General features: G+C 52.6%; 19 protein-coding genes and 1 long non-coding RNA gene across 43 annotated transcripts in view; 7 read left to right on the plus strand and 13 right to left on the minus strand.

Annotated features, from left to right (window-relative positions):
• Positions 1-438: 438 nt before the first annotated feature.
• KANK2 (KN motif and ankyrin repeat domains 2) lies at positions 439-22,909 on the minus strand. 2 transcript variants are annotated; one of them, XM_028519863.2, is made up of 13 exons: positions 22,826-22,897; positions 21,427-21,622; positions 20,391-20,505; positions 18,746-19,969; positions 9,493-9,660; positions 9,294-9,396; positions 8,157-8,396; positions 7,475-7,562; positions 6,733-6,952; positions 5,806-5,948; positions 4,276-4,476; positions 4,108-4,197; positions 439-1,984 (listed from the first exon to the last, which is right to left on the minus strand). In XM_028519863.2, the coding sequence occupies exons 3-13, from the start codon at positions 20,425-20,427 to the stop codon at positions 1,931-1,933; spliced, it is 2,568 nt and encodes an 855-aa protein (XP_028375664.1). In that variant the 5' UTR covers positions 20,428-20,505; positions 21,427-21,622; positions 22,826-22,897; the 3' UTR covers positions 439-1,930. The 2 variants fall into 2 exon arrangements, with proteins under 2 accessions (XP_028375664.1, XP_028375667.1); XM_028519866.2 differs by lacking the exon at positions 21,427-21,622 and having other exon boundaries at positions 22,826-22,909.
• Positions 22,910-23,786: 877 nt separating this feature from the next.
• On the minus strand, positions 23,787-64,769 carry DOCK6 (dedicator of cytokinesis 6). 5 transcript variants are annotated; one of them, XM_028519250.2, is made up of 50 exons: positions 64,637-64,769; positions 58,301-58,388; positions 57,410-57,585; positions 57,142-57,210; positions 56,756-56,885; positions 55,709-55,921; positions 54,570-54,655; positions 53,024-53,090; positions 52,775-52,924; positions 51,805-51,885; positions 51,539-51,692; positions 51,278-51,405; positions 51,093-51,186; positions 50,541-50,703; positions 47,294-47,411; positions 47,153-47,223; positions 46,818-46,956; positions 46,631-46,732; positions 45,792-45,878; positions 45,176-45,407; positions 44,870-45,031; positions 44,050-44,213; positions 42,916-43,020; positions 40,877-40,969; positions 40,531-40,626; positions 39,937-40,077; positions 37,296-37,409; positions 37,012-37,182; positions 36,413-36,552; positions 36,157-36,326; positions 33,918-34,078; positions 33,587-33,769; positions 33,143-33,269; positions 32,727-32,811; positions 32,481-32,577; positions 32,212-32,346; positions 31,740-31,892; positions 31,438-31,596; positions 31,213-31,313; positions 30,095-30,287; positions 29,877-30,020; positions 27,696-27,827; positions 27,587-27,601; positions 26,137-26,262; positions 25,949-26,038; positions 25,396-25,632; positions 24,937-25,080; positions 24,748-24,854; positions 24,418-24,579; positions 23,787-24,008 (listed from the first exon to the last, which is right to left on the minus strand). In XM_028519250.2, exons 1-50 carry the CDS (start codon positions 64,678-64,680, stop codon positions 23,966-23,968), a joined length of 6,342 nt encoding a protein of 2,113 aa, XP_028375051.1. In that variant the 5' UTR covers positions 64,681-64,769; the 3' UTR covers positions 23,787-23,965. The 5 variants fall into 5 exon arrangements, with proteins under 5 accessions (XP_028375051.1, XP_035890253.1, XP_028375052.1 ...); XM_036034360.1 differs by lacking the exon at positions 42,916-43,020; XM_028519251.2 differs by lacking the exon at positions 40,877-40,969.
• Positions 48,485-50,439, plus strand: ANGPTL8 (angiopoietin like 8). The gene is made up of 4 exons (XM_036034362.1): positions 48,485-49,027; positions 49,217-49,378; positions 49,943-50,052; positions 50,157-50,439. The coding sequence occupies exons 1-4, from the start codon at positions 48,731-48,733 to the stop codon at positions 50,182-50,184; spliced, it is 597 nt and encodes a 198-aa protein (XP_035890255.1). The 5' UTR covers positions 48,485-48,730; the 3' UTR covers positions 50,185-50,439.
• Positions 64,770-92,571: 27,802 nt separating the features above from the next.
• TSPAN16 (tetraspanin 16) lies at positions 92,572-108,431 on the plus strand. Its single transcript, XM_028519116.2, has 6 exons — positions 92,572-92,640; positions 96,005-96,202; positions 100,325-100,432; positions 103,028-103,153; positions 105,213-105,296; positions 108,262-108,431. Exons 1-6 carry the CDS (start codon positions 92,572-92,574, stop codon positions 108,307-108,309), a joined length of 633 nt encoding a protein of 210 aa, XP_028374917.1. The 3' UTR covers positions 108,310-108,431.
• Positions 108,432-113,282: 4,851 nt separating this feature from the next.
• RAB3D (RAB3D, member RAS oncogene family) lies at positions 113,283-123,723 on the minus strand. Of its 2 annotated transcripts, none has more exons than XM_028521560.2 (5): positions 123,520-123,723; positions 121,920-122,184; positions 121,207-121,325; positions 120,997-121,121; positions 113,283-116,727 (listed from the first exon to the last, which is right to left on the minus strand). In XM_028521560.2, exons 2-5 carry the CDS (start codon positions 122,145-122,147, stop codon positions 116,540-116,542), a joined length of 660 nt encoding a protein of 219 aa, XP_028377361.1. In that variant the 5' UTR covers positions 122,148-122,184; positions 123,520-123,723; the 3' UTR covers positions 113,283-116,539. The 2 variants fall into 2 exon arrangements, with proteins under 2 accessions (XP_028377361.1, XP_035890256.1); XM_036034363.1 differs by having other exon boundaries at positions 123,573-123,716.
• Positions 123,724-125,792: 2,069 nt separating this feature from the next.
• On the minus strand, positions 125,793-128,385 carry TMEM205 (transmembrane protein 205). Of its 4 annotated transcripts, none has more exons than XM_028520259.2 (4): positions 128,345-128,385; positions 127,516-127,624; positions 127,241-127,404; positions 125,793-126,147 (listed from the first exon to the last, which is right to left on the minus strand). In XM_028520259.2, the coding sequence occupies exons 2-4, from the start codon at positions 127,613-127,615 to the stop codon at positions 125,842-125,844; spliced, it is 570 nt and encodes a 189-aa protein (XP_028376060.1). In that variant the 5' UTR covers positions 127,616-127,624; positions 128,345-128,385; the 3' UTR covers positions 125,793-125,841. The 4 variants fall into 4 exon arrangements, with proteins under 4 accessions (XP_028376060.1, XP_028376062.1, XP_035890266.1 ...); XM_028520261.2 differs by lacking the exon at positions 128,345-128,385 and adding an exon at positions 128,178-128,222; XM_036034373.1 differs by lacking the exon at positions 128,345-128,385 and adding an exon at positions 128,072-128,195.
• CCDC159 (coiled-coil domain containing 159) lies at positions 128,332-135,461 on the plus strand. 7 transcript variants are annotated; one of them, XM_036034369.1, is made up of 13 exons: positions 128,332-128,563; positions 130,220-130,338; positions 130,433-130,662; positions 131,383-131,416; positions 131,741-131,826; positions 131,916-131,997; positions 132,175-132,370; positions 132,931-132,998; positions 133,086-133,162; positions 133,509-133,630; positions 133,860-133,942; positions 134,602-134,715; positions 134,872-134,943. In XM_036034369.1, the coding sequence occupies exons 1-13, from the start codon at positions 128,559-128,561 to the stop codon at positions 134,874-134,876; spliced, it is 1,221 nt and encodes a 406-aa protein (XP_035890262.1). In that variant the 5' UTR covers positions 128,332-128,558; the 3' UTR covers positions 134,877-134,943. The 7 variants fall into 7 exon arrangements, with proteins under 7 accessions (XP_035890262.1, XP_035890261.1, XP_035890263.1 ...); XM_036034368.1 differs by lacking the exon at positions 133,860-133,942 and having other exon boundaries at positions 134,872-135,461; XM_036034370.1 differs by lacking the exons at positions 130,220-130,338; positions 133,860-133,942 and having other exon boundaries at positions 134,872-135,461.
• PLPPR2 (phospholipid phosphatase related 2) lies at positions 135,419-143,868 on the plus strand. 6 transcript variants are annotated; one of them, XM_028521855.2, is made up of 10 exons: positions 135,419-135,581; positions 136,879-137,053; positions 137,758-137,837; positions 138,747-138,935; positions 139,060-139,195; positions 139,979-140,250; positions 141,228-141,404; positions 141,956-142,078; positions 142,390-142,441; positions 142,555-143,868. In XM_028521855.2, exons 3-10 carry the CDS (start codon positions 137,772-137,774, stop codon positions 142,896-142,898), a joined length of 1,359 nt encoding a protein of 452 aa, XP_028377656.1. In that variant the 5' UTR covers positions 135,419-135,581; positions 136,879-137,053; positions 137,758-137,771; the 3' UTR covers positions 142,899-143,868. The 6 variants fall into 6 exon arrangements, with proteins under 6 accessions (XP_028377656.1, XP_028377659.1, XP_035890258.1 ...); XM_028521858.2 differs by having other exon boundaries at positions 141,956-142,062; XM_036034365.1 differs by lacking the exon at positions 135,419-135,581 and adding an exon at positions 135,618-135,641.
• A 6,027-nt stretch (positions 143,869-149,895) lies between these two features.
• Positions 149,896-151,744, plus strand: SWSAP1 (SWIM-type zinc finger 7 associated protein 1). Its single transcript, XM_028520276.2, has 2 exons — positions 149,896-150,273; positions 151,031-151,744. The coding sequence occupies exons 1-2, from the start codon at positions 150,025-150,027 to the stop codon at positions 151,499-151,501; spliced, it is 720 nt and encodes a 239-aa protein (XP_028376077.1). The 5' UTR covers positions 149,896-150,024; the 3' UTR covers positions 151,502-151,744.
• A 1,637-nt stretch (positions 151,745-153,381) lies between these two features.
• Positions 153,382-158,740, minus strand: EPOR (erythropoietin receptor). The gene is given in 11 exon segments (XM_028520358.2): positions 153,382-153,703; positions 153,705-153,784; positions 153,787-154,288; positions 154,382-154,469; positions 155,750-155,837; positions 155,922-156,075; positions 156,510-156,667; positions 156,744-156,922; positions 157,234-157,369; positions 158,187-158,199; positions 158,201-158,740. Coding segments are annotated over 11 exon segments (1,521 nt in total). The 5' UTR covers positions 158,303-158,740; the 3' UTR covers positions 153,382-153,682.
• Positions 158,741-159,400: 660 nt separating this feature from the next.
• RGL3 (ral guanine nucleotide dissociation stimulator like 3) lies at positions 159,401-172,485 on the minus strand. Its single transcript, XM_036034480.1, is given in 20 exon segments — positions 159,401-160,342; positions 161,259-161,373; positions 161,462-161,584; positions 162,250-162,346; positions 162,435-162,505; positions 162,626-162,719; positions 163,388-163,506; positions 163,586-163,621; positions 163,820-163,906; positions 164,016-164,072; positions 165,492-165,576; positions 165,683-165,786; positions 166,431-166,646; positions 166,732-166,874; positions 170,749-170,963; positions 171,082-171,135; positions 171,293-171,516; positions 172,127-172,195; positions 172,197-172,252; positions 172,359-172,485. Coding segments are annotated over 20 exon segments (2,133 nt in total). The 3' UTR covers positions 159,401-160,301.
• Positions 172,486-173,237: 752 nt separating this feature from the next.
• CCDC151 (coiled-coil domain containing 151) lies at positions 173,238-181,373 on the minus strand. The gene is given in 21 exon segments (XM_036034378.1): positions 173,238-173,567; positions 173,762-173,846; positions 174,211-174,282; positions 174,284-174,370; positions 174,888-175,024; positions 175,027-175,112; positions 175,198-175,358; positions 176,270-176,422; positions 176,615-176,700; positions 176,703-176,736; positions 176,938-177,012; positions 177,014-177,055; positions 177,151-177,243; positions 177,245-177,253; positions 177,372-177,542; positions 179,191-179,268; positions 179,389-179,420; positions 179,423-179,488; positions 179,491-179,508; positions 180,740-180,934; positions 180,937-181,373. Coding segments are annotated over 21 exon segments (1,842 nt in total). The 5' UTR covers positions 180,980-181,373; the 3' UTR covers positions 173,238-173,448.
• A 145-nt stretch (positions 181,374-181,518) lies between these two features.
• On the plus strand, positions 181,519-192,832 carry PRKCSH (protein kinase C substrate 80K-H). The gene is given in 20 exon segments (XM_036034375.1): positions 181,519-181,601; positions 181,956-182,107; positions 182,314-182,430; positions 182,954-183,049; positions 183,147-183,204; positions 184,289-184,406; positions 185,861-185,990; positions 188,401-188,485; positions 189,328-189,406; positions 190,141-190,147; positions 190,150-190,226; positions 190,478-190,543; positions 190,545-190,631; positions 190,722-190,754; positions 190,756-190,819; positions 191,246-191,315; positions 191,570-191,659; positions 191,825-191,899; positions 191,983-192,082; positions 192,177-192,832. Coding segments are annotated over 19 exon segments (1,629 nt in total). The 5' UTR covers positions 181,519-181,601; positions 181,956-181,977; the 3' UTR covers positions 192,324-192,832.
• Positions 192,833-193,340: 508 nt separating this feature from the next.
• On the minus strand, positions 193,341-210,050 carry ELAVL3 (ELAV like RNA binding protein 3). 3 transcript variants are annotated; one of them, XM_028521945.2, is made up of 7 exons: positions 209,607-210,050; positions 203,192-203,411; positions 202,819-202,922; positions 199,370-199,523; positions 198,977-199,202; positions 198,176-198,214; positions 193,341-196,612 (listed from the first exon to the last, which is right to left on the minus strand). In XM_028521945.2, the coding sequence occupies exons 1-7, from the start codon at positions 209,613-209,615 to the stop codon at positions 196,282-196,284; spliced, it is 1,083 nt and encodes a 360-aa protein (XP_028377746.2). In that variant the 5' UTR covers positions 209,616-210,050; the 3' UTR covers positions 193,341-196,281. The 3 variants fall into 3 exon arrangements, with proteins under 3 accessions (XP_028377746.2, XP_035890269.1, XP_035890270.1); XM_036034376.1 differs by having other exon boundaries at positions 193,341-196,633; XM_036034377.1 differs by having other exon boundaries at positions 193,341-196,633; positions 203,192-203,408; positions 209,607-210,024.
• Positions 210,051-212,285: 2,235 nt separating this feature from the next.
• ZNF653 (zinc finger protein 653) lies at positions 212,286-227,724 on the minus strand. 2 transcript variants are annotated; one of them, XM_028519481.2, is made up of 9 exons: positions 227,378-227,724; positions 222,778-222,821; positions 220,543-220,758; positions 215,369-215,980; positions 215,058-215,238; positions 214,865-214,976; positions 213,753-213,867; positions 212,869-212,968; positions 212,286-212,694 (listed from the first exon to the last, which is right to left on the minus strand). In XM_028519481.2, the coding sequence occupies exons 1-9, from the start codon at positions 227,668-227,670 to the stop codon at positions 212,517-212,519; spliced, it is 1,851 nt and encodes a 616-aa protein (XP_028375282.1). In that variant the 5' UTR covers positions 227,671-227,724; the 3' UTR covers positions 212,286-212,516. The 2 variants fall into 2 exon arrangements, with proteins under 2 accessions (XP_028375282.1, XP_035890272.1); XM_036034379.1 differs by lacking the exon at positions 213,753-213,867 and having other exon boundaries at positions 227,378-227,670.
• A 424-nt stretch (positions 227,725-228,148) lies between these two features.
• ECSIT (ECSIT signaling integrator) lies at positions 228,149-242,816 on the minus strand. Its single transcript, XM_028519483.2, has 9 exons — positions 242,713-242,816; positions 242,370-242,507; positions 236,987-237,105; positions 233,431-233,848; positions 232,842-233,065; positions 229,526-229,583; positions 229,269-229,417; positions 228,986-229,091; positions 228,149-228,481 (listed from the first exon to the last, which is right to left on the minus strand). The coding sequence occupies exons 3-9, from the start codon at positions 237,080-237,082 to the stop codon at positions 228,234-228,236; spliced, it is 1,299 nt and encodes a 432-aa protein (XP_028375284.1). The 5' UTR covers positions 237,083-237,105; positions 242,370-242,507; positions 242,713-242,816; the 3' UTR covers positions 228,149-228,233.
• A 1,112-nt stretch (positions 242,817-243,928) lies between these two features.
• Positions 243,929-246,888, minus strand: LOC118502283. Its single transcript, XR_004904993.1, has 2 exons — positions 246,770-246,888; positions 243,929-244,182 (listed from the first exon to the last, which is right to left on the minus strand). It is a non-coding gene; the product is annotated as an uncharacterized LOC118502283 (long non-coding RNA).
• A 6,251-nt stretch (positions 246,889-253,139) lies between these two features.
• Positions 253,140-259,885, plus strand: CNN1 (calponin 1). Its single transcript, XM_028521306.2, is given in 10 exon segments — positions 253,140-253,510; positions 255,502-255,623; positions 257,838-257,904; positions 258,000-258,137; positions 258,319-258,390; positions 258,392-258,430; positions 258,903-259,049; positions 259,130-259,289; positions 259,292-259,308; positions 259,311-259,885. Coding segments are annotated over 10 exon segments (1,014 nt in total). The 5' UTR covers positions 253,140-253,447; the 3' UTR covers positions 259,500-259,885.
• Positions 259,886-262,846: 2,961 nt separating this feature from the next.
• On the minus strand, positions 262,847-268,650 carry ELOF1 (elongation factor 1 homolog). Its single transcript, XM_028520384.2, has 4 exons — positions 268,502-268,650; positions 263,969-264,102; positions 263,778-263,848; positions 262,847-263,487 (listed from the first exon to the last, which is right to left on the minus strand). The coding sequence occupies exons 2-4, from the start codon at positions 264,082-264,084 to the stop codon at positions 263,423-263,425; spliced, it is 252 nt and encodes an 83-aa protein (XP_028376185.1). The 5' UTR covers positions 264,085-264,102; positions 268,502-268,650; the 3' UTR covers positions 262,847-263,422.
• A 4,082-nt stretch (positions 268,651-272,732) lies between these two features.
• Positions 272,733-273,592, minus strand: part of ACP5 (acid phosphatase 5, tartrate resistant) — a 3,670-nt gene continuing 2,810 nt past the window's right edge. The window contains 3 exon segments of the mRNA XM_036034380.1: positions 272,733-273,011; positions 273,013-273,168; positions 273,565-273,592. The exon segment at positions 273,565-273,592 is cut by the window's right edge and continues 293 nt beyond it. Coding sequence (XP_035890273.1) covers positions 272,916-273,011; positions 273,013-273,168; positions 273,565-273,592 — 280 coding nt within the window. The 3' untranslated portion in view covers positions 272,733-272,915.

Below are 273,592 nucleotides of genomic sequence, written 5' to 3' on the forward strand. Positions count from 1 at the left end.
GTCTGCATGGACGTACCGTGGTCGGAAAGTCAAGGCCATGAATACACGTGAGAAGAGAATGGGGACAAAGGCAGCGCGCCTACCACGCCCAGCCCGGTGGGTACCAGTGAAGAGGGGAACACAAGGACAAATACAGATTTATCGGCACAGAGGATGGTGTGTCAACGAGCCATTTCTAGAACCTTAAAATAAACACCCCCCCCACCCCGGCTCCAGGCCAGAACACCCAGGCACACAAGTCCGTATCGCTGCCCAAGGCTGCCCACGGCTGCAGCCTCCCTTCGGACACCAGTGGCCATCCTCAGGCAGCTGTGGTTTTGCTTTTTCTCCAACTCTCTCTCTGTCTCTCTCTCTCTCTCCCACACACACACACACACACACACCCCCACACTGGAGTGCCTCCCTCCTTTAACCATCCAAGCTCTTTTGTCTTAGATACAAAGTCACAAAGATTTTGATCCCTTCAATCAAAATCAAAGCCAGCCACTCTCCATTCGGCCAAGAAAACCGCTTCTGCAGAAGCCAGCGTGAGCACTCGGGCCTGGTCTGCCCTCCTGTGGTCTGGCTCCCACCCTGGAGGCCGAGCTGAGAAGGGCACAGAGGGCAGGATGCCTATCAACTAGGGGTCCTGCTCCCCTGCACAAGGCGCTTTTTCAGGATCAGAACCAATCCCTTTTCTTTTTTTGGTTCACAAAGGGAAGGAACAGGAAAGAGAACTATGTTGAGATTCTGGGGACAAAACAGGCCATTAAGGAAACTGTGAGTGTCTGGCGAGCCCTATTTCCAGCAGGCCCTGCTCCAGGCAGCTCCGGAAAGCCTGTAGGTTAAAAAAAAACCCAGCTGGCCCTTGTTTGGTTTTCGGCAAAGCCCTGCCTCTTTAAGTTTGCGCTGGGAGCCCTCCAGGGGCAGCCAGCTTTTAATCGCACACACATGGGGTTTCTGGAGCACCAGTGCTCTGCCAGCAAGCGCTCAGCCTGTTTTCTTTCCTTTGAAGAGAGAAATCCTGGAGTCTGGGGAGGGAAAGGTCTGCCCGTAACCCGGGTTCTAAGCCCAGGCACTCAGCAGCTGCTCTGGAAACAAGATTCATTGCCTGTGTCTTCAGGTCTGAGGGATTTTCTAGGAAAATTACTATTTGCTGGGGCCTCCGTGAAGGGAGGGCTGGCTTTGGGGGTGACTTCTTGACACGAACTGCTCACACGTCTCAGTTCACACACCTCAGCCGCTGGGTCCCGAGGCCCCTCCCACCACTTGAATGGGGGCGACAAGGGCAGTGGCAGCGGGCAAGAAGAGACTAGTTTTCCTCCTCCAGGTGACACGGACAGAATCTGTTCTGTGAAGACACCAAAGTTCCCCCCAAGAAAGCTGCTGGGGGGAGTGGACGAAGAGCTGTTATCTACGACACAATTAAATGTGGGGGGCACGGGAGGCATTAAGCCACTCCAGACACCGCCCGTGCTTAACAACATTCACGATTAAAATGAAAATATGCAATTCCAGTGACTTTCAAATTTGGCAACAAGTGATATGATTTCCCTCCTCCCCCGACAATGATTCAAAAACACAACATTCTCCCCTCTCCCAGCCTCCATCCATCACTGCCAGCTGATTGTTCTCAGCGCTCCCCACGGAGCCACGTCCCAGCATCAGCCACTGGCGCCACTTTATGTGAGAATGGAGCTTCGGTCTGCACTGTGGCTGCTTTGAACTGGGGTACTGGGAAAAACCCACTTTAAGCTGGAGTCTTGTTACTGTTGGGGACTCCCCCTAGGAAGCAGAAGAAAAACCCACTTGCTTCTGAGACTTAGGCCTTGGTGGGCACGAGGGGGGCTGGCCAGGGAGGGGACCAGGGATGGGGAAGAAGGGGGGAGGGACGGTTCGCTTTGGGGCTGACTGGCCCGTGAGGGCAGGCGCCTCTGGCTCCCCGTCGTGGCTACTCTTCTGCCGAGGACGATGCAGGGCTTTCATCATCCGACATGGGGGCAAACTGAAACGAGAAGCAGAATTCCTTGTTTGGCATCCTTGCCTCTGAGGCTGCGGTTCCGTTGGCTAGCCCCGTGGCTGCGGTGAGTGAATCGGAGGCTGGGACCCCTCAGCCACAAGGCGGTGACGTTGTGGGGGAGATGCCTCAAAGCAGCAAATAAACACATGCAGCAGGGGATTTTCATCAGGCATGAGGGATGGAAAGGACTGAAAGTGGACAGCGGGTGGTCAGGCAGGCGGAGGTCTGAGCTGGATGATGCTGAGGGGCCAGCCGAGGGGGCAGAGCAGGGCATTTCGGCAGCAGCAAGAGACAGCGCCAAGACCTTGAAGCAGAGCGGCGAGCGACTGGCTGGCATGGCTGGAGCTTCATGAGCAAGGGGGGAGGACGGACAGCGGGGTGGAGGTGGGGGCGGTTGTACAGGGCCGGGCGGGAGCCACAGAGGGCTGTGAGAGAGGTCCTCTGACTCAGGGGTCCACAGGGACCTCTGGCTGCTGTGGGGAAAGCAGGCTGGAGGGGACAGTAAGAGTGGGAGCCAGGGGTTGGGGGGCCAAGGGCGGAGGCATCGGCGGTGGTCTATGCAGACAAGGATGGGAGACTGGAGTCCCTGGGGGCAGCAGCACGGATCGGAGAGCACAGCACCACCAGCCCCATCGCCCCCATCTTCCAGTTGAGGAAGCTGAGGTCCAAAGCTGACCTCCAGGTGACCCTGAGCACCACCACTGAGGCCCAGACACCCTGAAGCCAGACCCACTCGGAGCCTCAGAAGAACCTGGGAGCTAGGCGGAGACGGGTGGCGCCTGACTCTGCCACCTTCCCTCTTTTGGCCCGTCGGGAGAATTGCTGTGGTCCACACCCGCCGTGCCCCCCTTGAACCAGCCCCAGATGTGCCTCGGGGAAGCCAGGGCAAGCGTAAGGTGGGGGTGAGGAGGAGAGGGCGGCAAGGCTCCTGCCCAAGGTCTGGAGACAGATGGACCCCAGGGCCTCTGCCCCTTCCTGGCTGTGAGACCTTGAACAGGCAGGGATGTAACCATTCTAAGCCTTAGCTTCCCCACCTGAAAAATATGCAAATAATGATAGTACTTAGTGCAAACAAATTGGGTTGTGGTGGAAGGTTCAAGAAATCACGTCCTGTAGGCACTTAGCATACCACGTCCTCCATCACGCGTGAGGACCTACGGCGAGTGGGCCTGTGTCCCCCATCTGGCAGACCAGGCGGTCACTCTGGGGGTGTCTGAGGAGTGCCCCTATTTCTCCCACCGGACTGGAAGGGCTTTCCTCCATCAGGCACTTGGGACACAGCTAGTATCAATATTGTCCTCCTATTACGCTTCCGGAGAGTGTTTTGCTAACAGGAAAGATTTTTTTCAAAACCCAGATTTCTGCAGTCAAGTAAGAGAAACGCTGGGTTAAACCAACCCAGACAGATGAGGTTTCATTACAGTGAGACTTCTCAGGATCTTTAATACCCTCACAGACTTTAAGTAAATGCCAAAGTCCTCGCTGTGGCCCACAAGGCCCCGCGTGATCTGTGGCGTCACCCGTGCCCTCAGCTCCTCCCTCAGACACCCCGGGAATGCGCCTGCCCCAGGGCCTTTGCACTCTTTGTTCCTTCTGCCTCCAGAGCCACAGAACTTGCTCCCGCGCTTCCTCAAGTGTTGGCTCAAATGTCACTGCCTCATCTGTCACTCCCTGTCCCTCATATCCTGTTTTATGTTTCTTCCTAGCACTCACCATCCTCTGGCTATGACACAATAATCTGCTCACTTTGTCTTTTATTAGAATGTCCGCTCTGCGAGGGCAGAGACTTCTGTTTTGCTCAGAGCTGTGACGGCCAGGGCTGAGGACAGGGCCAGAGACAGTTGGTCTCTGCAAATATTTCTCAGATGAGTCAGTGGTGACTAGGAGCATGCATCTGGAACCAGAAGGATCCGGGTTCAAGCACTGTTAGGCCGACTGAGACCATGTCGTCTCAGCTGTCTATGACTCATTTCCTCGGGGGCACCACGAAGGTTCAACAAGCAGCCGACCAGTAAGTCCCTGGCTCGGGACCTGTACACCGCCAGCTGTCCATGGACGACCGCCCGCCCAGAGCCCCCAGCCCCTGCCCTGCGTGGGCTGACACTCACCGAGCACTTGATGTTCATGCGGGAGTACAGCATGGATGCAATCTCGCTCTGCCCCGCGTCCAAGGCCACCATCAGAGCCGTGCTCCCGTCCTGTAAAGCATCGTTGCCATAGCAACACCCAGCATCGGGCTCCCGCCCGCCCCGAGGGGCACCCGAGTGTGGACTCACGCGGTCAGTGAGCGAGATGTCGCAGCTGGGCACTGCCAGCAGCAGCCCCGTGATCTCCTTGTGGCCGTGCTCGCAGGCGCACATGAGGGCTGTGGAGCCGTCATCGTCTTGCACGTTGACGTCTGCCTCGCAGGCCAGCAGGGCTTTGACCACATCCACCCGGCCATGGCTGACCGCCAGCATCAGGGCCGTCTGCCCTGCCTGCCAGGGCAAGGAACGGGCTCGTGAACTGCGCAGGTCCCAAGGTATGTCACCGGGGCTCGGGGACCCCTCCCTGCCTGCTGCCTCAGTCACACCCCTCAGGGCTCAGCTTCCAGGTCTCCTCCTCAGGGAGCAGCCACTTGCCTCTCCAGCCCCACACCCACCTCAAGCAAGTGCCTAACTCGCAGGCGTAAACACACGTCAACATTTATGGAGCTAAGATTTGTATCCAGTTCTGTGTGTCAGTTGAACCTCAATAAAAATTAAATTAGTGTTCACCAGTAGAGGAACAGATAGACCAGCTGGTAAATCCATGCTACAGAACATTATTCAGCCTTAAGACCAACGAGGGACTAATGCATACCGCACTGCGGACAAACCGTGAGGACACTATGCTCAGTGAAAGAGGACGGACACTAAGGACACACGCTCCTGGACTCCATCACGTGAAACACCCACAGCAGGGAAATCCATGGAGGCAGAAAGCAGACTGGTGGCTGCCAGGGGGCGGGGAGTGACTGCTCACGGGTGCAGGGTTTCCTAAATTTAGGGGTGATGGGAATGTTGTGGAAGTAGATACAGGGGCCAGATGCATACCACTGTAAATGTGCTAAAAGGCACTGAATTGTGCACTTTAAAAAAGATTAGTGTTATGTGAATTTCACCTCAATTAAAAAAAGTAAACCACTAAAAAATTATTTCTACTTAAACACAATGACATCAGTAAGAAAGGCAAGCAGGGTCTGCTGCCCTCGCAGGCCTCTGCAGCGCCCCGCTTCCTTCCTCCCTGCGTTTATGCCCTTGCAACCCCCTCCCTCCCTCCATCGCCTCTAGTGGCTTCCTGCAGCCCAAGTCCAGCTGCACTGCGAGCCTCAGGTTGCCTGAAATGCTGGTGGCTCCCGGAGCCCCCAGCTGGCTAGTGAGCTTCAGGAGTGTGGGGACTGTGCCTGCTCACCCACCGTTTGAGCCCCAGCACCCACTTGCTGCCCAGTGAATTACTGAGCGGCATGTGGGACAGTGTCAAGTTAACAGGATCCCACGTCCTCTCCCAGCCCCTACCCATTTCCACCAGAAGGTCCTTCATCAGAGACAACCTGGAGGGCAGGTCATAAGAACAGAACTCTGGAGCTAGAACCCCTCTGTTTGAATCCCCCCTCCTCTAATCTGACCTTGAGGAAATGACTCTGCTTCTCTGAGCCTCAGTGTCCTTGCCTGTGGAGTGGGGACTCTCCCCTGGGCATGGAACGAGATCGTGTTTGGGCTTGGCACACAGCCAGGACTGAGTAAATGGGAAGGACTGCCCACGTTTGTAACTCCAGGGGCCCGTACCTGGCTGGCTTTGGCATTGACGTCTCCAAGCCGTAAGAGCTGCAGGAGAGTCTCCATGTCATCCTGGTTCTTCAGGGTGGCTAGGGCCGTGAGCATGATGGGGCTGTAGCCAGCACGGTTCTGCTTGTCCACCTGGCAGACACCTGCGGGGAGGAGTGGGGGGAACATGAGCCCTCAGATCATGCTGGCGCTGGCGCAGGCCAGGCCACATCTCTGCTGTCAGACTGACAGCTCTGTTTCACTCTACCATAATAAGCCCTGGGTCTCCTCCATCAGTCTGGGTATGGCCTGATTCCTCCCTTCTCTCAGATTGAGGACCTTGTTTTGCCGCAGGGTGTCCATCCCCACTCTGACACCCTGGGGGTGTGTGGCTCCTCTGAATGGGCCCACTCCATTTGCAAGTGGAGCCGTTCCACTCCTCCATCAGAATGGGGCCCTGACACTGTCACCCACATTTAGGGCTGAGAGTAGCAGCTGTGTCCCCCTCATTAATCTGAACAGCCAGTCCCCTTCACACGGCCTAAGTCTCCTCCATCAGATTGCAGGCTCTGCCTCCTCCATCAGACTAGGATCTGTGTCTTCCCAGGCAGAGCCGGGAAAGGAAAGTCTTTTCCTGTTGAACGGAGCACCACGTGATCCCTCCAAGCCCCAGACTGCCCATCCCGCAGCCTGGGGTTCTGGAGGCGTGAGTCCATCATGCAGGGGTCTGTGTGGATGATGAAGGGCTGCATGTTTTCCCCAAGATCATGGCTGCCCTTTCCAGAATTTTGGGGCCACAGGGAGGGGTCGCATCTCCCCCATCAGACTGGGAGGGTGGCGTCTCCTCCACTAGACTGGAAAGGCCATGTCTCCCCCTATCAGACCACCAAACTGAGGAGGCAGCTGGCCCGCTCCCCTGAGCCCCTTGCCCGGCCCAGCTGGGCCTACCGCTGTCCAGCAGCTGCCGCACCACTGGGAAGTTGGCGTGCGACACGGAATAGTGCAGCGCGGTGTTGCCATTGCTGTCGGCGATGTTGACCACGTAGTCCAGCAGCCGCGACGACATGGCCCGGAATGTGATCAGGTGGCGCCGCACAAGCTCAGGGTGGGCATCACTGCGGCAGGCCAGACGCAGCCACTCCTGAAGCACCGTAGTGTAGGCCACTTTCTGGATGCAGGTCAGAGAAGAGAGGGGTGTGAGGGTGGCTCGTAGCCCACCCTCTCTGGGGCTAAGCCGCAGGAGGGGAGTGTGGACACCCCTATCCTGAACCCCAGCCTTGAAGGGGGAGCATGGGCACCCCACCCAGACAGGCCCCTGGATTAAAGTGTATCCCCACCCCAGACAAGGACCCTAGAGGGGGGTGTAGACACTGCAGTCCAAGATCTGCCAGACGTTGTGAGGTCTCCATCCTGGATATGGCCTTCAAAAGCAAGTGTGGACACTGGGACAGGGAACTAGGGCAGTCTCGTCCCTCAAGCCCCAGAAAGACCAGGAACCGAAACCAGGTTTGCCAGCAGGTAGTCATCCTGGGGCCCCTCCCCACAGCCCTGGCCCCTCTCCAGGTCCAGGACTCAAGCATACTCCCTGAGCAACCAGGGCCCCCAAGGCTTGCACAGGGAGGCACTGCAGATGAGGAAAAGCCAGAGTGCAGGGGAAGGAGACCCTCCCAGCCCCAAGGCCCTGCCATACCAGCTCCCGCTCGGTGAGGGCGTTGGGGTTGTCCAGGTATTTCTCCAAGGCCAGGCAGGCTGAGATGAGGTCGGGGCTCAGCTCCATCCTGCCAGGGAGAGGTGGTTTATTTCGGCCCTCTGGGTTCCCTGACTTCCCATACCTGGCTGCAGCACTCCGAGAGGGCCTCAGTGGGCCCCACTGTGGCCCTCACTAGGGCCTGCCAGGGCTCACCTGAGTGGTGGAGCCTCAGAGGCCCCTGTCCCCGGGAACAAATTTTTGTAATACTATATACCCCATGGGGCAGACATGAGGAATAGACTACAAGAGAAAGTGGACACACAGGCTAGTTTACCTCATGTGGTTAGGAGTAGATAGAAAATCTTTTCCCAATGTCAAATTTTTCATCAAGGACAAAAAGGAATAAATAGAATGAACAGATGGGGCAAAAATGTCCCCAAAACCTGTGTAGCTTAAGGACTTTACCTGCCCCTTAAATCTTAACCCAATAACTCAAATTGCCCCCACTAGGTCCTTCCTCAAAGTGTCTAGACCTTCAAGATACTCAGGAGAAAGGTCTTCTCTGCTAATTTAGACTAAGGTGTGCATGACTGATGGGATGTTCATGCAAACAGCTTAGATGATGGGATTTGAGGTTATCCCATACATAACCCTGGCCCTGCCTCCCACACAGACAACTGACCGGATCTCCTCCTCCACATTTGATCCTGATGCCCCTTCAGCTGTGGGCACGTGCTGAGACTCTCGAGATAACTGGCACTCCTCCCGGCTGCTCTTGGTCACTGTTGTCCCCATGGGCCTGAGTTGGGGAGCTTCGGCCACACTCGGCACCCTTGCCTTGGGCTCTGGGGTCTCGTTCTCTGTGCTCTCATTGTCCGAGAAGTTCTCTGCTGTGCTGGAGTCCTCAGATGAGGACTCACACCTGGGGAAAGGGGATGGGCAGGGTGGGAGAGATGCTGTAGGTGGGACGGGGGTGGGGGAGGAGAAGCATGGGGCTTGACTACTAGACCTCGGTTTCCTCATCTGTTAAATGGGGATAATGTCAGTAGGACCTCACAGGTCTGCAGGAATGTGGCTTACGACACCTGGCACAGAGTAAGTGCTGAGTAAACACTAGCTGTGCCAGGGATCACACTATGGGGGGTGCTGCTTTTCCCTTCTGCCCTTCAATTCTTCTCACATGCTTTGCTGCTTACACGGGTGTTACTGATTCAGACTCTCACCCCACCTCAAATGGGACCCTCATGCTTCTTCCTTCATCTGGACGAAGTCTAAGCTACCTGGCATTTGAGGTCCCATGTCACCCTGCTTCCTCTTACCTCTGAGCCTTTATCCGGGCTATGCTCCCCAGCAGCTGAGTCCCCTTACCCCCCTTTTCCCTTTGCTACCTCCTACTGTCCTGCAGCACATGTGCTCCTCCTTCAGGGACTTCCTGGCAGGCACCCACGCCTCCCCTAGATCACACATGGCCCAAGTGTCCCCATCAATCATTGCTCCAACCACCTTGCTGAAACCGCCCGTCAGGGCCTGAGACCTGGCCGCTTCATCAGGGCAGAGCTGAGTCTGGCACCTTCCAGGGAGCAATGCAGTGCAGTGCTCACAGCACTGGCTCTGGAGCCAGGGTGCCAAGGTTGACTGCTGATCACCAGCTGAGCTCCAGCGAGGCACTCAGCCTCATTGTGCCTCAGTTTCTTCGTCTGTCTATTGTGCTTAAGTTAAACGAATGAATCAAAGTGAGGGGCTTAGACCAGGTCCTTGGTACATTCTTGGAACAAACAGGGGTGTGGAAGCTGGGGAGTGGGGTGGGGACTCCTCTCACCCTCCATTGACTCCCATGCACTGGAGGCTCTGCTGGTGGTCCTCGGGCTCTGCAGGCTCCTCTTTCCGCTTCATGATGGACCGCACGCCCTCCTGGAGCCCACCTGAGGGGAGGGGTGGTGTCACCAGGGTATCCTGAAGCCAGACCCCATGCCCAGGCCTCCAGTGCTCCATCCCTCTTGGCAGCCACCCCCACTTACCTCCACTTCTGGCCTCCTCTGACTCACGTGGAGCTGCTTGCCTGATGGGCACCCTGTTGGTAGTATCACCAGTGGGCACCCAGCCTGCATTCTTCTTGGGCTGCACCAGGGAAGCTGCAGCGGGCCCTGGGGGTGACAAGGATGACTCTGCAGGAGCCTGGGGGAGACCTGAAGACACAGGAAAGAGGCACTCACTGTAGGTAACAACAGCAAAGCAGAACCAGTGATGATAACTGTCTCCTGGGGTCAGGGGCTCTGAGGGCTAATTCTTTTTTATTTTTTTTAAAGGGTTGTGGTTTTTTTTTAAGATTTTATTTTTTATTTTTAGAGAGGGAAGGGAGGGAGAAAGAGAGAGAGAGAGAAACATCAATGTACGGTTGCTGGGGGTCATGGCCTGCAACCCAGGCATGTGCCCTGACTGGGAATCGAACCTGCGACACTTTGGTTTGCAGCCCACACTCAATCCACTGAGCTATGCCAGCCAGGGCTCTGAGGGCTAATTCTTACATGACTTCATCAAATCTCTCCAGCCCATGAGGAGAAGTTGGATTATTACAGACAAACAAACTGAGGCACCAGAGAGTTGCCCAGTAACTGAGCAGCAGAATCTGATTCCAACCCTGGTTTGTTGCCCGCCCCATGCTGGTCAGGGACAGGAAGATCCAGTGATCCCACAACACTGGCTCATGCCTCTCCGACAACATACTAAGTATTGTCTGGAAACCAGGCTTGTTCACAGCTGAGTCTGGTGGTCATTGCAGGGAATCATGTCTTCTAGGAGTGAGCTATGGGACCTCAGGTAATTCACTTAACCTCTCAGTGCCTCAGGAGCACGACACTCCTGCTTCCTGGCATCTCATGCAGGCTGAAGACAGCAAGGTAGGATGAAGAGCTTAGAACAATGCCTATACTTCAAGAGTGCACAGGAAGCATCTGCTAAACCCTGGCTTGGTAGTTAAGCTGGTTAGAGCATCATCTCAGATACGCCAAGGCTGTGGTTTGATCCCTGGTCAGGGTACATGCAAGAATCAACAAATGAATACATAAGTACATGGAACAGCAAGTCAGTGTCCCTGTTTTGTTCTCTCTCCCTTCTTCTTCCTCTCTAAAATCAACCAATAAAAATTTTTTTAAAAAGAAGCATCTGTTAATTCAAGAGAATTGCAAACTATATTTTGATGAGACTTAATATTATGATTTTTTAAAAAGCAGGATTATGCTAAAGAGAGGGAGGAAGAGAAACATCAATGTGTGGTTGCTTCTCACATGCCCTCTACTGGGGACCTGGCCTGCAACCCAGGCATGTGCCCTGACTGGGAATCGAAACTGCGACCCTTTGGTTCGAGGGCTGGTGCTCAATCCACTGAGTCACACCAGCCAGGGCACCTTTTTTCATTCTTTACTTAATTTTCAGCAGGTGTTACTTTACTAAAAAGGAAAAGGAAAGAACAGAGCTATTGGAAAATGCCCATTAAAACCCCACCAGGCAGAGTTTCCATTTGGGACGATGAAACAGTTTTGGAGGTGGGTGGTGGCCACAGCTGCACAGCAGGTGAATGTGCTGAATGCTGCTGAACGGGCCACTTTAAAATGACTAAAATAGGAAGTTACCACAATTTTTTAGAAGACCCACCTAGCTTGGTCTAAGGACAAAGGTGACTTTGTGGGCACCAGGCCCTGAGGGTGCCCACCATCCATCCGGGAATGCAGCTGGCAGGGAGCTCCAGCCCCAGATCACCAGCCTGGACGAGGAACAAAAGCCCAGTCGCCACCGAGCGGCTGCCAAGTCTTGGAACAGTTTGGGCCCCCCCCCCCAGGCCACGTGTGGCTTCCGTGTCACCGCTTCCCCAGGAAGTCCCCTTCCTGCCACTGGCCATGGACTCCAAAGAGCAATTCATCTAAATTCTGTTTAACAGTGAAAACTGTTCTTGACATACACAGCAACTACTTCCTCAAGTCCCTGGGCAGCACTCAACTCAAGAACAGGGAGTGAATACTTGGGACGAGCACAGAGGAAAGAGAGACACTTGGCCACAAACACGCCGACGGCACTCCAGCCCAGGGCGGGGCTCGGGCTGGGCCCATTCCAGAGCTGGTTTTTACGTGAGCCTCTGATTTTTTTTTAAGAAAATCCTGTCAAAAAATTCACATGAAACAAACAAGAACAGTATGTGGCCAAGTGAAACAAGTCAGGAGGCAGATGGCCAGTTCACAGTCCCCATGTGGGCCCCACACTCACGCCCTGGATTTGAACACCTGGGGGGTCAAAAAGATCAGGTAAAGCAATATTTTGCTGAGTGACACAAACCAGGCACTACAGGATAAATACTGTGTGATCTCACACACAGGAGGTCCCTAGAGCAGTCAGATCCACAGAAACAGAAAGCCGAACGGTGGCAGCCGGGGGCTGGGGGTGGGGGTCAGTGTTCCCTGGGGACAGAGGTGCAGTCGGGAAGATGGAAAGTTTGGGGATGGGTGGTGACAGTGGCTGCACAAAAAATGTGGCTGCTGAATGCCACTGATCTGGACACTTAAAAATGGCTGATAGCAGATTTTATGTATATGTGTTTCAGCACAATTTGTTTTTTTCAATGAAAAACATAAAATGGAATAGCACCTGGCCCACTCTGCCCCCAGGGCAAAGCAGGCACTGCCTCCAAAAGCTTGGGTGGCTCCTTCCAGTGTGAGGTCAAGGTCAGACACTACAATGCTGAAATAACAATAACAGTCCTAAAAAGGATGATAGTTATCGCTATTATTTCACTGGGGGATGGGGCAAACTGATAGCAAAGTTTATATGGAAAAACTAAAATCCATGACTAACTCAGACAATTTTACAACAATGGGCAGAGACGGGGAACCCAGCCCAGGGGCGTAGAACATACTCCGAAGCCAGAGCCGCCCAGCAGCGGGGTGTTGTGACGAGAGCAGACGCCAAAGGAACGGAGGAGCACGAGCCTCTCAGAGACCCGGAGGGAAGACAGAGCAGTTTCCCCAGACCAGTGGGTGAGGGTGGGCTCTGCGGTGTGGCATTGGAAAAGCAGATTACTCTAGCCAAGAAAAAAAAAAATCTAGCTGGAACCCTACCCCAGGCCTCACACAGAAGATAAACTCTGAAGGAATGATATGAAGGTACAACTGCAAAGCCACAGGAAGAAAATGTAGAATATCGGGGGCCTCAGGAAGGGGAAAGATTCCTTCAAAATTCCTCAATGTCCAACCACTATGCGGTACACCTGAAACTAATATAACATTAAATGACAGCTGTAATGGGAAAAGAAAAACTCAACAAATGAAACTGCAAATACAAAAAAAATTCCTCAAAACGCAGACCATATATGAGAAATACAAGGTGATTTCACTTATTTGTGGGATCTAATAAAACTGAACTCAGATAAAGAGAGCAGATCAGCAGTTGCCAGGGGTGGGGGCAGGGAGCGGGTGAAGGGGGTCAAAAGGTACAAACTTCCGGTTTTAAGATAAGTCAGTCCTGGGGTGTAAGGTCCAGCGTGGTGGCTCTAGCTCATGATACCGTGCTGTGTGTTTGAAAGCTACTAAGAGAGTAGATCTTAAACATCCCCATCACAAGAAAAAACAACTGTAACTCGGTAAGGTGATAGATGCTAACAAAACTTATTGTGGTAAGCATTTCGAGATATATACATACATCAAATCATTAATTTGTACACCTGAAACAAATACAATGTTATATGTCAATTATACTTCAATAAAAATGGAAAAAAATTTTAAAATACGATGAGTTTAACTATATTTGACTTTAAGATTTCTATTTGATAAAAACAAACCAACAGTAAAAATACCAAAAGACTCATAGACAAAGTTAATTAATAGAAGAATACAGACCAAGCAAGTGATAATCTTCTAGAACAAGAGTCAGCAAACTTTGCCCTGGTGGATGTGGCTCAGTAGACTGAGTGCAGGCCTGTGAACCAAAGGGTTGCTGGTTTGATTCCCAGTCAGGGCACATGCCTGGGCTGCAGGCCAGGTCCCCAGTACAGGGCACATGAGTAGCAACTACGCATTGATGTTTTTCTCCCTCCCTTCCTTTCTCTAGAAATAAATAAATAGCCTGGCTGATGTAGTTCAGTGGATTGAGCACAGAACTGCAAACCAAAGGGTCATGGTTCAATTCCCAGTCACAGTACATGCCTGGGTTACGGCCAGGTCCCCAGCAAGGGGCACGCAAGAGGCAACCACACATTGATGTTTCTCTCCTTCACTTTCTCTCTCCCTTCCCCTCTCTCTCAAAATAAATAAATAAAATCTTTAAAAAAAATCAGTGAACTTTTTCTCTAAAGGGCCAGACAGTAAATATTTTTGCTATGTAGGCCATAAGGTCTCAGTCGAAAATAGTGTAAAAGCAGCTCTATATGGTATATAAATGAACAGGCATGGCTGTGTTCTCATCGACTTTAATTTCATATAATTTTGCTCATGTCACAAAATGTTACTCTTCATTTCACATTTGTTCAGCCATTTAAAAACATAAAAACCATCCTTAGCCTGTGAGCCATATAAAAACAGGTATGGGGCTGCATTTGGCCCACAGGCCCCAGTTCAACAACCCCTGTTCTGGGATATGCCAGAAACTTCTCAAAAACGATCAAAGAAAAAAGGACAAAGGCAACAAAAAATTGAGCCACAGAGGAATCTTATGAAACATATATGGTGATGCCCAACCTCATCAGAAACCAAAGAAATGCAAATGAAAACAAGGAGATGCCACTTTGTACTAGCAGATGGGCAAAACACTCGAACATACATAAAACTGTACGTTGGTGGGAATGTGGAGAAATGGGCCTCTCAGACGGAGTATGGCTGGTGGGAGTGCACGCAGGACAGCTTTTCCAGAGGACCAAACAGAACTTCTGAAGCTGTGCATGTCCTGTGGCCCAGTGAAGCCACGGGAGGGAACAGGAGAGGGTGGTCCCAGCCCTGTTCGCAGTGGTCAGGAGTTGGAAGAGGGGGATCAGAGAGGAAAAGTGTGGCACACACTAGGGCATTAGAAGTGACGAACCAGATTTATAAACGTCAGGAAAGTTCAAAAATAGTGTGTATGGGGGAAAATGTTTTTTTCTGAAGCACAATACCATTTTAGGAAATTAAACACACAGGCATGTTTTTCAAGGACACTCAAATGTCTAAATAAGCTTCTGGAAGGTGGATTGCCAGGAACGATATTAAGTGGGGTGGGGGTGGAAATCGATGATGGGTGTGAGTGAATGACATGGGGCAGACATTAGCCAACTATGGATTGAGGGCAGTTTTTACATTTTTAAATGGTTGGAAAAACAATTAAAAGAAGGATTCTATCTGGGGCACATGGAAATTATATGAAATTGACATTTCAGTGTCGACACATGAAGTTTTCTTGGCACAGAGTCATGCTTGTTCATTAATGCCTACATTGTTTATGTCTGCTTTCATGCTACAAAGGCAGAATTGAGACTGCAAGCTCATCAAAAGGTATGCATTAAAAATCTACATTTTTTGTATGTGATATGCCTTAATAAAGCTGGGGGACGGGGAAAGAATGAAACAGAACAGAGTCACTGCAACAGAGCTCATATGGTCTGCAAATAGCTGAAGCTATTTACTGGTCCTCATCATCGAGGGTGAGATGAAGGTGAAATAAAGGTAAAGTTAAAACAATGGCAGTTTGGTTACCATGGCAGAAGAAATGTCATTAACTCAGGTTTGGGCCCCTAAGTCCAAATAAAATTGTCAGCCAGGGCTGGTGTGGCTCAGTGGATTGAGTGCCGGCCTGTGAACCAAAAGGTTGCTGGTTCGATTCCTGGTCAGGGCACAAGCCTGGGTTGCAGGCCAGGTCCCCAGTTGGAGGCGTGCAAGAGACAACCCATCAATGTTATCGATGTTTCTCTCCCTCTCTTTCTCCCTCCTCTCTAAAAATAAATAAAATCAAAGAAATTGTTAAAATTTATCAGCCACGCACACCCAATGCTAGAAGGGAATTAAAGCCATGGGGGTGTAAAGTAATTTGGCAGCAGTCATCCAAGTCCTCAAAAATGCCCTTTCAGAAACCTGTGCTGAAAAAATAGATCACTGGATGTGAAGGGTCCTTTAAAGACGTCTACATGGCACCCCTGAGTGTAAAGAATGATGTGGCTGTTCAAAAATAAATAGCACATCCCAAGAATTCTTAATAACATGAGAAAATGTCCCTGGGGTAACGTTAAATCAAAACCAAAGGAATTATAAATCTTGACTTTGAGAAGTGTGGACAAATCCCTTAACCCGCCTGTGCCTCAGTTTCTTCATCTATAACATGGGGATTAAAAACACCACCCCACCTCATAGAGGTGCTGGGGCTTTAAATGAATTAAAATATGAGAAGAGTCAAATAACGCCTTGGTCTATAGCAAGGGCTGCCTAAATGCTTTTAAAATAAAGAGAAATGACAAATTCCACCAGCTCTGTGTTGCCAAAGTTGAAATATACATATTATTTTCTGTGTTAAAAAACTCGGAAGGAAGGAAGCAGAAGTGTTGGTGGCAGCTGTGTTTTGGTGGTGGTAGGTTTATGGGGTTCATTTTGCATTCTAGATTTTTCTGTACTTCCTGAAGCTTCCATGAAGAATAGGAATTGCTTTCATAGCAACAGGTTTTGCACAAGTGCAGAGGAAGTTTCTACGCCTTGGAGAGGCCCCAGGGATACAAGGGCCTTGCTGCCCCTTCTTCTGCTGACAGGTTTGTGATGACTTTGCCAGGCTGGGGGATAGGACTTTGGGGTTCTCCAGGCCTCTTGTAGCGCTACCTGCCTTTCCCAGCCCAAGGGTAAGACTGCCACTCACCGTCCCTCCCCTTCAACTATAGTGAGCAAGTTCCACACAGCAGAGGCTAGATTCCTCCTTGCCTCCTCCTCCAGGAAGCCCTCTCTGACCCAAGCATCTGGCTGACTCACCTAAGTGAATACATGGTCTTAGACACTTGTCAAGTCCTCCTGATATCTCACTTTATTTCCTACATTGCTCCTCCCCAGTCTTCGAACCTTGTAGGACCCACCCCTGGTGCTCAGGCTGTCCTGCACCTTGTTTTGGCGGCCCCATCCAACCCCAGTTTGTTTAGCACCGTGGAGACACCCATGCCTGCCATCACCTCAGGGCTGCCCCCCTGCTGTGCCCCCCTCCCAGAACATTCTTCTTCCCACCTCTTTGCCACCCGGCTGCTCCTTTCCTTTCATATCGTGGTTCAGAGCCCATAGCTAACTCTTGATCACCCACCATGTGTCTGGCGCCACGCTGAACTCTTAATACAAATTGACACATTTAAGCCTCACATTGATCTGGTGACACTGGGATGTCAGGACCGCCAATTTGAAAATTTAGAAGCAGAGAGGTTAAATAAATTGCTCAAGGGCACAGAGTTAGGGAGCAGGGAAACCAAATTTGACACCAGGCCACCACCCCATCGAATATATATCTGCTTCAAACACATATTCTCTGAAATTATATTTCTTAACTTATTTGTTGCAGTGTTTTACTTGTTTATTGCAGGGGCTTTTTGTCCAGTTTGTGCACTGCTGTGTCCCTGGTGCCTAGAAGAGTTTGGTACATAACAGGTACTCTATAAACATTTGCTGAATGAGCAGACATTGAAATAAATTAGCATATTGGGGCTGGCTGCAGCAAGATGGAATTAAGTGAGACACAAGGAAGAACTGTTGGGGAGGCAGTTGGCTCAGGGTGGGGACATCGCTATGTCTGTGGGTCCTGAAAGCAGGAGGCCCCATGGCTGCCCTGGGAGGCACGTCTGGAATGGAGGCTGCCTCTCAGAGATCCCAAGGCCGGGCCAGGCAGGGCCCCTGGCTGGAGGCCAGGGTTGCAGGGCTGGATGTTTGGAATAGATACAGAACAGAGGGGTGGTGCCCAGAGCTGGCCAGGAACAACATGGAAAAGCAAGAAAACACAGCTGGGTCCCCACCCTCCAGCTGTGCCCTCAGTCCCACCACGAGGCTCTGGGCACCTTAGATTTGGGGCTGGGGAGAGAACCTGGGCCCTGTCTCTGAGCCCTGCTGCAGGTTCAGGCCAGCTTCGGCGTAGACCCTGGTGCGGACACTTCCTGGCTGTGTGGCACAGGGTGAGTGCAGCTTCTCCCCAAGCCCCAGTTTCCCCAACTATAAACGGAGCTGACTTGAAAATCCTCAGCAGACACAGAAACAAGCACCGATTGAGTACTTACTGTGTGTGCTAATTCACAAGCACCCTACAGGTGGGGACCGTCATTATGGCACTTCACAGATGGGGAGGCTGAGGCCCAGAGAGAAGGTGCTCACTTGGGGACACACAGCAAGAAGTGGAACTTCAACCTAGGCTGCCTGGCTACACAGGTCCCTGTCTTTAGCTCCTCTGTGGGTGAAACACTTAGCACAGCACCCAGCACCAGGCAGTGTCTGATAAAGAACAGCTGTTATTATTATGAATCATTCTGGCAGCTTCGCCAGCGCCCTTCGGGTGGCAGTGGTGGGGCAGCTGTCATTCTGCACATCCCACATCCCCTTTCTTGGCATGAGCAGTCAGCACTTCTCCAGGGAGCACCCCTCAGGACTTGGACACAGGAGTTGGGTGGGGCTCCTTCACGCCAGGGGCTAGGCAGTGAGGGACACAGTGATTAAATAAGCATTGGGCATATGACCCAAGCCAGCCAATGACTGTCCCCAATGGGATTTTCACTGGCAATACTTGGACTGGGGGGGGCTCTCTTTTCAGAGCTGTAAGCACTGATTCCCACAGTAGTGGGGCCACCTTTGCTGGGCTGAGAGAGAAGCTTCCACGGTGCACAGAGAAAGAGAAAGAGAAAGTTAGAGATTCCAGAGCACCAGGATCCAGCTATGCCTGAAGCTATCCCTAAATTGTATGGACAATACATTTCTTTTTCATTGCTTAAACCGGTCTGAGATTGGTTCCTGCCACTTACTGAATAAACAGGGAGGGTGTTTTGTTCAGCAAACCAATAGCCTTGGGGATCCTCTCCCTGCAAAACATTCTGTTTTCTGGACACTTATGATGTACTAAACATGAGAACATTCATTTAATGGACACCCAATTTTTCAGCATGATTCCCTACAACACTGAGTCGGTGGCACAACTTTGTCCCCTTTTGCAGATGAAGAGACAGAGACTCCGAGATGGAAGGCCAGGGCTGGGGCTGGACCTTGCTGTTTAGATGAAGAAAGGGGAGCCCTCCCCTGTCCTCCCCTGCCTATTATGACTCACCTGCTGCCCCATCGCAGTTTCGCTCTGTGATGCTGATCTTCTTCACCAAGTGGACGTTGCCAGTCGGTGCAGTGGGCGAGGGCAGCACTGTCTCCACCACTTCATGGCTTCGGAACATAGCGCGGCTCTCGGTTCCTCCAGAGGTCGCCAGGGCCCGCAGCCCTGCCCCATAGGGCTCCAGACTCTGGGCCCGCTGTGCAGGGGCCCCGGCGGCTGTACTGGCTGCCACTTCCACCTCCCGAGGCCCCTCTACCACCCTGACGGTGTCCACACGAACTGGGCTGTCTGTGGGTGGCCAGGCCTGGGGTTGGAGGTTGGGCTGGGGGCCAGCCTGTCGGGCCTGAGCTGCCTGCAGCTCCTGGAGCGCTTTCTTGAGCTGGGTTTCCAACACCGCGACCTTGGCAGCAAGGGCTACCTCCCCGTCGGGCACACCCAAGTCCCGCTCACGAACCCAGGTGCCCACGCTCCGGGTCTCCAGTGTTACCGGGTCCTCAGGAGCCTCGGGGAGGTCAAGGCAGAGCTCACTGCGGCCCCGGGACCCTGAAGTATGGCCCAGGAATTTCTGGCTCTTGAGCTGCACCGTGAGCTGCCGCTTCTCCTCCTGCAGCACGGACAGCTTCACCTGGAGCACAGGGATCAGTTTCACCTGCTCCTCCAGCTGCCGCAGCTTCCGCAGGGCACCCGCCATCTGCTCCCGAACATGGGCCAGGTGCCCAGCACTAGGTGGCACTGGTGTGGACATTCCTGAGCCCCGTGGTGTTGGGGGCGGCAGCCCCACACCCACCAGTGAGTTGGTGGAGCTGGCTGCGCTGGGGGCCAGGGAGCCCAGGCCGGTGGGCGCAGCCGCCTGATCTTCGAGGCGGCGCCTGGCGTCCAGCAGGGTGCGTTCCACCCGAGGATTGAAGCCGCCGCGGGCCTCCAGGGCGCCGTACTGCGGGTAGAAGCCGCGGCCACAGTAGGAGTAGGCAGAGTGGCGGCTGTCCCCGCTGGCGTTAGAGCAGAGTGACTCGGTGGATGTCCACCAGGAGCCAGGGCCTCGGGGTAGCGAGCCGAGGCGAGGCCGGCGCTGCACGGCCACGCGCCGCAGGGTATGGCCCTTCTCAATATCGTCCACATACTTGAGAAAGTCCAGGTCCAGGCGGTAGCCATAGGGTGTCTCCACGGAGTAAGGAGGGTCGGTCTCCTTGGCAGGGAAGCCGGGAGGGGAGACCGGGCCTGAGGTCCCTGGGGAGGGAGAAATACTAGTACCTCTGATCACTGGTGTCTTAGGTGGGAGTGGGGGAGCGACTGATGGGGTGGGGGGAGTCAAGATTTATTGCCCAACGGATGGGAGCCCACTGGGCCCTCAACTGCTCGACTGGGTCTCCAGCCTGCTCTGCCCCCACCCCCACCCCACAGGACAGGGCCAGGTCTCCCTCTCGGACCCTCCAGGGCAGAGCCAAGTTGTCTCTGTTCAGGCCCTCAGGGAGGGCTGTGTTCCACCCTCAATCCCGGCACCACCAGCCCCATCACAGGCATCACAGCCCCTATCTTCCCCCCAGCTGCAGGCCCCTCTCCCCCACTCAGGCCTCCAGGACAGGCCCATCTACCCACCACTTGCCCTCCAACCCCTGGGCAGGGCCCTATTCCTCCCCAGAGGTCTGACCTGGAAAGGGGGCTGGCACGTGCAGGACTTGGGCCATCCTCCCCTCTGCAGATGCTCCTCGAGAGTCACTGGGAGGCCCTGAGTCAGACTGCCTTCAGCACAGGCTGAGGCTTACCTGGGGAGAGGACGTGATGGAGAAGGGAGTCAGGAGGGTCTGCAGGGGTGGGAGAGGAAATGTGACTACCACCCTCCACAGCTACCCTCCCCAACACCCCTGATCTTCAAGTAAGGACCCTCTCATAGGTGCAAACCCAGCCAAGTTGTGGAGGGGGAAGTGGGGGGCCCCCCTGCGGTCTAGAACAAAGAAACCAAACCTCACAGCCTGCCTGCACATCTGTCCAGTCCCTGGAAAAGCTCCAGCTGTTCTCACAGCCCTGCCTCCACAAGGCTCCCAGGCCAGGGGCCCCAAGCTCTCCAGGCCCCATCCTTCGTGCACCCCCTTCCCTCAGCCCAGGCCAGGTACTGGCTATCGGGACAGATGGGGACTGATGTGGGTGGGGGCTGGGGTACTAACACGGGATGGCTATCCTTCAAGGATGGGAGGAGACCCAGAGACAAAAAGAGAGCTACAGCTTAGGGTAGGGGACCCCAAAACAAAACTGGGTCAGGGCAACTGGGGTAGAAGGGATAGGGAAAATCGTGGGGAGGCAGTGAGGAGCAAAGCCTTTCCCCTTTATGGAAACAATTTTCTCTAAAAATAAACAGTTTCACTGCCGGGCTACACGAGAACTTCCTGCCCCCCCCCCCCAACATGTCCGGCTGGGGAGGGGGGTGCCCAGGAGCTAGGCGGCCCGGGAAGTCATGGGGGTGAGAGGAGGAAGTAAGAGGGGGCGCCTGGAGGCTGCAAAAGGGAGGGACAATCAGGGTCTCTCACTAACTCACCCACCCAACCCTGGAGTCCAGCCAGGGTCCTTTCATCCCAAACACTCCGCCTGAGCTTAGCCAGTCCTTCCTGCTGTCTGACTTCCAACTACCCTGCTTCAGAGGCCCAGGCCCATTCCACCACCAGGGAGGACCCTTTCTGGCCTGTGGGTACCTGGGAGGATGGGCCAGGTGGGGCACCTGCCGGGCATGAAGGCGGGGCTGCCGAACTGCTCCTTCTCTCACACCCCACGTGTCTCTTGCTTAGCGTCTTGCTTTGCCTGTCTCCATGTCTCTCTGCGTCTCTCTCTCTCCACTTCTCTCTCTCTGTCTCTCCACGTCTCTCTCCTCACTTCTCAGTCTTGCAACGCCTAGAACACATGGTCCAAAAGTAGGTCCAGGTAGTCTCCACCTGCTTGGAGACTCACCCCCTGCACAACCAGGTTAAAAATAATGTCTGGGGACCTGAGCCTGGAGGCAGGGAGCAGGACTGGAATAGTCTGTGGGGGCCCCTGCAGGTGGACAGGGACAGGGTGAATAACAATAGTAATAGCCACAGTAATGATCCGGGTACCTGACAACACAACCAGATGGGGAATCTTGGGACACCGAAATGCGCAGTGACTTGCCCAGGGTCACTGGGCAGGGAAGTGGCTGGTCCTGGATGGGAACTTAAGCCTAGCAGATTCCCCCACTCCACACCCCTCTACCCATTTCCAAGACAGACACTGAGGTCTGGGAGTCTCCAGCCATCTGACCATCCTCAATGTGGTCAGGTGACTCCAGGTGGAGAAAGCAGATTGGAGGTGGAAATGTCTAGGGCTGAGGCCCCTCTCCTGTGGAACCCGTGGGGGCCAGGGAGGGGACACAAGATGGAGCCAAAGTTAGGACACTTAAAAAGGAGAAAAGGTAGGGGGCTCAAGGAAAGAGCTCAGGGTGGGCCCGAATGTCCGACAGGGTCTTCCTAAGAACTCCCCTCGCAGACCGGCCTGAATGTCTCCGGGGTCTTCCCTCCTCTCTCTCCGCCCCAAAGTTGGGGGTGAGGAGAACCCCACCCGTGTAGGGAGGGGCGGGGCCTGCGGGGACCCCGGCTAATGGCAAACAGCTGTTGCTCCCCACACCGGCCCAGCCGCCAGGGCAAGGCCCAGCCCAGCCGGACGCCCGGTCGCCTTCCCGCCGCCTGGGGCATGGGGCCTGGCTCCGGCCTGGCTCCGGCCTGGCCGCGCAGGGCGAAGGGGATGAGAGCAAGAGAATAGGTAGAGAGGGGGAGGAGGTGGGGAAATAGGGACAGAGGGGAGCAGTGATGGGGCGGAGGGGCAGGATGAGAGATACAGATGGAAAAGGAGGACGGGCTTGCGGGAAAGACGCAGGGACAGAAGTTAAAGATGAGAACGGTGCAGAGACCAGGGGACCGAGACACTCAAAAGTCCACAAAGTTTGGGCTGAGATGGTGGAGCTGCAGGCAGCGCCTGGTCGAGATCTAAGAGGTCACGCCCAGAGTTGGGGGTGGGGTGGGGACCACGCTCGAACCCCGATCACGCTCGAACCCCAACCCGACCCCGGGTCCTACTCGCCTCCCGCGCTCCGGCCGATGCCGTCCCAGCGTCCCGCCGCCCGTGCGTCCTCCGCGCGCCGCCGCCCGGCTCCGGCCCCCGAGCTGTAGCCCCGCCCCACCTATTTGACCCCGCCCCTCAGGGCCGGCCCCGCCCCCAGTCGCTTGCGGGGAGGGCAGCGGTGAGGAAATGCGGTCCTGAGGCTACGATCACACCTGGACAACAGGTGTGTGTGCGCGCGTAGGGGTGTCCCGCCTTGTCCCCTAGCTTCCCCTCTCCGAGTCCCCGGGGCAGGGCACCCGCATAGCTGTCCCGCCCCGCCTGCTGCAGCTGGGCCGCTGCAGGGGGCGGGACTGGCCTGGCCAAGGATAGCGGAGGGCTAGGAGGGCGGGCGCGGTGGCGGCAGGTCACCCCTCCCCCTCTCGGGAGCACAGGGCTGGAAGTGGCCCAGCTCAGGCCTGGTACACAGTGGCATGACGGCGCAGAGGCGGGGAGGGGACTGGGTCAGTTCAAGGCTGCACAGGCCGAGCCGAAGGCCTGGACTCCCTAGCCAGCCAGACTTTGCTCCAGCCCCAGCCCTACCATACCTTTAAGTGCTCAGTGACTCCATCTGTAACATGGGGTTAAGAGTGTCTGACACCACTGCTGAGGAGACTCACTAAGGACGAGGCAGGGGCCTATTGGAGTTGCCTTGGGCAAAAAGACCCATAAATGGAGCAGTGTCTTTCTGGGAGCCTTTTAGTACAGGGCTGGGCACTCAGCAAGGGTTTAATAAATGTTCCTTTAAAAATAATAATAAATGTTACTCTTCCCCCAAGTACATATGTGACATTTTGTGTTGCCTTCTCCACCCACAAGGGCAGGCATTTGTGTCTGTCATCACTGCTCCGTCTCTGGCACCCAATATGGTCTCAGTGTCTGTAGATCAGTGTGTGTGGACACACTGTGCACCCAGCCCCCAGGGACGACACCACACAGGCTGCTCATAAAAAAAGTTTTAAATTAAAAAAGGTAAGAAGTATCAGTGCACAGACAGGAACAGAGGGTCCAGCCCCACGTGCATTGTGGTCACCCGCAGTGGGCGGCCGGACAGACTCTCAGAAAGGCACAGAGCTGAGGCCAGGGTGCGGGTTCCTCTGGGTGTGGTTTCAGGCCATGAGCTCAGAGGTCCGCCTTCCGGAAACTTGCTCTGTTCAAGGAGTTCCTGGGGGAGGAATGAGGTAGGTCAACATGGACACTAGGCCCCAAACTCCACAGTGCTCAGTCCTCTCCCTCCTCCTCCAGCACAGCTCCTTCTGGAGTTTTCCCTGCTTCTTTCACATCCATTCTGATCTGGCTGTGGATTCAGATTCTCTCCTGAAACCCCCACCAGAAAGTCATATCATACCCATTTTACAGATGTAGAAACCGAGGCTCAGAAAGATGAAGTTGCATGTCTGGGAACGGACCCACCAGGATCCAAAATGGCTACCCAGAGTACATTTGTATACATGTCCAAGTAGTCACATCCTTGTGTGCAAAGCCAAGTACACATGTTGATGTGCACGACAACCCCCAAACCGTGACTGCCTCCTCTTGCCCTCTCTGGGTGTGGGGGAACCCAGGTCAGGCACCTGAAGCTGGCTGTGGTTGGTGCCAGCAGCTGGGGCAGGCGCTGGGTGAGCAGGGGCTGCAGAGCCTCCCGTAGGCGGGTGTAGTTGCGCTCCAGCTCACGGTGGTACTCCTTCTGGTCCGGCCCAATCAGGGCCTTGTTCTTCCGCAGTGCGTCCTCGCACCTGAGGGCCAGATGGCAGGGTGCTCAGAGACTGGCACTCGGGAGAGAAAGCAATACCAGAGAGGCAGAGGAGTCCATGAGGTGGGGTCAGGAGCTAGAATGGGGAGTAAAGTAGGCAAAGAGCCATGATGGGGGTTGGAGGGGCTCTAATGGGCAGGGTCAGGCCTACTTCTTGCAGAAGTCCTTGAAACAGAGCCGTAGCTTGTTGTGATGCCTGAAAAGCTTGGGATCTTCCGGGATCTCTGCCAGAAACACCTGGGCCACCTCCAGGGGACCCTGTGGGGTGGGAGGGCCTTGTGAGGGTGTCTGCATGGACCCTGGGGGACCCTGGGCAGCCTGCATCCCCTCCCGGCCATGCCTGGTTCACAGTGGGCCCCACAGAGCCCTGTAGCACCATCTGCAGCATCTTGGCATCGGGTGGGTCCTGCTCAGTGGCAAAGGCCAGCTCCCGTGTCTTCTTCTGCATGTCCTCGATGGCCACCTCCACTGGTGTCAACACAGTCTGTAGGGTCAGGGGCAGCATGCACTGGTTGGGGTCTGAAGACAGCCTGCCCCAAGCCAGCTGAGGGCAGGTGGTGTGGGAGGGCAGTCTAAGTGGCTGTATAATGAATGGTGTGTTGGGGTTCCTGCCTGCCCAGGTCCGCCAGGGCCTGGCTAGGCTGCCTTTGTCTGGCTCTGGTGCCTTTGGTCTGATTGAGATCCAGCCCTTGATCACTTGGGTCTCAAGGTAGAGGTATAAGGCTACAGACTGGGGTCTGGAGGTTGGAGTTGGGAGTCCCCTCACCTTTCCCAACCCAGGTTCGGGGCCCCTACTTACCTCCTCCCGGTGGCACACGCGGATTCGTGTCTTGATATAGGGGAAGGCATGATCTGTGCTCAGCAATGTCTTGCGCTTGTGTTGCTCATGCAGCTCCCCATGAGCGCGGCCGTCGGGTGTGAAGGGCGTGCAGAACAGGAAGGTGCGCAGCCCGTAGTTGCGGTCGAAGTAGGTCACCCGGTCCTTCAGCTCATAGGTGTCAAAGTGTGGCTCCACATACGTGATCTGGATGTAGGCCTGGGGCACAAGGCTCAGGGATGAGGTTCCCACAGCCCCAGCATACCCCCCTGGGGCTGGCCAGCCTCCCGGCAAGGCTCCATCCCTGGAGAAAGGGGATTTGGGCCTCCATGGCTCTCGGGGTTTCCATTCTGGGATTCCCAGGTCTCCTTATGTTTGGGGAATTGCCTAAGGTTAAGAATTTGGGGGTCTACCAGGGAGATAAGCTTTGTAGTTTCCCAGAGAAATAGAATTTGAGGATTTCCAAGAAATATTACTTAAAGTCTCCCTGACTGGAGGATTTTGGGGACCCCAGGGGACAGTTGGAAGCCCTCACCTTCTGGGGGTCAAGCTTGGTCTTGTCAACAGGATTGGAATCTTTGACAATCTCGACCACATCTTCCCCAAACCTCTCCGTGTAGAACTCCTAGGGACACGAGGCTGAGCTGGGCTGTACAGGTACAGCCCCCACTCCACTCGAGGGCAGCCTTGTGTCCCACCCTTCTCCCCACCGCCCAGACGTGCCTCTAGCCGGTGCGAGATCTCAGCCAGCTTCGTGATGGATGGCTCCTTGTATACAAACTCCTGCTCGTCCAGGTCACCAAAGCGGGCACCATAGAAACCCACACGGAAGTACGTTCCAAAAACGCGCTGGGGCTGTGGGAAGGGGTGTTGTTGCCCAGGAGGCCCCGCTGGAGGCCCCCATGCCCCAGATATGGAAGAGGTGGACACGGGCAGAGGGAATCCAGAGAACTTTGGGTGGGGATGTGAAGACCCCAAGAACATCATATCACAGGCACTGGCAGGGGGGACCTCTTGAACATTGGGGCATGGACCTAGACCACTGCCAACTACTTACACCCTTGCTCTCTCTCTCTAGCCTCTGTCTCCTACTCCCCCAAATCTTCCTCTTCATTTAACTCAAGCCCATACTTTCTGCTTCTCCTTCTCACCCCATGCAGTTCTTCTGAGTCTGGATCCCAACATGAAATAAGAACCTGGGGCTGTATTGCTCACAGCTGTGTCCTCGATGCTTACAGGGCTAGGTATGCAGCAGGTGCTCAACAAATGCTTGGGCATAGGCTTTGCCTCCTTTGTTCCAGGGCATCCCTCCCCTCCCCTCAACCCAGCCCTAAGTTTGGAAGGAGGGACCTGCCCCCCCACCCACCAGAGGAAGGGGTGACTCCATGTTCACTCACCAAGGCAGATCCAAGGAGGGGTGGGTACCAGGAGATGGAGGTGGGGAGCAGGGGGCAGAGAGACAAAGTCATGGGAGAGGCCAGAGGTCAGAGACCTCAAACCCCCAGGGTCTTGGTTATGCTACCCCAGAGAACCACGCCAGGGATAGAGACCAGAGACCCGGGGAGGGAGGGGGACTGCCTGCCCCACCCGGCCCCCACCCAGCCCTCAGCTCTGGGTGCTTGCCATCTTAGGCCAGAAAATTCTCCCCAAACTAGGAGATGCCTAAAAATAGACTTAAGTAGGGGAGAGGCGAGAGAGGGGGAGCAATAAATGGCCACGAGGAGCAGAGATCCCGGGGAAGTTGGGGAGATAGGGAGAGACAGACCAAGAGAGACAGAGAGGGAGTAATCAAGACAGGGAGAGAGACAGAGACAGGGAGACAGGGAGGGAAAGAGACCAAGAGATACAACTAGACAGACAGGAAAAAGAGAAACAGAGACGGAGGGAAGGAGTCAGAGCCCCCTCCCAGGCAGTGACTGAGCAGGCCCAGCCGGAGGGAGGGGTGTCTCTGGAGTGCTCCCAGCTGGGTGAGTCACAGGCTGCCCTGGAGATCTGGGGCAGGGAGGGGAGGTCTAAGGGAAAGTGGTGGGGGCCTGTCATCACCCACTGAGCCCCAACTCCCCTGTGCAGGCAGCTGTGCACCTCCAGCGCCCCCTTGTGGTTGTCCCTGGCCACTGCTGCTGACTAGCTGTCTTGGGAGCCCCAGAAGTGGATGGCCACCAGGCTGACTTACCTCCCAGCCAGAGCTCTGTGGGGTAGAGAAGAAGGGTCAAGATCAGTAGAGCCTGGGGAGGGGATGCAAAGGGCCAAGGGCATGGTCTGGGAGGGCTTCGTGGACGCACCTGGTGCATAATCTTGGTGAAGGCCTCCTGTAGTTTGCCGTGCACAGCTGCCAGCTTCTTATAGTCACGATGGGCTTCCAGGATGGGGATCAAGGTCTTGTATACCTCGTTCACTGCCTCATACAGCCCACCCTGGGGTGGGGAGGGGGAACATGTCAGGATTCCCAACACCCTCCCTGGTCCTCTCCTTCCTGGAACAGCCCTCCCTTCTGTGTTCCTACCTACCCTCCAAGGCTCCATCCAACATCGCCTCCTCCAGGAAGTTCATCCTGACTACCCACCCCCCCCACCCCAGATGGGGCACTAGCCTTTCCACTTGGCCTATACAGGCCCCTCTGCAGTCTTTACCATGTTCACTATGGACCAGGTACTGTGTACATCTGCACTTCACCTACGTTCCTTCATTGGTGGGAGGAGGTGCTGGTTGTCTCCCCCCATTCCTCAGAAGAGAAGCTGAACCTTAGACATGGAGAAGCTCCACAGGGCCAGGGAGCCTTTGGGAACAAAGTCCCCATCGCCAACAAGTGAAATGCAGAAAGAAACAACTGCTTTCACACAAACAAGCACACTGGAGGAGAAACCCCTTTACAACAACAGAAAATAAATGCCCAGGCGTCAACTCATCAGGAAACACATGGTCCCGGCCGGGTCACTCCACTGGATAGAGCATCGACCTGACACTCCAAGGTCTCGGGTTTGATCCCGGATCAGGGCGTAGACAAGAACCAACCAGTGAATGCGTAAATAAGTGGGACAACAAATCAGTCTCTCTCTCTGAAAATACCAAATAAAAAGTAAAAAGAAATGCATAAAACCCCTATTGCAAAAAGAGGGGAACCCAGGCCTGTTTGTTTTTGTTTTCTGGTTTTGTTTAAAGGAGACTTAAGAGACCTGCCATCACAGCCATTTGGGTCCTATGTGGAAACCGGTTCAAACCGACCAGCTGTAAAAAACATTTTTTTTAGATACTTAGGGACATCTGACCATGGACTGGCATTTTTTTTTAAGATTTTATTTATTTATTTTTAGGGAGGGAGAAAGAGAGAGAGAGAAACATCAGTGTACGGTTGCTGGGGCTCATGGCCTGCAAGCCAGACATGTGCCCTGACTGGGAATCGAACCTGCGACACTTTGGTTCATAGCCCGCACTCAATCCACTGAGCTACGCCAGCCAGGGCTTCAAGGACTGGCATTTTAGAATTCCTGTTAACTTGGTTGTGTGGGACAAGAGTTGTGGAAAAGGGGCTTTCCCAGCAGGACCCCCACACAGGTCCTTGTGGGCATGACAGTGTGGTACCAGATTTGTCTTGTGCGGGAATTTCTCCGACTCCAGTGCGCATAGGAATCTCGGACCTTGTTAAATGCAGGGGCCAGAGGGCTGGGCGGCCCAGGACTCTGTATTTTGACAAGCCCTGGGTGGCGTCCACCTTGCCGGCCCCCGACCACACACCCTGGTTCTCAAGGGCTTATAAAACCCAGCTGAACGATCACATTGTCTCATCAATTTGTGAATATTGGGATCTTGTTTTTTCAGATGTCAACACCCCCTTAAAAAAAAACCCAAAACACAGCCCAAAATAGTTACAGGTAAAGAGGAGATAAAACAAGATGTGCCCTGGCTGGTGTGGCTCAGTGGACTGAGTGCCAGCCTGCAAACTGAGGGGTCGCTGGTTCGACTCCCAGTGGGGAAACACGCCTGGGTTATGGCTGGGTCCCCAGTTGGGGGTGTGTGAGAGGCAACTGACTGATGTTTTGCACCCTCTCTTTCTCCCTTCCTTCTTCCTAAAATTAAATAAATAAAAGCTAAAAAAATTATTAAAAGAAAAACAAGATGGTAAATACAAGTGGTTGATAAATCTGAGTGCTGGGTATGGGAGTGGTGGGGGTACAACTTTCTTCTTTTATGTGTGCTTGGAATTTTCTATAATAGAATAAAACTTGATACTAACTAAACGTGATAAAGACTTACAATATCCAGCCTGCCTGTCAAGGGTTTTAACAAGGAGAAAGGCAGACAATGGGGGCCTTTGAAGGGTCTCCACTCTCCTTCTCTGCAAATCCCGCCCTGGAAAAGGCCAGGCAGCAGCTTCCCCTTGGGATCTGGGAGCAGGTACCGGCCACCAGCGGACCTGTGGTGCCACCCCGGACACGCCCTATGTTCTCAGCAGCCCCAGGCCTCACCAAGGTGAAGTAGGCGGCTGCCTGCTCCAGCAGCCCCACCAGCCCCAGTTCCGTGAAGTGCTTCCCGGAGCAGAAGCCCTCCTCGTCGGGCGACAGGATGTCGTCGGAGATGGCAGACTCCTCCAGCACATTGGACGAGATGTTCTGGGGTGGGAAGTAGTGTCAGAGCCTGGTCCCTGTCCCACATGTGCCACGCCCAGCCCTTGCCCACCACTCACCTGGAAGGAAACACAGCCCACGGGCAGGTAGCGGCTGTCCTCGAGCAGGGCGAGGTACTCAGCCACCAGCGCGGCCGCGTGCACCATGCACTGCGCAGCCTCCGCGTGGTTGCCCAGCTCTGCGTGCTTCCCGGCCATGTTCTGTAGCCACGTCAGCCGCAAGTCGGGGGAGCCCTGGTAGCCCCGGGCAATCCTGGTGCCCAGATGAGGGGGGTTTGAGGAGGGTAGGGACTCGCCTTGCCCACCCTGCCTGCTCCTTAGCTGTCTATCCAGTCACCTACTTCCTCACCTGTCCACCCTTCACCTGTCTCCTCACCTATCCATCCCCTCACCTATCTCACCTGTCCATCCTTCACCTGTCTCCCTCACCTGTCTTACCTGTCCATTCTCCTGTACCCCATTCACCAATCCATCCTCTTACCTGTTTCCTCACCTGTCCTACCTTCCACCCTTTCACCTAAATCACCTGCCCAGCCCCTTACCCCTTAACCCACCTGTCCATCTCCTTACCTGTCTCACCTGTCCAGTCCTTCACCTATTCCCTTGCCTGTCCAACCTCTCACCTGTTTCCCATTTGCCTGTCCATCTTCTCCCCTTTTCCTCTATTTAGCTGTCTCCCCACTTATCCAATCTCTCACTTCCAATCCTCACTGGTCCTGCTTTCACTACCCCCACAAGTATCATTCTCTCACTTCTGCTCGTCCAGGTACTGGACCTGTGGGACCTTGGGCCACGCCCTACTCACTAATCCTCTTGCACACGCACCATTTCACCTACCTACCCCGGCCCATCCTTCCATGTGCTCCCACTCCCTAGTTTCTTATTAAATGCCCCCTCCCCCTTCCCCAGATCACTTATTCCCCTGACAGGTCACCCCCTCACCCACTGTTTGCACTTCACCTGTCCCTCCCACCTGTCCCCTCTCATCTACTCATTTATGAGCCCTTGACTGTCCCCTCATCTGTCTGCTCTCCTGGCCCCTCTTCCCCTGTCCCTCCTTACTGTCCCTCTTATCACCTGTATGCTCACCTGCTCCCTCCCCACATCCTCATATACCTACTCACTGTCCCCTAACCTGTCTTGGTGTGAATGGCTGAAGGAGCCCCAGCCCTCCTCACCTGTACATGAGGTCGATGAGCATCTCGGGGTCCTCCTGATGTTCCTTCATCTTCACTGTGTCTGTCAGGATCATGTGCAGGTTGAACATCAGGTCCTGGACCTGGAATGGGGAAGTGGCCCTCATTGAGAAGTGACGGGGCCCAGATGGTGGGGTCAGGGGTTGAGTAGGGCAAATTAAAGACCACTGGGTTGCTGAGGGTAGAGCAGAGGCCCAGTGGGGTCACCTGCTCGGCGAAAGTGCTGTCCCTCAGCCCCACGTCCTCCTCGGCATAGGTGAGGATGGTCTTGAGTGACCGTCGCAGGTGCTCCTCACTGAAGTTCTGGGTCGTTCCCACCAGGGATGACAGTGACATGGTCACTTGCATCTTCACACGGGCAAAGTTCTGCAGGTGCAGAGAGGGAGAGTGCACCTGTTGGCCTCACTTGGACCCTTATACCGACACCTGCTTGATCTGTTGACGCCACCGCTCTCCCTGCCCACCCTCCATCTATCAAGCCCAACCCCTGGTTGGACGCCTCTACTTACATGGCCAATCTCGAAATTCTGGCGCATGAGGAGGTAGAGGGAGGCGCTGGCGTGCGTGCGAATGGTGCTGATGCGGCTGCCGCAGTGTCTCAGGAGCCTCAGGCAGAGGTCGGCACACAGCTCCGTGTCCTCCTCGAACAGCAGCTCTGGGAACTGCCCCCCAGGACCAAGACAGGTGCCAGTCAGCCCCTCCGAGTGCGGGATCAGAAGGTCCCTCGTGGGCACCTGGGCAGAGGCACCTGTCCATTCTGCCTTCGCTGGCCATGCACGGCAGGCTTTGGAGTCAAACTGGAGTCAGGCCCTTGCTGTGTGACACGGGGTGAGTGACTTTGCCACTCTGACCCCCCAGCTCTCTCCTCTGTAAACTGTGGCTAAGGAGTGTGTGCCTCGTGGAGTTGTTGAGCACACAGTAGGTACTGTGACTGGGCTGTCACTATGACTCTAGGAGCTATAGCTGCCGAGTGGTGCTCACCTTGGACACCAGGGTCCGCTGTGTGGCCAGGCCATGCTGCAAGAAGAGGGCACTCTGGGCAGTGCCCAGACTATATAACACGACCTTCAGTACTGCACCCAAGACACTCTCCCGGGCCTCTGACAGCATCACCGTCTGCGGGGTCAGAAACCCAGCTGTTAGGGACTGGTTTGGTTAGGGAATCAGGAAAGGAGAGGGATTCTGGAGTTGGAGATCACAAGGCACTAGGGTGGGGTCAGAAGTAGGGGACATGCTGGACCAAGCCCTACCTGCACAATGATCTCCAGTGTGTCCAGAACTACCAGGCTTGCCTCAGTTGCCAGGTTCCCATCCACCAAGGCCTCATGTTCCATTTCATCCTTGGTCCTGAAGGGGAAAGGAGAGGATTGGGGAGCTTCTCGAACCCAGACCCTACTCCATGGCTGAGCTCTCCCCCTTCCCTTGGGTGCCCCTGAGGAGCCAGTTCTCTGGAAACTGGTCTGTCCCTGGAGAGTTTACTTCTGGCCCACACCCACTTGTCCACACGGTCCGAGGTTTGTCTCCAGTGTGTGATGCTCTTCCGCCACCGTACATTGTCCTGGTTCCCAAACGGGCTCCTTTCTGAGATGCACAGGCGTGTGTTCACAGATGTGCAAAGACATAAGGACACATGTGACTGAGGGGTACACAGGCACAAAGACACACAGGTAGGGTAACCTGTGAGAACACTGGGGGGTGCAGATGCTTGCTGAGTGGACTGAGTGGACACACACAGTTAGGCATGAGTGACACGTGAGAACAGATGGGGGCAGAGACACCTATGCATATGGGGATGATGCATGGACTTATGGGAAAAAAGAGCCAGACAGACGGAGGGGGGGGCCCTCGGGGCCCCTCAGACACAGGGTAGGAGCAGCTGGTGGGGACGGGCAAGGGCGCCTCTCCCTCTCACCACGGCTGCGCCGCACCATCTCCTGTCGTGCTCCGATGGTGCCCAGGATGGCTTCTTCCAGGCGAGCCTTCATGTCTAGTGACTTCTTGAATGTGAGGCTATTGATGCGCTCGAAGGCCTTTTTCCCCTGGAGGTCAAGGAACAGGTTCCAAGTTGACTCTTCCCTGTTCCGTGGGACCTGGGCTAACCTGGTCCCACCTCTCCCAGCCCTATCTGACCGCTGGGACCCTATGCCTGAAGACCCAGCTCTCCTCCGTACTGCAAGCTCTCCGTACCTTCCAAATTCTATTCACAAAGACAGCGCTCCCTCTTCTCTTTGGCTCGGCACGGAAACAGTCCACCCCTTCACCCGCAGGAACTGGCGCACCCAGGCCACGGCACCGAGAGCCCTGTGTGCATGCTCAGCCTGCCGCCAACACCCCAGGCCCCTGCCCACCCCCGAACCTTGTACTCAAAGGCAGCCAGGCAGAGGTACAGCAAGTCCAAGAGACGGCCCAGCTGAGGCAGCGACAGGTCGGCAGCCCAGTGCTGCAGGAGGGCTGGCTCTGCATTCTTCAGGACCCACAGCACACACACCAGCAGGGTCCGGGTGGACTCGGCAGAGAGGGGATAGCTTGAGCGAGAACCCTGGGGCCAGAGAGGGAAGAAGGTGGTCAGAGGAGACAGTCGATTTTCCTTTTTTCCATATAAGATGAGAAATGGCTGATTTGAATCTTACTGCATAAGTCTGATTACCAGTTTGGATGGTGTCTCAGGAGACCAGCCCCATACTCACAGTCGCTGGGCCCTGGGAGATGCTGGCCCGGGAGCCAGGGGCCAGGGGGCCACCAGCAATGGCCATGGCCACTGAGGGGTTGATGGTGCCTCCAATGTCCCCTTCCCCTTCTGTGTCTGAGTCGAGCATTGAAGCCAGCCTTGACCGTTGACCTGGGCCCTCTGGGAGGAAGAGCAGGGGGAGAGAAGAATGAGTCCTTTTAACTGTTGTCCCTCCACCTCAAATTTCAGCTCAAAGGTTGCCTCCTCATAGAAGCCTTCCCTGATACCACCCCCCAGGCCAGGGTGGAATCTCCAGTTATCTTCTCCTGGAGCTCACTTCTTATACTTATAACCAGGTACGTTCACTGTGTCCACAAAGACTTGAACTATAAGACCTATTCTGGTCACTGCTACATGCTCAACACTTGGAACGTGGCCTAGCCCACAGGAGTAGTAACTATAGAGATGATGACAGTGATGACAACAACATATGCTGCCGCTATTGTTACAATATCTCCTATGTCTCAGGTGCTATTCTAACTCAAAATATATTAACTCCCACCCTGGCCAGCGTGGCTCAGTTGGTTGGAGCATTGTCCTGCCCACCATAAGGTTTCGGGTTCAATTCCCGGTCGGGGCACATGCCTAGATTGCAGGTTCAGTCCTGTCAGGGTACATTCAAGAGGCAACCAATTGATGTTTCTCTTGTATCAATGTTTCTTTTTTTCTGTCTCTCTCTCTCTCATTTGTATCTCTATCTCCCTTCTCCTCTCTCTGGAATTAATGAATATATCCTCAGGTGAGGATTAAACAATATACATATTAACTAACCTTCAAAAAGCCCTGTGAGATAAGTACCTTTACCACTCCTACTTTACAGATAAGGAAGCTGAAGTTAACCTCTCTGTAGAGGTTAAGTTGTTTGCCTGGGTCACACAGCAGGTAGGACATAGTAAAGCTAGGATTTTGACCTAAATGGTCTGGTTCTAAAAACCTAGGACCTTAGAAAGAACATCCCACACCTTCCCCTCCCACGCCCCAAAGCCTCACCATGGATAGGAACAGCCAATAAACACGGAACAGGTCTCGCCCTAGAGATTCTTGAACTGAAAGGTCAACTCGGTCTGACTAGCTCCAGACCAGCTTGACCACGCTCAATTTCTCCCCGGATTGAGGTGAAGAGCCCTTAACTCCTCTGCCCAGGAGAGGGACAGGGAAACCCTCCCGAGGGGAAATGAGATCGCCTCGGTCCTGGTGGGTCTTCTACATGCCGTGTTCAAAACACAATAAAAAGCCGCCAGGCGTGTGAAGAGGCAGCAAACTATGATTGATCCAAGAGAAAAAGAGACGACCACAGAAGCAGGCATGTGGAAGACCGAAAGCAAATAAAGACTTTAAAATAAGAAGTAGTGGGTAAGATAGACTAAAATGGGTAAAAAGGTGGAGAATTCCAACATGGAATTGGAATTTACCAAAAATAAAATTCAAATATGCATTTTCTTACTGGAAAATAGAACACCCGAAAATCAGACTCAATGGGCAGGGTTAGGAAGAGACTGGACAGAGCAGAAGACGGAAGGAGTGACCTCAGACACAGCCGAGCAGGAAGTTCCCCAAGGGAAGCAGAGAGGGCAGAGAAGGAAAACCGAACAGAGCACAGCGGGCCTGTGTGGCAGCACCGAAGGTGTAACATACATGTAACTGAAGTCCCAGAAGGAAAGAAGCAAGAAAATGAAGCAGGAAAAAAAAAATTGAAGAAATAAAGGCCATGAATTTCCTCCAAATGACAAAGGGAATCAACCCACAAACTGAAGTCTGAGCTTCCAACTGCTGCACACACGTCCCCAAGTAGTGCCAGTGAGTGTGTGCGTGAGCGCACGGTGGACTCCGAGTGCCCTGGGCCTGACGTTCCCCGCCCTCCCTCCTCACATCCTCTCTTAGAAGAAGCCAACGAGTGTCATAGCATCTGTCGTTTATGGCAGGCTAGACAATATCCCCATGCTAAAGCTCCGCAAGTTGTTATGTAACTACAGGAAGCAGCTGGTGCTCCCACCACCCCCATTTTTAGAGGTGAGGAACCTGGGGCTCAGAGAGGTTAGTAGTTTGCCAGGGCTCTGCACCAGCACTTGAACCCAGTCTCTGGACCCCAATGCTGTGTTTTTACTCCTAAGTGTGTTCTCCCACCTTTCCCATCCTGAGCCCTGTGCGTCCATCAACCCCCTGGCTTGCATGACTCCGTCCTACCCTGGCCCACTGACCCGCAAAATCATGCAGCCGTGGCAGTGTGTCCCGGGCAAGCGACAGCAGTGGCAGGTACAGCTCAGCCACACGGGCCTTCACTGTGGCCTCAGCATAACGGGGATCAACATCATGGCCACACAGCAGGCTGTGGACAGCACTGATGGCCTTCTTGTGCAGCTGGGATGCCCTGTGGAGGAGCGAGGTACTCAGGACAGAGCGAGCACAGTGCCCAAGCCTGCTCATCCACTGGAGCCAAACGGGGCCCGTGCTCACCCCTCGGCCTCAGGTTCCAGGGCCAGCGCCAGTTCTGTCAGCAGGAGCCCGGCCAGGAAGTGCTGCTGTCGGAATGGCCCGCTCAGCTCAAACATGCTGGTCACCTTGGGGTCTGGGGCCTGGCTGGAGAAGGTGGAGCTCTGTAGAGGGTGAAGGGGGAGTTGGTGGTGGGGAAAGGATGTCAGGGGTCCAAGTCAAGGGTCAGAGGTGAGAGGTTAGGATTAACCCTTCTGAAGTTAAAAGCCAGAGGTGAGATTGGAACTAACTTACACAGAGGAGACAGTGGGCATGGAGTTCAGGGGCAGAGGTAAGAGAATAACATTAACTTATCTGTGAGGTGAAGGGAATGGGGTCAAGAGTCAGAGGTCTGAGAAACAGCAGATGAAAGGCAGGTCTGTGAGTTAAGATTTAGGGGCGAGAAATAAGAACCTGGTCCCCGGGAAACTGCTGAGCATGCAGGGTCAGAGGTGAAGGGTCAGAGGTAAGGGGTTGGTCCCCCTGGGCAGTGGCCCCCTGTGAAATGGACAGAGACTAGGGAGCCCCAGGAGACAGGCTGCAGTCATAGGTCAAGGGAGGAGCCAGAAGTGAGGCCAGCCCACCTGGGAGGTGGTGGAGGACACGGAGGGCGAGGGCGAGGCCGGGGGCGACAGGGGGCAGCAGGGGAGGTTGAGGACCACGTAGTGCTCGTGGCTGCAAAGGATGCGGGTGAAGTCCATGCGCAGCGTCAGCAGTGCCCCGGGGCTGGGGGCCGACTGCAGCCGAGTGGCCACCTGTGGGGGGCGGGGGTCAGCAGGCAACACTTCCAGTTTCTCCACCCACCACACCCACTGCCCACCATGCCACCCACGGGTGGGTGCGTCGTTCCCACCACGCCCACCCCTACCTGCTTGTAGTGGGAGCGGACCAGGCCAAACACGAAGCCGCGGTCCACCAGGGACAGCAGGTTGCTGAGGAAGAAGGCCAGGCTGGCATTCAGGCGCTCGGCCAGCTCCGCGTCCTGAGAACACAGGGCCCGTCAGCCCACGTGCACCCTCCCTCCCCAAGCTTCAGTCCCCACATGGGGCCCCTGGGAGCCACACCACAGCCCCAGACACGCCTGCCTGCTCTGCGGCCACTCCAGGCCTCTCGGCTGTCTCCTCGTTCAGGATAGCATTTTCGTTCCTCTCACAAGGTTTAAATAACACCGTGTGGATGGCAGAGCCTGGCTGCTGACTCCCCCTAGACATTCTCCCCCGTCTCTGGGGTTATCACAGAGTTCAGAAAGAGTTCAGATTTCTTAGCCTCTTTGTAGCTGAAAATGACCATGTGATCACATTCTGGCCAGTGGAGTTTGAGAAGGACGGCCACCACCTAAGTGGAAGGGGCAGGTCTTTCCGTTCCCACAGCCTGCAGCCCGATGCGGTGGGCACCGCGGGAACCTCGATGGCCAGGCTCACACCATCGAGCCCCCACAGCCCACTTACGCTCAGAAAGAAACTTTGGTCACACTTAAACCACTTGTGTTTATGTTTGAGCAAATTCACCTCTGCCCTAACGAGCATGCACTGCTTGTACAGCTCGGTCTCGTGTGGGGGGAGACACAGTAAACCAAAGACCCCAGAGAACTCTCTGTGTTTCAAAGACAACTGAACAGGGTGCTGTTTTGGCAGATGCCCGAAGGGGGAAAAAGCATTCTAGGCAGAGGAAAGAATGAGGCAAAGGTCCTGGGCAGCAGGGGCCCCCCAAGTGTGAGGAATAGCAAGGCTGCTATGGCTTCGGGGCCCTGCTGGTGCTTGTTCCTCCCTCGTGTGCTCACGAGCCGCTCTGTGGCCTCCCAAGTCAGCCTCAGTGGCCCATAGTTCTCCGCAACCCAAAGAAACAAAACTCAAAACCCACTCAAGCTCTGAGTCCACGATCTAGGGGCTGGGTCCGCCCTGTGCACAGAGCCCAGTACAGCTGGTGCTTGATGAACGTCAAGGAATGAAACCTCTGTCACCGATGCCCCACTGGCAGCTGTGACGACGGTGCTTCTCAGGGGCATTGGTCTTCCCTGCAACCCTGTCTCAGGGTGGTTTCCTCATAATCTGGGCCAGCCCCTGGGAATGTCAGTCCTTGGAGAGCCTCCAGTGGAACAAGGTTGAGACCTTTGAGACCAGCCCAGAGGTTGCGGGGGATTGCACAAGGGCTGGCTGGGGCCAGACTAGTGTTTCAAAAATCTGCAGTTTCCATAAAATGCAGAAGCCCCATTTCACTTTAAAAATCAGATATTTTGGCTACAGCTAACGAGCACATGCCTCCTAGTCCTCCACAGCCCTGCTTTCCCAACTGAAGCTGATGGCAGGGGTGTGGGCTCCGGACCTGGTAGCTTGGGTTCAAATCCCCAATTCTGCCTCTTCTCAGGTGTATGGTATCAGGTTGTTAGTCATCCTCTACCTCAGTTTCTCCATCAGTGAAATGGAAATAATAATACAAACTTCATGGGGTTGCTGGAAGAATTTAATGATGTGATTCATCTGAAGTGATTAGATACACAGTAAGTGCTCAATAAATGCTCAATATTATTACTATCACTATTACTATTGCCTGCCTAACTCCTGAGGGCATTGGAATTAGTGATCCAGGGACTGGACAACTGTCAAGGTCTCAGAACATCGATGTCCACTTATTGAGCACTTATTGTATACTGACACTCTGATAAGGGCTAATGGAAAAAAAAAAGATAGCCCTGGCTGGTGTGGCTCAGGGGATTGAGCACCAGCCTGTGAACCACAGTGTTGCAGGTTTGATCCCCAGTCACGGCACATGCCTGGGTTGTAGGCCAGGTCTCCAGTTGCAGGCACATGAGAGGCAACCACACATTGATGTTCTTCTCCCTCTCTTTCTTCTTTCCTTCTCCTCTCTCTAAAAATAAATAAATAAAATCTTTTTAAAAAGAAAAAAAGATTTAATTTATTTTTTTAGAGAAGGGAAGGGAGGGAGAAGGGAGAGAAATACTGATGTTGGAGAGAAACACTGATTGGTTGCCTCTTGTACACACCCTCAATGGAGTACCTGGCCCATAACCCAGGCATGTGCCTTGACTGGGAATCCAACCAGCAACCTTTCAGTTTGTGAGACGATGCCCAACCCACTGAGCCACACTAGTCAGGGCATCCAGCCACATTTGTTACTTCACTGCTCCTCAAACAGCCCAGACACGGCCCTACCTCAGGGCCTCTGCACTTGCTGTTGCCCCTGCCAGAAACGCTCGCCCCCTAGATGTCGCAGAGACGGCTCCCTCACCTCCTTCAAGGCTCTCCCTAACAGTCAACTCTGTGAGGGCAAGGGTTTGGGTCTGTTTTGTTCACCGTTGTGTCTCTAGTGCCCAGCACAGGGCTGTACACACAGTAGGTACTCAAGAAATGATATTGAATGAACAGGCCCATCCAGCAAATGGGACTCGTGATCTCATAGCCAGGAAGCACGGGGCAGGATGGGTGCCCCTGCCTGGCAGGTTCTACATCCTCCCTCAAGCCCCTCCCCCTTTGAGGCCCCACCCCCTTTACCTTGTGGACCCGGGTGATGACCTCCAGGCCCACAGAGCCCACCAGAGCTGCGATGTCATCCAAGAAACGCCCAGGGAAGCGAAGCTTGCGGGGCGTGTCCAGCCGCTGGCTCAGAATCAGGTGCAGGGCCATGCTTTTCACCTGGGGGCCGGGTGAGAGCAGGGCCAGGCTTCAGGGCTGTAGGGCGGGAGGGACTGGCCAGAGGGGGGTGGGGCTTGAGCCCCATCATAGTTCTGAGCTGCAGGCAGGACCTCAGTGGGTCCCAGGCTGAGTGAACAGTTTAGGTTAGGTCTCAAATAGTACCACAGGGGTTTCCTTCTCTTTCTGAGGACGTCTGGTGGGGGGAGGGGGGGATTCTCCTCACTGGGTAGGGTCTTTCCCAGTCTCATAGGGAAAGTGGGTGGGGGGCTCTTCTCTCTACGGAGGGTCCTCTCTCCAGGGAAAGATCCTCTTAGGTGTCTCCTCTATCTCTACATGGGAGTCTCTTGGGACCATTTCTCAGGGGTCTCAGATACAATCTTAAGGGCGTCCCTCCCCAGCGAGCGAGTCTCCCCGGGAGCCTCTTGCTTGCAGGCAGGGGAGAGGCTGGCTCACCATGAGCTGGAAGAAGAACCAGGCGTGCTGTAGGACGGCCTCACGCACGGCACTGCCGCTGACCACCCACTGCAGAGCCAGCTCCTCGTGAAGCAGCTGGAGGCAGGGGCAGGGGTCACAGAGAGCGGGGGCCCACCCTACCCGCCTCTGGAGGGCATGAGAGGGGAAAATGAAGCTGGAGGGCTGGGGGTTAGAGCAGCAGGAGGCCATGCAGGAGGGAGGGGGCAGGAGTCATGTGTGCCCTTTCCCTGGGCTCTGCAGACTCTGCTGGGCTCGGACAGGCGCTCTGGACCCCTTTGCCAGGCCTAGGCCAAGACTGAGTCCCCCACCCTCTGCCTCCCACTACCTTCAGCACTGTGGGTCTCGGCTGGGTGGCTGGTGGGGCCAAGGAGGAGCTCTCGAGGTAGGAAGAGGTTCGGCTAGAGTTGCGGTCGATGGCCTATGAGGGGGTGGGGTGAAGAGGGTGGGATGGCATGGAGGGTTAGTGTGGGTCCAGGCAGTGTGCACAGGAAGACAGCTGGGTGGCATGGACTGAGGAAAGATGTGTCCGTGTGGAGGTACTATTGCAGTGGGGGCATGGATGGGGAAGGAGTGTGACAGAGATGACGATAACAAGGAAAACACAGCAAGGAGGGGTCAAGCACGGTGAACAGAGCAGATGAGATTGTGGACCAGAGAGCCAGCAGGCAGGGAGTGCAGAGGGGAGCACGGATGGAGCAGGACCAGGCAGGGACATAGGTGGGAGAATGGATGCAGAAGTGTAGGTGGGGAAGGTGAAATCACTGCAGGTGGAGAAGGAGAGTGTGGACAAGGGAGGAGAGAGTGAATGAGTCAGTGAGTCCAGGGGTGGGCAGAGAAGGAAAAGGGCACAGATGGGGAGGAGGGAGAGTATAGACAGAGGAGGCTAACGTGAGGATGGAGCAGGAGAAAGAGGAAGAATTATAGGACAGAGGAGGCAGATGGTGATGAGAGGCAGTGGGAGCAGCTGAGAGAGCCCTAGGTTCCACGCCTGGCCCCACTCCAGCCTTGCTTGGGGCTTCGTTGTGACTCAGTGTCCCCATCTGTGGAATGGGTATGGGGATTCAGCCACTCACCCCTCCTCCTTTCTTGGTCAGGAGGTGAGGATGCTGGCAGGGAGAACAGACCCAATGACAGAGGTGGCCCAGCCCTGGGACATTCCCAGGCCTCTGCCTCAGCACTGGAGGGCCCCCAGCTCCCCTAGTCCCAGCCACATGCCCTGGCTTCTCAGCATGCACCAGATGGGCCATTTACCGCCAAGGCCGGCTTCAGGGCCACCTCCTACCTGGGATGCCCACCCTCCAGCCACCTTGTCACATCTTATGTGATCTTCAAAGCTGACACCTCAGAGATCTGAGGACAGTGGGGAAATCCTGTTAAAACTGCAGGGGGGTTGGCAGAACCCATAAACCCAGATTCCTAACAATATTGGGAAAACCTGTCCAAAAGTCCCTCTGTTCCTGCTGCTAACAGTCCCCTGGACCGCCACGCAGTGCAGGGCGCCTGGAGCACAGGCACAGGGCAAGAACAGGGCCTGGGACACATGTGCGCCATCAGGTCCCAGCAAAAATGTCATCTCTGGAGAAAAGCCCCAGACCACCCCAGGGGGCTGGTGGCCGGATTTCTGTCTGTTTCCTCAGGCAATTTCACTCTGCACTCACACAGCTGATGCACTTGTTTCATGGTGCCTATCACCCCAACTAGCCGGCAGCCTGGGGGCAGGGCTGGGCCAAGGTCCACCTCGCCAGCAACAGCCCACCTGAAATGCTCTAACTCTCTCCCAGGCTCCAGACTGCTGCACTGAGCACTTTCCTTTGAATCTTTACATCTGAAAATTCAGAGCCTGGGATGCAGGGCGAGCCCGTAGTGGAGCCAGGATTCAAACCCAAGTCTGTCTAGGTGCCTGGGAAGAGGCAGAATAAGGGGAGCTGCACACAGGGATCCCTCTTTGTCTGACACAGGATGGGGGAGCCTAGATCTTCAGTTCTGTTTCCTTGGGATCATTCAGATTTCTATGTCACAGGGACAGTTGAGAGTCTCCTGAACAGAGTGGATTAAAGGGAGAGAAACAGGCCATGCAGGGCAGTGGGGTTATAGTGGCTGGGTTTGCATATCATTAACATGCTATTTACATACCACCCATCCTTTCTGTCTCTGCCTGAGGCTGTGGTCCATGTGGCAGCAGAAGGCTGATTAAAATAACCCTGTGATGCCTACTACATGGACTCCACAAACCCAAACAAAGGCAGGAGGGGTCTGCCGCCTCCTTCAGGAAGCCCCCCTAGGTTAGTTGGCCTCAGCCAGGATGTAGGAGGAGCTCATGCTAAGGTGAGGTCACACGCGTGCAGGTGCAGGGAGGGAGGGCACCTGTCTGGGGTCGGCCCCACAATATGGGGGTGCCCGGCGCAGCACAGCCTTGCTGCCTCCTGGAGCATAAGCGGAATTCACCCAGGAGTGTGAGCGGTCGATACCCTGGAGATACACGGGTAAGTGGTAGAATCCATGGGCAGACAACAAAGAAACCAGCATGAAAAACCAAGTGTGGCCCTGGCTGGTGTGGCTCCAGGGACTGAACACCGGTTGGATTCCCAGTCAGGGTACATGCCTGGGTTGCAGGCCAGGTCCCCAGTAGGGGTGCATGAGAGGCAGCCACACATTGATGTTTCCCTCTGTCTCTTTCTCCCTCCCTTCCCCTCTGCCTATAAATAAATAAGTAAATAAATAAATAAATAGGAAAACCAAGTGCGAACACTGCCTTGGACCATATGCCCAATATGTACCCACAAAGAACCCTGGGAAACTGGTGTGTGCATACGTGCACAGGGTGCATGAGTATACAAACCTGTATTTGCATGTGCATGGGACACATACACACCTGTGCCCGAGTGTCCATGCACGGGGCAAACACACATGTGTACCCATGTGCACACACGCACACACGGCACATACGAACACCCACCCATGGAGACTTGTGGGGCACACACGTGTGCCCCACACACGTACATACATGGGACACATGTCCCACATGTGTGCACCCACGCTTGGGCACATGTATGCACCACACATGGAAACACACATATATGCACCCACAGGGTGTACACACCTTTGGCACACACATACATACACCCATGTTTTTATGTGCACTGGGTACTCATTTCATATCCCATGCATGTACATATACAGGGCACATATGAAATGCACCTGTGTACATATGTGCATGGGGTACATATGTAAATGTGCCGGCTGCACTCTGTATACACTGCTCTTTTAACAAGCAGGCCAAGTTCTAGCAACCCACCCTTGGGTCAGCCCCAGAGCGTGGAGACCAGTGTAAACCCCACAGTTCCCACCCATCCTGTGACAGCCACAGCCCGGTTCTGCTGCCCAGGGTCCAGCCTATGTCCGTGTTGTCACCTGTTGTTTCCCGCCATCCATCAACACTGAAATCCTTCATTCGCCCGACCACTGAGGCTAGAGGTTCCAGGGTCCCCCTCATCCTACCTTGCTGGCCAAGATGCGGGACACCTCGTCGTCCACAGAGCCGGGGGCCACGGCCAGATCAGGATTGCTGCTGCTAATGCTCTTAGAGCGAGCCAGGTAGAGGCTCGCAGGGCGGCCAGGGCCACGGCCCAGTGTGGCAGGCTGCACTGTCACCGGAGGGGCCCCTGAGCACAGACAGAATATGGTCAGCCACCCACCTACCTGCCCCGGTGACCTGCCCCTTCCCAGTGGGCTGCCTTTGGTGGAGTCATCTTCTTATTCAGAGACTCCAAGTTTCTCACCTGTAAAATGCCTTATAACAATTTTGGGGAGACTAGAAAACACTGAGAACAGTGCCTGTCACATAGTAAGTGCCCAGAGTGGGTAGTGGTTATTATTAATTATTTAACAAATGAGAAAAAAATCCAACTTTTTTGAGTACTCCCTGTGCCTAGCATTTTGCAGGGATTACTATGTCATTTACAATTACCAGCATCCCCAGGAAAGGGGGACACATTATTGCCATTTTACAAAAAGGGAAACAGGTTCGGAGAGGTGAAGGCACTTGCCCAGGGTCACAGAGCGCACAGGAGGCAGAGCTAGGATTCAAACCCAGGTAACCCTGCTTGAGTACCTGCTTGCTGATTGGCTGAATCACCTGCCAGCAAGTATACATAGACCACACTGGTCGGGATGGAGCAAAAAGTTGTATCTCCTGCAAGGTGCCCAAACCAACCAAGGCCTGTGCGGCCTCAGGACCTCTGCACATGCTGTTCCCTTTGTCTAGTCCGCTTTCCTCCTAGATATTTCCTGTCCTCTAGATTCTCCCCCCAATACTCACCACCCAGGAGGCTGGACTCGGTGCCAGGCAGGCGGAAGGCATAGTAGACATAGGCAGCCAGCAGTAGGCAATGACCACGGGCATCCTGGGCAGCTTCCAGACTCCGATGGATAAGGCTGACTACATGAGCCATTGCTTCAAAAGCTCCACGACCCAGGTTCACTGCCGGGCAGAGCAGAGGTCAAATTTCTTCCTGACAGACTTTATGGTCCAAGGGATCATGTGGCCATCAAAGGGTCACAACCTTGTGAGTTGGGGGTCATTTTCTAGATGGGAAAACTGCGGTCTGAGGCCATGCCTGCTCACCAATCTGGCCGCCGATGATTGGGGGCCGCACGACCAGACGCACGAGCTTGTCCAGCACGTGGTGAGAGAAGGCAACGAGGAACTCAGGGCTTGTGAGGCGCAGGGCTGCCAGGCTGGCCCGCAGCTCCTGCTCCACGGTGCCCTCACTCAGCACGCCGTCCTTGAGCCGGAATGGGAAGGCGCCCTCCTCCAGGACGTGCACCAGGGTGAAGAACTTATCCAGGTATGGGTCCTGGGTGGGGGGTCAGGGGTGAGTGGGGAGGGGCCAGGGCCCCTGGTCCAGGAGATTGAGCTGGGGGCTGAATGGGCAGAGACACTGGGGCCAGGGATCAATGAATCGATAATAAATAAGAATAGGGATGAGACACTAGATGAAGGAGGGGAGGAGAGAGGGGGCAGGAACCACAGAAAGACCAGGGGCAAATGTGGGGGAGGAGAGACCATGCGCAGGGCCAAAGCCCCAGCTGGGGTGGCCACTGGCACTGCTGCCCTGAGTCAGCAGCTTCCTGGGAGACAGGTCCAACTGACCCAAGTCACATCCATGGCCCAAGGCCAGGCCTCTCCCTGGTCAGTGGGAACTGTTGCCCAACTCCTGGGTTCCTGTCCTACCCCCTACCTGGGGATGCACGGAGGACACGGCCATGAGCTCCACGCTGAACACACCCTTGTGGCCATCCACCCAGCGCATGCCCGGCAGCGCCACCTGTGGGAGGGACACACCAGTGGGCACTGGCTGGCCGCCCCTCATTGATCAGGCCACCAGCCCCAGGCATTGCAGCTATTTCGACACCACAGCCTGAGTACGGCCCTGCCTGGGGGAGCAGCTGTACAGCCTGGCCCCAGCCCAGGGAGGCGGGTGGGGCAGGGGCAGTTGGGAGGGAGCACTATGAGGTTCCACTGAGCAGGCTGAGAATGGAGACCCAGGGTGAACATTAACTGAAAGGAATGAATGAGGAAATAGCATAATGGAAGTCTTGGGGCCCCAGGGGCATTACTACACAGCTCAAGGATAAGTAGGAGGGTAACAATGCATTCGTGGAGTGGGTGGGGATAATTGGCCCTGAAGCACTCCTGGGGACAGGATCAGGGAGGCAGGCAGGGCTGCTGGTGCGGGACAGTGAGTGCAAAGGCAGGTGCACTAATGAGGCAGGGACAGTGGGAGACAGGGAGGGACACAAGGGGCAGTAAGACAGAGAGGCAGTAACAGGGCTGATGAGGCAGCCGGGGGCCCTGGAGGCCCTAACAGAGGACAACAAGGCTCCCAGGGGTGTGTGTTGATGGGAAGGAAGGCAGGGCATGAATGGGGGACCATGAGAAGAGTGGGGAATGCTAACAGGGATTGCTGAGGTACCGGGTGTCGGTGGGAAGGTGGGTAATGAATGTACTCCCAGGGGCCCAAGAGGCAGGAGCCTGGAACCAGGAGGGCGAGGGTAGGGTGTGGGCTGGGGCACCTACGTCAGGTGTGAGCATGGAGTAGCTGGGCGGGGGCTGGTCCACAGACACAGGGAGGCAGAAGGGGCCAGTCCTCAGGCGGCCGTGCTGCAGCAGTGGGATCCACTAGGAAGAGGTTGGGGGTCAGGGGTGGGCCAGGAAGGGGCCAGGAGGGCTGGGGCAGGGCATGTGGGCTGGCGGGGCGCCTCACAGTAAAGCCCACGGGAGTCTCCAGGGCTGTGCCAGGCCGGGGCTGGCAGCTGACGTGGTAGAAGGTGAAGAGCAGGTGGTGGTTCTCAGTCACACACGCGGGAAGATGCAGCTTGAACTCTTCGTAAAACTCGGGGGACCTGGCAGGACCAGACTGGGGTTCAACTGGGGACTAGGATCCTTGCCCGCCCCACCGCTCGGTCACCGGTTCCCCCAGTGCCGCCGGCCCCAGCCTCTCTGCTCTCCACCACGGGTTCCCCCACTAGCACTTCCAGAACCTGCCCTCCCCCTGCTCCTGTCCCCCCCGTGAGCCCCCTGTCCCCACACCCTGCCTACTTGTTGTGGTAGACCACCGGTGTGAAGGCCTCTCGGGTGAATTCGCTGCAGCTGGACTTGCCAAAGATGACCTGGGGGAGCAGGGCCATGAGGACCCCACCAGGGACACCTCACCCACCTCTCCCGGGCCCAGTCACTGACCGGCAGGGCCTGGCCGGGGTCCTCGCCAGCCATGTACTGCACTCGCACGGCGAGGTTGCGCACGGAGCCCTGGCGGCTGCTGAAGTTGAGGCTCTGCGGGTACACGTAGAGCAGGTTCCTGTGGGGACAGGGGTGGGGGCGTCAGAGGGACGGAAGAGGCTGGGCTACTGGTATAAGCCTGGCCTGGGACACGGGACAGTGACCACACGGCTGGGGCATGGAGGGCTGGGTGCAGAGCAAGTAGGGGTGCAGACAGGGGCACAGTCCGGACTGGCAGAGGAGTGGAGACAGATGGGCACCCTCCAAGCACAGGCGGGGAAACTGCGGCGGGGGCGGGAACACGGAGCGTGGGGGCACTCAGAAGGTGAAGTGAAGCAGAGGGCAGGAGGACAAACAGGTGTTCAGGGCTGAGGTTCCAGGTGCCCCTGGTAGCCAGTGGTCAGGCATAAGCCCTGCCTGGGCTGACCCGCCCCTCACCCACTGAGGGGCCTGTCTACCCTTTGCCCCAGGAGAAGCCACTAGTTATATGACCCATCTCTCAGGTTGGAAAACTGAGGCTACAGTCAGTGTAGGGGCTTGGCTGGGGTTGGAGGTCTGCTTCCCTCCCTAGGAGTAACTCTGTGCAAGCCCTGACCGCCGCCTGGGCTTCAGGTTCCCTATCTGCACAACAGGGCCTTTGAGCCCCAGCTGAGCCTCCGTAACTATACCAACGATGACAGCAGGACCGACAATGACGGCACCAAGCACTAAGGGGGCACCTGTGTGCCAGGCTCTGTTCTGAGCACTCAACATAAACTAATTTACTTCTCACAGGCAGTTTGTGGCACATGACTAATGTCACCCCTTTTATAGACAAGGAAAGGGAGGCACTTGCCCAGTTATCCAGGGAAAAAAGGGGCAGTCAGCATTCATCTGGGAGATGTGTGGGTCTGGCAGTCAGGCTGTGTGACCTTGGGAGTCTCTGCCACCTGCACCCACTCCCCTGGTTCTCAGCCAGGCCACCAAGGGCCCCTGGCACCCCAGGCTCATGGGGAGGGTATGCGATCAGCTGCAGTGACGGCAGCGGAACAGCCCTGGGCAAACCGGAGGGACTCATAAAAGACTCACTGTTATTACCACTACTCTGTGCCTATCCCACAGGTGGGGAAACCAAAGCTTGAAGCCTCAGAGGCCAGGCTCTGAGGCCAGGCCCCCAGCAGAACCTGTGCCTGGCCTCCCCCAGTGCCCCCAGCCCACACCTGGCCCTGAGCCCTGGCCAGCGTGATTCCAGAATGGCCCAGCTGGACATTCGCCTGATGCAACCATCGTGCCACCGCCAGGCCCTTGCACAACACAGGCACCCCACTGGCTGGTTAACGATTGACCGGGGGTTAAAGGGTGTCAGGACATAAAAGGAGGCAGCAGTGGTGCCGTGGCTGTACCTCCAACGCCTCAGCCATGCCCGTGCTCACGCTGTGTCTGCTGTGTGCCCTAGCAACGGAGGCCTGGCCTGCCTCTGCAGCCCCCGTGGGGAGCCTGGAGCCAGCACAGCATGAGGAGCTGACCCTGCTCTTCCATGGGGCCCTGCAGCTGGGCCAGGCCCTCAACAGTGTGTACAGGGCCACAGAGGCACAGCTGGTGGAGGCCAAGCATAGCCTCGGCCTCTATGGCCGTGCACTGGGGCTTCTGGGGCAGGAGGTCAACCAGGGCCGGGATGCAGCCCAGGAGCTACAAGCAAGCTTGCTGAAGATGCAGGTGGGCACTGCGGTTGGGGTGTTATAGGGTACAAATCTGCAGTGGAGTTATGTCTAGGGGGTGAGAAACTGGGTTTGCCCAGGAAGGGGAGATTCCTGGAATACAGTACTTTCAGTGTTAAAATCAAGAATATCCCAGGCAAACAGACAAGTTGGTCATCCTACTAATGTCTCTCTAACTACTGATCAGATGGAAGAGGATGCTCTAAAGCTGCAGGCAGAAGCCACGGCCCAGGAGCTGGGAGAGATGGCCCAGGGACAGCAGGTGCTGCGGGAGAGCATGCAGCAGCTAGAAGTCCAGCTGAGAGGTGCTTGGCTGGGCCATGCCCATCGAGAATTTGAGGACTTAAAGGTAAGGAGCTCCCAGCCCTGGAAGAGTCAAGACCCTGATTCCCAGCTAGAACTTGCTTCTAGAGCAAGTGCCAGAGAGCCCCCCTACCCAGGTCAGCCTCCCAGCACCACGGTTTCTATCCTGTGTGACCCTGGACGAAACCCATATCCCTTTCCATTGCCCAGTTTCCCCACCTGCAAATAAAGGCAACAGCTGATGTCTCAGAGTGGAGCCTGGGACTCGATGCAGATAAGATACTCAGTATGGGGCCAGAAAGATGCTAGGTACTCAACAAATGCATACTTTTAGATGCATTTCTTGCAACAAATGCAAGAAATGTAATTGGTAACATTTCTTGAGTTTCTAGAAAGTACCCAGCACTATGCCCTTTAGTAATTCCTATCATGCTCATAATTCCACCAAGTGAGTCCCCTTTCTTCCCCATTTTATAGATGGGCAAGTTGAGGCCTAAGAGTAGCAGTGACTTGCTGGGTCATACTGATGCGATGGGAGGATGAGCTGGGTAAGATCTGGGGATGGGAGGTGAGGCAGCCCCCAGCTGAGGTTTCTTTCCTGACCCCACAGACCCTAGCTGATAAGCAGAGCCACATCCTATGGGTCCTCAAGGGCCACGTGCAGCGACAGAGGCAGGAGATGATGGCTCAGCAGCACCGGCTGCAACAAATCCAAGAGAGGTAAGCCTGGCGGGGCTTTCGCGTGCAGGGCAACTGGACTGGGGGTGTGCAGAACGGCTGAATGGAGGCCCTCCTGCCTTGGCTGAGCCTTATCTTCTTCTCAGACTCCACACAGCGGCGCTCCCAGCCTGAGCCTGACCGGTGGAACTGAGGATGAGTCGTGCACCAAGGGATGCTCCCACATCCCATGTGGCCCCCACACAGGGAGGAGAGTGGCCTGTCTGCTGGGGTTGGCCAGGCTGCCGCGCCCGCTTCCGGCCACGGAGCAGACACAGAAGCAGGTGGGGTCGAAGGCAGAAGACATGGCCCCACTGAGGAGGGGTGAAGGAAGACACATGTCCCTCCATTCCTACATACATACCCATTAAAGCAAGTAGTGGCATCTCACCCTGGGCGTCTTATTTGTGTTGGGGAGAAAGGGAGCCTCAATTTGCATGATGCCTGAATGCCCCCCATTCAAGTGCCCAGCTGGGTCCTAGAGGCTGTACCTGTAGCTTGTGTGGGGAGCGTAGACCTCACGGGTGGGGAACTCCAGGATCTCCTTGGTGGGCCGGCCCCTGGGGTCTGGGTAGGGCTTGACATGAAGCAGCTCCGGGGACAGGCAGAAGTGGGGGTTCTCAGGGGCCGGGGAGATGTCGATCTTGAGCTGGGCTGGGGAAGGGGAGCTAGTTTGCACCTGCCTGGGAGCCTCTAGGCTGGGCCCCATCCTCTCTGGGCTTTGGGGTGAGGGGCCGAACTCTCCCACAGTTCCCTCTGGTGGCTGCCCTTCAGGTACTAAGGCCAGAAGTCGCCCTCAACTCCCACCTCTTGCCCCCATATCTGATCAGCTCTGCCCCTCAGCAACTACATCCCTCAAATGACCCAACATCTGTCTTATTTATTCTGTTTCTAATCCGTGGCCCCCACTGGAAGGTCCAGCCTGAGGGTGGGATTTGTCTATCATGGTCACTGTTGCATCCCCAGGGCCACACACAGCAGGTCGGTGTATTTGTTCAGTGACTGTATGAGTGACACCTCTTTTTTACGGGTGCGCCACGCACCAGTCACTGGCCGTAGACGCCGCAGCAAGGATGACGGGCGCCGCATGTCAGCCAGGAACTTGAAGAGATCCTCATCACTGAGCCGCTCGGCTTCCTGCACCAGACCCATCCCCATGAGCTGAGTCCCCAGGGCCTGTGCGGCCACCAGGGTGTCCCTTGGCACCCCTCCCCTATGGCCACAAAACCTGCTTAAAGAAGTTCGTGACTGTTAGTGTGGCAGGGCGGAAGCTAGAGAAGCTGCAGGCGTCGTCCCCGCTACTCATCCGGTCTGAGGGCCCCCGACGGCGGCGGTCAGCCCAGGAAGGTCGGCGCTCTGGGGTAGGCAGTGACAGGTAGAGGCACAGAACAACTTGGCAGACTCAACCTAGTACAGAGTACAGCCAGCAGAGGGCGCCCCTTCCTTTTCCCAGTAGCCCCGCCCCTGACCTTCAGCCCCGCCTCCTCACCACCCTCTGAGTCGGAATCACGGTCAGGCTGCCCAGCGCTGCTCACGATGTTGGCTAAGTGCACAGCCGTCCAGGCAAATGGCATGCGGTAGCGGCCCAGGCGGGTGCAGAACTGCTCGGCCGCCAGGCGCAGCTTCTCCAGCTTCTCCTTGTTCTGTGGGAAGACCCTCCGATATCCTCAAGCTCAGTGCCCCCGGCCTGCTGAATGCAGGATCTGCCCTGCCAAGTGGCCCATTCATCACCAGGACCAGCCCCCACCTGCTTACCTTGGCTGTGTCCGCCTCCTTCATCACCATGTAGGGCTCACAGCACTCACTGATGTCCCCCTGCTGTAACACCTTCTCCAGCTGAGGGGCAGGCAGGCGGGCCCAGTGAGGCACTGCTGGACCCTAACCTCCCCACCCTACCCCTAACCTGAACCTGTCATGAGCCCCCAGACACCTCAACCACTAGAGCTTTTGCTCTAACACCTCCTATGGCTCCCACTGTCCTTGGGATTCAGTGCTAGCAGTGGACTTGCCTGGCCAGCTGTCCCCTCCCCACCTTTTGAACTCCCCCCAAAGCCTAGGCTCCATAGTCTCCCTACATCTACAATTCCTTATTGGTACGAACAGAGGCCACTCCAAGCACAGCTCTGGGCTGCAAGAACTGGACTTCAATCCTGAGTGTTCCTCAGTTGTGGGATCCTGGACCAGGTCCCTTACCTGTTCCCCATCAGTAAAATAGAGCCGTGGCAACCCCTACCTCCCAGGACTGCTGTGAGGACTAGAGACAGGACTCCCTGAGAAGCCTGACTGACTGAGCAGTACCTGCCTATAGCTGCCCCACTGATATCACTAGTGTAACCTAACTGAATGTTTGGAAAAGGATATTTGAGCTCACTCCTGGAAACAGAAAATCCCAAATACATGTGCCAACTAGGTCTTTCCTCCCCTAAAAAATGGAAAAGCTCTCCAGTTTAAAAAAATATTTTAAATGCCTGTCCCCTTATGCCAGGCTTCCATTTCTCTACAGGCTGCTCACTCATGGGTCTTGGCTTGACTGTCGTCACCTCTCCACAGAAGCCCTCAGTGATTTCTCTCCACCTGGGCCAGGAGTCTCCTCTGGGCTTGGCCCACTGCCTGCACTTTCCCCACAAGAGGCCTGCTCATCCTTCTTTGGACATGTCTGTGTTCTTCCACGAGAGCAGGGACTGCATTCACCATTACCACCCCCTCGCCCAGCCCCAGTGGGCACCTTGATGACCAGGAAGATGTCAGGCGAGGGATAGGTCACGGAGAAGATGGCGGAGCGGGCCAGGGTGGAGATGGCCGGATGGGTGCCGTGGGCCCGCAGCAATCCCTTCATGGAGTCTGAGTTCAAGTCAAAGTAGAAGTTCTCCGAGATCTGGGGGCAGAAGAGGCAGCTGGGCCACCACCTCCAGAAAGCCCAGGCCCTGCAACGAGGAAGGCAGTGAGGGAGGAAAGGAAAGAAAGGGGCTCCTACCTTCTTTTTCTCCCGCACGTCGTACAGGGCCAAGATGCCGAAGATGGGCTCGATCTCGATCTCGAACCTGTGGGAGAATGGGGCCATCTGGCAGAGGCTCTCCCTGACCCTCCCACCATCCACACCCCTGCTTCCTCTCAAGGCCCAGCCCGGCATTGGCGCAGCATGGGGGGCATCTAATTCCCACTGGGCCACACAGAACCACCATTTAAGGGCTTGCAGAAAAGACCTGTACCATGTTGCAGAAGAGGAAACTGAGGCACTGATTTTTTTCTCCCCTCCTCTGTCAGTAACTCACACAGAGCCCCTCACCCAAAAATCATGGCCTTTGTTCAGCTGGCAGAGTCAGCTTTGTGCCCAACAATCTTCTCCCCCAGCTTGAAATCCTCAACTCTTGGGCCTCCCTATCTCCTCTCTCTGGGGTGTCCTCTTCCACCTGTGCCCACCTCCCTATCTTACTCTGCCTTGCCAGCCCCCACTCACTATCTGCCTTTTTAAAATTTTATTTATTTTTAGAGAGAGGGGAAGAGAGGGAAAAAGAGATGGAGGAGGGAGAGAAACATCAATGTGTTGTTGCCTCTCGTGCACCCCCTACTGGGGAACTGGCCTGCAACGCAGGCATGTGCCCTGACTGGGAATTGAACCGATGATCCTTCCATTTGTAGGCCGACAGTCAATCCACTGAGCCATACCAGCCAGGGCACTACCTGCCTTCTAAGAAAGTATCTTAAAACTTAAATTTTGAGGCTCCCCACTGCCCTGAGAACAAATCCCTGCATGGCTTGACCCTGCCCCACCTCTTGGTCTTTCTTCCCCTCTCCAGAGGTCTCCCTGCCTTTGGGTATGCTGTGTACCCCACCTAGAGTCCTGTGTGGTCATCCCACCACTACAAACCCTGTACACAGTAGGCACTCAATGAGTGTTGAATGAGTGGATGAGCACACAGAGCCGGTTCCCAACTCTTGTGCTTGGGGCAGGCAGCCTACCCAGGCCTCGAGCCAGACAGGCCTCCCTTTCCTGCCTCCGTCCAAGCAGGAACTCAGGATGGGGGGGTGGAGCCAGGCTCAGGTCCAAGTCCACATCCTGTTCAGCTCTGTTCCCACACATTTTTGGCTGCTCCCTAGGGGGCTGATGTGGAAGGGGCCTCAAGCCCCAGGGTCACCAGCACCCCCTCCACCTGGGTCCATGGAGTGGGCCTGTGCTGGCCCCTGGCCTCACAGGTTGTGTGCTTTGGGGCACCATAACTTCACCATGCAGTGCCTGGGTTTTCCCACTTGTGTCCACTTCACAAGATTGTAGAGAATAGAGTTAACGTATGCGAAGAGCTGAGAACAGAGTCTGGCACACAGCTAGCACTTAAGGATTGGTGGCTTTGAATAATAAAAAGGGAAGCATTATTTCCCGCCTAAGAGCCCACGGCCTCCTTGGTCTCGGGGCTGCACACGGTCGAGGCATGGCTCTCGCAGCGAGCACCACATGGGTGCCACACCGTAACCTATCCAGCCCCCTTGCGTTTCTGAAGGGATGGGCAGGTAAGCACACTCACTTTAGAGACAGACACTTGACCAGGATCCTCTGTCCGAAGTGTTCGTGGGGCGGGTCCGGGTAGCTGCAGCGTTCCACGACCTCATCCTGCCAAGAGCCCAGGGGCAGCTGGGACGCGTCCTCCTCCAATGTGCGGCCTGGGACCAGCTCTACCCCAGCCTCACTCCCTTGCCTCTGAGCTTTTGCACATGATGTCCCCAGCTTGTCAGGCCTTTCTTCTCCCCTCCTCTTTATCTGGCTGACCTCTGCTCATGGTTCAGGTTCCAGCTTAGCTGGCACTTCCTCCAGGAAGCCCTCCCTGACCCCTGAGGCCTGGGAAGGCACCTCCTCCAGGTGCTCACGATGCTCTGCTGCAATGGGTCATATGGCTGGGGCACTGAAGGTCAGGTGAGGGACAATCACCAGCACCTTATTGTGGTACTCCTCTGTCTGGGTTATAATTTCCTGGTGGGAGGCTCTCTCCTCCACTGGACTGTAAATGTGGGTGGGAAGGGATTGGGTCTGTCTAGCCCATGTCTGTATCCCCAGTGCCTGTCACACAATAGGCCCTCGAACACGTTGGTTGAAAAAATACAGAGATATACTGTAGGTACCTACTAAAAACTGGATAAACACAGATGTATACAGAAAGCATTTGATTAATGCTGACTGGAGATATCTATACCTATATCTATATATATATTAGATACCTAATAAACATTGATTGAATAAATATAGGAGTATACAGTAAAAACTCAATAAATCACTGAATGAAAACATAGGTGTATATACACACTAGGTAACCAAAAAAAGTGGGTTGGATAAATATAGGGGATATAATAGGTGTCTAATAAAAGCTATGAAAAAAAAAAGCATATACACTAGGTGCCCCACCAACAAGCACTGGTTAGATAAACAGAGGCACACAATAAGATCTCAATAAATCCTGTTTGATTCAAGATAGGACTATACAGAAGGTGTACAATAAGTATTTGGTTGAATAAATATAAAAGTACATATTAGGCAACCAATATAAGCCACTGAATAAAATACAGGGTATACAGTAGGAGCCCAGTACATGCTGGTGGGGTACTATATCGGGATACAAGTCAGTTGGATGGGTATTGGCCTCAGGGCCTATGTGGGCCTGCAGGCACCCACCTCGTCAGGCGCCGGGTAGAGGGTGAGCAGGGTGCGGGGCCGGTGCTGCCTTCGCAGGGCCTCGTTACGCCGGTCCACGTCCTCAGGGGCCACGCGCTCCAGCAGCGAGGGCAGCAGCGAGTCGGCCGCCAAGTTCCTCAGGTCGAAGATGCCAGAGGCGCCGCTGCTTCTCGGAGTGTCCTCCGGGGAGCCCGAGGAGTGCCGGGGGTCATCCTGTCAGTGCAAAATGGTCAACCACTAAGTCACCACTATGAGGATCACCTGGTGGTTTTGCTGACCCTCCTTGTGGAAGCTTACTTGGCAAGCCTCCCTCCTTTACCACTGTTGGCAAGGCTATTCCCATCCCCATGTTCTGGGCTTCACATGACCCTCCTCTGGCTAATCAGAACACAGCATCTACCAAGTCCCAGAGAGTGGCTCCAAAGTGAGGACATAACTGGACTGGGCCAATGAGAGCCTTCCCTGGGACTCCGCTCACTGTTGCCAGGAGAGGGAGAGTCCTTTTTACTGGAGCTGTCACTGGCACAGGATCCTGCCTGACCTCCCAGATAGAGCAATGGTCTGAGCCAGATTGCCCTGGTTCAAATCCCAGCTCTGTAACTTCGGGTCTGGATCCCAACTCTAAGGGCCTCAGTTTCCCCAACTACATCTATAAATAGGAACAATGAAAATAATAACAATAACCCTTGGTATGATCATCATTGTTATAAAGTAGCTGCTTAATAAATGTTGGATGACAAAATATAGGCTAGGGACCTGGTAGGACAGTAAAGGCCCTCTAATCACCTTGCTGTGCCTCAGTTGTTTTACCTGTGAAATGGGTGTAATGGTTGCCCTGCCTCACAGGACAAGTATTAAACATTCCATATACACTAAGCACTTAATAAATGTTTACAACTATTACCTTAACTTTTCACTCATGAGGCCAATACCTTTCCTTTTGAATTCAAGGCTCTTCAGGTCATTTCTCACCACATGTGACTATGAGCTGAGGCTGGAGGCCACACCCCCTACCCTGCAGTGCCCCCCCGCCCAGGACTCCCTCACCGAGTCCTCTGGGCCGCACTTCTCATCCCCAGAAGCATCCTGCTCGAAGACCTGGCGGGTGAGGCCCTTCTGCCGCTCTCGCTGGGTCTCTGCGGTGATGGGGCTGTACGCCACACTCAGATGCTGGTACCTAGGAGGAGGCGGGGCTGGGTGGGCAGCAGGGACCAGGGACCCTCCAGGCTCCCTGATGCACCCCGACACACCTGCAAGGCCCAGGTGATGCCAGCAAGGCCGCCCACCTATGCTGTACTCTATCACTGAAGTCCAGCTGTCCTTGCAGGCACAGTGGCAGACCAGCAGGAGGACCAGCTGCAGACAATGGGCTCTTCTGCACTGCGACCTGGCCTCCTGACCCTCCACCCTGAGCTGCCCCCAGCCAGACCCACCTTCTGTGGGCGATGATCCAGTCCTCTGTGTACATCTCCACCGCAGCCCGCACCTGGGCATCCAGCTTTCTGCATAAAACAAACTCAGGGTAAACAGAGGCTGGGCGGGCAATAGAGGCTCACAGAGGGCGTGACTTATCCACAGTCACAGAGGAGGCAGGATCTGAATTCAGGGCTGCTGGGAGTTTGACAGGAAAGGGGGTGCTGACGGGGTGGTGCATGGAGAAACAGCGGAGTTACAGCCAGGAGAGCGCGGGGTTGAACCCACTCATCCTTGGGAATCCCGAGCTCCGTGGTCCGGCATTCTCGGGGCTGCAGCAGCAGCTCCAGGTCATCCGCTGGAAACTCAACCAGGTCTCGGAGGGGCCCGGGCTCAGCATCTGGCGGCCGGCTCAGTATCACATCCTCAAAGTCCAGGGGCTCAATGACTTCAGTCAGTGGGACCTGGGACAGAGGAAAGTGGCTGTGACCCCTGCCCTGGGCACCAGGAATGGGGGTGGAGGGTGAACGTGAGCACGGGTGGGCCTCAGACTCGAATAAGAGGGCAGTGGGAGCCATGAAGGGTGCTGGAGCTGCAGAGGTTCCACGAAGGGCAGTGACCTCAGGCTCTCCTCTTCCACCCCAGCTCAGCCAGCCCCACCCCTCCTTCCAGGCAGGAAATCACACCCTGTTCCTGGAAGCACAGGGAACTAATGCTGGAAGGAAAGGCCTGTTAACCGCTACAAAGAAACAGACAATTCCTAAGGCCCTGTGGAAAGATGGCCCCACCCCCTCTCCTCTGCAGCTGGAGGTACCTCCCATCCCCTAGGCTGCCCTCCCTCCATCTTCATCTGGGTGGTCCAGGCAGCAGGAGGTGGGGCGACATTAGGCTGGAGCCTCTCCTACCCCCACCTCGACCACCCACTGGGATGTACCCCCCCCCCACCCCAAGGAAGCAGCTGCAGAGAAGGGGACCACCCTCCCCACTCACAGGGAAGCAGGAATGGGGACAGTGTAGAGCCCAGGCCGGGAACCCCTTCCCTGCCTCAGCTAGGTCAAAGTCGCCCCTGTTTCTCCTCAGGACAGGGCACGCAGGGGGCCAGGGGGTGAGTCAGAGTCGTGGCAGAGGGGAACCCCGCCTGTCAGAAGGCAGGGTCAGGGGCACCTCCCCAAAACTTACCCCCAGGGAGCTGCTGCAGCGCCTGCTGGAGTGGGGAGAGCCACTGCGTTCCCGGGACACTTGCTTCCGCACCTCGGCCGCCACTGTCCTGTGGGGACAGGAAAGGGGCCGCTGTGGGCAGGAAAGCTTGGGCAGCAGGGTCCTGAGACCCGGGGCCTTGGGGCCAACAAGCTCACTCTACGAGAGGAAAGTCCAGGCTGTGGTGAGAAAAACACAGGCTGCGTGGCCAAGAGAATGCCGACTTCCAGTTCCAGGTCACACACTGTGGGCCCCTCCGGCCCTCCCCGCCAAGCACAGACCAGGCAACTGCCACCGGGCAGGGCCTGAGGGGCAGAGATGCCTCTCTGTCCAGTCCCCCACCCCCACACCAGCACTCTGGTCCCCGTTTTCTCATCTGGGAGACCTCCGTCTACCCTGAGGTCCCTCAAACACATCCCCACCCTATGCTTGCTTGCTAGAGGGCCTTAGACAGGTCACTCCTGCCTCTGAGCCTCAGTTTATGCATTTGTAGCTGCCCTGCCCTCTCAGGGCTGCCATGGGGACCTGAGCAGGGGCCTGGCAATCAGAAGGCTCTCCACACATGTACGTTCTCAGGGAGTCTGAGATGAGGCTGAGGGTGCGTAAGAGGCCAGCATAACTCTCAGAGCACACCCTGCAAGCAAGCAAGGTGAGGGCTGTGGCCTTCTTGAGTCCCTAAACCTGCATTGCCCTTCAAAGTCAGGGAGGGATAAGACCCACCGGGAGAGGGCCAACAGGGGAATTTGGGACAGACCCAGTGGGGGCAGGGATTCCCCTGCCCTCTGTTCCTTCAGCAGAGCTTGGAAGCAGGGGAAGGAGAGGGAGCCACGCAGTTGCCTGGGAAAAGTGTGCCAGGCAGTGGGGAGAGCAAGTGCAAATGCCCTGAGGCTGGGCTCTGTGCTGAGCAAGGGACCCCTGATCTCCGGGAAGCCGGAGCCAGGACTCTGTGGTCCCCCCTGAAGGCCCCAGCCTTGCGCCCTGCATATAACAGGTGCTCGAAGGAATGAGTGAATCCCTCCCAAACTCCCAACTGGTCCAACTTTCTTAAATCACCGTAAGTTGGGGGAAGCCCCAGACCTTTAGGTTGTGTGGCTTTGGGCAGTTGAGACACCCTTTCTGGGCCTCAGTCCCTCTGAAAGTTTGGAAGGCAGTTGCCCGAGTATTCAGGCACACTCCTTCTGCTTCCAACTTTTCTGCTTGGTGATTTTCATAATGCAAAGTCGTGCTCCCAAAAAGTACCACCCTGAGGACTGCAAACTTGATAGATGGCCCACAGGCCACCAATGACATAGACGTGTGCCGTGGGCCCAGGTAAGCCTGGGGAGAGGGAGGGGGAGGGGAGACTGGAGCCAACTGAGAGCCTCAGCCCCAACCGGAAGCCCCTGAATTCAAATCCGAGCAAGTCAAAAAAATTTGACCATGACCCTGATCCAGCGTGGGGACTTCCGGGTTGAAGCCCCAGCCTCACTCCTTTCCCGTCCCTGTATTCTATCCTTCTGCCAACTGTCTGTCCCCCAGTGTTGCTTCTGTTGGCTGGTGGGAGGGGGAGATTCTAGGAAATTCAGAGGATGTTCAAAACTAAGGATTTGACCTGGAATTCCCAAAATTGGAGCCACCTCCTCTGGAAGCCTGGGCACACAAGAACTTTGGGGATAATGTATGAAAGACTCTGGGACAAGGGACCTGCCTGTGTCCTGGTCCCAGCTGTTCTGCAGCTGCTGTCCCAGCGCAGGGAGGGGGTGGGGGAGGCTGGAGCTCCAGCTTCAGTTTGTCATTAGGCTCAGAGAGAGGCCCCAGGAGTGGGAAAAGGACGGGCCCACAACGCCACAGCTGTGGGAGCCAGTTCCTGAGCTGGGGGGCTCTGTACTTGGACCTGCCCGTGGCCCTAGCACCCGGGAGACCGTACCCACACCTTGGGGAGCTGTGTTGGTCACAGTGCCTGGCACATGATAAGCACTCAGTTAAGGCTCGCTGTCACTGTGTTGCTTCAAAGAGGACCTTGGGAAACTGGAATTCTGGCCCTGGTTTTCTTGATTCTAGAGCGAGCGGAAGGGAGACAGAAAGAGGAGGAGGGACACATCCATGCAAGAGAGAAACATCAATCGGTTGCCTCTTGCACGTGCCCCGACTGGAGACGGAACTCGCACCCCAGGCATGTGCCCTGATGGGAATCAAACCAGCGACCCGGCAACCCAATGACCCTTCGGTTTGCAAGACGATGCCCAACCAAGCTACACTGGCCAGGGCCTGGCCCTGTTTTTGACACCAAGGTGAGAGAGGCTCAGAGAAGGGTCGTACTCCACCGAGGGTCAGCAGCAGAACACCGCAGGGCCAGCGCTGTGTTCAGGCAGAAGCCTGCGCCTGTGCCCCTCCGCACTAGGCCCTCCGTGGGGCCCGTGAGGGGGGCTGGGCCAAGAACAGGGGCTTCAGAACCTACTTCGTTCCTGCCCACACGCACCCTGCACACCGGTCTTGTCCAGCCTTGGGGATTCAACGCCTTCCAAGCTCTAACGAGTCCTCAGGTCCACCCTGTGTGGCACCTGCCTCCCTCGCGTGCCCACACGGGGTCCTGCAGGCCGTATGACCACCGCCTCCCGACTCACTAAGGGCAGCCCTAGCCTCTTGGGTGTTTGGAGCCCACTCCTGGGGGTCACCCCCACCTCTCTCTTTCTACCTCCCTATCAGATGCCCCGTATAAAGCACGTTTCAAAAAGGCGGGCAAACTGTTGAGCTGAATTAAGTGACTTCCCCCAGAAGTGGTCTCACAACCGAAATGAGGCAAACTGTGAAGATCAGGTGGTGGACCCCGCCGGGTGGATCGGTTGGTCGCAGCATCATGCCATACACCTAAAGTTCTCTCTAAAATCAATACAAATATATCCTCAGGTGAGGCTTAAAAAAAAGATCAGGTGGCGGTTATAGCTATCGATGAGATACAGCCTCTGAAGGTAAGAAACTGACAACCCTGCGCGACACTAAAGAGAAGCTCAGAGGGGAAGGAGGGAGCACCGCTGGAGACCAGGGACTGCCCCCAGGGCTGGCCGGATTAACAGAGGTCTACCCTCACAGGGGAGGAGGACAATAAAATCAGAACAAGAATGACAGATGCTGCGAATGCTGTGTGTTCCCACTTGTGCAAAAAGTGAGGGAAGAAAGCGAATCCAAATAAAACCACAAGGAGATTCCTCTTCTGATCCTACACCATCCCCCTGAACTGGCAGAAAATTTTAAAGACAAATGGTATAACTGCCGGTGACGAGGCAGAACAACGGTGACGCTCACACACTGCTAGTACCACCCCCTTGGAAAACCGTCTGTGACTGTCCAGGGAAGTCAAAGACATGCCCATCCAGCAATTCCAGTTGGAGGCGCAGGGACTCGGGAGGAAACACGTGACCAGGAATGTTCTCAGCAGCCCTGACAGTGTCAGCCCCAGAGTGAAACGACTCATGTGTTCCTTGACCAACGACAGAGAATGAACAGGCAGGGGAATACCATGCAGTGATGCAAAGGACAAACCTGACTTCGGGCAAAGGGACAGGTAAACCTTCCTCCTGACATTACTCCGGGTGAAAGCTGGTCCTCGTGATTCCATTTACACGATGTTCTCACTGGCCAGAACTAACTGGCAGCAGACAAGGAGCCGCCTTGGATGAAGAAACCATAATCCGAGTGAGGCGAGATGGGCAGAACGAGGTGCAGCCTAGGAGGGGCTGCTGGCCCGGGGAGGCCCGGGAAGAAGGAGCCAGCCTCGCTCTTGACCTGAGTGACCTTTTCCTTGGCGCGTGTTTTATTATTACTCTTTAAACGTCACACTTCCTGCGTGCATGTCTTGCCTAACAGTTTTTTAAAAAGGTAATGAAAGCCCTGGCTGGCGTAGCTCAGTGGATTGAGCGCGGGCTGCGAACCAAAGTGTCGCAGGTTCAATTCCCAGTCAGGGTACATGCCTGGGTTGCAGGCCATGACCCCCCGCAACCGCACACTGATGTTTTTCTCTGTTTCTCTATCTCCCTCCCTTCCCTCTCTAAAAATAAAAATAAATAAAATCTTTTAAAAAAGGCAATAATGATACATGCAATTACTCATATTCGCAGATGTATTTTGGGACAGAGCAGGAAGGAGCCACTTCCTCAAAATCCTAGAGGTACCTTTGGAATTTCATCAATGTCTGTTTCATGGCCCTCCAGCAGTCCTACAAACTGTCTTTAAACGAGAAACGCAAGCTGCCACATCAGACCGCTGAGGGCGGAGAGAAGACACTGCTGACAGATGCCCAGGAAGGACGAACAGACTCGCTTAGGGATATGCGGTGGCAGGGAGAGGCACCGTTTCCAAGATTGTTCTGGACTCTGGGGCCACACACTTCTGGGCTCACTTCCCCACAAGAGACCCTCAACAATGACCTAAACAGTTTCAATAGTTATGCTTGTGTCAAGGGGCTCTGGTGACAATTAAACAATTGACATCCCAGAGGGAGACCAGTGTGTGATAAGCATGTTATAAGTGCTGGCCATTTTCACCATTCTATATTGTATTTTATTTTAAATAGCACAAATGAAGAGAATGAACAAATTATATTGCATACAATAACGTTTGTCTATGTTATTTACATTCATTAGAGTTGGTACTTTTAAGTTCTTCTCCAAAATCTTGTTTTTTCTGGAATCTGTTCATTAAGAAACTGGGGGACTGCCTTATGTTCAGGTTACTGTGGCGTCTGTGGGATGAATGAGTAAGTGAAGGCCCAGACCTGGGCATGCAGACACCTGGATGTCTGCTCCCAGCTCTGGAGACCTCATCACAGAACAGCAGGAAAGCTTGAGCCATTTGCTTGTGCTTCAATTTCACTGAGGCCCCAGGATCTCTCCTTGCTCTCCTCACCCTAGGCTTTGTAGCATCTGTTCCCCAAGGTGGGACCCAGGACTCCCACTCACAGGGTAGGAGCCAGCACCCAAGGACACAGGAACAGACCGAGGGACACCAAAGATCTAAGACAGAGAGATGGTTCAGAGACAGAGATGACAGACATAAAAATTGCCCCAGCCACCAGGTCATGTCTCTGTTTAGAACCCCTCCTGGCTCCCCTTTGAATGGGGATAAAAGTTAAAGCCCCCCCCAAACCCGCAAGGCCCTGCACCATTTGTTCCCACTGTCCCCTTCCTCGCTCTCACTCTCAGGTGATCTGTGGCCACATCATGCCTTTGTGAACGCACAGGACCTTTGCACTGGTCCTCTCCGGCGTTTGGACCCTCCTCCCACACGGGGCAGGGACCCCTGCCTCGCCTCCTTCAGATATTTGCTCAAACGTCACTTTCTCATCCAGGCATCCCGGGCCCACCTCCCATGTCTGCAACAGCCCTACCCTCCTTAAGTCCCTTCTCTGCCTGGGTATCCCCAGAGCACTCGTCACTAACAAATATTCCACTTTACTGTGCTTCTCATCTGTCTCCCGCACTGTATCTGCCCCCAAGGGTAGGATCTTTTCTTGTGTCTCCATCAGGACAGTGCTGGACCCACAGGCTGGCTTTTTCACCTGGGGGTGGCCAGGCCGGTTCCCCTGTGGAAACGGCCATAAGCAGATTCTGACCCCTCTGTGGGGACAAAAGCCCCAACGGGGAAGAGGCTCTTCATCCCCAGAGTCTGACATCCTTCTCCCAGGCCACGGAAATGGATCCCCCAGCGCCTGGTGCCTGTCCCCTCCCCCGTCTGCCCACCAGCTGGTCCTGTCCCCAGCCCCCACTCTCTCCATTCAATCATCCATCCATCTCCAGCCCGTCCAGCCGGTGCTAGGAGAGCCTGAGCAGGGCGGGGGGACATCCACAGCTGTCCCCTGCCCCCCAGACAGCTGGACCCGAGACCCTGGTGCGAAGGGGTGGGGGAATGGAAAGCACGGGAAACTTATCCATAAGGTTCAAAGGCTGCCAAGAGTACTATCCCTGTTCCCAAATCCCAGCGCCCCAAACCAGGCACAGAGGATGGGACGAGCTCGGGGACCGAGAAGAACCAGGAGGTTGGGAGGGAGCGCAAATGACGCCCGGCTCCAGCTTTCCCTGCACCACCACCTCCAGGAAGGCCCCCGGGCCACGCCCCCACGGTCCCACCGCTCCCAGGGTGGACCTCAGCCGCCATCGTACTCGCTGCCCGGACGCGACCCCTAGCTCGGACCCCGCCACCCTCCCGCCTCCACCGGCACTGGCGGACTTGGCGAAGGCGGAAGGGTCTTGAATGGGGGGCGCCCAGGCAGGGTTGGGCCGGACCACCCTGGGGCGGGGCTCTGGCACGTGGGGCCGCCAGGAAGGGATCCAGCGGCCGCGCTACCTGTTGATCTTCTGCGCGAAGGCGCGGCGCTCGGCGGCCGCCATGGCGCCCCACGTCCCAACACAGCCACTGCCGCGCGCACCGTCTGGGTCGTGGACACCGCCGCCGCCTCCTCCCGGTTCTGGGTAGCCGGGCTGGGCGGGGCGGGGCCGGGGCCGGAGGCGGGGCCCTTCCGGATGTCCCGGGCGGCTCTGTGCTGCCCCTGCCGGCCAGAGAGGCGCGGGTCCCCCAGCTGCCCCTGCCCCCTCGGGGCTGGAGTGGGGAAACTGAGGCTCCAAGGGGGGAGAGGAGGAGGGGCACCAGAACTGAGGTTGGGGTTGGGGGGTCGTCGGGCTTCGGGGAAGGTGCTTTCTGCCGTCTGACTAATAATCACCATAATAAGTATAATCTCCAGTAGTTATTGAGCATAGCCCTGCATTCACCTGTGCGACAGGAACTCTCATTTCTCCCATTTACAGGTGAATAAACTGAGGCACAGAAGTGTTCGGGCACTTGCCTGGGCCTGAGTGATCACAAGGGTCTCTGAGGCATCCATGGGATGCCTGGGGTCTGAGGTAAAGGTGGGGGGTTTGTGCGGGGTCCAGCTGCCCTGAAGGCGCCAGAAGATGTGAGTCAGAACCTGGTGGTGGGACCTGAATGAGTCAGTCAGGGAGGCTGGACTGGCCCGGCAGCCTCCACTGGGCCAAGGATGTGGGGATGTCTCAGTTAATCTGTGGTCTCAGCTCTCTCCCAGAGACCCCTGTGCCAGCCCTACTCCGGCAGCCTTAGAGAATTCTCCGACCCCCACCCCTCCCCTGGCTGTGCCAGTCCATTGCTCAGCTCCAAGCCTTTGCACAGCCAGATTCTTCCTCTTGATGGCCCTGTCCTAGGGAGAATTTCAGATTGAAAAATACTAGGGCGGAGCTGTACCTCCGGGCTTTTGCCAGTGTTATTCTCTTTCCAGGGCGTGGGTGCTGTCATTATGCCCATTTTACAGATGAGGAAACAGGCTCAGAGAAGCAGAGTGACTCGTCCCCACTGCCTAGTGGACCAGTGTCAGATCCTGAGCCACAGGAGGGAGGCCGGGACAACCCTCATACCTGGCCACTGCCCAGCCCAGGGAGGGCTCAGCAGGGTTGCTCCCAGCTGAGTAAGTGACATGTGCACACGTGTGTCAGCAGCCCACGCACCTGCCCAAGTGGTCCAGCCACTTTAGCGTGGGAGCCGCCAAGTGTGGCCCCGCCCCTCACTCCCTGCTGTGACCCGCCCCAGTCACCCGCACCTCAACCTTCAGCCTCCTGGGCTAAAGTCCCCGCCTCACCTCTGGGGCTGCTGGGAGCCAGTGCGGGCAGGAAATGTGGAGATGAGCAAAGGCTGGTGGACTTCTCCCCTCCCCTCTGCCTTGTTCCAGTCCAGCCCCACCATACCTTGTCTCCTTGTTCCTACACTCACCCCCACAGTTTGTTACCCTCTCGGGGCCAGACGTAGCCTGAGAACACCCAAGTCAAGTCGTGTCCATCCTCGGCTCAGAATCCTCCATGGCTCCCCCCTCATTCAGGATAAAAGCCAAAGTCCTCACATGGCCCACAGGGCCCTGTGTGATCTGCCCCGGCACTTCCCTGTCCTCCCCTCCTCCTCCCACTCTCCCCCTCAGTCGCTCCACTCCAGCTACTCGCTTCCTCAGTGTCCCTCTCAGCACGGAGACACGGCTCTATCTCAGGGCCTTTGCACTCCCTCCCCACACAGTGCCGTCACCATCTCCCTTTTACAGATGAGGAAATGAGGCCCAGAGAGGCAGAGTGACTTGCTGCATTTCACCCAGTCAACCAGCGTCAGATCTGTGACCCAGGGAGCCTGACCCAAAGTGGTGTCTCTACACACCAGCGGGCCGCAATCCAGGCCAGGCTGTGTAACCCAGGGTAAACCTCTCAACCGCTCTGAGTCTCTGTTTCCTGGTCTGCTTCTTCAGGGCTCACGGTCAGACACAGCGTGAAGCAGATATCACGAACACCACGCTCCAGGCCTTGTGGGGCTGATTCCCCACCAGAGCCAGTGGGGGCTATAAGCCCAGTCACTCCAAGTCCTGTCTGGGTGGAAACACGGCTTCGATGATCCCTCCGAGTGAAGGGCCTGCCCAGGTGCTGGAGCCCATACCTGCCCTGGTGCCTGCCAGACCTGATTGGTGAGGCAGTTCCTCTTTAGGTGCCTGACTCAGCTGGGCGAGGCTGAGCACCTCGACAGCTGCTCAAATAGAGGCCAAGCTTGACAGGGACTTTGGCCTCCATTGGCCATTGAGGGAGAACAGATTGTGTGTGAGAGTAGGAACCTGCAGACCTGGGAGGAAGGACTGCTCCGGTCCAGGTGGGGAACGATTGGGCGGTGTGGGAGGGGCCAGAGGAGATGGCCAGAAGTGGGTGGGTTCCTGGAGCTCTGCTCGCTGGCAAGTCTATGTGATCAGCGGAGTTGAAGACCATCCCTCTTCACACCAAGGTCCAATGCTGTTCCCTCCACCTAGAATGTTGTCCCATCCACTCTTCATTTGACTCCTCCTCCATCCCGTTAGCCTCTTCTTGGACAGCCCTGCCTCCCACAGCCGCCTGAGCATCCCCCAGTACAGCCTGATCGTGTGGTGCTTAGGTGGCTAGGTTGTCTGTCTTCAAGACGTCCCCACCACCTTGCACATAGTTGGTGTTCCATAACTATCTATTTCTGGACTCATCTGTTTTCCTTATCTGCTGTTCAGAGCTTGTTCCAGGACCTCACAGTTTGAATCAATGTAGTGTTGTAATGTGCTTTTTTATCTTTCCATGTGCATTGAGGTGGGGGGGTGCATCCACTTTCAGACCTTTCTCAAGCCATGCCCTCTGCCTGGAGCACTGTTCCCCTACTCTTTACCTGAATGAACGCCTATTCGTTTCTTAGGTTTCACACCTCTTAGAGGCCTTCCTTGACCACCTGTCTCCCCTGCCCAGGCTGAGTCGGGGACTGCCCTGGGCCCCTCCCTCGAGCCCCTGGGTTTCCCATCACAGCCCCGACCACCTCAGTTGTAACCTCCCGGTTCCATGGCAGCTGTTTTCCACCAGAGTATCGCTCCATCAGGGCAAAGGTTATTCTGTCTTATTTGCTGCTGTGTCCCCAGTGCCCAGCAGAAGGCTATGCATACAGTAGGTGCTGAATAAGAGAATGAATGAGGCAGAGTGAGAACAGAGGTCCGGTGGCCAGAGGACCGTGATGCCTTCCTCTCCCATGGTGCCTCTCATTTCCACCGTCAGTGTATAGGAGAAGCCAGCCTGGGGGCAGCGGGAGCAATTCCTTAGCTTTCCAAACTGAGGGGTGCGGGCACCCTGAGGAAGGGGAGCGGGGCTCATGGAGTGCCTACTGCCCCCTGGGACCACGGTGGGGATGGCAGGACCAACCAGACCCAGGCACTTGTCCTGCCCCCAGCTCTCCTGCCCAAGGGCAGGGAACCATCTCACCATGCAGTGAGGTAAGAGGAAGGGGCGTGAGCAGATAAGATGGGGTGGAGGTCAAAGGGGGCAAGGACATACATTCAAGAAGCATCTCCTGAGCTCCTGCTGTGGTCAGGTTCTGACCAACCCCAGAGGGGGTGTCGTCAGCCAGACCACCAACCTGCAGGCTCGGGGAACTGAGGCTAAGAGCAGAGCAGCCACTGGCCTAAAATCACACAATGTCGGAGTCACGGGACTTGAACTGGGGCTGCCGAGTTCAGGGAATCCTCTCCCCTGTTCTTCAGATGCATTTCGACAACTTGGTGAATCACTTGAATGAATGAGTGAGTGAATGAATGAATGAAGAGTCCGAAGTGACCTGGATTCCATTCCTGGTTTAGCCAGGCCGGGTGAGCTGGGCCGTTCTGGGCCTAGGTTTCCTTCTCTGTGAAACTCGGGTGGCACTCCCTGAGCTGGCCCTGTGGGTCTGTGAGGGGACCCAAGAGGTGTTGCCAGGAGAGCACAGAACCCAGGAGACGCTGAGCACAGAACTCGGGCGATGCTCCCTTGTCAGATAATTTTTTCTGCCGCTTCCGGAGCGGAGCCAGGGAAGGAAGCTAGAAACCAGCTGGATGTCCTGCTTTCGGGAGTTTACATCACAAAGGCTGGGCCCAGGGAGGCTTGGAGGGGCAGGCCACAGGCTTCCTGTTTGTCTTTGGACAGACGGCCCAGCTGTCTGGGCCCTGACGCTGGTCTGTCTGGACGCTTGTTCTTTATCCCTGGAAATCACTCCTTATCCCTCTTGTTTACATCCCTGTCTGGTTTGCTCATTTTCTGGGTGTTCTTACCACATCACCTGATCCCAGTATTTGGGGAATTTTCAAGGTCCCCCAGACACCCAAGGGGTCTGCAGAGAGAATTCAGGGGGGTCCATGAACTTGGAAAGAATTGCGTCGCTCCCACTTACCTTACTTCTAATGATATCAGGCATTAGACCTGCCACTCTCCCTCACTATTTAGTATGTTTAGAAAGATGCACATTTCCTCACAACTAAAACATATTTAGTCCTGGCTGGTGTGGCTCAGTGGATTGAGAGCTGGCCTTCGAACCAAAAGGTCATTGGGTTGATTCCCTATCAGGGCGCATGCCTGGGTTGCAGGCCAGGTTCCCAGTGGGAGATTGATGTATCTCTTGTACATCAAAGTTTCTCTCCCTCTCTTTCTCCCTCCCTTCCCTTTTCTCTAAAAAATAAATAAATAAAATCTTTAAAAAGATTTAAATAACTGTATCCCAATATAATGGGTTTGCAATGGGTTTCTTTTACCATCAAGGTGTTTTATTTTATGCTCTTACAAACTTCCACTGTTAAGGGCCCCTGGCACAAAAAGCTGCCCCTGTAAATAAGAGGAATCTTTACAGCATGCTCCTTACCCTGAATAAAGACTGCTATGTTTCCACACTGCCCCAGGAGGAGACATGCCCTTTCCAGTGGCCTACAGACCCCTTTGTCTGCTCCATAAGCCTGTCCCTTCCCCTTTATCCCCTCATTCATTCATTCATTCATTCATCCTACCAGCATCTATGAGCACATGCTGTATGCCAGGGGAGGGGGCTTCTGGAGGGAAGTTAGGGCTAAAATTCAAGTGGGAGCCAGCCAGGCAGAATCAGAAAGGAAGGAGTTCCAGGCAGAGGAACGGGCAACACAAAGATTGAGAGGAGAAGTCACCCATGTGGGGGCAGGGAGGAGAGGGTGACACTTGGGGGTGGTGGGTTTTCAGGCCCAGGTCTTCTAAGACCTCCCACTGGGGGCCTGGGCATAGTCTTGGGGTAGTGGGGAACCAGTGCAGGGGCGGCGGGAAAAGGTGTTCTCTGGTTTGTTCAGGAAGATCCGATTCTCATGCCCAGAGCTGTTAAGTAAATACCAAGTGGAGGACAAATTGGCTGGATACTTCAAAATTATAAACCTATAAACCCTTGGACTCAGAAAGCCCACTTCTAGAAATCTAGTTTTTATATAGAAAATGATGAGGACATCTGTGGCAGTGTCAACTACACAGCTAAGATTGGCAATGACAATCCACATGGGGCTGGCTGCACTCTCATGGCACAGTGGAATACTACGCAGCTGCAAAAAAGGGAGAATTGAATTTCAATAAAAGCTACAATGAGAACAACAGCTATGCCTGCAGTGCATGGAATGGATTGGAATGAGAAAAACAAGGTGCAAAACAGGGTGTGTAGGAAGCCACCTTTTATGCAAAATATTAGGGAGATACGTACATACCCATATTTACTTGATTTTCTAGGTATCCTCTTCAAAGATTTTCAAGAAGATGGTGAGGCTGACAGCAAAGGACAAGAGAGACACTTCTTTCTTCTTCCCTCTTTTTTAAAAAGTGAGTAGATGCTACATTTTAGAGAAGTTTCAGCTTACAGAAAATTGAACAGATAGTACAGAAAGTTCCCATATGTTCCTTCAACCTTCTCCACCCCCTACTGCCAGTTTCGTCTATTATTAACCCTTTGCTTGAGTACTGATGAACCCAAACTGATACATTATTAACTGAAGTTGGTCATCCATACTACGGTTTACTCTTAGTGGTGCACTTTCTATGGGTTTGGACAAATGTGTGATGACCTATATCCACCATCACAGTGTCCCACAGAATGGTCCCACTGCCCGAAAGCCCTCTGTGCTCCACCTAGTCACCCGCCCCCAGCCCCTTGAGGCCATTGATCTTTTTGCCATCCCCCATGGTTTTGCCTTTTCCAAAACGCGACACAGTTGGAGCCATGTGGTGTGCAGCCCCTTTGATTGGCTTCTTTCACTCAGCAATGTGCACTTAAGGGGTCTGCATACCCTTTCATGACTTGAGATCTCATTTCCTTTTCTTGCTGAATAATATTCCAGGAGGAGACATTTTGCATCATATCCATTATCACTCAGGCTGCAGTACAGGCTCATAGTCTCCATCCCTTTTGGTGGTTGGGGAACCTGAGGCCACACGAGTCACCCCAAGTCCCCAGAGCCCTCAGCCCACCTGGCTCCCCAAGACTGGCCCCTGCAATGACTGTCTCTCCATCCAGGTTCCCTGGGCCACCTCAGCACAAGTGTGAGTCGACTGTGAGGAGCTCTCTCACTGACAGGCCCAGCTCTAGGGAGGACCTCGGCCCATGAGACAGGACTTCGGAGCTGCACCAGCCCATGAGACAGCAGAGGCTCAGCAGGATGCAGGCCACCACTGACAGGCAGTAGAGTTTGGCTTTGAACCCAGAGTCACTCTTTCACCAAAACCCTTGTTTCCTCCTTCGCACAGCTTTTTGGAGCAGGCAGCAACGATTTGGCCAAAACTCCGTCTTCTAAATTGGACCAGGTTTTCTCAGATCCTTCCTTCCTTTTTTTTTCCCCTCAAGGAAACTGTTTATTCTGATTGCTGGTTTTGAGCTGATTTTCAGGGTTTTTTCAATCCTAATGTGGCTTCTTCTTTCTGTCCTTAGTTATAGGACTTCCATTCAGCTAGTCTTCAGATGGTTCTCCAGGCTGACGGTTGTATAATTGAGTTGTAATTTTGATGTGGTCGTGGGAGGGGACGCACACAGAGTGCACCTACTCCACCACCCCAGTTCCTTCCTTTGTGTCTAGAAAACGGCTCTGCCAGGAAAAGGAGACAGCGCCGTGCAGTGGATAGATGCTCAGGTGCCCAGGCTCAAATCCTGCGCTTCAGCTCACAAGGTCAACCTTAAAAGGCTTTAGCTGTGCAGGAGCTTTTTAATTTGATGAGATCCCATTTGTTTATTCTTTCCTTTATGTCCCTTGGTCTAGGGACATATCAGTGAAGATGTTGCTGTGGAATGTCTGAGATTTTCCTGCTTATGTTTTCCTCTAGGACTTGAATGGTATCACAACTTATATTTAAGTCTTTTATCCACCTTGAATTTATTTTTGTGTATGGTGTAAGTTGGTGATCGAGTTTCATTTTTTTGCATGTAGCTGTGCAGATCTCCCAACACCATTTGTTGAGGCTATTTTAATTTCATTTTATGCTTCTGCCCCCTTTGTTGAATATTAATTGACCAAAGAGACTTGGGTTTATTTCTGGGCTCTCTGAAACACCAATCCAGAAGAACCTATGCACCCCAATGTTCATAGCAGCACAATTTGCAATAGCCAAGTGCTGGAAGCAACCTAAGTACTCATCAATAAATGAGTGGATCAAAAAACTGTGGTATATTTACACAATGGAATTCTACACAGCAGAAAGAAAGAAGGAGCTCCTGCCCTTTGCAACAGCATGGATGTAACTGGAGAGCATTATGCTAAGTGAAATAAGCTAGGCAGTGAGGGACAAATACCTTATGATCTCACCTTTAACTGGAATAATCAACAAAAGAAAAAAGCAAACAAAATATAACCAGAGACATTGAAATTAAGAACAATCTAACAGTAGCCAGAGGGGAGGAAGGTGGGGACAGTGGCGAGAAGGGTTTTCAGGAACTACTGCAAAGGACACAGGGACAAAACCAAGAAGGAGGGAGGAAGCACAGGAGGGAGGTGGGTTTGACTGGGGTGGGGAGGAGTGGTGGGGAGAAAATGTAGACAACTGTAATTGAACAACAATAAAGTAATTTAAAAAAATATGTTAAAAAAACTTTGGTTTCACACCTGTTGGAATGGCTACACTAAAAATGCTGACAATATCAAGGGCTGGTGAGGATGTGGAGAAACTGGCCCTCTCAGATGCTGCTGGTGGGAATGCAAAGTGGAACAGCGGCTCTGGAAACATTTGGTGGTTCTTCAAACACTAACCATGCGGCTACCACACGATGCCACGGTCCCACTGCTGCATAGTTAGAAATGAAGGTTTATGTTCACATAAAAGCCTGTATGTGAATGTTTATAGCAGCTTGATTCTTAATCACCAATAGCTGGAAACAACCCAATTGCCTTCAGTCAGTGACTATAAAAAAAACTCTGGCCCATCTGCACAATAGAATATTCTTAGGTAACAAAACAGAACAGACTATTGCTACAGGCCACACAGCGTTATGTTCTAATGATAGATGCTGCAGTGGAAGAGGCCAGACGTAAAAGGCTACATATTGTAGATTCCCCTTAGATAACATTCTCTGGAAGACAGAGCTGCTGGGTGGGATAGACCAGCGCTTGCTTGCTGGGCTGGGGGCGGGGCTGGCTACAAAGGCCCAGCCTCACGAAATGTGGGAGTGTTTTGGAGTTTTGGAGCTCACTTGCAGGACAGCAGATGGGGCGGTAATCAGGGTTGTCCTGGAAGGATCCCACTCCTTCAGGAGCCCTGAGGCAATGTCTGATCCAGGTGGAGGGCTTCTCAGAGGAGGGGCCATCTCGGCGGAGACCTAAAGGCTGTGCTGGGTGGAGTGAGACAGGTCAGGGGCCTTCTAAGCAGTGGGAACAGCATGAGTAGAGGCCTAGGGGAGATGCACTCAGGAAAGCAAGTAACCTTTATTTGACTGGAGTACAGAGAACTGGTGTGTGGGTGTGTGTGATTAATCCATTTTGGGGATGAAAACTGGAAAGAAAGGAAGCTGGAGAAGTTGGCGGGGTCAACACAGGCTTTAGGACACTGGGGAGCCTTGGGAGGATTGGAGCTGGAGAGGAAGGCAGCCAGGCTTTAAATCTGGTTTTAGAAAGACTGTGCTGAATCTAAAGTGGAGGGTGACTTGGAATGGAAGAGACTGGAGGTGGAAGGAGGAGACAGTGGCGCCTGAAGGCACACAGCCAGGGGCTGGCGGTGGAGGGAAGTAGGCAGACTTGAGAGAGTCTCAGAGGCAGGAGAGATGGGACCTGTGTTCAATCGAAAGTGCTCTCTCCGGTTGCCTGTTTTATGGGAGATAAGATTTGCAAACCCTGTCTGAAACCAACTAAGGTTTGAGGAACTTCCTGCAGATCAACAAGGAGAGGACCGGCCCCCTGCACCCCATTCCATATAGAAAATGTGTCAAGAATAGGAATGGGTAACTCGCAAAAGAGGATCCCTCTATAAATCAGAACTCAATAAAATGGTTTTTAAAAACAGAACCAGTCCTGGCTGGTTGTGGCTCAGTGGATTGAGTGCCAGCCTCTGAACCAAAGGGTCACAGGTTTGATTCCCAGTCGGGCACATGCCTGGGTGGTGGGCCAGGTCTCCAACAGGGAGCACTGGAGAGGCAACCACACATTGATGTTTCTCTCCCTCTTTTTCTCCCTCCCCTCCCCTCTCTCTAAAAATAAATATATTTAAAAATCTTCAAAAGAAAAACAGAACATGACCAGAAGGTGCACAAACTTTCAAAGAGATGCGTACACTCACTGATGATCAGAGACAGCAGATTTAAAGAAAAGATTACTTTACAGCCAACAGATTAGCCAAAATTAGCAGGAGAATGCTCTGCCTCGCCCTGCTCCTGTGTTGGGCGAAAGCAAATGTTTGTGAGAATGTGACCGAAGCTTTCCTTAGCCAGGAGTTGGGCAGGAAATGATAGCATCTGTGAATAACATCCGGCATGAGATACCGGAGTGACCACTGCCTCCCAACAGACAGCCCAGGCCTGAACCTGTCGGTTCTGCCTTTGGGATCTAACCAGAATCTAAACATCCCTCCTCCTCCCCAGCCTCCCACCCTGGGCCAACCTCTTTCATCCTTCCCTTGGACTTGCAGTCACCTCTGCCCTGGTCCCATGGCGCCTCCAGCCCTCTCTCCCCCATGCTGTGTGTCCTGCAGCTATCAGAGGGTGCCCATGAGCATCTGGGCCAGAACACACCTCTCCCCTGCTCAGAACCTTCCATGGCTACCATCGGACCGTGGGTAAAAAGCCCAAGTCCTCCCCATGGCCCACAAGGCCCTGTATGGCAGGATGGGCGGGGTAGGACAAGACGGCAGGACGCGAGGAGAACCACCAATGATATGTTGCCGCTTTGTTCAAAGCGGCCAATCCCCAGCTGCCATGAAGAGAGCCAACCAAAATAAACCCCTGCCACATTCCCTGTTTGGGCTCAACTTCCCGGCCCCATCATGCGGACCGGGGAACCTTGCCCCAGTTCGCAAACTCCTGTAAAGCTCTACACTGCCTAACTTTGTGGCTGATTAGCATTTATTCCTCGGCAGAGCCTAAGAAAACCTTTCACTGCACTCCCTGCCCCAGCACCTCCTGCCCTCCCACCTCCCGCTCTCCCCTTGGCTCATCCAGCTTTAGCCACACCAGCCTTTGTTCCACACCCCGTTCAGCGCGGGGCCTTTGACCTTGCTGTGCCTCTGCCGGGCTTGCCCGTCCCTGCCACCCCCCCACCCCCGACCGGGTGTCCACAGGGCTCCTCCCGCATTCTCTTTCAGTCTCTGTCTAAAGGCTGTGTCCCCAGGGACACCTTCCCTGACCACCCAGTAGAAAATGGTGCCCCTCTGCCCTGCTTTATTTTTCCTCTCAGTGCACCTCTCCACCTGACACCTCACATCACTTTTCACATCTGTTCATCATCACCACCCACCCCATCTCCCCCTCCACACACCACCACAGCCACGAGGTGTCAGCTCCAGGCAGGAAGGTATGCCTGTCTGCCTTGCCTGGCTCTGTGGACACAGAGCCTGTTCTACGGAGCTTGCCACATGGTAGTTACTCAATAAATCAACACTAGGCTCAGAGAGGTGAGGTGACCTTTTTAAGGTCACATAGCAGGTAAGTGGCAGAGCTTGGATTGGAACCCAGCCCCCTGTGGGTCCAGCCCTGTGTTCACAATCATCTTGTTTGTGCCTCCTTCCAGGCACAGCAGAGACTCTGCCCTGGGACAGCTCCAGGCCGGGCTAAGCCCTGAGCCCTGAGCCAGCCCAGCTTTATTCTCTTGCTGGCTCATCACTCCCATCTCATAGATGGGAAAGCCAAGACTCAGAGAAGTAGTTATTTATCCCCTGATGTGACCTTGGGGACAGCTGTGGCACAGGGTTCAGGGCTCAGATTCTGGGGTCAGACAGGCCTGGGGTTCATGAACGTGAATAAAAAGGGTGAGGAAATCAAGGAAGGCTACCTCTGGAGGTGACACTGGAAGCTGATTGGCAAACAGAAGTTTGGTAGACTCTGACATTGTCGTCGAGATCCTCCCGGCCTCTGCTCCAACATCCAGATGGCTGTGCCAGATGTTTTCTCTGGAGGCCGTACAGAGCAGGCGAGAAGTGCCTGAGAACTAACACCTCCTGGAGCAGCCCTCATCCAGTGGCTGGGGGTGGGGTGGACAGCTGCTGAATCAGTCCCCAGCTCCCTTGCCTACAGGGGCACGTCCTCTGGGCCATCTCCCAGAGGTCCTAGTTGCCTGTGGGGCTAACCAGCCCTAAAGCTTCCTTTACTGGCTGCCTTCCCTTCCAGGTCTCAGCGTTGTGATGCCCCTTCTGCATCCTCCAAGACCTCAGAATGGGACTGTATTTGGAGATAGGGCCTTTAAAGAGGAGATTAAGTTAAAATGAGTCAAATGAAGGCGAAGCCCCCTGGGGTCCAGAGAGTGGCCAGGGTACAGCAGAGAGCCTCAGGGGACTGGATCAAAAGCCAGTGATGCAAGAGGAGAGGGGCCTTCCGGGGATTTACGACCCGACCTGAGGACAAAAGAAGCCCCCAGGCTTGCTCCAAAACCCGGGAGGAAGAGCTTCCGATGTGCGACAGGAGATCCCACAAAGGGGAACCTCCTCCGTGGTCTCAGGCCACAAAGTAAGGTCATAGCCCGCTTCTTTAAGGCCACAAGGGAAATGATTACTAGTTTGGGGCTGAGCTGACCTGACCTCAGCCTTCCGGGCTGGGTGGCTCCTCCCTCCTCAGTCTTTCAAGTTTACTCAATGATGGACCTCGGGCCTGCCTCAGCCAGCAGCTCAGGAGCAAAAGCTATTTAAGCAAATAGCTTTACTAGGATATAATTCACATACCATGCAATGCCCCATTTAAAGCGTATGATTCAGGCCCCAGCCGGGTCACTCAGCTGGTTGGAGCAGCATCCGGGTATGCCAAGGTTGTGGGTTTCAGGCCCGGTCAGGGCCCACACAAGAATCAACCAAGGAATGCAAGCTACGCAGAACAACAAACCAATGTTCCTCTCTCTCTGCCTCTCCCATCCTCTTTCTAAAATATAAATAAATAAACAATAAAGGGTACAATTCTGATGCTTTCAGTATATTCACGGACACCTGCAACCTTCATCATTTTCGTCGTCTCGAAAACACACAAAGCAGCTCTGCACCTTTCAGCTCTCCTTCCCCTGTCTCTGTCCCTCTACCCCTGACCCTAAGCAACCAACAGTCTACTATTCTGGGCTTTCATATGACTGGAATAATACAATGTGTGGTCCTTTGCATCTGGCTTTTTTCACTTAAGGACATGTGCTCTGGGTTCATCCTTGTCGTAACCTGTGTCAGAACCTCAGTGCTGGCTGTGGCTGAATAACACTCCAGCGAGTGGGAGGACCGCAGTTTGTTTATCTGTTCATCCGTGAAGGGGTGTTTGGGCTGTCACTTGTGCCACTGAGTATTTGAGCCCAAGGATTTGTGTGGATGTATGTTTTCACTCCTCTCGGGTGCGTATCTAGAGGCTCATATGGTAACTCTATACTTAACCTTTTGAGGAACTGCCAGACTGGTTTCCAAAGCAGCTGCCCCATTGTACATTCCCACCAGCAGTGTGTGAGGGTATTGGTTTCTCCATATCTTCATGTGAAAACACTTCTTCCTTGAGCCCGGGCCAGGTAGCTCAGTTGGTTTGAACCGTCCCAATACGCCAAGGTTGCAGGTTAGATCCCAGTCAGGGCTCATACAAAAATCAGCCTATGAACTCTGGCTGAAATGGCTCAGTGAACTGAGTGCTGCCCTACAAACCAAAGAATCACCAATTCTATTCACAGTCAGGGCACATGCGTGGGTTGTGGGCCAGGTCCCCATTAGGGGGTGCATGAGAGGCAACCATACATTGATGTTTCTCTCCCTCTTTCTCCTTCCCTTACCCTGTCTCTAAAAAAAGCAAATAAAATCTTAAAAAAAAACAACAACAATCAACTAATGAGTGAATGTGTGAATGGGTGGAGCAATGAATCAATGTCTTTCTCTCTTCCCCCTTCCTCTCTCTCTAAAATCAATAAATAAAAATTTAAAGAAAGAGCCCTGGTTGGTGTAGCTCAGTGGATTGAGCACATGCCCGTGAACCAAAGGGTCGCTGGTTTGATTCCCAGTCAGGGCACATGCCTGGGTTGCAGGCTAGGTCCCCAGCAGGGGGTGCACGAGAGGCAACAACACATTAATGTTTCTCTTCCTCTCTCTCCTTCCCTTCCCTCCTCTCTAAAAATAAATAAATAAACTCTTTTTAAAAAATAAATAACAAAAAAATCAATTTTGAAAAAAATTTAAAGAAAGAAAACACTTTTGAGCACATTTTACAGGTCAAGTTCAGGTATACTGAGGCCAACGAATGGATCAGGATCCCACAGCTAGTGAAGGGCAGAGCTAGGGCTGCACCCAGATTTCTAGACTCCAGACACAGGGTTTTTTCCACTTCATTGAAGCTCAAATGAAGAGTCCATACCAGGTACTGAAGACATCAGTGAACAGAGCAGGCAGGAATCCTTGAAATTGTGGAGCAGGGGTGACATAATGAGGAAGGACCCAGATTGTTTAAAATAATAATACATACAAGTTAATATGAGGTAGACAAATCTGGGGAAATTTAAACGGCTTCTCCCTTTCTAGATTGCTGCCAATTTTTACAATATTTGGATGTTTTAAGACATTTTTATGCTTTTAAAAATGGTGGTAAAATTTGCCATTTTCACTATTTTTAAGTACACAATTTAGTGGCATTAGTTGCGGTCACAATGCGTGCAATCATCACCACTATCCATTTCCAAAAGTTTTCAGCCGTCCCAAGCAGAAATTCTGTACCCACTTAGCAATGATAACTTTCTTCCCTCACCCCTGGTGACCTTTAGTTCACCTCTGTCTCCATAAGCTTGCCTATTCTAGATATTTCCTGTAAATGGAATCATAGCACAGGCTGCTTTTGTGATGAAAAAATGGCCAGGTTTCATCTTATTTTTGAATAATGGAAGTTAGATATTGGTGCCAGCCGCTCCGTTTGTTCACACTAAACACATAAAAAGGGCCCAGTGATGCCTCGAGGGTCTTCTGGTATCCAAAGCACCAAAGGTGAAGGGTCAAAAGTTACCCCTGGCAGGCTGTGGAAGCCAGGCCCCGGAGGAGGAGGCAGCGATACAGATCTGAGGCTGGAATTCCAAATGGGCCAGCGGCGGGCTCAAAGTGCCGCTGGCCTGGTGGAGGACTGAGCACTTCTCAGCCTAAGGAATGAGGGGGTCAGACAGGAGCCTACCACGTTGCTTTGGCAGAAATGAGATCCCCGTCACCCAATGTTCTCAGAAAGAAGCCAGGACTCATAATTGCGTCGTCTGTTTACACATCTGGGTCCCTTAAACATCTGAGTTCAGGACAGCAGACACTGCATCTGTCTTGGTTGGCACAGTGGTTGGCATTCCCTGAGCACTCAGTGGATGCTCATTGAGTGAAGTAGTGAATGGGCAGCCACCACCCATCAGAAGGAAGCCTTGACTTTGGACTCAGAAGAGCAGGCTTCAAATCTCAGCAGTGCATCCTGGGGCATAAGGTTCTCCCATTGCACCTCTGGTCTTCCATCTGTAAATCAGCCACAACACCTACCTCCAAGGATGGAAGGGAAGATTCCATACTACTTGTTAAGTGCCTGGCACAGAGTAAAGCCGTCAAGAAACGTGCACACAAACTCTTCCAGATCTTTTAAGAGAGAAGCACAGAACACAGTCTGAATGCAGCCTGCCGAGGAAATTCCTGTGCTGGGCAGGACTGTTTTCCCGACCCCCAAGGTCAGCTAAGTTTCGCATCAGAGATGGTTTCTGTTTCTGAAAATTCTTTTTTACATGAGGCTGTAGCCTCCAGTATCCCTCCAGGCTCAGCAAGCAGCATTCCCCGAGATGATGAGAGAGCCTGCCAAGAACGCAGAGGCCCCAGCTCACGAGAGGCGTTCAGTGCCTTCCATCCTCTAACCCCCGGTGCCTTTTTACAAACAATCGTAACGCCCCTCCATGTTCTTAACACTTTTTTCCTGTGTGCCAAAGGAACGCGTGCCTATTATAGCCAATTTGTGAGCACTTTCAGAAAGGACTGCATAAGAACGATAATGTTGCCCTAATGCCTGCCCCCACCCCGTCCTCCCCTCACCCCCCATCCCTGCCGCCGCCGCAGGCTGCTTCCTCTCAGCAGCATTGGGGATCAGGGATCGTGTTTTCCCACCGTGGAAGCTCCAAGGCCCACTGCGCTTAGGGCCGGGACCCACCCTAAATCCAGACGGATTTGACCTCGAGATCCTTAACTAATTGCATCCACAACGATTCTATTTCCAACCAGGGTCATGTTCTGAGGCTCCAGGGGGATGTGACTTTTGGGGTTGGGGGCAAGCAGTCCACTGCCCGAGGCCACGAGCGGTGCTGGGGCGGCTGCTCCACAGGCAGCTGTGGTGGCGGCGGCGGCGGCGGCGGCGGCGGCGGAGGGTGTCCAGTCCCTCCGTCCGTCTGCACCGCTCCCCACGCAGAGCCCTCGACTCCTGGTGCGCCGAAAGTTCACCATTTAAAAAATCAAAGTAGAGTTAAGGTACAAGATTATGTTCGTTTCGGGTGTACCGTATAGTTAGTTATTCAACATTTATAAACCCATTGAGGTAATCAGCAGAATAAACCTAGTACCACCTGCCACCAGACACAGTTATTCTGATGTTACTGACTGTTTCCTGTGTGAACATCGCATCCCTGTGACTTACTGGTTTTACAAGGGGCAGTTTGTACTTCTTCACTCCTTCACCTTCTCTGCCTCTTCCTCCCCTGCCCCCAACATTCTTCTCCTCTGGCAACCACCAGTTTGCTCTCTGTATTTATTAGTTTGTTTCTGTTTTGTTATGTTTGTTCATTTGTTTTGTCTTTTAGATTCTACACTCGAGCGACTCCATGCCAAAGCAGACTTCGGAGCTGTCCTGTGAGTCTGGGTGTTTGGCTGGGAGCCCCGTGGGCTGTGGGCTGCCTGGACTGGGGAGCTCAGGGTGCAGATTCAGAGACTCCCTGGCAGCTGCCCTGGTTTCACTCGGGGACTCTCCCTCTCCGACCGTCAGCACTCACCATCGCCTTCACTTTTTGAAGGAATCGCTACATTTTCTGGTTCGGAGTTCCAGTCCTGGCTAAGGTGGCTTTGGTCTGGTTTGTGTGATCGTACAGAGCTCTGTCTGGATGAATGGGAGACGAGCCGTTGCTCCGGGAAACGGCCTTCTGGGGAGAGTTTTGGCTGGTTGGTCGGCCTGCCCTTATAAACCTATGACTAAAAAGAAAATGTTTTTTTATTTAATACTCTTTGGCTTATGTGTAATCTGGACTTAGGAGAGTGCTGGCCACTGAACAGCTCTCTAAATTACTATACTGTACTGCAATTAGAGTTCTTTTGTCAAAGATCAGGGAAGTAGGGTAAAATGCCTTACAGACAAGCTTTTATAACGTTACATGAGGAAGATGTAGGATTAAGAGGACAGGGAATTTACCTGTGGCAGATAGTGGAAGCTCAGAGAGGGGCCAAGGAGATCTGGATATCATGGCCCCCACAAGCGTGGTCAAGTCCCCACGGCCCCCCAGCCCTGGGGGACCTTCCTCTTCCCTCAGCCGAGGGAGCTGAGGAAGTGAGCCTGAACTGGTCTCTCTGTCCTGAACCTGTCAGGGAACCAAATCCGGTGGAGGACAAGCCCCTGCCAGGGCAGGGCAGTATGCTTTTCAAAGACCTCCACTGGGAAGTAGGCCCAGAGGGCCAGCCGGCCAGCCTGCTGGGTATTATTGGGCACATACTCTGTTTTCTACATCAGATCTGTCAAACTGGGAAAGCTCAAATCCTTCTTATAGGGATGATCCTACTAAAATGACTGACTTAGTTATTATCAGCTTCAGCCACCCACCACCCCTGCTGGGCAGACATACAAACCTTATTAAACCCTTTGCTTACGGGGAGTGAACGGAGGCTGGTACTCCATAAGGCAAATGCAGAGGCTCAGAGATTGAACCAAGAGAATACGGGTAGGGCTCCCAACCCTATTAAGGCAGCACCTTTCACTGAGCTCAACTGGGACTCTAATGAGAGTGGCCTTCCTCTCTTAGAGCATTATGAGAGGCGCATCCTTGAGAGACCAAAGAAAGGAGTCCCTAAGCAGAAAAGTCTGAATATGGAGCAGGCAGTACGAAACCCAGATGCCGAGGGTCCAAGAGAGGAGGTATTTGTTAGATTCTGTTGACGCCTTTTCAGGATGGGCAGAAGCCTATTCCACTAGAACTGAGCCAAGTCCTCAGAGGCAGGGAAAGCCCTGCCAAGGGTCATGACCTGCTGAAGGGAAAGCCTCTCCAGCAGCATCCAGAGCAATAGTGGGCCTGCTTTTGTTTCAGAAATTACACAGGTCAGTACAGTCTTAGGAATCAAGGGAAGACACCACATGGCATGGAGACCTCAGACTCCTGGGAAGGTAGAAAACAGAAATCACACCTTGAAGAAAAATATAGCTAAACTGTGTCAGGAAGCTCATCTTCATTGGGATCAAGCTTTACCTACTGCCCTGCTCAGGGTAAAGGTGGCGTCTCGAAGTGGGATTCAATCGAGTCCTTATGACATTGTGTGCGGACGACATGTTCTAGACATCTCTGACTTTTGCAGGAGGAACCTATGTTGAACAAACTGTCTTTCACATCATGTCTAATAGGTGTTTGTACCCACCGCTGGAAAGCCTTACTTTGTTTCAGCATATCAATAAGAAAATGACCTACTCCGATATTTATAATAGGGGGCCTGAGGTAACTCTGAAGGAAAGGGAAATGTTTTCCTTACAAGTCGTTAATGTAGCCCCAGCTGGAGAGTGTGCAACTTCTGTCAACTGTTCTAAACTCTGTTTTGTGCTCTCAGCAGATGTGGAGATAGATTGCAACACCTCCACTAGTGTAGCTTATGCCTTTGACGACGTCGAATTGCCTGCAGGATGGTTTCTAATACGTGGAAGGACCATTTATCCCCATGTTCCAGCAAACTGTCCCGGGGGACCATGCTCTCTGGGAGACTGACGGTGTTTATGCCTCAGAAGTCCCACCCACCCGGCTCAACGCAATCTCTCCCTTGCACCTGATTGTAACAATGATTTGCACATTTTTAGCTCTGCTAAGTATGTGTCTTTGACTATATTTGTAATGCCAGCCATGGTAACCTCTTTGAATGTAGAAATAAGTAGATTAGCCTGTGCTGTAGCAAAAGCTTTGAATGCCACCTCTCAAGCCATTAGTGTATCTGTCAGAAAGAGCACAAGTCAGAGAGGCAGCATTAGAAAATCACACAGCTGGAGACTACCTCCTTTTGAGGCAGAATCACAGATGTGAAGAATTTAAAGGACTCTGCTGTTTCAAACTGACTGATGGTTCACAGTTCACAGAGCATAAGGAAAGGAAGTAAATGATGTTGTGTCCAAGATAAAACAAAAAGAGGGATTCTTTGGTATTGAGTTGTCTAAGCTCACCTCCTGGCTGCCTAGTATTACCGGTCTTAGAGACGCATTTGTTGTTTTCATTCTTTTCACCTTTTCAGTGTCATATCTTATTGTTGTGTACAGTGTACCCCCTTATGTGGATCTCCAATTAAGGGACTCCTGAAGCCCCTACCAGATGGTCTGATGCTAAGGTATGGGTTCAAAGTGAGCAGCATAGTGAGCACCTCCAGATGAAACTGATCTCAGAGAAATAAGATAGTTCAGACTAACAGTGCAGGAATGATGCGGGAACTCAAGAGGTGGAAAATTTTGGTTTTAAGTAATAGTTACAAAGCTTAGTATTTAATGCATGTAAAAGCTACTGTTGCAGGAACTGAAGGGATGACCCACCCCAAGTCCAGGAGACCACGAGCAGTTCCACCCCTGCGTCCCAGGAGCACTGTGAGCAATCCAAATGGTGTGTGAGCCACTGCGCTCCAGGGAGAGATGTCTATCGCCCAGGACACAGATAAAGAATCACCAGGCGACTGTAGAAAGAATGCTGGGAATATTGCCGGAGTGCAGCTTTTATCCGATTAACTTTTTTCCCTGAGTTCCAAGTCCCTTACCTACTTTTCCCTGAATTTTGAGCCCCTTACCTACACTTTTCTTCTCTGTAAAAAGGGTCGGTTTGAAAGGAAACGTAAGACAGCCTGTGAGGGTACAAACCCGCCGTCTTCTCAGGTCACCAGCCACCTGAACACAGTGCCCACAGAGATGCAATCCCTGTCCCTACCTGTGGGTTCCAGGGGCGGCAGGCAGCACCAACGCCGACTTTTCTGGCTTCACACATATAGGTGAGGTCATATGGTACTTGTCTTCCCTTGTCCGGCTCATCTCACTTAGCGTAATGCTCTCCAGCTCCATTCACAATGTTGCCAATGGCAATATTTCATTCTTTTTGGTGGCCGAGCAATGCTCCATTTTATGTATATGACATCTTTCTCTGTTTAAGCCAGCCATCGGTGGTGCTGTGTGAAGGCAGCCCTAGCTGGCTAATGCGCTTGCTTATTTCAGTCAGCCTGTTTTCAAAGTTCACCCATGTTGTAGCAGGTGTCAGAATTTCCTTCCTTTTTAAAGCTGAGTGATGTTCCCTTGTAAAGACAGGTCACACTTTGTCCACACTGTGGGCGAAAGAGGGGCCACACACTAAACCTGACGAGCTCAGGGGAGGCTGCCTGGCGGCCTCACAAACTCAGAGACTTAAAGCAGCAACATAAGACGGTCTGAGATAAAACTTCCTAGCTAAAAGCTAGTCGTGGTGTGTAGTCCTGTCCTAGGCCAGTATCTCTCTTGACAAAGGTCAATCTTTCCCTTACCAGAGCCTGTCTATTGTGTTTTTGCATCTAAGATAACAGAGCTTTGGGGACATCAGGGTGGTTTCCTTTTTCCAGACCCTTCAGGGCACGATCTTTGGCCTGAGCAGGAGACGACAGCCCCTCACTGCTGCTGTTATCGCATTAATTGTTAGCTGTTAGCTACCCTATCCCCACCTGTGTGAAAGAAGTTTGCGTCTAGCTCTGGCCGGGTAGCTCAGCTCACTGGCGCATTGTCCTGATACACCAAGCCTATGGGTTCAATCCCCAATCAGGGCACAAGGCAGAATCAACCAATGAATGCATAAATAAGTGGAACAGCAAATTGATGATACTCTCTCAAGTCAATAAATTAAAACTTTAAAAGAATCTATAAAAATAAAGAATATGTGTCTGTTTGTTTCACTTTTTATCCAGTCCCAGAGATTTCCCCACTTTCTTTCTCCTACCTCCCTAATCTGTCCCCAGGGGATTTCATGTAACCCCCCTTATGTCTGATTGTCGTGTATGAAACAATGCGCCCAGCAGCCATTCTCTGGAGCATTTTCTCAATCTGCTGAGAGTTTGCTTCCCAGCAGCTGTCAGTTCAGCTCTAGTAAACTCATACAAATTCTCTCCTGGTTCTAACGTGTCCGATGTGACACGGCTCATCCGCTGACAGGCGTTTGGGCTTCTTCCACCTGCAGCCATCGCGCACAGGGCCGCTGTGAATACTGACGTGCAGCTCTCTGAGTCTGCTCTCAGTTCTTTTCCTGGACCCTATAGTAGTCCCATGTTTAATTTGTGAGGATTATGTTCCTCTCTAAGACAGGGAATAAACCACCAGATTCAATCTGTGGTTAGGACAGGCCTCAGGGGCAGTTAGACAGCCACGAGCACAGCAAGGATAAGGGCCCAGGTACAGAAGGTCGCCAGGGCGAAAGCCGTGGGGGTCTAGCACGGGGCAAAACTGAGAAAACAAGACCAGACCCCCAGGGTAACCTTTCCTCCCCTAGCAAGTCACTGGTCATGCAGTTTGGACCCCCAGACCATCCCTCCCTTAAAGATAAGGCCTCAGTTGTGTTTCAGCTCCAGGCCCAGAGAAACAGCAAAACCAGACAAGTGACACTGTGGCTACCTCAGGACCAGTTGCATTGACCAATGAGCCCCCTGCCCTGGCGCTGACCGATCAGTGAAGAGCCCAACCCTGAAAGGGCACACTTGGGAAAGCTGGCGAATATTCTACTGAGATCCTCCCCTGAGACCTCCCCTAAGATTCCCACCTGCAAGAGAGAGATAACCCTCAAGACAAGGGACTCATCACCTGCTTTGCCTCTGGAGAGCACACCCATTCCTTTCCCTTCCTCCTTTTCTTCCCTCACAGGTGTGCATCTCCTAAACTCTAAGGGTCCCCACCAGACTTGCAACCAGGGGAGCAGTGGGTAGCGGCAGCTTGTCCTGGGTTAACCCTATGAACCTGTCCCCAAGGGCCCCTTTTTTCTGCCTTCCCAGGGAGCTAAGGCAGCCCAGCCTTGGCTGGCTCTTCTGCTGCTTCTGTCCTAAGCCCTTCCTTGTTTCATCCTGAGTGTGCATCTGCCGCGGCCAATAAATTCTTGCTTTGCTGCACTTTGTCTCTTGACTGAACTATTTCCTTCAAGAAGACAAGAACTGAGGTCTCACCTTCTCACCGTCTCACCAGTATCAAAAGGATATTCACAGTTTTAAAAAGATGACAATTCTGCCCTGGCTGGTGTAACTCAGTGGATTGAGCCCCTGCCTGCAAACCAAAGGGTTGTGGTTCAGTTTCCAGGCAGGGCACATGCCTGGGTTGCAGGCCAGGTCCCCAGTAGGTGGCGCAAGAGAGACAACCACACATTGATGTTTCTCTCCCCCTCTCTCCTTCCCTCCCCCTCTCTCTAAAAAAAACTAAATTAAAAAACTCTTTAAAAAGATGACAATTCTGGCTGGCATTGGCTGAGGGCTTGGCCCATGCTAAGCCTATTGGGTGGAGCATATTGGGGACGTTACAGTGACCCTGGGAGGCAGATGCCATCATTATCACCTTTCGGCAGATAAGGAAACTGAGGCCCTGCCAGGTGACCACCATGGCTTAAGTCCCCTGGCCGCCACTGGGGACGCTGATCGGAACAACAAGCGCCGTGGCCCGCCCCTGACAACATGGCCTCCCTCAAAGTTCCACGGCAAGCTCCACGGGTCTGCAGCTGTTCAGGAAAGATCAAAATGTTTCTGCTTTTATACGGGGAGGTTAGGGTCAGATTTTTTTTTATTAAGGTGAAATCCACGCACATAAAATTAACCATTTTAGAATGTGTGGTTCAGTGGTATGTAGTACATCACAATGTTGTGCAGCCCCACCTCTGTCTGGCCCAGAACGTTTTCATCGTCACTACGAAGGAGAGTGTGTCCTTACTAGGCAGTCACTCCACTGCCCCTCCCCAGCCCCTGGCAACAACAAATCTACTTTCTGCCTCTGCAGGTTTGCCATATCGAGAGAATCACACAACACGTTGTCCTTGGTGTCTGGCTTCTTCCATTCAGCTCGAGGTTTTGGGAGCTCCTCCACATTGAGGCGTGTGTCAGCGCTTCATTCCTTCACTCTAAGGCTGAATAAAGATATCCCCTCGTGTGGACAGACCACTACTTGTGTACACATCCGTCCTTCCATCCACGTGGCTCTGCACCTTATTTCTGCATCTAAGAGACTGTCGCTTGGAGCTCTTCTCATGCAGGTCCCTGAGTGCTTCAGTGCTTGGCACTCATCTTCTCAGCTGCAGAGGATCCCTCGGGTCTGAGTGAGCTCGGACCATTGTAACAAAACACCACAGACTGCGTGGGTTAAACAACAGACATTTATTTCCTTATTGCTTTGGAAGCTAGACGTCCAAGGTCAATGTGCCATGGTTGACTTCTGGTGAGAATCCTCTTCCTGGCTTCTTGTGGTGTCCTCACTCAGCATTTCCTGTCTGCAGAGAGAGATCCCTGGTGTCTCTTCCTCTTCTTATAAGGACACCAGCCCTATTGGATCAGGGACCCACCCTTCGGATCTCATTCAATGTTTTTTAAAATATCATGTAAACAAGATTTTATTTTTATTTTTAAAGGGGAAGGGAGGAAGAAGTAGAGGGAGATACACATAGATGTGTGAGATAAACATTTATCAGGTGCCTCTTGCACATCCCAAACTGGGGACCTGGCCCACAACTCAGGCATGTGTCCTGATTGGGAATCAAATCAGTGACTTTTTGATTTGCAGGCCGGTGCTCAATCCACTGAGCCACACCAGCTGGGACCAGGACCTCATTTAATCTTAATCACTTCCAAATACAGTCACACTGGTGGGATCTGACTATATGAGTTTGGGGTGCGTGACAGTTTGTAACACTTTCTGTGGTTGGATCCTATCATGTTTAACCAGTCCCCTCGTGAAGGGCATTTAGGGTGTTTGCATTCATTCCCCAACTTCCAACTTAACTGGGCTTTAGAGCAGGTGTGGGTGAAACCGCATTCTGCCACCTGCTTTTGTAAACAACATTCTCTTTGTTGTTTACATCAAGGTATGGCCATGCCCATTTGTTTGCATTTATTTGCATACTGTTCATTTACATGTTGTTTGGGCTACAACAGCAGAATGGTAACAAATATGCTGTGATCTGCAAAGCAAAAAATATTTACTCTATGGATTTGCCAATTCCTGGTTTATATGCATTTGAATAAATCTATGGTATAAATTTCTCTCTTTTTTAAAAGATTATATTTATTTAATTTTAGAGAGTGGAAGGGAGGGAGGAGAGAGGGAGAGAAACTTCAATGTGTGGTTGCCTCTCATGTGCCCTCACCAGGCACCTGGCCCACAACCCAGGGTTGTGCCCTGAGCAGGAATTGAACCAGGGACCCTTCAGTTCGCAGGCTGGCGCTCAATCCACTGAGCCACACTAGCCAGGGCTACAGTACAAACTTCTAGAAGGGGAAATGCTCCTTACACACTTTAAAAAGTCTCATTTGCAGTTGTTATAGGTTCCTGCTGAGACATCACAGGTACAGAATCTCTGAAGGTATTTATGAGCTTTTCAGTGGAGTGGGAACAGTTTTGGCTGTCCAGGCACCAGTCACCAGGTCAAGAGAGGAAATTATAACCCTGGCCGGCCTAACCAGTTGGTTAGAGCGTCATCCTGCTACTCCAAGGTTGAGTGATCCCCAGTCAGGGCACATACAGGCATCAACCAATAAATGCATAAGTAAGTAGAACAATAGATTGATGTTTCTCTCTCTAAAACCAACTTAAAAATTTTTAAGTTGATTAAAAAAAGACCCACGTGATAACAAAAGCAGGAGCCTCCTCGAGGAGTGTCACCTGCACCCACTGGTCTAGGAGCCGCCCTGCCTGGGCTCTCATCAGGATCTCCCAGACCTCCTCGTCCCGCAAAGTCCACACCCCCAGACCTTCTGCTCTGTCTGCCTCTCTGCTGCCTGGGCAGTACTTTGCGGCTGAGTACTGGGAATATCACCCTAAATCTCTCGGTGTTCCTTAATCCACTCCCCTCTTTTCCAGAAGCTGAGTCTCTGCTGAGCTAAAAGGGTAGAAATTCTAGATTTACACATAGACAGAAAGAGGAAAGGAGAACAGTGAGTGTCCCTATAGGTTAGGGGTCTTCCTGTCACCCCCCCATCCCATTCTGCAGGCCCTCAGCATTCAGAGCACAAAGGCTCAAAAATAAGTCAGAATGTGAAAAAGATGAAATACCTGGAATTTTTAAAAACCAACCAGCCAAACAAAAAAAACCTCCCTAATGGTGGAAATGCTGTCTGCTTCTTTTTCAATTTGCAGCAATGATTGTTACTATGACCATCTACCGTCTTGTCAAAGATTCAGCCCACAATGTTACAACTTGGCAACATCCATGTGCCCATCCCTGGCCAGGGCTGAGGTCTGCGGCCTGGGAACTCCAGAGGGAGTGATGTCAGGGAGGTAGCCCGTCTCAGCGTGGACAGGGACCTTTCTTTCTTGAGCTCCAGACTTTTCTGTTGGATGTGGATTCTGATTTGTCACCTCCTCCCCCAATGATTGTTACTAAAATATCATAAACCACAAAATGCCTCTTATCAGGGGTAGATCCAGGTTTTGTGGGCCCTAAACACACAAATATGTCAACGCTGCAAATTTGATGTGAACAGCCCACCAGGTGAACCTATCTCCTGAGCCCCCTGTTGTTGCTATTGATGAGAAATCCAGGAATTTAAGGACAGTTCATAGACTAACATGGGCTATTGACATAAATTAACATGTGTGTGTCTCTGTGTGTGTGTATTTAAGACACTCCCTTTTCTTGCAAATTGTGCTTTTAAGAAACATCTCGTAAAATATAAGGAAGGAGACCAAGCATGTGGAGAAATAAACTAGGACTATGTCAACACACCCTTAAGCCCTGTTATTAAGGAAATATTGAAGTGACTCTTGTGTTATTTCTAGAGTGGTATTTAAGTGTCCTCCTAATGGCACCACTTCAAGAGGAGATTTTAACTGTTTTTCTAGAACCTTTGAACTGTCTCTGTACTGGTTTTCTGCATGGTTTTTTACCAATAGACTTGCTTCTGTAATTTGCAGGATGCTTGCACAATTCTGTCTCTTCGCATCAATTCAATGGGCGTGTGTTGGGGGGCTTCAAGGGGTGGGGCTTGTCCCCACATTTTCTCAAAAATTACACTCTTGGGGCTTTATGACCCTCATGACACTAGCAGGTTGAGCCAGGCTGAGCCACAGACAGGGCACACGTAGGGCCGCGCATCCACGGAGGGCCGCCAGAGGGCGCGCGAGACCGAGACCCGGGCCACTGCCTGCGTGAAACCCGGGGGCGAAGCATGGGAGGGGCGGGGCTTCGTAGGGGTCACCTTGCACAACGCACAGGGTCCTCGTTTCCCAGTTACAAGCCTGGTTGTTCCCCTTCGGCAACCGCGTTCGTCCATATAGTAGAGCACACCATCCTCTGTCTCCCACCTTCCCAGCCCTTATTCACCCCTCATTCTTCCGCCCTCTTTTGCGTAGCTACTTCCATCCCCAACCCTCCTTTGCGTCCCCCTTTCCTCCACCCTCCTTTGCACCTTGCATTTTCCCATGCTCCCTTTCACGCCCATTTCTTCCCTTCCTTTGGAGATTGATGTCTCCATTTCCCTGACTCTGAGGCTCCTTATTTTATTTTTTTTATTCACCTTTGGAGAGAGGAGAGAAACATCAATGTTCAAGAGACATCAATCAGTTGCCTCTCACAACCCAGGCATGTGCCCTAACTGGGAATTGAACCAGCAACCTTTCAGTTTGTAGACTGGTGCTCAATCCACTGAGCCACGCCAGCCAAGGTTGAGTCTCCTTATTTTAAAAGACCATTTAGAGAAAGATGTGGAAGGACATACTTTTAGCTATGAACATGGACCGTGGGCCAGGGAGGAGAGAGTTTTTCTAGGAATATCTTGCTTAGTTCTACCCATTCCAAGACACAGAAGATTTGACATTCATTAGATTAATTCAATTGCAAAGTATGTTCTTCTTTTGAGCTGGGCCCTGGGGGTCACAGAAGATTCTGAAAGCCCAGAGCCCTCCAGGACCTGGACACAGACACGCTCCAGCCTAGGGCCGGACAGAGGGGGCACAGGGCTGGCCTAGCATGAACTTGGATGAAGTGGGGGGCAGGGAGACGATGTGGGTTAGGGGCTGCAGGAGCTGAGCCTGTGGGCTTTCTGCCCACACGCACAATTTCTGCCCTGAAGTGCTCTCTATGCCTCTGTTATCATAAAGAAAGTCCCAGTGACCAACGACACGTGAGTTCAAGGACGACCACCTCACCAGCTCTGGCCAAATGAGCCTCAGTTGGAAAAGGATGGACTCTCGGACAGGAGTCACAGGTTCCCAACTTCAGGATACTGTCACAGCTTCAATGATCCTGCTTCCTGTGTGACCTCAAGCAGTTAGTTTAGCCTCTCTGGGCCTTGTGAGAAGGGTGACCCAAATGAGCTAATGTGTGGGCAGGGGTTTGGGGTACCCGGTGGCTTGTAGATAGATCCCTAGGTCATGGTGGGTGCCTCTTGATTCATTTATCCCACACTGGTTTCTCGAGCACCTACTGTGGATCAGGCTTTGGGAATACGGCCGTGAATAGGAGTACCAAGGCCCCTTCCCCTTGGAGCCCCCAGTCTAGCAGGGAGCATCAGCCACATAAGTAGTCAGTGCTGGACACTTGACTCACAGGACCCTGGTAGCATCTGCAGGTACCAGGGAGGCACACCATGTCTTTTTCCACCCCTTGTGCATCCTATTTGGAGGGGCCAGCAGGATGGCAGTTTGGGGCACCTGCTTCCCTGGCACCGGAAGTCTTGCTCCAACATCCAATTGTGATGTGATAAAGGCTTATGACTGAAGAGGGGTAGCAGTTAGACCCTTCCCCTGCAGATGGTCAGGCAGCCAGGACAGGGAGGAGCAGAGCAAGTCAGCTCTGCTGCCCCCTCACCCCAGACCTCTGCCATCACAGGAAACTGTAGCCCAGAGGGTTAGGAAGATGCCAGCTTAAATGTCTGGGGCACCCCAGTCTGGCCAACATGGCTGAAAACCACACTTACTGTTCTTTCTTGAAGAAACTGTCAATTTTCCTGAATGGCTTCATAGCTGTAAGTATGTCACAACTCAGGCCCCCAGGCTTTGCAGCCCTTCCTCCACGGCTAACTCCCTCGAAGACAGAAATAAGTTGATCCAAATTCATTGGCATCCAGATCTGCGGTCCCCAGGGAAGCAGGAGGGATGTAGGGCAAACTGACGCGGAGCGGGACACGCCAGAACAGGCGTAGCCTCTGCTGACCCAGAGCCGGTGAAAATCACAGAGGAGTGTGAGCTGGGAGCCCAGAGGCAGTGGAGGGAGAGCTCAGCTCTAAGTCAAATCCTGCAGAAAACGAAATTGTTCTGGAAGGGTAGGATGGAGTGGTTGTTTTTTGTCCTTTAAATTTTACATAACATTAAGAGAAAGATTTTATTTATTTATTTTTAGAGAGAGGAGAAGGGAGGGAGAAAGAGGGAGAGAAACATCGATGTGAGACAGAAACATCAGCCGGTTGCCTCTAGCACGCTCGCAGCTGGGGACCTGGCCTACAACCCAGGCCTGTGTCCTGACGGGGAATCCAACTGGTGACCTTTCAGTTTGCAGGCTGACGCTCAGTCAGTCCACTGAGCCACACCTGCGAGGGCAACATTTTTTTCTTACTATAAAAATAAATGTGCATTTATTGAAATGTGCATTGTTCAAGAAGTCATTGTGTTTTATAGTAGAACAGTTATAAGGACAGGCTACCTGGAAAGAGAAGAATATTAAGTATCCCTCCTCTTGTTACCTGTGCTGTGACATTTTGATGGGAATTAGAGGAGCCAGTGCATTTAAAGGGCTTATGCCTATCGTGAGAACATAGCTCAACAAAAATCATCGTTAGATCTTTCCAGACTTTTCTATATTCCTTTTAAAAACAGTGTAACAAACATGGGATGCTGTTACTTTACAATCCACTTTTTTACCTTTAAAAAACTTTTTGACATTATCCCTGGCCAGTGTGGCTCGGGGGGTTGGAGCATCATCCCATGCACCAAAGAGCTGCAGGTTCGATTCCCGGTCAGGGCACATACCTAGGTTTAGGGTTTGATTCCCAGTCGGGGTGCATACAGGAGGCAACCGGTCGATGCTTCTCTCTCACATCAATGTTTCTCTCTCTCCATTCCTCTCTCTAAAGATTGATGGACATATCATCAGGATGAGGATTTTAAAAAATTTTTTAACTTTAGCCCTGGCCAGGTAACTCAGTTGGTTAGACCATTCATCATTATGCCAAGGTTGTGGGTTAGATCCCAGGTCAGGGCACATATAAGAATCAATCAATGAATGCTTAAATAAGTGAAACAACACATTGATGTTTCTCTTTCTCTCTAAAATCAATTTTAAAAAATGAACTTTACACCCTTTTGAATAGACTTTATTTTTTTACAGCAGTTATAGGTTCCCAGCAAAACTGAACAGAAGATAAACAGATTCCCCGTACCCCTCCCGGCCCTCCATGCGCACGGCCCCAGCAGAGAGTGTGTGGTAACTGACCAGCCTGCACTGGCGTCATTGACCATGACGCCCACAGTTCGCACAGCGCTGGGTTTGTGCCTTCTGCAGCCTGGACGGCAGGCGCCGGTTTAGTGCCCCATGGCCGTGATGGCCTGCCTTTTCACTCTCATGGCACACGTAAACTAATGACCAACGTTCTGCAACACACCAAAAAACGTATTATACATTTTACCAATCTGACAAAAAATAGGTATAAGTCTGTTTCAGTCACACCAGACGCTATTGTTGTGTTGGCTATTGTCTTTTTTCTTTTTCTTTTGACAACCTAAGGGAAAAGAGGTCAGTGCCCCTGACGAAACAGTCAGGTATTGTGTGTTTTATAAATTCCTTTGGCACACGGGTTGACATTGCTGCCATTCGGAGGAGTTTCCCTGCCCTAACAACGCTCTGTGCTCTGCCTGTTCATCCCTCCCTCCCCTCTAATCCCTGCAGCCACCGATCCTTACGTTGTCTCCTTAGTTTTGACTTTCCCAGAATTTCATGGGCACAGAACCATGTACCCGGTCGGTGGCCTTTCCAGATCGGCGATATGCCTGCAAAGCTCCTCCGTGCCTTTCCGTGGCTCAAAAGCCCATTTCTATTTAGCGCTAATATTCTACCATCTGGATGTACCACAGTTTATTTGTCCATTCACCTGCTGGAGGGCATCTTGGTTGCTTCCAATCCTGGGCAATTATGAATAAAGCTGCTAGAAATATTTTAGTGTTTAAAAATACTTATTCCCAACACCGCATTTATTGCATTCTCTTAGAAAAGCAGGGAACTGTTTATATACCCAATTTGCACATGCAAATTTCGTGCAGCACATGAAGGCCTCCGGTGGGGCGAGGGTGACAATCCTCACGCAGCGACTTGGGAAACCCTGCTGCAGGGCCTTCAGTCTCTCGGGCCTGCGTGTGGGCGTAAGTTTTCAGCTCCGTTGGGCAAATACCAAAGGGCCGGACCGCTGACAATCCACTTTTTAAAATAAGATTTTACTTATCCACTTTTATAGAGATGGGAAGGAAGGGGGAAAGAGAGGGAGGGAAACATCAACCAGTTGCTTCTCTCGCACCCCCCAGCTGGGGGGCCTGGCCTCAACGCAGGCACGTGCCCTGATGGGGAATCAAACTGGTGATCCTTTGGTTTGCAAGCCGGTGCTCAATCCACTGAGTCACACCAACCAGGGCAACAATCCAGTTTTTAAAAAACTTATTAAGGCATTGAAAACATCTTTTTGTATTAATAAAACATGTTGCTACAATAGAGGTCAGCAAAGTACAGCCAGATAGATAGACAGATAGACTGATACATAAAATGTATTTGTAAATTTAAAAAATTGTCTACAAATTGAATAGGGCTATTGTTGAGCTACACTGGCTCAAAACAGACCTTACAGCCTACAACTCCCATAATATCTGGGGCTTTTCAGGAAAAAATTGCTATCTCCCTGCCCCACGGTGTCGAGTAAAGTAACAGTCTCTGGTCTCGTTACGTGGATCCCATGATTTACCGACCTGCTCTGTCTCACTGATTCCTATAGTAAGTGTTAATGTTTGTCCATAATGAACTTCTTGGTACTGAGCCAAATGTGTGACTGTTTTCCTTAGGCTGAATACCTAGAAATAGAATAAGGTTTTTCACCATGAAACATTTAAGGTTTAAATATAAATTGCAAGTGTCCTCCTCCTCCCCGCCCCACACACAAGTTTGTTGCCTGGCAGCAGTGTATCAGAATGTTTTTCTACATCCTCACTATCCCAAGATATTATCATTTTTTAAATGTTTTTGCTAATTTTATTGGCCTCCACTCTCCTCCTCCCTCCCTTTCCCAACCCCCCAGAGTTCTATTTGTGTACAACTAACAGACTGGCTTTCCCTCTCTGATTTCTGTTCTAAAGATGTCTGGCGTGGCCCTCATTGGCCTGGGCATCTATGTCAAGTTCAAAGGGGCTGCGCTCACAGGAGTCCTAGGGCTGTCCCCTACAAACCTGCTCCACGTGACCCACCTGTGTCTGGTGCTGGGCTGCAGCTCGGTGTTGCTTGGCTTCGTCGGGTGGTACGGGACGATCAAGGAAAGCATGTGCATTCTCTTGTTTGTAAGTTGGGTCTGTATGCAGACCCCAAAATCCTCCCCTCACATAAAAACCCCTACCTGCTCGTGCTGCACATCTCTCCCATCCCCCGGCTTACAGAGTTTGTGGTGTCCCACAAACAACGGCATCAAGACATCCGTCTTTTCCTGTGTGCTGTGTCTCACTTAGAACTCCTTCCCTGCCCAAGGTCGTACATTATACTGTCTCAGGTTTTTGTCCCATAATTTTAAGTGTGCTTTCTCACTGTTAGCTCTGTAGCCTTTGGGAGTTTCACCACGTATGTGGTGTGAGGTAGGGATGTGATTTCATTTTGTCCCAATTAGTGACATACTTTCGCCCCGACCGAGCGGCCCTCTGGCCTTCCTCTGTCTACACGGGTTCCCACTGCGTTTGCGCCTGCCCCGAGCAGGCTGCTCGCCCCACCCCGATAACATGACGCTGTTGTAGTCCTCACACATGCACAAGTACATGTTCAAGCACATGGGGTATAAAAGTTCCAAGCACGACCATGCAGATGGCATGTCCCTGGTTTTTACATGCCTTATTCTCACACACAGCCTTGGCTAAACAGTTCCCCAAATGCAGCTCCCAGCTTCCCCGTTCCCACGTGCCTTAAAGTCTGGTCTGCGCAGATGATCCCACCTCACATGTAATCTGTCTCCAGTGCGTTTGTTTTCTTCCCTCCACTGCGCTGCTACAAATCTTCAGTTATTTCACTTGGGGGGTTCAGGGGGAATCTTACTCGAGTCACCTCCTAGAGTACCCCGCCCCCACCCTCCTCCTCCCTGAAGCTCCGTCATCTCTCATTTCTTTCTTAATTATATTCAGCAAATATTTATGAGCATGCCCTGTGCCTGAAATATGTCATTTTATCTTTAATATGACGTGGACTCTATTTTATCCATACTTTAACTTGGAGGAATCTGAGTGCTCTCTTTCACACCCCACATCCAACCCATCTGCAAATCCATCTGTCCTTCCAAAGCCTCTGAGACCTCACTCACAAAAGCAAAGTCTTCTTGATGGTGCTGGGAGCCACAGAAGGTTCTGAGCAGAGGAGCAACTTGCCAGACTTAAATGCTCATGGGTGCCCTCTGCTGTCCGTGGGGGGAACAGTGCGGGGAGACCAGTGCAGAGGCTCTGTGCTAGTCCAGGTGGCATGCAGTGGACCCCTGTGGGTTGTGGGGACCCCCAGGGTGTATCCACTGCACTTTCTTGTTCTCTGAGTCAAGGCCAGATAAGCCCTGCCATTGGCCAGCCTGGTGACTCAAAGCCTAAATTATCAAAAAGGTCAGTAAGAAGAAGAAGAAGCATAAATGGAAATAGATGAAGGGGAAGCCAGGAGCTGACCTTACTTTGCCCCATCTGGCTTCAAGAAGTTCCACAGACCCCACCATGAGCCCTGGAGCTGGATTGGTATATTGTACAGATGGGGAAACAGAGGTGCAGGGAGGGAGGCAGTTTCTCCTTAGTGGGTAACTTGAAGACTTCCCCTCTGCTTCCCCATTGTTTTCCCCTGTGCAAGTGAATTTCTTGGAAGTGCTAGTCAGCAAATGTTGATATTTTCTTCCGGGCACCCCCTGTCCCTCCCCTTCAGTTGTCACCGCTGCTCCTACGTAGGCGAGTTGCAGGCTCCCCCTCGTCCCACCTCCATTCTGCCCTCCTCACCCCCCCCACCTCTGCAGCATACAGCCTTTGCTTCACCCAGAGGTCCCCACGTAAGCCTCCGTGACACCCACAAAGTGTTGGATGTGGCCAGGAGGTCCAGCCAGCTGGCTCCTAAGAATACCCGACTGCCGGCATCCCGGACAACACATAGGAAAGCGACACATGAAGGAAACAACACCCCTTATCCCACTGGGTGTGAGTTCTTGCAAACCCGGAGGTCACGTGGCCTGGGTGGGCAGGGCCACCCAGCAGGCTCCCAGCCCCCATCCGCCCCACTCTGTGTCTTCCAGTACTTCTTGTTCATGGCTGTCATCATCACTGCGGAATCCGTTATCGCCACAGTGGTCCTCGTCTTCCTCCCAACTGTGAGTCCAGTGCTGCTTCTCCCTCTTTCACATTAGAAAAAACAGAATCAACAGAAGCCCCCACACCCACACCCCAGGCGGGAAGCCCTCAGGCTCTGCAGATCCTGTGAGAGCGGGACCACAGGTCCCTGGGAAGGGAGACGGGGCCTTCAGAGATGAGTGCCTCCCCAGACCTCAGCCCTCCCCTCAGAGGCCTCAAGGAACTGGCCGAGTTACTTTGACCATCTCTCCTGGTTTTGGCAGTGGGGTGGTAGGAAGTAATGGGAACAGCTGTAAAAGTTGTTGGGGCTTTTGAAATGCGCTGAAAACAGAGGGAGCTTTAGCAAAATCCATCCAAATGACAGACAGATGCTTTGGCCCAACCATCCCATTTTTAGGAATGATCCAAAGATGTGCTTGTTCCTGGACAGAATGACATATACCGGCGTGTGCAGAAGATTGCCTCCGGCCTAGTGAACATTACCGGGGGGCAGTTTATAGCAACCATCACGAGAGCCCGATGCAGGAGGAGGGAGGAAGGGGAAGGCCCTCTGTGAACAAGATGGTGTGTTCTTCAGGACCTAGCCGTGTCCTCATTCGAGTCCCACCAGAGGCTGGCTCTGAGGTGGGAATTTGAAGGCTCCTGGTTTATCTGAGGCCTGATCCCAAGAAGCACATGTAGGGGACAAGGAAGTGAGTCAGGGAAGGGAATTCAGTCCATAAAAGGTGACACTGTGGGCTTCTGGCCCACAATGCCGGGGGACATCGGGGATGCCACACAGAACACGAGTCTGTTTTTCCACTCAAGGGGCCAGGGAGCTGTGGCATTGACCCACCACCTCCCATCAGCCGTGGCTTGAGTGCTGCTCCCAGGACGCACGTGGCTGAAAGGCCACAGAAGGCCCTGCTTGCCGGCAGTGGGAAGCCGGGCACAGCGTGCACAGAACTGACGAAGGCCACTGGGACACGAGCAGGGAGCCAAGAGCAGTTGTGACACTTGTTAGAGAGCGGCCAGGTGTAGACGAGAGTGGTACACAGCAAGGAGAAAAATAACAGCGTACACTTGCTTTGACACACATAGAATGTTTCTTTGGGGACACAGGAAACCGTGACAGTTGTCTTCGTGGGGTGGGAGGAACTTGGCTGGGAGGAAAAGGTGGGAGGGGGAGTTTTCATGGTCTGCCCTTCTGTGCCTTGTGGATTTTGAACCATGCGACTATATCACCTCTCTGGGGGAAATTTTTTAAAATTTAGACCTTTACTCAAAAAATAGAAAGGTAAATTTGTTCCTTTTTTGTGCAGAGAGTGAGAGAGGTTCAGTTGCTGGTGATGATATTCTAGTCTTTAATTGAGTTACGACCGAATGAGGAGGAGGGTAGTGGGTGTGTGGGCGATTGGAAAGGGCAGATGATTCAAACCAGTTTGTGGTGGATGCGACCAGATGCGCTCGACTCGGAGACCCACGCTGTCCCCGTGTCCCTCTCAGGGCTGACGGTAGCCTGAATTTGTCATCCTCCAGCGCAGACCCACAGCCCAGGGGAGGGACCATAAGGAAGGCAGAAGGGAAGCCCCCACCTCCTCACTTTGTCCCCGAGAAGCCTTCCCAAATGGGGCACCTCGCTATTTTTGTGAAGGATTTATTTATTTATTTATTTATTTTATTTATACAGAGAGAGAGAGAGGGAGGGAGAGAGAAAGAGAGGGAGAGCTCTGGCTGGCGTAGCTCAGTGGGCGGGCTGCGAATCAAAGTGTTGCAGGTTCGATTCCCAGTCAGGGTACAGGCCTGGGTTGCAGGCCATGACCCCCAGCAACTGCACATTGATGTGTCTCTCTCTCACTCTATCTTCCTCCCTTCCATCTCTAAAAATAAATAAATAAAATCTTAAAAAAGAGAGAGAGGGAGAGAAACATCGTGTGTGAGAGTGACATCGATCAGCTGCCTCTTATAAATGCCCTGTCCAGAGACTGAACCGGCAGCCCAGGCATGTGCCCTGACAGGGAATCGAACCAGCGACCCTTTCCTTTGAGGGACAGTGCCCAGCCAACTGAGCCATGCCAGCCAGGGCGGCACCTGGCTATTTTGTGTGTTCATGTTCCCTGTTCCATCTTTGAGGTTCAACAACAGACCCTGGAACACAGCTCTGCGGCCCTGAAGAAGAGTTACAGAGGTTACAGTGAGCCAGATGACTATTCCATGGACTGGAACTTGGTTATGGAAAAGGTGAGATTCGCATCTTTTTTTTTCTTTAAAGCCTTTATTTACTTAACTTTTGAAAGAAGGGAAGGGAGGGAGAAAGAGGTAGAGAAACATCAGTGTGTGGTTGCCTCTCATGCACCCCCTCACTGGGCATCTGGCCTGCAACCCAGACATGTGCCCTGACTGGGAATCAAACCGGCATCCCTTTGGTTCACTGGCTGGCACTCAATCCACTGAGCCACACTAGCCAAGATTCACATCTTTTTTTAATGTGGTAAAATACACATAACATAAAATTTACCATCTTGACCATTTTTAAGTGGCATTAAGTACATTCATACTGTTGCACAGCCATCCCCACTACCCATCTCCAGAACTTTCTCACCTTCCCAAACTAAACTGACACTCAGCCCCCGTTACACACTGACTGCCCCGCCCCCCCAGTCCCAGCCCTCACCATCTACTTCCTGTGTCTGTGGATCTGACTCTTCCAGGGACCTCCCGTGAGTGAGATTCGACCGTGTCTGTCCTCTTGGGACTGGCTTATTCACTCAGCAAAGCGTCCTCAGGGTTCACTCGTGCTGCAGCAGGTGTCAGAACTTCCTTCCTTCTTGAGGCTGAAAAATGTTCCGTTGTCTGAGAACATTGTGCTTATCCACTCATCCATCGAAGGACACTGGAGTTGTCCCCACCTTTCGGCCCTGTGGGCAAGGCTGCTGTGAGCCTGGGTGTGCAAACCCTGCTTGGCTGCGCAAGACCCCGCTTTCCATCCTTCTGGGCGAGTGATTTTCAGCCTTTCTCACCTCGTGGCACACATAAACTAATTACTAAGACTCTGTAGCACACCAAAAATGGATGTTTTTTGCTGACCTAACAAAACACTAAGTATGAGTTGACGCGTTCCCACCAGACGACGGCTGTTGTGTTGGCGTTGTCATTTTTTATTTGACGATCGGAGGGAAAAGAGATCAGTGCCCCTGACTGAATAGTCAGGCATCGCGTGCTGGCATGTTTTAAGAACTCATGCCGCACACCAGCGTGCCTATGGTGGCACTCTGGCTGAAAAATTGCCGTTTTAGGTGCACGTCCCAAAGTGGAATTGCTGGATCACATGGCAGTTCTGTGCTTAACTTGTTTTGAGGAATTTCCACAGCGTTTTCCACAGCGGCTGCACCATTTTACATTCCCGTCAGCAAAGCATGAGGGTTCCACTTTCTCTGCATTCTTGCCAACATCCTTTTTTTTTACAGTAGTTGTCTGGCTGGTGTGAGCTAATGAGACTGACAGTTTGAATCTTGGTCACTTAAGGAGCAGGACCGGCCTCCTTGTGTCAGCTAAGCTCCTCTGAGGCCAGGGTCAGGGAGGGTTTGGAAGGGGAAGCCCTTGCCTGTTCTTAGGTGTGCTTCACATCTTTCTACATCTTAGTCTCGGGTCCGGGAATTGCTCTGGGGTGTAGGAGGCGTACACAGTGAGCAGAGGGCTTGCCTGCATCCCAGTTTTGGCTTCTTAAGCTTGAGACAGTAGAGAACATCTCTCACTCATTCATGCAGCCCTTCAACTGATCTTTATTGAGCACTTACTATGTGCTAGGCAATCTTCAGGGTTCTGGTGACACTCCTGGGCACAGAAGCAAAATCCTTGCCATTCTGTTGCTGATACTTGAGAGGGGAGATGTTTACCAAGTAAACATTGGCATAAGGGGTGAGAAGTGCTATGAGGAAAAACAAGGCAGGGGAAGGGTGTAGAGAGCAAGGGGTTTTCTGATTTGTCAGTGCTATCTGTCACCTATTTTCAGCACACAGTAGAATGGCCTGTCCTGGCCTCCTGGAAGTTAGCTGAAGGTCACGTGATGAGTTCTGGCTGGTAAGCTGTAAGCAAAAGTGATGTGTGTCATTTCCAGGCCAAGTCAGTTAACTGTCAGTGCCAGGGTCTCTGAAGCTCTTTTATTTTGCCACAATAGTGGGACAATAACTCCATTGCTCCATCCACTTGAGTCCTCAAGTGAACTTTGATAAACAGAGTTCCCCTGCCAAGCTGTGATGGGCATGTGGTATAAAGGGAAATGGCGGAGATGAGGAACTGTTTGTTATGCAGCATCACTTAGGTCAGCCTGACTGATACAGTGGCCATGACTAACTTGTTAGGAAGGGTAAGAGCAGACCTTTCTGAGGAGGGATATTTGAACACAGATATGAATGGAGTGAAGGAGAGAGTCCTCTAGATACTGGAGAAAACAGCATTCCAAAAAGAGAGAACAGCCTGTTTAAAGGCCCTGAGGCTGGTACTTGCTAACTGTGTTTGAGAAACATCGAGGAGACCAGTGGTGCTACAGCTGAATGACTAAAAGGGAGAGTGGGCAGAGATGAAGACCCAGGTGGCAGGGAAGGTCATGCCGGGCCATGTGCGCCAAGGCGAGAAGTTCAGCTTCGACCCCAAGTGAGGTGAGAGCCGTGAGGGTTTCTGAGCCAGGACAGGGGTGGGGATGAGGGACGCATTCAGCCCAGGCCCTGGAATATTGTGGCTGCTCTAGATAGTAGCCATGGTGACCGTGATTTCTATTGTTTTTGTTATTTTAATGTTTGAAAGAAAGTCTTCAAGTGTTTATTTTCCTCTCTGCAGTTGAAGTGCTGTGGGGTGAAGAACTACACAGGTTTCTCTGGCTCCTCCTTTGAAATGAGGACCGGCTACGCCTACCCCAGGAGCTGCTGCAAACCCACTGGGGCCGCAGACGCCATCTACCAGGAGGTGCCTCAGGGTTTTGTTGGCCGACCCCCTGGTAGACCCTGAGGGCTGGTGGCTTTGATAAAAATTTCATATTTGTGGGGACTCCAGCCAAAAAGGGTTGGGGGAGAGAGAAATGCACTCTCACTGGGTGTTTGTCCCACTTGTTCTGCACAGCTGTGGGAAGTCAGGGTTACCATCTTTGTTTCACACACAGGGAGAGTGAGGCTCAAGGAGGGGGCATGAATGGCTCATGGTCACTTGGCTTTGGGATTTGCATCCACATTGGCCTGAGTGTGTTGCTTGGGCCACACAGCCTGCAGTACAGAGAATTTAAACTGCAATAGAAATGAGAAGTGATCATCTTAATAATAAGGAAGGCCGTGTGATTGGGCATTCAATTCCCATCACATGGTTCCAGGCTCTTCTCCCATTTTACAGATGAGAAAACTGACACACAGAGAGCTTCCCACAGTGAGGGAGTGGTGGAGCTGGGCTTTAAACCCCACCCCAGCTTCCTCTGGACATATATCATGGGTCAATGAACACAGTGATCTTCTCTGAGGGAAGAAACAGAAATCACTCATTAATTCCTATTAATGAATGCTGGGAGCTAGATCCTGTGGAATTGGTGAGGTTGAGGCCCAGGCCAGGGTCTCAGAGACATACATGGGCCACACGCCGGCCCACTGGGCCCTGCACAGCCTCCTGCCCTCCCACTTACTCCCTCTCTCGTTCCGATGTAACCACACCAGCCTCCACACTGCAGCGCACACACACCAGGCACATGCCAGCCTCAGGGCCTTTGCAAAGGCTGTTCCTTCTGCCTAGAATTCTGTTCCCTTAAATGTCTTCCTACCTTACTTCTTTCTAGTCTGTCTCCATTGTCCCTTCCTTGGTGAGACTGTTCCAGACTCCCTCTCTCTGAAAGGATCTCCCCCCAAATCACCGTCCCCCTCCAGCTCCTGATCCTGCTTCAGTGTCTGTCCAGCACCCAATCAGTACCTCTTACCTGTCTGCCCCACACAGATGCCGGCCCCACCAAGGCAAGAATTTTGTCTGTTTTATATGTCTCTGAGTACCCAGCACCCAGTGTGTAGGCACTTAATAAAGGTTTATTAAGTGAAGGGTGGGGCACTGAACTGCCAACAGTGAGTTCAGAGTAGCCCAAGCTCCCAGAAACAAGAAGCACCAGGGGCCTAGAAGGCGGGGGCATCTGAGTGGCCACAGCAAGGGAAGTGGAGGCCCCATCACCAGCAGGAGGCTGCTCTGCTCACCCACTGTGTCTGGTCTCTTCATCTATGTGAGCCTCAGTTTCTTCACTTATAAAACAGAGAAAAAGAGCACCTGCCTCATGGGGTAGTAGTGAGACATGAGCGAGAAGGTGCTGGACACATGTTAGCCCCACTGTTCATATGTAAGGAACACTCAGAAATAACTAATAGTTCCTGAAGGCTGGCCCTGTGTCAGGCCACTACTATATATTTGTATAGATTCTTTCTTTCTTTTTTTTGTTTAAAAAAGATTTTATTTATTTTTAGAGAGAGGGGAAGGGAAGGAGAAAGGGAGGGAAACACCAATGTGTGGCTGCCTCTCACATGCCCCCATGGGGGACCTGGCTCACAACCCAGGCATGTGCCCTAGACTGGGAATGGAACCAGCGACCCTTGGGTTCACAGGCCAGCACTCAATCCACTGAGCCACACCAGCAAGGGCTAGATTCTTTCCTTTAATCCACATTTATAGTTGGGAAACTGAGGCATAGAACTAGCTGAGGTCACACAGCTAGTAATACCTCGGGACATCTGGCTGTACTCTTTCTCGCCACAGTTGGATGCCAGCACCAGTGGGCACAGGGGAGTGTTCTGGTGCGGGTGTGGGAAGAATGAGGAAGCTGGGAAGACGCTGGAGTGTTGGGGGCAGTCAAACGAGAAGGAGCACCAAGGTCCTTGTGGCTTGGTCCCTTGATGCTCCCTGAATCTGAGAGCAGTTTGCATGGCCTGAACAGGGTGGGTAGCGACTCGGCCTGGGAGCCTGTGATCCCCTAACCGGGCCCTGCCTGCTTCGGCATTCATATCTGCAGGGCTGTTTTCCCATGCTCCTGAAAATAACTGAGACTCAGAGCTTCCGCCTGAGTTGGGGCTTGCTGGGGGCAGCAGTGGTACAGGTAAGGCCCAGCTTCCCGGGCCACATGGGCTCTTTTACTGAGCACCTGCTGTATGCCAAGCACTGTTCTGAGCCCTGAGGACACAGCAGTGACAAAAAGACAAAAATCCCTGCAATGTGGTACTGCCATTCCAGTGGGGAGGCAGCAAAACACGGTGATGGAATGGGGGAGATTAGCGAGGGGCTGTCTGAGGAGGTGAGGAACAGCCATGTGTATGGCAGGGAGGCAGAGGGAACAGGTGGTGCAAAGGCCCTGAGGCCCTTATCCCAGGATAAGCTTGGCTTGTTTGAGGACCAGCAGGGAGGCTCCTGTGGCTGCAGGATGAATGAGGAGAGTGGTAGGGGGAGATGAGGGGACGAGATCATATAAGGCCTTGCTGGCTGCAGAGAGGGGCTTGGCTTTATCCTGAGTATGACAGGAAGCCAGCAGAGAGGTTTTATCATTCCTTCCTCTTTTCTTTTTAAAGATTGTATTTATTTGTTTTTAGACAGAGGGGAAGGGTGGGAAAAAGAGAGGAAGAAAAACATCAATGTGTGATTGCCTCTCATGTGCCCCGACCTGGGGACCTGGCCCGAAACCCAGGCATGTGCCCTGACTGGGAATTGAACCGGCCACCCTTTGGTTCGCAGGCCAGCACTCAGTCTACTGAGCCACACCAGTCAGGTCTAACATTCCTTTTCCTTACTCCCCAAACTTTCTTGAGCACCTATTGCATTTTGCTATGTATAATGTGCACTTTTTGCCCAAATTTTTGAGGGAAAAATAAGGATATGTTAGTACAGTAGTACTAATTCCATCTCTATATAAATGTTTTTAATTCTTTTAGTTATGCTTATGCATTAAAAATGGAACTCCAGGAAGCAATAATGATATCCACATGCAAAATAATATCCAATATCCTGGAATACAGCAATCGGTTCTGTTTCTCAATATAAATAAATAATTGAATTTAAAAATTAAAATGAAAGTTTTTTTTTAAGGTCTGGACCAAAATTGTGTGGGTGTGCGTTACACATGGGAGTGCATTATACACGGCAAAATACGGTACTATGTCCCGGCACTGTCGTAGGCTCTCAGGATAGATCTTTGAATTAAAGAAACAAACGTCTCTGCTGTAGAGGACAGACAAGAAATATGATTTGAAATTGGATAATGTAGTGTATTATAGTGATACGTGTGCAGGGGAAATACAGAACTGGGGAAGTGATTTGAAGCAGGGTGATCTCATTAATGGTTCACTTTGGAAGAATGTGGAGGGCATGTGGGAGCTGGGGCCCTCAGGCCTGATTTGGGTGAGAAACAGCTGACCCTGGGGATAAGCTCTCTTCAGCCCGCTGGTGAGTCTGGCCTATACTTCTCCAGTGTGAGGCCTGGGTTGGCAAGCAGGGGTCTCTGGACCCTGTCTCAGTCATGCCGCACACCTGCTGTCTGGCTGTGAGTCGGGACCACAGCCTCCCTCACTTGTGAGGTGGGCCACCCGTTGTTGTTAGGCATTCATGCAGTGGAGTGCACCAGGGGCTTTGCCCAGTGCCCTTTGGTTCTGGAACGTTATTGTCATCGACTGGAGAGAGAAGTCTTACCCAAGGCAGGGACGAGGTGATGAGTTCTTCATGCACCACTACCGACGCTTGGAGGCCACTCACCATGGAAACACGGTGTGCAGGAGCTGTGCTCGTCCCTGAGCCTGCCCAGGGAGCGGACTTCTGCTTGGGCTAAGTTCAGATAAGCCCCAGGGAGAACATCTTTTTTGTTAAAACTTTTCTCCTCCTATCTCACTTAAAGATAATTGCATAAGGCAATAACTATAAAACTGTGTTGATGACTTATATTCAGATGTAATTCACGTGACAATAACAGCACAAAGAAGGCTGAAGGAAACTGTACAGGGGCAAAATTTTTGCAGGCTACTGAAATTAACATATCTCAATCCAAACTTGTTTGTGAAAAAGAAAGATGTTCATTGAAATCCCCAGGGCAACCACTAAGAAAGTCACTTTAAAACACAGTCAAAGAAACAGCAAGGGAGTGAAAGCGGTGCACCAGGAAATACCTGATGTAGAAGGAGCCCTGGTGGACACACACAAGAAAAAGAACAGCAGCAAGAGAGGCACCCAGAAAATGAACAACAAAATGACAGTTATAAATGCCACCTTCTCAGCAAGTACATTAAATGTAAAGGGATTATTCCTGGCTGGCATAGCTCAGTGGACTGAGCACAGTCCTTTGAACCAAAGGGTCACCAGTTTGATTCCCAGTCAGGACACATGCTGGGTTGCAGAGCAGGTCCCAGTGAGGGCCATGTGATAGGTAACCACATATTGATGTTTCTCTCCTTCTCTTTCTCCTTCATTTTCCCTCTCTCTAAGAATAAGTAAATAAAATCTTAAAAAAAAATTTTAATAAAAATAAAATAATTTTTTTCAAGTAAAGGGATTAACTTGATCCACTTACCTGTATACTTTAGAAAGGTGAATTGTATGGTATACAAATTACATCTCAATAAAGCTGTTATTTAAGAAACATTCTCCGGCCCTTTGAGCCCTCAGGAAGTTTTCCCCATGTGCTTCCCCCCAACACTGATTTTTCAGTACGTAGCAGTGTTTTTCTGCAGATCACCACCAGCCAAGCTATGGATGAGTTTCATCTGTCTGATCTGTAATTTAAAAGTGGGTATTTTTTACTGTACAAATTTATACTAAATATGTGTTTGCAAACTATACCACAGCTTCTTCCACAAGGAGGGAGTAACAGTCAGGGTCCCAGCGGGAATCAGCCCCCACATGGTCCTTTTATCTCCAGTTTGGTCCAAACTATCTCCAACTTGGTGCTGAGGTGCTTCCGCCATCTGTAGAACCCTGCCCCTGACCTTCCTGGAACAGGGTGCTCTCCATCTCTGCGTATCCATTTGATTCAGGTTCCAGAAGTCCTTAAAGCTGGTTCAATGTTCCTTTCTTCTCCATTCCAGCTGCCAGGGATTCTTGCCACCTTGTTGCTGTTTGCCGAGCTGGGGTGACAGGCCCGGGGAGGACGGGACGCCTGGGCTCCCAGGGCTGCTGGGGCTGTGGCCTGGCTTCTGCTTCCCTGTGGCACTCGCTGCGTTCTGAAGGGAGACTGAGAATACAAATTTGGGAAACGGCTGTCATCCGATTCCTTCCTCCTTCACTCTACTTTTCCGCACTGGCTGGCAATGATTTCAGTTCCACGTACCTGAGTGAGATGACCTGCCTGCCTCCTTATGCACCCACCAGTCTTGTTTTATAAATTACTATGTGAAAAAAAACCTAAAATTTTCACAAAAGGTAACTTGTTCAAAGAAACCCCCATATACGCCTAACTCAGACTCAGCAGTCACCAAGAGTTTGACATTACTCGTTTAATTATCCCATTTTTCCCCTTGATGAATTTAAAACAAACACCAAGGTTATTTTTACCCATTCATACATCAGTACATATCTTTAAAAATGTGTGCATATGTGTTCACAACTCTAATGCCATTACAGTGACAGACTGAATACATGCGTCTCCTCGAAATTCATATGTTGAAAGCTAATCCCCAAGGTGATGCTGTTAGGAGGTGTGACTCTGGGAGGTAATTAGTTCATGGGACCCTCATGAATAGGATTAGTGCCCTTGTAAAAGAGACCCCGGAGAGCTCCCTCACCCCTCCCACCATGTGCAGACATAGTAGGAAGAAGATTCACCTACGAACTAAGAAACTGGTCCTCGCCAGGCACTGAATCTGCTGGCTCCTTGGTCTTGAACTTCTCAGCCTCTGGAACTGTGAGAAATGAATGCCTGTTGTTTGTAAATGACTCAGTCGATGGCACTCGGTCAGAGCAGCCCAAACGGACGAAGATGGCAGCTGAGGCCATTAGCAGCCCTCCTTTGCACCACCGAACACACAGGCCCTCATCGAATGTTCCTGATTAGCTCAGAATGTCGTTTTACATTTGGTTTCTTTGAATTGGGATCCAAACAAGGTCCACATGCCATGTTTGTCATGTCTCCTACATCCCTTGTATTTCAATCCAGTAGTTCTGAAATCAGAGTATGCATTAGAATCCTCTGGATGTTTGGTTAGAGCCCACCTCTCCCCCACCCTCAACCAGAGTTTCTGACTCAGGAGATCTGGAGGGGGCCCAGGGATCTTCATTCTTCCAAGTTCCCGGGAACTGCTGCTGGCACAAGGAATACACTTTGAGAAGCACTGCTCTGGATTTCCTCCTCTTCCCCCAGCTCCCTTTGATTTGTTGCAGGAAAAGTGTGGAATGCTGGGAATTCCACACCTTCTGGGTCTGCAGCTGCTGCTCTAGTGCCTTTACCTAGTTCCTCGCTCTCCCATATTTCCTACAAATCACTTGATCTCAGCCCTGGCTATCCACTGGAGCTCCCTGGGAGCTTAACAGAATACTCAAGCCTGGACCCCATGGTTACCAAGCAAGGCCTAACGGGCACAGAAGCCAATACTATGGCACTAGCTTTTGAGAAAAGGAAAAGGCTTCCGTTGAGAGGTCCACCAGCAAAGAGAGAGGAGGCAACGCTCAAATCTGTCTCCTCCATCCAGGGTTTGGAACAAGACTTAAGGGGTTTCAATACTGGATCTTCCTGGACAACAGACCCTTTTCTTTTGAAAGTGTTCCATCGTTTAGATTCCAATCATGTCCTGGTCCTTCGTTTCGGTTGTGGGGAGCAGTTAAGAGTTCATGAGGGTCCCTCGTGAGTGCTGTTCACAAGTGCTACTTCCAAGTGGTGTAGCCAAGGTTTAGACTTCGGTCCTGGGTCTTGCATGAACCCTGGGAAGGAAGACATCGACTAAGAAGGGCTCCTAATGGCTCACTGGACTTAAATGTTTAAAAACAGCCTGATAGCCGCTTCTACATAAGGGCCCCTCACGCACACTGCACTTCAGGGAGAAGCCCGCCTGCTCTGAACTGCCCGCCTCTGCACTGAACTGCCTGCCTGCACTGTGTTCCTGTCAGCTAAGCCAGCCTTTTTTTTCTTTGTCTTTTTTTTAAAGATTTTATTGATTTTCTAGACAGAGGGGAAGGCAGGGAAAAAAGAGAGGGAGAGAAACATCAATGTGTGGTTGCCTCTCACAAACCCCCCACTGGGGATGTGGCCCACAACCCAGGTGTGTGACCCTAATGGGAATCAAACCAGCAACCCTTTGGTTCACAGGCCAGCACTCAATCCACCGAGCCACAGCAGCCATGGCATAAGCCAGCCTTTATAAAGCCTTTATAAAACCAGCCCTTATAAAGGAGTTTCTTGAATACTATTTCAACCAATAGTATTTCAACCACTATTTCAACATTGAGGCTTTCCTTATCTAATTACAGCTGTGAAGCTCTGACCAATCAAAGCAGCTCTATTTTGACCAATCAGTGCCTTTTGGACCAATCAAATTGCGAGGATTTGGAGTCCTCATTTGCATGGGGACAGACCAATCAGGGGCCATGGCTGGGGATTTCTATCTATATGAGCCAGCTCCCCTCTAACTCTGGGAGCACACTTCCCCTTTACATTAAAGACTGAAGACCCTGTTTCCCTGGCTGAGCAGAATGGAGCAGACCAGGGCACACTAGCGAGGAACAGAGCTGTCTAGGAGAGTGGCCTGGCCCCAGGGCTGTCTCACAACAGAGCTGTTTTGCACTGAATAAAGTGTACTTCTTCACTGCACTACAAATGGGGGATTCCTATTGGTGTTAAACTGGCACCGACAACCACCAGTTGACGTTTGAAACATGACAGAACCAGGTGGCGCTGGTTCTGTGGTTACACCATCTCCCCATCTTCTGATCTGATTGGACTGGGCTGTGGCCTGGGCATAGGGACTTCCTACATCTACCCAGGTGGGTCTAAGGGGTGGCCATGGTCACGGGTGAGACTCAATAAACCAAGGACTTCGTCCAGTGACCACAGCAGACTGAATCAATTCTTTCATCAGGCATTGCAAATGGCAGTTTGTTTAATTCTTTCATCTTTCTTTTGGGGAGATTTTGAGGATAAAATGGGCACGACACAGTTGTTATTGCTGCAATCACCTCCCACTTCCGGAAAACACCTCGTTTTCTTTGGAACCAGTCACCTCTCAGATTTCAGTCCCTAAGCTAGGGGCGAGCAAGTACTCCCCACCAGCCAATCAGCACGTTTGACTTCATCTGTCTGACCTCAGTCATTGGTTCAGTCATTGGTTCAGGCGTGGGCATGGAGCCCAAGCTGGCCAAGAGACCTGGTTTGGGGAGGTTAACTTGTTAACTTGAGTGACCAGGAGAGAGCAGCTCCCACCCCAGTCTCCAAAACTCAACCTGGTTCAGAGGGGCCACCTCATGGGTTTGAGGCTACAGAGAGCAGAGATGAGAATCCTCATACTGTGGGCAAGCCCCTGGACCTAGCTGACTGTTGGGCTTTGCAGTTCATTCATTCACTGAACAAACATCTATCCAGTCCCTGCTGTATGTTAGAAATCAACTACATTCACTCACAATTCTGACACCAAACATGTAGGGGTTTTCATATCATGCAAGTCTCTGTGAGCACCAGCGGGTATCCTACAGTTCAATTCTGATGCTAACTACCCAGGGTTCGTGTCAGAAGCCACAGGTTTGAGGGCTCAGTCCCACAGGACAGCCCTTGTTTCAGATGCCCGTCATGAGTGTTGGGTGCCCAGGTGAGATGCACTTCCATCTGAGTTGGCTACAGAACCTGGGAGTTCCCACTTTCCTCCTTCCGTTCAGGTTTGATAATGAGAATGACTCACAGAACTCAGGAAAACACTTTATGCACTATCAAGTTTGTTATAAAGGATATAGCTCAGGAAGGGGCAGATGGAAGAGATACACAGGGCAAGGTATGGGGCAGGGGCTGTGGAATTTCCATGCCCTCTCTGGGCACACCGCCCTCCCAGCGCCTAAGTGTGTCCCCTAACCCCGAAGCTCTTCCGTTGCTTAGGCCCGCAGGCATGTCCAACCTTTTGGTGTCTCAGCCACACTGGAAGAATTGTCTTGGGCCAAACATGAAATACATTACAACATGTAATCACAAAACAAGCTCATAATGTTTTAAGTAAATTTACGATTTTGCATTGGGCCACATCCATAGCCATCCAGGGCCACACACAGCCCGTGGGCCACAGGTTGGACACCCCTAGTTTTCATGGAGGTCTCATTACATAAGCACGATTGATTAAATCACTGGCCATCGCTGATTGACTCTATCTCCAGCGCCTCCCGGTCCCCCGGTCAGGGCACTGGACTGACGGTGCCAACACTCTAATCACTGTGAGGTCTTCCTGGAGACCAACTCCCATCCTGAAGCTACCCACACCCTCCACACCCCACCCTAGTCCTCTTACTAGCTCGTAAAAGACACTTGGCACTCCAGAGATAACATGGATTTTAAGAGACGTGTGCCAGGAACCAGAGACAAAGACCAAGTTTTGCTTTTGTTTTAAGGTTTTATTTATTTTTAGAGAGAGGGGAAGGGAGGGAGAAAGAAATGGAGAGAAACATACATCGGTTGCCTCTTGCAGGCCCCAACAAGGGACCTGGCACACAACCCAGGCATGTGCCCTGACTGGAATCGAACTGGTGATGTTTTGGTACAAAGGCTGGCTGGCGCTCCATCTACTGAGCCACACCAGCCAGGGTAAGACGAGTATTTTTTTGGTGTATCAGACAGGCCCAGAGCTATGTGTGTGGTGGTGAAATATCTAAAAATCCCTGCCTTTAAGGAGCCAATGCTAGTTGGAAGGTGACCCTTGTTTAAGTTAAATGAATAAATGATACAGCATTTTACACTCTAGGGGCAAAGGGAAGGAGGGCATTGGGGTGGGGGGAGACATCAGAAATGCCAGGACAGGGGTTGCAGCACTAAAGTAGTAAACAGGGTTGGGGGTGGGGGAGGCGATGAGAAGATGAGATTTTGGAAACAACTGTACTTGAACAATAAAAAATGTGAACAAATTTAAAATTAAAAATAACTTAAAAAATTAAAAAAAAGATGGAATTTGTGGAAAGCCGTGAAAGAGGGAGTAAGCAAGGGGAGCTTTGTGAGCACCTGGGATAACAGGATCCCAGGCAGAGGAAATAGCCAATGCAAAGGCCCTGAGGCAGGGGCCTGGTGTGTTCAAATAGCAGCAAGGTCAGTGTGACTGGAGCAAAGCAAGTGTAGGTGGCAGGTGGGAAGAGGTGAGGGCAGGGAGGTGACAGCTCAGATCATGCAGTACCTTGCAGACCACCAGAACTTTGGCATTTCCCCCCAGTCAGGTGGGAGCCAGGGAAGGTTCTGGGCAGAGGGACCCTGACCAGACTGGGTTGCTCACAGGTGCCCTCTGGCTGCTGGAGGGGACAGACCTTCCTAGGAGGATGAGTTGGGGCAACATTATCCTCTCTGCCCTCCACGCAGAGGAACTTTCCAGGGTCAAAGCAGTGGTTTTGAGTTCTAGCTAGACACAGCTGCAGGCCTGAGCCTCCCTGGCCTTGCCCGCCCGGGATCTGCTGCATCAGGCATGGCCCTTGACCATCTGCTTGGCTGGGACTCAACTGCCCTCTTCCTGGAAATCTCATTTCACTAATGGAAATAAAAGAACAACTGCCTCTGGACACAATGGCTTTATTATTATCATTTTCTTGTGGAGAAAAGTGCACGTCTCTCCAAGTGGACATCAAAGAATTGCCTATGCAGGAGAACCACATCCAGGGTGGAAATGGGCAGGTTTTGAGCTTGCTCTGTAGTGTTTGGGATTGTGGGGGAGAAGCCAGTTAGCGGAATTAGCATTTCAACGCTGAGACCAAATTTCACCCTTGACTTGTTTTTCTAAATTGAACAGGAGAGAAAGACACAGGAGTATAGTCCCCTGAGAGCAAAAAAAGAGAAAGAACCACAGCGATCCTGGCACTTTCCCACCGAACTGCTTGTGAAAAGGCAGGTTCTAAAAGCAAACGGGTGGAAGGGAGAGCACCCACGCAGGGCCCAGCTTCGGGCAAAGCACCAGATGCCGGGCTCTCTGGAGTCGGAAGGTGGTTTTCCCACAGCCTTTGGTTTAATTTTTGTTTGCAAACCCACAAACCTCCCTCCCCCAGTGACCCCCGAGGACATCGGTTTCTGTGCCCCAGGGACTGTCTTCAGTTAAACTTGCCCCCGAACATCATATAATAAAAACTTGCATTATTTTTAGCAGAAACAAAAAATAACATTACTCTCCTACGTTATTCCTAGTCTTGAGAGAACCCAGAGGCAGCTGTCTTGGTGCCTACTTGAAACTGAATTGTTGAGAAATCTTGTGTAAACAGAAAGCTCAGGCAGAGTCAGGTACAAGATACAGCCAAACCACCCGGGAGGTGACAGGAGGCTTGCCCGCCCCTCAGATAACAGCTCTCGGACCCACTGTCTTTTCTGACAGCAGCTTAGGGAAAATGGACTGGCCACCTTGACAGGCCACGGTGCATCTTAAGAAGACTTTTAGCTAACTTGATTTCACTTTTATGTTAAAGCAACTAACACATTTCACTCCCACCCCAAACATTCAGGTCCTCTCACTTTGTGTACGTCCAGGAACTGGACCGCTTCATCAGTCCTCTACTTTGTTGGCGAGTGAAGACATCCTCACTCTGAAACTCTACAGGCAGACAGACCCTGGTAGGGGGTAAAGAGGACCCCCTGGAAATAGATTCAATCTAGAGCTCCTATAAAGGTGAGAGCTATACTAAACTTCAACCAGGCCTTCTCCAGGCCCCCAAGGAAGAGGCTGCAATCTTTAAGGCTACGGGAGGTCCTTTCGCCAGCAGGGCCTGGGAGGGTACAACCGGGAACACAAACTATCTGTCGAGGCTGCTCACAGTGTCTGTCATGTAACGGGGGTCAGTGTTCCAGGGCAGCAAGGCGTCGTGCCGCTGGAGTTTGGCCTTCGGTGGATGGGAAGGGCCACTGAGCTGCGCGGCATGTGTGTGAGGATGGGAGGTCCCCAAACTGCACAGAACCCCAGCAGGAGCCCCGGGCAGCTGGGAAGCCAAGCCTCAACCAGGGAGGCGGATCCCAGCCCATCCCCCATCCCCAGCCTGCCACTCCCAAGCTGTATCATGAAGTGCAAGTGGCAGCAACAATTTCACAACCCTACCCTCTTGCTCTTCTGGTTCAAACCCAAAACATTCCTTAGAGCGACTCCTCCATCAACAAAAAGCGTCCCATCGCTGGGCCCCACCGATGACATGGCTCAGGAAGCGGACTCGGGGTCTTCACCAGTCCTCGAGTGAAAGGAGCCCAAGTCCTCCCATCAGAAGGTCACCAGCGAGGGCAGACTATGGGAGCCTTGCTCAATTTCCTTCGCTGGCAGGATGTAAGATGGGGAAAGACCTTGCTTAAAACACCACCAGCCCTTGGGAGGCAGGTTTGGGCCAGAGGGCTGGGGCTCTGAAGTTAACTCTTGGCAAAAAGTGCTGAGCAGTCAGGCCAGAGGCTACGTGAGTCTCCTCCTGGCCTCGCAGGGTACGTAATTCCACAACTCTGTCCCGGATCAGCGACACTGACACCGTGGATAAGACAAAACAGTGGCAGGGTCATGGGTGCTGTGGAATCCTGGGGAAACTCAAAAGGCACTTCTGGGGTCCCTGAAGTCAGGGGGACTCTCACTCCCTATCCCTTCACAACAGGTAAAGCTGCTTTAATACTGTTTTCACAGGCAGAGGATCTGCAGGCTAGAAGGGGAGGGTCTGCCAGGGCCTAAGTCGCCTCCCCACCTTGGAACCTTGGGATCAGAGGAGGTTTGTGGGCAGGCACGGGACCAGAGCAGGGGACCCTGAGCAAGGAGCCATCTTCCACATCTCCAAGGATGAACTCTTGAGAACCCACATGGCATGAGGAAGAAGGCAAACCATCTCTAGTCAGCCAGTGAACTCCGGGCAATGCCGACAGAGTGCTGTGGACAATGGCTCTGACCCAGAAGGCACTGTGGGAGCCCCAGAGGCTGCCCATGTGCCCGCACTGAAATGCCTGAAAAGCCATAAGCTTGTGCACATCAACATCCCCAGACCCTGACTCTAAGGCGGAGCCCCCAGGGTCTGGAGCTTGTGCCAGAGCTGCTTGGACAGGTTGGCGGCTATGGTGAGAAAATGAGCCATGCGGGGAGGGGGGCAGCCGACAGCTGACAAGAGGGAAGGGGGAACCCTGAGCTTTGAAACAGCCCTTGTGGCCCATGCCTCAGTCACATTCCCTGCCGAAGGGGTGGGTGAGAGCTGGGGACATCTCTAGCAGCTGCAGCTGCTGGGCTGCGGAGATGGGGCATCCCCCAAGGTCTGGCCTTTCCCATTGCTGCCTGGGCTGGAGCTGGCTTCCAGGGACTCATTCATCTTCTCACAGATGATGTCCACCAGGCGCTCGAAGACCTGCTTCACGTTGATGTTCTCCTTTGCACTGGCCTCGAAGAATTCAAAACCTGGAGGGGCATAGGTGGGGACACCTGTGAGACCCTGGGGCGTATAGCCTGGGCTGTGGTATCATCCAAATCTGGGTTCTGAGCCCAGTTCTGCCTGTTATGCAGCTGTGGGACCTTGGCTGGGTGCCTTAATCTCTCTGATCCTCAGTTTGCTTGTCTGTAAAATGGGAATCATGCAGATAAAAACCTGTGACAGCAGCCCTGCTCTGAACTACCCTAAGAATCTCTTTGTCCCAAGGTAGTGGCTGCAAGAAAGACTGTAGGTAGTAACATTCTGGTGCCAAGGGCAGGGGTGCCCATGGGTGGTGGCAGCTTACCTTCCACCCAATTGTATTGCACAGGAAGGTGCAATGAGGGTGCCCACAAAGCTAGGTGTTTATGCAGACTTTTGAAATGTTCTGGAAAATGCACTCAAGACCAAATAAAACAGCTGAAGACTGGCCTCAGCCTGGGGCGCTATCAGTGCACAGTCTGTTACGCAGACAATGGCGGGTTTCCCAGTGTTTGTGGAGAGTGTGTGAGGCGTGGTTCCTGGCCTACAGAATGCACAAAAAAATGGTAATAATAACAGTGATGATGATAAAGAGTGTTTATCAGGCACTTTTCTAAGTGCTTTACATAAATAAACACCTTTAATGATGCTCTCAGGCTCCTCCTGTTGTAACCCATTTTACAGATGAGGAAACCGAGGCACAAAAAGGGAAAGCCAATCATCTAAATTGACACAGGTAATGTGGCAGGAACAGGATTCATGCCCAGGCTGCCGTGCTTAAACAACAACAGTTAATAAATACTCGATAAACATTTTAAATACAAATAAATAATAATAAATATTCCTTCTGTACCACGTTGGGTCTTGGCTGGCTGACCCCTTCTGGGGAGGGGGGTAAGTGGCAACGTTGAGTACATTCTTAGTGACACCATACCTTGTCTGCCTTCCCAAAGGTGGGAGGTGGAGCAAATGCTTTGAGGACTTGCCCACAGTCCCTCAAAAAGAGGTCAGTCAACTTGAAAATAAGGGATGATCCTTTCTGCACCCCTAAAAGGTTGGTTAAGGTTCTGCCTGTGGGGAGCTGTCCCTGAAAGGCCCCCATTGTGTCCTCACCAGCCATACCCACCAAGGAGGGCCAGAAGTCAGGCAAACACCCTCCATATGACACACAGGGCAGGGCAAATGGGCCTCTACCCCGGCACTCATCAGGCTGCACTATAAAAATGTAACTCTAATCAAATGGTTAGATGTGCAATTATCCGTTTCCCACCTGTCTCTGCTACTAGTCCACCAGCTCCATGGGGACAGGATTTCTGTCAGTCTTGTCCTCTCTGCAGCCCATGCCTGGCATGGAGCAGGCGCTAGGGACCTACTTGTCCAGCGATTGGATGGATGGATGGATGAATGACAGAGGCTGGGCACAAATTCAGATGTTCTATTCCGAACATGGCGATCATCAGCGGCACCCCACTGTCTTCTGGGATAAGTCTGCTATCCTTAACATGTGTGGCTCTGCCTCAAACAATCTGAGTCCTTTTTTTAAACACATACTTTTTTTCTCATCATAAATATTTCCTAGAGAAGCTAGAAACTGCTGAAAAATATTTAAAAAAATATAAAAGCTATTTGTAATTTCATCACCTAGAAACAATTACTATTGGTGTTTGTGATATTTAGCTTTCTACTTTTTAAAAATACAAATACAGCCCTGGCTGGAGTGGCTCAGCAGATTGAGCACCGACCTGCGAACCAAAGAGGCACCATGGTTCAATTCCCAGTCAGGGCACAGGTCTGGGTTGCAGGCGGGTCCCCAGTGAGGGGCACTCGAGAGGCAACTGCACATTGATGTTTCTCTCCCTGTCTTTCTCCCTCCCCTCCTCTCTGTCTAAAAACAAACAAATAAATAAATAAATAAACTCTTTTAAGAAAATAAAATACAAATACAAATACACAATTGTTGGATTTGGGTTTGTAGGTGTAGGGGTGTGTGAACGTGTCCTGTGTGTGTGTTTTTATTACTTTTTTTTTACAAATTGAGATCAAATTCCATTTCTTGCTTTGTACGCTGGTATTTTAAACTTAATGACAGACTAGAAATCTTCCCTCAACCCAGTCACTAGATGTTCTCTGAAAAAAGGTGTGGGCCCTGAACAAGTGCCCCAGCCCACGACTGCACTACAGCTGATTTCACCAGTTCCGGGCAAAGCGGGGATCCAGGCAGCCTAGCACACCTGGAAACGGCACCCAGGCTGAGGTTCCCAGGGAACACGAGGGATGGGGCGCAGGTTAAATGGCACCATGAGGGAGCAGAGAGCCAAACCTCAAATGGAAGACAACAAAGATTCAGTTTCTCCAACAAACTGACGGCAAGAAAAAAGAGAAGGGGGATGTTATAGTCCAGAGGTCCTTGGACTTTTTCTGTAAAGGACCAGACAGTAAATATTTGAGGCTCTGTGGGCCATACAGTGCTTAGAATTTTACATGCAGTCGTCAACAATGGCTCCCAATGATGCCAGCTAACACTTAGATGCAACCTACGCATGTGCCAGACTCTGTTACAATTGCTTCACGTGTCGTAACTCGTTTAATCCTCATGACAACCCAGTGAGGCGGGGCTGGTAGAGCTCCATCTGACACACAGGTAAGTGAGGACCCGGAGAGCTGGAGTCACCAATAAACACAAGATCACAACGTGATCTAGAAATAATATGAGTTAATGTTCAACTGAAGCCAGCATCTGCCTATTCAAGCTTTCTAACAGCCCTAGAAGAAGACACTGTTTCACCTGTTTCCTTGGTGGAGAAATGGAAGCCCAGAGAGGGGGGTAATGTGCCTGAGGTCACACAGCAGTGGGTTGCAGACTGGGATTCTAGCTGAGTCTGGTTCTTAACATGTCCTACCCTACAGTAGTCATGCCACTTCCTGTAAAGAAAGTCGTGGATAGCCTAGATTATTAGAACGCTCCAGGACAAGATTTGCACTGAGCTTAAATTTTGAATTATAAGTCATTCACCCGATTCAAGATAAATAGGCCCTGATTGGTGTTGCCCAGTACATTGAGCGCCAGCCTGTGAACCAAAATGTCGCTGGTTAAATTCCCAGTCAGGGCACATGTCTGGGTTGATGGCCAGGTCCCCAGTTGGCTGTGTGAGAGAGGCAACTGACATTGTACATTTATGTTTCTCTTCTTCTCTTTCTTCCTCCCTTCCTCTTTCTCTAAGAGTAAATAAATAAAATCCTTTTTAAAAAAGCTCAGGCTGGTGTGGCTCAGTGGACTGAGTGCCAGCCTGTGAGCCAAAAGGTCGCTGGTTCGACTCCCAAGGCACATGCCTGGGTTGCGGGCCAGGTCCCCAATAAGGGGCACAGAAGAGGCAACCACACATTGATGTTTCTCTGTCTTTCTCTCTCAATTCCCCTCTGCCTAAAAATAAATAAAATCTTTAAAAATAAATAAATAAATGGAAAAACCCCCCTTCCATCCTGGTTTCTAGCTACCCAGTTCTTAGACACACAGGTCACCAAGGTTACTAGATCCTTCTGTATCCTTCCAGAGTTCCTTTAGGCAAACAGAAGTATACATTCTTATTCTCATCCTTTTTACACTAATGCAGGTGTTGGCAACTTCAAGATGCAGGCCAAAGCTGGCCCATTGCCTAATTTTGTAAAAGTCTTCCTGGCAGTCACACTCACCCACCGATGTACGACAGTACGTGGCTGTCAGGCAGCCATGCCTGCTTTCAGGCAGAGTCGAATAGTTGCGACAGAGATCCTACAACCAAAAACATTTCCTGTCTGACTCTTTAAGCAAATGTTTGCTGACACCTGCCTGAACTGAAGGAAGCAGCCATACCCACTATTCTGCATCTTGCTTTTCCCACTTAACCATGTAAGCCAGAAATCTTGCCACAGCGGAACATAAAGAACTCCCTTCTTTTTCATGGGTGCACAGTAGTGTACTACGTGAGTGTACTTCATATTTTGTTGCTTCCTCCACTGTGAGACATCTGGGAGGTTGCAAAGGTTTCCCCCCGCTACTAATAGCACTGCAACCTGACATAATTGCCGCTTCCCACATGGGTGAAGATGTTTGTGGGATAAATTTCTGAGTCTGGGTTCCCTGGGCAGCAGTCAGGGAAGGGGGATCTGTGGGTGAGTCCCCCGGGATTAAATGGAGAAAGTGGCACACATGGGGGCATTTTGCTGGGCAGCTCCTTGAAGAGTAAAGGGTTGGAGACTGTGGTTGGACCTGGGAGCTGAGCATGGGGATGGGCACTAACCAAGGTCATTGGCGAGCCTCTGGCCATCCTCTGCAAGCACAACACGCTCATCCTCCAGGTCACATTTGTTCCCCACGAGGATGACCTGGGCGTTGTCCCAGGAGTAGGTCTTGATCTGTGTGGCCCTGTGGAGTTGAGGGCTGTTAGTCCAGAGGGCTGGGTCAGGGAAGAGAGCAGAGATCAGGGGAGCAGTGGTTGGCAAGCACTCACCAGTCTTGCACAGCAGTGAATGACTCCTGGTTGGCAACGTCATACATGAGCAGGAAGCCCATGGCTCCGCGGTAGTAGGCTGTGGTGATCGTACGGTACCGTTCCTGTCCTGCCGTGTCCTGGGGAAACAGGGGGGTCAGACGACTAGAAGCCACCCTCTTCCCCACCGCGCCCCTGTAGGGCCACGTGCTAACAGCCCCTGTCTGATGGGAGACTTCGCCCTGCCCTTGAGGAATTCCCAACGTTAGGGCTCAGCGCCTCTGACAGACTTATAAGCCCCTTTGACCTCATCTCCAAGAACCAACTTAATGACTACCAACTGGAGCCATGTGGGCCAGATACCCTGGTGCTCATTACCATACTTACCAAAGTTGCTTTGGGGGCCAGAGAGTGGCTCTGACACCCAGCAGGCTCAATGGGGGCCTCTGTGCTCACACCTGAGATGGTACCCAAACCCCTCTTCCACTAGACACTAGGACTTTTGATTCCCCCTCATACCTCACAGGGCAGGGCATTATCCCCTTGCCCTGACAAATTCCCCTCATAGACAAAACTCCCTGATTCTTCACACCTGCCCAATGGCCCTCCCTGACTCTGGGCTACTCTCTCTCACCTGGGACCCCTTCCTATAGACCTACACCCTCCCATGGATGTCCCTGGAGGAACCCCAGGCCCTCCCCAGTGGCAGGCCCAGGGACAGCTGCCTGGCCCACCCATATCTGCAGCTTGATCCTCTTGTTGTGGCGGTAGACAGTCTTGACCTTAAAGTCAATGCCCACGGTGCTGACAAAGGCGGGTGAGAAGGAGTCATCTGCGTAGCGGAACAAGAAGGACGTCTTGCCCACGCTGCTGTTGCCAATGAGCAGGAGCTTGAACATGTAGTCAAAGTTCTGGTCTGCGGCATCACGCGGGCCAGTGTGGGGGTCTCCCGCTGATGCCATCCTGGCAGGAAGCCTCTTGAGGGGGAGGCCAGGAGCCCTGCAGGGAAATAAAAGACAAGTAATGGCTCCAGTGTGTACACCAGACCCGGGTTCAAACCCTGGTTCTGCTACTTGGAGGCCAAGTGACCTGTATGCATCACTTATTCTTCCCAGGACTCAGTGTCCTCCTCTGGAAAATGGGGGTGTTTGGCCAAAGAAAGGGCCCAGGCTGGGGGAGCATATGGGGTGCCTCTTCTGGCTGCTGAGGAACCAGACCCTGTGGAAGGTACAGGTGTGGACTTTGCCCCCTGGTGAGCAGCCAGGGCAGAGCTGGGGGAAGGGGGCCTACCAACTGGGTAGAGCCCTCCCTTGCAGCCTGAGTGTTGACTTTGGCAGCTGTCGGCCGCTACCAGGGTGCCTGCTCTACCCCCACCCATGCCAAGTTTAACCCCTTCCCTGATCCCCACAGGGAGAGGATTTCGGGGATTGAGCCCAGGTATAAGCCTAGCTCTGCCCCCAAATGGGTACTGCCACCTTCTGTTTATCAAATGGGTAGGGCCATCGTTCTCCGTGCAGCTGACTCAGTCCAGCCCCAGCCCACGGACAGCAGGCTGATGATCCTCAAACAGAAGGAAACCACCCCAGCCACCTAATAATCAAGAACCCCACCACCAGGACCACCACACCCCTCCACCCCCGATCCTCTTTCCTGGCAATGTATCCCCACAGCTGGGCTGCGTTGTCTGGGCCCAAAACACCCCTCAGCCTTCATGGCCTCCCTAGACCTCAGTTTCCCCAGCTGTCTATGGCTGCTCCGGAAGCCACACAGGGAGGTTCCAGAAGACCTGAGTGAATGGAGGACACACCCTCAGAGGAAACCCTGGCAAGGCTCTTTCTCAATTGCCTGTGGGGCTTTTTTCCATTTTAAAGGAGGACACAACCGGCCCCCCTTTCCTGCCCAGCCCTCAGCCCCACCCCGTGTTCCGGGAGAACGAGTTTGCGGGGAAGACCTAAGACAGGAAGCCTTTCCCCTAGCTGGACAGGGTTCCCAGGCTGGGGCTCCGCCTCATCCCCATCCCACCTGTCAGCCGGTCCCATCTCTTTCTGACAATCTGCCCATCCACCCTCACTCCCGGCACTCTATAAGGGTCCTGGGGTTTGGTCCTGTCCCTCTTTGCTGGATTCGGAGCACCCCACCAGTGCAGGAGAGCTCAGGAGCTTCCTCCCATCGCCATATGGTCCCATCTCAAGTTCCCAGCTGGGCTCTCGGCCCCGCCCGCGCTCCATTAACGTTCCTGATGAGTCCAGCTGGGTGGGGGCGAGGGAAGAGGCGTCCCCAGCCGCCCGTCTTTGTTCCCCCGGGGACCTCCCCCAACCCTCTGTGCCCCCAGACCTGCTAGGACGCGGAGGTGAGGGGCTGGACGGGCTCCCTCCGAGGGTGGTCACTTCGCGTGGGGTCGTTGCCTGCGGGGTTTTCGCTTCCGAACTCGCTGTGGCCTGCCCTCGGCCCCGACCACGACCCCGACCCCGCAGCCAAAGCCACCGCTGGTGCTAGCGGCGGCCACCCGGATCCCGAGCGGTCTCCGCCCAGACCGGGGAGGAGGGGCAGCTCCCGAGGGAGGGCAGGGCGGGGCCGAGCCCGGGGCGGAGCTCGTAGAAAGTGGGGGTAGGGCCTGGAAGCAGCCCCGAACGTGTAGTGGTCTGGAGCTCACTCCGCACAAACTACCTGTACAGCTCCTACTATGCGCAGAACAGTTGAGAGCGCGGATTCTGCGGTCAGGTTCGAATCCCAGCTCCACCGCTTACTAGCCCTGTGACTTTGGACAAGTTACTTAAAAACCTCTCTGAGGCCTTGGCTGGGTTGCTCAATTGGTTAGAACGGTGTCGGGATATGCAAAGGGTGCAGGTTCCATTGCGATCAGTGTACATATACAAGAATCAACCAACTAGTACATAAAAAAGTGGAACAGCCCTGGCTAGTGTAGCTCAGTGGATTGACCAAGGGCTACCAACCTAAGGGTCGCCAGTTCGATTCTCCGCCAGGGCACATGCCTGGGTTGCGGGCCAGTAGGGGGCGTGCAAGAGGCAACCATGCACTGATGTTTCTCTCCCTCTTTCTTCCTTCCTTCTTCTCTTATCTATAAATAAATAAATCTTTTTAAAAAAGTGGAATGGATCAATGTTTTTTTCTTTCTCCCTCCCCTGCTCTCTCTTAAAACAAATAAACAAACAAAATCTCTCTGGGCCTCACTTTCTGTTAGTCAATTGGTTGAGTAACAAGAGTCTCCACCTTACAGGGTGTGTGCAGGTTCTGGTCTGAATTACTGTTTGTAAATTGCAGTGCCTGACCCTAATGTGGGCTAGATCCCCTAGCCAAATACTCTTAAGGGCCCTGGGAATTAATTCCGTTTTTACAGATAAGGGAATTGAGTCTCAGAGAGGGGCAGCCCCTTCACTGAAATCACAGAGAGAGAAAATTTGGCACATCTTGCCCCAGCTGAGGTCCTAGAGTTTTCTTTATGCTAGGAGAGGATCTGTCATTATAATAGTTCAGGCTTACTGGTGTTCAAATCCCAACAACTCCACCTGAAGCCACTTGCTCAACTTCTCTGAGTCCCATAGCTTCATGGGAATAGCAGGTGTCTCTAAGGACTGCCATGAGGATGAACATGACATGCATCAGTTAGGAAGGACTGGTCTATGCTCAGTAACAAGCAGCTCCCAAACTCCCATAGCACTCAGCACCTAAGGTTTGCTTCTCATTCACACTGGTCATTCTGGAGGAGGGAAAATGTTAAGAATCATGCACTGGCTTGTGTAGTAGTCCTTCTTTATCCACAGTTTTCTCTCCGTGGTTTGTTACCCAGTCAACCAAGGTCTGAAAATATCAGGTGGAAATTCTGGGAATAAACAATTTATAAGTTTAAAATTGTGTACCATTCTGAATAGCATAATGCAATCTGGCACTGTCCTTCTTCATCACACCTGGACATGAATCACCCCTTTGTCCATCATATCCATGCTGTGAACACTCCCCACCTGTTAGTCACTTAGTAGCGATCCAAGTTACTAGATCAATTATGGTGTGACAGTACTAGTGTTCAAGTAACCCTTATTTTATTTAATAATGACTCTAAAGCACAAAAGTAGTGATGCTGGCAACTCAGATATACCAGAGAAGCCATAAAGTGCTTTCTTTAATTGAAAAGGTGTGTATGTATAGGAAAAAAAACATAGTATATATAGGGTTTGGTACTATCCATGGTTTCAGGCATCCACTAGGGATCTTGGAATATATTTCCCATGGATAAGAAGGGGACCATTGCACCCTTCCCTTTGGAAAAGGCTGGTGGGATCTCTGCTCATATTTCATTGGCCAAAGCAAGTCACATGGTCACCTTCAGGGTCAATGGGGTGAAAAATATGCTTGTCCCCTAGGGATCAGAACCAGCTATTGTTACAATAATGTCTGGTATGTTCAATGATGACCTCCATGCCTGGTAACCGTGGGTGCTCAGTAAATGGGCACTACTATAGGAAGCCTTAGGAGCTGCAATAGCTAATGCTCCAAATCATGCCTTGTGAATACATAAAGGGAGACCCTCAGCTGTGGAGCTTGTCCACCACCCTTCCCCCTTCTTCTCGGTTGGAGAAATATAACAGCAGCCATTTCCAAAGAAGGGTTTATTGACATTTGGGGCCCCAGCAGTGAGTGCTAGAGGCTCCTGAGGCCTAGGGCCAGGCCTGCAAGACAGAGCCCATTGCTTAGGAGGCAGCCCAGATTGCAAAGGGAGGACAGGCCATGGTAGTGGAAGAATTTTTGGCGGAGGGCACTGTACTTGGGGTCCTGCTCCCGCAGCTGGCGGTAGGGGTCGGGGCCCTGGTGGCGGCCTGGCACCTCCCCACCCAGGCCCTGCTTCTTCTCCATGGTCTGCAGGGCCCACATGGCAGCTGTGGTTCGGGGTTCCAGCCAACGGGCGTTGATAGTGGCAAGCGTGAGGCTCAGGAACAGCAGGCAGAGCTGGAGAGGTAGCAGGAGGAGAAGGTGAGCCATGCCTGGGAGGCAGAAGGGGCCCTCCAGAGGGTCCTTCTGAATCTTCAAAGTTCAGCAGGGGATGGGGGACAGCACAGGGTCAAAGCCAGGCCTCCCACTCCTTTCCCAAATCCAGACTAGGGGCCCCAACCAGAGCTCCAGCTTACACCCTGAAACTGGAAGGAAAAGCTCCATATCACCATCTCCTCTATGCCCCTAAAACCTTTTGAGCCTTCCCTCTTCTGACAGACTGGAAGTTTCCAAAACACAGCCTTGTCTCCTCTTCTCCCCTGTTCCCACAAACTGAGGATACCTTGGAGCAGAACCTCTTTTTTCAAATTAGGACAAAGCACAATTACTGTCCCCTCATTCCCCCAAAACAGAGAGCCTAAGACAGGGCCTGTCACTTCTGTGGATCCAGGCCAGACCCCAGAAACTGATATTGGACCCACAGGGAGTGAATAAAAAGTCCTTAAAGTTCTGGTTACCCATAATCCTCTCCTGTCTATGGGATTATTCTTGAAACCCCCGTCAGGCTTTACCTGCCCACATCTGAGGAACATAATGGGGCCAGAGGGAGGGCAGGATAGAGAAATATGAGGTGCATGTGGGGGGAGTGGGGGGTGGGGGTGGGTGAATGCAGACAACTGTACTTGAACAACAATAATTTTTTTTAAAGAGAAATATGAGATGCAGAAATGGTCCCTTGCCTGGTGGCTGGGAAAATGTGTGAATGGGGGTGGGGGGGCTGTAAATTCCCAACCAGGCTAGTTTTTAAACAATGAACTGGGGTCAGTGCCCCAGCCCAGCTGAGTCACTACAGCTTGGCAGCAGACCCAACCAGAGGGAGGAGAGGGAGCAACAGCCAGCTGAGAGGTACTGGGTGACAGACAGGGCTGCTGGGAATGGTTGTGCAGGCTGCACACTGCTCGAGGGTAGCCAGAGCCCAGCTTTGTATCCACAGGGAAGAAGGGGCAAGTTTTTGTTTGTTTCTTTAATCCTCACAAAGGTGTAGCAGTAGGTGCTCAGCGGGGTCCTGAGAATGAGTCTTCAGAGGGTAATGAAGCCCAAGTCTGCATACCTGGCTGGCCTCCCAGAATGTGACTTGAGCCCAAGTGTGTTGTGGAACCAAGATGCAGAAGTTGACGAAGGCACAGCCCATGGAGATGTGAAAATAGAAAGGGAAGAGTTTGCTCTGCACGAGACCAAAGGTATGTCGGGGAAGGCCTCGGAAAAGCAGGAAGCCTGTGGGGTGCAGGGGACACACACCTGTTAGCCTGCTAGGATTCTCCAGATTTCCCTCTCCTTCCTGTCCCCACCCTGAGTATCCATGATGTCCAGACGGAGGGTCCCTACCTGAGATGAAGGTCACCCACAGCTGCATACCCCAGGCCCCAGACAAGACCAGTAGATGGACCACCTTAGTCAGGCTTCCTGGGTTCCCGCCTTCCTCCATCTTGCACGCCTGGGAAGGAGGCACAGGGTAGCTCAGTGCTTTACTACAGGGTACATAGCCTTCAGACCCTGTGGGCTTGCGCAAGGCCAACCCAGCAGATAGTCAGGGTCAGCAGACCAAGAATGGGGGTGGGGAAGACTCAGCAGTCCAGCAACAACCCCCGACTCCATCTCTGGCTAAGCGTCAGCCCTCAAGATCTCAGGCTCTCTGGACCCCAACATCCATTCCACCTCTGACATCCCCAAATTTCGGCCCCAGGACCTCAAGCTCGTAGCCCTAGATCTTCAGCGATCACCTCAGTGACCCCCAAATATCACTTTGGGGTCTCATTTCTAACAGCAAAGACTCCAGTTCCCATAGCAAGATCTCAGATATCGCTATGAAGATCCCCAAAGTACTCCTCGAGACTCCATTTAATCCCGAGAAACCCCCAAATCTTATCTCGAAGACATCGACCCCACCGGTAGAAATCAGGACCTCAAACCGCAACACTCAGAAGTCCGAGACCAGAGACCCTGGAGCTGGATCTCTGGAGCCAGGCGGGCAGGGCTGGTTACCTTACCCCTGCGGACCTCCTCCACTACTTCTCCTCATGGGACCAAGAGCTCGTCCCGCCTCCCAACTATACCTGAGGCCAATCCAATCGTAATCTGCCGCCTCCTGTACCGCCCTATTGGATACGTTTAGCAGAAACCAGACTAAACTCCCGCCCCCTCACCAGAATTTTACCCAATTACACGGCGGCTCCTAAGATCTGCGGAAGAGGAAAGGCGCCAATGAGTTGCATCGGAGGGGGCGGAGCTAAAAGCCAGCCCCACCCCTCTCTATGACTACCTCCGGGCTCAGCGTGGTTTAAGGGGATGGTGTCCCACAGGATCAAATTTTAGCGTCACAGCTGGGGACAGGCTTCGCGGTCCTTGATGGGAGAGCTTGAGCAGGTGGTATGTGGTAGGTGGGGATGGAAAGGAGTCGGGAGCCGGACGGGTGCGGGATTCACAGCCCCGGGAGGCGGGGCCCTGGCTAATGACCCCGCCCCCACTCCCAAGAATTCTCCCAGGAGGGGCTTCGTGAGGAACAACTGATGTGGGAGGCGGAGAGGGAGGGGTGCTCGACTGGGCATCTGCCGGCACTTGGCACTCAGAAAGTGTCTTCCCTTTACCCCTCCAATCATCTCAGGGCTCCTATGGTCCCCAGGTCCCAAATTCTCAGCGTGACGTTCAAGAACATACACTGAGTTTCCCACTTGTGTATGTTAGACACTGGTATGGATTAATTTACTTAATCACAGCAACTCAATAATGTGGTAGTTTGACATCCCATTTTCATAGGGGGGAACACTGAGGCAGGGAAAGGTTCAGTAACTCCTCTGACATCACACAGCTGGGAAGGGGCAGAGCTAGGACTTGAACCCAAGCCCTCCACCTGGAGGGTCTCCAGTGCCTCTTGAAAAAGTAGTCTAGAGCATTTAAGGCAGAACAATAATAACTCCTTTGTCACAGGATAGGTATGAAGAACCAAAGAGTGCTGAGGGTGGTGCCCAGCATTCAGTGAGGTGCTCAGAAAATATAAGCTTAAAAAAGGGTTAAGGAAACTTTTACAGAGGAAATGCTGAGTGGGAGTTTTGAAAGGTATGTAGGAATCTTCTAGGAGGACCGGGCAGAGGAAGGACACCAGGGGGTCAGCAAGGGTAGAACAGAAATGCCTAGAGCATGGTCTTTCTGGCTGAGTGTGACCAAGGGCAGGATGCCCTTCACTGGAAGTTTTTCCAGAGTCCTGCCCCAGGTGACTCTGTGCCAGCCCTGACTACACTGAAAGTGCAGGTAGGGGGCTGTGGATATGAAATACAGAGTTGACTTCTTTCCTGTTTCCAGCCTCACCTACTATGGGCCCGGACCCCAATTTAGCTACTTTATTGACTAGATACGCCCTGCCTCTCCTGTTGATACACTATGGCTCCCATTTACCTGGGGAGCCAGGTCTTAACTCCCCTGCTTGACTTTCAATGCCTTGCTTAAGCCTCCCTCTGGGACTCTGTCTCCAACCTGAATTTATGATCATAGAGCACATGGTTCCACACCTCCAAGCTTTTGCACATGCTGTTTCCTACTGGGAAAGCTCTTCCTGTTGGGCCCAATGTTAAGATCTTTTCTTTTTTAAAGATTTTATTTATTTACTTAGAGAGAGGGGAAGGGAGGGAGAAAGAAAAGAAGAAAATCATCGACGTCTGAGAGATACATTTATCGGTTGCCTCTTGCATGTCCCCAGTGGGGACCTGGCCTGCAACCCTGGCATGTGCCCTTATTGGGAATCGAACCAGTGACCTTTTGGTTTGCAGGCCAGCACTGAATCCACTGAGTCACAATAGCTAGGGCAAGATCTTTTTTCTTTTAGACCCTTCTGAGGCCTCACTTTCTCCTGTGGGGTCTTCTGGGTCTTTCTCACTGCCCAGCGCAACCCCTGGGGCTGGGACCATCTTTCATCCTGCTCCTACCGTGGCTAGAGGCTCTGTATTAAGGAGGCCTCTCTGGGGTGTCAGGGAGGGTCTGGGAGTGTCAGGACATTGGGGCTTGTCTCAGTGCAGCCCCCTGTCCTCCCTACTCAAAGCGACCCTCTTCTGGCCGGCATATCCCGGGACCCTGACTACTCTGTGCCCTGCTACTGCTCATCTCCCTCGTCCTCCAACTTTTATTTGCTTGCTAACGGGAAGTGTGACAACTACTGGGGTTCGTTGAGGGGCTGCTCCAGGGCTGGGGAGCTGGGAGGGGCTGGAGGTGCTCTGGGCTAGCCCTCAGGGAGTGTTCACTCACCTACCCACAGGTTCTTCCCTGGACAAGACCTTGGACTGTACAACTCACTGGTCCAGAAGCCCAGAACTAGAGACCTTGGGGCCAGCAGCTTCAGAGAACACAGTGACGAGTATAGACTGGAAGCGAGGGAGGGACTCAGGGCCTCGGTCGAATGGGTATCCCCCCTTGCCCAACTCAGACTCCTTGCAGGAGCACTGTAATGACCAGGAACTGGTGAAGAAGCGTCAGAGCATCACTAAGGTCACCCCCACCTGGGAAACCCCTTCCTGCTGCACTGCAATCTATTGCTGTGGGGCCCAGGGAGGGGGTTTGGAGGCAGGGTGGTCCTCCTCAAGAACCCTCCCACCATGTGTCTTCAGCACCCAGAACACCTCCCAGCACTCAGCAGGCCTGCAATGAAAGTGTATTAATGGATGAGGGAATGAATGAAATGGATATGGGATTGTGTGTCTTACTGGAGTCTAGTCTGTATTGTCTCTGGGTATAACTGCCTGTGTGTTTGTGTCTGGTTATATACTGGAAACAAGTGTGAGTGAGTGCCCTGGGTCTTATGACTTAGAGTGCATGGCTGTGCCCAGGGTTGTGACCATGTGGCTGTGGTTGTCGTGGAATTAGGCACGATTATGTATGACTGCTATCGGTGCTGCCTGCAGACATTGTCAATGTCATTTGCCCCTAAGGAGGAGGGCCATTTCCTGATCCCAGGCCAGAGACAGGGCTTTGCATGTGTGTGCTGTCAGGGGCAGCCCAGAGGCACACACATGCAGGATACAAGCCACATAAATGCACTTCTGAGCATGCATGGGCCAGAGAGGAATGCACACATGTGCCTCAAGGCAGCTTTGCCTGCACTCAGGGTGTGGGACCCAACTCATTTCCAAACCCCCCACACTGGGTTAGGGTGAGCAAGGAGGCAGTCCTGGGATGAATTTCTACTGTCCTCATATTCCCCTACCCTAGAAGCCGTTGGAGACCAACTCTGCCAAAGTCAAAGGTGAGAACCCTTCCTCCCAACAAGACTGTGTGTGGGAGATCTGCTGGTTCTGACTTTTACCCTCTGCTCCGTCCTTTGTGGAATCCTGCCATTGCCACCCACTCAGTCCTGCCTCAGCATCAGCTGACTCTTGCCCCTGACCCTACCTTCCATCCCTGTCTCTGACCTTGACCCTTACTGTTGCCTTTACCCACAGCCTTGGTCAATGCCTGCTCCTGACCTTGTCCCCTGACTTTACCCCTACCCTGAGCCTCTAACCACTACCCTGACCTTGCCCCTGACCCCACCCTTCCCAGCCTGGCTGACCGATAACTCTGCTCACAGTTAAGTCCACCATGATTCCTGACACGCAGAAGCTCCTGAGATGCGAACTGGAGGCACTCAAGAACCAGCTACAGGCCCAGACCAAGGTTAGCTTCCTGAGCCAGCCCTGCCCCCAGCAATCTCTCCCTATCTTCTGTCTCCCTTCCTCCTCCAGGCAGGACCTCTTCCCCAACAGGCTTTCGAGTTCCTAAATCACTCAGTGACCATGTTGGAGAAGGAGAGCTGCCTGCAGCAAATCAAGATCCAACAGCTTGAAGGTGAGGATTGGCCTAGGGTCAAGGTCAGGCTAGAGGCTGTCAGGGTCAGCTGGGTCAGAGTGAGAGAAGTGGGTGAGTCTGAGTTCAGGGTCAGGATCCCGCCACGCTAAGGCAAGGTGTGTTCAAAGCTGAGCTTGGTTTGTTTTGGCCTTAGTCAAGTTCCCACTCTCTCTGTAGAAGTCCTGTGCCCCACGAGTCGGCAGAAAGAGAAGGATGGAAACAAGTGGAACACGGAGCAGGGACAGCAAGAGCTGTATGGGGCCCTGGCAGAAGGCCTGGAGGGGCTGCAGAAGACCCTGCGGGACAGTGAGGAGGTGCAGCAGGCCCGTACTACCCGCTGCCTGCAGCTGCTGGCCCAGGAGATCCGAGACAGGTGGGTGTTGCCAGAGAGGGAGCCTGAACTCTGTGGGAGGGAAGGCAGGCTGGCCAGAATGGGGGAAAGGGGAGAGGCCTGAGTAAGAGGGATGGATGGCTTGGGGCACAAGAGGAAGGGGTGATGGGGTAAGACAGGAGGCAGTGTGTTGGGGGGTGGGGGAGATGGGGAGGCCAGAAGGCAGGGAGGACAGGAAGCCGGAGGTGGAATGAGAGGGAGCCCAGGGGAGCAAGAAGCTGAGAGATGGGGAGGTTGAAGGGGGCAGAGTCTGGGGATATGGGAGGACAGGAGGGCAGAAGGTGGGGAGATGGAGGCAATGGGAGGCTGAGGGAATTGGAGGCTAGAGGTTAGGAGGAGAGGACTGGGGGCTAGTGGGGGAGGTGGGGGAATAGAAGTTGGAGAGGAAAGGTGAGTGGGCAGGTGGGGGGGCGGAGCCTATGGGGATGAGTGATTGAACAGATGGGAACATGGAAGATGGAGGAGGCAGGTGGACAAATTGGGAGGCCAGGAGGCCAGGGGCCGGGCAAGGGCTGTAGGTCTAGGCTGCACTACCCCCTCAGCAAGAAATTCCTGTGGGAGGAGCTGGAGCTGGTTCGGGAGGAGGTGACCTTCATCTATCAGAAGCTCCGTGAGTGCCTGCAGCCCACAGCTGGGGGTGGGGGATGGGGGGTTGTCCTTCTGTTGTCTGGCCCCCCTGAGTTCCCTCCCCTCACAGAGGCACAGGAGGAGGAGATCACTGAGAACTTGGTGAACATCCAGAAGATGCAGAAGACCCAGGTGAAGTGCCGTAAGGTGAGAGGGGAGGACAAGGGACCCCACGGGAGTTGGGGTATGGGGATCTCTGCCGGCCCAGCCTTCATCATTGGACTCGACCAGAAAGCCTGGGCCCAAATCTCAGCTCTGCTACTTACTGCTGTGTGACTGTGGGCAAGTTTCTTCACCTCTCTGGGGCCTTGGTTTCCTCATGTGTGTAGTGGGTATAACAACACATCCCTACCTGAAGAAGCAGCTGCACGAACTCTTAGGCCCTTTGAAGGCAGCCTGACACATAATAAGTGCCATGTAATGATCACCTTACACCATCGTTACTATTACTGCTGCTCTTCTCTCATCGCCCCCACCCTTCTCTGGGCCCTAGGTCTTGACCAAGATGAAACAGCAGGGGTATGAGACATCCAACTGGCTGGAGACAGAGGAGATGCCATCAGGAGGCAATGGTTCTTGGAGGGGTGACCTCCAGAAGGAGCTGAGTGACATATGGTGATGCCCAGCTCCCACTCTGACCTATGACCCCTGACCCTTATCTGCCCTGCCTGCCCTGCTACCAATCTGATCAAGCAGTGACCACCAAACCTGGAAATCATCTGAGTTTAGATGTCCATCCCCAACCAGGACTCCCTTCTGCCACTGCCACCCCCAACAGCACCCCTACCCCAGCATCAAGCAGTCCAGAGTCACCTGGGCTTCCCAGCTCCCCATCTTCCTGCAGGTCTGCTGTGCACATGCTGCAGAACTCTTTTGATGGCCTCACCATTTCCTCGGGGGTCCGCCCCAGGGCTGCGAGCCTCAGGGGTGAGGGGGGCTGAGCTGTGCTTCAGGGTTGGGGGGAGTCATTCTTCAACTTTACCCATGGAGGTCATGTTCAAAGGCCATATTTGTGTGTGTTTTTTTAAGATTTTATTTATTTGTAGAGAGAAGGGAAGGGAGGGAGAAAGAGGGAGAGAAATGTCAGTGTGTGGTTGCTTCTCCCACACTCCCCACTGGGGACCTCACCCTCAACCCAGGCAGGTGCCCTGACTGGGAATCAAACCAGTGACCCTTTGGCTCACAGGCTGGTACTCAATCCACTGAGCCATACCAGCCAGGGCCATATTTGCCTTTGTTTTTATTTTTTTAATTTAATCTTTATTGTATTTTTTCCATTACCATTTAATCCCCTTAAACCCCTCTCCCCCCTCCATATTTGGAGGTCACATCTGTTGGGTTTTAATTTGGGGTCACATTAAAAAGTCTCTGGAGATTTCACCCAAGGGTCACTCATGGTCACCAGGGTCTTTTTTAAGGATCATTGGAGTAAAATTCAAGGGTCATTGAGGTCATACTTTGGTGTCACGTTGAGTTACATTCAAAGGACGTGATCAAGGGACACTGACCCATATGCAGAGGTTTTTCAGGGGTCACATTCGGGATTGATGCATGGAGAGTCAGAATAGCACCTGTTCCTCCTGCAGGCTACAAGGAACACCGATGCCTGAGCCCTCCACACCCCTCCTGGGACTCGGACTCAGACTCAGACCAGGACCCTTCCCAGCCCCCGTTCAGCAAAAGCCACTCCTTCCCACCAGGTGTGTATCCTCCCCTGCTCCACCCGCCCCTGCCCTTCCAGGCCAGCCCTGGAATCCCACAGTAGGGACCCTCCCAGCTCCCAACCCTGGGCTCCTCCCACCAGCCCTGGGGTCCCCTGGACCAGACCTGGCCCTTACTCATTTTCTTTCCCACAGCCTGAGCAGCAGGGGCTGCTCTCCCCGGAGACCCCACCAGAGAGAAAATAAACTAGCAGAGACCCTCCTCCACCTGTGGACTGTTGTACCTGCTGCTTCTTGTGCCTGAGAGTGACCCACCCCCATTTACTCCCCAGTATTGGGGAGAGACAGGAGACCCCAGCTTGTTTGGGATGTGTGGGCCTAGGGTCAGGGGACTGTGTGAAGCCAGATTAGTATAGGACAGGTCAGAGGTTGGTCTGTCCAGATATGAGTGGCCAGACAGGCTGTTTCACACTGCTGCCCCTACTGCCTAAATGGGAAAACTGAGGCCCAAAGAGAGAGCTTGGTGACCCAGGGTCACACTCTGATACTCCGCCCTCTTCACCCTCAGCACCTCCCCTCACCCGGAGTCCACCCTCTCAACCTCCAGCCTTCATTTTCCCCATCTGTTCTTACATGCCCCGCCCCAAAGAACATCCGAGGCCCCTCCTCGTATCATGATAATAACCATTGCGAGGCCCCGCCCACATCATCATTCAAATAAGACTTCCCAAAGGCCCCGCCCCTCGTTCCTCCACGGAGTCTGCGCGGCGAGGAGTCGGATCAGACCGACTGCATCTTCATTTGTACCTCCGCCTGCCCGCTGGGCTAGCCGTCCGTCTGTCCGTTGTGCCGTGCTGGTGACGTCTAGGCGGAACCCGAGCTCAGGCAGCAGCACCCTTGACCCGGTGAGGGGGAGGGGCTTGAAGCACCCCCCCTGTACCCTCTCTTGAGAGCTTCCACCCTTGGTTTGTCCGGCCCGGGTTCGGATCCAGTTGGTCAGGTCCCCTGCGGGTCCGCGTGGAGAGGGGGAGGGGAGCTGGAGCTTGGGGACTGGGCTAGGGGAGAGGAGCATGGGGAGGGGACCCCGGGCTTGACAAGCCAAGCGGTGGTGGTGAGTGTGACCAGGACTGTACTGTTGTCATTATGTGTCAGTGTGTGGTTGTGTAACTGTCATTATGTGCCTGTATAGCTGTGATTGTGTGGCTTCTGGAGTGTCTGTGTGGTGCGTGTGTGTGCTTGTCTCCTGTGGCTGTCATTGTGTGGCTGTCATCGTGGGTATCACTGATGTTATATGTGTGTGGCTGTGTCGTTGTAATGGCTATCATTGTGATTGTGTGACTGTCTTGGTATCTGTGGTTGTGTGTATGACTGTCATCGTGTGGCTGTTCTTGTGTGTTCCTTCTGCCTGTGTGGGAGAGAGCCATTTTTGCATTCTAGTGTGTGGCTGTGATCATGTGTCTTTCTTGTGTGGCTGTGTGTGAATCCATCATGGTCCATGTATGTGCCCCTGTGTGACCATGTGATTGTGGTAGTGGATAGCACTGTGTCTCCGTGTGGCTCTCCTATGGCTGTCAGTGTGGATGTGAACTGTTAATATGTGTAGTTGTCACTGAATGCCTTGTAATTGGGGGTGTGACACTATGACTGGTCCTGTGACCCCCCCTTGTGTGTGGTGACTCTCTTTTTGATGTTACTCTTAAGTGTGTTAGCAGCCCTGAGTCCACATCCCTGAGGGGTGCGGGCTCTTGTGGGGCTGTGTGTGGAGCTGTGAGGTATGTGGAGGACTTCCTGTTGTGTCCCTGTGGCTGTGTGTTAGGTGGGGGTTTGGGGAATTGTTTGATCTGTGTGGGTGTCTGTGACAGGCTGTGTGCATACTGTGCCATGTGTGTGTACGAGTATGCAGTTAAGTGTGTGGTGGGTGTTGGGCACCTGTCTGAAAGAGGGGGCCTGCCTTGTTCACCTCAAGGCTGGCACCCAGCACAGTACCTGGAATGCAGCAGGCACTTACTTGGTCCATGTTGGTGAGACGGATGAATGCTGGGCCAAGGTCAAGGGTGGCGGGATTGGGATGGAAGCTGTGGCTGAGTTGTGTGTTCTGGGGGTGCCAGTGCGAGTGACTGTGTCTTTGGGAGAGTGAGGGGGCTGTGGCCAGGTAGACATCTGGGACCTCTAGCGACCCTCACCCCACATGTCACACTGAAGAGCAAGCCTTGTGGATGGAGCACTGGACCCAGAGTGCCTGCCCTCACCTGTCTGCGCCTCAGTTTCCACATCTGTGCAATGGGGGTGACCGTCACTGCCCTGCTGGCTTCCAGGAGCGGCTCTGAGTCCATGGGCGTGGTGGCCGCCTGTGGGAAGCCATAGCGCTCTTTCACAGGTGAGGCCAGGCTGGGAGAATGGGTCATGCACTTGTGACTCCGTTAGCCCTTCAGTGTTGGGGGTAGGGGGGCGTACATGGTGAGCAGATGGCCCCTAATGACACAGGGAGGCATATGGGCTGAAAGAAGGTAGAGAGGGAGAGGCAGCTGAGAGAGGAGGGCCTGGCCATCAGCCACAAACCATAGGGACAGGAGAAAGGCCCTTGTGGGCCATGGAGGGAGTGGCTCGGGGGAGGGGCCTGACAGGGGTGGGGACATGGAGCATGGGGTTTTCTGTAAAGCATGTGGGGAAAGAGGATGGGGTCCCCTAAAAACTGATGAGGGATAAGGACCCTTCTAAATGGATTCTCCTCCATGGGGAGCTGTCCCCATTAAGCTGGAGAATTCTCTTCTACAGGCCAAGGGGAGGGGTCCTGCTTGGTAGGGAGGAGAGTCCCTCCTAAAAGGTGTGGGGTCAGAATCTCCTATGTAGGTTGTAGGGGGTGAAAACCACTAGAGGATCTCTTTCTGGGGTCCCCACCCTGCCCTGCAATAGCCTGGGCTGAGCAGGTCGTGTCAGGGGAGGCTAGTGTCTCCCATGGGCAGGGGCAGGGTTTAAGACCTGGGTATGCAGAGGCATGGCCAAAGGACTCTACAGGGTCCAGTTACCCCTGCTCCCCCTGGGCCCCACCCTGGCCACTCCACTCCCTCCCCACCTCCACAGGCTGGGCCTTCACCATGGCGGGAGGGAGACCTCAGCTGAAGAGGAGTTTCTCCATCATTCCCTGCTTTGTCTTCGTAGAGGTGAGGAGCCCAGTACCTTGTTCAGATCCTCAGTGGGGAGAGGGTGTGCCTGTCTTCCTCTCCCCCCCTACCCAACCGCAGCCTCCCTCATCCTTGCCAGGTCCCTACCTAAACCCATTTTTCCATCGTCCTGACTCCAGTCCTGTCCTCTCTCTCCCTGATCTCTCACTCCCTGTCTCTGAGGGATGAGAGCACAGTTCCCTTTCTCTTGAGATGTGAGTATAAGCTTGGGCTCAGAAGTGGCACTCAGGGTTCCAATCCCGCTGTTCCCAACCTTACTTTGGGACTCTGGGCATGTCACATATCCTCCTAAGCCTCAGTTTCTGCTTCTGTCAAACAGGCATACTTAGAAGGTAATATGTATTCATTCACAGAAGAGGTTTAGCATGACACCATGCCCACAGTAAGGGTTATACCTGCAGTAGCTGCTCGTCCTACTAGTAGTGTTGATTCTTTTTCCCTGGTGCTGTCACTCCATCCAGACTCGTTTCTCTGGATCTCTCTCTCTGGTCAGATCTCAGGCATGTCGTCACTCTCTTGCCCCAACCTCATTTCCTCTCTCCTTGTCTTACTATTCTACTGTATTCTACTGTTCAAGTCCCTTCTCCTTCTCTTTCTTCTCCTCTCCTCTCCTCTCCTCTCCTCTCCTCTCCTCTCCTCTCCTCTCGATTCTATCTCCATTTCCATCTCTTGCTGTGTGTCTCCCAGGCCTTGACACTTCTCTGGCCCCATTCCCCACCTCTCTGTCACTTTTACTCCATTTATCTCCCTCAGTCTTGATCACTCCCCTCCACTCTGTCTCTCTCCATGTCTGTGTGTGTGTGTGTGTCCACATCCCCAGCTCAGGCCTGACCTTCTCTCCTTTCTCTGTCTCTCTCCGTCTTTCTCTCCATCCTGGCTGGGCGGCAGTCGGTGCTGCTGGGTGTGGTGGTCCTGCTCGCTTACCGCCTGGAGTTCACAGACACCTTTCCTGTGCACACCCAGGGCTTCTTCTGCTATGACAGTACTTACGCCAAGCCCTATCCAGGGCCTGAGGCTGCCAGCCGAGCACCTCCTGCACTTATCTATGCTCTGGTCACCGCTGGGCCCACCCTCACGGTGAGATTGGGGGTAGCCTTGGTGGACTGTGGGAGAACCTCCTAGGAGGCAGAAAGATCAGGGGGAGGTGGGTAGGAGGCTGGGCTTGAAGGCCAGGAAGACCCTGTTTTGGTCTCGCCCACAGATCTTGCTGGGGGAGCTGGCACGTGCCTTTTTCCCCGCACCACCCTCAGCCATCCCCATCATTGGGGAGAGCACCATTGTGTCTGGGGCCTGCTGCCGCTTCAGCCCCCCGCTGAGAAGGCTGGTCCGCTTCCTGGGTGAGTGACAGGGCTAGGGTTCAGCCATGCAAAGGGATATGGTCCAGGCTCAGCCACAGTCAGGATTCCAGAGGGAAAAGGGCCTAGAATTGTTATGATGGTGCCTTCAGGGGCAAAAAGGGACTTGGACTCAGGCCACGCGTGATGGTTTTAGGGACATGGATGGGGCCTAAGTAACAATGGCATCTGTAAGATGAGGGCCCCAAATTGCCACAAGGAGAATCTCAGTTGGAAAAGGGGGACACAGGTGTAGGCCAAACACCATGGGAAATGAGACCTCAGCTACACTTTAAATGTACTCCCAGACACAGGGGGTCGCCATGAGGTAGGGGAGGGGGCACAGCTCACCCATAATGTTGGGCCAGAGGTCTAGCTCTGGCTTATTGGTGATCCAGAGGAAACGTGAGTAACTCAGTAATAGCGAGTCCAGGGCAGGTATAAAGAGGACCAGAAATGCCATCAGGGTGGTCTTAGGAGGTCCCAGGCATGGGTCCACTACTGATGTAATGCTGTTGAGGGGTCCCAGCCCAGGTACAACAGGGTTGCAGGCCAGGGCCCATTTCTGACATAGAGGTAACCTCAGAGGGACAGAAGCAAGAGGCCCACAGTACTATCTTGGTAGCCCAGCTATAGTGGGGTACAGCATTAAGGGGAGTCCCAGGTGCTGTAATGGTGGTCACAGGAACAAGGAGACAGGGGCCCAAATGAGTCATAAGGGGGCTCACAAAAGGAGGGTCATTGCGGCATCCCGGAAATGAACCCCCTTTTCCACTCCATCCTCAGGGGTCTACTCTTTCGGCCTCTTCACCACGACCATCTTCGCCAACGCGGGGCAGGTGGTGACCGGCAACCCTACACCACACTTCCTGTCCGTGTGCCGCCCCAATTACACGGCTCTGGGCTGCCTGCCTCCCTCACCGGACCGGCCAGGGCCTGACCGCTTTGTCACCGACCAGGGTGCCTGTGCTGGCAGCCCCAGCCTGGTGGCCGCGGCGCGCCGCGCCTTCCCCTGCAAGGACGCTGCCCTTTGCGCCTACGCGGTTACCTACACAGCGGTGAGCCCCAAAATGGGAGCCGCTGCAGTGGAGCTTGGGGACCTCGCGGGGCAGCCTGCAGGCAGGAGGCCACTTGGGCTGGAGCCTCCTCTTCCTCCGGGATGAGTCCACACCCCTGGTGCTGTTGCTCCTCCCATAAGGCGGAGTCTGCCCAGAAGGAACTCTGACTTCTCCCCTTAGACCCTGGTCATTCTTACCCCTTCCCTCCAGTCTGAGTCTACCGCTGTCCTAGACTGCGTCTTTTGGTATCTGGCCCTTCCTCCTGACCCAGTAATGCCACGCCCAGTGCAGGCTGTTGGCTCTGCCCTGTGGGGTCAAGACACTGTGTCTGGAGACTAGTCATGTCCCCAGGATGCCACAGGTTCTGGATATTGGCTGGGAGAATGGGCGGATCGGCTTTCCTGGAGCTCTCAAGCCCCGCCCCCCGCCCCCGGACTTTACTGACTTTATTGTTTTGATCACACCCATGGCTTGTCTCTGCTAGGATTTCCTGACTTAGCCTTGCTTTTCCCTGGTAACACCCCATGTTGCTTGGACTCTTTTTTTTCTGGAATTTGGGTGTCAGTTTCTATTCCAGGCAGTGGTGCCCTCGAGTTTGGGGATTCCACTTCCTGGAGCTCCTGGACCTGCCCCTTGGGCCCCCGACTCCTCCCTCTGGTTCTGCAGCCACACTCTAGCCCAGCAAAGGCCTTTCCCCAGCTGTGACTGGTTTCTGGGAGGCACTGCCCCCGAGAATTCCACTGCTCTTTGGAGATCTGGCCACACCCCCAACCCAATAAGGGCCCACTGGGAGTCCCTGACTCCATCCCCTGAACTCTTGTCCTCTAGCTCTGTTCCCTGGAGCCTCTGACCACATCCTCCAGCTACAACGCTGATCTTGGGGATTCTGGTCATGCCCCCTACCCCCAAATGCGGTGGACACTTAGGTTCCACAACGGCACTGCCTGTGTACTCTGACTGGTCTCTGGTTCCCACAGATGTATGTGACACTGGTGTTCCGGGTGAAGGGCTCCCGTCTTGTCAAACCGTCGCTCTGCCTGGCTTTACTGTGCCCCGCCTTCCTGGTGGGTGTGGTCCGCGTGGCGGAGTACCGTAACCACTGGTCGGATGTGCTGGCCGGCTTCCTGACTGGGGCGGCCATTGCCACCTTTCTGGTGAGCCCCCTTGGCACCCATTCTGGCATGGTAGACCCTCCACCAGGTCTCTCTGGCCCCAGAGGGAGGGCTGCATGGTTGTGAAGGGTGTGAACTTTGCGATCTCGACAAGATCTTTAACATTACCTTATCTGCATATTCGTCTGTAAAATGTGATAACAGGACCTGGATCAGGGTGATGATGCAAGTGAGGTACTAGTTTTGAGTGCAGCATTTAAAGGGGTGCTAAAACACTCCCTAATTCAGATAAGTAATGTTTTAATGAAACTTTTTAACAATCAAGTTAATGCAAAAATATCAAAAATTTAAATAAAGGCAGGATCAGATCCTGCCCTGGCACAACTTGGCCTTACTTGCATCCTCCTAGTTCTAGCCAAGTGGAATAAATAATAATAGCTACTTAGTTACGTGAAAAGGACAAGGTAAATACCATGAAACTGTTAGTTGTCTTTGAAAACCTGAGCTTCGGTTTCCTTATCTGAAAAATGGGGATGGTATTTATACCACTCTTGTCTGATGAGCGTCAACTTGCTTCTCTCCCTCTATCCCAGGTCACCTGCGTAGTGCACAACTTCCAGAGCCGGCCACCCTCCAGCCGAAGGCTCTCCCCCTGGGAGGGCCTGAGCCAAGCCCCTACCGTGGACAGCCCCCTCGAAAAGTTAAGTGTAGCCCAGGTAAGGGGGGCCGGGGACTGTTCCCGGCTGGAGAGGGTGGTGGGTGGAGGGGGACTAAGGAGGCAGGGAGTCAGGCAAGAAGGAGGGGAGGTGTCTCAGGACATTGGGGGATGACTCATCTCAGTGGAGATAAAACCTGGGGGACAGTTCCACAGAAAGGTGTGCCCCACCTCTTCTTGCCAAGAGGGCATGGATAATCCTGAGAATCTGGTTGTCTTTTCCATTGGGCTCTCTGCCCAGTGACCCCCTTATGTTGTGGTTGGTGGGTCCCAGGGTACTGCTAGCCCCATCCTTCTGCCTCTTTGTCTCAGGAACCCGAGGCCTGCAGGCCGCATTCGACACCGGCACGGCTCACCCCATCCAGTGAGTGTCGAGGGAATGGGGGTGGGGTAAATGGGGGGACTTCCAGGTGGTGGTCACTGCCTGAGATCTTACCTCCCCCCAAGCTTTCTAACTCCCTGATCTCTGATCCCCAGAGCCGCAGAACTGCGCCCGCCGTGGCCACCTGATCCCAAGCTGCGTGTCCTCCAGGGCTCCAGCCATGTGTTCGTCACCCCGTGTGCCCCGCCCTCGGTTGAGATCTGAGCCAACGCCCCTGCCACTGCCCCTGCCCCTGCCAGCACCACCCACCAGCCAGGGCCCCTCACCCTCCTCTCCTGGGCCTGGGGGGCCAGGTGGGGGTGGTGGACGTGGCCGGAAACTGCTGCTGCCCACACCCCTGCTGCGGGACCTGTATACCCTTAGTGGACTCTATCCCTCCCCCTTCCACCGGGACAACTTCAGTCCTTACCTGTTTGCTAGCCGTGACCACCTGCTGTGAAGCCCACCCACCCACCCAGAATCTGCCCAGTTCTCATTTATCCCCTGCCACACGTGTGTGTGCGTGCACCATGTGAGTGCCAAAGCCCCCGTCTCCAAACCAGCCAGGCCCAGATATCAGAGGATGGCTGGAAGGACATTTGGGGGACTCCCTGCCTCTCTTGCCTTCTGGGACATCCAAGTGGGCATAAGTGGGAGGTGGGCCCTTGCCACCTATAATTGCTCTTTTAAGGGCCAAATCCTGACCCCATTGGCTATTGCCCAGCCAATGGGAGCCTCCAGTTCTTTGAATTCTAACCAACAGGAGTTTACTCCAGCCAATAGGAGACTCCTCCTCACTTAGTATCCTCAGGCAAGAGGGCAACTACAGCCAGTGTTCAGCAAATGAACAACCAATAGGAGTCCTTGGTTTTCAGAATTTCTAGGGTGGGTGGGTATGATTCCAGCCAATGGGGGACCGCCCATGTCTAAGTATGTGCAAAATTGAGGAGGGAGTTGGGGTCATTCTTTGTAACCAGGTACTCTCTCCTCAGGATCAGAATTTAGCCAGAGGATGGGGGGCAGGCTCCCCCATGGCAGGATCCTTGGGGCACCCCTTCCCCTCTCAGTCCCTCCACCATGTGCACCCTGTCACCCAGTCCCTCTTAACTCCCTACCGATGCAGGGCGTGTCCAGTTCAGAGGTTTTGTTCAGGGTGCTGTTTCCCTTTGCCTGTGCCCAGGTTACCCCAAACCCTTCTGCTACATATTAGGGCTGTGGCAAAGGACTTTTTTTTTTCTCGGAACCCACCCCTGTTCTTCACACTGCCCCCATGCCTCAGCCTCATGTAAATGTGCCATCTTGGGGTCATGGGTGGAGCAGAGAGGGCTTTCCCATCCCCGAGGGCAGCCAAAGGCAGTGGGCAGAGGAGACACCAACTCCCTTTCCTGCCCCTCCTCATCACCTTTAATAAAGACCTGTTTGTAACAGAAGTTTGGCCATATGCCTTCCTTCCCTGCGTGTTGGAGTGTGGAGGACTTTAACTGTGGGTCTAGGTGTGAGTGTATTGTTACAGTGTTTCTGAGGGCCATTGTGGAAGAAAAGCAGTGTCAGGCTGTGAGCCAGCAACTTGGGTTTAAAGTTTGGCCTCAGGGAAGTTAATTAACCTCTCTGTGTCCACGTTTCTTCATGTGAAATGCAGACCCACAGTGAGGGCCTCACATGACTGTCTTCCCCAGGCAGCTGGCCTGTTTCTGACCATGGCCAGGGTGCAGAGGGCACAGCGAATGGGGTGAGGGGACTTTGAGGGTCCTGATAGTGAAGGGGGGTGCAGAGGACAGTAGGAATGTCAAAGTCAAACCCCTAGATGCATAGATGAAAGCAGGGGTTCTAGTGTGAGGTTGTGCTGAGGACCCAGCAGAGACCAGGGAGAGCAGGTGGGGCAAGGAGCCACAGACACATCCACCACGGCTTTGAGGGGCTTCAGGCTGTTCAGGGCATGAAGTCATCCAGGGACCAGGGAAAGGGAGGCTGCTTTTCTTCTCTCATTCATCCCTTCAGCAAACACTGAGGAACACCTACCGTGTACCAGGTGCCGTGTAGTCAGACACAGGGACTTGTAGCAGTTAACAGAACAGACACAACCTCATGGCTTCATGGAGTTCACGTTCTAATATGTAAGAGACAAACAAGCTACATAAGCTTTATACAGAACCACAGTTCCAAATTTCAAAAGGGTCTGAAAACCTAAAATATTTTTCATAACTCTGTGGCAATTACCTGACCTGAACTGACATGGTTATTATGGCTTTTATTTATTTAACTTGATGTGAATATTCTTATGTTTCATTGAAAATGAAGTGTTTGATTTTGAGATATCCCAGACCCCTACCAGGGGTATTATGAAACATAGTATTTACCATAATAACTTTCAAAAATCTAAAATATTCTGATTGCCAAACCTTAGGACAGATTTAGATCTGAGATTGGAATCTCTGACATGTTAGATATTGATAAGTGATAAGGAGACAACTCGGGCTAAAGAAGACTCTGGCACAACTGTGGGATGAAGACAGTTTGCAATTTAAAGTGGGTGGTCAGGAAAGTTCTTTCTGAGGAGAGGATACTGGGGATGTGGTGTGAAGGAAAGGAGGGAAGAAGCTATTAAAATACCAGGGAGAGCAGGAGGAGCATCCCAGGCGGCAGGAAGAGGAAGCGTGATGGCCCTGAGGTGGGAGTGCGCCTGCTACGTTCAGGGAACAGCGTGGAGACCTGTGTGGCTGGTGCGGAATGAATGACGGGGGGATGAGGGGCCTGATTGTGGACCACAGGGCATGAGATGGGAGTACGAAAGGGCTGAAAGTGGAGAAGGGACAGATTATGGAGCCCCCTGCTTCACTGACCCTAGCTCTTGTTTCCAGGGCCCCCACCCCTGAGACCCATGCTCCCGCCCTCCCGCCTGCCACACAGCTGCCTCCATGAGGGCGAGGAAGGAAGCAAAAATTCAGCACGGTGGACAGCACCTCGGCCAACGCAGTTGGTGCTGTCCACGGTCCTGATATTAAGCGCGGAACAAGAAAGGGCAAAATGGGGACTGAGGGACACAAAGAAGTGTCTAGGCCCTCCAGAGACGGTGGAGGCAACAGCCCGGGCCTTGCCCACATCTCCACCCCAGGATGGATAATTGTTGGTAGAGAGCCCAGACAAAGATGTACTTGGCTTATTCAAAAGCTTTCTCGATGTGCCCTGTGGGTCTCACAGCATCTCAAACTCAGCACAACCAAAACAGAGCTCTGGTTTAGAATGCAAATCAGACCATGACCTCCTTTACTCAAACCTTGTGGATCGCCATGACACTCTGTGTAAAATCCAAAGTTCTCCTGATGCTGCAGGGCCTTTGCAGGTGTAGGTGCCTCCACCTGGAGTGTGCTTCCCTCACATACCTGCATGGTTCACTTCATCACCTCCTTCAAGCCTTTTCTCAACTGTCAGCTTCTCACTGAGACCTGCCCTACCACGCTATTTACAGTTTTTTAAAAAGGCCAAAAAATTGATCCTCCCAACTCTCCTTCCCTGTGCAAAAAAATTTTTGGCATGCACTTAACATCTGTTTATACGCTATTTAAATTCCTCATTATGCTTAGTGGTCACTATCTTCTCCCTCACAGGAGATATTGTTACAGGGTGCAGCACAAGAGGGGGATCCCAAATAGGCATTTGAAATGGGGTCCAGAACTCAAGGTGTCCAGGAGATTTTAAGGTGTCTTCACCCCTTCCCCCACAGGTGTGAGTTGGGAGAAGGGGCACACAGAGCAAGAACATGCAGGGCAGCTTTGCAGCTAATCCATGGCATGGTCATTTAACATACCTATAGCCTTTGGCTGGTCACTTAGATATGCTAAATAGCTATGGCCATGCTCAAGGCCAGGGGGATGGAAAGGGACCTCCCCCCAAGATAGGACTGGGGGGCAGGTCCCCTGAGTTACAGTGCCTCGTGGGAGCTGGGAGAAGATTGGCTCCATGACATGGGTGACACCTGCCCAGACCCACGATGGCGAGCAGAAAAGCTGGAGAAGACAGCAGAATTGAGGGCAAGTGTGCCCAAGTGTAGGAGTCAGAAATGGGGCTGCAGAAGAAGATTGGCGTGGGGATTTAACCCAGACTGGAAGCCATTGAGAGAGAGAACCACGCAGCCTGGACAGAATGGGGACTCTCCCTTCCCGCAGCCCTGAGAGAGAGAACTATGTGGCTCTGGCAGAGTGGGGACTCCCATGGCCCTGGGAGAGAGGACCACGTGCCTTTGCCAGAGTGGGGACCCCCGCAGCTTTAGAAGGGGGAACCACCACCTGGTTTTAGCAGAGATCCCGGCGACTCAGCTGAGGGTGCCAGGAACCCAGGGAGCTCTCCCAGTCGAGATGGAGTACTAACTGGGAAGAACCAGAGGACTGCCTGAGCCATGGACTTCTATTTCCTTTCCTGAGATATGGTACTCTGGACTGGGCAAAGGGGGAAGGAAGGAAGGACTGTGTCTGTTTGTGGGTCTTTTAAGGGACTTTAGGATTTTTTTGATAAAGACATTAGGTCACTACTTTAAGTTTGTATAGCATTAAATAAACATTTCCTTTCCTTTTCACGAATCTCTGGCATTGAGAGACATCTTTCCTCGGGCGGCGGACATGACGGACCTGGAGGCTTTTTTTTCAATAATAGTATATCGTCCCAGGCCCCCCTTGTTTGTTCTGTAACAATGTCAGCTCAGAAAGAGACTTTGTCATCTTTTCACTGCTCAGTCCCCAAAACAGAGCCAGGAACACAGTAGGTGCTCAATAAATATTTGTTAAGTAAATTAGCTTGAATGTGTTAAGTGAGGGAGAAGCACAGCCTATCCCTGAGCCATCCACTTCCTCATCCTTTCACCCATCAGTTCTCCGTCCTCCAGGAAGCATCTCTATGTTAAGTGTCCTTCCATCAGAACATGAAGACAAGATTGTAGGAAGTGAGAGAAAGAAGTACTGTATGCATGAGAGATACGCCAGACGTCTACATCTCTGCCAATGGACTCACTCAGCCTACATTTATGAGCACCTAGTGAGTGCCAGGTGCTCTTTTAGGAGCTGGGAAACAAAAGAAAGACCCTACCCTGGTGGAACTGACATTCTAGTAGGGAGAGAGGCAATAACATAAGTAAACAACATTGGAAATTATAAGTTATTTGAAGATAAACAAAGAGAAATGCAGTTCAAGAGTGAAGCATGTTCATTCTCACACAGGTAGTCAGGGAAAGCCTGAGTAAGGGACCTGAATGGAGTGGGGTAGGGAGGGGGAAGAACCACAGGGCTCTCTGGAAGCTGGGTTCTCTAGTTAGGGGAACAGTAAATGCAAGAGACCTGAGGTAGGGCTATGTTCATCATGCTTCCATGTATGTGACTGTGATACAGTTGTCACTACTGGGTGCTTGTGCATCTGGAGGAGAATCATGGGTTGTTAATTCTGTTGGAGGGGGCTGAGGTGGTGCTCTTGACAAGGCAATGTAACACTGTGCCTCATCTCTGTGTGTGTATAAGAAGAGCTGCAGGCACATCAGCTAAAAGGAAATGTGTGCGTGTGTGTGTGTGTGTATAAAAGGAGCTGCAGGAATATCGCTTAAAAGAAGTGTGTCTGTGTGTGGTGGCAATGGTATGGCTGTATTAGTGTATTCTGGTGTGTGTTCAAGGGAGGGTGTGGGGGGTGTGAAGGTAGGAAAGAGTGTGTATGGGATGCATCGTGTCAGGGTAGGATAAGGCTAGGAGCATGTGGGTGATGGGAATTCTGGAAATGGAATATATGCAGAGGTGCCATGGTGAGTGTGTGTGCGTGTGGGGGGGGGGGTTGTGGGAGTAACCGGCTGTGTGAGTGGGAGTGTTGGGGGATGTTGTGGAGCTGTGTTCTGGTCTCAGAGGGAAAGAGAAAGCCCCGGAAATTTCAGTTCCGCCCTGCCCCTGGATCTCCTGGCAACAGCGCTAGTTTGAAGTTACCAGGAGACAGAGTTGCCAAGGCAACAGGACCAAGAGTGGCAGTTCTGTGGCAAAGTCAGAGTGAGGAGCCTCAGCCTGTGATCACTTGAATACACACCTTGTTCCTCCTTCTCTCCCAGTTTCTCATCAACCCTATCTTCCTTTCTTCATTCATTTATTTAATGAACATACACAGTGGAGGAAAAGTAGGTTTGCAGTTGTGTGTATAGAAAATACATTAATAAATGATAATACAAGAACAAACTGTTTCATATACTCATAACTGTAAACCTACTATTTCTCCATCCTGTATATTGAGAATCTACAATGAGTTAGGCACTGTTCTGGGCTATGGAGCTACGGAGTGAACAAAGCAAAAAAGGTCCCAGTCTCCATGCCCATTTCTTTGTTTCTCCTGGCCCGTTCTTTGTTCTGTGGTGCTGTCTCCTCCCCCTCCACCACCACCACCCTTACCCCTAGCAGGACCCGAGGAGCCTCCACGCCAATGAGGAAGCCGTTGAAACCCCTCACAGGCCATGAGAGACAGACAGCTTCTGATGCTTTGCACACGGATATCCTTTAGGCTGCAGCCCCTGACACTTGTGTGGGTGCTCAGACCCAGAGAGAGACAAGCACACAGCTCTCCCACCTCTCTGCTTCTCAGTAGTCATTGTGTGACATCAGCAGAAACACACAAGAGGGGGAAATCCCCCAAACCTGGATTTATTTATAAAAAATTGTGTATTTATTCTTACATGTTTAAAATCCAGTCACCTTTACTCTCCATTTGATGCAACACACTTATGGAGAGATTTTTTTCCCACTGCTCAGAAAAGTTTTTGAACTCCTCGATTTTAGTGTTGCTTTTTTTTTCTTTCCCACCTCTTTCACATGGGCAAAACATTTCCCTTTGAGGACTTTTTTCACCCAGTGAAACAAAAAGTCACTCCTGGGAGATCAGGTGAATAGGGAGGTGGGGCACACAGGGGCATGCAGGTTTTTTGGTCAAAACCTGCTGAACATTCAGGGTGGTGCGTCAGGTGCGCTTGTAAACTACCATCATGAAATGGGCAAATGCATTGAAAGTCTTCAAAAAAAAAAATTACTGAAGCCAAACACAGCCTCTCACAATGCCAGCTGGTACACTGATACAGCTGGTACACTGATACAGATGGGTTCCTAGAACACTCGCCTAGCCAGGGAAGCCTGTACTACAAGGGGACCACCTTCCAGAAGATAATTCCGGGTTTTTTTTGGCGGGGGGTTCTCCCGCTGCAATAACATGAGTTTCATTTTACAGCTGAGCAAACTGAAGTTAGGAGATTTCAAGCGTGTCACTGATTCAGGAGGGCCTGCTTCCTCCAACTCTCAATGACTCATCTGATTCATTGATCAGCTCACCGTAACAGTGTTCGTGCTGCTTCTCTCAGCAGACAAAATCAAGGAAAGGGCCTTTTCCCTCTCAAACGGCTGCATTCCTCTCACACTAGATAAATCTCTCTTCACCATTGTAGAAGCCAGCAAAGCCTTATCTAACTTTGATGAACAGATCCACAGACCAATGGAGAAGCTAAGTGCACTGTAACCAAAGAGGCCTAGCCTTGGGCGGGATTAAGGGCAGGAACGAGCCTCCGATTGGACAGAGGAACGCAGCGGATGGCGGAGACACTGAGGCGGGTGCTAAGCCCGAGTAGGGCGGCCGAATCTGGGGAGGATAATTCAGCTGAGGCCGGACCACCTTTGCTGCTGCTCGGCGGTCCAGGGTCTGGGAAGACAGCTCTGCTATTCGCGGCGGCCCTGGAGGCGGCAGGGGAGGGCCGAGGCCCCGTCCTCTTTCTGACCCGGAGACCTCTGCAAAGTCTTCCCGGAAGGACGCCTGCCGCGCTCGACCCCCTGCGGCTACAGGTAACAGGGAGCTAGGTGGGACCCTGGTCCAACCGGCCAGCGGAGGGGCGGGTCGAGGATTGAGTGACAAATAGGAAGACCAATGGCGGGGCGAAGGAAGGGTGAGCCGGAACAGCCACTCTAGGGCGGAGTCAGGAATGAACCAGGGACGGGACGGGTGAGGGTTTGTTAAAATTGAGAGAATATCCGTTGAAGGGGCGGAGTTAGTGAAAGGCTGTGCCCAAAGGGTTGGGGGGGGGGTGGGGGTCGGTAAGGAGCGGGGCTAATTATGGTTGTTTTCTGTGTAAGTACCGCGGGTTAAACGATTGCACCACCGGAGCTCCCAGTGATTGTTTTCTGGATGCGAATTTGTTCTAGAGAAGCTGGAGTCTGCTGGCGTCAGACTGGGCAGGCTAAGGGTGGGTTTTGGGTGGAAAGACTGACCTAGAAATTTGGCAAGAAGACATACCTTGCTCTGAGGGCGTACTATCTCTTTTCACTCTAATCTTGCCCCTATCGCTTAAAACCCCAAAACAACAACAACAAAGACATACCTTGTTCTGAACTAATACCAGGAAGATAGTAAAATGCGGGGGTGGGGACCGGGGAAAGCGAATAGAAAATATATTCGACCACTCTGAGTTGCTTCACTCTGGAGCTATCTGTCTGGGGAGAGCCTCCTACAGGAAAGTAGGAAAGAAAGCAAGACTGTTACAGCTGGGAAGCCTGGATTCCTGTGCTGAACCTGCCCCTTTGCTTTTTTCCCCCCTCCCTCTAGAAGATCCGTTTCCAGTACCCGCCTTCAACTCACGAGCTCCTTCAGCTCCTGTGCTCTGCCCACGAGGCCCGTGGGCCAGCTCCCTTCCTTCTACTGCTTGATGGCCTGGAGGAATACCTAGCTGAAGACCCGGAGCCTCAGGAAGCTGCTTACCTGGCTGCCCTGCTTCTAGACACTGCTGCCCACTTCAGCCACCAGGTTGGGCCTGGCAGAGGCTGTGGGCTCATTGTCGCCCTCCAGACCCAGGAGGAAGGAAGCAGTGGGGATGCTCTGCAGCTCTCCATTCTCCAGAGGTATTTCCCTGCCCAGTGCTGGCTGCAGCCAATTGCCTCAGGCTCAGGAGAGCGTTGCTTCAGAGCCTGCCTGGAGCCATGTGGGCTGGTCCCCAAGGCAGAGTGGTGTGTGGCCTTCCAACCAGATGGAAAAATGACAATCACCCCATGGCATACCCAGGCTGGTGACCCCAGCTGAGACAAAGGTTCAAGCTCTGGAGGCCAGCCATGAGCTTTGGTGTGTGACTACCTCTCTATGCCTGTTTCCTGTGGCTGGAACACTTACCTCAGGGACATGTACAGATTTTAAAACCTAAAGAATAAATGTAAAGTGCTTTTTCTCTTTTAAAAATAGCATTATGATATACATATTGTACCCTATCGGCATATTGTTTAGTGTTGCTGTTTTGAACTTTATAAATAAAGTTTTATGAGAAATATATTCTTTGAGACTTCTTTCTTCTCCCCCTCAGCATTGTTACTAAGAATTGACCACATTTTTTTTAGTATAAAATTTTTATATTTAGAATTAGCCAGCTGGACTCAGTTTAAATGATTCCAGTTTTGTGGCAGCATCCAAAGCAGAGTCAGGAGCCAGTTGAACACAGGCCTCCATCTCCCCATCAGGCCTCATCAGGCTGTCAACCTCGGCCTCATCAATGTCAGAAAGCTTCCTCACAGCCTGTTTGATTGGGTGCTTGTTGGCCTTGACATCCACAATGAACACAAGTGTACTATTGTCTTCTATCTTCTTCCTGGCTGACTCCAGGGGGAGTGGGGGGAAGTGAAGGCGGCATAGCATAGTGGTCAAGCTTGTTACTCCCTGGGGCGCTCTTCCCAGGATATTGGGACTGCCTTCCGGGCCACAGTGTTTTAACCTCTGGAAGGTGGGTGACATGCAGAACTCTTCTTTTTTGGTGGCTGTGGATGCCTTTTAGCACTGCTTTCTTTTTCTTTAAAGCCTTTGCCTTGGCTTCCGCTTTGGGAGAGGCAGGGGCTCCTCCTTCACTTTGGATGCCATCTTCGTGAGAAGCTCGGCCACATTTTTTAGTTCATTTCTTTTCCCCTACTGCATGTAATTCCATGGGTGACCAAACCTCAATTTATTCGTCAAATTGACTTATATTTACTGTTATGAACATTCTTGCACACATGTCCTGGTGTGTGTGTGTGTGTGGGGTGGGGGGAGTTCCTAGAAGTGAAATTGCTGCAGCGGAAGGTATGCATCTCTTCAGCTTTTGTAAGTTATGTAAAACTTTTAAAAAAGTGGTTAAACTTGAACTCCCATTGAGCCACTTGACCTTTGGTGTCATCAGAATGCTTTCTTAGGCCCTGGCTGGCGTAGCTCAGTGGATTGAGCGCGGGCTGGGAACCAAAGTGTCCCAGGTTCGATTCCCAGCCAGGGTACATTCCTGGGTTGCAGGCCATAACCCCCAGCAACCGCACATTGATGTTTCTCTCTCTCTCTCTCTCTCTCTCTCTCTCTCTCTCTCCCCCTCTCCCTTCCTCCCTCCCTCCCTTCCCTCTCTAAAAAAAAATAAATAAAATAAAATCTTAAAAAAAAAACAACTTACATTTCAGTTACTTTAAAAAAAAAGAATGCTTTCTTAGAATGTGGTCTGATATAGAATAAAGGTCTATACGTTAATATTGTTACTGTAATTGTTATTATTAGTTGCAGAGACGAGCTAGAGGCCCGTTAAACAGCTTTCCTCTCCCCGAGCACACAGCTAAACTACATTTCTCAGCCATCCATGATTCTAGGTGGGGTTGAGACCATTCCTGGCTGGTGGAATTTGTGAAGAGAGGAACCCCACGTCTAGGCTAGATCCCTAAAATAACCCACACAGTCTTCCTCTCCCTTTATTTGTTGGCTGGCAGGATGCAGAGGATCCATCTAAAGACCCCCAGGGCAGACTTTGGAGAATGGTGAAGCTACAGACCAGAAGATCTGGGCTTCTGACTCATCCCAGGGGATGGCTGCCCACCTGTTTGAATTGAGATAGAGAGAGAAACTACTAATGTGTTCAGCCACTCAGATTGAGAGCTAGTTTGTTATGGCAGCTAGCATAACTTATGGTGGTTAATTCATTTATTATGATTATTATTCAGATTTCCAGGTCCAGAATTTCAGACCGAGCTCACAGCCTTTTATACTGCTCCCCTTATGGGCGAGACATAGAGGAGTAGCAATATATATACAAAAAAATTAAAAATACTGCAAGGTTGTGACTTCCTAAGTTGGATGGATTAGGCACACAGACAAGGTCAGAAATGCCCCTAGTCCTGGGAGAGGCTTCGCTTACCCTGCCAGATAAGTCTGGGGCCTTGACTAGCACTGAGGTCATGCGGGGTCCCCAAGCATCTGAGGACTAGAGTCCTAGGAGCAGGCCACATAGCTGTGGGGGTGAAGGTTCAGGGCCTGGGATGAGGCTGTTCTCATAAGGGTTGGAGTAGGGGCCATTGGTGAGTCCCCCTTGGCTCCCTGGGAGCCCCCTGAGCTGTAGTCAGTTGGATGCCAGAGTCTGACACCACGAGGGTACAGGTACTTTAGGTGGGGTGGGGTTGGGGGCAGCTCAGGGGGCGGTGCCCTTGGGCATAAGAGCTGGGAGCTGGGGTCCAGGATGGTGTACTCAAAGCTGGCAGCTGAGGGCCCCTCTGGCTTTAGGGCCAAAATAGATGAGCAGGAGGAAGCTTCTGAGCCTTCATCCATGGCTACTATGTCCAAACCACTACCAGGCTGTGGGGGGTCCTCGATCGACGGGCTCCGAGGCAGCAACCACTTGTCCAGCACCAGGTAGGTGTCCTGGGCATGCTCACTGTCCACCAGGTCCAGCAGGGGCCCTTCATCATCTGCTCCTGGTTCCACTGCTTGTGCCACCCCCCAGCGGCGCTCAGAGAGGACTTCCAGGGGGGTGGGTGGGTCCTCTGCGAAGGGGGTGCAGGGGCTCCACCACAGGCAGACGTCATTCTGATAGAGCCACAACTGGGGAAACAGTACCAGCCAGTTCAGAGACCCGGGGTTTGGCTGCAGAAGCAGGGAAGCCGTAGGCCCTGAGGAGACAATCAGGACACCTACCTGGAAGTTACCCTTGTGAGTGGTAAAGAGGCCCTCAAACTCGCTCTCGGGGCTTGGGATGCCAGGCCAGATCTTCTGCTTCAGAGTCCTGGTGAAACCAAAAGAAACAAGTGTATGGGCATGTGTCATTGAACACAGCTATGTCCTCTCTGTGTCCAGTCACAGGGGAACAGATATTCCTAGCCCCTGGTGACTGTAGTGAAGGCAGAAGAGTGCATAGGGATGGGGAGATGGGGCTTTGGCTGAATCTGTAGGGCCCTACAGGATAACTGAAACACAGTTTTGAAGGATGTATGGTTCAATAAGCAAAGTCTCATGCCCCTTTAACCTGGCCCAGGCTTACCTAGAGGTCCCTTATATGACTCTCTCACTCCTTCCCATGGTTCCCCAGTGCATTCAGAATAAATTCCAACTGCCTCCCCAGAGCCCTGCAGACAACCCTGCTTATTTTCACCCATATAACTCCATTCACCTCATCATCCACTACTCCCTCTTCGCATGCTCCGCTCTAGCCATTGAGCTCTTCCTGCAGCTGCTTCAATGTTCCAAACTCATTACCACCTCAGGGCCTTTGCACTTGCTTTTTCTCCCTGCTTTTTACATGACTGGTTCCTTCCAACCTTCGGATTTCCACTTTGATGTTCCCCTCCCAGTGGTCTTCCCTAATTGTGCTATCATTTCCTCATATCCCATTTGTTTCTGTGATGTCGCTCATCACAATTTAAAATCAAATATGTTGGTTCCCTTGTTTGTTAACTGACTCAGCCATAAGATCTTCAAAGTCAGGGACATGCTTGGCTTGTTTTTCACTTTCTCCTGGTGCCTAACACATTGCTGACGCTCATTATGTATTTTCCAACCAAATAAATGAACAAGGCCTTGAAAGACAACTAAGAGAGTGCTAAGTGGACAAGGCAGGAAGAGCATTCCAGGCAGAAGGAACAGCATGTGCCAAGGCTTGGGGCTGTAAAACCACCTGGTATGTGCTTAGAATTACAAAAACCTCAGGATGGCTAGTCATATCATAAAGCATCTGAGGAACTTAATAACAGGGACGGGAAGACACTCAGAGGCTTAAATCTTTCCATTAAGCCTATGTTGTTGACTTTACAAAAGCTGATGCAATTGGGAAAAGAAGCTTGCAAAGGAATCTAAAAAAGGGCAGCCACTGAGGCAGAAGGAAAATCAGATGACCATCCCCCAGAGAGGAATATTTTAGTTTAGAGCTTGGGTCTGGTCTGCCTTGCATCGCAGCCCTGCCAGACTTCTGTGTGACCTTGGGCCTCTCTCTGAACTTAGGTGTCCACGGGGAAAGGGGGCACGATAGTGGGGAGGGGTCTGGACTAGGTGCCAGAATGGGGTGCTCACCGGCGGTGGGAGAGGAGAGCGAGCACGGCCAGCAGCAGCAGGATGAGCACGAGGATGAGGGAGAGCGTCAGGATAAGCGGGTCCAGGTCTGGAGAGCCGGGAATAGGTCAAGGCAGTGGGCTTGCCCCACAGTCAGCCCCGGTCCCTCCTACTTCCCTACTTGGGGCCTCACCACTAGCTGTCCGCAGCGACGCAGGCTCCGACCAAGAGCTCCAGAAGCCATCGAAGCTCGGCTCCGCCATACGCGCGCGTACCTTGAAGGTGTAACGGGTTCCGCGCCGCAGATTGCTCAGCACGCACTCAGTTCGACCATCCAGGATCTCCACCTGGGATCCAGACCAGGTCGAAAGGTGTGGACAACAGAGGCAGGGCGAACAAACACAGGCATGCAGGGCAAGCCAATCAGAGAAAGGAAGGACGGCAGCCAAGGGGCAATGAAACTAAGAGGCGGGGCCCAGAAGGCTGGGGGCCAATCAGGACGTGTGGGGGGGGGAGGCAATAGACCGGGGAACAGAGCACAGAGGGAGCGGGCCCTGGTAGCGGTCTAGGGTTTGGGACTAGGATTTTGGTGGGTTGGGGAGACAGTGAGACAGGGGTCTTGTCGGTGGGCGTGGAGCTGTCTTGGGTGCCTGGGCAATGGGATGTTGGGCGTCAGGGGCTGGACCTGGAGGGGCGGGGCCATGATGACCATTTAGGTGAGACTTGGAAGGGTTTTAAGTTTGGGACAGTGTTGGGGCTGAAACGTAGGGTTGAGCCTCACCCTCTGCACGCTCCCTGAGGCGCTGCCTGAGGAGATGTTCACCTCGTAGCGGATGAGGCTCGTCATGGGGGCCCCAGGAGGTGGGAGCCATCGCAAGATCACTTGGCCGCCCTCATCGGCCCGCCGCGCTTCTAGCCCCGCCGGTGGGTCCAGGAGTACTACCAAGAAGGGTAGCCCAGGTAGGTGGAGACGGAGACCCCCTTCCAACCACTCCCCCATTCCTGGCAAACTTACCCACTTCGTTGATCTGGATGACACGGTGATAGCGTGGAGCACCCGATGAGGCCGCTGTGACGCGGAGCTCTAAGGGTACAAAGCTCGACGTGTCGGCCGTAGGCAGCGAGCACCAGAAGCGCACCACTCCGCGGGCCGTGAGCGCCTGGTGCAGGCGGCACGGCTTCCATAATTCACCCCTGTGTGTGAAGGGACGGAGTAGGGAAGGGAGCGAGTTGGGAGGTATGAGTTCATTTTGGCCGCTACCACGAGGGGGCGACCCAGCCCCACCTAGGCGACTCAGACCTGATTTACCGGTCGTCCCAGCCCCGATGTTTGGGACATCAGCGGTGATCACCGGAGTGTTCCAACTCCGGCCACTAGGGGATGTATCAGCCCTGACTCTGCGGGCTTCCCACCAGCAGGGGAGGTGCCAACTGGCCCCGGCCCCGCCCCCGCCCGCCGGCTCCCTGCAACCGTGGGGGCGCTCTGCCTGCTTCGTTGGACTCACTCTAGCTGGTAGGAGAAGCTGTAGTTGTCGGGGCTGACCCAGGGGCTGGCCGCTTCCTCCCAGAAACACACCAAGTCCTCCAACCGCTCGGTGAAACACAGAAGGTCTTCGGGACCGTGGGCTGCCAGCAGGGCCGCTGGGGGGTTGCGGGTAAGAGGAAGGGGTAGGGGAGCCGAGACCTGTTTTCGGACCACAACGCCCTCCCCCTCTTTCCCGCCGCCTGTGCGGACTGATAAGACAAAAGCCCCACCCAGATCTGTACCCCAGCGGGGCCCCGAGGGGTACGCAGAGGTAGGTGGTGCTTCCCCCACTCCCAAACACAGGTTACTTGCCTTACTGTGGTCCCCACACCTACCCGCCCACCCTGCAACCCGCTGAACTGAGCGCGGACTTCAAGGAGTCCGGTTTCCCGCTGCCCGGCCGCCCCAGCCCAGGACTAGAGAGCCGGTGGGTGTGTGTGGAGGAGGCGGGGCTCCCTATCGGGCCCCAGCAGGCTCCCTGCCGCTGATAGCGCCAACCGTGTCCCCCGCCTCCCTCCCTCAACCCGGCGGCACGAGGGATCTGGTGCCCGCACGCAAACCGTGTTTACAGTCTCCTGCTGCCCGGCCCCTCTGACTCGAACCCGAGCTGTTTCCTCCTTCTCCTACTAGAGGGTCCGCTAGGTCCTCTCCCTCAAGGACCCTAGACCCCGGAGTCCAGACCTAGTACCACCCCTGTCCCATTAGGATGTAGCATGTCCCAGGCTCCCCGAAAAGGTAAAACAGGAAAGTTACGTTTCTTCCAGGGTTCCCCCCACAATCCAGTCTGAAGACTTAGACCCGACATACTCCACCAGAACCTGCGCTAGGTGTTCACAAACCAGCTTGGTCCCTAGGACCAGGCTGCAAGTTCAGGCCCCAGCATTACTCTCTAGGACCCCGTGTAGGGGTCCACACAGCTCCATCCTTCCTTACCTTTGCTTTCAAAGTTGGGGCCCGGGGGGACTGGGAGGGGGTGCCAAGGCGGCCCCCATGAGCAGGAGACAGAGGGAGCAGACTCCAGGCCAGAGGGGCGCCCCCAGGTGATCCATGGTGCAGCCCCCGCCAAGGGGGGCCAGAGCTCCTGCCCCACGCTTCTTTCACCTCTGGCACAGTCCACAGCTGGGTCAGCAGCTGCCTCCGCCGGACACAGCTGACCAGGCCCTTCCCGGCCAGGCGTCTCCAAGTGGCAGCTCCCCCGAGGGGGCGGGACCATCAGGCAGCCTGAGCTGAGATAAGCAGGAGGCCGCAGCCCTGCCGGTCCCGTGGGAGGGGTCAGAGGCCCTTTCAGGCCCCGCTGCCCCTCATGGACAAGAATAGCTCTGGTTCCTGCGTCAGAAACACTTTCTTGCTGTGTAACCCTGGACAGGTGACCTGCCTTATCTGAGCTTCGGCTTTCTCGTCTGTAAAATTTGGTTTGGCATATGGCAAACATTTCAAAAATGTAAGCTACAGATATTATCGTGTTAATCAACATCTCTACCCAGCCTGGGTAGAAATAAATAATAATCGTAATTGATCCTGTATTTGTAAAATTACATATATTCTGGAGTGTGAGATTTTTGTGAAATTTTTTTTGAAAAAAATTACTGTTTACATTTGTATGCTTGGGATTTTATTTTACAAGAAGTGTGCAGTTCTTTTAATAACGTGGAAAGCAATTATAGAACAGGCCATAAAAGCCATTCACTTGGGCTTGGTTTAACTTGGGGTAAAACAGCCCGCAGAGGTACATGCCTGAGGAGGTGTGGTACCTGAAAAATGATTCACTCTAAACAGTAGGAGGCAGAAAAGGAGAAAGAGAACTATCCCTTGTCTTTAAGGACAAACCTAGCATTTGCCCATATTCATTCCCTTTACATTTCATTGTCCAACACTTAGTCACATGCCACATTTTGCTGCAAAGAGTATCGGAAATAAATTTTTAAAAAATTTTAGGTGACCAGGTAAAAATCACTGGTGGTATCACCACAAAGGTGATCAGATCTGAGGACAGAATGGGCAATTTTATTCTTAGAGCAAAATTACAGCCAAGAGACAGCAACAAAATCCTGATGACATCTTTGAGTCCCTGGATTCAACTGTGTGTGAAGCTGAACTCACTGAACTTTTCAATCACACAAGCTATAATTTCCTTTTTTGCACATGCCTATTTGAGTTTGATTTTTGACCGCTTGAAACATAAAAGAATCCTGACTAATACAGTGAAATATAAAGCTCTGGTTATTGTCCAGCACAGAGTAGAGTTCATAAATGGGCATATTATTATTATTATCATTATTATGACTCTTGTCAGTAGCTCTACAGCTCACTCCACCTCTGCCTTTTCTACCTGTGTCTTTTCCTACCCCAGTACCGACAGACAGCTCAGCTTCTCCTTTCCTGCCACAGCCCTTATTGACTCATGGGTGATAATGGTATTTATCTCTGATTCCAATGGAATTTCACTTCTTCATCTCCCATACACCAGCAGAAAAGAAGCATACCACCCCAAAAGTGTTGGGGAGGGAGTTCTGAAACCTGTGTGCATGACAGCCACCATCTCCCAGTGTCTGGTCATGCCTCACCCAACCCCGTTTTTAGGACTCTTAGTTTTTTCTTTTACATTTTTATCTCAATGAAGAGTGAACATGAAGCACAGGCACCAAACAAAAAAGACTGACTCCTGTTTCATAATTTTGGTCACTGTTTTCTTCTACTTCTGTCAGTTCCAACAGTTACCAAGATTTCTCTGGGGAAGGGTCTGATCCCCAGCATGCAGTTCTCCACCAGCCATGCTGTGAGCTGATGGCTTTGGATTAGGGATCCAGTGCCAAGAGGGTCAGATGGATGGGGACCAATAAACTTGGGGGAGAGGGTGACAAAGGTATGGAGCACAGTGGGCTCTACTGGGGAATGGGAGTGCCCTCGCTGCCCCCAGGGTGACCCCATGATCCCCACATGGGGACCTGTGTCCTGGAGGCAGCAGAGGGCCAACTCAGGTCGGGCAGACCGGGGTTGTGCCTGGCCTCCTCCCTCCGCCGCAGCATGAAGTCTCAGTGTCGGCTGGACTCAGGCATAGAAGACGTTGGCATTGTCAGGAATCAGGAGCTCTGGCCAGGCATGGACAGAATAATGAAAGGCCTGCACAACCTCCATACTTCTCCCACAAGGGACCTAGGTCACCTTCTGCCATTCACCCTGGGGCCTGAACAACCTTGGTCTCTTCAGCCAGTGCTAAGCCATCTTCATACTCCTCTCATTGGGAACCTGGACAACTGCCTACTTGAAGCCTGTACAGCTCAGGTTCCCTCCCCACCATGAACCTGGGCAATTCCTGCCATTTCCCCTGAAGTCTGCACACTCTATTCTACAAGCTTGGATAACTCAGGCCACCCATCCCAAACAACTTCCTTCCTCCCCTCCCGCCCAGTTCCCAGCCACATTCATGCTGCTCTTACCATGAACTTGGATAACTTCTGCACATTTCCCACTTCCAGCTTGCACAACCTGGGGCCCTTGAAACCTGAATCTCATATATTCCTCCCTAATGTCCAGCCTACTTCAGGTCACATCCTCTAATATAGCAACCTCTTGCCTCTCCCTTTAAAAACTAGACAACCTCCTACACTGAGCAACCTCATGCTCCCCTACCTGAATTTCAATACCTTGTGGGCCTTCTCCCATGCCAAGTTCAGATAACTTCAGAGTCCTCATGCTGAGTCTGGACAAACTCATTTCCCCTCAGAGAGAAGCCCAGACCCCCTCCCAGTCTCACACCCCACCAGACTGACCCTGAATAACCTCGTGATCCTATGCATTTAAGCCCAACAACTTTCTACAGTCCCTCTCATTTAACCCTGGACTTCCTCATTTCCCCACAAAGCCAGGATAACCACATGAGCCATATAACTGAAAACAAATATTTTGCTGCCGCTTACCCCCAACCCCTGCTTCCTCTTATCCCCTGCTCTGTGCCTGTGCCACCTCATAGCTCAGCTGTCCCCCAGCCAAGCTGTCCCTGCTCACCCCTGTCCCCAGGAAGGACTTGGAAGAGCTGGTAGTCACGGGCCCAGGACTCGGCCACATTGTGCTTCTGCAAGGCTCTCTGCACCACACTGGGGGCCTTGTCCTGACTAGTGAGCTGGGAAAAGCAAGTGAAAGGTGAGGTGTGATGGTCTGACTCCCAAGGGAAGGGCTACCTCCAGCAGGTCCCTGGCCTAGTTCCTCACCAGGATGCTTCGATACAGGTTCCCATGGTCATTGTCGATGCTGACTCGGATGACTCGGGCCTCTGAGCCCTGCTGCCCCACAACAGGGATTCGAGGACAGCTCAGGGTTAAGGCCAGGGGCAGCTGTAGGCAATGGGGGGTGGAAGCTGAGCAGTGGCAGAGCAGTAAGCCCCTTCCTCATTAATGTATTCAGCACTTGCCCGTACACATCCAGAGCCAAGGGACACACAATTAGGGCACACACACACACAAGCCCACATGTATGCAATTCCATCACATACAGACCTTCATTCCTTGTTACACAAATTTACACAACTGATTAACACAAACCCATGTACACATACAAATCCTGTGTACACAGAACAGTGAGTACATACATATGCTCACAGTTGTTTTACACATACAAGTCCAGGTCCATGAACAGGGCTGCACATGGTCCTGTAGATGTGTGAGTATTCATGCCCACATTTCCCCTCTAGGAACGCAAATTCCTGGTGACACGCTTTTCTCAGAAAAGTGTGTGATTGCATCCCAGAGTGCCTGTTGGCAAGCGGACACATGGGTCTAGATCTGAGCACAAACCAGATGGAGGGATGATCCCTCAGTCAAGACCACAAAAATGTGCATGGTCCCTTGGACAGACACGCCAAGTGCTGAGTCAAGCATGAGTATAATCCCCTATGTACATGCCTGGCCTTAAAATCCCATACTACACACACACACACACAACACACGCAACACACATACAGAGCCCTAGGTGCCCACAGTTCCACAGGCAGTCCTGGTACCTTGGTACTGGGGCCCTGGGGCCCTGGAGAGGCTGGGGGACTTCCAGGAGGTGGGTCCCTCATTCTAGGACTGGATGGAGGAGACCCTGGAGATAGACTGGGAAAGACACAGAGCCTAAGGTGCTATAGCTACCTCGACCTCTGACCCTGTCATCTACAATTCCTTCACTAAGAGGGACACTCACCTGGAGGTGGGGGATGAGGGGTCCCCAGGACTCCCACCAGGGGATGAGCCTCTCTCTCTCGGGACAACTTCCTGAGGATGGGGACAAGGAATGAGGCTAAGGCCAGACTCAGCCCCAGGAGCAGCCTGCCCATCTCAGACCATATCACCTCACACATGACCCACCCCCCACCCTCCAGCCAAGACTCACGCACTGAGACGCTTGGTGAGGCTGATTCGTCGCCGTACACGTGGGGAGCTGGGACAGGAGGCGGATGGTGGCTCAATGACACGGGAGACACGGTAGCTGAGGGATCAAGGTACAGGTGGGGGGACATTTGGAAGATGAGGGTTAAAATCAGTTGGGATCTGGGTTTTGGGCATGTGGGAAAAAGCCAAGTGCTGGGCACCAAATGTAAGAGTCAGGAGTAATGAGATCATAAAGTAAGTAATAGGGGCTTATTAGGGATGAGTTGGGATGGCTTAGCTGACAGGTCACACAGGGATTTAGAGGATGGGACTAAAGAGTCAAATTGGATCAAGTATAGAATTCAAGGTCAGGAAATCACTGGGGTCATTAGTTAGGGTCATAGATTCAATAGAATGAAAGGAAAATTGGGATAGTTGAATTGGACGGTCAAATACATCAAAGTCAGGGTCAGTTACTCCAAATTGGGGATCAATGATTGGGCTCAGAGTGTCAGATGGTGGGGTCACAAATGGGTTACAGGTCAGGGTCAGAGGGTGGGAAGAGTACAGATGAGATGGTTGAATAGCCAGCTGTACATTAAAGGTTGAAGTCAGAAAGTTAGATGGAGTCAAATTTGAGGTCAGAGGTCATTTGGGGCCCCTAATTGAGCTGGAGATAATGCAAGGTCACAGTTTGGGGGTTAGGGCTCAAGAAGGGGATCTTAGGTGAATCCAGTGTGTGATCCAGGGTCAGTGAGATAGGGCTGGGCCAGGCCACAGGGTCACCTCTGTTCCTCACTGAGCTGGCGCTGGGCACGCAGAGCAGCTAGGACAGGTGGGCATGGGCTCAGGCAGTAGCTCCGACAACGCTTCTGTAGCTGCTGGATTCGGGCCAGGATCTCCCACTCCTGAGGGTATGGCTTCTGAGACCTCACCCCTGCCCTAACCCACCCTGGTCCCTCCCACACCCACCCCAGTGCCCACTCACCTTCCTCCTCTCTCAAAGTTGATGAGATCCCCCTGGGGGCAAACTTTATCTGAACTGGAGTCTCCAGGGTCAAGGAATGATTGGGGGTCAAGGTTAGGGGTTGGAATGTCAGAAGCCCCACTGCACTAAGGGGGCTGGGGTCAGGAGTGCAGGTAGGGTCTAGGGTGGGATGTCAGGAGGCCCACTGTGCTGAGGGCAAGTGGTGCTGGGTCAAGAGTCAGGAGTCACACCTCTAGTATGTCCGGCAGGGCTGTGTCGAGCATAACCAGGTCCGTGAGGAAGGTGCCAAGGTAGGGGACTGGGCCTGGGGGCAGTTTCTGTGGCACCCAGAGCTCCAGTCATTCTCAGCCATCCCTGACCCCATGAAGCTCCATCCCCTTCCATGAGAGTCCCACCCGTCCCCCACCCCAAACAACCATCACTCACTGAAGGCAGGCTTCCTGGGGGAGTATCCTCCTCTTGGGGTCCCTCAGTGGTCTCCTCCTGGGGACAGGGGAAGCCCTGAGCAACCCTGGGGTCTCTTGGACCTCTCCTTCAGGGAAGATACCTCAATACACACCCATTTTGCTTTTAGCCATCACAAACCAGTTGCAAAGGACATACTCAAAGGAAAGTGAATAAGGGGAGGGAGGGAGGGAGGGAGGGAGGAGATAAGCGGCAGAAGGCAAGCCCCAGTGGGTGACCAGAGGTAGGGCTTGTGGGTACCATGGTCCCCAGGGACAGCCTCAACACAGTTGAGAATCCTTGTCCCAGGCTTGATGGAACAGGCCCTCAGGCAGTCCCCTGGGAATGCCCTGACCCTTGCCTTCATAGAGTTGCTCTGCCTGGTGATTAATGATAGCATTGCTGGGGCAGTTATTATTGTCCTGTGTGTCTCCCTGTCTGGAGCCTGAGTCTCCCCAGGGTGGGAACTGTGTCTCTCTGGTTCATGGCCAAGACTCCTGGCAGGGTGCCTGCTATACAGTAGGTGCTTAATGCAGAGCTCCTTTTTCCTTGAGCTCATCCTTGAGATGATCCCTATGTGAGCTATTCATTCACTCAGATATATGTTGAGTGCCAGCTCTGAGCCAGGCACTGTTCTGAGCCCTGGGGAAGCAGCAGTGAGCAAAACAGACAAAGACGCTGGACTCATGGAGCAGACATTAGGAAGGGAGAGCAACGACCAGATGGAGCATGTAATTAAGGACACTTGGAGAAAAGAACAACAAAGGCGGGTGGAGATGCTGGGGAGGTGCATGGAGGGCATCTCCCAGGGGCACATTTGGGCACAGACCTGCAGGAGGTGAACGTGAAGAATGCTCTCTGCGCCCTGGGCTCACCCTAGACACTGGCACCTGGCCACATTTAGAACCGCCATCTTGCCCTGGCTGGTGTAGCTCAGTGGATTGAGCTCGGGCTGCGAACCAAGCATCGCAGGTTCGATTCCCAGTCAGGGCACATTCCTGGGTTGCAGGCCATGACCCCCAGCAACTGCACATTGATGCTTCTCTCTCTCTCCCTTCCCTCTCTAAAAATAAATAAATAAATAAATCTTAAAAATATATATATAAAAAAGAAAAAGAACCGCTGTCTTGCCTATAATAAGTCTGATCTGTGGGCACTCGCTTTTTAGTTTTGCTTATTAAAGTCAAGTCCCTTGCACAATTTTTTGTTCCACTCTTTGCTATGATTCTAGCCTTAAGCAACCTTTTTCTTGTAACTTCTGGTATTTGTTGACTGAATAAATAAGGCAGTTACCAAATGTGAGCTATGGTGAGGGCAGCAGAGGCAGTAAAAACGTGGGGCTGCCCACACACAAGGGCAAGGTCACTCCTGCAGTGTAGGGAAAGGACGCCCGATGTTAGGACAAGGACAACTCTGTGCCTTGCCCCGCCCCGGGGCCCCCTTCCCGGGCCTCTGTACCTGGGAAAGAATCTCTCTGCTGCTGAGATGGTTGTTCTCATCCGAGAAAATCTGCGAAAGTTTCCTGAAAGTGGATAACGGTTCCCTGCAGGGGACAGGAGAGGGGTCAGGGGTCGGTGGCTGGGAGGGTCAGGGCTGGGACTAGGTAGGGAGGAGGTCTCGCTCCAGCTCCTCTCCCCATTCTTGCTCACCTGCCCACCGCGCCCCAGCAGCTCTTGAGCCGATATATGGGGTTAGACTGCAGGGCGGACAGGATGGCGCGCAGGGAGGAGAAGTTCCGCAGTTCCCTGCAGCGCTAGGGGGCAGGGCGCGGGCGCTGGTCAGACCCCAAGCCAACCATGTATAAACCTCCTTCCATGATCTCCTGACTGCTGACCCCACACCTGACAAGCTACCGAGGCTGTGTTTCTCCTCCAGGAGCTCCTCCCTCCCCCAGTCTGCAGCCCCAGGCCCTCCCCCAGCTGCCTCACTTCCTCTGCTTCTGCTCTTGACTACTCGCGTCCCCATTCTTACTCCCCCCTGGGCACTACCCGCGCCCACAGCACCTCTCCTGGACCCAAAACCGGAACCCAAGTCTCGGGCCAGGTTCCCCTCTTTCTTGCCGCATCTCCACTCTCTTCAGGTTCCTGCTCCTCCTCTAACCACTCATTTTCGGGACTCCTGCCCCCTTCTCTGGGCTTTGGTTCCTCCTCCAATCCCATTCCCGCCCCGCCAACCACCATCCCTTCCTCTTACCCTAAGACCCACCCAGGGTCCCTTGGCCGCCCGACCCCAGCCTGGCACAGCTTTCTCCTAGACTTTCCCGTTGGCGCCCTCCATCTCAACGCTGTCCACATTGCCGGACTCCAGTCCTTATTTCTTCTGCTCACCCCTGTTCTCTCCCAACACCTCGCGGACCTCCATGTCCCGCCCCCAGGCCCCCTCCCCCACAACATGCACCTGGGCAATGCGGATCCACTTCTCCAGCCGCTGAGCCCTCTGAGGGGTGGCGAGGCCTGGCACCCCGAGCACGGAGCCCAGCACGCAGCCGGTCACCACGTTGAACTGGGTCACAGTGGCGCGCACAGTAGGGGCAGTGCCCGCGGCCCCTGGTCGGTCCCGCTGGGACCACACGGAGCCCAAGCACTCCCAGGGCCGCACCCGGGAGAAGAGCTCCTGATAGAGGGGTTGGAGGGTTGTGGGATTAGGATCTGGGCTGGGGGGACCTGCCCTGCATCCGCACCCCCTCCAGCATCCTCACCACGTCCATCAGAGTCAACTGCTCAGCCACTTTGTCTACACTGAAGTCCAGGAGCTCAGGGCCTTCTTGTACCAGCCCTTCCTCCTCTTCTAAGCAGCCTTCAGGGGAGTCTGGATCGAGGGTCCCAGCAGTTCCAGGAGGTCCTGAGGGAGCATTAGAGGGGGTTGGAAAGTGAATCCAGGACTGGCTGTGTGACCTAGGGCAAGTCCCTTAGCGCTTCTGAGCCTCATTTTCCTCATCTGTGAAATGGAGACCTCTCTGCTTGTTTGTGAGGGCCTCAGAGCAACAGTGACGTTCACAGGGCACCAAGCGTGGATTAAGTCTGAGATTCAGCACACTTACTAGTGAGCCAGGTCCCATTACCTCCTTCTACAGGTGGAGAAGCTGAGGCAGGAACAATCTGCCTTAAGTCACCTCAGTATTTACAGGGCAGGAATTCGAAGCCAGGTGCTCAAAGACTAGCACAGAAAACAGAGCTTTATGACTCTGGCCTGATAGGTCATTGGTTAAAACAGCATCTCCTGCCCAGGAAGGTTGGGGGCACACACAAGGATCATCCAATGAATGCATAAATAAATGGAACCACAAATTGATATTTGTCTCTCCCTCTCTCTAAAATAAACAGATTAAAAATAACAGTAAGACATTATTATATTAAAAAATAAAATAGCTTTATGACTTTGAGACTTTATTAGGATAAGATCTTCTACCCTTTTCTTTTCATGAGAGTTCGTATGACTTTGTGATTAAAGGAAAGTCATTGTCTGAAAATGCCAAGTTCAAATTCAAACTTGTGCACCAAGCTTGCTGTGCAAACTAAAACAAGCCTTTAAACTTCTCTGTGCCTTGTTTTCTTTATCCACATTTCATTTTTTAAAAATCAAACAAGCCCTGAATGGTGTAGCTCAGTGGATTGAGCGCCAGCCTGTGAACCAAAGGGTCACAGGTTTGATTCCCAGTCAGGGCACATGCCTGGGTTGAGGGTCAGGTACCCAGTGGGGGCCATGTGAGAGGCAACCACACATTGGTATCTCTCTCCCTCTATTTCTCCCTCCCTTCTCCTCTCTCTAAAAATAAATAAAATCTTTTAAAAATAAAAATCAAATGAGATCATGAATATCAAGCTGCTATAAAATATTCAAACATGAATGACGTTACCAGTAGTCTTTCAATGATGGCATCCATAGGGGTCACTTGAGAAGTTGGAATCTTGCTGCAAGGGGTGGTGGTCATACACTTTGATAAATTGTGCCACCCAGCCTCCAAATGTCCCTTTAAGACATCTGTGTCCTTGTTTCTTTTTGTTTTTGTTCCTTTTTAAAATTTATTCTATTTTTCTTTTTTTTGTCTTATTTATTTATTTCTTTTTTCATTCATTTGTGTCCTGAAAATCCTGTTTACAGTAATCAGCACCTAACACCCAAATGTCTTCCTCATAAACACTAATTATTTTGACTCCAGGAATTCAGGGACTGTGAAACTCCGAACTGTGTTTTGTTTGGAAATTCCAACAGGTGTTCAGCATTTTGGAAAATGATGTCACCAACATCTATGCCACTGCTTCTGTGTTGCCGGTGACCTCCCCTGCATTAGTAGGTGTTTGTGCCAGCCAGAGTCACCATGGTACTCTGACAAAATGTCACCATGTCTCCTAGTGAGGCATGCCTAAGCACCAACACAGCAATGTTTAGCATAGCACAGTTATTGTGTAAGTTGCTTTCATTTTATTTTCCTTTGTATTACAGCTACAGCATCTTATTATTTTAAAACTACCTGTTTAAATCTGCTTGATTATTTGTCTTTCATTTCAAATTAGGACAGGTGACACTGAAGAGTAATAGTTTCAAAGAGTGGCATTGGGAAAAAAATTACACCTATATCTAATCAAACCTTCAGGTCTTACAGTAAATATGGGGGGTAGAGGTACATATCACATGTGACCATGAGAAAGCAAGTGGGCAAATGAAGAAGAATGTGAGACATTGCTCAGGACAAATGAGCAATGTGAGACATTTAATGCCATTTTTCCCCTACTGGCATTAAACGAAAGGCAAAGGTGGAATGTTGCAGAATAAAAGGGACCCAGGAAAAAAACAGAATACCTTAAATGGATCTTTGTGTTTCAAAGGAACAACTGTAAAAAAAGACAATTTAGGGACCATAGGGGCATTTGACTACAGACTGGGTATTTTTGATATTAATAACTCTTGCTGATTTTGTTGGAAATGATTGTGGGCATGAAGGTTACATACTTTTTAAAGTCCTTGTCAATTAGAGAAGTAAACCAAATAAAGTATTGATGTGTGAAGTGATAGAAGTCTGGGATTTGCCTTCGAATCATCCTGGACTTTTTTTTTTTTTTTTTTGTCTAACTGATCATCATTGAAGGTGAGTGAGTGATGGATGTTTGAGTGTTCTTATACTATTCTACTTTTGTGTATGTCTGAAATTTTCTATAGTCAAAATTTACCCCAAAATAAAGATGTTAGGTTCCCAGAGCCTGGCACACAGTAGGTATTTAATAAATGTTCATTTTCTTCTCTGACCTCAAGAACTCATAGCTTAGGGCAACACTTTCAGGAGTTTTCTGTAATGGTGAAGGTATATCCTACCTGTGCTGTCTGATGTGCCTGCGGAGCTCTAGAAATGTGGCTAGTGCAACCGAAGAACTGAATTTATTTTATTTTATTTCTTTAAAGAATGTATTTACTTACTTTTAGAGAGGAGGAAGGGAGGGAGAAAGGGAGAGAAACATCAGTGTGTGAGAGATACATGGATCTGCCTGCAACCCAGGCATGTGCCCTGACCGGGAATCACACCACTGAGCCACACCAGCCAGGGCTGAATGTTTCTTTGTTCTTAAGGTTTTATTTTTTATTCTTAGACAGAGGGAAAGGGAGGAAGAGAGAGAGAGAAGTATCAATGTGTGGTTGCTTCTTATATACCCCCTGCTGGGCACCTGGCCTGCAACCCAGGCATGTGCCCTGACTGGGAATTGAACAGGAGACCCTTTGGTTCACAGGCTGCCACTCAATCCACTGAGCCACGGCTGAATGCTTATTTTTAACAGAATTAAGTTTACTTTCAATACCACCTGGGGCTAGTGGCTACTGCATTGGACTGTACAGTTCTAATGACTTGGAATCAGCTGGTGAAATCTTGAAGGCAGAGGAAGAAAGACAATAACTGTGAGGGAAGATGGAGGGATACAATATATTGAAGGATGAAGATTAGTGATATAGATGCTTTTGTGATAGGGATCAGATGGAACACAGATGGTGAAAGACGATCCTTTATAAACAGGACACAATTATTCAGTCAATGAATATGCATTGTTCCCGCCCCTGGGGACAGAACTAATGAGTGCTATGCAGAAATATAAGGCAGGCTAAAGGGACACAGAAAGGGAGAACATATGTGTTGGGAAGGGATCAGAGAAAGCATGTCTGAGGAGGTGACAACTGAACAATGACCTGAACGAAGTATGTGGATATTTTTCTCTGCCCCCAAAGCTCTCTACAACAGAAGTTGGCAGGTTTTTCTATAAACAATCAGACAAGCTCTGGCCTGGTGGCTCAGCTGGTCTAAGGTTTGACTCCTGGTCAGAGCACATGCCTCGGCTGCAGGTTTGGTTCCCGATCAGGGTCCCTGTGAGAGGCAGCCTCTTTCACATCAATGCCATTTCTCTCTCTCTAAAGTGAGCATGTCCTCAGGTGAGGATTAAAAAATGTTTTTAATAAAGTAACTTTTCAAAAGGCACAAGAAAAACGCAGGGCATCTGCACCCAATGACAGAGTATCTTTGCAGTTAGGATAGAGGGGGGAGGGAGGTGTTAGACAATTGCCAATATGTTAGACAAGGGGTCATTATCCCCATTCCACAGGTGAGAAAACTGAGGCTCAAACAGGATTAAGAAACTTGTGCAAGATCTGCAGCTCCCTGAGGGGAGGAGTTCCCTGGGTGAGGGAGCAAACAGGAAAGGCCCACTCAGCACTATCAGTTCCCTAAATGCCTCACCTGCAGAAGCCTGGGGCTGCTCCTCTTCTTCCTGCTCTTGCTCAGCCTCCTCTAGGAAATCTCCCAAAAGCTTCTCTGCTTCCAGGGCCTCGGCTCCAAACGGGGCAGCCCAACCCAGAAAGGTACAGACACTGCCCAGGTCCGAGTGGGCAGGGGGGTCCCAGAAGTCCTGAGGGTGGTCCCGTAGCCAGGAGCCCAGCACTGATACCACAGCCCTAGTCAGAACAGCAGGGTCTCAGAGGCTCCCTGGGAGTTCTGCAGCCCCCCACCCCCAACTTCAGGTCCAACCTTTGACCTCTAGGACCCCCTGCTGCTACTCCATGGGAAACCAACCTCAGGTTCTTGTTGAAGCTCAGATCTTGACCCTCTGTCTTCTTCATCTCTACCCTGGAAGGAGCCCCCCAACCAAGTGAAGAAGGGGCAGGGAAGGGGAGGGTTTAGGAGAAGGGTTCTGGATTTGAGGGATTTCCTGATTCTAGAAATGAGGGAAGGCCCAGGAGAGGGTCTGGGGTGGGAGCTTGGAGGTTTTGCCATGGGTACTGACCAGGGCGGCAGGGGTGGTGGTGGTGGTGGCAGGAGAAGGCCCAGAACGCGAGCAGTGGGCACAAAGGCCTGGTGGGTGGCCAGGAAGGCAGGCACGAAGCTTGGGTCCTGCTCATGATCTACAGACACCAACTCCCACACCAGCCGCTCCAGATGCGCAGCTCTCAGCACTCGCACCTTGCTTGTGCGGTAATGGAGGAAGGTGCTGGCATTGGGGCGGGGGACCTGTGAGGCAGGGAGCAGCACTGACCTGAGGAGTAGCCCCCAGCACTTCTTCTCTAATCACACCCATTGCTAGCAGAACTGTTGCATCTCATCCTGCCCATTTCTTTGAGTCTGGCCCCTGGATTTATTATTCTGCGCTACGCACAAATGACCTGGACACCATAGTCCTCCCAGTCCCCGCCCTCTGCCGCCACTCATTTCCCCACCACGCACACTCCCTAACCCCCTCCCCTCCCCCAGGCTGTTCTCAGCTCTCCAGCTACGCTTCACTGGTTGTCGGAGTCCTCGCCTTCCGCCCCACCAGCGCTCATCCAGCAGCTTCTAAAGACCACCCCTCCCGCTCCAGCTCCGCCCCATTCACCAGGCTTACCTAGCTCCTGCCGTCAGGTCCCACTCGCGAACCGGGCCCTGACCTGACTGCACTTCACTCACCTACTCCCCTTACCTGGACGCCCATCTTACCTGGCTACCCTAGCCCGCCTTCCCCCTCGAGCCCAGCTCCTGCCCTCACCTCCGCTCCCTCGACGACGACTCCCACCCTCCTAGCCTCTCTACTCCACCCCGCCCTCACCTGCAAGTCTTCTGCCCCCGCGCCCTCAATCCCCTTCACCTGGCTCTCCCCAGGACCTTCCCTCGGGCTCAGGCGCTGACTGTGCTGCCGCCGTAGGGAGACACTGTACAACCGCGCCGTCCTCAGTCTCCCCCCCATCCTCACCCCAGTCCGCAGCGGCGGCGCCTGGACCCGGAGGGCGCGGAAGTTCAGGGCGCCGCTGGGGTCGGGTCCCGGACCCTTGGCTCCCCTCTCCCACGGGGACTCAGGCCAGGCCTTCCCGGAGTAAGACTCGGGCTAGGGAAGTCCCCTCGACGATGCTCGTACCCTCCTCCCTGGTCCTGGGAGGATGGGCTGGCATTTGGGGAGGTCCCAGGGTCCGGTGTCACTGAGTCTGTTGCTGGCCCCCTCTCCTCCATCCCTAAGAGGAACCACTGAGTCGGAGGACAAGAGGCCCGAGGTAGGGAATCCCGGGCGAGTCTGAAGGGTCCAGTCTGCTGAGAGATAGGGTCTTGGGGGCGGGCACCTAGAGTTTCTGAACCTGGGGGTCTCCAGGTATGTGGGGTCCCAGGGCCTCCGGTCCCCTTACCAGGGCAAGCTCCTTCCCTGCTGTCCGCAGCATGGCCCGCGCCCGTCCTGCTCCGCGGCGAGGTTGAGTGAGGCGGAAGGGCTGCTGGCCGCGGGCAGTGTCGGGGCACTTCGGGCCCGCGGGGCGGGGCTGGCGGGCCGCGCGGGGGGGGGCGGGGGAAGGGGACCCACGGCTCTCGGATGCCCCCAGCTGGAACCCAGTGCCCAGTCCAGGCCCTCGGGGTGGAGTCCTGGTTCTCTCTATAGGTGTGTGTCATTCTGTGCACAGAAGAAAGGTCACCTCTCTACCCCAGGAGGAAGGCTCTTTTCTGGGTCCCCAGGTACCTGAGAACTGGTGTATATAAATCAGGTGGGGACAGGCTTGTGTGCCCTGGTGGAGGGTCCTCTGTCCTTAAGTGGGGAGGGCTGATCAGCCCCACTTACTGGATGGTGGGGGGCATATCTCTGGAGGGGTGCAGAGGGCACAATTTGTGTTCCCCGTTGATGGAAGTCATCAACCCCCAGGCTGGAGTGGGCAGAGCCTGTGGTCTGGTTTGAGGAGCAGTCTTTTTTGGGGGGGTGCATGGTCAAGGAGAGGCAAAGATCCAAGAGGCTGGTCGGTGACCTTTATTTCGTGATTCCAAGGTCGGCACAGTTGCCTGGGGGGATATCTACTCTGGGCTCCGATGGCCCACTCTATTCCTGTTCCCAGGCCTTGCTCGGCCCTCGAAGGGGCCCCGAGTGTGGGTGGCTGCGCCCAGAGGGGTTGGGAGCTCCGCTGGCGCCCAGACCAGGTGGGCAAGAGGGAGGAGAGTCTAGAGCCTCCGAGAGCGACTGCGCCTCTTGCTGCGAGATTCGATTAATTTCTGGGAACGGACCTTGAGCTCCTCTCGAGTTACCACGTCGTTGTCTTCCTCCTCCGTCTCCTCTTCGTCTGTGGAGGTGGGGCAGTGGGGGGCCGCGATAAGGGGATCCAGGGTCCCATCCCTGCCTCAGATTTCCCTGCCCAGCCTTTTACGCCCTACCCCACCTTGGCCCTTAGCCCAGTCTCAGACCACCTCCCATCCAGCTTTTCTCTGCTTGGGTCCCCAGGCCCCCATATCCGCTTTTGCTCCTGCCGGTACTGACCAAAGAACTTGTCCTTGGGACCAGCAAGGGGCAGGGTGATGCGGGTGTTGTATGTGGGCAGTCTTCCCTCTAGGCTGGAGAAAAACTGGGGAGGAGGGGCGCAGGAGAGAAGACTGTGAGCAGGACAAGGACTATGGGGAAGTCCTGTTCCCCCTCCTTCCCATACCATTCCGACAGACCCTGATTCCATACAGCCCCTTGGCCAATCCCCCTGTTTAATTTCCCTCGGGCCCAGCGGCATCATTTGTTCTCAGCATATACCCTGATACCCAGTCCCACATCCTTGTCCCCACCACTAAGTGCCCAGTCCCGCCAGGACAGCCCCTGGTCTTTGGGGCCCTGCCCTTCGGCCTCTGAAATTGGCCTCGTCCTGGTCGCCATGGGTTGTCCCCAGCTCCCTGCTGTCTGCCCACCTTCCCCTCAGCGCAGTCCCCTCCCTACATGAGTACCTCACGATCCGCAATGTGGTCCAGCATCTCTGGCACGTTGAGTCCCTCGAGCTGCGCCTGCAGCCTCAGCAAGCAACTTTTTCTCCAAGAGGCCCAGCAGGTTGGGCAGATAGTCACCTGCCTTGGGACCCAGCTCTTTCCTAGTGGAGTGACCGGCCTCCTGCAGGAGGGGGTGGGGCCTCGGGCAGGTTACACCTGGGGACTGGGCACTTACTCCCAGGGGCCAGGTCTTTAAAGTGACGCCCCCACAGAGGTGGTGCTATTCTCTGTGGGGCAGGGCCTCCTGCAGTCAAGAGCCACACCTGTGAGGACAGAACCTGGGAACTGGAGATGCAGGACAAGGAGTGTGGGGAGGCTTTTCTGGGAGGGAGAGCACAGTCACTCTAGAGAAACCATTGGGGATGACCTGAAGAAATAGTGCTTTGCTGTGGACAGGGCAGGGCCTCTTGTATCTCCAGCTGCTCCAAGATTGCAGCAGGGTCTCTTAAGGTTTTGGGTTGGGGGGCAAGGTGGGACTTTCCTCTGGGGGTGGGACTTGAGACAGCACAAAGTCTCTGAAGTCCTGGGCCACTTAAGGAGTAAGGAGTAAGGAGTAGGGACTCCCCTGTAAGTGGGCCTCTGATGTCCCGGACAAGGCCTGGAGTGGGTTCGAGTGGCTTATAGGGCAGAAACCTCACCTGAGGGGCTGCACTGCTTCTTAAGTCCTGGGTGGTTCTGAGTGGGTCTTCCTCAGGGACCTGGCTACCCACTGTGATGTGCTCCAGCTTGCCCACCAGGTGCTCCAGGCCCTCTTGCAGCATCTGCATTGCCCGTGGGCCTGCTCCAGCCGGCTCTGGGCTTCAGTCCTTCTCTGCTCCTCTGCCTTGAGGCTACCCTGCAACTCCGCCTGCAGTTTCTGTTCACTACAGGGAGTGGGGGGGGGCAGTTCTGGGAGTACAGTGCCTTCCACCAGGGCCCCCACCCTCTCACTGGGACACCGGGCCTCACCTGACCAGCCTGGCCTCCCCTGAGTACTTGAGGTCTTCAAGCTGCTGGTGCAGTTGCTGCTTCTCTTGCTTCAGCCTCAGCAGCACCTGCTTGTTCTCGTTCTTGAGCGTCTCCAACTGCGTGAAGGTGTCGCCCTGCGCCAGGAACCGCCGCACCACCGCCTGGGGCCCACCGACTTCAGTCAGAGCCAGGGCCTGGGCAGGCCCAGGTGCCACCCTCTTCCTTACTCCTGGGGCATGAAGCACAGGTTGCCCAAGCTGGTGACTTCTGCATAGCGATGTTAAGGGACTAGGTGAGCAGGACTCAGGGCTCCCTCAAAGGTGGGTAGCCTCGGACAAATAAGTTTTGCAGGGCCCTTTCCATTCCATATCAGGAATTTGAATCAGCCAAAAATCTGTGTGCGAGGCAGCTAGCAGTGGCCACAGCTGCTTTCCAAACTCAAGGTGCCAGCCACATTCTGGGGGCGAATCTTGCTCGATCCTGTGAGGAAATACTGGCTGGCTGTGGAAGTGATCTGCCCACCAGGCCAATTTCTGAAAAGGCGACCAGCCACAGTGCCTCAGATGCCATCATAGGTCCAAGTCCCAGACCTTCTCAGGGGTCATCCCACGGGAAGAGTAGAGGATTGGAGAGTGCCCAAAGGGGAGAAGCCAGACTGAGGTTCAGGGGGATCAGTGCTGGCCAGCAGGAAACACAGAGTCTTAAAAAATTTCAAAGAAGACATTGCAAAGAGGGGGCTCAGGACAGGAGTTTAGCTTCCCCTGGGCCCAGGGTGGCACTAGGCAGTGTGCCAGGCCCTAGACTATGTTACAGGTGATGGAGACACAGAAGAAGAGGGACAGAACCCCCAGCTCTCACAGAGCCCACATGCCGAAGCAGTCAGCGTCATTGGTTTAAGAGTGAACAGAAGGAGAGGGGGTGGGGGTGAGTATAGACAGTTTGCATGGTTCTGTTGTCAGGGGCAGCAGAAAAACAGGGTGGTAGCTGAAGGAGGAAGGGATCTCCTTTAAGAGAGCAGGTTTGTGTGCGGAGGAACTGATCCAGGGTGCAGAGAACTGTGGGCAGCACTCACATGTGTTTCGGCCACCCCAGTGGCGTCCTTGACCTTGCCGAAGAGCACCTCCATCTGGTACATGTTCCAGCGCAGCTGTAGCTCCTCCTCCTTGGCCCGCTGACTGTCCTGGATCGTATCATCAGACTGCAGCAGCAAGTGCTCTCGCTGGGTCTGCTCCAGGTTGAGGTCAGGTCCAGGGTCAGGTTTCAGACAAGGGCTTAGGACAGAGGCCAAAAAAGGGTATCTGGACAAGGGTCAGGGAGTGGGTGGGGCCCAGTCTTGGGGGCCAGGGCAAAGGCAACCAAACAAAGGTCAGCAGGGGTGGGACAGAGCCTCGGTCCTGGCATCCTTGGGGGCACCCACCTTGCGCTCCATGCGTTCGGTCTGCAGTTTCCTCTCCTCTGCCTGTTTCTTGCACTCAGTCACATAGCGCTCACGCTTCTTCCGTCTCGGAACACGGTCTCCTCCATATGTTGCAACTGATTCTGAGGGACGGGTAGGGGAACAGCAGGACCAGCTGGCATCTACCATGGCTTAGGGCTGGAGTTGCAGGCCCAACTGGGCAGGCCACAGGGTCCTAGGATAGATGGGAGGGGCTCTGGGACAGCTGGGATTCAGATTCCGGGGCCAGGAGCCATGACCTCTGGGCAGGATCCCCAGGGACCAGTGGGCTGACACCTTGGCACTGTCCCGGCATCGAGTGCCTCCTTGTTCACCACATGCAGTTCCTCCAGCTCGTGTTTGGTTTTTGCCACCTCAGCCCTCCATGGAGTCCAGACGGTTTCTCCAAGTGAAGTCTTTCTCCTAGGGCATGAGGAGTGGGGCAGGCCTGTGACACTGTCCCCGGCCAGGCTGGCCCTCCCACTCGCCTCCTCCTCCCCAGCCATTGTGGTCCCTACCTGTAGATAGGCCTTGAGTTGCAAGTACACACTGGTGATGTGTTCTGCCTCCTCCGCCTTCATTCGGGCCTTCTCCAGACGGTTCTCCAGGTTTCCGCAAGGTCTAAAGGGAAGCAAGGCTGGGCTGAGTTCCCCCCCTCCTCAATTCCTCCATCCCCAGGATTAAGCATCCCCTCTGCTTCTGCCCACCTCCCACCCCCTCCACACCTCACTGGCCCCACCTTAGCCACCTCAGTGTCGCCATCTTGTGCCTCTGCCACCACCAGCTCACGCAGACTGTGCTGTAGCTGGAGCTCCTCCAGCCACTTCTGGCGCAACCTCACCTGGTGCCTCAGAGCATTTAGCTGCTTCACCTTCTCACTCAGCTGGTGGTCCAGGTGCTCCAGGGCCTGCTGGAGGGAGAGGAGCCAGAGCAGGGACCTGAACCACTGCCTAGTCCTTCCTCAGGAGCTTCCTTCTCCCATATTTAGTTCTCATCTCCCTTGTCTCTGAGCAGCATCTGACCTGTCTGACCCTCCTCCCAACAGCTTTCCTACTTTGGTGGCTTCAGGAAGCCCATTCCCTGATTTTCCACCCACCTCCCTATTTGCCCCTTCTTTCTCTCCTTTGCCTTTGGAGAGACAGCCCCAGGGTCCTTTCTCTTATTGTCTACACCCCCACCCACCAAGATCTCCTATCCAGTCTTGGGGTTAAAGATCACCTACCTATACACTGGAGGTACCCAAATGTAAGCCTTTCCCCTGAACTGCAGGCTCATATCTTCATGTCTACCTGCCTTCCAGATGCATGCACAGACACCTCAAAATCATCATGGGCCAAATCAGCACTTGCTCTTCTCTAAACCTGTGCTTCTCAAATCTTTCCACCTCAGCCTTCGGCAGCGCTCTATTCTTCAAGCACTCAAGTCCAAAACCTTGATGTCATCCTCACCTCATTTTTCTCTGCACCTATATTGAATTTGTTAGCCATTCCATTCTATGTCAACGGTCCCCCCAGAGTGCACTTTCTTCCTATTTCTGGCTTTCATCCCAGTGCACAATGCCACCTTTCACCAGTGACCTCCACCTGGGCTTCCACTCTTGCTTTCTCACAGTCCACTTCCACTTTCCTGAGTCTTTGCATACAAAGCCTGCGCCCTTCAGCACAGCTTGCTGATGACTTCCCTGCCCTTGCCTCCTACCGATCCCCCTCACTCACTCCTGTCTAGCTACACTGGCCTCCCCATGTGTGCAACACTTTACACTTGTTCCCACCCCAGAGACTTTGCATTTACTGCTCCCTTTGACTGGACTGTTTTCCTCCAGATCATTTCCTGGCTGGCCCATTCTCAGCTCAAATATCACCTCTTAAAGAAAAGGCCTCGCTGACCTCCCAACCATCAATCTAAAGTTCGAACCCCCCAAGCCCTGGCCAGGTAGTTCAATTGGTTAGGGCACTGTCCCAATATGCCTGGGTTGCGGGCTCCGTCCCTGGTCAGGGTATACACAAGAAAACAGGCAATGATGCATAAATAAAGGGACAACAAATCGATGATTCTTTTTCTCTAAAAAAAATCAATAAATGAAAATTTTAAAAGTGTGAATCTCTCTTCCAGTGGGAACTTTGAGTTTTGTTTTGTTTTTTTTTTCACTGTATGTCACCAACACCTAATACCATGGCAAGCACATGGTTGGTGTGTGATAAAAGCTGAGTGAATACTTGAGTAGTGGCTGGTATGGAGAAAGGACTAGAGAGGGAGGGGTAGGAGGTAGGGAGTCCAGTGGGGAAAGGATCCAGGTTGAAAATTAAGGGAGATGGTCCTGGCTGGTGTGGCTCACTGGACTGAATGCTGGTTTACGAACCACAGGGTCCCTGGTTTGATGCCCACTCTAGGGCACAGGCCTGGGTTGAGGGCCAGGTCCCCAGTAGGTGGCGCGCGAGAAGCAACCACACACATTGATGTTTCTCTCCTTTTCCCTCCTTTCCTTCCGCTCTCTAAAAAAAAAAATTCTTAAAAGAAAAATTGAAAGGAGATGGTCAGTGGAGGGGTGTGGGGCAAACCTGGCCTGTCTTGTTCTTCAGGTATGGCTTCTCTGACTTCCATTCCCAAATCAATGCCTGGACCAGTTTCTCATCTCCCTGCAAAGAGAGGAGTGCAGTTACCACTAACCCAGGCTACTTGTACATGAGGCAGTGCCCTGCCCCTGGGAATGCTGGCCCTGACCCCTGGAACCTCTTCACCCACTCCTATACCCTCACCTGGAGCAGGTCCATTAACTGTAGTTGCAGCACCTGGTCTCCTCATGTAGCTGGTTGATGGCTTCCTGATTCTTCTTGATGTTCCACTGAGTGCTCTCATAAAGGCCTTCCGGTCACCCTCTGGGGTCATGTGACATGGGCAGGTACAAGCGGAGTGTCACGGGGGATGGGAAAGACTGAGGTCATCCCAGAAGGACGATCTTTTTGTAATCATCACAATACTTTGCTTTGAGCATTTATTATATGTTGGATGCTAGACTGAGAACTCTCCAGGTATAAAATACTACATACAATAGGTGCATATCCATGTCGTACCCATTTTATAGAAAGAAGACTGAGGCTTGGGCTTATTAGATTGTTTAAGGTCACAATCAGTCTGATGGCCTTTAACCACTATGACCTTTAACCACTATGCAAGATTATCCCCTAACAATAATAAACAATAATAACAGTAATGGTTTATACCAAGATTTCTCAACCTTAGCATGGCTGACACTTGGGATGTACAATTATTTGCTGTGGGGTCTGTCCTGTGCATTGCTAGATGTTGAGCAACATTCCTGGACTCCACCCTCTAGATGCCAGCAGCCATCCCTACCCACTGCCACCAATACTGTGACAACCAAAAATGTCTCCAGGCTTTGCTAAATGTTCCCTGTGAAGCAAAATTGTCCTCTCCCTTTCAGAACCCCTGGTTTATAGTGTGTCACTACGTGCCCGACACTGCTCTACGCACTCAATGCATTTCAACTACCAATGGGGTGATACTGTTACCACTTTACAGATGGAGAAACTGAGAACAATTAGGTCACTCTTAGTCCCCCAAGATCAAACCATTAGTATATGCTGAGCCAGGATTTGAACCCAGAAAAATCATCTCCAAAACTTTTTTTTAACCCTCTCTCAAGGATACCTTTATTGACTTCAGAGAGAGGAAGAGGAACAGAGAGAGAGAGAGAAAAATCAATACGAGATCTGGTGCTTCCCATATGTACACTCGGGGGAGTGAATCCTCAACCTAGGTGTGTCCTGACGGAGGATGGAACCCACAACCTTTTGGTGTACAGGAGCAACGCTCCAAGCAACTGAGCCACTTGGCGGGGGCTAGAACCAATGATTTTCACATCATGCATGATAGAAGAGTTGAAATTACACAAAAGTATGAAATACAGCCTAGTTGGCTCTGGGTCCAGGAAGAGTTTTATAAGATAAGAAAAACCATGAACAAATATGAGTTTTTTGACTCCAGAACTAACTACTTGGATGAATTGTGGTAAAACACTATGTCTAGTCGCACCATGTCTAATCAGAGGTCTGGGTGGACACTGTTGACTCCTTCGAGCCATCTTACCTAATAGTTGTATTTTCCTTTGTAACTCAGCCACTTGCGTGTGCACAGCGGACTTCCCCACGCTGGCATAGATGCGTCTCTTCTTGGAATGGAGGGGGTGCCAAGCCTGTTCCCCGCCCTTGCCTCTAATGTGGCGGCCTTTGGCCTGAGTTTGACCGCCCTTGGCCTTGGAAGAAGTCGAAAGCCGGTCTTGGAAGCCCGAGCGTTGTCGGAGGCCGCCCAGCACAGGGGAGACGTCATGACTGGGTTGGGGCCAAAGGGCCGACTAGGGATCACCCCGGTCCCGGATCTGTCAGTTTGGGTTCCTCTGAGTCTGGGAATGCACTTTCCGACGGTTTGGCTGGGCTTCGCAGCAGCTACCAATTGCTAGGTAACCTCTTCCCCTCCTCCCTTCCGCGCTCCCATGGAAACCGTTTTGCACCGCTGCTCTCATTGGCTGATGCCGCGGAGGGATGGCCCCCAACCGGGGACGGAGCTGGGTCGCGCCGACTTCGCAATCACGTGTTAGTCCCTTTATTTCTTTTTCTCCTCCCACCCCAAATCAACCTGGCGTTCGCGAGCATTTTTCAGGAACTTTCTGTTGCAATCGTAGAACCCGCCACTCCCAAGATGGAGGCACCTTGCGCCGCCATTAAGTTCGAACCTTCAGAAATATTTCCTCTGAGGCTTGAGTCCTAGCCGAGATGGCCGTCTAGATTCCGGCACCCCATTGGCCACTCCCAACATGGCGTCCCTGAGCCGCCATTTGGGTGCACAGCGTGTGCCGGAAATAGCGCATACTTCCGCCTTTTTTCTGCCGGAAGAACAGTTGGCTGCTGGGTTAGGGGGGCGCGGTGGATATTGACCTTTGCCCTTGCCTCGTGTAGGTGATGAATTAGCGGGCGGGAGGGCACCCCAATTTTCTTTTGGGGTAGATTTGAGGGTGTGCGTCGGGGGAGGGGGAGGCTGTTAACTGGTTCGTCTTATTGGGGGGAACTGGATAGTTTACCACCACCACCCACCCCATAGGGAGTGGAGGTTTTAAGATCCCCACCATTGATATGAGCAAAGTGAGACCCTTACACTGGGCAGGGTTGGAGAGCTATCTTCCGATATATACCCCTATGACCCTCCATTGCCCGGAAGTAATGGAGGAATCCAATTGGCTGGAGGAAGAGGCGCTTTCCTTTGGCTGGAAGTAGCCCTCTGCCACTGACCAGCCGCCTCTTTCTTGCAGCGTTGTGGCACAGCGCACCTTCATGTCGCCTGCTTCCTCCACAGAACCGGTTTCCGGCCTCCGATCATCTGGCAAAATGTTACTGTTGCTGCTGCTGCTCCCCGTGTGCTGGGCGGTGGAGGTCAAGCGGCCCCGGGGCGTCCCTCTCACCAGTGAGTCTGCCTCTGGATGTGGGGAGTGGGGTGTAGAAGGGGTCTACTTTGGTTCCTCGGCTAGGCATTTATAGCCTCTGGCCTCAGGTTCCCCTACTCTGGGTACGGAAGGTGGCAGCGCTCAGCCAGTGGGTGGAAGCAAAGGTGCCATTAGGTTGAGACAGTCTCTTCCTGCCTTGGGATGATTTTCTTGCCCGCCTCCCCAGACCATCATTTCTACGATGAGTCCAAGCCTTTCACTTGCCTGGATGGTTCGGCCACCATCCCTTTCGATCAGGTCAATGATGACTACTGTGACTGCAAGGATGGCTCAGATGAGCCAGGTGAGTTTTTCTCCATTCATTTCTTCACCATACATGTATTGAGCACCTGGTGAATGCCAGGTCCTTTGTGGTAACTAAGACAGACCCAGTTTTGCTCCCTGTTGATTGAGTGGGGAAAGCAAGCACAGAAGTGAGTGGTCGTCCGTTTGGTGAGGAGAGAGGCCCCCACCCCGCCTGGGGATCAGGAAGTGCGGTCTCAGCTGCATCTTGAAGGGTGCTGCAAATGGAGAGCCCAGCACATGTAAGCATCCAGAGGCAGGAGAGAAGGCGGGGACTAAGGGCAAACAGGTGAAGGCGAGGGAGGGACGAGTTGGTGGCACTGTTCTGGAGGAGGGTCAGGAAGGGGACACTGGCGAGTTTTGTTTCAGACTCTGAGTGTGCAGCCGTCTCTTTCCCTTACTCAGCAGTGGTTGTTCTGCTTGTCTTGTGCTCTCTGTGCATGTGTGTCGGGGGTTCTGTCTGGGGGGATGTGATAGGTAAGGCCCTGAGCACACTCTGAAAACCCTCTTTTTTCTTCCCACAGGCACTGCCGCCTGTCCTAACGGCAGCTTTCACTGCACCAATACTGGCTACAAGCCCTTGTATATCTCCTCCAGATGGGTCAACGATGGAGTGTGTGGTAAATGAGATCCCGTTGGAGTTGGGGGAAGAGGTGGTGGGTGGAAGGAGGAAGGAGACACTGCTGGGTCTGATGGTGCCCCTGCCTCTGCCCCCAGACTGCTGCGACGGGACGGATGAGTACAATAGTGGGATCGTCTGTGAGAACACTTGCAAGTACGTGGGTTCCACCTACCCCTCAGGACCTTGCCTTGCCTCGCCTGGTAAATCAGGCCGCCTCTCTTTTCTGCTTTTGAGTATGTAGCGCTCACTCTGTACCAGGTGCCTTGTGAAGGCTCCACCACCAGTTTTCCCTCTGGCCGGGAAGCAGGTGCAATCATTTGTGTGTTCAACAGTTAAGGAAGCTTGAGTTTAGAAAGAATGACTTCCTAGGGGTCACGTAGCCAGGAGATAGCAGAGCTGGGACTCAGTCTAACTTGAGACTCCATGCTTTAATTGCTGCACTGTGGTGCAGGACCTGAAAACTGAAATGCTCACAGGCAGGTAATCTAAACAGCAGAAGCAGGCTGAGTATAAGGCATTAGAGAATGAAGGGGATTGTGGGATCTAAAGGGACAGCTGCCCTTGATTCCTGTTCAGTTGACAATAGGTGACAGGGCCTGGTGCGTTTTTCAACAAAATCGAAAGTCCTGATACTTATGTAAACTGTCCTGATTGGAGATCTTTCATTTATTTTTTTTTAGAAGATTTTATTTATTTTTAGACAGAGGGGAAGGGAGAGAAAGAGAGGAGAGAAACATCAATGTGTGGTTGTGTCTTATGTGCCCCCAACTGGGGACCTGACCCACAACCCTGGCATGTGCCCTGACTAGGAATCGAACCAGTGACCCTTTGGTTCTCAGGCCAGCACTCAGTCCACTGAGCCACCCTAGCCAGGGCTGAAGACCTTTCATTTAAGTAGAGGATTGACCACGGACAACACACTTACCAGCCAGACTGTTCAGGAGTCTGTGACTTCTGTGCTTTCCTCTCCTTGTTCTCCTAGGAGCCAACTTCCAGCTTCATATCTCAGCACTCCCTAGTCCCACTCCTGACCCTGAGGGTGGGCGAACTGCCCACTGTCTCTCTTCCCAAGGACAGGGGCTCTGAGGCCAAGAGAGCCTGGGGTGGTAGAGGAGAAGGGTTTGCTCTTATTTTTCCCAATGTTGGGGCAGCAGGTAGGGTTGAATCCTTTTGGAAGAGGCAGATATGATGGATCCTAAATGCCCCCTGGTGGTGCCTGTGTGTCCCCTCACCCCAGAGAGAAGGGCCGCAAGGAGAGAGAGACATTGCAGCAGATGGCAGAGGTTACCCGTGAGGGGTTCCGCCTGAAGAAGATCCTTATTGAGGACTGGAAGAAGGCCCGGGAGGAGAAGCAGGTGAGTAGCCCCGTGGGGCTGATACAAGACATTCTGGCCCCTGTGGTCCGAAGGCATGGGCGGGCAAGGCCAAGTGGGGTTGACATCTCCTTATAAGTGGTGTCCTAGGGCCAGTTACTGCCTGTGCCTTGGTTTACTCATTTGTCTACTTGGTGTTTAGTCATTGAGTAGGCTGTTACCAAGTGGTCAGCACAGAGTTGACCATAGCGTTGGGTGGCAGGCTGAAGTGGGCTTGCGGGGGCTCTGCAGCCCCCCCTACAATAGGATGCCACCCTGTGTCCCAGGTCTATGGTTCGGTCGTCTGTAAATGGGGCTGATGACTGTGTGACCAGGGGAGGACTCAGGATCGTGTCAGTCAGCAGCAGCTGAGTTAGTTCAATAGGGTGGGTGCTTTGGGAGCTGCAGGAGGGTGAACCCCCAGTGTGTGTCTCTCTCCCCTGCGTATCTCGCCCTTGGTTATTTGATAGGTCATAGTCCTTGACATTGCTCCTGGGTTTCTGCTCGACCCACTGAGCAAGGGTTCCAGTGCTGTTTCTCAGCCCAGGGAAGGTTCCAGGTCTTTTTTTCCCATCTCCGTGGCCTGGCTAGTGAGGTCCCTCCCAAATTTACGGGGCAGTGAACTCCTTCCTGAGTTCAGGGGGTAGTGGGGGACCTATGTGGTGGGGGTGTCTCCAAGTGACCTTTGCCCTCCTAGGGAGTTGGGAGAATCCTAGCAGCAGGCCAGGCTGAGGTGTCATGCAAGTTCTTGGGAGGAAAGTGATCCTGTGGGCACTTGGGCTAAGACCGTACAGCTTAGGACCCCATTCCTAGGCTGGAGCCTGCCCAGCACAGTCACTCCCTTCTTGAAATATCCACAGAGGCCTAGGGTGTGCCAATGTCCTGGGCATGAGGCGGGAAGCACACCAGGAACTGCCTCAAGGGTACATTGCCTGGTAGGAGGAACAGACAGAAAACGATGCCCAGGGTGTCTTGGCATAGAGGAAAATCTTGCTTGGTTTCCTGTCTTCTCCTACTGGTCTTGGGGGCAGGAAGTGGGAAGACTTCCTGGAGGAGGAGGCCTTGAAGCTGAAGTCTGTAGAGTAATTCAGAGATGGCCAGGCAGAGTGTTCCAGACAAAAGGAAAGCACGTGTGAAGAACTGGAGGCAGAGAGCGTTAGGGGGTCCAAATGTTGTTAGGGCAGCTGGGTCCTACAGTTTAAAATAGCAATGGAGCAGGTGGGGCCGGAGAGGCAGCAGGGTCACAAGGGGCCCTGGGACCACATTAAGGTGTTTGGGTTTCTCTTCAGTGGGCTGCAGGGGCCCACAGCAAGGATGGGTGTGGAGGGGACCCAGGGAGGTGTGAGTTTTAGAAAGATCCTGCAGGTGCCCTGTGGAGTAGAGGCAGGGAGGCGGCAGTCCATGAGGAAGAAGGTAGAACAGAAGGAGAGTTGGCTGCTTGTCTTCTGCCCACCCAGCAAAAGCTCACTGAGCTACAGGCCGGAAAGAAGTCCCTGGAGGACCAGGTGGAGGTGCTGCGGATAGTGAAGGAGGAGGCCGAGAAGCCAGAGAAGGAGGCCAAAGACCGGCACCAGAAGCTGTGGGAAGGTATGTCGCAAGGTGGCCACGACTTGCCCTTGGCTTATGGCCGGGAGGAGTCTGGGCCCAGGAGACTTGCTCATCATCTGTCTCTTCTGTCTGCTGACTTTTTGATCAGGGTGCTTCATTTCCCTGCGTGCCTAGTTGTCTTTGACTCTGTGTCGGTCCTTGTATTTGACGGTCATTTACAGGAATAATTTGCAGCCTGGGATGAGAGGTACTTCTCTAGAAAGGAAGGGCTTTTCCTTCTGCCAGCCTTGTGGGAATACTAACATTCAGAGATCCCCAAATCCAAATTCAGGCTGGAGCTGAGATTGGAGTGCAGGCCGGGCAGTTTCGGGTCCAGCCTCTCTCCCCCTGAGGAGGTAGCCCCGTGGGGTCACAGTGTAGTTACTTGCGGGGAGGGGGTCTGCTCTTATGCGCCCAACCTTGGACTTTGATTTTTGTCTCCTTGGCCCCACAAGTTCTCATCAAAACAGACATCCAGCTTTGCCAGGATTGGCAAATCCTTTAAGGTGAAATCAGCCTCTGCATCTCTTACCTTCCCAGGTGTCCCTTTGCCCTAGCAATTCTTACTGCCTTGGGGTTTTTTTGTTTTTGTTTTTTGGGTTTTTTTGTTGTTGTTTGTTTTAAAGGTTTTTTTTCCCCCACTTATTTTTAGAAGGGGAGGGAGGGAGAAATAGGGAGAGAAACACTGATGTGTGGGAGAAATATCAGTTGGTTGTCTCTTGCACACACCCCGACTGGGGAATGGGCCATAACCCAGGCATGTGCCCTGACTGGAATCAAACCGGCAAACCTTTGCTTTGCAGGACGACACTCAACCCACTGAGCCACGCCATCAGGCCTGCCTTGGTTGGTTTTAACATGATTTTCTATGCTGTGCTCAGCATTTCCTCACTATTGGCAGGTCGTGCCACTGTTATGGGAACTTGGAAGCCTTGGTCTTCGTTCTCAGTCTGCTCTGTAGGGGACACACTGTGGCAGCAGGATAGAAGGGCGAGGTGGGACAGAAATCCTGTACTCCAGACTAGTTAAAGGACAAAGCACTGCTGTAAGGATTTGGATGTGTGGCTTCAGTTGTTTTTATGGCTGTTAACCAGGAGCTGTGCTGCCCCCATTCTATCTCTCTAGGCATCTATTGCATTCTTCCTTTCCTCTCTGTCTCTGCCCTGATTTCTTATAATCAATAATTCAGTAGTTTATTCCGGCAAGTGTTTTGCTGAGTGGCTGCTGTGTGCCAGGCATACCCCAGGTGCCAGCCACACAGCACTGAACACAGTGGAGAGAGCCCCCGCCTGCAGAGGGAGAGGCGAGGTGGCAGAGGTGGCGGTGTGGCTGGAGGGAGGGAGAGAGGACAGTGGAGAGAGACAAGGGTAGGAACTGCAGGGCAGGCCATACAGGGTGTGAGGGACCATGGGGAGGTCTTGAGCTTTTACCCCAAGTGAGAGTGGAGCCATGGAGGATTCTGAGCAGAGGAGGAATGGGAGCGGGAAGCCAGGAAAGAGCTGACTACAGAGAGGCTCCCTGCTGGAATCCCAGTGGCCCCTTGGGTGGAGGTGCCTGCAGGGACCCCCCTTCCTTCTCCTCAGTGGGGGCTGTTTCCCTCCCCCACTCGCTGCTCCCCGCCCCCCCCCCCCCCCCCCCCCCCCCCAGATAACTGAAGGCCTTGGAGGCCTTGGAGACCCAGACCTTCAGTTATCTCCTCCTCCTCTGGGTGGTCTTCTGTGGATGACACTTTCCCTCTACTTAGATCCGCTCAGACCCCTACTGCCCAAACAGCTGTTCCTACACATAGCCTCCCCTTCAATGCTGTGAAGCTGGTTTGCCTCTTTATCTGTTTTTGTCCTGATTGAACCTGACTTCCTTTACTCTTTGTCCTGGTTTCTGAGGCCTCGATTTCCTGTTTAAGTGTGAGCTTTCTCTCTGCCTCCTTCATGGAAGCCACTGCTCCAGGATGCTGTTTCTGGCGGCCCACACTCCTGCTCATGGGTGCAAGACTCTGGTGCCTCTTCTGGGCTGGGACCCTGACTCTGGCTGCCTTTGGTTCCCATGCACAAATCCAGCCGTACCTGAATGTGACTGCCCTAGATGTCCCCAGGGACCCCAGGCTCCATTCCCCAACCTCCTTCATGTTGGAGAGAGAGCCTGGTGGGGTGCTTGGGCCTCTTCTTTGGGGGCCTCCCAGACATAGCAAACCTAAGGCACGGGCCCCCACCCGCCCCTCTTGTGCTCTCTGCCTGCCCTCACTTGTTCAGATCAAAGTCCCAGGGCTGTCCTCGACTGCCCCCAACAGTGGTCTGACTCGACCCCACTGCCCATCACAGGGCCTGGCACACAGTGTTGGTGGAGGGCAGGTTTCAGGGTGGGGGGGAGCCGACGGGCAGAGTGGAGGGTGGACAGAATGGCCCCTCCACAGAGCAGCAGGCTGCCTCCAAGGCCCAGCGGGAGCAGGAGCTGGCGGCCAGCGCCTTCCAGGAACTGGATGACAACACGGACGGGGTGTGAGTGTGCCCAGGCTGCCCTTACCTGCCTGGGCTTGGGGTCCCTCTCTTCCACCTGCCTTCGGAAACCAGTCTCCCCATCTCCTACCTCTTTGCCCTGGGGACCAAGCTGGTCCCTGACTCTCTCGAATGAGCCTCTACTAGTGTGTAAAATGGGCTAGAACAGGCAGGTGATTGTGGAGGAGAGAGAGAAAACCCACCTCCCAAGGAGCTGAGTGAGGGCTGAGACACCCCATTACTCTTTCCTAGCCTGCCCTGTGGATTCCAAGGCCAGAATCCCGTGATGCCACTGCCCGCTACACTTGCTGGCTGACCCCAGGCAAAACTGCTCAGTGGAGGGTGGGCTGTCGGGAGCAGGAGGGTGGGCAGGCACCTCAGTAGTAAGGAAGGCAGGGGGTTTCACAAGGATCAAGGGAGCACAATGGGGCAGGGTGGGCGTTCCTTGGTTGGTGGTGGTGATGGGTGGGGACAGAATGTGGTTGATGCCTGGGCTGGCGTGGGTATGGGCTCCTCTGGGTGGAGGGCATCGGGCAGAGGGGCAGCTTGGGAGTGGTGGGGTTCTGAGAGTGGAAGGAAATGGATGCTGCCAGTGGCTCAGGAGCACAGGGTCTTGTTGGGCATGGAATCCAGGTATCTACTAGTCCCACCCCTGTCCTCTGTCCCTTCTCTGAGCCGCTGCAGTGTTGTGGAGACTTAAGGAAGGGGCAGGAGACAGGGACTGGGTTGTAGCCAGTACCTATTCTTCCCAGGGTTGGGGGCTAGAAGGGGTCCCAACCCTAGAGCTCAACCTCCACCTCCCTTCTGCTCACTCCTCTGTCGACTCTCTGCCTTCGCCCCTGCAGGGTGTCAGTGGCTGAGCTCGAGACCCACCCGGAGCTGGACACAGATGGGGACGGGGTGCTGTCAGAAGGGGAAGCCCAGGTATCCATGCTTTCCCTTGGCCTCGGATTCCGTAGAGGGGACTGCCCTGGGAGACTTCAGGGCCAGGGGGCCGGGGACAGGGCTGTCTCTGAGCCATTCCCATGCAAAGCTCCCCACTGGCCCCAGGCAGGGCTACTGCGGGCACCTGGCCTCGCCCGAGTGAGCCCAGGAGGGGCAGCCACCCAGCGTCACTTCTTCCCTGTCCTTTAGAACCTGGTGGAGTCGTGCGGGGGCCGCAGGTGTCTGGTTGGGACAGAGCCAGGTTCCCCACTCACGCACCCCCACCGGTTCCCACGAGTGTTTATACCCAATTTGCCACTCCTCATGTTTGTGCATTTGGCTCTCTGCACAGTCCGACCCTGCTCCGTCTTCAGTCTGTCCATCACTGTACCCTGCTGTAGTCCCTCCCCTTCCCTCCTTGGCCTCTGCCTTTTCCTCTGAGGACCTAATGATTTCTGGTGCTCTTGCTCTTCTTCCCTGCCTCCTTCCCACTGTCCCGGTCTCTCCAGGAGGCACCCACCATCCCACTGGGAGGGGTTCCTCTTTCCTGCCGGCCTGTGCTGCCCCCTTCTGGCTGCTGTGCCTCACTTCTCCTGGCCCAGGCGGGGCCTTGGCTGTCATCTCGCCCACCCCTGGCGCTTGTGACCTGAGGCTCCTCCCCTTACACGTGGCTGGGGCACAGGAGGGACACCTGGAGGCCCCTGTCTTGATACCACCCCAACACACGCACACAGACGCTGCTCGGGGAGATACGCAGATGGATGCTGCCTCTTTCCATGACCGTGTCTGGGCTGCCATCAGGGACAAGTACCAGTCCGAGGTCAGTGGCGGAGGGGCAGGGATGCAGTCCTCTCCTCCCCCCACCCGCCCACTGCTAAGCCTCACAAAGGAACTGCCTCCAGTTCTGGCACCAGGCCACCTTGGCCAGCTGGGCCACCCCAGCCCCCTCCCTTCTGTCTGTCCCTCCCTCCAGGCCCCTTAGAAGGAAGGGGTGGAGGCACTGAGGCTGCCCATGTGGGTGGAAGGCGGACTCCCAGTCCACAGCACCGAGCACGCTGCACCCTGCTCCAGGTGCTGCCCACCAGCCCACCAGTGCCTTCTGTGCCGACCTGACGGAGTCCAAGGAGGAGCGCCCCGGTTGCCCCAACCCTCACAGCCTGTGGAGGAGGAGGAGGAGGAAGGAGAAACAGAGGAGGAAGAAGAAGAGGAGGAGGAGGATTTCCAGGTTCGGGGGAACAACCCAAGGTGTTGAGGGGTGGGGAAGGGGGTTTTGGACTGGGGGCAGGGCCATTTGCTGACTTCGTCCTCTCCCTAGGAGGCCCCACCCCCACTTACACCCCCTCAGCCGGGCTAGCCCCACCAAGGAGGACAAAATGCCACCTTATGATGAGCAGACGCAGGCCTTCATTGATGGTTGAGTGCTCACTGGGGGGCCTGGAAGGGAGGGAGCCCTGCTCATACCTGCTCCTGTAGGCATCCAAGAACCAGCCCCTCCTGCTCCCCCAGTAAGCCAGAGGGGCTGGGCGCATCCTGGAGTGGGTGTCTGAGGCCTGTTGCAGGCCGGTGGGGTGACTGCCCCCAACCAGCCCTGCGGGCCCATCTGACTCCTCGCTGACCGCTGCTTGTTTGTGCTGCCCTCACGGGCAGGGAATGTGAGCGGTGCGTCAGGGCAGTGAGGTGGGTCTGTGGATGGTGACACCCACAGGGCCTTCTGTGGTGCACTCCTACCCAGAGCGGTCCCGGGGGGCACAAAGCAGACAAGTTCGGGCCCTCTTTCCACCTTATTCCTAGAATTTAGGTAGGGGTGCCTCTGACTTTGTCCCCCACTTTGCCCCACCACCGCCCAGGAGGCCCGCAACAAGTTTGAGGAGGCTGAACGGTCCTTGAAGGACATGGAGGAGTCCATCAGGTATGGCCACAGCAGGGTGGAGTCTCCACCTGCCGCTCAGCTGAGCTCCCCAGAGGTGGCGGTGATAGGGAGTTGTCGAGGCAACTGCTGCTACCAAAGGCTCAGCAGTCGCGCCTGAGGGGAGGGTCCCCAAGTGGCAGGGAACTGGAGCCCAGCCCCAGGTGGCCCTTCGTTAATCACGAGGACTTCCAGCATTGTCCTAAGTCAGTCTGTGCCGGCTAGGCTGTCACTCACCACTTGGCCTTCCCTTGCAGGAACCTGGAGCAGGAGATTTCCTTTGACTTTGGCCCCAATGGGGAGTTCGCTTACCTGTACAGCCAGTGCTACGAGCTCACCACCAACGAGTGCGTTCCCCTGCCCCCCCCAAGGGTGGGTGGGCAGGCTGGTGAACTTGGAGGGTCTGAGCCTGAGCAAGGTCACAGGGAAGTGAGGGTGGCAGCCTTAGGGGCAGTCTGTTTAGTTTCGAGGGGCTGGTGTGCACCCCACCCACTAGCCCCATCCTATGACAGGTACGTCTACCGGCTCTGTCCCTTCAAGCTTGTGTCACAGAAACCCAAGCTCGGCGGCTCCCCCACCAACCTCGGGTGAGTGGGCATAGGCTAGCCCCGTCTCCTTGGTACCCCCAGTTCCCCCAGTCAGCCCACCCTCAGCACCCCTTCTCCTACAGCACCTGGGGCTCTTGGGCCGGCCCTGAACATGACAAGTTCAGCGCCATGAAGTACGAACAGGGCACTGGCTGCTGGCAGGGCCCCAACCGCTCCACCACGGTGAGTGGGCGGGGGACAGGGTGGGAGGCCGGGTGGGGGACCCACACCTGGCTAAGCACACCTGAGTGCCCACCTCCCCACCCATCCTCTCCAGGTGCGCCTGCTGTGCGGGAAGGAGACCGTGGTGACCAGTACCACGGAGCCCAGTCGATGCGAGTACCTCATGGAGCTGATGACACCTGCCGCCTGCCCAGAGCCACCCCCTGAACCACCTGCAGACAGCGAGCACGATGAGCTCTAGCCCCATGGGCCCGAGCCCGACCCAGCAGAGGTGGGCGAGGAAGTGGGTCTCTGCCGCCTGGGCTGGGGTGCTGTAGTGTCTGAGTAAGACAGATCTAGGTTGGGCACCTCCTCTCCTCATCTGTGTCCCTTTATCTGTTTTTCTTTCTTGTTGGGTCTTTCACTGGCCCCAGAACCTCAAGATGTGGAACCAGCTCCCAGTGGTGCGGCCTACCTGCCCCACAGTCTGGATGAAGGCCTGGCCCTCCAAGTCTCCTTGCTCTCCCCACAGGCAGGAACCATGAGAGGCCCCCTGCCCTGTTTTCAAGGGGTCAGGTGGCACAGAGCCATTTCCAAAGCCTCAGTGGCCCCCAAAGATAGACTGAAGGAGTGCACCCTCCCTGGGCCCTGAGCCTAGTGGCTCACTGCCCACCCCACCTGACCCCCCTGCCCGGGGCATCTGCCTCCCCTGCTGGTGGGGACGGGGAATTGACTGTGACCTTGAAACAATAAATGACACCCCCCAACCCATCTGTGTCTGCCTTGCTTTGCTTGGGCCAAGGGTGGGCATAGGGCAGAATGCAGGGGCAACAGTTCCCTGCAGATCCTGTGCTTGCCTCCTCTGCCATCGGGCTGGCTCCCCAGGTGAGGCCTCATCACATGTGAGATGATGAACACCTGAGATTCCCACAGCCTGCAAAGTTGGGCACAAAGAAACAGTCTCCCACCCGTGCCCGAGTCCCAGCTGTGTTGTGGGTAAGCCAAAGAGCTTGAGATGAGACCTGGGCCCAGAGAAGGACAGTGGCCTGAGTAAGGCACACAGCCAGGGCCCACAGCACACGCTCCAGCACTCCCTGCCCGCCGGTGCAGACACCCAACTGGCCATAAGATTCTGAACTTTTATTTTCTGGCATGAAAAGTACAAATAATTAAACAATTCCATGTAAAAGTCTGTTACCGCGGCCAGGCCTGTAATCCGGTAATAAATAGTCTAAACGCAACACAAAATGTTCTTGTTGGGTTCTGGGGTTTTTTTGTCCTTTTTTTTTTCCTTTTCTTTCTTTTTTTGCAGTTCTTTATCATCTCCAACATATGGACTCTGTCATGATGTGAAACCTTCCGAATAAGTAACAGAATGATGAAGGAGGGCTTGAGAGGCTGAGCCTCCTCCCCATGGGCCCTGCCCCTGCCCCCTAGGGACACGGAAGACCCCAGGTCCCCTCCCCTGGGCTGGCCTCCTGGTAGGGGGCCTGGCTGGCTGGGCTGAGTTCTGTGTTTTTCTTAGAAAAAGTGCCCTCCCAGTCTTGGGGGTAGCAGGGGCCTAGGCCTCAGTGGAGGGGCTTGGGGAGGTGCCCTCTCCAGAACCCAGCCCCCCCAGGGTGGGGGACAAACCCAGCCCTTATTGCTCACAGATGCCCCCGGCACGCTGCCCATGTGTCCCCGCGTGCAAGGAGGGCAGAGGGGAGAAAGCCCCAAGAAACAGAGGGAGAGGGAGGGACCCACTGGGGGTCCTGCCCTGCTGGAGGGGAGTGGGGAGATCGGGAGGACTTAAAAACCACAAGAATAAATAGGTTCGTGTATCAAGAACAAGCTAGGGTTTTCACCAGCTAAATAGGACTGAAAAAATTCTCAAGACGAGCAAAAATAATCCCATTGAGACCGGGCGTCGCTGGCCACGTGGAGGACTGCTCCGAAGAGCACACATGCCCCCCTGGTGCCACTCGGCTACCGTTACTGTTATTAATAATTATTACTTTAATGATTCCACTTCCCCTTTTATAAATAAATTAGGCATAACCACGTCTCAGCAAAACTTAAAGAAACAAAGAGAACACCGTGGTCCCTTTAAACTTGCAAACTGGATGAAGGAACAGAAATATACACAAATGTCCTTACAGGGCAACAAGAATAAATAGTTAACATAGCAATAAGTTAAAACTACAAGAAGCTAAATTCAGCAAAAAAGTACAAGAAAGTTAACTGGTGCCAGTTTATGTCTGGTTTTTTTTTTCCTGTTTTTTTTTTTAATCTCTTCTGTTTTTTATCTTCCTTTTTTTTTTTGTCGTTTTTCTCCTCTTCTGTTTGTTTTTTTGTTGCTTTTTTGATTTTTTTTTCCTTTTGTTCCTTGCAGCAGAAGCTCCACAGACGTTTAATAACAAACACCGGGGAGGGGTGGGGGAGAGAGAGCTGGGCAGTCAGATGGGGCCATGGCCAGACACCAAAGCAGGGACACCGGAGGAAGGTCAACTGAATTTAAAATCGGGGTTTGAAATTTTCAGTTCTTAACTGGGCCCACTGTGGGGGTGGGGGGCTGCAAGGGCTCTGACCTTTGGCTTCTGTTGGAGTTTTTCGGTAACAAGGAATGAAAACTAGGGGGCTGGAAAATCCAGACAGAAGCCAGGGCTGGGGCTCGGAATGGGGGCTGCGTCCACTGCCCACACTCATCTGGAAAGACGGAAAAACCCAACAAACTGAAAGAGGGTGACGAGTGGATGGGAAGGAAATACGGGGCTGAGCCCCTGGGCCCATCCACCCTGGGCCTGATGAGGAGGCCCTGGGTTGGGGGAGGCTCAGGGCCCGGCCTCCCCCTCAGCCTCATGGGCCAGGGCCTGGGCCCAGGGTAGGCTCAGCCCTAGGGACAGGGGGTCCTTTGGCCTCAAGTGTTGGGGGTTGCTGCTTCCAGCCCACCATGATGCCAAAAGTGAACGAGGTATCGTGTGTCTGGATGCATGGACGCTGTGTTCACGCCTGTGTTCGTGGGTGGCATGGACCACGGATGAGCCAGAAGAGAGCTCTGCAGAGAACCCAGGGCAGGGTCGAGTGGGGCTGAGGACTGGGCGGGGGCCGGGCTGGCCTGGCTGGAGGAACCAGACTGGGACCTCTTGCCTGGGCCTGAGGGATGCTACGGGCATCTGTGTGTTGTGTCTGTTTCTCTGCCAACGAGTGTCTAGATTTGTGTCTCCAAGTGTCTGTCTCCACTTTCATGTATCCATGTGTGTGCCTGGAAATATCTGCATGTCTAATGTGCCAGGGTCCACGGCTGCCTGGGCTGCCTTCATCCACGTCCATGTTCAGTCGCCATGTTTACATGGCCCCACACCAGCATTCTACATTTTATCCATGTGTTTGTCTGCTACATGTCTGAGTTTGGCTGATCCCTAAATGTGTCTAGGTCATGTCTCTGGGTCTATCAGCACTGCTGTGTGCTCCTTTGGGGAGTGTCTCTCAGTGGCCCCATGGCCCGCCAGCCCCCAAGCCCTGCTCTCTGTCTTTGCCCCAGTTGGTAAACATAGCCTGTCAAAATATTTCTTTTTTTTGTCTTTTTTTGTTTTTTTTTTTTTCAAGTTCAAGAATCCCCAGTAAAAATTCTCCACGAGGTCTTTTTCCCTTTTTACAAAAATAGAGTTTTTCTTCCCCTCCCACCCCCCCTTTTTTTTCATTTTGTTTCTGTTTCCAGCCCCTCACCCTGCTCCTCACACTCCACCGAGGGGCCCTGGGCCAGGGATGCCCATACCCCTCTCACGTTTTGCTTTGTTGGGGATTTTTAAACCTGTTTCCTCCCTCACTTAGGCTCACCTCAGTGCTGGGGAGGCCTGGAGGAAACCACCAGCACCCCCCCAAAGCCATCCCACGGAGGGTGGTTGAGGGTTGGATAGGGGCACATCTCTGCTTTCTTTTTAGCCGAAAAAAGAAACAAAAACCGTCGCCATGAACAAAACCAAGACGAGAGAGTGAACAGCCCAGCCTGGGGTAGGGGCAGGAGGACGGGGTGGGGGACCCCCAGGCACCCCCCATTGCCTGCAGACCCTCCCAGCCTGAGTGCTCACCCTGTGGCTTCCGCAGGGGTGCAGGGCCTCGTGCCGTTCGTGGTCTGCCTGTGCTGTCTCTCTCGGGCCCCTTCTCTCTCTCTCTCTCTCTTTCTCTCTCTCTCTCTCTCTCTCTCTCTGCTGCCCGGGGAGGGTGGGGAGGGCGGCAGTGGCTCAGGCCTTGTGCTGTTTGCTGGTCTTGAAGGACACCTGCAGCACACGCTCGCCCAGGCGGTAGCCGTTGAGGCTGGCGATGGCCATGGCCGCCTCGTCGTAGTTGGTCATGGTGACAAAGCCGAAGCCCTTACACTTGTTGGTGGTGAAGTCGCGGATGACCTTGACGTTGGTGACTGCCCCAAATGGCCCGAACAGCTGCCACAGCACACTCTCGTCTGCCTCCGGCGACAGGTTGTACACGAAGATGCACCAGCCAGCACCCGTCGCACCCCCCGACAGGCCCACGCCCGCCAGGCCGCTCATGCCGTCGATGGCGATGGGCGAGAACCTGGCGATGAGCGACAGGGGACTACTTTGGGGGTCACGCGGGCTCTGCCCTGACCCCCGGCATGCCCCCGACTCTCCTGTGATCTCGTGATCCCTGATATCACCATGACCTCTGATAATGCCTTGTCCCTGTGACTCTTGTCCTGACCCTGCTGTGTCCTCCATCTACAATCCCACCCTCTGCCCCACTGGCTCTGAGACACCAGCCCCCAATCTTCACCATGACCTGCATCTTCTCCTGACCTCTGACCATCCCTGAACATCAGGCCCTCACCCATGATCCTGCCCTAAGCCCCAGACTACACCCTGGCCCCATGACCTTCGGCTCTACTTGGCCCTTAGCTCTGTTGACCCTGACTACTTCCCCACACCCCCGCTACCCCCTTCCCTCGGCATATCTTCCCCTCCAACTCCTGCTCTTATCCCCTCTGACTCCATCCTGAGGCTGCCCTCAGCCACGCTGTCCCCTTTGTCCTACTGGCCACCTGGCCATGTGACTGGAGGCCCACCCCAGAAGGGCAGCGCTGGGAGTCCAGATGTGAGTGTAGCCATTTAAGTGTCTCCCTCCTGTTATTCAGGACTAAGCACAACTGAACACTTCCTCTGACCCATAAGAGGGTCACCTCCTCCCTCTGCCCCTCTCTGGCCTTTTCCTATTTAAATCATGCATTTATAGCCAGCTCCCTCTTCTCTAAAAGCTTTTGTTTTCTGTGGTGCCCCAGCCCAGAACAGCTCCCAGTACACAGTAGGCACATGGCTCCACTCAGATGGGTGGAGTCTTGGAATTAACTGCTCACTCCCTCCTCTAGGCCTTTGCAGGGGCTGCTCCTGCTGCCAGGGGCCCCGTTTCCACTCTGCCGCCTCAGGTGGGCCGGGCCTCCTCTGGGCCCCATCACCCCTTCTGCCCACTTCTCCGTCCTCATCACTGTTCATCTATCTGTCTCCTTTCCCACTAGACTGAGTTAATTAATAACAGTAACAATAATCATAAGAGCAGCTACCTTTTATTGGGCGCTCACTATGTGCCAAGTACTGTGCTCAATGTCATTCCATCTCTGTGAGGGACCCAGTCACAAGCCAAGCAGCCTCCACTCAGCCTGCGCGCCACAGCTCACGATTCAATATACTCGGGACCTTCACAGGGTCCGGGATGTGGACAATGTCGTGGGGGCCTTGAGGTTCATCCCTGACCACAGGGCAGAGCAGGGCAGTCTGTGATGCTCAGTAAGGACCACCAACAGTGGCAGGTGGAACTCAGGCTTAACATGGGAACCAGGAGCATGGCTGTGACCCGTGCAACACTGCCTGCCTTCCACTGGGCTGGAGAGGCCACGGAGAGGTCATGGACAGGGCTCCTGGGCTCAAATTCCACAGTAGCTCTTTGTAGGCATTTACTAGTCTCCACAGCCCCCAAATCTCTTAACGGACTCCCTGGCAGGGGACTCCCTGGCAAGGGAAGGCTAAGATGGCTGTCCTGGGGGCAAGGTAGAAGGGGTATCTGTCAGGGCAAGGGTCCAAGGAGGGACAGCGAGGGGCGGGGACAGTGGGGTGGGGGCACTGTTACCTCTTCACTCCGTAGGCCATGTTGAGTAAATTGTCCAGCCTGTGGAGCAGAAAGGGTGGTCACTGGTGGCCTCCAGGCATGTCCCGGCTGTGATGCAGGCCAGCCAGCCTGCCCTCCCTGCCCCCACCCTGCAGGCCAGCAGTGCCAGCCCTGCCCCCGCCACCCGCTCGGCTGGACACTGCCTGGCACGGACCGTGGGCACTCCAGCACCGCCTCTCGCCGGCCCTGCCACGCCCTCATCCTCCCTCTCTGGGCTGCCTGGCCCCACTTGCCTGCCCCCACCCTGCCGGACTCAGGTCCCCAGAAAGGAGGGTCTGAGTCTCCACCACAGTGGCTGGGCTGGGCAAGGCAAGTGATAAGGCCGCTCTGAGCTTCCAGGCCCCCGTCCGCCAGATGAGAAGACAAACCGCATTCTCATGGTGATGGTGCAGAATAAATGAGTGTGCCTGGCATGCAGTGAGCACTCATGAAATGTGCATGAGGAAGCTGAGGCAGACAACTGGAGTCACGTGCCAGAGAAAGGGGCAGTCCAAGTGGACCTGATCAGGTGATTCTAAATGCTGACAATGTCACTCATAGTGCCCTGCACAAACCCAACACCTGCTGTATGCAAGGGCCTGGCCTCAGCACCAGACAGAAGCCCATTTTTGCCTTTTGCTGCCCTCGGCGACTCTGGCATGTGAGCCTGTGCTAGTGTCCCTCCACCCTGAGGGAATGGGGCTCAGTGAGGGCAGCTGCAAGCCTTGGGCCTCAGGCCTGAGGGTCTGGGGTGTCCAGGGCTAGGGGCGGCAGGGGGCTCACCGGAAGCGTTGTGTCTGATGGTGCAGGGGGCCTGCATAGCGCCGGGCCGATGACTGGTAAAGGTGAGTAAGCAGGGCCTGTCCTGTCTTCTGACTCGGGTTGTTGGCAAACTTGACCGTGATGGGCTCGGCGGCACCCAGTGGCTTCTGCCCATTCAGTCCTTTGATGGCCTCCTCGGCCTCAATCCTCTTGTCAAAGCGGATAAACCCCACACCCCGAGACACACCTGCCAGGAGTGGAGGTGTCATGAGGACCCTGTCTCCTCCCAGATGATCCCCTCCTGCTCCCCGAGTCTCGCCCTGCCATTCTCCACTTCTCCACTTTGGTCCCACCATGGTGACTCCACCCAGTGCCCCCACCAGATGTACACCCTCCCCACCCCTGGGGTCTGACCTGTGACCTGGTCCACCAGGATTCGGGAAGTGATGATTCGACCGTATTGGGAGAAGAGCTGCTCCATTTCCTTCTGGCTCATGGTCTTGGGGAGCCCACTGACGTACAGGTTGGCATCCCGGATGGACGCAGAGCTGGGTCTGGCATAGGACACCTGGGGGAGGGTCAGGCGGACATGTGTGAGGGGAACACCCATTTTGCAGATGAGGAGCGAGAGGCCACATACGAACCACCACTGAGTTGCAGAAATGCTTCATCTGTTCTCTCAACAAGTTATCTCAAGTGGCCACCACGTTTGCAGCCGACCAGGGCTTGGGGGAGAGGACGTGACCGTGGCCCTGCCTGCAGAGAGTGATGGGGGACTTATCACTTGAGGAGGTCAAAAGAGCCTGGTTTACATGTCTCCCTGAAGACCTCAGGGACTGTGTCCCTAGCTCATGCTCTCATGCTGGACATCCCATCAGCACTAACGCGTCCCACGCTTTCAAAAAGTGAGCCGGGGACACTGGCCCCTTCTTTTCCCAACTACACTGGGTCCCCGAGAGTCTTTCAGGTCTTTAGCCATCTGCCCAACCCTGATGGCTCCCAAATGTCCTCCCCCAGCATGAGCCTTGCCCCTGAGCTCTCTAGCGGGGTGATACCTGCCTCCAGTCACCTCAGAAAGGGGCCTCATGGCAGTCACTCTCAGCGCAGAGGCATCTGGTTTCCACCTTCCTCCAACTTGCTCCCACGCAGTAATGGCAGCTCTGTTCTCCTAGGTGCTCAGGACCCAGCCTCAGTTGTCCTTGACACCTATCTGACTTTCACACCGATATCCAATCCACCGTCAGTCCTGTTGGCTCCACCTTCCTCATCATCCAGAATTTGAATACCCTCTCCCACTTTTGTCTCCCTACTCTGACCCAGTAGCCACTATTGCTAACCCTGACCAGTACAGTAGCCTTCTGCCCTGTCCTCCCTCCCAACCTCACCTCTCGAGGCTGTTCCCACCACAGCAGCCAGAGGGCGCCCGTGAACATTTAAGCCAGGTCACATCCCTCCTCTGCTCAGAACCATCCATGGTACCCACCTTCTTCAAAGTTCAAATCCTTCCCATGGCCCACCAGGCCATATACCACTTGCCCCGTTGCCCCTGGTCCTCATCTCCACCTACTTCCCCCTTGATCGCTCTGTTCCAGTTACACAGGCCTCCTCCTTGTTTCCCAAACACCAGGTCCTGCCTCTGGGCCTTTGTGCTGGCTGTTCCCGCTGCCTAGAATTCTCTTCCCCTTTTTTCTTCTCTAGGTCTCAGTTAAAATGTCCTCCCTGTCCTCCTCCACCTGAGTTGGATCCCGAACCCTACCCCCATTACTCTCTTTCAAAACATTTCTCTTAGAATTAGTCATGTTTTAGTACGATCATTCGAATCATGTCATTAAGTATGGTCCAGCCCAACAATGAAACTCTGCAGCTGTTTAAAAAATGGTGGACGTGGATATTGATTTCCCTGAAACAGTGGTGGGTATTGTGAAGCAGAGGGAAGAAAAAGTCCCTTTATAGAGCAGCCCGTGTTGTGCGACCCCCTCTCATTGTGCACGTCGATGTCCTGGAAACTCGGCCGAAGGGTCCACCCCCAAGTACTAACAGGGTGACAGACCTATAGCTGGCGGAGCAAGGGGTGTCATGAGCTCCTCTCCCCTCTATTTCCTGTTTCTTCTAAATTAACCTCTAGGTAGATAGGGGTCATTGTCAAGGGTCTGGCTTTCGTTTGGAGCTGTGAGTTGTGAGGGCATGTTACTTCATTAGCAATAGCTAATTAAAAAATTAACAAAATGGATAAATTGGGCTGGGAGGGATCAAGGGGTGGGTGCTCAGGGAGAGGATGGGGGAATTCTAATTAATGCCATTGTGCACACCAGGAAAAAGAGAAAACACATCAGTGACTATTATTTCTGTAATGATAATTAAAAATCACAGCCATGTCCTTCACAATTTTCATTCTCCCCTAGAGGTATAGGAGATTTGAGGGGTGAGGGCTTCTTTGGGGGTGGCTGGAAGAGGGAGGTCCGAGCTCCTGGGTGGGAGTCTGGGGTTGAGGGTCATGTGAGAAACAGAGTAGGTCTTCAGGGAGCTTCCTGTTCTTCCATGACGTATGCTAACCTGGGTCTCTCCCCTCCTCACCAGGAAGGTGCCTGGCACACAATGGGAGGCTGGAAATATTTTGGGCAGATCTGCTGGAACACCTAGTCAGTCCTAACCATACAACACAGCCCCCTGTCCCCCGGCAGACGCAGACACACACACGGCCACAGTGTGCTATCCGACGCATAGTCATGGTGGCTCCCAAGTGAGAGCGTAACACAAGGCCTTGGCCACATTCATGGCAACTCTGAGGATCTTGTATAATTACAGTGAGAGCTGCTGGCACATGTCAAACTGCCACAAGTCCACATCACACACGTTCCACCTTGAATGGAGCACAGGTAGACATACCCGCACAACTTTACTGTGACACACAAACACCCTGTCACAGCCAGACACACCCATGAAGCCCTGCCAGGTCACAGCTGGAGTCACAGTGTGTGACAAAGTACCTGTCAAATAGATAGCACATCCCGAAAACACAGTAACATGCCCAAAGTCTGTAATAGCTCAACCAATGTGACAACAGCTACTTATATAGGCACAGTGTCCAACAAACACCGTCTCACAGCCTAGTGTCATACCCACACACACAGGGTCTTGCAGTTCATCACTGGGGTCCACCCTCATCTTTGGGGGTTCTGGATCTAGTTGGCCACGAGAGACCCATCAAGTCATGACCTCACCTCCACCCCAGGGAGAGGAAGAGATTCCTCTGCCTCTGTTCCCATGGTGAACTGAGAGTCAAATGGGTGTCTCTCTAGCCCACCTTCCCTCAGGGTTCAGGAGCAGATTTGTGGGGTGGAGCCCAGACACTCCAGACACTCTAGAGAGGGGAGTTTCCATGACAACCCCACCCCCAGGGAACATGGGCTCCCAGGGTCCCAGCTGCAGCTGCTGAGAGGGGAGGTTGTGGAGGGAGGGGCATTGCACAAAGGTCGGGGAGTGGCCCACCCCTAAGCCCGCCCTTCTAGGCCTTAATTAGGCTCCAGATGGCATATGGGGCCCTGCCCCTCCCCCATTTCCATAACAAGGGCAGGGAGGGGGCTGCCCACTGGACCCTGGTCATTCTCCTCATGCCAGTTTAGTGTGGAGGCTAATAGTCTCCCCACTGACAAGTGAGGAAACTGAAGTTCAGAAAGGCAAAGCCATTGGCCCCTAGGCTGGCCAGCCAGGAAGACTTGGGAGAGAGATTTAGACCCCTTAGGGGGATAAACCATGGAGAAAGATGGATGGCATGAAGGGGGTGCTCCTGGTGGGGACTGTCAGAATGGGTACTAATGTGGGGGTGGGGTGAGGCAAGCAGCACAAGGAGCAAGGGCACCAACCTTGATGGTCTTTGTCTGCAGTTTGAGGCCGTTGAGGGTGTTGATGGCTTTGTCTGCGTCGTTGGGGTCAGAGTAGTTCACAAACCCGTAGCCGAGGCTCTGCCCTGTGGGAAGGACCAGACAATGACCTACTGCCCTGGACCTGCCAGTATCTTTCCTGACCCAGGTGCAAGAGGCTGACCACCCCCAGGATACCTTAGACCCCAGGCAAGAGTCCCACCTGTCCCATCAACCCTGAGACATCTCACCTTGGGCAACTCCTTTCTCCCAATCACACCTCAGAAACCTCCAGAGTCCCACCTGGCCCCATTACACTTGTACTACTGAGGCTATCGCCTCTGTCCCCCACCTCCCCACCTGCCAGAAGCCCCACCTGTGATCTTGTCCCGAACCAACTTGCAGGACTCAATGTCACCAATGCTGCCAAAGAGACTCTTGAACTCATCCTGGGTCATGTTCTGGGGCAGGTAGTTGACGATGAGGTTGGTTTTGCTGTCATCAGTGGCTCCATTTGTACCAAGGAGTGGCCCATTGGGCAGGGCCGGGCCGGCCGGGCCCCCTGCCACCTGAGACTCCATGGCCCCGAGTATCTGCTGGAGACAACAGGCCATACCCGCTCACGGCCCAGTCCCCAGGGGACCAGGGGAGTAAGGAGGGGCTCGGTGGTGAGGGACCAGTCATGTCTGACATGGGCTTGAACATGGGGAGAGGACAACATATTATTCTAATAATCCCTCCCACTCTGAGCACTGAGCAAAGCACTTAACATATAATTTTACTGTGAAAAATTCCATATATAAATGCCATATATGCCCTTTTGTATGTTTGCCTGTTTGTCTAAAAACAACTTATGTATTTCCATATTAATAATAAAATATACATCTTTATCTTCAGAATAAGAAATATAACATTTTTATTAGTTTTGAAGCCCTCTCTCACATGCCCCTCCCTCCCCCTATACTCCCTTCCTCCCATGGAAGGCAATTCCTATCCCAAATGTGCTGACATTTCACGCATAAACTTCCCACTGGGTATTTACCTGCAGTTTTCCCACTAAGCTTTTTTTTTCTTAAGTATAACATAACACCTGCAAATAATGACAGTTTTCTTTATCTCCAGTCTATACCTGTTATTTACTTTTCTTGTCTTAGTGCAGGGGCTACAATATAATAGTGCCTTCCTTATTCCTGATTTAGAGGAAATGCTTTAGACATTTCACAGATAAATATGATCTTCACTCTAGGTTTTTTGTAAATGGCCTTTATCAGGTTAAGAATGTTTAATTTTATTCCTGGTATCCTAACATGATATAATTTTTTTAAATAACAGGTGAAATTTTATTCAATGTTCTTTTTCTAGATCTATTTTTTAATAGAAATACACTGGACATATTAATTCATATTAGTTTCAGGCATACAACATAATGATTCAATATTTGTATATATTGTAAAATGATCACCACAATAAGTCTAGTTACCATCCATCACCATACGTAACTACAAACATTTTTTTCTTGCAATGAGAACTTTTAATATCTATTCTCTTAACAGCTTCAAATATATTCTACATCTAATTTATATCTAAGGATCATATTAAGAAGAATTTTAAAGCCACATCTGGTGCAGAAGGGAAACAGTGCTGGACCGGCTGGTGGCGTCTGTCGTGAGCATGGGAAGGTGAAGGAGACAGCCTTTCATTAGGTCTTGTCTTAGGACATGGTTGGTGAATAGGTTGCCCTCACTTGAAAACTCAAATCAATTGGTAGGGTCTTCAAAGAGGGATGAAGTAAGACAGATCTGAAGCCACATCCAGTTTCAGTAGGGAAGACCACTGATTTATTAGCAATGTCTGCTGTGGCCACAGAATCGTAAAGAGTCAGCAGGTACACACAATCTCAGCCACCCCGACCCAAAATACGATATCATAATTGTTCCTAAATAGTGTGCCCTATATGCTAGGCACAGAGCAAAGCCCTCTACAGGCAATTTCTTTTCTTATTCACAACAGCCTTAAAAAGAGGAGGGTTTTATTCTCTCTGCTTAGCAGATGTTAGGGACTAAATGCTTGTGCCCCTCCAATGCATATGTTGAAACCCTAACCCCCAAAGTGATGGTGTTTGGAGGTGAGGACATTGGGAAGTAGTGAGGTCAGGAAGGTGGAACCCTCACAAATGGGATTCGTGCCCTGTTCAAAGGGACAGGAGAGACAGAATCTCTCTTTATACCACATGAAGATACAGCAAGTTCACAGCTGTCTGCAAACCAGGAGGTGAGCTTTCACCTGGAACTGAGTCAACCAGCACCTTGAACTTGAATTCCCAGCCTCCAGAACTAGGAGAAATAAATGTCTGTTGTTTAAGTCACCTGGTTTACGATGTTTTTATGGCAGCCTGAGCTAAAACAACAGATAAAGAAAGTGAGATTCAGTGATGTTTGGAAAATTACCAAAGACTATTCAGCCTATAAATGGTGGAACAGGGGTTTGCACATAAGCTTTTCTGATCCAGACTCTGTATTTTCAACTTCTGCCAACCTAGTGCCAGTTGTAACATTCCCAGCTCTATTTCCTCAGGTATGCTACTTAATGCTTCTGGGCCTCTGCTCAATTTGGCTGAAAACTTCAAATTACTGCCACAGCGGCTTGGGAAGGATCTAAAGCCACAGTGCAGCCGGAAAGTGGTCTGGGATCACTTAGCCATGTCTGCCATGGGCACAACCACAAGAAGTGGAAACAGGTCTGTCACACCCACCATCCCTGCCTCATAATCCTGCTATTAATAATTGTCCCAGTCCATTGAGCATCTACCCATGTGTTAGGCATTGGGTGATGGGCTTCAAGGTGTCATGTCACTTATTTCTCTCAACAACTTTGTGGCCCTGGCCAGGTAGCTCAGTTGGTTAGAGTGTTGTCCTGACATACCAAGGTTGCAGGTTTGATGCCTGGTCTGGGCACATAAACGATCAACCAATAAATGCATAACTAAGTGGAACAACAAATTGATGGTTCTCTCTGTCTCTCTCTTTCTCCCTAAAATTAATCAATTAAAAACATTAAAAAACTCTCAATTTTGAAAGACAGCAACACATTATCCATTTTTCTTTTTTTTAAAAGATTTTATTTATTTTATTTTTTAGAGAGGGAAGGGAGGGAGAAAGAGAGAGAGAGAAACATCAATGTACGGTTGCTGAGGGTCACGGTCTGCAACCCAGGCATGTACCCTGACTGGGAATCGAAACATCATCCATTTTTCAAGTGAGGAAACTGGGCTCAGAGGTGTTGAGGGATATAAATGAGGGACTCTATTTCAAACCTGTTTGACTTGGACTTCAGAGCTATTTTTAATGACTGTGGTCAATGCACTGGGGCAGCTCTGCCCATTGTAGCTGTGTGTCTTCAGGGATAAGCTTAGCTGTTCTTTGGTCTGCTCCTTCCTTTCCATTTATTCGTATTAAAAGGATGGCACAGAAACTCAACTCCCCTGCATCTCCAGTAGGCTGAGATTGGCTGCCTGAGAATTATTCTGAAGCCACATCCGGGCTGAAAAGAAACATGCACTGGGTTGATTATCAATGTCTGCCACAGGCACCTGCAGGGAAGCAGTAATGCATACTCCACAGATCTGCATCCTGTCTCCATGTTACTAATATTTTATTAATAACATGGCCATGTATTAAGTGTCTGTTATATGCCAGAAAAAATTCTTTATGTGAGAATTTCTAGGCAAATCTCCAAATGTTGAATGTTAGGGGTTCTTTTCTCCATTTGACAGGTGAGGAATTTGGGTGTCAGTGAAAAGTAGGATTTGTATATGGTAGGGCAGCAGACAAGTGATAGACCAAAGCTTCAAATCCAGGGTTTGAACGCCAGAGCCCACCTTCCTAATGAAAAAGCCAATAACAGTAAAAATAATAACAGTAAACTGAAGCTGAGCATCCACCCTATGCCAGGCCCCCAGCATCACTCGTATAAATGCACTGCGTTGGCTGAGTTTCCTACTCATTCAACAAATACTTACTGGGTGCCACCATGTGATAGCTGCTGGCCTCCCCCTCCTCACTATGTGTTCTCTGACACTCACATTGCCTCTCTGGGCTTCTGTCCCTCCACTAAAGGAACAGAGTTCACCCATATATGGAGATGGATTCTGAATTCCTCCCCAGGCTCAGTGAAACAGTTCTGCGATTAGTTGATAATGTCTGTTATGGGAGCCTGACAAGCTTTCAACAGTACACAGGACATACCAGTTTCAGGTTTCAGCTTTAGAATACCTACTATGTACCAGGCTCTGAGAATGCAAAGTTTTCACTGACTTTCCACAACCACATGGAAAGGTGGAATTACCTTCTCTACTTCTCAGATGGAGAAACTAAGGGATAGAGGTTACCTGTGATTTGCCCAGGGTGAATGGGTGAGGTGGTGGTGATGCATTCAGGGTTTGACTGCTGATCAGATAGATAACCCCAAACCCTACTGGGTTACAGGTTCCCCCTACCCCAAATGCTGTCCTCAACTTGGAGGGAGTTAAGAGTTGACTGGGGGTTTTTCTACCTGGGATCCTGAGCTTCAGCCTGTGAATCTCACCACCATCTGTGCAAGGGCTTAGTGGGATCAATGTCGCACATATTTCCTCCGTCGCTGAGCCATCTAAGCCACTAATGGGGATCAGATTGGTGGAGATCACACCCACCCTGCTCCAGTCCGCAGCAAATGTGTGGCCTGGGATGACACGGGGATCACAGGGACTTTGAAAGCTGTCCCAGGCCAGGGATGGAGGGGTGAAGTCAGTGGGGCAGAGGACCTTGGATGGATAGGCAGATGCTGACTGGAAGCAATGGAACTTTCCCTCCCACTCTGCAGCTCTTCCTCTGGGGATCTCTTCCTCTTTTTGTTTCTCTATCTCTTTCCCCCCATTTCTCTCTTTCCCACTCTGTTCATTTCTCCCCTCTGAACCACTCTTTATCTCTTCCTCTCTCAATCTTTGTCCAACTCTTGCACCACTGAATACAGCTGGCATATGAATTTTGCAGTAAACATACCTATGGTCACTCACTGTGTAGACCCCCCAGTGTCTGATCCACCTGGTCCCCATCTGTACCCTGGGGCCCCAGTCATAGCGACAGATGTCTGGATACCGGTGACAATAGGGCATTGAGCGTGGTAAGGCTGAACGACCACGTGGTGCTAACTGAGCCTCTCACTTCTGTGCGCATCTCCCTCCATGCAGGGCTCTTACCATCTCAATTTATCCCCTCACTTCCTCCAGCCTGTCGCCATGGGGGGGTCTCAGCCTGGGTGCCCTCCATTGGAGTAATCAAGCCTCCAAGGCCCTCCTGTGACCTCTGACCACACCCTCTCCTCTTTGTGCATCACTTTCCCTTTTTCAAATGAGGAAGCAGATCAGAGGAATAGATGTAGGGGTTCTGAGGGTCCTCAAGAAGCCACAATCATGTTCCTGGACCTGGGGGAGCAGTGTGAAGCTCAGAGAGGGGAAAGAGTTGGCTTGAGGTAACACGGCAGGAAAGTGTGGCCTCTAGGGCCTCATTCCTCAGAGCCAGGTGGGCGGGTCCCAGGGTCCAGGAGGGAGTGCTGAGCATCCCCCACACACTGTGCTCGCCAAGACTCAAAAGAGGCTCAGAAAGAGACACAATGCATAGAGACATACACAGAGAACCGAGAGACTGGAAGAGCAGAAGAAGGAGGCCCGGGCGCCGGGACCAGACAAAGGACGCGCGGTGGCGCGGGGAGCAGAGTAGCTCGGCTGGGGCGGGGGAGGAGCCGAGGTGGGGCTAGAACTGGCCAGCCCCGCCCCCGGGAGACGCCTGGGCTGCCTAGTGGAAATCCGAGGGCTCGGGCGAGGCCGGGCCCCCGGGGCCCTGGGGGCGGGGCCTAGATGGGCGGGGCGGGGCGTGGTCAAGCCGGGCGTGGCCGCGCGCTGGGGAGCTGACCAGCTCCGTGGCTGCTGAAAGCACGGGAGCGGGGCGAGTAGAGCGGGCGGGCAGGCGCGCTCAAGGTCACCCCGCGGCCCAGAGCCTTGGTGGGGTGGGGCTCCTGGACTGGCCTAGGGGGCCTGTCTTGGTCCCTTACCCCATCCCCGGGGAGGCGAGGGCCCAGCCGCCGGGAAGCCCCTGCGCCGTGGGCCCTCCCCTCCCCCACCCCGCAGCCCTGGGCGCCCGCGCGATGCTACGGCCCGCGAAGAAGCACCGAGAAACAAAGAGACGCGGCAGCGGCGGGCCCGCGGGGCCTCTGGGCGCGCCCCCTCCTCTCCCCTCCCCGCTTGCCGCAAGGTCGACTGGCTCGAGGACAAGACGCCCGGATCCCGGGCGCGGTCGAGGCCCGGGGAGCGCGATCCGACGCCACCCGCTCCCCGGGTCTCTCAGGGAAGGCTTGCCGCCTTGTCCTGGCCCAGTACCAGTGATTGGGGCCCTGCGTTTGCCTGGGAGGCCTGCGGGGTCCGGGCCTGGATATAGGAGGTATCGTCCGCGGCGGCGGCACCTCCCCCATTCAGACTGCTTGAGGGGGGCAATCCAGCTCCCTTGGCATCGTTAGGATGCCCCCCGAACTGCAGCTTGGCTCCTTAAGGCCTCTCAGGCCAAACTCTAAGCGTCCTCAGCAGTCTGGGCGCGGCCCTGTCCACTCTCAGGCCCCGAGGCTCGGTCCTACCCCCCCCAACCTGGGCCTAGCTAGGCCTGGTCCTACCCCCCCCCCACCCTCCATCTCCACGGAGCCTGTGTCTAACCCCTTCCTGACCACCCAACCAGATTCCCTCTTAGAGACAGGGGAATACCTACAGTGACCATTCTTGTGTGCCCGGCGGGCGCGGTCCGTGTTGAGGGCGGCTCTGAGGGTCGTGCACTCCTTAGGGGGCACTCGATGCTCACGCCCGGGTCCTACCCGGGCGGCCTCAGGCGCGACCGCTGCAAACGTGTCGGTGAAGGCGGCGGCTCCCTCGAGGGCCGGAGACGGGCCCGAGCCCGGGGGCGCGCGCGCGCGGATAACCGAGCCCCGGATAGTCTGCGGGCGGCAGAAGATGAAAAGGAGCGGGCGCGGGACTGAGAACGCCCCCTGCGCGGCCCCGCGGGGCCCGGGGAGTTTGCGCTTCCCAACGGAGATCGCGGCGCTCTGCCTTTCGCCGCTGTCCCTCAGCCCGGCCTGTCCGGTTCCGGGTGCTCAGTCCTCTCCCCTCGCCCGCCCTCCCTCCCACCCTTCAGCCCGCGCAGCGCGCTCCGCGATCTGGGCCGCGCAGCCGCCGCCCCCAGCCCTTTATATCAGCAGCTGCCAGCGCCACGGTCGCTCATTGGCTGCAACAACTGAGCCCCACCTCCTCGCGGCGCCCGACGGCGCGGCAGGTGGAAGGGAGCGCGCGCTGGGCCGGACTAGCTTCCTGGGGATTTATGTCGCCAGATTTGGGCCCTTTCGCCCCCGAGGACTCTGCTTCCTGCCCTGGCGTCCCTTTTCGGGAGGGCTTTCTAGTTGGAAGACAGGGCGGCTCACCACTTGTACAATTTTTAGGAAGTGCAGTCTACTAAGAGAACTGGAAAGTGACCAGGACCCAAGACTTAAATGGGCAAGGGCCTGACTCCCCAGATTTGGCCAAGAGAGGAAAGTGGAGATGGCTGGGGACCTAGCCTGAATGAAAAAGGAACTGGAACCCCGTGGGCTAATTCTGTGTAGAGTCCAAAAGCTGGTGATTGGCACCCCACAGTTCGGAGACACTTGGCACTTGGCACTGCTACAGAGGCGGTAAAGAGGTGTGGGGTTTAGGATTCCAAGCAAACCCTGCTGGTCCCCTGCAGCCCCGGGAAACCACTGGGCCTTCTCAGACACTTTAAACTTGGGGTGGGCATATCTGCCCTGTAAATATACTGGCTTTCCGGGCTCATGATTGGTCCATCTGCAGAGTCTGCGATAGAAGGTGGTGCATCGACCTTTGGCACACCTTTACGTCGGGGCGGCCTTCACAAACCACTAGGGCGGGACAACTTCGAGGCTTCAGCACCACAGACAGCAGCCTGACAGCCTTGTTGAGGACGCTGCAGGCGGCGGAGCCAGGAACCCCTAAACCTGAGAGTTGCAGCCCCCACCCTATCCTAGTCCCTACACGCCCAGTTAGGCTCCAGACTATTTGAGAGTGTCATCAAACCCTGTGAGGAGAGCCTATTTTGACCAATCACGGACAGCCCTCGCGAGACCGAATTGCGGTAGGACGTCCTCGAGATTGAGCCAATAAGAACCTGCGCAGCTGAAAGCGATGACACGCTGACGGAGAACGCAGGCCAATCATAGTGGCCCACACTGTCTGGGCGGTGGCCCTCTAGGGTTTGCCAGGGCAACGAGCCTGCTGACCCTGGGGACTTTAAGCGAGGGCTTGTTCCCCACCTGGTGATGCTCCCGGTCCCAGTGGGATCAAAAGCTGTGCCTTTACCGGGAGGGGGCTATTCCTGGGCACGCAGGCCCAATTGCAGTTCTCATGGAAACTGCTGGCTTCCGCTGTGTGGAGAAAACGAAAGGAACTGAGTCTGGGGGGCAGAAGGGGAGGCTAGCGGGTGGCGGGGGCGGCCCCAGCAGCCGGACTCGCTCATCCTCAACGAAACTTCTCTCCCAGGCAGGGCTAGCTCCTAGTTCGATGGGTAAAATGAGACTTTAACTGTGTCCGGCTTCACGAGCTAGTGAGGAGCTGGCCGAGCCAATCTGCGCCGGGCACCACGGGGCTCCCCAGGGCACGTGCCGGAGCTCGCGGCTGCGGTCCCCAGGGTCACGTGGTTGCGGCCATAACGGCCCATGCAGCTTGTGCGCCACCTGGCGGCCAAACAGCTTGGTCTCACTCCCTACCCCCACCTCCCCGACACTTCACAGTATGAAAAGACTGCCTCAGCATCCTCCTCCGGTTAATGGGGCCAGAGCAGCCGCTCTGCTGACGCCACTTCCCTCCTTGACGCAGCTTCCTGTTCCAGGAACATGTTAAGCCCATTCTACTTCGGGGTCTTGGCACTGGCTGTTTCTTCAGCCTAGGGTTTGCCTCCTCCAATGGAACCTCGTCATTCTGGTGTATACTTGAATGCCACTTCACTGACCACTGACCTGAAGCACTTCCAGAAACTAACACACGACTCTTTTCTGAGTGGTGCTTGTCACAGCCATAGATATCTCACTTAAGTGTTTACTGGACATCTCCCCAACTGGTACCTGATCTCTCTAGGGTGGGGAATGAATGACCCACGAGGGATTAGGACTGAGAGTCAAGATCAAGTCCTGGGAGATGCCAAATGGCCTCCCTGGGGCCCCAAGCCCTCAGCCCCAACACTGTTGAGTGGAAGGAGCATTCAGGGTGCCCAGGGAACCAAAGCTGACATGTCCTGCACCTCCACTCCCCCTCCCCCTAATCCAGGCCTTGTTCAGGAAGGCACCAAGTTGGAGAAGAGAGGCCCCTTCTCCCATCCCCCAAATCATCCAGGCCTAGAGGAAGGGCATCTGCTTTCTCGCTCTTTAATCTCACTCTCCTCTTTTCACACAGTTCCAACAGTGCAACCCCAATGGCCAGCTCTGGGGACAGAGCAGGGTGGGGGACCAGCCCTGGGGTGGGGTAGGGGCACCACCTTCCGGCCTGCGGTCCAGGTGGCCCCTAGGCTGTCCAGGCCACCAGGCCTGGGAGTGGCATTAGAATAGACGAATAAATAGGACCAGTCTGTCATTTGGCTGGGTCAGGCAGGCTTGTGGTCTGGGTGGCTTTTGAGAGTGTGGAACTTGACGCTGTCCAGCTTCTCAAAACGCTTCCCGCAGCGCTCACAAGTGAAGTTGTACTGCACCTCTGCCGTGTGTTTCTTCATGTGCCAGTTGAGTGAAGCACGCTGTCGGCACTGGTAGCCGCAGATCTCACACCTGCCAGGAGTCAGGGCACAGTCAGAGTGGGCAGGGCCAGCCCCAGAGACAGTCAGCGCCACCAGGGACCAGAGCACAGGTGGAACTGGGCATGGCAACCGCAGCAGTGGAACCTGCTCTGTGCTGGTCCAAGTCTGAATCCCCTCCCTCCCTCACGGGACACCTATCACTCACTGCAGGGGTGTCTCGCCAGTGTGTGTACGCCTGTGTACCTCCAGGTGATTCTTCCTTTTGAAGGATTTGCCACAGGTCTCACAGGTGAATTCACGAACACCTGGGGGAAAAACAAGGCTGAGGACGTTGCCCTTGAAGAGGGGGCTGTGGTGTCTCTATTGTGCTGCAGAGACCAAGTAGGGTGCAGATGGACCAAACCCCCACATCTCTGGACTTGAATGTCGACTCTAATTACCAGAGGTGGTAATAAGACAGGCTCATGGCTGTTGCCCAGGTATACCCAGGGTAGAGGTGGAATGTGAATTTCGGTCCCTGAGGGGCACAGGGTGTGAATAGGTCTGAATTTGACCTCAATATTCAGACTTTGGAGAGATTTCACATAAAAATTCCAAGTTCTAGTCTCAAAAAATCCTAAGCTGTGCCTTCCTGCTGGGCACAGGCACCAGTACTGGCCACTGTGTCAGCAGTCAACACCCTGGGTCAAGGAGGTTTTTGGAGCAGAATACGGGTCCTGTCCAAACTTGCTCCCCCTCCCTGTCCAAGTGGGGTGGTTCAGTCCTTCCTCAGCCCTGGAACTATTCTGGCATAAGACCTGTTTGTAGAAGTGGGAAGGCCAAAGGGCCCCAAGTTAGATAAGAGACAGCCAGGCCCTGCTCAGTTCCACATGATTTAGAATAGTCGGTGTCACTGTGACTTGTACAGCTCCAGCTTACTGAGCACCAGGGAGGTGTCTGGTGGGCACCAGGTTAAGTGTCACCATCTTACACCAGTCCGTGTGGAGGACAGGCAGGAAACTCTGCAAAGGGCAGTCCTGGGCCCAGGTTTGACCCCATCTGCCCCTTCCCTAGTGCCGAGGCCCAGGCCCCTGTGCCCCAGGGCCTGACCTGAGTGGATGATCATGTGTCGCCGTAGGTGGTTGGATAAATAGAACTTCTTGCCACAGCCAGGATGAGGGCACACTTTGGTCTTCCCTTTCCGATGCACGAGGTTGACATGGTTCTAGGGGTGAGAGGGGCAGAAGTGGGCTGTGGGGACAGGTGAAGGCTGGGGGGAGGCAAGGTGGGGCCAACTTCACTGGAGGAGGGAGGAGAGGTGCTCTTGGACTTGGAATGGACTGCCAGCCCGGAGCTGGGGCCCAGGGGCATGCTGGAATCAAATAGCAGCTTTACTGATCATTTACTCCAGCCAGGCTCTGGGCTGGGGCATCAGCGAACCTTGTCATAACCTGTGAAAGGCCCAGTGGTTAGCCCAGTTTATGGATGGGGAAACAGACTCCAGAAGCTCAGTGGTTTGGCTGATGTCTCACAGGTGGGCAGTAGTAGGGCTGGACTGGATTCTAGGGCTGTAAGCCTCACAGCAGGCCTTATTGCCATGGTGCCCCCAGGGCTTGGAGCAGGCAGCTGCAGCTGTCCCCACCACCTAGGCATTTATTCCTTTGTTCTTTAACTCACTAGCACATCTCTAGCTCCCGTGCCAGGCACTGATAGGTGCTCAATATGTGCCTAATGAAAACATGATTTGGCAAATTCAAAGGCCTAATTATGCCACCTCCTGTGCCTAGAGTGGGGATATGAAAAGACCCTGTCTCTGCCTTTGGGGTGTCCCATCCAGGCCTAGTGGGAAAACTGTAGGTACGTCTTGGTGGTGCAGTGACCTGAGGGCTGCAAGACCCACCAGCCCTGGGGGACTGGCATGGGCTTCCTGGTAGAGGGATATCCTGAGCTAAGAGGGCAGAGGCAGTAGGGGTTTGGGAGGCTGGAAGAACAGAAGTGTGTGGGGGACCTACCAGACCAGGACCAGGCAGTCACCAGGGATGTGCAGAAAGAGGCTGAGGCAGGATGGGTCGGCTGGAAGCACATGGGACTGTGGGAGGTAGACCTGTGGCACCTGCCAAGGTCTGGTGGGGCCCTCCACTAGCCTCAATGCCCAGACTCCAGTGCATGGGCACGTGGACAGAGAAGCAGACCCTGCCCAGCCATTTGGGTGGTAGCCTCACCTGGAAACTACTGAGAGCCACATACACCTGGCTGCAGCCCTCGTAGGGACAGTGGAACATCTCAAGGAGGCCATCAGCATCCATCACCCGTGATCGCTTGCTCCGCCTCCTCCTGGAGAGGAAGGGGCCCATGGTGTCGGGGCTCCCACAGGGCCAATGTCCTCATCCCCGCCCCTGCCCGCTTGAGACCCACTTCTCAGGTTCCTTGGGGATCTCATAGATGATGGCTGACATGTCACTGCCATCCAGCTCCTCCCCGTCTGCCTCTGCCTCGGGCTCTGCACTCTCAGGTACTGTCGCTGCCAGCTCTGTCAGCTCTGGGGCCACCGGCTCCTCCTTCTCCTCCTTCTTGAGAATGTACAAGTCCTCCTTCTCTAAGGGGTAGACACAGGGCAGATGTCTGTGGGGACTAAGGATAGCGAGGAGTCCACTCTGGGACCACTCCTCATCCTCCCCCTCCCATGTCCCACCCAGACCCCCCAAGACTAGCATGGTCCCCCAGACCTTTCTTGGTCTCCATGCCTGCCATGGTGGCGGGGTCCATAGTGCTGGGCTGGCTGCCCTCAGGCTCCGTCTGGGTGTAGGCTGCCACACCCTCCATCATGGTGCAGGGCACCTCATCACCCAGGCCCCCACTGGGGGTGCTGCTGCCTGCTGCCACGTTGAGGTGGATGCCCTCAGCTGTGAGGGCATCATAGCCTGGGCCTGCGATGATGATCACCTGAGAGCCAGGCACCATGCCTGGCATGGGACAGCTGGCTACCACTTCGCCCAGCGCCTCCTGGGGCATATTCTCAAAAAGGGTGCCTGGGCCTGGGCCCACTTGCACGGGCACTGGCACACACACCACTGTCTCCAGGGCCTCTGGCCCGCTGGCTGCTGGGTTGGGGCACAGTGTGGTGCCCTGCTCGGCCAGGCTCTCCATGTGGTGGACATCGAAGGGGATGTGCACACCCTCTTGCGTGATGAGTCCACTGCTGCCCGCTGGGCTGGTGGGGGTAACTGCGGCCGCTGCTGCTGTCACCTTGGCTGGCTGGCCCTCAGAGGGTTCCTCAGAGTCAGAGCCAGAGCAGGAGCTGGACGAGTCGGAGCTGCCGGCCACCAGACCATTGTCCACTATGGTGATAGAAGAAAGGGGGTATTTATAATAGTGGCAACAGTAGTTGGTGTTTGTTGAGGGCTCACCAGTGGCTGGGTACTGTGACTCTTCATTGCCACAAATAGTGGTCACTTCTCAGTTGCCATCCTCCCCAATTAACCTTGCTCTTTAAAGATGCTTTCCTCCCTTAGCCTCTGGCCCACTCGTTTCTTGACTCCTCCCTGGTGGCTCCTTCTCAGCCTCTTTTGCTCTTACAGGTCTGGAAGGTTCTGCCTTTACTGAGTGTCCTGATCACACCAGGGTTTCAGCCAGGATGACAGTATTAAATGGTACTCTGATTCTGACCCCAGCTGGGTGTCCAACAGTTCAGTACAATTCTCACACTATCCACTTGGAGTTAGCATCAGACCCCACAAGAGTGACACCACTTTGAATACCAGCTGCAAGTCCCAGGCCACTGGTATTTCTGGTTATAGGCTGGGAGTTCCCATGACCTCATGTTCAGGTTTGATCATTTGCTAGAAAGGCTCACAAAACTCAAGAAAGCACTCCACTTCCAATCATAGTTTTATTATGAAGGACATAACTCAGCTACAGCTGGATGGAAGAGAGGCACAGGGCAAGGCACAGGGGTGGAGGCACAAAGCTGCCATGCCCTCTCCAGGTATGCCATCCTCTCAGCACCTCCACTGTTCACCAACCCAGAAACTATCTGAACCACATTGTTCACGAGTTTTTATGTCCCAATCTCCAGCCCCTGTCCACTGCCCGGGGCTTGGGGATGGGGCTGAGAGATATTGTTCCTCTAAGGATGGGTCTGGTCTCTCCGGTGACCATTTCTCCTCTTGAAGCTATCTAATGGCCCCTCCCTGAGTCACCACATTAGCATAGAGCCCAGGTGTGTTCCAGAGGGGCTCCTTAAGAAAGGGACTCATGATAACGTTAGAAAAGCATTCCTCTCTCAGGGAATTCCAAGGGGTTTAGGAGCTCTGTGCCAGGAACTGAGAACAAAGATCAAGTATCTATTTTTATGGTGCTGCCACCACCCATACACCGGTGTCTCCATTTGGACAGCTCCCACCAGACCTCCTGCAGAGCTGCGGACTGTTACATCCCACTGTCTTCTCTGCAGACCCACCTCCGCGGGGGGTGCACAGGCATCTCACATTCCTCTCAGTGAATCTGGGCTCTGAGTTTTCCCTCAGAAAATGCCTGCAGCATTCATGGATGTCCCCATCTCAGGGGATGGCAGCTCTGTTCTCCTAGTTGCTCAGGCCAAGTCCCAGGACTATCCTTGACCTCTCCATTTCTCTCACCCACTTGCAATCTGTCAGCAAAACCTGTTGGTGCTGCATCCAAAATTCATCTGAAGGCTGACAGATTCTCCCACCTCCCCTGTGCACACCTGGTCATGGCCCCACCATCCCCCTGCCTGGACCATGCAGTCCCTTCTCCCTGGTTCCTCAGCTCCCACCCTCACCCCCTGCAGTCTGTCTTCCTGCAGTGTCCACAGAGAGCCTGTGAACCCCTGCTTAGGTCACATCCCTCTTGGACTGAGAACCTGCCCTTCACTTCCTGTAAAAGAGACAGGCCAGATGCTCACCAAACCTGAGTCTCTTCCTCCTGGTACCTGAGCAGACTACATTTCCTAGAGTCCCTTGTAGATAGGTGTGACCATGTGGCCGAGTCCCAGTGAAATGTAAGTGGTTGTGAACTCCCAGCCATGAACTTCCACCTCTGTTCTCACCAGCCAGACAAGACTCAGGGAGGCTGGAGCCCCAGCACAGAGAACCAGGGTCCTGGATGAAGGCAAGTTGCGGGTATTTCTATTTCAGCAGCCGCCTTAATTTAGTTAATAGCCTTCCCAATTCACCTGGTACAGTAGTCAAAGCTCTTAGCTGTAGCCACACAGCCTGCACCTCCTCTCCAGCCCCACTGATCTTCCTCCCATGCCTAGGGACATTAGACAGCTTCCTGTCTTAGGGCCTTTGCACTTGCCACTTGTTCTGCCTGAACCCTCTTTTTTTTTTTTTAAAGGTTTTATTTGTTTATTCTTAGAGAGAGGGCAAGGGAGGGAGAAAGGGAGAGAAACGTCAATGTGTAGTTGCCTCTCACATGGCCTCCACTGGGGACCCGACCTGCAACCCAGGCATGTGCCCTGACTGGGAATTGAACCGGAGACCTCCTGGTTTGCAGCCCGAGCTCAATCCACTGAGCTACACCAGCCAGGGCTGAACCCTCTCCTGACACCTGTGTGGGCTCCTTCCCTTCTCCATCAGACCCTTCATCAATGGTATTTTTCCAGGGAGGCCTCTGGCTACCTTGTCTCAAACTACCTTTTTCTCTTATTTATTTTCCCTCTAAATACTTCCCACCTCCCAGTCTACTCTGGATTTTATTTGTCTACCTTATTGTCTGCTTCCCCTACATACAGTAAACTCCACAAGGATGGGGGTCCCTGCACACAGTCCCTAATGCTCAGAAGGCTATATGGTACACAGTGAGCACACATTTGCAAAAATGAACAGCTCTCAGACCAAGGCTACAATGAAGGTCAAAGGGGCTGACATCTTACCCAGGCATTTGGTGCTAAGATCCCCACACAGGGAGAAACTAGGGACAGGAAAAATGTAGGATTGTCCCTTAACTTACACACTTGTGACACAGTTGGGGGCACACTCTCTGGGAACCACATGTCCTACACCCTCAGAGGGTTACATAGAGAGTGTAGGCTCTGCAGCCACACTGCAGCGGGGAGGGAGATCCCAGCGCTTGCTCCTCTAGCTGTGTGAACACAGGCACCTTATGTAACCTCTTGGGTCCTGGGGATAACTTGGTACCTACTTCAGGGGGTACTCTGGGTATTTAATGAGTAAATATGTATAAAGGGCTTAGGACAGTACTAGGCTCAGAGTAAGCACCCACTATCTTTAGTACTGTAATGCCTCATTCCTGAAGCAGGGCCTGGGGTAGCAACAGGGGCAGTAGGGGTATCAGCCTCTCTTTGCAACACCCTGTAATCTGCAGAGTGGGATGAACCCTGCTCCACCCTGAAGGAGGGGGCAATCACTTGATGAGGTGGAAGCATGGCTGGGTGTGCGTCTGGGTCTCTGAGTGCAGTGTCTGGCTGCTAAGGCTGACAGTGGATTTTGCTCAAGATGATAATAAAACAAGAGAAATTACCGTGTACCCCTGGCCTCCCACAGTCCCTGGGAAGGGGGTCTTCTTACTGAGTGAGAGGTGGCAGGGCTGCCCCATGCAGAGCAGATAAAGGTGCTGCTTGAGGGAACAGGGCTGGGCCAGGGACACAGGCACTCTCTTACCAGCCCCCAGCAGCCACAGCAGACCTGGAATTGATCCCAGTGTACATTCCCAAGAGCCCAGATCCAACAGCTGCTGGTGTAAAAGTCATGCTGGGGTACAAGGGAGCTCTTCTGGGTGTCACCCCCATCCCAGATGGATCCATCACCAGCTCCAGATGGGCCAGTCACATCGCTCCCCAAACCTCAGTTTCCTGGACTGCTCCGTGGGGTGAATGGCAGGACTATGCGGAGGACTCAGGGTGGTTTGGGGTGGGCCTGGAGTGGAGCACAGGACAGAATGGCTGAGGGGCAGGCTTCATACTGGGGGCCTGACTGACACACAACAGAGGGGGCCGTTGGTCAGGGTGCCCACCTGGAACACCTCTCGCCCACAGCTTCCCCTCGCCAGCTGGGATGCCATCTGCTCCATAATGCCTGCCAGCTCAGACTCAGTCCCAACAACTGACCCCACCCTTAGCCCTGGCAGGACTCCTGGCAGCGGGCCCCACGCTACTTCTTAGAGCTCATGCCAAGCCTCTGAAGCAGGCAGCAGTCCCTCACCACCCATAGCATCTCCTTGCTCCCCCAACCAGGTCTCACTGGAACTCCATAACTGAGTCCCTCCCAGCCCTGAGCTGGCAGCCAGCCCACGGGTATGATCAACATGAGATGGCAGGAGAGGAGCAGGGACAGTGAGAGATGGGGTGAGTGAGGTGACTGAGAGGCAGAGAATGGAAGACCAAAAGGGTGTGGGATGGGGGAGAAACAGGGAAAGACAGTGGGGAGAGGTAAGGAATAGGAAGGAGACAGAAGAGAGAGGATAAAGCACAGAGAGGATAAGAGAGACAGAGAACAAGGAATAGGACAAGGCCAGCAGGCTGGAGAAAAGGAAAGAGGATGAGACTGGGAGAGACACACCCTGATGCTGAGAAAGGACTAGAGAAAACAGAAGAGGAGGAGGAGGCCAGGAGAGAAAAGCCACCCTGGCAAGTCTGAGGCCCAGCACCCTCCCTTCCCTCTCTCCAGCCCTGTGCCTCAGCTGTCCCTCTGTGAAATGGGAACTGCGTCTCAGGATCTGCAAGGACTCAAAGACTGCAGCATGGCCAGACGAGTCTGCACTCTGCCCCTGAAGCCAGCACAAGTGCCATCTAGTTGCTGAGGTGTCTGTGATGCCGGTCCAAGGATAGTAAGACCCAGGAGGGAGGGTCTCTCTCCCACAAGGAGCTGTAGACCCCCAGACACCGGGGCCACTGCATGCCCTTACCCCACAGACCCACCTTTGTCACTGTCGGGGTCTGAGTCACTGAGCGGCTTCAGGGGTGAGTGCAGGTCTTGGAAGTAGCGGTGGCCAGCTTCACACTGCCACACGGCTGTGGTATACAGGCCGAAGGTGGGGTCCAGCTCAGCCAGGTGCGGCTCATATGGACAGCGGTGCTTGTGGTCCTCATACCAGATCACCACATTCTTCAGGCAGTTCACGTTGCGCCGACGCCCTGTGTACACAGGGTCAGAGGGGCAGGGATAGGCCAAGGGCAGTACAGCCCCTAGAACCACCTGGGCCTTCTGGCTCTTGGGGATTGAGACACCCTCCTGAACCCTGTCCAGATGTGTCTCCAGTTCACAGGTGAAGGAACTGAAGTTCCAAGAGATGAGACACACCCTGGAGACAGCAGAGGCTGGCCAGACACTGTCCTCACTGGATGAATTACGTCATATAAACGGTGGGCCACAGCCACAGGAGGTACAGTCATTGTAGGCTGCTTCTTACTGATGATCAGTCCCTCGGCACTGCCCTGCTCCCAATCTAGTCCTCTCATAGCCGCCGTGCATGCCTGTGAACACCTGAGTCAGGTCATGTGCCTCCTCTGTTCAAAATCCTCTGTGGCTCCCACCTCACTTGTTGGAAAAGTTGCAGTACTCCCGGAAGTTGATAAATTCTGCCCAGTCACTCCGTCCTCGCCTCTTCCCACCCTTCTCCCTGCTCACCTCACTCCAGCCTCACGGCCTCCTCCCTGGTCCTCAGAGCCAGATGTGGCCCAGCCTCAGAGCCTTTGCACTGGCTGCCTCCCCTTCTGCCAGGTAACTGCCTTACCCCCTTCACTTCCACTCAGGCCTTTCCCTTGGTCAGCCACCCTCTCTTCCCTGTTCCTCTAGCCAACCTGGCCTGCTGTCCTTTTTCTCTAGGTCGCACCTGGATACCATCTATGTATGCCTCTTCGTTTTCATGTTTCTTGTCTGTCTCCCACATTAGATGTCAGCTCCTGAAGGGCAGGGACACTTAACTGGGCTGTTCCTCCTGTATATCCAGCACCTACATATAGTATTGCAAGGGGGTGGGAATGGCGGAGCTAGTCCTCCAGGGTTCGATTCCTGGCCCTACCACTTCCTGGATGCGCGGCTCCAGGCAAGTGACCTGGCTTCTCCAAACCTCAGTTACCCACTCTGGTCAGGGAAGAATAAAGGTCCCCATTCCCTGAAGACTGACAGGGAGGAGGTTAGGGAGTGAGATATAGACAGGGCACAGAATGTGGCTACACATACTGCAAGTGCCCAAGAAGTGGTGCCAGCGATACGTGTGATGATCCTGGCCCCTCAGCAAATAGGAAGAAGGTGTGCCTCCGATCTTCCAGGCTAGGAGATGAGGAGTGTGCCCAGGACAGGTCCTTGGGCCTGGGGATAGTGCCCAGGTCCTCCAACACAGTGACAACCATGGTGGCACCAACAGTAAGCCACCTCCTTGGCTCAGCACTTGCCTCCTTATCTCCATTCCCACCCCTTTAAGATTTGGGGTGTCATGGTCTTAGCTCACCTGGCCCCTGCCTCTGAGAACTATGAGAACGAGAGATGCTCATTGCCACCAGAGGGCTGTCCCTGAAGAGCTGGCTCTTTGGACAGGGCTCCAGACCCACCGCCCCGGGGCTTAGGGGCAGGAGGGATGTGCTCCAGGCCTCTGCTCTGACTGCCCACGCCCAGCTCCCCTTGAGCCTGGCACACAATATGCCCTTTAGGCCCTGGCACAAGCTGTTCCCTCTGCTCTGCCTGGCTCTTCCCTGGCTGACTCCCACACACTGGGCAGGAGGGCAGAGGAGCTAAGGGAACTGCTTTGGAGACCGGAGGACCTGAGTTTACAGGCTGGCCTTGCCGCTTTCCAGCTGTGCAGCCTGGGGCAGTGACCAGGCCTTCCAGGATGTCTTTATGCTTACAATGGGGATGAGGAGGGCACCCCTGCTGGGCACACCACAGGTTCGGTCCCACTCCAGGCTAGGTGAGGCCTCTCCTCTGAGCCCCAGGGCCCTAAGCCCCTTTCGGTCACAGCTCTGCTCAGACTGCCCCTTTTCTTTCCCAGGAGACTGTGGGCTCTGTGAGGGAAGGGCTGGGGCTCTCCTATTCGGCACAGTGCCTGGCACATACAGGCTCTCCATAAGTGGTTCCTGAGAGAATGAGAGGAGGGGAGCAACAAAGCCAGGAATTCCCAGCACCCACCCCTCCCCCCTGGCTGTAGCCCCACTTACTTTTCTTCCTCTTTGGCTTTTTGGGGACCTGCTCCCAAGGCTTCCTGTAACAGAGAGAGGCAGGGGGAAGTGACGCAGGGCCTGGCTGATGATGAGAAAATGACAGCAACTCTGGCTACCCCTCATCTTGCTCTGGGGCAAAATGTTAACTTATTTCCTGAGCCTGTTCTGTTTCTCATGGCCCTTTGCTTGGGCTCTCCTACATGGACAACTGCCCTTGGAGGGCGGTCTAGTATCACCACCCCCCTCACAGAGTGGGAAACAGGCTCAGAGGGGTGAGGCCTCCAGGCCAGGGTCCTGTGGCCAGGGAGTGGCGAGGTCAGGAAGGGGTACAGAAAGTCGGCAGCCCTTTCTGACCTCTTGATAGCTCCATGATCCCAACTCTTGGATACACACCCTGTCTAATCCTCTCTCCACAAGTGGGGCACACCTGTGAATATGAAGGACTACCACTCCTGTGGCTAGGTGGCTGAACTCATCAAGAGGGAGCCTCATCTAATTGGGGAGCCTGTACAAGGATCCTGCTGAAGTCAGAAACCAGAGATTGAAAATGTGAAGGAGCCTGTGGGGGGCCACATGGCAAGGACACCTGAGAACAAATGGCCTCTGAGAGCTGAGAGTGGTCCCACCGACAGCCAGCAAGACTGTAGGGACCTCAGTCCTACAACCCTGAGCGTGTGAATTCTGCCCATACTATGAGGGAGTCTGGGAGATCTTTCCCCAGCTGAGCCTCTAGATGAAAACATAGCTGGTTGATACCTTGATTTCAGCCTTGTGAGACCCTGAGCTGAAGATTCAGCTAAAACATGCCAGACTCCTGACCCAAAGTGAGATGATAAATTTGTGTAGTTTTAAGCCACTGAGTTTGTGATCATTTGTTATACAGCAATAGAACCTGGGCTGCCCTATCAAGGGTCCTGCAATGCCTACCCCCAAGGCTGGCCGAGAGCCCAGGGAAACGGTCAGACACAGCTTGGAGGACAGGCATTGCTCCCTGACCCTAACTGCCTGCTCTACGAGGGCTTCGGCCCATGACACTGCCCTCCTCCAGCAGTCCTTCCCCTTCAGCCAGCTTAGGCCATTCAATCACTGCTTCCGAGGCCTTTCCCACCCTGCCTGGGGTCCAACATCCCCACTGACAGCCCCTCAGTGAGCCATGGCCTTGGGGAGCCCAGGGCAGAGCCAGGACCAAAGGCCAGGGCCCTCATCAGATCTACAAGGCGGGTTCCTGACCCCTCTTGGGTCACCTGGCTGTGGCCCAGCACAGGCTCTGCACAGACCGAGGGCAAGTATGTTGGAGCCATTTCTCTCTGACCTGGTAGGGGCTTCCCTCTACTTTCCTGCCACCATGCTTCTAGGTGTGCCCACCTCACCCTGGCTGCTTCCTTCTTTTCCTTCTACACTGCAGCAGCAGGCTCAGGCACTCTGGGTGAGAGACTTTAACCTCTCTGTGCCTCAGTTTCCCCATCTGTGGCATGGGATCATAACAGCAACTTCCTCATGAGGTTGGTATGAAGTTATGTGCATTGTAAAAAGCTTGGTACAGCTCTGGCATTAGTAATCACTCAGCAAATGGTGACAGTGATCATTATGATTATCAATATTATCACAGAGCCAAGTCCTGGAACACTGACCTCCCCGCTGTGGCCAGGGCCACACTCTTGCCACAAATATCCTGAAAGCCAGTCCAGGGTCTCTCCTCAGCTCCACCACCCACCCCTTCAGTCCCCCATCCAGCCTGATAACAATTCTCAGAGCCCATACCCCAAGTCTGGTCCCAGGACAGCTCCTCGGGGCTCTTTCGTCCTTCCTGCCCCAGGCTCTGACCTCTGTCTGAAGATCGGCCTCCCTCTGCCCCATCCCAGGAGCCTCTATGCCCTCTAAGGGGCCAGACTACCAGATCTTCCCCTAAACCCAAGTCCAAATACCCACAGCCACCTCCAATCACTCAAGGCCTTGCCATGGCTGGGATGCTGGGGACATCATATTGTGGTAGGAATATGCTTGACATTGGTTAGATCCCAGTTCAAGTCTCATCTCTGGCTGTGTGACTTCAAGCAAGTGTCATCCCCATTGAGCCTCAGTTTCCTAATCTGTGAAGCAGGGATAATAGCAGTGCCTCCCACACAGAGCTACTATGAGATCAGGCCACATTCTGGCCCTAACACAGCCTTTTCTCCTTCAATCCAAACTATGCTGCCCCTCTGCCCACTTCTCCAAGCACTTCCATCTCTGTGACTCCCTGCAGTAGCCACCTGCATTGGAGGTCAACCATTGTTAAAGCTTCTCCAGGACCTGACTGTACTTTCCTCTCAGTGGCCAGCCCCAAAGGGTGGCCAGCAAGAGTCCCTCATTCTCCCCTGCACTTCAATTTCACTTTTGACTTGATATTTCCACCAGCATCCAAACACACTGGCATTTCTAATATCTTTGATTAAAATAACATTGAGCCCTGGCTGGTGTGGCTCAGTGGGTTGAGTGCAGGCCTGAGAAGCAAGGGGTTTCGGGTTTGATCCCCAGTCATGGCACATGCCTGGGTTGTGGGCCACTAGACAGGGTTCTGCCTCAGGGCTTTTGCACCTGCTATTCCTTCTTCCTCTAACACTCTTCCCTGGATATCTGCATGGCTCTCCCTAGCCTCCTTCAGGTATTTACTCAAATGCTATCTTCTCAAGGTGGCCCCACCCCGATACCTTATTTAAACCTCTCTGATTCCTGATTCCTCTTCCCTCATTTCATTTTTGTTTTACCACAGTCCCTATCAATCTCCCACATATACATAATTTATGTTACGTTTCTTGTCTGCAGTAGACAAGCCTTTGCACACCAGATAAGCCTCTGCCCTCTGCCCTTTAAAATGTCAGCTCCACAATTTATACATGTGCCTGGCACACAGTAGGTGCTCAATAAGTGTTCCTTAAACAAATGGACAAAGAAACACTGGAAATTCCTCAATGATCATTGTCATCCTTTTTCCATGGGCTGCTAGAAAGTGCCAGGGCAAATTCATGGTCCATTCGCCATTCTCACTTCATATCTATTGCACCCCTCTGGTCAGATTTTTACCTTGTCATGCCATGAGACTGTGCTGGTCATGTCCCCTGTGACTTATGCCTCAATCTAACAGCACTGATTCTGGCCCCATTGTGCCACTCATTTTCCTTTCTCTTTTCAGCCTAATTTCCACTTCTGCTTTCTTGTCCATGTTTTACAGCCCTTGAACTGAAATCCTTCCAAGCACAAAATAGGTTATAAATAATGGAACAACTGAAACACTGGTCATGTCTATTTTCCCCATAGAATAACCCTCACCTAGGCCAGTGTACTTTCCCAATTACCTGTGGGCCCCAGAGCCAGGTTTTTGCTACACACTGCCTGGGTTGTCTCAGTGGCCCCGCACAGTCCTGCAGGCCCACACAGCTCCTGCTCAGCCAAACCAAGCTTCTGCAAATAACATTTTCAGCTTACGGACCTCCAAGGGCTCCCTCTGGCCAGTGGTTCTCCAGCTACACATCAAGTCTTCCTTGAAAGCTTTGCAATAAAAAAATACAGGGTCTGCAACTTCACTCCAACTAACTGAATCAGAAACTCCAACAGTGGAACACTGGCTTGAGGTTTTTTAAGTATCCACCATTTCCTGCTCTGCTCTCAGGCATATATAAACCAGCCACCCTCAGGAGCACCCTGAGGTGGGTGCAGTTCAGCAGGATCTGGCTGAATGCTGACCCTCAGAACCTCCCCCACGTGAGGGGGAACATGCAAACATGTGCAAACAAAACCAGGGCAGAACAAGGATTTTGTCGCAGAACTGCTTGTGATACAGAACAAACATCACCTAACAGCTAATAATACCTGGAGTGCTCACTGAGTGCTAGCAATGGTCTAAGCCCTCTGCGGTAGTTTAACTCATTTCATCATTACATCAACGAATAAAGCTGGAAGCGAAAAATTCCATCAACAGTGCTCATTCTCACGGTAGAGACTACAAAGACCTCTGCCTTACACCTGCACGGCTAACTCAGGGCTTCCTATTCACCTGAGTCTCCCTGAGCTGATGTGCTCCTCAGGAGCCAAGAGGTTTAGGGGGATTCCATCTGGATTGTGGGGGGTCCTTAGGGTACGTGGAGTCTAGGGTTGTGGGAATGAGGCCACTCAGAGTCCAAGCTGGGGCACCGCATGAGGGCAGGGCTGTGTGCAGTCACAATCCCAGGCTATAAGGTGGGAGATGAGGCCTGTGAGGTCTGAGAAGTCAGTAGGGCGGGGCCGCCCCTCCAGGGATCGGGCAGTTAGAAGGCTTGGAGGTGGGGCCCGTACCAGAATTGGTCAGCCAGAGCTCTAGCGGGCGGGGCCAAGCGCCCAGGAGGCGGGTCGAAGCTGGATGCATCCTAGGATTGGGCGGTCAGAGCGACTGGAGGCGGGGCCGCGAGCCAGGCACGTCCCAGGACCGGCAATCGGAGACCCAGGCCGCACCCGGGCCGCTGGGCGGAGCTCAGAGGTGCCAAGGGGCAGAGCCTGGGCGGAGGGGGCGGGACCAGGCTCAGCGGGGGATGGGGGCGTCTCCTCCCTCGCTCCCTCCCTCCTTCAGGCCGGGCCCCCTCACCCGTGGCGACCGCTTCGCTGGCCGCGCTCCAGAGATATGAGGTAGGCGGCGAGTTTGGCGTCGCTCCAGCCGCTGCGGCGCCGCAGGTCCACCCAGGGCCCGTGCGCCTCGCCCAGGTACACGCGCCGCACGTCGTACTTCTTCCGGGACTCGAGCCTCCGCCGAGCCCGGTCCGACTCCGTGAGCCGCGGCCGACCCCGCGCCTTGCGGCCTGTCGCGCCTTCCTCGGCCACCGTCTCCCCGCCTGCTCCCGCCTCAGCCTCCACCTCTGCCTCAGGCTCCCGCTCCGCCATCCCCCCCCTCCCTGGTTACCAACCTCCCCCGTTGTTAAGAGCCCGGCCGGAAGTGGCGTGCATCCTCCGCGCCGCGGGGAAATTTCTCTTGGACTCCTACGGACCGCAGCGTCAAAAGGAGTCAGAAAGCGGAAATTGCGCATGCGTGAAACAAGTACGAGGGACAACCCATTTCTCACTTCATTTCTGTTAAACATTCTAACTTCGTATGGAGGAAAAAGCTGAAGGTTTGAAGACAACCCTGGGAAGAAAGCGGCAGACGAATCCGTAGACCTCGGCAGGTGGGTGAGGGGGGTTTCTCCCTTCACGCCTTTATCCTCAGTGCATGTAAAGGTGGGAGTTGTCACATGAAGGCAAAAGGAAGGCCAGGGATCCGACCTTCCTATCAGTCCTGGATCCTGGAGAGCCCTTGAGAAGCCATGCCACGAGGCATTAAAGGGGCAGGGATGTTACACTGCCAGAGAGGAGGGAAGGCAGCCCCAATCCGGAAAACTTTTATTTGCTCTACATTCAAAGGTAATCTCATGCTTTCACACCAGTCCAAGCCTGTGCCTGCTCAAGCCTCAGCTCTGGCCCTGCTGGTGTCGCTGTGGATCGTCTTCCTCTTCTTCCTGCCCATTGAGTGGTGGTGGGAACGGCTCCTCCAGTCCTGAGGATGCCTGGAGCTCCCCTGTGGACGCTGCTAGGCGGAAGACCACAGGGATCTTGGCTAGGGCTGGGTTGGTCTCCTGCAGGCCCTGGATCCACTTGGCCAATGTGGCCTGGTCATGTGCACCTGCCATACATATGGCGAAAACAGGGCCTTCCTCCACTGTTGGGAGAGACAGGCTCTCAGAATTTGTGCAGTGGGGACTGTGCCAGCCCCCACATCCTACCTCGTGCCTACACCACTTACTGGAAAAGGGCAGGGGCTTTAAGCTCCCTTTCAGTGTGTCCAAGCCTTTGCTCAGGATATGTACTCTGCCTAGTCTGCCCATTCCATTCTTCACCTGTGTGATACCTCCTTCAAGACTTCACCAGAAAGTCCTCTCCCCACCTGAGACTGGGTGGTATGCTACTCCCCCGAAACTCCAAGAATGTAACTTGCCTGTTCCCCCACTGGCCCTGTCCTGGTCATACTCAGTAGCCAGCACAGAGGTGCTCATGACGGAGAAATGACAGGCCTGGAGCCCTTCAGGTGTGTGTATGTGTGGACTTGGGCATCTGCTGGGTCTGTGTTTGGTATCGAGGCGGGGTCTCAGCCTGGGCCCCACTCTTGGACCCCACACGCCACACCTATCCTAGTGTGTGCAGTCCTGCCCATCCTTGTTTTTACCTTCATTGATGTCAAACTCATAGTCATCCCAGCCGCTCCTCCCGTAGTCCAAGTCCAGCTGCATTGGGTAGTAGAGGTTCCATTCCTCTGGAATTTCTCCTACTTCCTACTCCAGGGAGGAGGGTGCAAGCAGAGTCAGAGGCCCAAGATCTTGCAGCCACCTGTAGCCTCCCCACTACCATCACCAGGAACTGTTACCCCCCTCACAATCTCTGAGCCCCCACCATTCCTCAGGGCAGTGCCAACCCACCGCACTCTGTCCATTTAAGATTTGCGTCCTCACCCTCTCCTCAGGGGGCACCAATTCTGCTCTGAGGATGTGGTAGTAGACACATTTGTTGTGCAGCCACAGGGAGAAGGGGCCCTCAACGAAGATAGGCCGGGCTGGGTTGTGGCGGGCCAGGGCAGCCTGTTGATCAGGACTCTGGATACCTGGTGTGGTAAAACCCATACCCAACGGGCCCTGGCTGAGGTGCTGTATCCAAAGGCCAAAGGAGTCCACCCAGCAGGCTTGGTGAAAACCCATGTACAGGGCCTTACCTACAATGTACTGCTCAGTGGGATCCGCTGTACCTGTGGAGTCTTTAGATGGAGGCATCTGCAAAAAAGAGTAGGGGTGGGCCCTGGTGGGGTTGCTTGGTTGATTAGAGCTTTACCCTGATAGGCCAAGGTTGCTGTTCCATCCTGGATCAGGGCAGATACAAGAATCAGCCAATGAATGCATAAATAAGTGGAACAACAAATCAATGTTTCTCCCTTCCTCTCTCTCTAAAATCAATAAATAAAAACTAAAAAAAAAAAAAAAAGTAGGGGGTGGAAGCTTGCAGCCCCCAGCCCCTAGGAGGAGCTGGGGAGAAATGGGGAAAGATGGGTCCCAGCAAATTTTGGACTTGTCTACCAGGCATCCTACATGTCACTCAAGCCCATTCCACACTCTTCATGTCTATCCAGTTCAGCGTAATAGCTGCTAACATTTAAGAATGCTCACACATTGGGAACCCTGGAGCCCACCCACCTGCATTAAAATCTGGGCTCTGCCAGTCTGTGTGACCTTGGTCAAGTTGCTATACCCATGCCTTAGTCTCTCCAATTCAAATAGGGGTAATAGCAGCACTTACTTGAGATGGTTCTAAAGTGCCAAGAACAGTGGCTGGCATATAGTAAGTGCTCAGTGCTTGTGAAATTTAGGGGAAAAAAATCTCGTAAAACACTCCAGGAAGAAGACCCAAGAAGTCATAGTGTTTGCCTTTGCAAAGGACAGGGAGGGAAGGAATGCCCTTTTGTATATTAATTTTACACACTGAATGTAATTCAAAAAACTAAATGAAATTTAATTTTTAGAAAAGTGCACATACGGCCCTGGCTGGTGTGGCTCAGTGGACTGAGCACCGGCCTGCAAACCAAAGGTCACCAGTTAGATTTCCAGTCAGGGCACATGCCTGGGTTGCAGGCCAGGTCCCCATTAGGGGCGTGTAAGAGGCAACCACACATTGATGTTCCACTCTCTATCTCCTTCCCTTCCCCTGTCTTTGAAAATAAATAAATAAAATATTTTAAAAAGTGCACGTATGCTTTGATTGAAATAGCTGAGAGTGGACACTGTTGGCACACATATTGTCCATTCTTTCAGGTTAAAAAGAATTCAGGTGGATCATGGGTACAAATAGAATGGACCACCAACCATATAATTAAGTGAAATCAGCAAAAGGTAAATGCAGGAGATGTGTAATGCTCTGCCATTGGGGAAACACTTTTTTTTAAATTAAATTTTAGGGGGTGACATTGGTTGATAAAATTATATAGGCTTCAAGTGTATAATCCTGTGGTACATTGCCTGTATATAGCCTTCTTTAAAACCCAAAGTCAAATCTCCTCCCATCACCATATATATGATCTCCTTTAGGAGAAACAGTTTCAAAAGTTTATTTTTGGGGGTGGAAAAAGTACATATTTTACTCTTGGGCCCTTTTACTGGACAACATATTTATACTGATTTTTCATTTCAAATTTAACAACATGGAATTTTTAGAAAAACATTTTTAAAAAGACAAGAAAAAAAAACATTTGATTATATAACTTTTTTCATACTAAAAATCTTGTTCCTATCAGTAGTAATATATGTACTATCCATCGATATATGACTTACCATCGATGTACATAAAGTTTTGGTATTACTACTATCTATAATGCTATGGGATTAAATAAAGGCTTTCTCTGCAGATCTTATTTCTTAGAATACATGTCACTAAGGATGGGCAGTCAGATGACAGTGACTTGGAAGATTTTTCCTGTCATTGGTCACGCTATCAGATATTTAGCTACATCTATTTGTTTGTTTTCAATTTTGGTATTTTTTGTTTTAGTTTTTTATTTTTTAAGATTTTATTTATTTTTAGATAGGGGAAGTGAGGGAGAAAGACAGGAAGAGAACCATCAATATGTGGTTGCCTCTTACGCGCCCCTACTGGGGACCTGGCCTGCAACCCAGGCATGTGCCCTGACTGGAAATCTAACTGGTGACCTTTGGTTTGCAGGCTGGCACTCAGTCCATTGAGCCACACCAGCCAGGGCTTCTTTTATTTTTAAAAACACAATAAACAATTGCATAGTTTAAAAGCCAACCCATTTAAAATAAAACCATGTCTCTAGTCTATTCCTGTTCTCTGTACCCCATCTCCTCTGCCTGCCCAGAGATGAACATTTGTATCCATCTCTGACTTATCCTTGCATTATTTATTTTTGTGAAAATAGGTAAACAGGTATACACACTTTAATTTCCCTTCTCACACTGAAGATAGCTGACTATACTACTGTGCATACTTCATCCTTTCACTTTGCATTTTTCACAAATCTTTGATTGCGGTGTCACAGTCTAGATGCACAATTCCCTCTTGATGGATACTTGGGTTGTTTCTATTCTAAATCTGGGTAGTGTCAGTGATTTTACCATGCTTTCTGTATGTATTTTTCATAGCGAGGCCCAGGAGGATAGAGTATTTATATATATAGGATACAGATGCAAAATATATATATATTTGCTTGCAAACACATAGGATCTCTGGAAGGGGACATGGAAATGATCACCTCTGGGGGAGACTGAGGACTGAAGGGCCAGAAGAGGAGATAACTCTTCACTCTGTGCTCTTGTTTACTGTTTGGCTTTTTAATGCATTACTTTAAAAAATGAAGAACTGAGTTAGATGCCGAGTTCCCTCACTGGTTGCCTCATCACCCACTATCCTATGCCCTCTGTGCTCTCCCCGCACCATCCAACACCATCCACATGGCTACTGGAGAGCACTTGGGAAATCGCAACTCCCTCCAGAAACATGATTTTCACCCCATGCCTCTTCTAGGCTCTTTCCTCACCAACACGTTCAAAAACAAGCTCTTTAATCCATTGTAATCCTACCCTCTTCTCCCCAGCCCCGATCCCCACACCAAAGGAAGACCTTTCAGCATTTCCCCAGACCCTGGCCCATGCTGCTCCCTCTGCCTGGAATACTCTCCCTGACCCTTCTGTCCTGCTTAAGCTCACCTTCACTTCCTCCAAGAAGCCCTCCATGGCTGCCCCTTCTGGGCTACCATGGCCTCCTGAGCTTCTCCATCTTAGTAACAGTGGCTCTGAAAGAAACTTACCAGGGTTGGTCTCCATAAGCAGACGAGTTCTATGAGGGGCTCTCTTTGGATCCCTTGTGTGGCCTGGCATGACTGGGGCCCTCAGGACATGGGGGCAGGATATGGAATATTTCATTTACAGTGACTGAGCAACCAACTTGGAATTGTGGCCTGTTAGGTTGAGTAAAGGGGGACCCAGCCCTGGGTGGCAGCTGAGGGTATAGACAAGGGTAGATACCTGGTAGACGGTGACTCTGGCACTGAGGTCAGGCTCTATATGTCGCAGGCCCAACCTGGCTAGGTCAACTGGATCCTGAGGCAGGTCCCGGGGCACAGGGAAGGGGTTGACGTTCTTGAAGCGGGAGAACCACAGCCTCATGCGCACGAACTTGAGCATGGGATGGCTTTTGCGCCCAAATATCTGAATCAGCAGGAACTCTGTCTCCTTGTTGGGCATCACCCCTGTGCCAGGTGGATGGCAGGAGAACCTCAGGGATGGGGCAGAGAGGGGAGACATCGGAAACAGAGACCATTGGAGGGGCCCGGGACCAAGAGGAAATTATGGTGAGGGTCAGGTGGAAAGAACCAGAGACAGCAAGAATTGAGTCAGGAAATTGATGCCAGAGAGGGAGGAGAGAGTCTGAGAGAATTTAAAGGGAAAGTCAGAGGGAGAGAGGAAAGAGATGAGAGGCAGAAAGAGAGACTGGGAGAGGGGGAAGTGGAGCAGGCCGGACAGTGAGGACACACATCGGAGCCAGAGTAACAGAGAGGCCCAGACCTGGGAGAGGTGGGCAGCCACTCCCACACCCTGAGCCTACTGGCCTCACCGTGGTTCTCCATCTGCTCCAGCACAGCAACCCCACACTCCTGCTGCCGTGGGTAGTGGATGAAGATTCTCTGGAAGATGTTGCGAGGACGGAAGACCTCCTTGGGGAAGATGTCGAGCAGCAGGTTGTAGACTGCCAGGTCCTGCTCAACGCCATACTCCCGCATCTTGCGCAGGGCCAGGTAAATGAAGTCTACGTGGCCCCGCTTGTGCACGTTGTGCTGCCCAAAGTTCTGCACAGCTCGCACAAAAGTGGCCTTGTCCCGGGCCACATCTGGTGACTGCCTAAACAGCTCTTCGTGGGGTGACAGGGCCTTGGTGGGCCCTCGCAAGGGCTCAGGTGGGCTTGGGACCAGAGATGAGTCGGAGTTGTGGGTGGCTGTACTGCAGTGGAGGCCTCGAGGGGCCTGGGAGGGTACCTGGGGACAGAGAACCACTGTTCAAATCTGGTACCTCCTAGTGCCTCTCAGGGACTGCCAGCTGGCTCTTTCCTGGGAGAGGTGCCAAGGGGCACCCCTAAGGGCCTCTGAAGAGGTGTGTTGTGGTTACAAACCCAAGATCAGGCACCACGACAGACTGGAGAACACAATGGTAAAACCCCCACGGAGGCAATTCAACAATATTCACCATGAAGACAAACATACCCTCTGTTGCAGCAATCCTGCATCTGGTATTTAAATCTGACACCTCTAAACACACTTGTACCTAATGACTTTTGTGCATCTGTGTACCAGTGGAAATGGCCCCAATGTGCATAGGCAAGGAAATGATAAAGCAAGTGGCTGTGAACTTGGGGAAGGAGCACCTGCTGTTCTAAGACACACTGAGGAAGTCTCATGTTACCTGGGTGGGCTTCAAGGTATATACAATAGATCCTCATTATCTGAAGGTTCTGTATTTCTGAATTTGCCTATTTGCTAAAATTTACTTATAATCCCCAAGTCAATAATCGCTCATGGCACTTTCCTGGTCCTTCATGGATATGTGTGGTGGAGGTTGAACAAGTTGATGCTCTGCTTTCTTACTTTGGCTCTAATGCACATTTCTTGCATCTTTTTATTTTTTGTGTATGTGATTTTGCTTTTGAATATGGCCCCCAAGTGTGTTGCAGAAGTGCTGCCTAGCATTTCTACCTGCAAGAAGGCTCTGCTATTGCTTACAGAAAAAAATACATGTGGTAGATAAGCTTCATTTAGGCATGAGTTATAGTGCAGTTGGCTGTGAGTTCAATGCTAATTAATCAGCTACATAGATATTTTTAAAGATTTTGCCCTGGCTGGTGTAGCTCAGTGGATTGAGTGCAGGCCCGCAGACCAAAAGGTTGCAGGCCCAGGTCCCTGGTGGGGGGCTCACAAGAGGCAACCACACACTGATGTTTCTCTGTCTTTCTCCTTCCCTTCCCCTCTATCTAAAAATAAATAAATAAAATATTTTTTTAAATAAATAAAGATTTTATTTATTTACCTATTTATTTTAGAGAGAGGGGAAAGGAGGGAGAAAGAGAAGGAGAGAAACATCGATGGGTTGCCTCTCATGTATGCTCCCAGGCATGTGCCCTGACTAGGAATCAAACCCACAGTGTTTTACTTTGCAGGATGATGTCCAACTAACTAAGCCACACCAATCAGGGCAAAAATATATATTAAATAAGGTGTCTTTAAACAGAAACATACATACAATAAGGTTATGTATTGAGTGGTTGAAGAAAATGTGACAAGAAGCTCACAGGAAGCCTACCTCATCCTCCTGGGAGCAAAAGTTTAGGAATCACTAATTCAGTGCATGCAGCAACCTTACACATCACAACTGTGTGAGCAATAAGAACTGACTACATACGCATATATTTTTTGTGTCTGTGAAATATCTCTGGGAGGAAATATGGTAAGCCAGTAGCATCACCTGTTGCCTCTGGAGCTCAGCAGAGGCCAGACAGGAGGACAGACCCTTGTCATGATGTAGCCTCAGAACTGTTTGAATTTTGAATGTTGTCTATTGTAACTAACTGTATTACCTGTTCAAAAGATAAATATCCAAAACTGAGTTAAAAACAGGCAAAAAACCCATAAGAACAAAAACCAAGATTAAAAATGCAGATTTTGGAGTCAGCAGGAGGCTCAGCTTGACTGTTCTCTGCCAAGTAACACCCACTCTACAATGCAGGCCTCAGTTTCCTCATCTGTTATGATGGCATCTACCTTGGGTTAAGGAGATCTTGTTTCCAGAATAAGGAGTCCATGGTGCTGGGAGCAGACTAGATCCCTCCAGAGCAGAAGTCAGCAAACCACTGCCTTAGGGCAAACTGCTTGCATTTGTCAATAAAGTTTTATTGGAACACGGGCATGCTCATTCATTATGTCTGGCCTATGGCAGAGTTGAATACTTGTGACAGAGACTGTGTGGCTTGCAAAGCCCAAAATATTTACTATCTGACCCTTTATGAAAAAGTGTGCTGACCCCTGCTCTACAGATGATAAGCTAACAAATTTCTTATTTAAATTTGAACTGAATGTTTACTGAATAGTCTTATGTTCCAGGCATTGTTGAAAGCTTATTGTACCCATTTTACAGACGAAGAGACTGAGGCCAAGAGGGGGGAACTGGGCTGCATGGTGTAACACAGCTGCAGAGCAGCAGAACTGGGATTGGAGTCTCCACTCTGCTGCCCCAACAGCCACCCTGAAGTCTTGCTTACATAAGGTGACATCAAACAAACAAACAAACAGGCATTCATTTAAAGTGAAAATGTAGGCAAGTAGGTGGTATGGGCTTAAAACAAAAATTGGAAAGGAAATTCTGGAATATCTAAAAAAAGGAGAGACCCCCACAAGGGAGATAATGTAAATGAAATGCACAGCACAGGGCCTGGCACAGAGGAAGGACTCTATAAGAGAGCATTTAATAGTATCACTACCACCATTGTTGCTCTTGTTGCAATCTATGGCCATTGATCAGCCTTGGCCATCTGGTCACTTTGGGTAAGGGACAGAAATTCAGTTTTCCGCCCACATCCTTACAAGTGGATGTAGGAGTTACTCAGAGGTACAACCCAAATGCAGTTAGCTCATACATCCTTCTTTCCTTTTTTTCTTTTTTTTAAAATGTTATTTATTTACTTTTAGAGAGAAGGGAAGAGAGGGAGAAGGAGAGGGAAAGAAACAGCAATATGTGAAAGATACATCAATCTGTTGCCTCTCACACATCCCCAACTGGGGACCTGGCCCACAACCCAGCCATGTGCCCTGACTGGGGATTGAACCAGTGACCTTTCAGTTCACAGACCAGTGCTCAATCCACTGAGCCACATCAGACAAGGCTACATCCTTGTTTTCAAATTCAACCCCCTGATACATGTGGGCAGCAGCACTTTTTAAAATGAGTAAGAAACATTCAGTGGGCCCTCAGAGCGGATAGACCAGCCCACATCTGTCTCTCCGCACCCCTCTCCCATTCCCACAAGCTGGCTTTACCACGGGGTGGATTCTGAAATGCTTGGGAGAAAATCCCAGGCCTGTCTGCCTGCCTTTCTCCACCCTGATGACTGCTTGGCTGGCAGTTACCTGAGAGAAGGGGGCTCTCATGAGGATGGTGCCACAGATGCCTCTCCAGCCCCGAGAGAGGCTCCGGGCTAGCAGGATGCCTTGGGCCCAGCTCATGCCTCTGCTTGTTGGACAACCACCTGGATGAGGGAGAAGAGACAGCATCAGGCTGGCACCCCATCTACCAACGGAGATGAGACTCCTCTCTTCGGTAGAGGCCACATTCCAGACTGCACAGCTAAGTCACCAGCCCCACTGGTTTCCTCACCCGCAAGAAGGAGCTTAAATGACTGCTACAATCAGGGTCCTTGCTCCATTATCTGGAGGAATTGCTATCATGGTCCCCCCTACCCTACCAGGCCATTTTTTAAAAATAGTTTTCAATTTTTTTAAAATACACATCATATTATATTTTTTCCATTACCATTTAGTCCCCTATACCTTTCTCCCCCCAGCAATCATTGCCCTGTTGTCCACGTCCATGAGTCCTTTTTCTTTTTTGCTCAATTCCTCCACCCTCTATCCTCCCCCCACCACTAGCTGTTCTCCATACTAGGTCATTTTTTAACTTTAGTCATATACTATACAGTCCACCTTTTAAAGTTCATTTTTTTAAAGTATATTCAAAGTTGTGCAACCATCACTGTAATCTAATCTTAGAACATTTTTCTCGCTCTGGAAAAAAAACTAACCATCACTCTCATTTCCCCTCGTGCTCAGCTCTAGACAAGCAGTAACTTTCCATCTCTATAAATTTGCCTACTCTGGGCGTTTCATACAAATGGAATCATACAACACATGTTCTCTTGTGGCTAGCACTTGTCTATTCCTTCTTGAAGATTTTATTTATTTTTAGAGAAAGGGGAGGGGAGGGAGAGAGTAGTGAAGCATTGATGTGAGAAACATTGATTGGTTGCCTCTTACACGTTCCCTGACTGGGGACTGAACCTGCACCCTAGGCATGTGCCCTGACTGGGAATGGAACCCATGACCCATCACTTTGCAGGACAATGCCCAACCAACTGAGCCACACAGGTCAGAGCAAGGCTAGCACCTTTCATTTAGCATGTTTTCAAGGATTATCCATGTTGTCGCATGTATCTAACTTCATTCCTTTTAATTGCCAAGAAATTTCCATTGTATAGATACAACATTTTATTTATCCATCCATCAACTGATGGACATTTGGGTTGTTCCCACTTTTGTTTTTAATATTATGACTAACGCTGCTAAAAACACTCATGTAGAAGCTTTTGTGTGAACATGTGTTTACTCTTCTCTTGGGTATATACTTAGAAGTCATATTGCTGGCATATATGGTAACTCTATGTTTAACATTTTGAGGAACCCTGAAGCTGTTTTCCAAAGTAGCAGTACCATTTTACATCCCCAGTAGCAATGTATAAGGGTTCCAATTTCTCCACATCTCGACATCTTTGCTAATACTTATTGTGTCTTTTTGAGTACAGACATCCTATTGAGTGTGAAATGGTATCTCCTAGAGGTTTGGACTTGCATTTCCCTAATGACAACGAACTTTTCATGTGCTTATTGGCCATTCTGTATCTTCACTGTGGAAATGTCTATTTAGATCCTTTGTCTATTTTTAAAAATGGGTTATTTCTCTTTTTATTATTGAGTTGTAAGAGTTCTTTATATATTCTGGATACTAAACCCTGATGATTTAAAACTAATGTCTCCCATTCCTTGGGTTGACTTTGTACTTGTTGTCACTGCAGCACAAGTTTTACATTCTGCTGAAGCCCAGTTTATGTTTTTCTCTCCTAGTTCTGCTCGTGATGCTGTAACTGCAGAACGATTGCTGAGCCGTCATGAAGATTTTCTTCTAAGACTTTTAGCTCTTATTTTTAGGTGTATGACCCACTGAGTTTTTGTGTATTGTGTGAGAAAGGGGTCCAGTTGTCCTAATGCAATTTGATGAAGAGACTATTCTTTCCCCATTTTATTGTCTTAGCACTCACTGAAAATTAATTGAGCATAAATGTTTAGGGTTTATTTTTATTGTTTTCAGCCTCCAAGTTTGGTGTCATTTTTATCCAACAAATAGATAACCAGAGTACATGCACAGGGAAAGTTGGTAAGGACCAAGGTCTCTGCCCACAGTACAGGGCTGGTTCTCATAATCCAGTTGCCCCATCCTTCACAGCCCCTCAGGTGTTCTGGGGATCTGGAGAATCGTGTTCCCTTGTTTCCAAACTCCTACAGAATGCAGCACTTGTACATTGGAATCAGGAGTGCCTGGAGAGACTCTCCAACCCAAGAGCTTCATCACACAAAGAACGTGAAGCTCACAGAGATAGAGGCATTAGTTGGTGACAGAGCCAGGGCTTCAGGTTGGCTCTCTTGACTCTAGGTACCATGCTCCAGCTATAGCACCATGCTGCCTTCCCATTCAGCCTGGAACAGGGCAGGCAGAGTCTTCAACCCAGATTCTGCCAAGCCTAACTCCTTTATTAGCACTTACTCCGAGAGCCACAGGAATGCTGCTTGCATGAGACCTCAGAATTAATCTGCTCTCCACAAGCTTATCACACTGTCTATAATGGCAGACTGACAAATGATGCCCCTAAACATTTACTGATTACACCTACTTTGAGCCTCTACCATGGGCCAGGAAATGAGTTAGGCATAGATATAAGGGACACACATGAATAGGATAGAGTGGCTTCCCTACAGCTATCAGCCTCAGCCAGGTCACAGACATGACCTGCTGCAATGCTATATGAAGTGAGTGTTCTTACAGCATTATTAATAAGTACCATGGGGTCATCAATAGGCCGCTTCTGGAAGAGTAAAGCAAGGTGTCACTTGAGCTGGCCTTGAATAATAAGTAGGAAAAGACAAAGCAGGCATGGGATGAGAGTGCAGGCAGAAGGAAAGAGAAGACAAAGGTATGAAGGGAGAGTCAAAGCCCAAGCATGCTTCAGACCTTCAGGTATTCTGGATGGCAAATGAGTCAGGGTTATGGTGGAGGGAGATGGGAATGAGAAGCCAAAGGGATTTATTTCTGGGCTCTCAGTTCTATTTCCTTGATTTCTATGTTGAGGCTTATGCCAGTACCACACTATTTTGCTTATTGTGGTTTTATAAGTTTTAAAATCAGGAAACATAAGTCCTCCAACTTTGTTCTCCTTTTACAAGATTGTTTCAGCTATTCCTAGTCTTTTGCAATTACACATGAATTTCAGAATCAGCTGCAAATTTCTGCATAATGCCAGAAAGATTTTGACAGGGATTGTGTTGACTCTGTAGATCAATTTGGGGAATATTGGTGCCTTAATAATAATATTAAGTCTTCTGATCCGTGAACATGGGCTACCTCTGCATTTATTTAGATCTTTTTTATTGTATTTTTTCCATGACCATTTATTTAGTTCTTCAATTTCTTTCAACAATGTTTTATAGTTTCAGTGTATCAGTCTTTTATTTCTTGTGTTAAATTTATTTGTATTTCATTATTTACGAAGCTATTATATATGGGAGTATTTTCTTCATTTCTGAACTGGTCATTGCTAGTACACAGAAATAGAACTTATTTTTACATGTTGATCTTGTATGTATACTGCAACTTTGTACAACTCGCTTATTAGCTCTAACAGCTTTTCATTGGATTCCTTGTCATGATCATGTCATCTGCAAATAGATTTACCTTTTTAACCAAATAGATTTAACCAAAGCCAGTGATTACTTCTCAGACCTCCTTTTGCTTGATTTCTCAGAAGCATGTGGCACTGGTGAGGCTCTCCTCCCACCTTCTTGACACTGTTGGTTTTCTTCTCAGCACCCAGGTCTGTTTCGCAGTTAATCAACAAGACCCACTTCTTTCTTTAAAGTTTACCATGTTTGCAAACTTGAATGTGCAGACAAATCACCTGGGATCTTGTTAAAAGGCAGAGTCTGATTCAGCAGTTCTGGGGTGGAGCCAGACTCTGCTGCGTATCTGACAAGCTTCCAAGTGATGCTGCTGCTGCAGGTTGGGAAACCACACTTTGAGTAATAAGGTTGCAGAATCCCACATTCTGGATCTGTCTGTCTACTCCCCTGAGATGTGTCACCAACTTGTTCTCTCTTCTTTGTATTTCTGTAGGCATCTCTAATGGTTCTCAAACTTTGTTCATATTAGAGTTATCTAAGGAGCTGTTTAAAATCCCCACGCCTAGGCCATACCCTAGATATATTAAATCAAAATATCTAGAGGCAGGGCTGGGCATCAACATTTTGGCACATTCCGATGACTCCCATGTGAAGCGAAGATTAAGACCTTAATTTAAACCTTCACTACTCAAAATGTGTTGCAGGGATCAGCCACATTGGCATCATTATCTGGGAGCTTATTAGAAATGCAAAATATCAGCCCTAACCCAGACCTACTGAATCAGAATCTGCATTTCAACCAGAGTCCAGGTTTCTTCTCTGTGTGTTCAAGTCAGAAATGATGATCTATATGCTGATGGATCCAAATGTTGATCGCCAGCCCTGAGCTCCAGCCTTTATACCTCACTACCACTTTGGCATATACCCAGTCGTTTCGAACTTAATTTGCTTCAAGCTGAGATCCCTGCTTAAACGTGTTCCTCCCCATCCCAGCCAATAATACCACCATTCCTAGTAATTCAGGCCTAAAAGCTAGGAGTCATTGCTGAGTCCCCTGTGTTCCTCTCTCTCTACCCCATTCAATCCATCAAATAATCCTGGCGACTACTTCACCCCAAATGCATCCATTTCTCTCCATCTGAAGGCCAGCACCTCTTTGCCAGCCTCCCACTTATTTCCTTACTTGCTTCCAGTCTGTTCTCCCCACCTTGGCCAGAGGGAGCTTTTTAAAATGTGAATTAAATTCAGTGTTCTCTGCCTGAAATTGTTAATGGTATTATCACACTTAAGATAAAATCAGATAGGGTCTACCCCTCCAAACTCAATTCTTATTACTGGCAGCTCCAGCTATACTGTTTCTTGAACAAGCTAAGTTATTCCAGTCTCAGAGCCTTTGCACTTGCTTTTCCTTCTGTTTGGAAATTTCTTCCCCCAGATCCGTCCCCACCTGTCTCTGGTCATTCAGGCCTATATTCAAATGCAAGGCCTTTCCTGACAGCTTCCCTACTCCCTATCTAAAGCCCCCACCATCCCGATGAATGCATTTTTTTAAAGCAACTACTAGCATCTAAAAACACCCATTCCTTTTATTTCTGACTTGTTCAATGTCTGGCTCCCCCAGTGGACGGAGGATTTTTGTCTGTCTTCCTCTGCTGTGTCTCCAGTACCGGGGACAGTGCCTAGTATATGGTAGGCGCCTAGCAAGTATCAATGGAATAGGAAGCAAAGCCAAATTTCTACAAAACGTCTGTAATTTTTAAATCTGAACCCCATAGTGGAGTGTACCTACAGCAACTCTGAGGCTGGCTGCCAGAATTCTGGGTTCGTTGGGAGAAAAAGGCAGACGCGCGTCGAATTCCAGCCTGCGTCCACCTGCGGTGTGACCTCAAGAGAGAGCCTCAACCTCTCTGGGCCTCAGCTGTCCCTTCTGCAAAATGGGAAATTAAAGACGTGAGAAGGCGAATACACAGAGGGCAGCTTTTCCCTGCACGTCCCCGACCCGTAATCCAAAAGGTCATGGGTCCCTGGGTCAGCGGCCAGGTCCCCCTGGGGCCGCCCTCCCCCGCTGCCGGCCTACAATGGGCCGCTCCGGGGCCCTGCAGTTTGCAATGGTTTCCCGACACTCGACCTACCTACTAACGCGGACGGCCACGGACTCTGAGCCGGCTGTTTCTTGCTGCTGGGCGTCGCCATGTTGCCCGAAGAGTTTCCGGGTCACGGGCCACTAGGGAGACAGTAATTCTAGAACGCCGATTTAAAGAGGTCCCACCCAAAAGCGAGGGGCACCAATAGGAAGGGGGAACGACAGTGGTACAGCCTCACAACGAGCCAAGCCCCGCCTCTAATAAGGCAACCCACATCTCTGATCTGGAAATTGAGTATTTCCCTGGAAAGAGTGCGTCGTTTCTGAGGAGGGCGGGTGGGGGGGCGGGGTGGACTGTGGGGAGGCGGGGGGTGGGGGACGTTAATCCAACTGGAGGCCCCGGTTTTCCTGTCTGATATGTGGCAATGAAGTAGTAAGAATGGAAGTACTCCCAATGTGTGAGAAATGCGGTGTCCGGGCTCTGGATTTTTACCCTTCCTTTCTGTGCTGCAGGTCCCTGATCCCCGAATAATTCCTTTGCCTTCCAACATGGCGACTTGAGAAAATGGTGCAGCTGGTATCCACCCAGATGGCGGTAGGAGCTAGGTACAACCTGCTCTCCGTGGAGACAGTCAGCCTCACTCCATGAGTCAGCTGGGCCGGGGTGGATATTTCCACTTCACTCTCACCCCTAGTCTGAGCTCCTGGGCGGGGAGCTGGTAGCTTGTGGAAGTGGGGGGAGGGCGGGCGCGGGTGGACGCTGTTGAGGGTCTTCAGTTGAGGAAGGGACCCCTCCAGGAACGTTCTCCGAGCAAGGATTGCACCACTACGGAGCCTCATGAGCCAGCCCGCTTTCTCTCTTTACTCCAGCCCAAGCAGAAGTCTACCAAGGTCCTTGACCTCTCCATGCCCGGTCTGCAGCTACCCCATACAGAGTTGTCCAGAAGTGGGGTGGGGGTGTCAATGGTCTCCCTGCTCCCCTTGACCTACAGACTTTGGTTGATACCTCTGGGTACCTGCTCCGTGGCAGGTGGGGTCTAGCCAGGTGGATCCTGGGTCACATTCACTCAATTCCCTGCCCAACTCCTGCAGCACCTGGTGTTGATCCACTGTAACTAGGGCATCACATGTCCCTGGGTTATCATGCAGTTTCTCTTTTCAGCTTCACCACTTTGAGAAAAGATCCTTTGTTAGGGTTAGGGTGATCGGTGATGCGAGCTGTGAAAGAATTCACAAAGAGAAGAAAGTGCAGAGAGTAAAAGTTCTTATTTTCCCAAGGAGGGAAAGGGCTAGGTGCAGGGATATGCATCAGCACCAATCCTGATGGGTTGGGGCTTTGAGCTTTTATTAGGTGATTGAGGTGGTTGTGAGCAGGATGCTTCAGTTGTTCCTGTGGAGGCTGTAACGTGTTTCAGTGTTATCTTTGGGCAAAGGGTCCAGTCTTCCCGTTGTTGTGCTCTGGTTTTGTAAATTCCTGGAGCCTTTGTGCCCTCAGGGCGCTTCCAGTAGTTTTCTAGTCCTGTGGATAAAGGCTCATAAAATAATTAGGGACAGTTATGCTTTAGGGGTCCAGTCAGCTCTGGGGAAGAAGGTCTGAGAAAGTGGCTTTTGTCCTACTGCTGGGACACCACCTCTCTCCCTCTCTCCACCACGTATTGAACATCTCGTGTGAGCTCTGTTATAAGCTCCGTGAGGAAAGGAAGATTTTGTTACACATATTGTCCCCAACATTAGAGACAGAGCCTGGAACATGGTAGGTGCTCAATAGATGTTAGCTACAAAACAAATAAACAAGCCCTGGCTGATGTGGCTCAGTTGGAGCATTGTCCCATAACTGAAGGGTTGCAGGTTTGATTCCTGGTGGGGCATGGGTTTGACCCCCAGTTTGGGGGCGTATGGGAGGCAACCAATCAATGTATCTCCCATTGATGTTTCCTTCTCTCCCTTCCTCTCTCTCTAAAAGCAATGAAAAATATGTCCTTGGATGATCATTTAAAAGAATCAGTGAATGAATGATTGTTTCTGATGCTCATTCCAACCTTTAAACCCCAGCAACTGTCCCTTGTGACTGCCTGTCTTGTATCTGACTAATTACCCCATCTCTGTCTTCCCCATCGTTCCCCAGCCCCAGGGCAGGCTGTAGTATTTCTAAGAGCTCTTTGCCAATTTGTGTCTTCTCTCAGCCCTTTGTCAGTTTTGGGTACTTGGGTCTGCGGACATGTGAGGGTCTTCCTGCTCCTCGCCTGCATTCCCCATTCCCTCCCTCACCCTGACCCCGACTCTCTTGGCCACAATAGGTTGCTGAGTATAACCTGCCACCCCTGAAAGTTGTTAGTGGCCTTACTGAGTGGTGTGCCCTTGGCTATAGTCTGTGTAGCGAGAATCACTATGGTGTTTTAAAGTTTGAGGGGTGTTGACTTGGGCCACATTGGACCTGGACATCCTCGACATTCTACGGATGTGCCATATCACGCTGTCTAGAGTCTGAGGTCGGGGAGCCCTCATGTCCCAAAGCACAGTGTGGGAAGGAATTGGAAAAATGTGGAAGAGCTACTCTAAACCCTGCTGCAGACTTGGACTCAGGGCCAAAGTAGGGGAGGTTGTGCAGGAGCCTGAGGCTGTGCCCATCCCACAACCAGAAGGCTCAGATTCACTCAACAAGCCTTCACTGAGTGCCTCCTTTGTACCAGTCACTGTTCCAACCCTCAGAGATAGCAGCCAGCAAAAAAAGGGGAGCTGGCACTCTAGTAAGGGAGACAGACAGATGACCCATGTTCTACAGAAATATTTTACAGCTATTTGTAGCTTTTAAAAGATTAAGTGCAACTATAAAGCTGTTTAGGATACGATTTTGTCTATCATCTTGTTAACTTTAATCCACTTTTGAACTTCAGACATGTTACTTTCTATAACTAACATTTTTAGTCCCTTTTTGCTGGTGTGTAGAGCTTTACTCTGTGTTCTATGTATTAGTTTAGGTATTTTTAATTATGTCTTCTGTCATCCTGCTGTCTGAAACAAACATCAAAATACATTCATTAATTCTACAAATGTTTATATGTATCTTAAAACAAATATAGGTTGTGTGCTAGATCCAGAAGGAAATATAAAATTAATTCGAGGAAGGAAAAGAAATATAAATTCTTCAAGTGCTTAGAATTTGTTTCCAAATTCATGAAGTAAAAATGGAAAATGCTATATGTGATTAACAAAATGGTTGATATTAATAGACTAAGAATTTTTTAAAAGTGTTTTATAGCTTGAGCTGTGTGGCAATTTTATGGTGCATATATATGTAAAAATTCATTGAGCTATCCATTAATGTTTGTGCATTTAACTTTAATATCTTAATTAAAAAGTTTTAAAAACTGATCACTGATTCATTGTGCTATACATTTTACACTTAAAAAAGGATTTTATTTATTTATTTTTAGAGAGAGGGGAAGAGAGGGAGAGAAACATCAATTGTAGTTGAGTCTCAGGCACCCCCTACTGGAGACCTGGCCAACCCAGGCATGTGCCCTGACTGGGAATCAAACCCACAGCCATTTGGTTTGCAGTCAGGTGCTCAATCCCCTGAGCCACACCAGCCAGAATGTTGTACACTTTTCTATATACATGATATACTTTTAAGTCTTTTTAAGCCCTGGCTGGTGTGTCTCAGTGTATTGAGTGCCTGCCTCAAACTGAAAGGTCACTGGTTCGATTTTTAGGGCACATGCCTGGATTGCAGGCTAGGTCCCCAGCTGGGGGCACATTAATGTTTCTCTCCTCTTTCCACCTCTCTTCCCATCTCTTTCTAAAATATAAAATTAAATTAAAATTTTTAAAAGTCTATTTAAACACTTTACACCAATTAGGATGGCTATTATTTAAAAACACACACACACACACACACACAACAGAACCTAACAAGTGTTAGTCAGGGTGTGAAGAAACTGGAACCCTTGTGCACTGTTGCTGGGAATGTAAAATGTTTCAGCCACTACAGAAAACAGTACACTGACTCCATAAACAATTAAAAATAGAGCTACTATATGATTCAGCAATTTTACTTCTGGGAACAGAAAAATTGAAAGCAGGTACTCAAACGGGTAGGTACTCACTATATTCATAACAGCATGATTCCCAATTGTGAAATCAACTCAGGTGTCCATTAACAGATGAGCTAATAAACAAAATGTGATATGTACATACAAGATCCTGTTCTTTTGTGAATAAACCATTCATAGAGGAGATCCATAGAGGAGTCAAATTAGCATACAAACAAAGCAGAATGGTAGGTGCCAAGGACTGAGGGAGAGGGAATGAGGGTAATGGTTACAGAGTTTCAGTCTTGGAGGGTGGTACACAACATAATTGTCCTTAATAACATAGACTTGTAAACTTAAAGTGGTACATTTCACGTTATATGTTTTACTGCAATTTTTTTTAAAAGTCTACTAAAGATGTGACAAGGTTAGATTAGAGTGGGGGGCGGGCTTCTGGATTCCCCGTATATGCTATTACTAACCTAAGTGGATAATCACATAAAATGGGGGCTTGGCAGTAGCAGAGGCTCCAGGCGAGGACAGTTATTTGCCCCGTAAAGCCATTTTTGTAATCCCTTCGCTTCCATGACACGGAGCTGACAAGGAGATACAAGCCACCTTTAGGATCCCTCAAAGACGCGCAAAGACGGGAGGGCGGCCCCATAAAGAAGCCTGTGATTGGCCGATCTGGTGGGTACTGCAGCCAATCAGCTACCAGTCCCGGAGGATTTGCATCCCCCTCCCCAGCACGTTGACAGCCACGTGGACTGCTCCTATGTACCCTACTGCCCTCTGCCGGGTGTGCCTAGCTAAGGTAAAGGCTCAGTTAGCTCTGCTCAGCTTGGGCGTGGATCAGGGCACATGTGGGCAGTGGTGGGGTCGCTGATCTGACAACCTAGCTTCAGAGCTCCCAATGCCTGTTTCCCTCTTGGGGCAGTTACAGCTCTTACTAGCTTATTTACTTTACAGAAGTACAAACACAAGCATTTACATTTTTAAAAGAATTGTTAACACAGACTACAATGGTAATGTTTGAATCATATGGAACCTTTAATATGCAGTCCTCAAAACAACCCTAGAGAAAATAGCAGCTTCACAGCGGAGGATCCCGGCAGACACCAGTTTAATCAAGGGACCAAGGTTAACATCACCAGCAGTGAGTCATGGTAACATCATAAACTCCCCCACCCACCCCCAAGAGAACATCACCTCTCTGGTATCCTAATATCCTTCCCAGTAATGCCAAACCCTCAATCTAATCAAAACAAAACAAAATGAGAGACAATACAAAATTACTGACCAGTACTTTTCAAATTATCAAGGTCATGAAAGACTAAGGGACTGTCATAGACTGGAGGAGTTTAAGGACACACGAAAACTAAATGCAATGAGGGATCTTGGATTGCGTCCTGGAACCAAAAGAGGACACGAGTAAGAACACAAGAAATCTAAATCAAGCCTGTAGTTTATTAATAGTATTGTAACCAAGGTTAATTTCTTAGTTTTAATAAATGTACTATGGCTATGATGTTAACAGTAGGGGCAGTTGGATGAAGGGTATATGGGAACTCTATGCCTTTTGCACCTTTTCTGTAAGTCTTAAATTACCTCAAACAAAAAGTAATAAAGTAGTAGTAAATAAATAAAACTGCAAAGCAGGCACCATAGTTAATATGCTCATTTTTTCAGAGGAGAAAACTGAGGCACAGAGAGGTTCAGACACCTGTAGAAAGTCACACAGCCAGAAAACACCAGGTTATATCTCAAACCCATGGAAAATGGATCCAGAGACCCCACTCTTAACCACAGCACCACAGTGCCTTTATTTAAATCAAACAAAGTACTGCATATGCTGCTTCCATTTTTGTCTAGCTCACTCATTCCTTGTTGCTAGAGCTATAGGGTAACTTGTTATTAAAAGGTCACTAAAACAAATGTTCTTGCATGTATCTCATTCTTCACACCTACACTTGTACTTCTAAGGACTAATCCAGAAAAGAAAAGGTATGCTGGCTGAGACAGTGTATTAGATAGACAGGGCTCTCCAGAGACGTGAAACCAATGGAATGTATACACACACACAGGATGGGGCAAAAGTAGGTTTACAGTTGTTCATATGGAAAATACTACAATATTAATAATACAAGAATGAAGTCTGTGTTTTGCACACACACAACTATACGCCTAATTTTGCTCCACCCTATATATGATTCATTGTATATAATATAATAGAATATATATGAATTATTATAAGGAACTGAGTCACATGATTATGGAGGCCCCGGATCTGCAGTCAGCAGCTGGAGACCTGGGAGAGCCAATGGTATAAATTCCAGTCTGAAAGCTGGCACAGGCTTGAGACCCAGGCTTGATGTTTCAGTTCTAGACGCAAGGCAGGAAAAGACCAATATTCCAGCTGAAGGCACTCAGGCAGGAAAATTCTCTCTTGCTCCATGCAGGGTCAGCTTTTTTGTTCTATTCAGGCTAACTTGAATTGGAAGGGGCCCACCTGTACTGAGGAGTGCAACCTGCTTTACTCAATCTACCAATTTGAACATTAATCTCATCCAAAAACACCCCCATAAAGACACCCAGAATAATGTTTGACCAAATATCTAGACACCCTGTAGGCCAATCGAATTTACACATAAAGAACCTCCAGAAAAGGTGAGGACATTCATCATTTTGAAAGCTATGAACAGATTGCCCACTCATCAACAACATTACCATGGCATGTGGTCCAGTATTCTGATTTTTGCCAAGCTTATCATCATCTGTGCACTGTTTTAAAAAAGCTCTCTTGCCTTGGCCAGTGTGGCTCAATTGGTTGGAGCATTGTCCCATAAATTGAAAGGTCACAAGTTTGGTCCACAGTCAGGGTGCATATCAGAGACAGCCCATCAATGTTTCTCTCTCACATTGATGTTTCTCTCCCTCTCTCTCCCTTCCCTTCTCTCTAAAATCAATAAGCATGTCCTACAGTGAGGATTAAATAAACAAATAAATAAAATTAAAAATAAAAAGCTCTCTTGCTCTAGACATTTTCCCCTCAAAACTTACAACGCTGAAGCCAGGCAAGGCAGCTATAGAATGGCCTGTAATAACTGCAGTCTTAGACTGTGACCCAACCCCTTCTCTGCCCTCCAATCGGTTTTCTCAGGAGGGTTAGAAGGTAAACGCAAAGATGACCCCCACCTCAACTGTCCTACCTTCTGGAGGTACTGGGAAATTGTGCCCTTACTCTGTGAGTGGTTAAGCACCAACATTTCAGATATTCATGGGTTTGAGTCACGTGGCTCACCCCTGTAACTCTATTTACACTCCGAGCATCTTTTGAGCCCCTGCTATGCACAGGCGCTGTGCTGGGACACTGGGGACAGAGCAGTGGACATGCAAACTCCTTCCCCTGTGGAGTTTCCGTTCTTGCTGGATGAGAGAGATAACAAGCAAATAGGAGATAATAAGAAAAAGAAACCAAGGAAAGGAGATAGAGAGTGTGGGGTGCTTTTCAAAATCCAAGTTTTTTATGGAGGCTTTAAAATGAAAGTTTTTATGGAGGTAGACATTTTATGCCAGGAGAAAACACTTAAGTGAACAGCTCTCCTGCCTCATGTCCACCTTCTGACAGGCTGGTGGTGGGGGACGCTGTTCTTTTCGAGCAGGTGGTCAGGGAGGGTCTCTCTGAAAAGGTGATATTTGAGCAGAGGACATGAGGGAAGGCCGTGGAGGCATCTTGTGGAAATGTGTCCAAGTGGAAGGAACTGCCAGTGCAAAGGTCCTGAGGTGGGAGCCTGCTTGGGCCCTCAAAAAACACATGGGGAGATCTGGGAGCTGTGGGAGCAGCGTGACCATGGGAGGGTGGCTTGGCCTTGCTGAACCTTCCATTTTCCTATCCATAAAATGGGCCCAAGAGTTTCTACCCTGAGAGGGGGATGATGAGGATTAAACGAGATTGTGCCTGGCACAGTGCCTGGCGTGGAGCAAGAACTCCAAAAACAGAAGCCATCAGGAACAGCCTCTTCCTGTTTGCCGGAGAGGAAAGCTAGGCAGGGACGTGGCTGGCTCAGTGCAGCTGCCAGGATAGGCGTTGCAGGGGGAAGGGGGCATTGGTCTCTCCTGCAGACACAAAAGTACAAGGTTGTGTGTGTGTGTTCTGAGAGTTAGGCAGGTTTTATGAGCCTCCGAGGGCTGAAAAAAGGCAGGGCTTTTCTTTTATGGCTGACATAAACCCTTTGGGAAACTGTTCCTTATCAGAGTCTATCTTTTCATTTAGATGAGAAACTGAGGCACAGAGGGTCTGGTGTTTGGGAAAAGCCAGATAGGAGCTGAGTGGACTGCAGACCAGGCAGCCATTGATGGGAAGTCCCCTGAGGTGGGGGCCTCAGGATGGCATCGGCCCCCTTTTTCTGTCTCTATGCCCATCTATCGGACAGAGACACAGAGAGAGACAGAGACAATACAGAAACATCAAGAGACGTGGAGCAGAAACAGAGACACAGATGGATAGGTAACAGAGAGAGAGGAGACATGGGGACAGAGAAAGAGAGGCAAAGTGACAGGCACATTTAGAGAGACACAGAGACAAAGGCTGAGACAGAAAAAGGTTAGGCGACACAGTGGGATGGACATAGTGCGACCTAGAGACAAAGGATAAAGTACAAAGACACAGACCCAGAATTGGAGCGACAGGACAGACCCAAAAGGAGCCGCCATCTAGGGAGACTCCGGGCTGCCCCTTGAGGGGAGCGCCAAGTGCATCCCCACCCCGCCCCCGCCATGCCTGGGCTGTGACTTCAGAGCCCGCGCAGATTCTATAAATGGCCAGGCGGCACCGGGCCGGGAGGCTGGGTGGTGAGTCAGCGTGCGCGTCAGCGCCGCGGGGTACCAGCCAGGCCCAGCCCCTCACCCATCCTGGGCCGCCAGGGGGCGCCACCCGTGAGCTCCGCTGGGGCGCGGGTCCTCACATGCGCAGTAGCGACGTGTGGACTGCCGAAGGCCACTCTCTGGGTGTAGGATCTAGGAATCTCAGTGTTCGAATCCTGGCTCTGCCACCCTCATGTTGTGTGACCCCTGGCAGTCCCAGGCAGCCGGCTTCTATTGCTGCATATTGACTCCATCCATAAAGCTGTTGTGAGGAATGAATTAACAAATCCAATGCTGTTAGTACATGCCAGGAGCTAATTGTTAGTTCATTTATGTGTTTTAGTGTATCTTCAATGTATCATGACATGCCACAACTTGTCCTTAGTTGTCTTAGCCAAGGCTTTCTCAAATGGGGGAAATCTGCTCTTTCCATTCCCTGGGATCATTTGTCAATGTCTGGAACATATTTCTATCTGTCAAGACTAAGTGGGTGTTGCTGATATCTAGTAGACAGAGACCCAGGATGCTGCTTGAAGCACTACAATGCACAGAACAGGCCCCACACCACACAGAATTATCCAGCCCTGATGTCAACAGTGCCGAGGTTGAGTAATCTGCCTTTGTCTCTTAGCATTAAGGGCAGGGACCTGGGATCAAATTCTGCTCTGCCCATTGGCAAGCTGTGTGACACTGAGGAAGTGATTCCACACCTTTGTGCCTCAGTTTCTCCATCTTTATATTGCATATAATATTAGTGTCTGTTTGTGAGGGTGCTGTGAGTATTGAGTTAATACATGTGCAGTGCTTGGAACAGGGCCTGGCCTTAAGGGCTGTCGTCATAGTAGCATATCACAGCTGTGCCCTTAGCACATGGCGAGCAAACTGCATGTTCTTCACATAGTAGTGGACAGCAGTTTGCTGACATATCATCCAAATGTTACTAATGTGGCCTTGACATATGTGGCGTAATGTGGGCATGTCACCCAGTGGTCCAGGGATGAGATCTGGCTAGCCAGGACTGCTCACATCATTCCCTCCAGGCAGGCCGTCGTGGCTGGGGCAGAGATATGTGGGGATTCCATGGCCTGAAACTTGCTAACACAGTCACCCTGTGGCTCAGGTAACCCACAGACGGATGGGGAGGGTGAGATCCAGGATCTCTGCTCCCCCAGGATCTTATAAAAGGGGCTGGAGGGGACAGAAGTGGGGTGTAAGTTCCCAGCAGAAGTACTGCTATTCCTTGAGTTCTCCCCAATGCCAGGCACCACACTGGGCAAGTCATAGACCTTGTTTCTTTCAATCCTCACAACCTTCTCACAAGGCTACTATTAGCCCATTTTACAGATGTGATGACAAAGGCTCAGAGAGCAGAAGGGATTTGTCTACAGTTATGGGCTGTTGGTTTCTGGAATTAAGCCTAGGATTGTGCTTGATAAACTACTGCATGCAGCAGTCCTTCCTCAAAGCTAGAGACAGACACGAAAAGATGGACTCAGAGACACAGACAGCCTCAAAGACAGACACAAAGAGCCTGGGAGACCCAGGCAGAGGCCTAGTGAACAGTGGGGGCTGGGGAGCAGTGGGGAAAGGTTGGTCTCTGTCTGGCTAAGTACCCCCCAAAAAGAATAGCCCAGGCCGCCCCCCTAGGTGGAAACAATGACACAATCAGCTCCCAATACCAAGGCCCTGACATCACGAAAGGGGGGTGGCTGAGGTGGGGGGTGCCCCGCCCCTTGGCAGGCCCCTGTGGCCAATGGGACAGCCTTGGAAGAGGCCCGGGCAGCCTCCGTAGCTTCAAAAACCTGTGAGGAGGGAAGAGAGTACAGACAGAGCCTCAGCTGCTGCGGCTGTCCTCAGAGCCACTGTCACCACTGCCCACCACCGGCCAGCATGTCCTCTGCTCACTTCAACCGAGGCCCCGCCTACGGTCTGTCAGCGGAGGTCAAGAACAAGGTAGGGCTAGAGGGCCTCTCTCCATCTGGCCCACACACTGCCAGGCCAGAGGCCCTGCTCTTGGGGTTCCCTGGACACCCTGCTGCCTAGCCCATGTGACTTAAAGCCTGAGAGGGAAGTGGGACAAGTAAGCTGTGGATGCCACGTTCCTCCCTCTCTTGAGCATCCTAGAGTCCTCAGGACGCTCAAGCACTGCTGGGGGTGGAGTGGGGGGCATACAGACAACCGCAGATAGACAGAGAGGGTCATTCCATTATGAAGACCCTGCTTGATCAGAATCCCCTGTTAATCCTTTGTTTTCATGGGGGCCTCAGGGAGACTTGCTGATTTTTCCCACTCCCCCAGACTGACAAAGAAGTTGGGGAGTGCTTGAGAGCTGGGGTTCCTGGGAGGTGAAGCCTAGAAAGCGAAGGGAGAAGGCGGCAGCTGAGGAGGGCAGAGAGTAGGCATTAGGAACAGGTCAGGGGTCTCCTAATTTCAGCACTAGGGAGACAGTGAGACATGACCTCCATGCTATAAATGGGTAAACTGAGGTTCCAAGAGGAGAGGTTAGTAGCTAGGGTCCTACCAAAGGGAGGTGCAGAGCTAGGCCCCTGGCCTAGCCCCTTTTCTACACCAGAATGGGGTCAGCTTCTTCAGGGCAGCGCGCTGGAAGCCCCCAGCCCACTGGAATGCTCTGCTGAGGCCTGCCAGGGAGAGAAGTCCCTGCCGGTGGAGGAGTCTCAGCACCAATTGACAGAGGGGAACACTGAGGCGCAGGGTGGCTTTTGCTAGGGTCCCACAGTAGGAAGTGGGGAGCCGATATTGGGACCTGGGTTGGGGATCCTCGTGGCTGGAGGAGGGGGCGGAGGGGGGCGGGTGCTCAGACCGGAGACACATCCCAGCACTCTCCGCCCCGTCCCCCAAGCCCCCCCCCCTCCTCAGGGCCGGCCCCAGAGCCCAGCAGAGCCGCCACACCATATAAGGTGGCCTCAGGGAGTCCGGCCCGCGCTATATAAGGGCCGGTTTGCTTTATAAAGCTGGGCTGATGGGGAGGGGGTGGCAGGGCCCGGGCCAGGTGAGGGGGCTGTCCCTTCCCACCGCCCCCTCCCACAGGAGAAGGGGCAGCTGTGTCCCTCGGGGGTTGGAAGCCTGCCTGGGCTGGGGCTGGAGGGTTCTAGAGAAACGAAGATTCTGGGAGCCTGAGACAGGAGAGAGACAGATGGGGGGCAGTGAGCCAGGAGCGAAATAAGAGTGAGATGCGGATGGAGGGGGAGGGGGGGAGACGAGCCCCACCCCCACCAGAGGTGGGGAAACTGAAGTCCAAAACAGAGAGTGACCCACAGACAGACGAGCCAGGAGTCCCATCCCCAGCCAGACAAGGAGAGACGGGGACCGGAAGACAGGGTCAAAGAAAGACATACATAAATGGGGGAGAGAGAGCCAGAGGCCGGGGGAGGGGAAATGGGGAGAGAGACAGAGAAATACAGACAGCACTCTTGGGGCCAGAGGTAAGACAAAGCCAAGCCCACGACCCCCTGACAGAGCCGGAGCCCAGAGGCGAACCTGGAGACCCTCAGAAATGCAAGGCGGAGCCATCCCTGCTAGGCAGCACTCGGGCGCACCGCACCCCCTTGAGGCTCCTCCTCCTTGCCCCAGGCAGCCTTGTCTTCCAGCAGGGGGTGGGTGGGGGCAGGCCCTAGAGACTGAAGCCCCAATTTTGGCCTGGCTGGGGAACCAGGAGACCAGACACCACCCCCAACTCAGAGTATCCCCCTCTCCACCCACCCTTGTCTACATTCTCTGGTGCCAGACCTTGGAATGCCCGGAATGGCCCCCTGGGCAGGTGCCACCTCAGCCCTGGCCCTCAGCCCCCTCAGGCATGCCCCCCCAATGGATACTGTGGCCAAATTGCCTTAGTTGGGAAGGGATAAGGAAGGAGATCAGGCTTAGGGAGCAAAGCCTGCCTCGCCCCACATTCTCACCATCATCTTTGTGCCCTCTGGCCCCAGCTGGCCCAGAAGTATGACCTCCAGAGGGAGCAGGAGCTCCGAGAATGGATTGAGGGGGTGACCGGACGCCGCATAGGCAACAACTTCATGGACGGCCTCAAAGACGGCATCATTCTTTGCGAGTGAGTGGGGCGCCCTGGGCCCAGACCCTGCCTAGGACTGCCCTGACTGGTGTTAGCCTCTCCCCTCTGCCCCTTCACTGACCATGAGCTGGGCTGGGCACTTTATATCTCAGACCCGGAAACAGTCCTCAGAGGTGCCAAATAATCATTGCACCCATTGAACAGGAAAGAAAACTGAGACTCAGGTAAAACACGTCACCCACATTCCCACACAGTTCTAGCAGAAATGACTCCAGGTTCTAGCGTCTTAACCACCGTGCATACAGGGCGCACAGATCCATTTACAGCCTCCAGTGTCCCAGGAAAGAGAGGTCGCAGCTAACAGACAACAATGGCTGTCAATCGCTGGCTTGGTGATGTGAGTGCCACCGTAATTTAAGTAGGCTTTGATTGTCTCCTCTTCTCAGAATTTAAATCACTGAAGGAAATACAAACCTTCCCAGTTCCTGAACCCTGGTTCCAGAAGTGACCACAGTTCTAATGCTGGGCAGGGCCTGAGCCAGGCAGAGGTCCTGTCAGTATCTCTTGACCGTGGAGCCTAAGAGTGCCCTTCGGAATGTTCCTTACCAAGCCCTGTGCTAGAAAGGTGGGCAGACAGGAGGGTATCTTGTTCTACAATATCCACTGGGAACCAGAAATAGGGAGACAACTTAGTGTCCCAGCTTAGTCAAGGCCGATGGCCCTTAAACTGTGCATGGCCACCCAGGCCTTCACACATCAAGCACTTGTGGGGCTCCTGCTGTGTGCCAGTCTAGGCACTGGGGATACTGAACAACCAGCCTCAGAGCTCACTGGAAGGTTGGTGGAGACGATGGAGCGGACAATCGATGAAATTGTCACATACTTGCCTGTGGTGGGAAATAAGGTGGAGAAGAGAGTCAGTGCTTAAGGATGGGGGCTGGGTGGGGTGAAGGGTTGCTGCTTTGTACAGGATGGTCTGGGAGGTCTTTCTGAAGAGGTAACATTTGCACAGAACCTTGGGCAAAGTGAGGGAGGAGGCCAGGTGGGTGTCTGAGGAAGAGTAGGTCAGGCAAGGAGGCAACCCGTGCAAAGGCCCTGAGGTGGGAACCTGCCTGGTGTGTTCCAGGAATAGCGAGTGGCTGGCACAGGATGGTTCAGGGAAGTGGGGGGAGTTAGCTGGGGGCCAGGTGACATGGGGCCTTTTAGGTATGTTGAGGAGTTAGGAAACCAGGGGAGCATTTTGAAGTGGGGAGTAACTGGAATTGTTTTAAAAAGGCCATTCTTGCTGCGAGATGAATGCTCCGTAGGGGAGGTCATTGCAAAAGCCCAGGAGAGTCCTGGCCGGTGTGCCTCAGTTGGCTGCAGCTTCTTCTGTAAACCAAAAGGTCGTGGATTCGATTCCTGGTCAGGGCACGTTCAGGTTCGGTCCCAGTCAGGACACGGGCGAGAGGCAACGGATCAGTGTTCCTCTCTCTCCCCCTCCCTTCCCCTTGCTCTAAGTCAGTAATTGAGTTGAGTGAGGACTTAAAAAAAAATACCACCAGAAACCTAGCAGGAGAGAGAAGGTGACTGTGGGGGCCCAGAGCAGGGTGGTATCCCTCTGGATGTCTTCCGAAGGCAGAGCCGGAGGCCTCGCTGAGGGACTGGGTGTAGGTGTGGGCGTGAGAGAAGGCAGAGGAGAGTCAAGGACAAGTCTGAGGGCTTTGCCTGCACCCCTGGAAGGGTGGGTTTCCTGAGCAGGGGAGGGGGGGAAAGTTCTGTGGGGGCAGATGGGTATCTGGGTCCAGGGTGGGGTGTGTTTGCTTTGAGACACCCATGCAGGGAGCTGGGCGGGAGAGGGAGAGGCCTGGGCTCCAGGGAGACGCGGGGAGTGGTCGGCATGGCAGCAGCATGTCAGGTCAAGTGGCTGGATGAGGTCAAGGGGTGAGCGTGGCAGAGAAGTCGGAGGCCTGGGCTTCAGGCTCTCCATGGTCCTAAAGGGGACGGAAACTCAGCCTCCAGGGAGGCGGGCGCAGCAGGGGACTCCCGCACACTGGGAAAGTCTAGCTTTCCTGTGCTTTGTTTCCCATCTTGGTCCTGTGTTTTGGGGGTGCAGGGATGGAGTTGGGGCTCCAGCTGAGAGCATACTGCGGTGAGAAACAGCCAAATGGATGTCGCTTACCTAAGGTCATCTCGGCCCCTTACCCTGTGGGGTTGGGCCTGGGTGGGGCAGCGGGGGTCGCCTTTGTCACTCCTCTCCCCTACTCCTTTCAGGTTCATCAACAAGCTGCAGCCAGGCTCCGTGAAGAAGATCAACGAGTCGACACAAAATTGGCACCAGGTGAGCCCAGGCTCTGTACACCTCTCAACCCCTCACCAGAGCCCCTCAGACACCACCCCCACCCCACCCACTGACTGCCGCCTGCTCCCCTCCAGCTGGAGAACATAGGCAACTTCATCAAGGCCATCACCAAGTATGGGGTGAAGCCCCATGACATCTTTGAGGCAAATGACCTGTTCGAGAACACCAACCATACCCAGGTGCAGTCTACCCTCCTGGCCCTGGCCAGCATGGTGAGTGTAGTTCAAGGGTGGGCATGGGGCAATGGGACTGTGGACCATCTGTGCTAGGATGTGAATGGGCCCACTCATGCCCCTGAGCCCAGTGTGGGTGGGAGGGCAGAGCAGGTGTGGGAAGGGGACAGTACAGCCAGAGACTCCCTCATCTCTCCCTGCCCTCTTCCTTCTCACCCAGGCCAAGACAAAGGGGAACAAGGTGAATGTGGGGATAAAGTATGCGGAGAAACAGGAGCGGAAATTTGAGCCGGAAGAAGCTTCGAGAAGGGCGGAACATCATTGGGCTGCAGGTACTGCCCCTTCCCCACCTGGGTCTCAGCTGAGGTGGGCAGTTGAGACAGGAAGGTTCCTGTTCCCTGCAGGCTTTGGGGGACAGCATATTAGGCCTTAAGTAAACTCTCTGTTAGGCACTGTGCCCTACCTCTGTACCACAAGTCACTCCTCCAAAACAGTACCCCTAGAGGGTAGGTACTGTTAGCATCATTCCATGTGTGCAGACACCAAGGCCTGGGGAAGCCAGCTCACTTGTCAGGGTCACCCAGGTAGTGAGGGGTCAAGCTGGGACTTGAACGCTGGAAGTCAGGCCTGGGTGCTCTGAGCCACTTACTAGGCTGACAGTTCTCTGGGCCTCAGTTTCCAGGCTGTAGCCTGAGGGTGGAAACAGTGCCTGGTTAGAGGGCCTGTGTCCCCTGGCAGAGGCACATCAGCAGTCTGTGGTGAGGCCCTGTGACCCTCCAGGTGACTCTCCTTCTGGTTCCCTAGATGGGCACCAACAAGTTTGCCAGCCAGCAGGGCATGACGGCCTATGGCACCCGGCGCCACCTCTATGACCCCAAGCTGGGCACGGACCAGCCCCTGGACCAGGCCACCATCAGCCTGCAGATGGGCACCAACAAGGGAGCCAGCCAGGTGTGTGGGGGTCGTGGGGCAGGCTGGTGGGGTTCTTGCCCCTCGCCAGGCCTGTGGCCTGATCGCACTGCCTTCCACAGGCTGGCATGACAGCTCCTGGGACCAAGCGGCAGATCTTCGAGCCAGGCCTGGGCATGGAGCACTGCGACACTCTCAACATCAGCCTGCAGATGGGCAGCAATAAGGGGGCCTCGCAGCGGGGCATGACGGTGTATGGGCTCCCTCGCCAGGTCTATGACCCCAATACTGCCTGACGCCTCTAGGTCCCCGGAGATGGGCGAGCCTGCCCATAACCACCACCCACACAAACTACTTACAACTCCGCCTAGGGCCCTGGGCCTCCTGATCCCCAGGGAGGCTGGCTGCTGCTATCTACGGCCTAGCCCGGCCCCCACTGCCCCTGCCCCTGCATGGCGCCCTTTCGCCCCTGGCACCTGCCTACAGGGTTAGCATTTAGGGGGAGCATTACTGGGGGGTCCTTTGCGGGGAAGGGAGCCCTCCTCCCTGGAGCGCTGCAGGGTCCAACACTGAGCCAGGTGTGCCCAACAGCACCCAAAGGATCGCACTGAGCAAAGCTACCGCGCTATCCCCATTCCCTCCCAGGTGGGTTCCCTCCAGGACAAGAAGCTCCCACGCGAAGCCCCCAGAGCCCAGGCTCAGCCTGCCCCCACCCCCATTTCCAGAGTGGGAGCCAACTGCCTGCCAGAGAACCCAGCGGACACACACGGTTTGGTTTGCAGCGAACTGGTGTATGGATGTGACAGCAGTGTTTGTAACGCGAGCAATTTTTCTCCTTCACTGGAGCACACCATAAATGGCTGTTAGAATCATCTGAAGACTTGGCTGCTCTGTCCTGGAGCCTGTGTTGTCTTGCACATGCACAAACAGCCTTAGCTCACATGACATGCTCACCATCGCCGAGCCACCGACCTCTGTACTCCCATACCACCCTCAGGGGACAAACGACGGAGCTCACAGCCAGTGGGCTGGACTCAGGACAGACATGCACTCACACAAAATCCACACACACACACCACTGGGTGAGTATGGTGTGCACATGCTCTCTGCAGCCTTAGAGGTACACAGATATGCCCACATAAAGGGACACATAACAACACACCTCACAAATACACAACACTCACAAACACATGCTCAGTACCCACGTGATTTCCCAGGGGGCCTATGGTGAGGAAGAGCCCACATGCTGGGATGGGCTCGACGAGACAGGTGACCTTGGATAAGTCACTTCCTCTCTCTAGGCCTATTTTTCCATCAGGAAAATGGGGACAGCAAGGCTTGTGTTGTCACGGGGAAGCTTAAATGATGCCTGTAGACAGGATGCCATTTGGCACCAACCAGTAAGAATGAACAAGCTGGTCCCTGTGGGCAGGGAGACCCTTTAGTGGTGGTGAGAACGGGTAGGGCAGTGGGTGAGGGTGGGCAATGGCCCTTTATCAACCGGCATGAAGCAGTGGAGTAGCTGACTGCAGGGCATAGCTGCCTTGTGGACCCAGCTCACTCCACCCTCTCCTTGGGGCTGACCCCCCAGTCTCACCTGCCATTCTAGGACCTTAGAAGTCTGGACAGGCCCCCAACCTCCCTGTTTTAGAGGGGACCCTGATCTTCTGTGACATGGACCCCAGTCACCCCTCTTGCATGCCGCCGACTGTCAGGGTTCTAAGAAGAGGAGACAGCTATGCAGGGAGAGCAGCCTTCTCCCCTCCCCCCCTCCTTTCCCCTCCCCTCTCCTCCCCAGGGCAGGTGGCGTGGCTGGATCATGGGGGACCTGCAGGGACAGACACCAGAAGACCCACATGCACAGATGCGCATAGCCCCTTGGGCCTCGTAAACTGGATTCCAGGCGCTCTTGGCCTGGCTACTGTGAGTCCTGTTCCCTCAGGGCCAGTTCGGGAAGCTATGCTGAGGATCTGCCTGGCTCTGGGCCCTGCCTCCTCTGGAAAACAGCACCATATTAGCACTCAGAACAGCACCATATTAGCACTGAGCTTACAAGACTGGGGAGGGCGGACCCTGGATGCCAGAGGACTAAGCCCCCTTTCCCTGGACCCCAGAGGCAATCCAACCCAGGCCCGTCTGCCACTCTGCCCATGTCCACTGGCTTCTTACCTGGAGCCTTGGAGGGGAGGTGGGAGCACCAGGAAGGGCATCTCAGGGCGGGTGCACCTCAGGGGGCACATGCCAGACTCAGTGGTTGGGTCCGGCGGTCAGGGTTTCCTGCTAGCTCAGCATCTTCTTCGACTGTTCACAACCCTCAGTGCCCAGGGTGTGGCCCAGAACTGCTCAAATCATGCTAGGCACCTGCATCCTCAGCATGGCCCTGAGAGGAAGGTTCTATTATCCCTCCCACGGTACCAATAAGAAATCCAAAGCACAGATCCCCCACTTCTCAGGGACAGGAGGCCAGGAGGTGGAGCTGGACCTGCCCTAGGCTGGTGAGTGTCACGACCTCCATACCCAGGAGAGCATCTGAAGGCAGCACGCAGCACCCAGATGCCCACCATCTGCCACACTCAGATGTGGGCCTTTTCCAATGCTACCAAGCAATGAACTCAATTCTCACCCTACCCACCTGCAGATAGTGACGGATGCCACAGAATAAAGGCTCAGTCCTACAAGGTGGTCTTCCCCACTTCAGCTGCAGCTCCAAGTCCAGGTGCTTCTGACCAATGGGCTGTAGATCGTGTTTTCTTAGGATTCCCTCCTCGGGCTTGATTAATTTACTAGAGTAGCTCACAGAACTCAGAGAAGCGTTTTATTTACAGACTATGGATTTACTGTAGGGGGAGTGATTCAGGGGCAAGCAGATGGAAGAGCTGCACAGGGCCGGGCACGGCCTCTCCGTGAGCACCACCTTCCTTGCACCTCCCCGTGTTCACCAACCCAGAAGCTCATCAAATTTTTTTTTTAAGTTGAATTTATTGGGGTGACACTGGCTAATAAAATCATATAGGTTTCAGGTGTCCACCAAATCTTGTTGAAGTTTTTAGGGAGCTTAATAGTCTTCCCTATTCCCCTCCCAGAGGTTGGTGGTGGGTGTGGCTCCAAGTTCCAAGCAGCCCCATCTGGGGTGACCATCCTGGAAATTCCAAGGGTTTTAGGAGCTCTGTGCCAGGAACAGGTACAAAGACCCATATATACTGTCTCACACTCCTGCATCTGGCACCACTTCCAGCCTTGGAGACTCCTTACCAGCCTTGGACAAAGGTTCCTTTTGTGGACCCTTACTCCAGAGCTCCCAGCCCCCACAAAACCAAGAGCTGTTCCCTCAGCCTGGACCCTAGGTTGTGAAGCCAGGTGTCTGGTGTCCTGTGTTTAAGGACCAGCTGTGCTGCATTCTGGCTGTGGGACCTTGAGCCAGTGACCCCCGTCTCAGGCCTGTTTTCCTCATCTGTGAGCCTGGGGCACTTGCTTAGCAGGGTGGCTGTTGGGACAAAGGGGTGAGGCAGGCGGGCCTGAGAGCAGCAACCGGCACAGGGCAGCCCTTGGGCATTATCTCCTTCAGGCCAGGAAGCCCTCCCTGACCACACTGCCTCCCACCCCCAGGCTCTGTTGGCCCTATTTCTCACTGGAACTAAATGCTTGCTCAGATGCCTGTGGGATCACTAATGTCCCCTGAACCCAGCAGTGGCCTAGTTTCACCCTGAATGCTTGACTAGTGGACAAGTGTTGGGCAGTTTGGAGGACCGACCACACTCCACTTCCAATGGCCTGCCAGGTCTATCTTCCTCTCCCTGATCGCTGAGCAGAACCCAGGAAATCAGAGAGCCAGGAGTTTCAATCAGCTGCTTTATTTAAAGGTTCGTGACTAACAGTTGACCCAACCCAGCTCCTTCATCCTCTATAAAAGCAACTAAACATGAACCAGAGCCGCCCTTCAAGGGCGCAGTCGAAGGGCCTGTGGCTTTGAATCCCAGGCCACAGTCCTGGGAAGGCAGAGGGCAGGCAGTCCAGTTCAAATGGGCAAGGTACTAGGGAGGTGGGTGAGGAGGCTGGAGAGTCCTGAGGCTGTCTCTGAAGGGCTTGCCCTTACCCAGGATGTTAGGACATTGACCCCTGGAGAAGCCAAGGCCAAAAGAGGGAGCAAGTCAAAGGCTTTTGGACCCAAAGGAGGTATAGTTCAGGCCCCCAGAGTCCAGCAATCCCTCAATTCCAGCCCCTGTCCATGAGCACACCCCCATGGCAGCCACACACTCACACTCACATCCACTCCACACACACACACACACACACACACACACACGGCTGTAAGGGCCCTGGACCCACACCCTGGACCTCAGGAATGTCTCTGGAATGGTACCCAGCGGGCCGGTCCATGGCAACTGGGCTGCCAAGGGGGTGGGTCCTCTGCATCGCTACTGATTGGCTGCCTCGCAGGCGTCTATCCAATCGCTGTACACGTCGACTGGTTCTGACAGATCTGAGCCACTGAAGTCAAGGGTGACCGCCAGCATCGGACCCCTTCCCATACATAGCTCTGCTGCTCATGCTGGTGTCAGCCAGACCCCTGCCCTGTACACTGTCACCCCACCTAAGCAAGCAGATCGCACTCATTCCTATGAGAGGCTGTGGCCTGGCACAGAGCAGGGGCAGAGCTGCACTCTGCCCCCTTCCCCTTAGCCAGATGCCCTTGAGCAGCCTACCCTGGGCAGGGCAACCCTGAGCACCCCATCCCCACCCCTCGGAAGACAGTAAGTTTCCCAAGGATACATGTGATGGGAGTCTGGAATTCCTCTAGGCACACGGTACAAGAGATGACGCCGGTGTTACGGGCACGGTCCCTGGAATGAGAGAAGACGAAGGGACTGGTGAGCAAAGAGGCCTGTGCCTATGAGGGAGCCAAGTGCTGAGGGCGGGGGAGCCCAGTGATGTAGGATTCCTGGCCCCCATTCCCTACTCACATTTTCACGTCACAAGATTTCTCATGGTTGCAGAAGGGGCAGGTGAACTGGGTCTCTAGGGTGCCTGTCATCTTCTTCTTTGGGGGCGGCTTCCGTTTTGACTTTCTGCGCCCCATGTCTGTAGGAGGGTGAACCTGTGGGGGGAGGGAAAAGTCAGCGACTCACGAGACCCATGAGGAGTCCTCCAGATGCTCTGGGAAGCAGGCTGGGAAGACGGTCCTGCTGGCCCACGGTGAAGGGAGAACCTGCATCATGGCACCCTCTGGGGACAGCAGACAACCCCAGTGCACTCTGGGTAGAATGGGTGAGAACAGGTTCTGGATTCTAACCCCAGCATCCTCACTTACTACATGACCTCAGGTAGGTTATTTAATCTCTGTGTGCCTCAGTTCCCTTCTTCATAAAATCGAGATGAGGTCGCCACCACCAAGGGGCTGGCACGACAAACTGTAAGCACCTGCATAGTGTATGGCCTGTCCATCTTCAGCACCTGAACAAGAAGCCACAGTTCCTGGAAAGGGTGATACAAGGGACTCTCTGACAGGCCAGTTGCCCAGGGCTGGGCAGAGCCTAAGTGCTCAGGAGACAGTGGCTTTATTGATTTTAGAAGCAGCTGCTCCTCTTGTCAAGGGACATGCAAGTACCACCCAGGAGGAACGGCACTCAAGGGACTCGATGGAACACGCCTCCAGTGTGTTTCCGGGCGGCCTGCCCACAGAAGAGGGGCTACTGAACAGAGAAGGGCTTCGAGCAGAGAAATGCCATGTGCAAGGCTGAGGGGCGGGTACTGAGTGCTGGGCTGGTGGCTGGGGAACACTCAGGTGGGAGAGGGGGCAGGCTAAAGAGGGAGAGGGTGGGGTTTCAGCTGGATCCAACAGCCATAGGAGAGAAGCGACATCACTGTGTTTTTAAGGGACTGAGGAGTATGGGTCAAAAGTCTGGATGAAGATGAAGTCGGAACTGGGACAGGACTGTTTGGGATGGAGAGTGGGCAGGTGGCCAGACTGCAGAGACAAGTCAGTGGAGTGAGTATGACTAGAGAAGTGTCCAGAACGACTTCCAAGGCTGTGGTGGGCAACAGAGCCGGTGGGCAGGGGGAGAAGGCTGCATCACTCTGATGTGTCCGAGGGAGAATAAAAATGATGGGGTCGAGTGCCATCGGGACATATGTCCTGGAGGCAGCAACCACTGAGCACATCTCCATGCCAGACCTGGGCTCAGGGCTCTGTCTGTGTTCGCCCCTCTGAACCTTCCAAGGAGTGCCTTCCACCCCCAATCACACTCTGTCCTCCTCTCTCCCACTGCTGGTTCTAGCATCATCCCTCCATAACAGGGGAGGACAGCAGTCTGCTGGAAGGAAGACCAGGGCTTCATTCATGTTTAACAATCACTTTCTATGTGCCATCCTTACTCTTAATTTTTTAAAACTTTTTCAATTATAGTTTACATTCAATATTATTCTGTATTAGTTTCAAGTGTACAGCCAGGGGTTAGACAATTATATACTCTACAAAGTGTCCCCCTGATATTTTCGGTACCCACCCGGCACCACACATACGTATTACAATATTATTGACTATATTTCCTTTGCTGTACTTTACATCCTATAATTATTTTGTAACTACCAATCTATACTTCTCAAATCCTTCACCTTTTCCACCCATCCTCCACCTCTCCTCCCCTCTAGCAACCATCGGTCTGTTCTCTGCATTTAGGAATCTGTTTCTGTTTTTGTTTGTTTGTTTATTTTGTTCTTTAGATTCCACGTTTAAGTGAAATCATATGGTATTTATCTTTCTCTGACTGGCTTATTTCACTTAGCATAATACCCTCTTGGTCCATACATGCTGTTTCAACATCCTCATTCTTTTTTTTTTTAAGATTTTATTTATTTATTTTTAGAGAGGGGAAGGAAGGGAGAAAGAGAGGCAGAGAAACATCAATGTGTGGTTGCCCCTCACGTGCCCCCCACTGGGGACCTGGCCCACCACTCAGGCATGTGCTCTGACTGGGAATCGAACCAGCACCGAGGTTTGCAGGCCAGCACTCAATCCACTGAGTCACACCAGTCAAGGCTCAACACCCTCATTCTTAAGTGAGGATGCTTCCAAGTCAGAGTAAACAGAAGTAGTTGGCAAAGAACATCCACAGGTCCCCAGGACCACCCATTTGGCCTTCCGTTCTTTGCCTTGGAAGAATGTCAGTGGTGCCCACAGAAACGATCTGTGCCCTGGATCCCTCCCTCACATTCTCTCTCTCTACTGGATCAATACCAAACACACTCGTTACTACCCCTCCTGTCATTAGAAAAATGAAGACAAAATACCTCCTTCTTTGCAGGTTTTTCTAGTACAGCTGGCTGCATTTACCCTCGGTGTTCCCTCCCATTCTCTCTCTACCACCTGCCCCATGCTACCCACCCCAAGGGGCAGTCCCCACTCCTCAGGGCACTGGACACACACACACTGGTTCCCTGCTGCCCTTCCCTCATGGCCCTCAGAACCCTGTACTCTCATGCCCCTGACTCACTGGCAGTTCTTTTCACTCTATGCTGCTGACCCCCCCCCACACTGATATGAGTCCACAAGCTCAATCTTTGGGCCTCTCCCCTCTCCCTCTACATGCATCTCCATGGAGATCTCACCCAGCCTCAGGGCTTTAAATGCCTCCTCTACGCTGATGCCACCTGCCTCTCTGGCTTTGATGTCTCCTTTGAACCACAGACTCGCCTGTCTACCTGTCTTAGTTACATTTCCACCTGATGCTAACAAACGCTTAAATGTAACCTGTCCAAAACTGAGCTCCTGACACCTCAACCTGACCTCTTGAAGTCTTCCCTATCTCAGTAGATGGCAAATCCACCTTTGCCAAAACCTTGGACTCATCCTTGATTCCCCCCTCTCTCACACAGCCCTTATCTGACCCTGATCTTGCTGACCACTTTTCACCACCTCCAGGGTCAGTGCCCAGGTCTGAGTCTGGAGCCCTGGTCATCTCTTGGCCCCGATTATCACAACAGCCTCCTCAGTGGTCTCCTTGCATCTCCAACTCGCATTCCACAGGTAAATTCCACAAAGGTGGGAACTTTTGTCTTTTCTTTGTATCCTCAGAGCCAAAAACTGCTCATGGCACAGAGCTGGCACTCAGCAAATGAACGAAAAAACAACGCCAGGCCTTACGCCAAGCCACAGCAATGCTGCAATCAAAGCAGGCGAGGTATCTGTTCTTGTGAAACTTTCTTGTAGTGGATGAAGACATACCTTTAACAAGTTAACTAAGAAGAGAAATCATTCCAAATATTGTTAAGTCCTATGAGGTGAATACCAGGGTGAAGTGAACACTTCCAGAATGGGGCTACTTCAGATGAAGGTAGAGTGGGAAGCACCCTCTGGGTACGTCAAAAGCTGAGGCCTGAATGAGGAGAGAAGGCACCATGCAAGGTAGTCCAGGCAGAGAGAACAGCAACTGCAAAGGCTCTGAGGCAGAAGCTTTCCTTGAGGAAGAGCAAGAAGGCTGTATAGCTGAAGTTGGGTGAACAGTGGGGAGATGGATATGAGATGTGACAGAAGAGGTAAGAAACAGACTCTACAAGAACTTTAAGGCTTTTGTAAGGTGTAGTCAGTTCTGTAGCCCATGCTTTCACCAGCCAGGGCTGGGTTTTTTTTCAAAGCCTGGCCCTGGGTACCATCTACAACAGAATCACCTGGTTGGGGTTGGGGGGTTATCTTCAAAAAAGGCTGATTTCTGAACATCCCCCCAGACTTTCCCCCGACTGGAATGTCGGTTCTGGAAGGCGGGGATGGGGCATCATTTGCACACTGCTGAAGCCCCAGCACGCATAAGTGCCTAGTATGCATTAAGTGCTTAATAACTACTTTTTAAAATTTACTGATTTGAGAGAGAGCAAAAGGGACGGCGGGGGGGGGGGGGCGAAGCGAGACATCGATTTGTTGTTATTTATGCATTCCTTGGTTGATTCTTTTATGTGCCCTGAACAGAGACAGAACCCGCAACTTTGGCGTGTTGGGACTCTGAGTTAGCAGGCCAGAGCCTCAGTAACAATTTGTTGAATGAAAAAACAGTCACCTGAATCAGAAGCTACAGATGGGCCTCCAAGTATCATTTTACCCGGTGACTACAATATCCCACCCCCATACTAGAAAAGGAGGCTGGCTGGCCTATAAAACCCCAGGGGTCTCGGCCCGTCCCTTAGGTAACAGCGACGTAATTTCCAGCGCGCCCAGGGAGGGCTGGTCAAGGGGTCAACCCCGGATCCCGCCGGGACTCAACGAGGCGGGGGTGTGGGCGGTCCCACCAGGCTCTCCAAATCTTTGGAGGCGCCTCCCGCCGGTAGAAGCCAGGCCCCCGAAGAGCCGCACTTAGCCGGCTAGGACCCGGAGGAATCAAGCTCCCTGAAGGACCAGCCTCCAAGCTCGGGGCCCTGGGCACCTCCTCCAGGACCCCGTGAGCGACCCCGAGTTGAAGAGCACCCAGTCTCGCTTGGCTCCAACACCCTCCCGCGCGAACACTCACCAGCACTCTCCTTCCCTCGTTGCGACAGCCGCGTTCACCCAGGAGACAGCAACTTCCGGCTCTCAGTGGAAGTGGAACCTCCTCCCCTCTCCTCACGTCTTACCCATTTGCAGCCGGGACAGCCCAGCGAGCAGAACCCGCCTCCTCCATCTCTGTGCGCACGCGTACTCCCGTCGCGGTGGAAGGGGTTGCCTGGCGGGAATTTTGCAGTGCGCCTGCGCGAGGACGGGAGCGTGTTCGAAACTATAGTCATGCAGAAGAGTAGTACTTCTGGTCACATCCCGGGGGTGGGCATTCCTGCGTTTCTGGGGCGATGGGCCAGGGCAGCCCACAGGTGGAAAGGTATCTTTGTCCGCGATCACATCATCTTCCTGAGGATTCTCACTTGACTTTCCCGATTCAAACACCCGCCCCTCGCAGCCGACCTAAGTCTCTCCAATGTGGGATACATTAATATATCCCGGTGGTAAGGAATTGTAAATACTAGTATGGCTGAATCAGGGTGAGGGGAAGCTTGTAAAACCCTCTTCTCAAGATTTAACAAGGACCTGAGGATCTTACTACAATTCAGCGTTTGGTCACTGGTGACCGTGATAACAGCTGTTTCCTTAGTGTTCAGGAATATAACTTGTAAAGATGTATATTAATAGACCTATCTCCAGGACTTCCACTAGAGGGCAGCGTTAGCCTTGGAAGTGGCTTTCTGGCAGACCCTTTAGTGCAGGTTAACAAACCTGGACACACAGGATGGGATCATACAATAAACAGTGCTTTGCAACTTGCTGTTTTCACTTAATGGTCAACACACGTACGGGTAACTTTTGTTTTCAGTAGCTACACATCAGAGTGCAACTCTGCCACAGTATCCGGGCAATCCTCTATTTGCTGAAGAGTGTCAGGTTAGTTCTTCCCTCCCTCCCTTCCTTCACAGCTTTATTGAGACATAATCGACAGACAATGAACTGCGTGTATTTAAACCATGAAATTTTATGTCTTGAGAAATGCATATACCCATGAAACCACCACCACAATCAAAATAGTGAATGTTCCCATCACCCCAAGAAGTTTCCTCCTGTCTCTTTGTAGTCAATTCTTTCCCTGCCCCCAGGCCCTGGCACCAACTGATCTGTTTTTAGTTCCTATAGCTTTGTATTTTTTCAGAAAGTCACATTAACAGAATAACACAATGTCTAGCCTTTCGAGTTTGGCTTCTTTTACTCAGCTTACTACCTTCAAGTCCATGTTGTGTCTCCGTAGTTTGTTTCTTTTTGTTGTTGAGTTGTATTCTGTTATGAGGACATACCAGTTTGTTCATCCTTTCCACTGTTGATGGACATTTGGGTTGGTTTCCAGTTTTGGGGACAATGATGAACAGAGCTCTTGTGACCTGTCTCATTCAGATCTTCATGGGGATGCTCATGTTCATCTCCTGTTCTGTTCTATGTTTACACTGCAATATGTGATCCCTCTGGAATTCATTCTTGTATACGGTTGGAAGAAGGGTTCAGGCTCTGTCTCCCTCTGGGCAAATCAACAAGGCAGATTATACCTTTTCTGTGAAAATGCAATACCACCTTCAACCTACATCATGTTCTGGTGTGTTCTTGAGGTTTTTTCCTGGATTCCCTCTGGATGTTTTCTCAGAGCCAAAGTCGTGCAGGTCTCTCACCTTCTTATTCATAATTCTTGGCCTTGGAAGCACGTGAGGAGGTGGGTGTGGCATGATTCTCCTGGGAAAACCTGCTTGCTGCTTGAGGGTGCTGGTGCCCAGACCAGCATGTGGTGTGAAGAGTAGGGTGGGGGCGTGATAATAGCTGTGACGATTGAATCAGATGTGCTCACTTGGGAAGAGTGAGAAGAGATGAGTCCCTGTGACTGGGCTTGAGGAACTCTGTCAGTTCAGAAGGCATCTTTATAACAATAGCGAGATGCTGGTTGGTGTTGTTCCCTGAGCCAGACAGAGGTCCTCTGAGGGTGAATGTCTATCCTGCCTTATTGTTTTTGTGCTCCTGTGTCCCCTGTCTGGCACAGGCCTTGGTCTTTGGTGCTTGGTAGAAGTGCTTGGTCGTTGTGGAGGAGGGGGCCAACCCCATCCCTGCCACACGTTCCCAGTGTCAGCTTTGATGTGTCACTTCTCCTTTCCAAGCTCTGGGCCCTGTGAACTGGGACAATGGGCTGATTCCACGCTTTGAGCCCTGCCAATGGGGATATTGGGCTGACCTCTGATTCAGACACCTTCCTGCTCAGAACCTCTGAGTCAGTGGGAAGAAGCAGTGTGGCCGTGAGCTGCTTTGACTGCCAAGGTGAAGACTAAGAGTCTGATACTTCCTGGACATGACCTTGGGTACTTAATCTGTTCAGTTTCTGTAATGTCCTTTGAGAAGCAAGGTTGATTATGGCCCTTCCCTCGTGGGTCAGAATTAGAAATGATGGTGGTTCTTTGTTTGTTTGTTTGTTTTTGCATAGAGTGTGGCTGGTACTGATGCCAACCAGGTAAACGACAGCTAGAAGGAGCTCAGAGCTGATCTTTGGGTAAGATAGCTTTGCTTAATTTTAGCAGTAACACTTGCACCTTGTAACAAATATGACACTATGGATATCTCTAAAGTAGTGAATGGAAGGTGCCCCTTCACCAAATTCCTCTCCCCAGCAGTAACCTCAATTAGGTTTTGTCCAGGCGATTTCATTTCATTCAGCTGGGCTGGCAGCTGAATGACAGTTGAGGTCGCGCCAAGGGAGAGGTTTCTGTGACTCATCTGCTGCTGTGGGTGGGTGTTACTCAACTCTCCCCAGAAGGGGAACTGGGCTGCCCTGCAGCTCAGCTCAGGATGCACATTCTGCTTTCAACTTTCATTGTAAGGAACAGGTCCTGAAATAATTCCACTTCTGGAAGTTTTCCTACATACATAGTTGCACAGGTGTGCAAAAGCTTGGGTCCAGGAATGCCCACTTTAGCCATGTTGGTAAAAGGGAAAGATTGGAGATTTCAACGGGCCCCAGCAAGGAGCTAGAGACGTAGGTGGAAGCTCCGTGGCTGTTAAAAAGAAAGCGCAGTCCTACTCTTTGTTTATCCTACAAACGTATTGCCCATGTAGGTCAAGGGACGGATCACTTGTTGCGGCATTCTTTGAGGATAGCAAATTACTGGAAGCAGTGCTGGCGATCCTTACAGGGGTGTCCAACCCGAGGTCTGCGAGCTGCGTGCAGCCCAGGATGGCTATGAATGTGGCCCAACACAACACCGTAAAATTCACTTAAAACCTTTTTTTTTTGCTCATCAGTTTTCGTTATGTTTGTGTATATAATGTGTGGCCCAAGACAACTCTCCTTCTTCCAGTGTGGCCCGGAGGTGCCAAAAGTTGGGACACCACCCCTGTTAGGAGATGTCTGGTAGATAGGCAGTGGGTCAGGCACACAGCGGGGCCTCCGTAGCTGCAGAGAAGCCAGAAGCCACAGAGCGTTGATGGACAATCTCCAGGTAAAACAGACAGGAACAGGAAAGCACAGAGAGCACTTTTGGGGGTGTGGGGCATGCTTGTATCTTAATTGTGTGGTAAGGGTTTGTGGGTGTGTATCTTTGTCAAACTTAAAGAACTGTACACTTTAAATGTGTCAATTACACCTAAATAAAGTTGTTGGAAAACAAAAACGACAACAAAAAGCAAGGTGCGGATCAGGAGAAGGGAGGGAAAAAGTCATTCATGTTTGCTTTTATTGCACGGAGAAATACTAGAAGGGAAAAAAAAAGCATTTATAAAACGTTATTCCTAAGAGAGGGGGAGGGAAACGACAGGGAAGGGGTGAGAGAGCTCACCTGGCTATAAAAGCCGCTGATAACCATGTTAACAATCTCGTGTTGAAATGAACGAAATGAGCATCCTGTCAGGAACGGCTGAGTTGTGGTTTAAGTAGAAAGAAGAGTTGTGGTTAAACACGTGCAGTGGATATTGTGTTGCTTTGCATAAAGACGGGATGTTTGTTTTGTGAGGAAAGGAAATGCTGGTGGTGGCTGCCCTAGGGAGGGGAGCTGGGAGAGGAAGGCTTGTATGTTGTACCCCTTTTCTGTCTGGTCTTTACTTAAAGTCATGTCCCTGTTTGTTGGGGCCAGCTGGTTGTGGAAGGCAGGTTAAGAGGTGGAGGTACAGGCCAGCAGGGGGGGAGCCAGACACTCTCGAGAACCCAGGTGTCTCAACTCACCAGACGGGTGAGCAAAGGGACACTCATGACACACTTGCAGCCTTGAATCTGTTCTTTATTGAATGTTTGGCAACGACAGGGATGTCAAGTTCAAGCGCATATGTGGTTTTCCTTCTGGCTCAGATGGACTACAGGCCCTGAGAAGGCCTGTCAAGGGACAAGGGTCTCAGCGGCGCCCCCGCCCCCGGGGCAGGGAATGCCCTCTGCTGCAGACCCCTCACAGGTGCTCGAACCTGGCTCGCCTTGGCAGCCTGGTCTTGAAGAGGGGACTTGCCAGAGCCTCGATGTAAGTGATGCTCATCTCTTTGGGGCTTGATCTCCACGTAGGCAAACCCGCCCAGTGAGTTCTCCACCCCGTAGTGGAAGCGCAGGTAGCCACTGGGAACCTTGCGAAAGTGTCTCTTCGAGGGGTCCATGAAGTTCCCAGCCCCACTCAGTACGTAGCCGATGCCGTTCTCATCCTGAAGGTACTGTGGACGGAGGACTCAGGGTTAGTGGGGCCCCAGCCCCTCAGTGAGGTTGATCCTGGGCATTGTGCCCACCTGTCTTGAGTCCAGGGTCTTGAGTCACCTTGGACAAGGAACATAAATCCCCTTTGGGTCTCAGTTTCCCCACCTGTAGGAGTGTATTGATCCTGCTTCACAAGCCTGCACTAAGCAAGTGCAGCTACTGGCAACTGGTAGCTATTATGATGACTTTTAGGGAAACTTGGGTTGTTTTCCTGGTTAAAAAGCATGAAGTCTGAGGGGGAGTGACATTTGGGAGACCTCCAAACACCAGGAGGATCCCAGTGTGCCATGTGGCACATCAGCTGGGGTGGGACCCCTTACCTGGCTCCCCACCCCAACCACCTGCAGGCCCCTCACCTGCAGGTTGTGGTCATGGCCACACAGG

Source organism: Phyllostomus discolor, chromosome 8, assembly GCF_004126475.2.
Source record: "Phyllostomus discolor isolate MPI-MPIP mPhyDis1 chromosome 8, mPhyDis1.pri.v3, whole genome shotgun sequence".
Lineage (NCBI taxonomy): Eukaryota > Metazoa > Chordata > Mammalia > Chiroptera > Phyllostomidae > Phyllostomus > Phyllostomus discolor.

Bases quoted from the DNA above. Each gene is read 5' to 3' on its own strand.
- KANK2 (XM_028519866.2), bottom strand. From the start codon at position 20,427: ATGGCCCAAGTCCTGCACGTGCCAGCCCCCTTTCCAG. The intron at 9,397-9,492 runs GTAAGTGGGGGT...CCCTCCCCTCAG, and splicing joins AGAGGAGGCCAGAAGTGGAG to GTGGGCTCCAGGAGGGCGTG. The intron at 1,985-4,107 runs GTGAGTGTCAGC...TTCTCGTTTCAG, and splicing joins GCATGAACATCAAGTGCTCG to TTTGCCCCCATGTCGGATGA.
- PLPPR2 (XM_028521855.2), top strand. From the start codon at position 137,772: ATGGCGGGAGGGAGACCTCAGCTGAAGAGGAGTTTCTCCATCATTCCC. The intron at 139,196-139,978 runs GTGAGTGACAGG...CTCCATCCTCAG, and splicing joins AAGGCTGGTCCGCTTCCTGG to GGGTCTACTCTTTCGGCCTC. The intron at 142,079-142,389 runs GTAAGGGGGGCC...TCTTTGTCTCAG, and splicing joins AAAAGTTAAGTGTAGCCCAG to GAACCCGAGGCCTGCAGGCC.
- CCDC159 (XM_036034368.1), top strand. The intron at 131,417-131,740 runs GTGAGAACCCTT...CTCTGCTCACAG, and splicing joins CAACTCTGCCAAAGTCAAAG to TTAAGTCCACCATGATTCCT. The intron at 132,999-133,085 runs GTGAGTGCCTGC...CTCCCCTCACAG, and splicing joins CTTCATCTATCAGAAGCTCC to AGGCACAGGAGGAGGAGATC.
- DOCK6 (XM_028519250.2), bottom strand. From the start codon at position 64,680: ATGGCGGCCGCCGAGCGCCGCGCCTTCGCGCAGAAGATCAACAG. The intron at 57,211-57,409 runs GTGGGTTCAACC...TGTTTTATGCAG, and splicing joins CTCGGGATTCCCAAGGATGA to AAAGCTGGATGCCCAGGTGC. The intron at 45,032-45,175 runs GTGAGCAGGCAT...TCTGCCCGGCAG, and splicing joins AATCATCGGCGGCCAGATTG to TGAACCTGGGTCGTGGAGCT.
- TMEM205 (XM_028520259.2), bottom strand. From the start codon at position 127,615: ATGGAGGAAGGCGGGAACCCAGGAAGCCTGACTAAGGTGGTCCATCTA. The intron at 127,405-127,515 runs GTAGGGACCCTC...TGCACCCCACAG, and splicing joins GTGGGTGACCTTCATCTCAG to GCTTCCTGCTTTTCCGAGGC. The intron at 126,148-127,240 runs GTATGCAGACTT...CTACCTCTCCAG, and splicing joins CATTCTGGGAGGCCAGCCAG to CTCTGCCTGCTGTTCCTGAG.
- ECSIT (XM_028519483.2), bottom strand. From the start codon at position 237,082: ATGAGCTGGGCCCAAGGCATCCTGCTAGCCCGGAGCCTCTCTCGGGGC. The intron at 233,849-236,986 runs GTAACTGCCAGC...CTCTGTCCCCAG, and splicing joins TGAGAGCCCCCTTCTCTCAG to GTACCCTCCCAGGCCCCTCG. The intron at 229,584-232,841 runs GTATCTACCCTT...TCTTTTTTGCAG, and splicing joins CCAGAGTCACCGTCTACCAG to ATGCCTCCATCTAAAGACTC.
- ELAVL3 (XM_036034376.1), bottom strand. The intron at 202,923-203,191 runs GTGGGGCTTCTG...TCCTTCCCACAG, and splicing joins GGTTCGGGACAAGATCACAG to GGCAGAGCCTCGGCTACGGG. The intron at 196,634-198,175 runs GTAACAGTGCCC...CCCCCAAAGTAG, and splicing joins ATGGCCTACGGAGTGAAGAG to TCCCCTGTCGCTCATCGCCA.
- RAB3D (XM_028521560.2), bottom strand. From the start codon at position 122,147: ATGGCATCAGCGGGAGACCCCCACACTGGCCCGCGTGATGCCGCAGAC. The intron at 121,122-121,206 runs GTGAGTGCTTGC...TCAACTCCACAG, and splicing joins TTCACTGCTGTGCAAGACTG to GGCCACACAGATCAAGACCT. The intron at 116,728-120,996 runs GTTAGTGCCCAT...ATGCCCCTCCAG, and splicing joins GAGGCTCGCCAATGACCTTG to GTTTTGAATTCTTCGAGGCC.
- ELOF1 (XM_028520384.2), bottom strand. From the start codon at position 264,084: ATGGGGCGCAGAAAGTCAAAACGGAAGCCGCCCCCAAAGAAGAAGATG. The intron at 263,849-263,968 runs GTGAGTAGGGAA...CTCTCATTCCAG, and splicing joins AAATCTTGTGACGTGAAAAT to GGACCGTGCCCGTAACACCG. The intron at 263,488-263,777 runs GTATCCTTGGGA...TCAGTGGCTCAG, and splicing joins ATTCCAGACTCCCATCACAT to ATCTGTCAGAACCAGTCGAC.
- ZNF653 (XM_028519481.2), bottom strand. From the start codon at position 227,670: ATGGCGGAGCGGGAGCCTGAGGCAGAGGTGGAGGCTGAGGCGGGAGCA. The intron at 215,239-215,368 runs GTCTGGGGGACC...TCTACCCCTTAG, and splicing joins AGGCATGGAGACCAAGAAAG to AGAAGGAGGACTTGTACATT. The intron at 212,695-212,868 runs GTGAGTGATAGG...GACTCCTGGCAG, and splicing joins ACTGGCGAGACACCCCTGCA to GTGTGAGATCTGCGGCTACC.
- TSPAN16 (XM_028519116.2), top strand. From the start codon at position 92,572: ATGGCTGAAAACCACACTTACTGTTCTTTCTTGAAGAAACTGTCAATT. The intron at 100,433-103,027 runs GTGAGATTCGCA...TCCTCTCTGCAG, and splicing joins GGAACTTGGTTATGGAAAAG to TTGAAGTGCTGTGGGGTGAA. The intron at 105,297-108,261 runs GTAAGGCCCAGC...TCTCCATTCCAG, and splicing joins TGGGGGCAGCAGTGGTACAG to CTGCCAGGGATTCTTGCCAC.
- ANGPTL8 (XM_036034362.1), top strand. From the start codon at position 48,731: ATGCCCGTGCTCACGCTGTGTCTGCTGTGTGCCCTAGCAACGGAGGCC. The intron at 49,028-49,216 runs GTGGGCACTGCG...ACTACTGATCAG, and splicing joins CAAGCTTGCTGAAGATGCAG to ATGGAAGAGGATGCTCTAAA. The intron at 50,053-50,156 runs GTAAGCCTGGCG...TCTTCTTCTCAG, and splicing joins CTGCAACAAATCCAAGAGAG to ACTCCACACAGCGGCGCTCC.
- SWSAP1 (XM_028520276.2), top strand. From the start codon at position 150,025: ATGGCGGAGACACTGAGGCGGGTGCTAAGCCCGAGTAGGGCGGCCGAA. The intron at 150,274-151,030 runs GTAACAGGGAGC...CCCTCCCTCTAG, and splicing joins TCGACCCCCTGCGGCTACAG to AAGATCCGTTTCCAGTACCC.